General features: G+C 46.1%; 16 protein-coding genes and 1 non-coding gene across 38 annotated transcripts; 6 read left to right on the top strand and 11 right to left on the bottom strand.

Moving 5' to 3' along the window:
* Positions 1-4,314: 4,314 nt before the first annotated feature.
* Positions 4,315-27,653, bottom strand: RNF41 (ring finger protein 41). 2 transcript variants are annotated; one of them, XM_036252794.1, is made up of 8 exons: positions 27,509-27,653; positions 24,771-24,955; positions 12,453-12,565; positions 11,033-11,174; positions 7,926-8,197; positions 7,101-7,236; positions 6,638-6,741; positions 4,315-5,689 (listed from the first exon to the last, which is right to left on the bottom strand). In XM_036252794.1, exons 3-8 carry the CDS (start codon positions 12,509-12,511, stop codon positions 5,338-5,340), a joined length of 1,065 nt encoding a protein of 354 aa, XP_036108687.1. In that variant the 5' UTR covers positions 12,512-12,565; positions 24,771-24,955; positions 27,509-27,653; the 3' UTR covers positions 4,315-5,337. The 2 variants fall into 2 exon arrangements, with proteins under 2 accessions (XP_036108687.1, XP_036108688.1); XM_036252795.1 differs by lacking the exon at positions 11,033-11,174 and having other exon boundaries at positions 4,334-5,689; positions 27,509-27,652.
* A 1,953-nt stretch (positions 27,654-29,606) lies between these two features.
* On the top strand, positions 29,607-34,993 carry NABP2 (nucleic acid binding protein 2). Of its 3 annotated transcripts, none has more exons than XM_036250933.1 (7): positions 29,607-29,691; positions 30,085-30,186; positions 30,584-30,722; positions 30,827-30,898; positions 31,077-31,158; positions 31,245-31,308; positions 34,464-34,993. In XM_036250933.1, exons 2-7 carry the CDS (start codon positions 30,108-30,110, stop codon positions 34,661-34,663), a joined length of 636 nt encoding a protein of 211 aa, XP_036106826.1. In that variant the 5' UTR covers positions 29,607-29,691; positions 30,085-30,107; the 3' UTR covers positions 34,664-34,993. The 3 variants fall into 3 exon arrangements, with proteins under 3 accessions (XP_036106826.1, XP_036106824.1, XP_036106825.1); XM_036250931.1 differs by lacking the exon at positions 29,607-29,691 and adding an exon at positions 29,720-30,006 and having other exon boundaries at positions 30,588-30,722; XM_036250932.1 differs by lacking the exon at positions 29,607-29,691 and adding an exon at positions 29,892-30,006.
* An 845-nt stretch (positions 34,994-35,838) lies between these two features.
* SLC39A5 (solute carrier family 39 member 5) lies at positions 35,839-42,300 on the top strand. The gene is made up of 11 exons (XM_036250930.1): positions 35,839-35,993; positions 36,311-36,668; positions 37,161-37,344; positions 39,688-39,850; positions 40,016-40,185; positions 40,397-40,537; positions 40,899-40,995; positions 41,076-41,246; positions 41,419-41,499; positions 41,609-41,799; positions 42,040-42,300. The coding sequence occupies exons 2-11, from the start codon at positions 36,385-36,387 to the stop codon at positions 42,181-42,183; spliced, it is 1,626 nt and encodes a 541-aa protein (XP_036106823.1). The 5' UTR covers positions 35,839-35,993; positions 36,311-36,384; the 3' UTR covers positions 42,184-42,300.
* ANKRD52 (ankyrin repeat domain 52) lies at positions 42,261-60,795 on the bottom strand. Its single transcript, XM_036250929.1, has 28 exons — positions 60,661-60,795; positions 60,263-60,346; positions 59,725-59,803; positions 59,453-59,523; positions 57,638-57,838; positions 56,861-56,948; positions 56,591-56,733; positions 56,106-56,318; positions 55,759-55,837; positions 55,337-55,451; positions 55,063-55,145; positions 54,839-54,956; positions 54,560-54,628; positions 54,025-54,165; positions 53,864-53,944; positions 52,563-52,674; positions 52,301-52,372; positions 51,829-52,030; positions 51,522-51,609; positions 51,327-51,444; positions 49,893-50,112; positions 49,619-49,706; positions 49,429-49,512; positions 49,186-49,331; positions 48,883-48,965; positions 48,587-48,669; positions 48,310-48,401; positions 42,261-47,880 (listed from the first exon to the last, which is right to left on the bottom strand). Exons 1-28 carry the CDS (start codon positions 60,685-60,687, stop codon positions 47,630-47,632), a joined length of 3,231 nt encoding a protein of 1,076 aa, XP_036106822.1. The 5' UTR covers positions 60,688-60,795; the 3' UTR covers positions 42,261-47,629.
* A 4,206-nt stretch (positions 60,796-65,001) lies between these two features.
* LOC118624418 (60S ribosomal protein L39-like) lies at positions 65,002-65,331 on the bottom strand. The gene has a single exon (XM_036252674.1). It carries the CDS (start codon positions 65,295-65,297, stop codon positions 65,142-65,144), a length of 156 nt encoding a protein of 51 aa, XP_036108567.1. The 5' UTR covers positions 65,298-65,331; the 3' UTR covers positions 65,002-65,141.
* Positions 65,332-67,257: 1,926 nt separating this feature from the next.
* On the top strand, positions 67,258-71,077 carry COQ10A (coenzyme Q10A). Its single transcript, XM_036252183.1, has 5 exons — positions 67,258-67,539; positions 68,079-68,231; positions 69,846-70,038; positions 70,280-70,381; positions 70,870-71,077. The coding sequence occupies exons 1-5, from the start codon at positions 67,406-67,408 to the stop codon at positions 71,035-71,037; spliced, it is 750 nt and encodes a 249-aa protein (XP_036108076.1). The 5' UTR covers positions 67,258-67,405; the 3' UTR covers positions 71,038-71,077.
* A 1,504-nt stretch (positions 71,078-72,581) lies between these two features.
* Positions 72,582-105,822, bottom strand: CS (citrate synthase). Its single transcript, XM_036251635.1, has 11 exons — positions 105,620-105,822; positions 88,930-88,980; positions 87,864-87,971; positions 87,085-87,150; positions 86,346-86,477; positions 85,648-85,836; positions 76,441-76,640; positions 75,126-75,255; positions 74,902-75,003; positions 74,483-74,692; positions 72,582-74,167 (listed from the first exon to the last, which is right to left on the bottom strand). The coding sequence occupies exons 1-11, from the start codon at positions 105,659-105,661 to the stop codon at positions 73,997-73,999; spliced, it is 1,401 nt and encodes a 466-aa protein (XP_036107528.1). The 5' UTR covers positions 105,662-105,822; the 3' UTR covers positions 72,582-73,996.
* Positions 87,923-117,133, bottom strand: CNPY2 (canopy FGF signaling regulator 2). Of its 5 annotated transcripts, XR_004958306.1 has the most exons (8): positions 116,649-117,133; positions 115,972-116,084; positions 115,707-115,822; positions 114,640-114,843; positions 114,385-114,481; positions 113,114-113,214; positions 88,930-88,980; positions 87,923-87,971 (listed from the first exon to the last, which is right to left on the bottom strand). XR_004958306.1 is itself a non-coding variant. In XM_036251636.1 (6 exons), the coding sequence occupies exons 2-6, from the start codon at positions 116,057-116,059 to the stop codon at positions 113,171-113,173; spliced, it is 549 nt and encodes a 182-aa protein (XP_036107529.1). In that variant the 5' UTR covers positions 116,060-116,084; positions 116,649-117,133; the 3' UTR covers positions 113,052-113,170. The 5 variants fall into 5 exon arrangements, 1 of the variants encoding a protein (XP_036107529.1); XR_004958307.1 differs by lacking the exons at positions 87,923-87,971; positions 88,930-88,980 and adding an exon at positions 100,560-100,661; XR_004958309.1 differs by lacking the exons at positions 87,923-87,971; positions 88,930-88,980 and adding an exon at positions 104,223-104,239.
* Positions 117,134-118,172: 1,039 nt separating this feature from the next.
* Positions 118,173-137,203, bottom strand: PAN2 (poly(A) specific ribonuclease subunit PAN2). Of its 12 annotated transcripts, none has more exons than XM_036251623.1 (26): positions 137,064-137,203; positions 136,059-136,440; positions 130,819-130,988; positions 130,602-130,722; positions 130,344-130,421; positions 128,589-128,856; positions 127,584-127,926; positions 127,304-127,400; positions 126,329-126,448; positions 126,009-126,128; positions 125,339-125,467; positions 125,027-125,226; positions 124,773-124,918; positions 124,537-124,643; positions 124,224-124,322; positions 123,736-123,806; positions 123,482-123,629; positions 123,038-123,181; positions 122,848-122,907; positions 122,535-122,625; positions 120,615-120,772; positions 120,372-120,515; positions 120,062-120,241; positions 119,842-119,935; positions 119,239-119,436; positions 118,173-118,887 (listed from the first exon to the last, which is right to left on the bottom strand). In XM_036251623.1, the coding sequence occupies exons 2-26, from the start codon at positions 136,338-136,340 to the stop codon at positions 118,853-118,855; spliced, it is 3,603 nt and encodes a 1,200-aa protein (XP_036107516.1). In that variant the 5' UTR covers positions 136,341-136,440; positions 137,064-137,203; the 3' UTR covers positions 118,173-118,852. The 12 variants fall into 12 exon arrangements, 11 of the variants coding, with proteins under 11 accessions (XP_036107516.1, XP_036107515.1, XP_036107520.1 ...); XM_036251622.1 differs by having other exon boundaries at positions 124,773-124,921; positions 137,064-137,195; XM_036251627.1 differs by having other exon boundaries at positions 124,785-124,918; positions 137,064-137,195.
* On the top strand, positions 135,379-135,488 carry LOC118624792. The gene has a single exon (XR_004958462.1). It is a non-coding gene; the product is annotated as a U6 spliceosomal RNA (small nuclear RNA).
* A 5,367-nt stretch (positions 137,204-142,570) lies between the features above and the next one.
* IL23A (interleukin 23 subunit alpha) lies at positions 142,571-143,971 on the top strand. The gene is made up of 4 exons (XM_036251637.1): positions 142,571-142,741; positions 142,954-143,064; positions 143,566-143,712; positions 143,810-143,971. Exons 1-4 carry the CDS (start codon positions 142,571-142,573, stop codon positions 143,969-143,971), a joined length of 591 nt encoding a protein of 196 aa, XP_036107530.1.
* A 3,407-nt stretch (positions 143,972-147,378) lies between these two features.
* Positions 147,379-168,333, bottom strand: STAT2 (signal transducer and activator of transcription 2). 3 transcript variants are annotated; one of them, XM_036251633.1, is made up of 24 exons: positions 168,250-168,333; positions 163,657-163,800; positions 163,342-163,495; positions 162,943-163,038; positions 162,409-162,498; positions 162,242-162,317; positions 161,458-161,540; positions 161,137-161,291; positions 154,398-154,556; positions 154,200-154,292; positions 153,924-153,983; positions 153,496-153,516; positions 153,211-153,304; positions 153,015-153,062; positions 152,851-152,934; positions 152,588-152,686; positions 152,361-152,496; positions 152,209-152,261; positions 152,008-152,102; positions 151,267-151,403; positions 150,904-151,086; positions 150,639-150,696; positions 148,909-149,243; positions 147,380-148,697 (listed from the first exon to the last, which is right to left on the bottom strand). In XM_036251633.1, the coding sequence occupies exons 2-24, from the start codon at positions 163,785-163,787 to the stop codon at positions 148,555-148,557; spliced, it is 2,583 nt and encodes an 860-aa protein (XP_036107526.1). In that variant the 5' UTR covers positions 163,788-163,800; positions 168,250-168,333; the 3' UTR covers positions 147,380-148,554. The 3 variants fall into 3 exon arrangements, with proteins under 3 accessions (XP_036107527.1, XP_036107526.1, XP_036107524.1); XM_036251631.1 differs by having other exon boundaries at positions 163,657-163,891; positions 168,250-168,330; XM_036251634.1 differs by lacking the exons at positions 163,342-163,495; positions 168,250-168,333 and having other exon boundaries at positions 147,379-148,697; positions 163,657-163,769.
* A 1,769-nt stretch (positions 168,334-170,102) lies between these two features.
* On the bottom strand, positions 170,103-172,629 carry APOF (apolipoprotein F). The gene is given in 4 exon segments (XM_036251537.1): positions 170,103-170,661; positions 170,663-171,050; positions 172,005-172,062; positions 172,288-172,629. Coding segments are annotated over 4 exon segments (1,347 nt in total).
* A 5,164-nt stretch (positions 172,630-177,793) lies between these two features.
* Positions 177,794-205,269, bottom strand: TIMELESS (timeless circadian regulator). Its single transcript, XM_036251223.1, has 29 exons — positions 204,574-205,269; positions 194,371-194,533; positions 193,858-194,011; positions 193,620-193,734; positions 193,462-193,524; positions 192,441-192,542; positions 192,077-192,232; positions 191,703-191,836; positions 191,422-191,509; positions 190,955-191,131; positions 190,152-190,369; positions 189,814-189,917; positions 189,501-189,670; positions 187,936-188,058; positions 187,683-187,834; positions 182,660-182,757; positions 182,450-182,576; positions 182,144-182,345; positions 181,719-181,864; positions 181,009-181,091; positions 180,800-180,917; positions 180,624-180,706; positions 180,014-180,156; positions 179,710-179,890; positions 179,556-179,624; positions 179,322-179,440; positions 178,267-178,486; positions 178,037-178,141; positions 177,794-177,901 (listed from the first exon to the last, which is right to left on the bottom strand). Exons 2-29 carry the CDS (start codon positions 194,450-194,452, stop codon positions 177,828-177,830), a joined length of 3,606 nt encoding a protein of 1,201 aa, XP_036107116.1. The 5' UTR covers positions 194,453-194,533; positions 204,574-205,269; the 3' UTR covers positions 177,794-177,827.
* A 363-nt stretch (positions 205,270-205,632) lies between these two features.
* LOC118623530 (major intrinsic protein of lens fiber) lies at positions 205,633-210,292 on the bottom strand. The gene is made up of 4 exons (XM_036251224.1): positions 209,896-210,292; positions 208,992-209,156; positions 208,505-208,585; positions 205,633-206,531 (listed from the first exon to the last, which is right to left on the bottom strand). Exons 1-4 carry the CDS (start codon positions 210,253-210,255, stop codon positions 206,346-206,348), a joined length of 792 nt encoding a protein of 263 aa, XP_036107117.1. The 5' UTR covers positions 210,256-210,292; the 3' UTR covers positions 205,633-206,345.
* Positions 210,293-226,636: 16,344 nt separating this feature from the next.
* SPRYD4 (SPRY domain containing 4) lies at positions 226,637-228,660 on the top strand. Its single transcript, XM_036252495.1, has 2 exons — positions 226,637-226,796; positions 227,128-228,660. The coding sequence occupies exons 1-2, from the start codon at positions 226,712-226,714 to the stop codon at positions 227,664-227,666; spliced, it is 624 nt and encodes a 207-aa protein (XP_036108388.1). The 5' UTR covers positions 226,637-226,711; the 3' UTR covers positions 227,667-228,660.
* GLS2 (glutaminase 2) lies at positions 228,624-243,649 on the bottom strand. Of its 2 annotated transcripts, none has more exons than XM_036252492.1 (18): positions 243,221-243,649; positions 237,072-237,171; positions 236,338-236,459; positions 235,635-235,764; positions 235,040-235,119; positions 234,793-234,956; positions 234,523-234,581; positions 232,980-233,012; positions 232,658-232,716; positions 232,087-232,153; positions 231,887-231,937; positions 231,514-231,690; positions 230,745-230,876; positions 230,544-230,636; positions 230,314-230,375; positions 229,744-229,820; positions 229,395-229,458; positions 228,624-229,272 (listed from the first exon to the last, which is right to left on the bottom strand). In XM_036252492.1, exons 1-18 carry the CDS (start codon positions 243,400-243,402, stop codon positions 229,116-229,118), a joined length of 1,809 nt encoding a protein of 602 aa, XP_036108385.1. In that variant the 5' UTR covers positions 243,403-243,649; the 3' UTR covers positions 228,624-229,115. The 2 variants fall into 2 exon arrangements, with proteins under 2 accessions (XP_036108385.1, XP_036108386.1); XM_036252493.1 differs by having other exon boundaries at positions 243,203-243,273.
* Positions 243,650-245,079: the final 1,430 nt, after the last annotated feature.

Below are 245,079 nucleotides of genomic sequence, written 5' to 3'. Positions count from 1 at the left end.
TTGGACCTATCTCCTGATGTTACACAACATAAAGAATATCTTTCCTGTGATGTCTTCTATCCCCAGAGCTGTTTAACTTGAATCTCTCAGACTCTAGATCTAATTCTGTTTAGCAAATATAGGAGTTAGAGGAACAAGTTAAAGGACACTTTGAGAAAATAGCCAGATCCAAAAGATCACTTTCTAGGACAACTGGCCTAGTTTCTCCAATAAATGTGTTATTCCCACCTTGCCAAAAAATGTTGTTCCAGGAATCTAGTTTAAGAGAGAAAAAGAGTCAAGACACACATAACCTGGTGTAATGCATTGTTCCTGGATTGGATCCTGGGTTAGACAAAAATTAGCTCTAAAAGTTCCTTTCTTGCCTGACCAATGTGGCTCAGTGTTTGAGTGTCGATCCATGCACCAAGAGGTCGCCAGTTCGATTCCTGGTCAGGGCACATGTCCAGGTTGTAGACCTGATCCCCAGTGGAGGGCATGCAGGAGGCAGCCGATCAGATGTTTTCCTCTCATCAATGTTTCTATCTCTCTCTCTAAAAATCAATAAAAACTTATTTTTAAAAAAGTTCTTGGGACAATTGGGGAAATATGAATACAAGTTTGTATTAGATTAAGGATATAGTATTAATTTTAAGCACTTGTTATTTTGGCAATGTATAAAATGTCCTCATGTTTCGTCCTGGCTGGTATGGCTCAGATGGTTGGCGTCTTCCTGTACACCACAAGGTTGCTGGTTTGATTCCTGGTCAGTGCACATGCCCACATTGCCGGCCCAATCCCTGATAGGGAGCATGCAGGAGGCAGCCAGTCCCTGTTCCGCTCTTTCTCCCTCCCTCTAAAGATCAATAAAAATATCTAAATAAAATAAAATGTTCTGACTTTTCTTTCTTTTTTCTATATAGATTTTAGAGAAGAAGGGAGAAGCAGGGAGAGATAGAAACATCAGTAAGAGAGATCATTGATCGGCTGCCTCCTGCATGCCCCCCACTGGGGAGCAGGCCCACAAACTGGGCATGTGCCCTGACTAGGAATAAAACCAGCGACCTCTTGGTGCACAGGACAATGCTCAACCACTGAGCTACACTGGCAGGGCTGTTCTGATTTTTCAAATCTATATACTTAATCAAAACAACTACTTCTCTCTTTTGCTTATTCTTTTGGCCTTAAAAGTTTTGTACAGGCCCTGGCTGGTGAGACTCAAGGGCACATGCCTGGGTTGCAGGATCCATCCCTGGTAGGGGACATGTAGGAGGCAGCAGATTGATCTCTCACATTGATGTTTCTCTTTCTCCCTCTCCTTTCCTCTCTCTCTCTCTCTCTAAGTCAATAAACTGCCCTGGCCGGTTTGGCTCAGCAGTTAGAGCATCAGCCTGCAGTCCTGAGAGACCCGGGTTCGGTTCCCGCTAAGGGCATGTACCTTGGTTACAGTTTGTCCCTGGCTCTGGTTGGTCGTGCGGGTGGCAGCCACTCGATGTGTTCCTTTCACGTCGATGTTTCTCTCTCTCTCTGTTCCTCTCTCTCCCTCACACTCTACCTGAACAAAAAAAAATGGAAAAATGTCCTCAGGTGAGGATAAAATAAATAAATAAAAGTCAATAAACTATTCTTTAAAAAAAAAAAAAAAAAATTAGCCTGGCCAGTGTGTCTCAGTGGTTGAGCATCGACACATGCACCAAGAGGTCGCTGGTTTGATTCCTGGTCAGGGAACATGCCCAGGTTGTGGGCCAATCCCCAGCGCGGGGTATGCAGGAGGTGGCCAATCGATGTTCTCTCATCGATGTTTCCCTCTCTCTAAAATCAATAAAGAAAAAAATGTTTAGAATGGGTTGGCAAACTTTTTGTAAAGGACCAAAAAACAAATGTTTGAGGCTTTGTGGGCCATAGTTCTGTGTGACTACTCATGTCTGCTGATATAAAAACAGCCATAGACAACATGTCAACAAACGGGCATGACTGTGTTCTAGTATTTTTTTTTTTTAATCTTCAGATAAAGCTGGAGGGAGAGAGAGGAAAAGAGAGAGACACATCGATGCGAAAGACATTGACCAGTTGCCACCCACACGACCCCAACCGGGGCTGGGGACAAACTACCCAAGGTACATGCCCTTAGTGGGAACTGAACCTGGGACTCTCTGGTCTGTGGGCTGACACTCAACTGCTGAGCCAAACTGGCCAGGGCACAGTACAATTTTTTTTTTATAAAAGCAGATTGCAGGATGCAAGCAGTAGTTTGCCAAACTCTGCTCTAGAACAAATACCATTTCTCCTGAAAAAGTCTTTCCCGGTACCCATCACAGTGGCTTTATCTTCCCTCTGCTCACATGTTGCTTGGAATCCACTTCCAACATTTAGTATGTCTTATTATATACTCATCTCCATTAGGGAGTACATCTTTGAAGGTAGATGCCATTTTGCTACATGAACTCCCCCATCCCTACCCCAGTGAGTTCCTTGCAGAATAGTCTGAATATTGTCTCCAAAAACCAAATCTACCCTAAAAGGAAGATTTGGTACCATTCATGACATTGAAAAGAATGAACAGGTTCTAAAAGTAAATTTTAAGAAAACCTGGAGGGGAAAAAAAGCACTACTGGTTTCACTAGTACATATATTGCCTCTTATGTTCTATATTGTGATGTGTTCGCCATTATTTTATAATCAGACCTTGTATGTATGAAAGTGTAGTACAGGATTTTTAAAAAGTGTAGTAGACTCGGTTGGCAAAGGAATGCCCTTATGTTCCCCACCATTGCTCCCACTCGAGTATCTGGAGTACTATTAGGTTTACATCAGGTACATGGTAAATGCTCAACAGATGTAAAATATAATACTCAAGAAAAGAGTATTTTCTTTTTCTCACGACAGGGAGAAGGTGGAAACAAATGCCTACAAAAGGGTTTACTGAGGTTTGACAATCACAACAGGTAGTCAGTCATTCCGGGTTCCCTTCCTCACATTTGCTTTCTTGGTTAGGAGGCATTCAGGGTAGAGGCTTCCCTGCCTATAATGGATCCCAGATTCCAAAGCAAAGACGGAACAAGGGAGAAGGGTGCATGCATATCTTCTGTGGAAAGTGTCCCCAAACTTCAGGAGCACAACATGTGGAATTTGGGGCAGAGGCAGACCCTGGAAGAAACAAATTTGAGATCACTGGACAGAGAGTATTGCCTGCTACAGAACAGGGGACAAGAGGGAAGGACATAGTAGGGCAGGGCAAAGAAGATGTGAGGTGCCCACTAATTCCAGACATACATCCTCTTAAAGCAGGGGTTAGTTCTAAGACAAGGATAGGTTACAAAGTAAAAAAAACAGAATTAAGGTGAGAAAAAGGTCAAAGCAGAGGAGAAAGCTTCATAAGAAGGGGAGGGATATTGAATTAAGAATTTAGAGTTGAGTGAAAGGTTTATTATTAGTGCAGTCAATACCATGGAACAGCACATATAACACAACCAGCAACCTGCAGAGACACTAGTGCAAAGGGTGGGGGAAGCCTGAACTGACTTCCTGGCTCCATCTGGGGGTGACAACAGGAGGGTATGGGCCTTGGTAAGGCAGGCAGGGGCAACAGGGAGTGGAAGAAATGGAGTAACCAGATTAAGTATAGCAGCGTTTTCAAATTCCTGAGCACAATGTCCTGGAGCTGGAACATGACTGCTCCCCACTCCCTTCAAGCTGTATCCCTCCACTCCAGTCCCAGTGGAGCCATGACCCAACTACCTAGACCTACAGCATGCTGGCCTAGAATAAAACTTCAAGAAAAGAAGCTGTTCTATGGCCATCTCTCTTAAACACCATTCCCACCTGCATATTAAAATAATCATACCCTCTGTCCCTCCCTCTCTCTTACTCTGCCAGTCACTCTAGGGGTCAAGAAATGCCCCAGGTAGCCCGAAATGGAGCTGCAGTCCTTAAGCAGCACGGGTGAGACAGAGTACAGCCTTGTACTCAGAAACAAAGACATGATTTCTATCCCCTCTTGCCTGGTGAAGCTTAGAACCCAGCTATGTATCTCCAAGGAAATGGGGGGGGGGGGTCTTCAAAATTAATACTCTAAATCCAGAGTTTTACACTGAGACCCTGGAAGGGCCAGGAGCAAAGTTCTCTAGAGGGCTCAGGCATCGATGCTGGATTGTCCCACCCATTGCTGGAATAGAGGAAGCTCCTCATCTCAGATGGGGTTATGGAGGGTTGGGGCAGACGTAAGTTCAGCCAAGGACTCCCTTGGCCCTTCTTATATTAAAGCCAAAGGTTATGCTGAAAAGGAAAATTATAAAACAGATCCCACCCCTGTCCCACCCTATCCAGAATCCCCACCATTGGAACAATAAAAGAAAAGTTTTAAGTTTTGTTAATTTTTTTTTCCTTTCTTAAAAAAAAAAGTAAATAAATTAAATTGCCAACAATGTGGCTAGACTGGAAAAGTGGGCTAGCCATAACCAGGCCATTCTAAAAAAAGGGGATGGGGGGGGAGTGAGGGAGTGAAATATAAACAAACAACAATGGCCAAAGGAAATGATCAAAATAACTAGTTACAATCACAGGGCTGGAGAGGGGGCTAGGGAACTATTACGGCCTGTGCCACAGAGGCAGTTGCCTGCCTGATTTCAACAAATGCCAGAGAGCTGCTTGCTGAGCATATTAACCTCAACAGACTAACCCCCTCCCCCATTCCTGTCATTCCTCAATTAAGAGGAATTGTAGGAAAGAGCTCATCTGGACATTTTCGGCATCCCATCCTGTACACCTGCAGACCAGTGGGAGCCTGCACTTTTAAGGTGGGCTAAACAAGGTATTGCTTGGCACAGAAGTCCAGTCTTCCCCTAGGGGCCATCAGTGATGGCCAGATACTGGCTCATTATTTCTAAGGTTTTGGTTCCACTCTTATCATTTCTTCGGATATCTGCTCCCCAGAGATGCCCTCTATGTTTAGAGTCAACAGGCCTGCCTGCTCAGGTTCCCTGGTTCGAAGGAGGGGAATGAATCAAGATTTCTCACTCTACCCTGATCCTCTAGAGAAAATGAGTATCTTTGTGCTTTCTGAAAATATCTGGAACCAGGGACCCTAGGCAGGAAAATAGATATAGAGGTGGGTACTTTCCAACCAGACTGAAAATTTAGACATCTTAGGGGAAAAAATTAGGCCAAAGAAGGGAATCTGGGTTTCCCACCTGAAAGGCTGAGCAAGGTGTCCCAGGGCCCTTTAGTGCCAAAAGAGCAGGGAGATATGTGGCTCAAGTATAAGCCACAGTACTAAGGACAGTGGGGAGGACTCAGGGCTCAGCTACTGGAGTGATGAGATTTTCTGATTTCCAATTCTTCCTGACAGCCCGCCGAGATCTATATCTCCTCCACACCATGCGCAAATATCATAACAAGCCCCGGCTCCTGCACCATGTCATCACCCATATGCTGGTTCTCACAGGCCATCACGACAACAGCCTGCTTGCCAGGGATGCGTTTGGCCACATAGTTCTCATAGTACCGCCGGTTCATCTGTCTTGTCTCTAGTGTGGCCAGACCCTGGGGCCAGCTTCGCTCATGGGCATTTTCTATCAGCTCATTGACAATAGAAGCAGGACAGCCACTCTCCACCAGGGAGCGCTTGATTACAGCCTGGAGTACAGCATCTGGGGTGGAGATCATCCCTCCCCAGCGGGTCACTCTTGCTGGCTGCAGGGAGTTCACCCATCTGTGTGGAGGGAAATGGAGGTGGTCATTCCAGCTCACCTTTCTCTGCATTGCTTCTTTCCCTAATAAGAAAGACCACCCACTCTGCACTTAGCTTAACCCTATTCTCCCTCCCCTCCCCTCCCCTCCCCTCCCCTCCCCCTCTCCTTTCCTTTCCTGCCCCTTTCTCCTTTCCTTTCCCTTCCCCTTCCCTTCTTCCTTCCTTCCTTCCTTCCATCCATCAATCCCTCACTGGTTCACAAACTCCTAATTTTTCCCTAGTTGGTCCAATCTGAGTCACCACATGTTACTTACCAGATTAAACTCCACCCTATTAACAGGGTCCCTATTATTTTTCTTAAAAATCCAAATACTTAGCACACATAGTGCCTAGCATGTACTAGGTACTCAACAATGTTTACTGAAGGAAGCAATTATTCCTCTAGACTGTGTCCCATGCAGCACTATTTGCATTATAGGTATCAATTCACTCTCAACAGTTTAGTCTGAGACATATAGGACTTCAGAACTGAAAGGGATCTTAGACTTTGCTTGTTGACTTTTCTGCATTTTTGTTGCATTTTTAGATCACTCGCTTGGATTTGCACTCTTTTCTTCTCTGGGTTGTAAGCTACCTAAAGACAGACAATATCTTATTTCTTTTTGGCCTACCTAGCACTCCACAGCCTTTAATACAGGGCTTTGTAAATGTGGGTACTCACCTAATTATGGAGAAATTACATCCTTGGGTAAGCTTTCCCTTCCATCCACCCCAAAAATTAAGAAATCATATACTGAGACTGAAGATTATCCTCTTCTCCTCTGCTGCACTTCTTCACCCCAAAATCTAAAGAGTGGTGGCCCCAGCCCAGCCCTCCTATTACCCTCCTTTTGCCACTCCCCTGCTCTTCCTCCTTTCAGGGCTCAGTGCCAAGATGTGGAGTAACTCCACGTCCTGAGTGACACTCACTCTAGGATCTCATTGTATTCAATTGTCTCCTCCAGGTTCTGAAGGTTGGGGTTGACACTGCGGATTGCACGCATGTATGCCTTCAGCAGCTGGATGTCTCGCTTCTGTTGGAAGGAAAGAGAACCAGGGATGATGATTAAGGCAGAGAGTAGATGACAGACAAAAGTTTATCTGAGAAGGAATGCAACTGAGAGATCGGAGGAACAACCATACTGTAAGCTTCATGAAGGCAGGGATAAAGAAGGCATTTGAAAAAATGTTAGGTGAATGAACGACATTGAGGATGAAGGGAAGGGAGAAGAGCTCCAACCTGATTACCGACTAAGCCGCAGGCAGAGTATCTACTTAGTCAGGTGCACAAGCACAGGCATAGCTCTGCAGTTCACATGGTGCTTATCACCCACAAGCGTGTGGTTATTTGCATATCAGGGACTTGTTTTTCCCCGGGTTCTGTGGGCCCTACCTGCTCCGCCAGCTGGTGTTTGTGTTCAGCTGAGGCCTTCTCCAACTCTGCGATGCGTGTCTGCTGCTGCTGTACCACAGAGCGCAGGTGCTTAATGCAGTTGTGGTTTGGCAGCTCATCTTTGGGCATCTCCAGGCTGCCATCCCGTGTGGGAAAAGAGAACAGGAGCATTCAATGGGACATGTGGGCAAAGTCAGAAACTTGCTGATAGGGCTTTCTCCAATCCCAAGTTTTTAACATTTATTCATTTCTAACTTCAGTCCTTCCTCTTATTTCTCTTCACACACTCCTCCCCAACTTCCCCTTCACCCCTTTGCTATCCACTTTCTCTGGGCTTCTTTCCCTCTCTAAGACAGTATTTTATCTCCCACATGGCTCTCCTTGCCTCCTACAGATTCTGCCTGTGCATTCATTCCTGAGAAGCACTAGATTCAGAGCCTTGTTTATCAGCATTTAATCAAATATTTCACACCCTAAAGAAAGGAAAAAAATAGGGCAAGAGGAAATATGAGAAGGCTGGAAATTAGAGGAGTCAATTTGACACAGAGAAAGTAATACTGGAGTGAAAGGGAAGAATAAAGTAGACCAAGTCTTTAGTATTATCATGCAGATTGCTGAATTGCTGTCTTCCTTATATTAAAGCAAGAACAAAAAGGTCATAGTTGGAAAAGTAGCATGAAAGTGAGATCTTGGGCCAGGATGTCAGGGAGACAAGAACACTCCTGGTCTACATGCACCTCAGCCAGTGCGCAGGGGATCTAGAGTCTGGGGTATAAATGGGAAGGCCCTTATCCATGTCGGGCAGAAGAAGAAAAGGAATCTCACCCGCAGCCCTGTTCACAGGTCACAGGCCGTTTTGGGTTGTGCTCACAGTCGCTGAGGTGAGACATGAGGTTGTCAAGCCGAACAACAACACTGCAGCCAAATACAGCGTTGTCGCAGGCAATCTGCAGCTTTGACAACATGTTCCGCATGATCCGAGGTACTGGGCGCAGGTGGGCAACCGTCACTACGCTACGGTCCACCGGACACGTCTGCTGCTGAGAGAACCACTGGGTGATGCAGGCATTGCAGAAAGCATGCTCACAATGAGGTGCCTGGAAAGAGAGCAGGGCAAAAGGGCACAAGAGAGTTAGCAGGAGCTAAGAGCCTGTATATGATAACTGGAAAGCCAATCAAGCCCTTGAGCTGCTTGCAGGACCAGAGGTCCCTGGGGTCACAGCAAAGTAAGTATAGCTGCACTATGGGTAAGCATGGTACTGTGAGGTTTCAGATATGTTTCCTATGCTCACAATTCCAACTGGATTGTGACATAAGACAAACAAGTAACAATAGTTACATAACAATAAGATATAAATAATATTTCAGGACAATAGGAGAGATGACATAAGGTAGTCAATTATTAATTGCCAACTGGATTGCACACATAATAATTACCAAAGAAGCCCTGGCCGGTTTGGCTCAGCGGTTAGAGCGTCGGCCTGCGGTCCTGAGAGACCCAGGTTCAGTTCCCGCTAAGGGCATGTACCTCGGTTGCAGTTTGTCCCCGGCCCTGGTTGGGTCGTGTGGGTGGCAACCACTTGACGTGTCCCTTTCACGTCGATGTTTCTCTCTCTCTCTCTCCCTCCCACACTTTATCTGAACAAAAAATGGAAAAAATGTCCTCGGGAGAGGATAAAAATAAATAAATAAATAAATAAATAAATAAATAATTACCAAAGAAATTCAGAGGAGGGTGAGAACTTTCCAAGCTAGGTCAATCAGGGCAGGTATTTATGGAGAGGATAGAATTCAATATGGGTCTTGAAGGATAAGGAGGGCTGGTGGGGTGGGGGGGGCAGTTGGGGGACAAGAGGTTCACTGGCAAAAGTTCAATGTAAGAAAGCAAAACAGAACAAAAACCTGGAACTCCTGGTGACAGGTTAAGAATTCTGTCTGTGTGGGACCAACTTTATATTTTTTGAGGGCTGCTTTGCCCTGAGTCCTAGTGGACATGCCTACCTTCCAAAACAGGGCTGGTTTTTCATAGTCACATTCTCTTCAGTTTCATAAAGATCATATTTCAGCCTACTTCCTTGATAACTCAGGTAACCTCTAAAGTTAATTCCTCAAAGTGAAAGGATTCTCTAGCCTCTGTGGAGACACTATCTGGCCTCTAGCATGGGACAAACATAGTAGGCATTTAATAGATGTTGATGAATGAATGGAGTGCCTACTATGTCCTAAACACTTTGCTAGGTGCATACAATAAACAAAAGTTTTTGCCTTCAAGATACTCATAGACACCAAACACTGAAACACAGAAGCTTTGTAAGGAAGGAAGTCATGGTCAATATCACGAATCCAACTGTCAAATTTTTGTTTTTCACTCAGACATTTGATTCTTTCCAAAATCTTAGAAACCCTGTCTCCGAAAAAAAATCTTAAGATTTGTCTCCTTTCCCCCATCTCTATAGCTATCAGCCCAGTTTAAGAGGTCATTTCTCACCTATGTTACTAAATATGTCTTCTAACTGATCTCCTACTTCTACTTTGCCCCTTTATATTCCATTCTATATTCAGCAGCCAGAGTGAGCATTTAAAAATATAGACTAGCCCTGGCCAGTTTGGCTCAGCGGTTAGAGCGTTGGCCTGTGGTCCAGAGAGACCCGGGTTCAGTTCCCGCTAAGGGCACGTACCTTGGTTGCAGTTTGTCCCCAGCCCTGGTTGGGTCGTGCAGGTGGCAACCACTCGATGTGTCCCTTTCCCATGGATGTTTCTCTCTCTCTCCCTCCTACTCTATCTGAACAAAAAATAGAAAAATGTCCTTGGGTGAGGATAAAAATATATATATATATATATAGAGAGAGAGAGAGAGAGAGAGAGAGAGAGAGACACTAGATCATATCACTCCCCTGCTTAAAACTTTACAATGGCTTCCCATTGTACTTAAAATAAATACTGACACTGCCCAGCCGGTGTGGCTCAGTGGTTGAGCGTCAACCAATGCACCAAGAGGTCGCCAGTTTGATTCCCGATCAGGGCACAAGCCCAAATTGTGGCCCGATCCCCAGTGGAGGGCATGCAGGAGGCGGCCAGTTGATGTTCTCTCTCATCCATGTTTCTCTCTCTCTCCCTCTCCCTCCCTCTCTCACTAAAAATCAATAAAGAAAATTAAATAAATAAATAAATAAATAAATAAATAAATAAAGACACCTATTCAGGACCTATAACATTCTGCCCTGCCCTTGTGCCTCTGCCCTCTCCTCACCTCACACCACACACCCAGCACTGTATTCAGGACATTTTGGCTTTATTTCTGTTCCTTGTCCACACCCAGCACATTCCTGCCTCAGGTCTTTGCTTTTGCTGTTCCTCTTTGTCAGAAATGCTCTTCCTCTATTTTAGCATGAATAGTCTCTTATCACTCAGATCTCAGCTCAATTGTCCCCTTTTGTGACCATCTTAACTAAACCTGCTACCCCTACAGAAATGTACAGAATGTACTACCTTTCATGTAAGAAAGGTGGACAAATATATATCTGCCCACATATATACTGGAAGGATACCAAAAAAACTGATAGATATCTATGGGGAGATTAGGTGGATTGAGACAAGGATGCAAAAAATTCTCACTATATACCATTTTTAATATACTTTTTAAAATTTTATTTTAGAGAGAGAAACTACCCAGCCAGGGCCCTGCATAACTTTTTATACTGTTTTGATTTTTGAACCATGTGAATTTATTACCGATTCAAAAAATAAATATATATGATGTAGGGAAATCAGCATCCCTAGCAGGGGCCTTCTACCCTTAGAAATGTGGCTGGTAGCCTGGCATCATGAGGTCTACCCAGCCTGCTCCTCAGAAGGTAAACCCTGAAGGCTGGGGCGGGGCGGCTTCTGTATACAGTCACCAACCACCACTGACCTCTCCACACGTGTCTCACCTCAAATGACAGCGCCAGAAAACAGACAAGGCCCTGCCAGGGTGGGGAGGGAACTGACACAACCCATGGCCTCTTGACACCACCAGGATAGCTTGCTCCATACCCAGCCAATCTGCTTCTAATAACAGGAGGCTGCAAAGGCCTAAAAGACAAGGGAGAGGTCCAGGGCTAGCTGCCACTGGAATAAAGGCTCATTTATTTTTTTATTTTGTTAATCTTCACCCGAGGATATTTTTCCATTTATCTTCAGATAGAGTGGGAGGGAGGAAGGAGGGGGAGGAGAGAGAGAGAGAGAAACATCTATGTGAAAGAGACACACTGAATGGTTGCCACCCCCACGACCCCAACCAGGGCCAAGGGCGAACCACAACCGAGGTACATGCCCATGGCCGGAATCAAACCCGAGACTTTTGGTCTGTGGGCTGACGCTCTAACCGCTGAGCCAAACTGGCCAGGGCAGGCTCATTTTCATTCATTCAGGCATCTGTGCTCCTTTGGGTGGTTGAAAACTAGAGAGTAAGAATAAAATCAAAGGGTCAAGGAGAGTTGGGATATAGGGAGTTGCATAAGCAGTGAATGGGAGAAGAGCCATGAGACTTCATTAACAAGTGTCCTGGTTTGGAAAACTGGATTATCTCTAGCTAGCCAGGAGTAGTAGGGTATTAATTGGTATTTACAGAATTCAGGCAATAAGGACCATACAGGATGATGTCCCAGGAATACAACTGTTAAAAATTTATGTCACTCATTATACTTGCCTGTTAATCACAAGCTTCTCCTCATATTTGACCCAGAAAGATACAACTGACTCTGGTCTGGCAAGGCTGGTAGAGAAATGACCTACTGAAGGTAGCAGCTTTCATATCAAATGCAGAGTACATGGCTGCATCAAAAATCATTTTTTCCAATAAATCCCAGGAAGAAAATAGGTGAATACATATAGTTCCCCACTTCCTATTTGTTCGACAGTAGGCAGGGCCTGTAGGGAGACTGGCTGATTACCCAAAACATTACATCATCAAAATGCAGAGAGAACTTATCAGGAAAGTCCTGAAGTTCACTCATGGGTAGGAAGACAGAACCCAGTCAGAGCCCCTGCAGAGGAAAGGAAGTTCTCAAGCCATTGTCAAAAGACAAAAACAAACAACTGACCATTTTACAGCAGAAAAATCTCAGAGTGACCTCAGAAGAAAATCTGAAGCATTGGACTTCTGTGGCACCCACCTCTAGACAGATTCCTCTTGTAGTTGCCACTGCTCCTCTGCCCCAAACCTCTATGCAGTGTGTGTGTGAAGGCAGGAAGGGGGGAAATGGGAAGTCAGAACAGTGACTCCCCCACTGGTCCCATTACCTATGAATACTTTCTACTAGCTCCACTGCCATCTATTGCCCCGCTAAACCTGCCATCAGACCAACTCACCTGCACTGGCTCCTCCAAGACTCCACTGCAAATAGGACAGATAAGATCTTCATCAACATCCCCCTGGAAGCGGGTTACATCATACCCCATGTCTCATCACTGAAACCCAGGCCCTGAAAGGAACCACAGAGGAAAAAGAGGCCAGTTCAGAAGAAGCCTACAAACATGTGCCAACTTGATCTCATTGCTAAGACCCATTCACTTGTCCAACAATTTTTTATTGAGAGCCTATTATGTGCCAGTAATTTTGGGGGGAAAAAGCTGACTCAAGAAACTTCATTCTAATGGGAAATGATATTATGTAGCATACATTTAAAATATGAAGTGATAAATGCTTTGATAGAGTAAGACATTATTTTTATTTTTATTATCCTCACCCGAGGACATTTTTGCATTTATCTTCAGATAGAGCGGGAGTGAGAGGGAAGAGAGAGAGAAACATCAATGTGAGAGAGACACATCAACTGGTTGCCACCCACACAATCCCAACCAGGGCCAGGAACAAACTGCAATGGAGGTACATGCCCTTAGCGGGAACTGAACCCGGGACTCTCTGGTCCACAGTCCAACGCTCTAACCACTGAGCCAAACCGGCCTGGGAGATAGAGTAAGACATTATGAAGGCAAGAGATGTAGATACCTAAACCAAGCTGAAGGGAGGTGATTCTGGGATGTTTTCTAGAACTAGATGTCACAAACAGGACAAGCAAGAGTTAGCTAGGTGATGGGGAAGGGGGTAGGATAGACATTAGGGTTTTAAGCACATAAAATAGTGCAAAGGCCCAGTAGTAAATAGGCATATGATGGGTTCAGGGAACTCTAAGTGGTTCAAAAAAAGGCTGACCTGAAAGGTGCAAGGAAAGTAGTGTCTAGATACAAGACTGGAGGCAAGCAAGGGTCAGGTCCTTATATAAAGAGTTTGGACTTCATCCTGAAGGCTATGGGAAACCACTGAAAGACTTAAAAGGAATGACTGGATAAAAGTTCCCTTTTAGAATCACTCTGCCAACACAGTTGAGATTGGAGACAGGAAGACCACCTAGGCAGGAAGGGATGGGGAGAATCTGAACTCAGGTGGTGGCAGCAGGGATAAAGGAGGATGGAGGTTCAGGAGAGCAAGGACTCAAAGAGCAGTGGGGCTGCCATGCCTCTTTGGGTTCCTAAGGGTCAAACCCAAAGAAGAGGTCATTGAATGGTGACTGAACCTCCTTTGTAGATAGCCAACTGGTGGGCTAATCAGATCAAAGAATGGCACTGGATACAAGGGCATCCAATCCACAGACCCACCATCAACTGTGATATCCTGGAAAAGATAAATTGAGTCAATTAGATTGTTCTCAGGAATTTACAATCAAGTTGTCCAATTTTTAAAAGGGTTGGGGAGGGCTCAGCGGTTAGAGCGTTGGCCCGCGGTCCAAAGAGACCCAGGTTGGGTTCCCGCTAAGGGCACGTACCTCGGCTGCAGTTTGTCCCCGACCCCAGTTGGGGTTGTGCGGGAAGCGCCACTCAATGTGTCCCTTTCACATTGATGTTTCTCTCTCTCTCCACCTCCCACTCTATCTGAACAAAAATGGAAAAATGTCCTCAAGTAAAGATAAAAAAAAAGGGTTGGGGAGGGATGAATCCAAAGAGGCCTTGATAGGTCAAGTACAAGCTAAAGCATAGCACTGGATTGAGTCACAACTGATTGGATTCTCCCCAGTTCTACTACTCATTAGCTGTGTGACCTTGGACAGAACCACGTAAACTTCCGAAGCCTAAGTGGTTTTTTTATAAATAGATAAAATGGATATAAGTAATAATAGAAGTGACTCTCACAGAGTTGTCCTTATAGAGATAATGCATATAGAACATTTAGCAAAGTGCCTGCTGGCACATAGTAGGCACGCAATACATGATGATAACCATTATTTATGTTTACATCTAATTTCTATTACTTGATTAAAAATTCCTTAAGAGTCCTGGCCGGTTTGGTTCAGCAGTTAGAGCGTAGGCCTGCGGACCAGAGAGACCTGAGTTTGGCAATCTAAGGGCACGTACCTCGGTTGCGGTTTGTCCCCGGCACCAGTTGGGGTTGTGTAGGTGGCAGCCAGTCGATGTTTCTCTCTCTTCCTCCCTCTCCCCCTCCCGCTCTATCTGAAGATAAGTGCAAAAATGTCCTTGGGTGAGGATGAAAAAAAAATTCCTTAAGAGACCAGCTAGTGTGACTCAGTGGATTGAGCAGTGTCCCACACACCAAGAGGTTGCCAGTTGGATTCCCAGTCAGAGCACATGCCCGGGTTGCAGGCTCAATCCCCAGTAGGGGATGTGCAGGAGGCAGCTGATTGATGTTTCTCTCTCTCTCTTACCCTCTCTCTAGAATCAATAAAAACACTATTTTAAAAATTGCTTTGAAAAAAAAAAATTAAAATTCCTTAAGACCAGATACTCATATTCTACATTCAATGTAGCACCAAGGACAGTACCTTACAAATCAATAAAATGTTTACTATATTTAAATGTTACCTTTAACTGGGAGCTTCCCAGTATAATGGACATCTTCTATTTTACCTTCCCAACATCTTATTTCCAGTTGTCCTTTAGGAATCATCCCCTGGTTCCTAGTGGACATGTGACCCAACCCAGGACAGGAGTTGGGAGTACATGGGACCTCTCTACTGAAGCTCTCTCAAGGGAGGCGCTTTCCCTTAGGATTGCATAGCAGGTAGGATGTACAACTCAAGAGTGGTTGGTGACCATCTCTGCTATTAATGAGGACAGGCTACTTATAAAATGAAGCCAATAATGAAGAAAGTAGAGCTGAGAGATTGAATTCAGAGGGGATCATTTGAGGTCCTGGATTCAGCCATGTGTAAAGCTACAATCAGCTTTTCAACATCAGTTATATTAACCAGTAAATTCTCTATTATGTTTAGGCTGGTTTGAGCTGGGTTTTTGTCTCTTTCAATTGAAAAATATCCTGATTAATACACAAGCTTATGGATACAAGAAATTACAAGGCTCCCTTTGGAACCCCTTATCATTCTTTATCCATTTTATATAGGAACAATGACACCCCTGACGTTGCTACAATTACAGACCCCCATGACCACCATTTCTCTGGTCTTTTTTTTATCCTCACCCGAGGATATTTTTGCATTTATCTTCAGATAGAGCAGGAGGGAGAGGAGGGAAAGAGAGAGAGAAACATCCACAAGACACATCAACTGGTTGTCGCCCACACATCCCCAACCAAGGCAGGGATAAACTGCAGCCGAGGTACGTGCCCTTAGCGGGAACCGAACCCAGGCTTCTCTGGTCTGGGGGCCAACGCTCTAACTGCTGAGCAAAACCGTCCAGGGCCACCATTTCTCCATATACTTGTTCCTCCATCCCTAGGGCCTCAAAGTTCAGGGCCATGGGCTTACTAACAATCCCTCTGAAATTGTCACTGTTAGCCATCTTGGCCTGGCTATCTGAAGTGGAAGCCAGACTGCAGAGGTTCCAAGTAAACAAGAGGTGAGACAGGGAGACAGGAACTGAAGATAACTCATCAAAAACTTGATTTCAAAGGAAGCAAAAGAGAATTAGCTAGAGGAAGACAAAAGTTTGAGGAAGTATTTGGGCCCTGGCTGGTTTGGCTCAGCAGTTAGTGTCAACCTGCGGTTCAGAGTGAGGAAGTGTTTGGATATTCTTTCCTTTAAAAAGAAAAAAATTTTTAAATCCTCACCTGAGGACATGTTTTTATTGATTTTTTTTAGAGAGAAAAATATCGATCAGAACCTGCAACCTAGGTATGTGCCCTGACTGAGAATCAAACCTGGAACATTTTGGTACACAGGACACCGCTCCAACCAACTGAGCCAAACTGGCGAGGGCGATTTTTATTTATTTTTGTTAATTCTCATACGAGGATATTTTTCCATTGCTTTTTAGAGAGAATGGAAGAGAGGGAGTGAGGGAAGGAGAAAGAGAGATAGAGAGAAACAGAAATATCAATGCAAGAGACATTGATTGGCTGGCTTCCTCACGACCCCAACCAAAGCTGGGGATTGAACCTGCAACCAGGTATGCGCTCCCGACTGAGAATTGAACCCTTGACCCTTAGGTCTGCAGGCCAACACTCTAATGGCTGAGCCAAACTAGCCAGGGCCCTTTTTTTTTTTTTTAATTTATTTACTTTGAGAGAGAGGGAGAAACATTGATTTGTTGTTCCACTTATTTATACATTCACTGGTTGCTTCTTTTTTTTTTTTTTAAGTTTTTTAATTTATTGATTTTAGAGAGAGAAAGAGAAACATTAATTTGTTGTTCCACTTATTTATGAATTTATTGGTTGATTCTTGTATGTGCTCTGATCCGAGAATCGAACCAGCAACCTTGGTGTATATCAGGATGATGCTCTAATCAAACGAGTTACCTGCCCAGGGCCTCTTCCATATTTAATTACCAAATATTTTAATGAGTGTGCATTTTTAAAAAATCAAAATTCCGCCCTGGCCGGTTTGGCTCAGCAGTTGGAGCGTCCGCCTGCGGTCTGGAGAGACCCGGGTTCGGTTTCCGCTAAGGGCATGTACCTCGGTTGCAGTTTGTCCCCGGCCCTGGTTGGTCGTGCGGGTGGCAGCCACTCGATGTGTCCCTTTCACATCGATGTTTCCCTCTCTCTCTCTTCCTCTCTCTCCCTCCCACTCTATCTGTACAAAAAATGGAAAAATGTCCTCGAGTGAGGATAAAAAAAAAAAAAAAATCAAAATTCCAACTTTAGTCTTCTACAAATATGGAAAAAATAATTTTCTTAAATTTAAAAATTACTTGAGAATAAAAAATACAGGAATGCTTTTACTTTTTAAGTACAGGAATAAAAGATGGCAAAATTTGATCATACACAGTTTTCCCATGGACCTGGTTAAGGCAGTCTTATTTTTGCCTTTCGAGATACTATACAGTCTAACATCCCAGGGTAAGAATCCTCTCGAGAGTACCCAACAGCCAGTTACCCGGTGCTTAGACACTCCTGGGAAAGGTCAAGAGAGGGTGCAGGAAGAGCACAGATGAGAAGTATCTAGTCCAGACTCACTTCTCTCGTTGCATTCTAGAATGCCTATGTCCCTCTAAAACAGGATACCCAGAGTTCCACAAGTGGACTGACCAATATGGACAAAGTAGGGTTATTACCACCTTCCCTCTCTACTTCAATTAATGCAACCTAAGACTGGTTACTGCTGTCTATATGATAACTACTGGCATTCTTGTAGTCTAGACATAGGCTAGGAAGAAGAGGAAGGGGCAAGAGAAAAAGACAAGAAGAGGAGCTGTCTGAGACAGCTTCTACATGAGAGGAAAAACATCTCCAAATATTTATAATTTATCTATTGAACTGATGATTTTACAATACTTACCTCAATTAAATAAATTGTAATTTGGTTTATCTACAATAGCTATAAAAATCACAGGGAAAAAATCACTGCTGCCTTTAAAATGTGCCAGGTATGAAAAAACTGTCAAGACATACTATTGAGAAAAAAACTAAGGTATATAGAATGGTATATGTAAAGTATGCCACCACAAATGCAAAAAACTATGTATGTGTATATGCTTACATGTGCGTGGAACTCTCCCAGAGGACAAAGAAGAAATTACCTATGGTGTTTGCTGCTGAGGGGTAACTAAGGAACTGAGATAGGAGGAAAATTTTAATTTCCTTATTTATCCTTTTGTGCCTTTTAAAGATTTCCAGTGTGTGTATTCACTATTCAAATAAAGAAATAAATCTGTAATTAACCTAAACTGTAAAAAGTGTTAAGGTTAAAACAAAAAAAAATCCAAAATATTAACTTAATGTGTTATATACTATACATGCCATATGTGACATATACATATAACATGTCATACACTATAGCAAGGTCTGGAAACAATGTACTCTTGGAAGAAAAAGCTGATCAGTCCTGACCAGTTTGGCTCAGTGGTTAGAGCATCGGCCTGTGGTCCAGTGAGACCCAGGTTCAGTTCCCACTAAGGGCGCGTACCTCGGTTGCAGTTTGTCCCCAGCCCTGGTTGGTCATGTGGGTGGCAGCCACTCGATGTGTCCTTTTCACGTTGATGTTTCTCTCTCTCTTTCTCCCTCCCACTCTATCTGAACAAAAAATGGAAAAATGACCTCCAGTGAAGATAAAAAAGAAAGAAAGAAAGAAAGAAAAAGCTGATCATATTGAATCACAACAAAAAATTAGGAAATGTCCCCTAAAAAGTATATACTCTTTTACCTAGCATTCCCACTTCCAGGAACTTAGCCTAAGGAAATAATTACACAAGGGTATAAAAACAATATACCAGGTTGTTTAAGCATTGTTTATAATAGCAACAACAAAAGACACATATATCCAGAATGAGATACTATGTAGCATTAACATGACTTAGCGCCCTGGCTGGTTTGGCTCAGCAGTTAGAGCATTGGCCTACCGTCCGGAGAGACCCAGGTTCGGTTCCCACTAAGGGCATGTACCTCTGTTGCAGTTTGTCCCCAGCCCTGGTTGGGTTGTGTGGGTAGCAGCCACTCGATGTGTCCCTTTCACGTTGATGTTTCTCTTTCTCTCTCCTTCTCTTTCCCTCCCACTCTATCTGAACAAAAAAAAAAAAAAAAAAAGGAAAAATGTCCTCAGGTAAGGATAAAAAATAATAATAATAAAATCCTTAAAAAAAAATGACTTAGCTATATTTATTAGTAATTTGTTTAAATATATTTATTATTTATATAATAAACATTTATGCGTGTTATACACGCTATAGTACCATTTTTGTTATAAAAGCATGTTTATAGGAGTACTGGAAGAGATTAACCAAAGAACATATATGCATATATGCATAGCCAGTGGACACAGACAATAATGTGGTAAAGGCCTGGGGTGGGAGGAACTGGGTGGAGGGGTACAAAGGGGAAGAGATGGGAGACATCTGTAATAGTGTCAACAACAACAAAAAAAGTATGTTTATGTGTGTACACATTTATATTGGAGAACATCTAGAAGGATATATATTAGTGAAGCTATCTCTAAATGTACACTTTTAATACTTTGAAGTTCACACACAGTTTTGCATTATTGGTTTTCCCTACTTTTTCTACAATGATCATGTTTGTTTGTTTTTTTGTTATGTTTTTTTTTATCGTCATCCGAGGACATTTTTCCATTTTTTGTTCAGATAGAGTGGGAGGGAGAAAGAGAGAGAGAGAGAAACATCAACGTGAAAGGGACACATTGAGTGGTTGCCACCCGCACAACCCAACCAGGGCCGGGGACAAACTGCAACCGAGGCACATGCCCTTAGCGGGAACCGAACCCGGGTCTCTCCGGACCGCAGGTAGACACTCTAACCGCTGAGCCAAACCTGCCAGGGCCCAACCCTTTCTTTTAAAAAAAAAAAAAAAAAACTTGTTCAGCCCTGGCCGGTGAGGCTCAATTGTGGCTCAGTCCCCCCAGGTGGAGGGCATGCAGGAGGCACCTGATTGATGTTTTGCTCTCACATTGATGTTTCTCTCTCTCTCTCTCTCTCTCTGGAAATTAATGGAAAATCTTAAAAACAAACAAAAGAAGAAAAAAACTTGTCCAAAATTATACAACTATCAAGTGGTTCAGCCAGATTCAAACCCAGGCAGACTGGCTCCTTATATCAAGGGGCAAAAATTAAACTAACGTTGCCCTTTTTTTTCCCCCTTGTTGCTATGTAGGAAACTAGCCTAGAGTTTGTACTGTGCTTCACTGAACTTTTCATTTTAAATCAATTCTAACAATATTGTCTTAAGGAGAAATAGAAATTCTGAAAACTTATCTTAATGGGGCCTCAGGAGATCCCATGTCCCCCAAATAAACAGCAGACAACTTGCCTCAGTTGGTGCAGAGATGGCCAGAGGATGCGGGAAGCCACCAGCCAGGGTTAGGAGCTATAAGGTTCTCATCGTTAAGTCAGGGTTTACAAAACTGCAGATATGCTGGGCACTGTTACTGCTAAATTGAACACACTCCCCTGCCCCCCAACCTTTAATGCTTAGAGTCTCCTGTTTTATCTACCCTCTTGTAAATGCATTCCTTCTGAGGTGCAGCCTCAATAATTAAGAGGAAATTTAGATTTCCAATATGACTAGGGTATTACCTATTTATCTATGGGAAACAAATATTGACAAGGATCTATACAACCCAGGAAGCCAGCTCCTTGCCCTGCCCCTAAGCAGATAGTTGAGCTGACAGCCTAGATTCCTTGACTATTTCTTCTACTCTCTGGGACTCTCAACACAGCTATGGGGCCATCAAAGGACCAGGATATCATTCCAAGGGGACGCCTCACAAGAACTCACTGCTCACTGCCCTGGGGGCAGAAGCCTTAATAAAACTGAAACCACAAAGAAAGACCTGAAGTCACAGCCAGGGACCACAGCCACTGGAAGCAGTTTCCTGGATATTCTCCTTGAATTGTAGAATACAAAAAGGTTTCACTCTAGTTGGGGAGCTGACCTACAGTAATGCTGAAGTGTCCCTTCAGGCTTGTAGGAGTTGTTAGCCTCCCTGATCTGAACATCCTGTAAACTGCATTCCTCACCTGCTATTCTGCAGGCCAGAACCAAACCAAGAGAATTGTGTTACTTTCCTTCCTCATTGTTACACTGGGGGTCGGTCTCTCTCTCTCTCTCTCTTCCTGGTCAGCATCATTATAAAAGTAAAGAGATCCCTTCTTATACCCTTTTAACTTATTGCTGCAGTCGTTTTCTCTGGTCTACCCCTAGAGAGAGCTAGGAATTCAAGAGTTTGTTCCTAAAGGAACCTGAACATTTATCCTCCCTTATTCAGGGTTTCTTGAACCCATGTATAGGTGTGCAAACCATGTACATTCACATACACAACCTCACTCAAGAAAAACATTAGGTAAGAAACAGTATTTTAGGGTAACTGAGCAACCTGTCATCAATTCCTGGCAAAAGCATAAGGGTAAAAGCCAAGCCTGGCCTGTGTGGCTCAGTGGTTGAGCATCAACCCATGCACCAAGAGGTCGCTGTTTCGATTCCTGGTCAGGGCACATGTCCAGGTTGTAGGCCAAACCCCCAGTGGGGGGCGTGCAGGAGGTGGTCAATCAATCTCTCATCAATGTTTCTATCTCTCTCCTTCTCCCTCTAACATCAATAAAGAAAAAAAAAAATTTTTTTTAAAGCCAGGTATATGTGCTGTAGGCTCCCTTCTGCTAATTTTCCTCTCTGCCCTGAATACAACAGATGTGCTGAAGGCTGAGGAGTCTCCAGCCCCAATTACTACAAACCACCAGACACACAAGGAAAAGGCCCCTTAAAGAAACAGGTAACTCAGCCCTGGCCGGTTTGGCTCAGCGGTTACAGCATCAGCCCCATGCACCAGAAAGACCTGGGTTTGGTTCCCACTAAGGCGCGTACCTCAGCTGCAGTTTGTTCCACCTAGCCCAGGTTGGGGTCGTGTGGGTGGCAACAAGTCGATGTTTCTTTCTCTTCCCCACTCTCTCCTTCCTGCTCTGTCTGAAAATAAATGCAAATGCCCTGGCCGGTTTGGCTCAGTGGTTAGAGCATCGGCCTGCGGTCCCGAGGGACCCAGGTTCGGTTCCCGCTAAGGGCATGTACCTTGGTTGCAGTTTGTCCCCGGCCCTGGTTGGTCATGCGGGTGGCAGCCACTCGATGTGTCCCTTTCACATCGATGTTTCTCTCTCTCTCTCTCCCTCCTACTCTATCTGAACAAAAAGTGTCCTCGGGTGAGGATGAAAAAAAAAAAGAAACAGGTAACTCTTAGGAACTTCAACCTAGTAAAGTCATTAGTGAAGGGTCTCACTGATGTCCCTAAAACATTTCATCATTATCTCCCTGTCTCACAACAGTGAAGAAATAGGTCTGGGGGAAAAAAACAAAATGGAGTCAATAATCCAGAAACCTGAGTCCTAGTTCTAGCTCTATTCCTGACCACATGTGTGGCCTTGGACAAGTTATCTAAATTCCCTGGGCCTCAGTTCCCTTACTCCACATGAAATGAAGCATCCTGGACTACATAAATTCTTTTTGTTTATTTTTATAAGAATTTACTTGATCCAAACTGATGATATATGCCGGGAGCAAGATCTCAAATACTTCCGTGGACTACATAAGTTCTAAGGTGCTCTACAAGTCCCATGATTATAAGATTTAACATATAAAACAAAAATAGGTAAATTAGGGGGTAATTATGTTATAAAAGGTGTCCTGGCTTTACCACTAACTGACTTTGCTCTCTTGGGGCAACTCTCTTAACTTTTAAAGTGAAAAGAAATAGTCTCTTTTATTTAAGCAGTAGAATCTTTAGACTGAAGTCACACACCCCCTTAGAGAACCGAGTTCTTAAGAACTCAGTTTCCTCACCTGTGAAATGAGAGGGTGAGCTACACTGCCTCTAAGTTTCGGTTTAATTCCAAAACGCTGTGATCTATATTGGATTTACTACAGGGGATTTTAAAGTTAGGCTTCTTTAGTACATTTTAATGGATTCACTTTATTTTATTTATTTTAGTACTCTGTTGTTGTTAATCCCCACCTGAAGATATATTTTTCATTGATTTTTAGAGAATGAACAGAGGGAGGGAGAGGGAGGAGGAGAGAGGGGGAGAGAGAGAGACATGAATTCGAGAAAGACATACTAACTGGTTGCCTCCTACATGCGCCCTGATGGGGGCTGGGGAGCTAACCTGCAACCAGTACCTGACCTTGACCAGGAATCAAACCCGAGACCCTTTGGTGCATAGGCGAACCTTCTAACCACTGAGCAACACCAGTGGTTAGAAGGGCTATTTTATATTTTAATTTTTATTTATTGCTATTTAGAGAGAGAGAGAAACATCAATTTGTTATTCCACTTATTTATGCCTTTCTTGGTTGATTTTTTATTTTTATTTATTTTTTCTTTATTGATTTTAGAGAGAGAGGAAGGGAGAGGGAGAAAGAGATAGAAACATCAATGAGAAAGAACATCGACTGGCGCCTCCTGCATGCCCCCTATTGGGAGATCAGGTCCACAACCTGGGCATGTGCCCTGACTGGGAACTGAACCGGCGACCTCTCAGTGCACGGGCCGATGATCAACCACTGAGCCACACCAGTCAGGCTGGTTGATTTTTTAAAATTAAATTTATTGGGGTGACATTGGTTTACAGGATCATATATTTCAGGTATGGATTTCTATGTTACAAGATCTATACATTGCACTTGTGTGCCTAACACCAAACATTGGTTGATTCTTGTATGTGCCCTGATCAGGGATTGAAATGCAACCTTGGCATATCAGGACGACATTCTAACCAACTGTGCTACCAGGTCAGGGCCTTAATGGCTTCACTTTACAAAAGAATCCAGTGGGTATACAATTCTTCAAGGATTCATCTAACACCTAAAATGAAGCCTACCAGGCCTCAAAGGCCAGCAAGGACCTCTCACTTTGTTACCAGCACCAAGCACTATTTGTATCATTATCCCAAATCTCATCTTCATCCGAAATACACAGTTCCCTTGACAGGAGAGACAAGTAGAAGAAACAGAAAACACAAATCCTTGTCCTCAAACTAAAGAGTAGACTTGAGCCTAGTAACTGAGTACAAAACATATAAAACATAAAAAGACAAAATTTACTAAGCAATTTACCAACAAATATAAGTTAACAGCTGCATGCTCTCTCTCTGGAGCTCTCTCTGGAGTACTCCCGAGCCTTTCCCCTTCTTTTCCCCCAGGCATGTTACCTTTGCCTTTCTTTCTCCTAAGCTCCAAATGCCCTTGCCCTTGTTTTGCCTCTTGTCACTTATTTCCTAATCCCACACAGCCCAGCTGGCTCACTTCTACCTCTGTGACTTTTTAAATAAACTCTCCTCTGATCTGGAAAAAAAAAAGTTAATAGCTAACGTAAGAGATATATATGCACAGAACAGCCCTGGCCAGTTTGCTCAGCGGTTAGAGCACCAGTCCATGGACTGAAGAGTCTCTGGTTCAATTCCTGGTCAGGGGCACGTATCTGGGTAGCAAGTTCGATCCTTGGCCATGGATGAGGTTGTGCAGGAGGCAACCAATTGATGTATCTCTCTTACACTGATGTTTCTCTCTCTCCCCCACTCCCATCCACTCTATCTAAAACTCAATGGAAAAAATATCCTAAGGTAAAGATTAACAACAACAAAAATGCAAAGAACAGAGTTATGTGAGCCAAACATGAAAAGGTTTATGCAGAAAGTTTGAAGAAGCAGATTTTCAAGAGAAGCAATCCAGACTGGCAGAGAAGAGGGTTGAAGCCTGGAATGGGATTCTAAGTCAAGGCTCTTTACCTTCCAAGTGTTGGGGGGCAGGTTCCCTGTTCACAAGGCTCCAACCCCCTGATGCCTCCACTCAGTGCCACTCAGGAGATACTCCCAGTAGCCCATCTTGTTGGCTATTCTCCAACTGAGTCTTCCTTCCCAGTGATAAGCTCCATCACCAAGGGGATGGATGTGATGTCACAATCGGGAGCACTCTATTAATAGGAACAAAGAAGAAAAAGGTGAGTCAGGGGAACTACCTGCACTTGGCAGTAAGACTGGACAGACTAGGATCTGGTGGTTGGGCAAGGAGGATGAAACAACTCCATGAAAGTTTCTGTGCTAGGCATACTGGACTCTCCCTAAGGAGCAAGATCATTAGCTAAGGAATCACATGCATGATCCAGGAGACTCAAACATACCTGAGAAGGGGAAAGAGACAAGAAGAAAGGCAGAAAGGGGGAGAAGCCTGAAGTAGACAAAGATTCTTTTTATTCTGTACACACAACTACCAGTAATGTCAATGATTCTAAATATGTGGCTATATAATGCCTAGATCCATGATACCTTACATGCACAGTGTGATACTTTCATGTTTCCAAAGTGCTTTCACATAAATTATTTCATGTAAAAAGAATTCCTGGTCCTATCCTCCAATTGGAAAATACTATTCATAAGATGAAGATACTCAAGAACGTTGGTTTAGGTGTAATTCAACTTCCCAAGTGAGAACATATTCGTGAGGGGATCAGGCTTTAAAAAAAAAGTGAAGAGGCAGTGAATCAGGAAATTATTCCAGGATGAGCAACTAGGAAGACTAGAGGTAGCAGTATGATTAGGCTTACCAGACACTTGTTACTACAAAGATGGAACCAAGTAGAAGACGACAAGGTTTTGGATTAACAGTGCTAAGAATTTTTCAACACTATGCAGAATAACAATCATTTGAACTCCCTTCCACACCATCACATGTCTATCAATAGATTAAGGGCTGTGTTAAAAAGAAATAGGATGGTAATTTTTATATATAAACCGGGCCATTTCACCTTCTGAGTATGGTACACATACTCATTAGTCTACTATGTTCATCAGCCACAACACTTTAAAAAAAAATTTATCTTTATTGTTGAAAGTATTACAGATGCCCCTCATTTTTTTCCCCAGTCACAACACTTTTAGTGTGCTGTTTTTCAACTAATCAGAGATAAAGGTGCAATGTCAGACCACACGTTCTCTTCCCTGTGGTTGGAGGATGGGAGTAAGTTGATATGCTTCTCCCCATCCATAATACAGAGGAGAGTATAATGCTTCTTCCATTTTGACAACACCTTATTTCCCAACAGCCTGGCATATGCCCCTATACCTCAAGACATGCTTCTAGGAACTAGTGTTGTTGGGTCTGCTCAGTCTTCTTCTGGTGACAAGTTTTAGACTCTGTAAGTAAATAGTTGCCCATGCTGGGAAAATCATTCCTGTCGATGATCCCTTGTCCAGAACAAAACAGGATTTTTCAACTGAGAGGAGGACCAGGAGTCAGGAGACCCGGGTTCTAGTCCCAGCTTTGCCAATTGTATGACTTTTAGCAAGCCATGTAACCTTTCTGTCAAGTAGGGAAAATGATTACCTGCCTCATCTACCTTACATGTTGTCCTGAAAAATCAAACTACATAATAAATGTGAAAGCATACTGAATACTGTTATTCTCAGGTAAAGTATCCATAGTAACATAATTTAGCAAAATAAATTTAAAGTACTGAGGACCAGTGAGGAAATGCTTGAAAGGAGCTTGTTTCTTCTTTTCAATTACTGGGAACTAGGCCACAAAGTCAGCTGGACACACAGGGTAGTAACATTATTGCATCACTCAGATTCCCTACCACTCGTCTATTCCATTCCTATTTGGGGAGAAACTATCAGCTTCTGCAGATTCTAAAACCACCTGTATAGGAAAAAATTAGACTATCACTATCACAGCCCAGTCTCCAAGAACAGTGGTTCCTTCAGTGTTCTCATTAACAGCCACATTCGCTATTAGATGGAATGAAGTCAGTTTCTGAATGGGGACGGTGTCTGTTAGTCCCTCAGGCAAAACACCCTCACCCTTCTTAGCTTACTGCTCCTTCTTCAGCTCCCTCCTCCCCACTCCTCAATTTCCCGTGTGTCCTATGTTGGGGAAGCCTTTTCGGTGTGTGAAGCCTGCTAAGAAGGCTTGGACGCAAACCCTGGGCAGGGATGTAAGGAATGTGAGATTCCTTCCTGGACGGGTGGGAGGGGGAGAGGGGTAAGGAATGGAGGAGGAAGACAAGGCTGCCAAAGACAAGGCACGGGAGAGGAGCCAAGCTATGGCGCTTCGAGGGCGGGGGTTCAGGTTCCGCCGCCCTGTCCAGGCTGGCCCCCAGAAGGTTCTCTTCTCCTCCCAGTCCGTCAATCACTGTCCATTTAAACACCACGTTGTTCCCCCAGGTCCCCTCCTCCCAGTTCTCTAGCCCGCCCAGGCCCCCTCCTCCCTGTCCCCCAGCCCGCCCAGGCCCCCTCCTGCACTTCTTAAGGCTCCAATGGATCTCCCCAACAATCCACCCTTCCGCGCGCGCCCCTTCCTCACCTTCCGACTCTTCTCTATTGCTACTCCCTGCCTCCATTTTTATCTGTACTCCCATCCCTTATCCTGACCTCGAATATTTCGAACCCCGGCCCCAATGCCCCTGGGACTTTGCCCGGTCCCTTCCCACACCCTTTTAGATGGGAGCCCGCGCAGGCGCAGTACGCACCGCCCTGGAAGCGGTCTGGACTCTCCGTACCCCAGCCCGGCCGGAGCTGAGGCCGCAGCGGCCACGGGACAGCCCCGGTGCCGTGTCCCAGCCTTCCCTGGGAGGGGAAGGGGAAGGGAAGGAGAGGGAGGAAGGTTCCGACCACTCGCTGCTGTGTGAGACAGTCCTTTGCCCCGCCCACTGCTGCTACGCAAGCCGGCGGAAACTCGTCACCAAACCCCGCCTCTTTGCTTTAACTCAAATCGAGACTGGAAGCTACCAGAGGCCAACGAAGAAGGCTAGCCGGGCCTCCGCTTTAGACCGGAAGTCTGTAGAGCCTCAATGAGAACTATATAACGATTTGGGAGGGAGGACGCCAAGTACTTCTCAGGGGAACCTCGGGGGCGGATCCTGAGGCCGACTCCCCTCAAGGGCGAGACTTCGCTTTGGAGGGGCGCCCGTGTCCCGTGTCCTAAGGCTTTCGTCTTGAGTTGGCTGGCCTGGAGTGTGATCGGCCACCTGCCGGGCCCCTCACTAGTTTCTAGAACCGTGATCAGCATCCCGGAGCCTCCTGACTCTATGACTCACAGTCATGGAAGTGGATACTGTGTGACAGGGCGACCACGGGGTGGGGAATGGGGGAGGGTATGACTGCAAAGCTTTGATCAAGGGTGTCCAGCGGGTTACCATTCTCCCTAGCGTCACTCCTGCCATAGCTAAACACTCAGAATTCCCTGAAACATCTAAGGGGAGGAAAGGGAGATGAATTAAAAAAAAAAAAAGGTGGAGTCCAGAGATTAATTAAGCAAGCGAAGGCATTACAATTACATGAATTCTTGGGCTGATCTGATATTAAATAGTATTTGTTATGGATATTCGCTAAGTAAATGGTAATGTTCATATATATGCATTTGTTTATATGTAATTGGTTTATTTTTTAAATTCATTTATTGATTTTTTTTTTTCTTAAGAGAAACATCCGTTTGTTGTTCCACTTATTTATTCATTTATTGGTTGCTTCTTGTATGTGCCCTGCCCAGACAACCTTAGGTATCCGGTGGATGGTCTAACCAACTGGGCTACCCAGCCAGGGCTATATGTAATTGGTTCATGCACAACATTACTGAGCTAGCTACTTTTTGATTATCAAACAAGTACCAAAAGGAACTAAAGGTTCGGGCCTCCTCTTTTCAGTCATTAGGGGGGACCCTGAGATAACAACATTAGGAACAAGTGCCTTTCAAACGGTAAAAGGAACCAATGCAAATTTTGCTGTCTGCTCAAGATCCCATTTCTTCTAAGTGTGTCTTGCCTATTGTCTGTGATGTGAATGCCACTTTTTCCAGAGATCCTGACCAAGCTAGATAGTGCATTAAAGATGAAGGACCCCAAATCAGGAATAAAGATGAGGGTTAAAGCAGTTGGAGAATAGGAGGAAACTGCCTGCCATGTGCTAGGCACTGCTTTTTATATCATTTCCGTTTGCTGCTCTGCAAAATAGAATTACATAGTTAAGAATTGTCGGATAGTTCTGGCTGGTTTGGCTCAGCTTTTAGAGTGTTGGTCTGCGGACCAATGAGTCACCGGTTCGATTCCGGTCCAGGGCACGTACCTCGGTTGTGGTTCCACCCCAGCCCTGGTCAGGGTCGTGCGGGAGGCCACCAGTCCATGTGACACATGGATGTCGCTCTCTCTCTCTCTCTGACGATAAATGGGAAAATATCCTCGGGTGACGATTTAAAAAAAAATTGTTGGAAAAAGAAGTGAAGCGCCGAGCCAGGTTTCAAACTTTTGTCCCCTGGATTCCAAAACCCTTGCTCCTTTTCCCACTGTGTTACGTACGTCTAGGAGAGAAAATCTCAGATCCTAAGTGTATTCTCCCAGTCAAGTAAAGGAAAATTGGAACCAGATGCGCCCCCTTGTGGTCTTTCTCATTGAGGATCCCATCAGTTCCCAGGCTCCTTTAATACCTGGAATACGCCCCCTTCGCGGGGCGTGAATCTCGAGTCCCGATTGGCTAGACGGGGTCCAGTGGCGGTGCGCGGTGCACGCCAGAGCGGTGCTAATTGGTCAGAGGAGGCCAGAGTAAACTTCCGGGAATGCCCGCACTCCGGCGTTCCATTGGGCTGCATCCGGCGGCAGCGGGGCCTGTGGCTCCCCCTGCAGGCGGCTCAGCAGCGTACACTGTCCAGCCGTCTGCCTGGGTGGGTGGTGGGCTGTGGGTGGGGGAGGGGATGGAGCGAGTCTCGAGTTGTCCGGATGAGGATTCGGGAAGGTTTAGAGACTAAGATTCTATTCCCTGGCTCTGCACCGGATTCCCTAACCCCCCTCTCCGTCGGTTCCCACACCTCGGAGCTTGAGACTGAAAGAGCATCCCGGGCAGGGACATTTCAGCTCCGGAGCAGGCTATTCGGAGACCCCCAAATTCTGATCTTGAAGTCGGAGCCCCCGGGGAAGTTCATTTCTAACCTTTTGATAGAGTTAGAGTGTTTGAGGCTGCCTGACCCCAGCCGAGCGTGGTAGGTAGACCTTGGGAAGTGGAGCATGGGGGCGAAGGCTCCAAGCATTGAGTCTTCATCCCTTTTTCTTCCTTCTAGTGGGGTGCCGAGGCTCAGGCAGCATGACGACGGAGACCTTCGTGAAGGATATCAAGCCCGGGCTCAAGAATCTGAACCTCATTTTCATTGTGCTGGAGACAGGTGGCTATGCTGGGGCAGTGGGCCCCCTGCGGGGGTTCTCAGGGTTGGGGGGCAAATGGGGGAGAATATCACCTCTGGTCTTAACTTGCTCCCTGGGTGGCAGGGCGCACCCCAAACATGGCTCACTCCCAATCCCCTCCTAGACCCCAGCCCAGAGAGTTACAGTGAGATACAGGGTAGATAGAACTCTTGCCAGGTCCAAGCCTCCAGTGCCACACGGGCCTCTTTCCGTCCAGCGCCCTCTCTATGGTGCCGGCTCCTCCACTCCCCACCCCCACCCTAGCCTGCCCCAGAGATTTGGCTTTGTCCTGTTTGTACAACTTTTCTCTCACCCCACCAATATATCTGGATCTCATCCGTCCTACCACTCCCCGCTCCGTTTATCTGTTCCTTCCAGGCAGAGTGACCAAGACAAAGGACGGTCACGAGGTTCGGACCTGCAAAGTGGCAGACAAAACGGGAAGCATCAATATCTCTGTCTGGGATGACGTGGGCAACCTGATCCAACCTGGGGACATTATCCGCCTCACCAAAGGGTAAGCCAGCTGGTGACTCCTGGCTATCCAAGGGCAGTTAACAGTCAAGGGGGTGGGATTAACAGGCCCTGTAACTTTGAATCCTGCTTTTTGTGCCACCACAGGTACGCTTCAGTATTTAAAGGTTGTCTCACACTCTACACTGGCCGTGGGGGTGATCTTCAGAAGATTGGAGAGTAAGTGCTGTTTTGGGGATTGGGATGTAGAAGCAGCAGGCCAAGAGGGAAAATTTAAGGTTTGCAAGGAGGCAGCATGAGGGTGTGCAGTCTGTGTCCTGTATCTGGACCTTTCTGAGGCCTCCAGTAGTGGCCCAGAGGATGGGTCTAAGGCTTTGGCCACTTTCTTCCCTTGCAGATTCTGTATGGTTTATTCTGAGGTCCCTAACTTCAGTGAGCCAAACCCAGAGTACAGTGCCCAGCAGGCACCCAACAAGACGGTGAGTCCCATAGCCTCATGTGGGAGAGGGCAGGTCAGGCCAAGAAGCATGGTATGAAGCAATGTCTGTTTAATTTATGCCTTCAGGTGCAGAATGACAGCAGCTCTACAGCTCCCCAGCCTACCACTGGACCCCCTGCTGCTTCTCCAGGTAAACCTGTTTCATTCCATCCATTGGTCCACCTGCTTCCCTTCTCTTCTCAACCTGGAGAGATGCACTGCCCTGATCCCTTTTCCAAATCTCTCTTCTCTCAATATATCCCCTTCTACCCAATTCTTCTCCCAGTTTTTTTGCAAGTCTCTGTGGCAAAAAGATTTGGGGATCTGCTAGAGCTCTGGTACCCTTTTGCCACGACCACTCAAAGGCAAAAATGAGAACAGTTTGTTTACAAAGATTGTACTTCTTCATTCTAGCTTGTTTCTCTCTGCTTTTTGTCTGGCAGAAACTTGCCCTTTTCCCTTGCTCATTTTGATTCATTACCCAGTTTTAATATACAGCATTACTTATATGACTCAACATAGAGCCCAATCTGCACAGCTTTTGAGCACTAAATAGTTCGTTTTTGGAGTCACCACTCTTGAAACTAAAGGCCCTGCTTCTAGGCCTTGGGATTATGATTTTTCCATCTCATGTATTTTAAGTCCCCATTTTTTGGTTTCTTGAGGAATTGGGACCTTATTGCACATCATCAGCTTTTTTTGTTATCCTCACCGGAGGACATTTTTCCATGTTTTGTTCAGACAGAGTGGGAGGGAGAGAGGGGAAGAGAGAGAGAAACATGGACGTGAAAGGGACACATGGAGTGGCTGCCACCCACATGACCAACCAGAGCCGGGGACAAACTGCAACCAAGGTACGTGCCCTTAGCGAACCGAACCCGGGTCTCTCTGTACCGCAGGCCAACGCTCTAACCACTGAGCAAAACCGGCCAGGGCGCACATCATCAGTTTTTGATTAGAGTAATTTACTAACACCACCTCCTTTGTCTGGTAGTGGCTTCTCCTCAAGAACCTGATTTTTACTGCTCTTTTTTCTCCTTCTGGGTCATCTGTCAGCTGACCCTACTGCTCCCTGAGTGTTTGACTCTCTCTTGCCTCTGATCCACGCATTGGGTTTCTCCCTGTGACACTAGGCTTCAGGCTGCCTCTACCCTTCCTCAGTTTGTGTCTGCATCCCCAGTTACCATGGTTTTCAGAATTGTTTGTGTGAGAACCACCAGGGGTCATATGTTTTTTGGAAACACTATGGAATAACATTGAATTCCACCACAAAAATTAGCACCTGTGTTTTCAACTGAAAATACGACAATTACATCTTTTCAGGTCTCCATAAAAGTATTTTAATTACAATACATTTAAGCCTGTTTGCCCCAGTATTCCTTTGCCAGATGTTTATCCACTTTGTCTTCTGCCAGTAGATACAAAAGGCTTAACAAAAAACATGTTTCTGGCATTAAAAACTTAACATTGACTTTCTATACACTCTCTAAACTTTTTCTGTGAATTGAGGAAAGGGCATTATTCTTCAGTTCTGGCTGTAGATATCTTAGTCTGGTGGAGTAGTGTTCAACAGGAATATGGTCTGAGAAGCAGTAGCCTATGACTTTTACTCCTTTTAGGGTTCATAGTGCCCTATGTACATGAGAGGCAGGCCTCTGCCTTCATTTAACAAATTTTTATAGATGAGGGATGCCAAGGAATAAAACACAGCACCTGTCTTTAGGAGTTTGTGAAGGAGATAGTCACATAGACAATTATTATAATATACTGTGAGTACAATAATAGTGATATGCACAGCTATGGAAGTGCCAGGAAGTCATCTCACACACCTGGCTCCAATCACACATTAAAAATGTACACACAGCCCGGCCAGTGTGGCTCAGTGGTTGAGCATCGATCCATGAACCAAGAGGTCGCTGGTTCGATTCCCAGTCAGGGCATATGCCCAGGTGTGGGCCCAACCCCAGTGGGGGGCATGCAGGAGGCAGCCAATCGATGTTCTCTGTTATCGATATTTCTGTCTCTCTCTCCCTCTCCCTTCTCTCTCTAAAATCAATAAAGGAAAAAGATTTTTAAGGAAAAAAAATATATATATATATTTGTAATCCTCATCCGAGGATTTTTTTCTGTTTATTGTCAGATAGAGTGGGAGGGAGGAGGAGAGAGAGAGAAATATTGATGTGAGAGGGACACATCGACTGGTTGTGTCCCACGTGACCCCAACCAGGGCCAGGGACAAACTGCAACCGAGGTACATGCCCTTGACTGGAATCAAACCCGCAACTCATTGGTCTGTGGGCCAAAGCTCTAACCTCTGAGCCAAACCGGCCAGGGTAAGAAAAAATATATTTTTTAAAAATACACAAATAAATAAAATGCACACAGCCTGGATGGTGTGGCTCAGTGGACTAAGTGTTGTCTCAGGTACCAAGAGGTCACCAGTTCAACTCCCAGTCCGGGCACATGCCCATGTTTGCAGGCTCAGTCCCCAGTAGGGGGCGTGGAAGAGGCATCCAGTCAATGTTTCTCACATTGATGTTTCTATCCCTCTCCCTTTCTCTCTCTCTAAAAAAAATAAATAAATCAATGAAATGCACACAGACAAATATCTATCTACACACAAATGTTACTTATTCTTTGGGGGGCAGGATGAGGGTATGTATAATAATATTTTGCTAATTCTTATCTTTATTTTCCAAAATGAGCATGATACATACCATACCTTTTATTATATATAAAAGAAAATTTATTTAGAAAGTTACAGAGGGAGAAGTGAGTCATAGAAGAAATGAGCTAAGGAAATAAGTTACAAAGGCAAAAAAAGGGCCTTGGAGCTTCAGAAATACACTCAAAAAGAAGATTCCAGTGGGCATGCTCTGGGAAGAGAGAGTGCACTTTTTTTTTTTAAAGATCCTTCTTATATTAAATCACAGAAACTTCAGGCCCTTCCCCTTCCCATGCTTCTCCAGTTTCATAGTCACTTTTGGTGAAGGGGGCATTTTGTCAGAGGTCCTTGAGTGTAGAACTAAATAAATAATTCTAGGTGTGATTCCCAATGATACAGAATGAATAAAAGAGAAAAATATACTAGAGTTCATGTAGCAGTTTCCAAAATGATTGAGTCTTTCCTAGGGCTCCTTTCATACAACCCACATTCTTTGCACTTTGTCTAGTTGGCATTAATGTGCAGTTGTGCTTGATTGAAGACTGTGCTACTCTGGGGTATGGGAGGAGGCACTGGGGATGCACCTCTCTCCTACCTTAGTTCTCTAATTTCTGTGTTTCTTTCCCTTCTCCCACAACTAGCCTCTGAGAGCCAGAATGGGAATGGACTGAGTGCCCCACCAGGTCCTGGTGGTGGCCCGCACCCTCCTCACACTCCTTCCCATCCCCCCAGCACCCGAATTACACGAAGCCAACCCAATCACACACCTGCTGGCCCTTCTGGCTCCTCCAACAACGCTGTCAGTAACGGCAAAGAAACCCGAAGGAGCAGCAAGAGATAGCAAGACATTCTTCCTCCCTTCCCACCACTGACCATAACCCAAGTGTCTGCTAGAGAACACAGCCTTCTTCTACTGGGCTGCTGGCTTGGGGGTGGGAAGGGGTAGTTAGCAGTATTTTAGCCACTAAACTTCACTAAAGAGGTGGTGAGAAGTGGCTTTATCTACCCTAAGCCCATACTCACCCCCTTGTCCAGCTGCAACTGCCTGTGCCCCGGGACTCAGGGCCCTCTGCCTGCCCTTCTTTCTCTTTAGAAACAAAGTTATGGTCTGTTTCTTGTACGTGTGTCGTATGGAAGTCTAATTGAATCCCTTCTTCCCAATAAATGTTACCACTCTGTACTGGACTTCTTTGATTTTTGTTGGAAAATGAAGAGGTTAGCAGCTGGGCATTTGGGAAAGTGGGGTGTCCCTAGGAGATGGAGAGGAGATAGGTTACAGGTAAGGAGGCCTAGGCAAAGCAGGCCTGCCCCTTTAAGGTAGTGTCCCTCCCCTACCCCCTCCCTGCAGGTGACCCTTGCCCGTCTGCCTATCTACTCCCCCCTCACAGCTGGAATCTAGAAGGCTGTGTGCCCCTTCCTCTGGGCGTCCTTTCTGTCTCCTGCTGTCAGGTAATACCAACCTCTGGAGCCCCTGGACCAATCACCCTAATCAGACAGCTTCCCTGATTTTAAGCCAGGTCAGACATCAGAGGGGAGCCTAGATACTTCTTCCCTCTTCCCAAGAGAGCTTCCCTTTCCTTGGTCATTGATTCCCAGAGCTCTGGCCCTTTTCTCTGGGGTGAGGAATTGCTAAAAACAATTTCTTTCCCATGCATGTGGGGTTGTCCTTAATCTGCCCCTTCACCCTCCTCTCCAGTTTAGGAATACCTGGGTCCAACTTTCTCAGGGAATGTGGGGATGGGGTAGAGGTAAAAAAAGCCCAGTGCCAGGTAGGTGGGATGAGAGACTATAAAGGCTAAAATAGTACCAACTGGGTTAGGGATTGGATTATTTAGAAGAAAAGACCAGGCCTAAATTCTCCTTAGCCATGTGGCTTTTCCAGGGCAGAGGGTGGCCCCTCCCTACTGGGGGCCCCAGCAAAGACTGACCTTTGACCCCCACCCAAGAGACCAGTGAACTATTAACTCCTCTACCATGTGAGCCTTCCCACACTTGCCCCACCCCTGACCCCGCCCCAAGGCAGGTGGGCTAAGGGGGGGGCTTGTCCATCCCAGCCTTCCATCTGACGTGGCCTCCATTCCACCTGGGAGCCTGGAAGCTGAGCCCAGCTGGCTCCCCTCCCTGAGTCAGGAACCTCTTAGTGTCCACAGCAAGACCTGTCAGGACCTAAGGTGACGGTTTTCTTATGCTACCAGTGGGAGTGAGGTCCTGGGGAATAAGGAAAGATAGAGAGGTAGGGCAAGGTTGAGGGTTGGGGTTTAGGGGACACTGGATCAGGTGAGGGCAGCACTCTGAGTCAAAGGTGTCCTAGGAACTGGCAAATGAGAGGAGAGGCTGCTTCCACAGGAGGCAATGAGGTGGGAGGAAGGAGGCTAAAGTGGGGGTTGCTGCTGAATTTCATGTGGGGGGCTGTATGAGGAGTGAGGGATCCCCTCTGGCCCCGAGTGAGCAGCAGAGCAGCAGCACTGACCCTTCCTTGTTTTACCAGGGCACAGTCTTCAGCATGTTCCAAGGGGAATAGAAGCTAGAGCCAGAGCCTCTCACCAGCCCCCCGCCCCAATTATGGGGCTCCCAATGAGTCATCTGCTGGCTGGCCTTTGTGTGTGTGTGGCCTTGAGCTGGGGAGGGGGTTCAGCCCCCAACCTGGGCCCTGCTGAGCTGGAGCAGAACCATTACCTGGCCCAGCTGTTCGGCCTGTACGGGGAGAATGGCACGCTGACTGCAGGGGGTCTGGCAAGGCTTCTCCACAGCCTGGGGCTAGGTCGAGTTCAGGGGCTGCGCCTGGGACACCAAGGGCCTCCTGCTGGTCCGGCTGCACCCCCAGCTGGAGACAACTCCACACACAGGTACTAACCCCTTCACCCAGCCCCAAATCCCACATTCTGGCTCTTTTTAGTGCTTAGATCAGTCTCGTGGTCTAAATTTTCTGATTCCTGAAGTCAGATTCTTGGGATTACACATTTTTCAGAACCTGATTCCTTGTATCCCCTTCAAAAGACCTCTGTTGCCTTCTAATTCTCTCCTCTTCCAAACTCGTGCCCTTCAGTTCCTTGCTTTTAGTCCCAATGCTCATTGTCTCCAGGCTGATTTGGCTCCCAATTAGTAGTATTTTTTAATGTTCCCTGACTCCTATTTGCTCTCTCTCCCATGCTTCCTATTTCTATAAATTGACCATTCTCAGATGCTCCCAGGACTGACATTCCATGGTTTCTGGGTCCCAGGAACTCCAGCCAGTGGCTGGTCTTCCCTTTTCCCCTAAGCTCTCTGGTAGCCTCTCAAGTGGGAGTTCTCAGTGAACACCTGCAAGTCTGACTTTCTATCCCATCCATCTGTTTCAGGTTACAGGTCCCTGAACTGAATGTGGATGTCTGGGCAGAGCTGCCTCTGGGTCCCTCGGGGTGGGGTGACCTTGAGGAGCCAAAGGCCCCACCACCACCCCATGGGCCAGCCCCCTCGAGCCTGGACCTCTTTCATAGGCTTCTGCTGCTGGACCATTCACTGGCTGACCATCGGAATGAGGATGTGAGTCTGATGATCTCTGGAGTGGGGGAAGGAGCCATGGGATTTAGATGGCATGAAATGTTTAGAGTCAGTAATTTTTTTTTTCTTTATTGATTTTAGAGAGAGAGGAAGTGAGAAGGAGAGAGAGATAGAAACATTGATGAGAGAGAACATTTACTGATTGGCCGCCTACTGCATGCCCCACACTGGGGACTGGGCCCACAACCTGGGCATGTGTCCTGACCAGGAATCAAACTGGCTACCTCTTGGTGCATGGGTCGACGATCAACCACTGAGCCACAAAGGCCGAACAAAGAGTCAGTAATTTAAAAAAAAAAAATTTTTTTATCCCCATTTTTTCGTTTTTTGTTCAGATACAGTGGGAGGAAGAGAGAGAGAGAAATATCCACGTGAAAGGGACACATCGAGTGGTTGCCACCTGCATGACCCAACCAGGGCTGGGGACAAACTGCAACCGAGGTACGTGCCCTTAGTGGGAACCAAACCCGGTTTCTCTGGACCTCAGGCTGATGCTCTAACCGCTGAGCCAAACCGGCCAGGGCTAAAAAAAATTTTTCTGTAAAGTTTTTTTTTGTTTTGTTTTTATTGATTTTTTTAGAGAGAGAGGAAGGGAGAGATAGAAACATTGATGTAAGAGAGATACATCGATTGGCTGTTTCCTGCACGCCCCTGACTGGAGATTGAGCCCAAAACGTGGGCATGAGCCAGCCCCAACTGAGAATCAAACTTGGACCTCTCAGTCCATGGGACAATGCTCAATCCATTGAGCCACACTAGCTGGGCTAAACATTTTTTATTGCTCTGGCCAGTTTGGCTCAGCAGTTAGAGTGTCGTCAGCCTGAGGACCGAAAGGTCTTGGGTTTGAGTCCCAGCCAATGGCACGTGACTGGGTTGCAGGTTTGATCCTAGCATTGTGTGGGAGGCAAACAATCCATGTATCTCTCTCACATCAATGTTTCTCTCTCTCTCCCTCTTCCTTCCTTCTACTCTATCTAAAAATAAATGGAAAAATATTCTTGGGTGAGGATTAACAAAAAAGTAAACACAATAGCCTGGCTGGTGTGCCTCAGTGGTTGAGCAGACCCATGCACCAAGAGGTTGTTGGTTCGATTCCCGGTCAGGGCACAGGCCCATGTCATGGGCCAAATCCCCAGTGGGGGGCATGCAGGAGGCAGCCAATCGATGTTCTCTCTCATCACTGTTTCTCTCTCTCTCTATCTCTCTCTCTCTCACTCGCTCTCGCTCTCTCTCTCTCCTTTTCCCTTCCTCTCTCTCCAAAATCAATAAAGAAAAATAAATTAAATAAAAATTTAAAAATGTATTGATTTTTAGAGAGAGGGAGAAACATCTATTCATTTCACTTATTTTTTCCATCACCATTAACCCCCTCTAGGCCCTCTTCTACCTCCACCCCCACCTTATTCCACTTATTTATGCATTCATTGGTTGATTCTTGTATGTGCCCTGACTGGGGATCAGACTTGCAACCTTGGAGTATCAGGACAACACTCTAACCAACTAAGGTACCTGGCCAGGGCTAAAGAACCAGTAATTTAATCCAGTTACTTTTTTAGAAATCCAGATGTGGTCTTAGGGTATGTTATTCCAATATGAACTATGTTCCCTCTGGGTTCAGAACAGATAAACCACACACAGAACTCCAAGACCCAGCTTAGGTGTCACACTTGACAAAGCAGAGAAACCAGAGAAGCCACCCAAGGTAGGCTGTGGAGCTGGTCAGGAGCCGACAACTGTCTTCATCCAGAAAACACAGTGAACTTGTTCCATATACACCAGAGGGCAGCCAAAGCTAACCCTGAAGCAGGCCTGGCGAGAGGAGTGCCCCATACCAGGAAACATTCAAGCCAAGGCTGGATAAACATGTGACAGGGTTGTTGAGAGGAAGTTTTTTTTTTTTTGTGGTACGTGCCCCTAGCAGGAACGGAACCTGGTATTCTCTGGTCCGCAGGCCAACGCTCAACCGCTGAGCCAAACTGGCCAGGGCAAGAGGAAGGTTTAATGGCATTTCAAGTTCTTTTTCCTTCAAAGAATCTGGACTGGAGAGCTCTAGTTGTCCAGCCGGCTCTATGACCAAATCATTGAACTCATCAAGTGCTTGGAAAAGAGGGAGATGGTGGCAATGTTCACAATCACCCAATCTACATTGAATTGAGTATTTGCATTGGCTTGAATATTCACTAATAATTAACACATACTGATTACGCATTCCTGTCCCCAGTCCCTATGCACTGGAGGCCCTGGGAGAGACCCAGGAATCTGTGTGATGGAAGGGCAGATCTGAGTCACAGTTCAAATATATAACTCCCAACTCAACTCCCCTAGTGTCTGAATGGCTCCCAGCTGCTGGTCAATTTTGGGCTGAGCCCCGCTGCTCCTCTGACCCCTCATCAATTTGCTCTGCTGTGCCCGGCCCTGCTTTATCAGATCGACAGCCGTGTCTGCATCCGGGCCCCAGTTCCAACCCCTCCAGGGGATCTACTATCTGGTCAGTGGGTGAGTGGGTGGTGGGGCACTCTTGAGTCCTGGTATGGTGTGGGGTCCAAGTCAGGGAAGGGGGTTCATTGGGGTCCTGCCTCCCCTTGCCATGTATCCTTGCCTCTGAGCCCCTCCCTTCAGCCCTAGCCTAACTTCAGCCCCTGATTCTCCCCAGCCCTGGTTCATAGTGCCCTGGCAGTCCTGCTGCTCAGCCTCCCTGCTCCCCTCTCCCTGCTGCTGCTTCGGCTCCTGGGATCTCGTCTATTGCAGCCCCTGCTGGGCTTCCTGGGGGCCCTGGCCGTGGGCACCCTGTGTGGGGATGCGCTGCTACATCTGCTGCCCCATGTACGTGGATCCCCTTCCTTACTGCCCTGCCTCCATTGGTAGACAGTCCCTCATGTCCAAGGTGTTCCCAGTCATAGGACATCCCATCCTGTCAGCCCACAGCTGCCTTCTAGTAGAATCTATAAGCGAAGGCTTGTCACCTCACATCCAGGAAGGGGGTGGTGTTGGGTGTAGGGGTTTCTGGGGTCTGCCCTGACCTCCTCTCTGTCAGGCACAAGGAGGGCATCATTCTGGACCTAGCGGGCGACCAGAGGAAGACCTGGGTCCAGGGCTGTCGGTGCTTGGCGGTCTCTTCCTGCTCTTCTTGCTGGAGAATATGCTAGGGATTTTGCGGCACCGAGAGCTCAGGCCAGTGAGTGATAACCTTTTTTCTTCCTTCTGCCAAGACCAGAGTCCTAACTAAGAACTGGCCACATGAACCAGGAGGTGAGGGGCTGAGTGTGCTGGCTCTGCCGTTTGCCTGACTGCAGGCCCTGACTGCTAAGGGAGTGAAATGGTAGGGCTCCCTCAGCACAGACTCAGGACTCTGGCCCAATAGCTTCCTCTCCTGAGTTCAAGGCTTCAGGGAGGTGCCAACCTGGGAAGAAAGTAGAGGCCAAAAAACATCCCCAGAAACAGAAGCAGGTGTTCATTTTCCCAGCTTGTAGCCTGGCTTCTCCTTAGCCCCCAGAGCTACTGCGTCCTCCACCAGCAGGGATACCCTCCTATTTTAGAGATGCTGCAGGCGAAAAAGAAAGGATCTCAGAACACCAAACCTGGACCCAGAGGACGGCAGTGGGATGGCACTTCAGCCCCTACCAGCAGCTCCAGGTGACTAGAGGAGAAAATGAAGACTAGGCTCCCAGTCTCACTTGCAGCCACCAACACTGTCCTTGTTCTTCTTCCTGCAGAGCCAGGGACTCAGGGCTGCAGGGAGCAGGACAGCCAGCCCCCACCAGCCCCAGCCCCTCCCAGGCACCAAGGCCACAGTCATGGGCACCAGAGTGGCAGTGACACCAGTATAACATGGATGGTCCTCCTGGGAGATGGTCTGCACAACCTCACCGATGGGCTGGCCATAGGTGTGAGCGGAGGGGATTGAGGGAGGCAGGTCAGAGGCTCCTAGTTATTGGCTGGGGCAAGGAGAGGGCTACCAGGAAGAGGGAGATGAGAGGACCACAGAGGGAACGCAGGCTCCTGACCCTGGGGAGAGCTTTCTTCCAGACTGCCCACCTCCAGTTCTGCCAACCCCAGGTGCTGCCTTCTCTGATGGCTTCTCCAGTGGCCTCAGCACCACCCTAGCAGTGTTCTGCCATGAGTTGCCCCACGAACTGGGTAAGAATGGCAGAAGTGGGGTTGGGGTGGAAACTGGAGGCTGGTGGGTGACAAGGGTGAGGGGAAGCCCTGGCTTATTCCCTCCTACCTTGTCCCCTCTTCCCAACAGGTGACTTTGCAATGCTGCTCCGGGCAGGGCTGCCCTTTCGGCGGTTGCTACTGCTGAGCCTGGTGTCTGGAGCTCTGGGACTGGGGGGTGCAGCCCTGGGGGTGGGGCTCAGCTTGGGCCCTGTCCCCCTCACTCCCTGGGTGTTTGGGGTCACTGCTGGGGTCTTCCTCCACGTGGCCCTTGTGGACATGGTGAGGTGTGGGGAGTGCAGAGACACTGAGGGAAGGGCGGGGTGTGGAGGAGAGGGAAGTATCAGTCCCTCCACCTCTACCACGGACCACCTGTAATGGTGCTGGACCGCAGGCCTGCAGAGTCTGAGACAAGGGCCTGGTACAGTTGGGGCAGGGGCCACTGATACTTCCTGATACCTTCCTCTCATGTTTCAGGGACAGAGATAAGGCCAGGATCCTGATGCTTTTCTTTTCTTTCAGCTACCAGCCCTGTTGCGTCCTCCTGAGTCCCTCTCTACACTTGAGGTGCTACTGCAGGGGCTGGGGTTGCTGCTGGGGGGCAGCCTCATGCTCACCATAGCCCTGCTGGAGGAGCAGCTACAGCCCCTGGTCTCTGATGGCTGATGGGAGCCAGTGGAAAGGCATCCAGCTTGCCCTTCCTTCCCCCCAACCACAGGAATGGAGGCGGGACACAGGGCCAGTAGGAGCAATAGGATTTTAATAAACAGAACCCATCCCAAAGCCATGACTATGACAGTTGTACTTGCACCAAAACAGCATAGAAAACCAGGATGTGGTGGGAGGGGGGCTCAAAGCAGGTTGGGAGAGGACATGAGTGGGGGCCCGGAGGATGCAGGGTGCATCAGTCTGCGGGGAAAGCATTGTGCTTTTAGCCCAGGGAGGAGGAGAAGGGATGGGGCAATGCACTGAGGTCCCCACTTTTTCCTGCTGCCCTCAGCACCCTGGGGAATGCAGGCATCTGAGCAGATCTGCCCTTTATTGCTGACCACCAGCATTAAACACCCCTGACCCCAACGCTAGCACCACAGGTGGATCCAGGGCAGGAAGGGGAAAATTGCTTAGAAAAAGATTCAACTAGAATCCAGTGAATTGTGCTCAGTTCTCTTTACTTCCTACAACCGAGTACATGGGTCACAGGGTGGAGGGTGCAACAGGACATGGAACATGCCCCTCAGTGCTCCCAACACACCTCTGCACACAGGATGGTGGTGTCTGCAGCATCACAGGTCATGCAGGGCATGGGGAAGGGGAGGATCACACACACATAGACGCCCACAGCGGGTACCAGACAGAGAACACCCCTGAATATACACAGCTGTACACAGGGAACCCCCAGGTCCCCAACCCAACCCTCTCCCCTGTCTTGCTGTCCCCCAGGCAGGAGGAACTGTATTGCTTTGAGAGAGCCACCCTGGGGGCCACTCTGCCAGGCACCCTTCCCTCCCACCCAACCCCATTTTGGCACATCTGCAAGACACACAGCAGCGAGAGTAGGCACCCTCCCTCCCAGGCTTCTGTGGCTTGGAGTTGAGGAAGGGGATAGGAGACTTCATCCTCCATCTTTCCCCTAGCCCTTCCCAAACCCCTACCAATCCCACTCCAGCCGGAACCCACCCCCACCCCCAAACGCACACATACAAAGCTGAGCTATCCAGGAATACAAGGAACAAGGAGATTGTCCGGGACAGGAGCGGAGGCAGTGGGAGAGAAAGGACTGGAAGCAGAGACCCCACCTGGTGTGGGGTATGACTGGCACAACAGCTACTTTAGTGCAATTGGAGAGGGTGCCCACAGTGAGGGATGAACATGGGAGGGGAAGGCTCTCCCCAACTTCCCTGGGGGCAAAGCCAGGCTCCCCAGGGAAGGGGCCTAGCAGGAGTGAGCACGGGGCCAAGGATGGATCCTCTCTCATCACCCGCCACCCTCTGCCCTCCCGGATTCAGTGACAGTGTCCCCCTCACACCTAAGTGGGCAACAGCAGCCTCAGAGTCAGTACCTTCAAGTAATTCATAGAGCAGACCCTCCCCACCCCAGCTTCCTCCCATCTCTGGGATTTGGTCGCTTCTCTAGGGGTTGGGTTGGGAGGAGGGAGTCCTCAAGTCAGACCCTTCCTTCTCTACCTCCCTCTTCCCAGACCACTGGGCTTGGTCCTCAAAGACTCCTCACCTCTGCCCTTGCCCAACATGGGTCAAGGCTGTGGAGGGCTGGAGCCACCATGATCAGGGGGAAGGGGCTGCTTTGCTCCTTCTCCCTCCTTCTTACAAGGTAGGGTTCAAACTAGGCAGGATGGGGCCCCACAATGGTTTTCCCCAGGAGGAGGGTTTCTGGGCTAGGGTCTGTAAGGCTATTTTCCTTTGCGGTGGGAAGGGGAGGCAGGGGATGAACACTGGGTGGGGGGAGAGGGTAAGGAATGGTGGAGAGGGAAGGAGGAAGGGGCCTCCCTGCTGGAGCACAGTCACTGGAGTCATTCAAACAAAAAAACATGCATGTGCACAAGATCCACAGTGTGCCTGCTCCCAGCCCCTCCAACCTGGCCCACCCCACCTCTCAGGGCCCCTTCTAAGACCCCAGACAAGGTTTTGGGGGTACAGCTGTAGAACCGTTCACTCTGGCCCCACACCCCCGTGCCCCTAGCCTCTTCTCCCCTTCTAGGTCCAGGGAGGAAGAAGGTGCTCAGGTGGGCAGACAGCGGTGGAAACAGTATTGAGTTTTCCTTTGGTTACATATTGAAGGCAAAGGTGAGCTGGACTTACAGTCAAAACGGATAGGGATGAGGAAGGAAGAGGGGCCATGGCTGGGGCTGGAGAGGGAGGTAGGCCCTCCTCAGCCCCTCCACCCCAAGGAACACATGTCTAAGTGGGGTGGCAGTCCCTCAGTCTCATCTCTCCCACCCCCCACAGCACCAAACAAAAGGAGAAGCCCCTCCCCCAGGGGCTGCTCCCCACCCCGACCTGGGCTGTACATTCAGTGGTTTTCAGCAGTCCTATGGCTCAGGGGGGGGCGGGGGAGGTGGCCCATCAGTCTCAGCTAGACAGTGGCAGTGACCTGGGTCTGTCGGTCCATCCTGGGACCCACAGTTTGTGCCATTTGTTTTTCTGAAGGATAGTACACAACCCTACCAAAGCCACCGCCCAATCAGAAACATATCCCCCCAAAATCAGAAACTAAAAACTGGCTCTTTTCATCTCACCCTCTGATTTACACGTCTGTTTCCCTGTCTCCTATGTAGCCCTCGCTCTGTCTCCTTTGCTGGGACCTGGGGCTGCTCCCAGGGTCCTCACTTAAAATAGGCCTTTTCTCAAAAGTGCTTATTACTTGAAGCAAGTGCTTTAGAGCTGCGATGGGGAGAGGGGGAGGGGAAGAGGGCAGGTGAAGGGAAGGAGAGGTCTCTTCCCCACCCTAACCCCTGAATATTGGGGGGGCATTCTGCCTGTTTTACTTCTCCACACCCGTTTAAGTCAAAGAGGTTTAAAAAAATCTTAACATTAAAATAAATATGCAGTGGCCATGAGAATGGTCAAAATGCTTCAAAAAACACTAGGGGCTGGAGAACCTGGGATGGGGTGTGGGATTTCCTTTGGCATAGGAGAGGAGGCTGCTTGTCCTCTAGGCCTCCTCACAGCCACATGAGGAGGGACAGAGGATGCCCCACTACATGCCCAGCACTGCTGACGGTGTGCTGAAGGGGCAGCAGGGAGCAGGCAGGCAGCCACCAGAAATCTCATCTAGCAACACAATGGGGCTCCTGACAAATACTCCGATTCTTCCTGTCATCGCCGAACATTGATAAAGGAGAACACGACTGATACCCCAAAGAGTCTTCTTCTCTAGAGGACTCAGCTCCCTTCTCCCCTGCCCCCCAACACCTAATTCCCAGCACCAAAATGAAAGGAAGGGGGTGGAATGGGAACATTTCAGGAGAATTAAAGTTAGGGGACAAGCTCTGCAGAACCAGCAAGGGGGGGGGGGCTGCAGCCCTTAAGAGAGGTCACATTGATTGTCGTATAGGGGAGGACAGGGTATGAAAGGAAGTGGGCAAGAGGGGCGTTGCAAGGCCCTTTGGCTTTGAAAACAAAAATAAAAACTAAAAGCTGCACAATCCTTCTCACCAATAATGGTCATTTGGAAGCTTTGAAATGGTTTAGGAACTGAGGGGTAGGGGAAGCAAGACACACAAACAGAGAGAGAGAGAGAAAGAATAAAAAGGGACAAAGACAAAAAGAATGAGGAGTTGGACAAACACCCCAGACATCAGGGAACCAGCATGAGGTATGGTTAAGGGTATCTGTTAGGGAGGGAGGGGCCCTGGGATGTCCCCTCTCCCCTCAGCCCACCCTTGGCAAGGGTGGCAAGACTTGCAGGGGCCACAACTGAAAATTGGGCAAGATGGTGAATAAAGCAAGCATGAGAGGGGGCAGGAGAATGAGGGATCCCCTGGCAGGGGGAGACCCTCTACTGTGTAAACGAAGCCCATCCAGTTCTCAGGGGACAATACTGATGGCAGCCAAACTGGGCAAGGATGCACTGTGGGGGCGGAGGGGGCATGACCTCTATTCAAGTTCTGTGTCTTGGCCCCTGGCTGAGGTATTGAGTGTGAGGAAGGGAACACTGGGCTGTGGGGACGGGTGCAACTGTCCAGGAGGCTTAGCTAGGAGATGGATGGACAGGGCTTTTGAAGGGACCAGGGCCAAATTCAATGCTACATTTAGAGAAAAAACTGCCCCCTCCTCACTCCGGCCCAGTTTGGCTTTTGGGGTGAGACTTTGAGGAATCTTCTCAGTGCAGCCCCCTAGCTCAAACCCATCTCTGTCTGCTGCTGGGAAGGCAAGGACCTAGCCTCACTATCTGTTGGTTGCTCTGTAGATCAGAGCTTCATCCTCACACCAGAGGGGAAGCCTGGGTCCCAGAGTAGCCACAGTCCCTAGTCTGCACCGCCCCTCCCACCATCTTTGGCTTCAGATCAGGAGTGACTGGGGGGCGGTGGGTGCTCCTGGACATAATGGTAGCAGACAGGGAGCAGAGGAACTATAGGGTGCATAGGAGGAAGAACACAGTCCCTCCCTCCATACACATGCAAACACATGCCTGAAACACAAAGGACATACTAGGGCTGTGGGTTTGAAATGGGCAGGAAATTAGTTTCTTCCCCTAAAGGATAAAATGCTTACTTAAAAATTCATGACAAGCCTCAAAGTTAAGGGAGAGGAGAGCCAGAGAGGGAATGGCCAGAGGCTCTGCCCTCCCAAAAGAAGTTAAAAGAAAGAAGCAAGGTTAAAGTGCGTGGTTAGGGGGTCAGGTCCAGAGGGAAAGGAGGGAAAGGGAAGCAGGAAGGGGTAGGCTGTGGGGGCAGAACCAGCCCTTGATTTGCATATGAGGAGCCAGGGGAGAGTGCAGGATTGGGGCCCAGGTACAGTAGTTGCTGCTTCAAGTGTTTTGCATTTGAACTTTAGGGGTGATGGGGTACAGAAATGGGGGAAAAGCTCCAGGCCCCAGTGCTAAATACCCTCCCCCCTCGTCCACTAGCTGCCCCTGAAGGGGGAGGGGGACGCCCCCAGAGTGCTCACACAGTACCAGAAATTAAGGCTTCTCACTGCTGCGGGGATGGAGGAGCCGGCCGAGCAGGGAGGCAGTGATGGGTATGGAAGAGGAGGAGGGGATCTGCCTGGCAGTAGGGGCAGGGGGCAGGGGGACACAGAGAGAAGGGTCAAAGGGAAGAGCTGGGGGAGCTGGCAGCAGAAAGGGGGAACTGAGAGATGGGGTAAAAGAGAGGGGGAGCCAGGCATTTAGCAATCATTTTGGGGCACTTGGCAGAAGGGGCTGCCCTGGGGGTACCAAGGGCCTGGGGTGCTCCCTGTCAGTCCCAGACCCCTGCCAGGCCAAGATGGTATGGCAAAGGGGTGAGCAGCTGCTCCCCAGTGCTTTTTTCCCCTCCACTGTCCCCCAACCCAGTCGTGTTCTCCTTTAAAGTGCCCTAAATGTATAGACTTTTTCTAAATAAATAGAATAAGATATCAAGCCACCGGCAGGGAGAGGGACACTGGAAAAGGGGCTACTCAGAGTAGCAGCCATCTAACCCAATGGCGCCATGCCGCTCCTGGTTGTAGGGGCAGGAGGCCCCATGGGGCAGCGCCCCGCAGCCACCCACCGTCTTGGCTGCCGCAATGCCACAGTTCTTGAGCAGGCCGAAGCTGAAAGGACTGACGGCGTCCTTGGGCGGGAAAGGCTTCATGGTGGAAAGGATCAAGGCCAGGCAGTCTGCCACATCTTTGTTGGGAGCACAGGCCAGTGCTGGGGTGTGACCTGCAGGCAAGGGTGAGAACTAAGGCACAGGGTCCTGTATCCCTGGCCCCCCACTCACCCTCCCTGAGACCCTGAGCTCTATTATCTGTGGAGAGAGCCAAGGCAGGCAAGCACCCAGTATGGCCAGCAGTCAAGGGTCACAAGGGCCCAAGGAGGCTGACAGGCAGACTGTGGAAGTGTGGAGCTAAAGGAGGAGCATGGGGGACAGGATGCTGAATGGTGTGTGTGGGGTCTCCCTGAAGACCCTGCTGGCTCTACCTAGTTCCGGCAGACTTCCCTCAGAGACTCTAGCATAGTGGTGTTGATTCCCTGCTCTGAAGAGTTCCCTTGGGAAGAAAATCCAATTTATAGCAAGTTTAAGAAGTCCTCTCCTGAAAAATGTCCCTGACCCCAAACCCCGGAGAGGTGGGGGCTCCAGACCCCACTCACCTTCTTCATCCACAGCCAGCACTGTGGCCCCACGACTCAGCAGGGCCTGCACCACAGAAGCTAGACCATTCCGGGCAGCAATGTGGAGTGGCCTTGGAAGAAAGGAAAAAGAAGGAGCATGAAGTCAGTGGGATGCCAAGCTGTTCTTCCACCCCCAGCCAGAGTAGCAGGGTGCTGAACAAACACTGTGAGCTCAAGAGAGCCCCTGGAATGCAGGCAGCTCTTTCTTCACCCACCTGCCTCCCCCAGCCAGGAGACCCCTTCCCTGGACACTCACATCTGCAGCGCACTGTTGGTAGCATTGATAAGGCCAAGGTCTTGGGTTTCTGCCAGGATCATGAGGGCACATTTCTCATGGCCCTGAGGGAGAGGAACAGAAAGTGGAGATTTGTGAAGTGGAAGTAGGACAGGCCACAGAGGAGTTGGGGAGTGTGACAGTGGGACACAGAGCTAACCCACCACCAGACTGGAAAGCTGACCCTAACTTCCACTCCAGGCCTCTATCCCATCAAGCCAGCCCAGCCCCCTTCATCAAGCCCTACCCTATGCAGCCACCACCACTCCAGGCAGTACCTTGCTACAAGCCAAATGGAGGGCAGTGTTCTTGTTTTCATCCAGCACAGTAAGGTCTGCCTTCCCTCGATACAACAGAAATTCTACAAGAGAAAGGGGACAGAGAGGGACTGATGCCTCCCACTCAGAGCAGCAGCCATCCTGGCTCTCCAGCCTCCTATCTGCAAACACTTTACATCCCATCTGCAGAGGGTGAAACACCCAAAGACATGTCTCCTGCTTCCTGAACCCCAAAGGCAGGGCTGACCCATCTTGCAAAAACCCAAGGGGAGCTCCTTTCTTCCAGAAATGGCTCCTACACACCCATAGCAGCAGTCTGCCCGTTCTCAGCCGCCGTCATGAGCGCAGTGCGGCCAGTGTGGTCAGTGGCGTTCACCTCGGCCTGATGCTGCAGCAGCATCCGGAGCCCAGAGACATTGTCCGCGAAGGCAGCGGCGTGAAGAGGGGTCCTGTGGGCAATGAGATAGGAAAGGCTCTTCCACCTGAGCAGAAAGAGGCCAGAGAGGCAATTCAGGCTTCTCCCCACACCTTTCACCACTCACTCACCGTCCTTTGGCATCTCGGCTATTCACAATCTTGGCACCCAGAGCTCCCAGCAGCATCTCTGTGGTGCTGTCCTGGTTATTAATTCTGGGGAGAAAGGAAGGCTCAGCAGGACAGGCAAGGGAAGTGCACTCCTGTCCTAAGCCCAGGTCACAGACCCTTGAGAAGGGCTGAGGCATAGGAAGGGACTTACACCGCACAGTGCAAAGGAGTGAAGGGGTTTCCTTCCAGGTATGAAAATGGGCTGTGTTCAAGTAACAACTCCAGACAATCTTCATGTCCTGGGTATGAGGAAGGAAGAGTAGTGATAGACAGAAATGACAACAAGGTTCGCTGCATCTGTCCTGTCCTACCTCCTAACACTCCATTCTACTCCCAGAACCAAATCAACCCAGGGCCCTTCCTCAATCCACTTGTCTTTAGTCTGTGTACACACTCCTGTGCCTGCAAAGACCCCCGACCCATACCAGTGTAGGAGGCCCAGTGCATGGGCGAGTATCCACTATAATCCACTCCAGCATCCAGGGGGTCTGTGGAAAGGGCAGCCTGCAGCAGGGTCCGCAGGACTGAAGTGTGGCCACAGGCAGAGGCCAGGTGAATAGGGGTGCGGCCCTTGAAATCTCGGCACAGCACAAATGCATCGTGGTCCAGCAGGGCAGCCAGGCAGTCCTCACAGCCAGTCACTGCCTGTGGGTGACATGGGGGTAGGGAGTGGGAGTGAGGAGCCACTCCCTTTCCAATGACCAGTCACTGGAGCTGGCCAAGGAGTAAGAACCATATCCAGGGCTCCAATCTTAGTTTTGTTTGTTTTTATTGATTTTAGAGAGAGAGAAAGGCAGAAGGAGAGAGAGATAGAAACATCGATGAAAGAGAACATCGATTGGCTGTCTCCTGCATGCCCTGCACTGGGAATTGGGCCCACAACCTGGGCATGTGCCCTGCCCGGGAATCAAACCAGCGACCTCTTGGTGCATGGGTCGATGCTCAACCACTGAATCACACCGGCAGGGCTTTTTTTTTTTTTTAATTTATTGGGGTGACACTGGTTAATAAAATCATACAGATTTCAGGTATACAATTCTACAAGTACATCATCTGTATATTGTATTGTGTTTACCACCCCATCCAATTCTAGTCTATACAATGACTCCAAGTGTTAGCGATCAGCATCTCCTTCCTTCACTCACTATGCAATGTACAATCAAGATGGCAGCCCTGGCCGGTTTGGCTCAGCGGTTAGAGCATCGGCCTGCGGTCCTGAGAGACCCGGGTTCGGTTCCCGCTAAGGGCGCGTACCTCGGTTGCAGTTTGTCCCCAGCCCTGGTTGGTTGTGCGGGTGGCAGCCACTCGATGTGTCCCTTTCACATCAATGTTTCTCTCTCTCTCTCTGTTCCTCTCTCTCCCTCCCACTCTACCTGAGCAAAAAATGGAAAAATGTCCTCGGGTGAGGATTAAAAAAAAAAAAAAAAAAAAAAAAAAATATGGCAAGAGTAAATTCTGGCACTCTGGAGTGGGAGACAGAATGCAGGGTAAGAAGGAGACTAAGGGAATCAGAGAATTCTGTGGAATAAGGAGGCAGATTTAGGACAAGTGATGGTGGAGAAGGACCGGGTAATGGTATCATTATCCACAATGGGACAGGACCAGCAGGGTATCCTGGGGCAGACTCTGGGTGGTGAGCAGATGGTTGTATGTGATTACAAAGCAAGGTAAGCAGGGAGATCAGCTGCGGATGTCAAGTACCCATCCTGAAGCAAACACAGTGAAGACTGTGTTTGGGATAAGACAGGGCACAAAATCCTGGCCCATCTGCTAGACAATCTGGTGTCCTACTGCTGGTGGGTCCTATGCTCCTAGGTCTAGGCCCATCTATGAGCAATGCCACCCAGAAGCTCACTTACCCCACGGTGGAGGGCGGTGCGGCCCCGGAGATCAGCAGCATCAGCTGTGGATCCTTTCTCTAGCAGCAGATGTACACAGTCCACGTGGCCATTCATGATGGCCAGCATCAGTGGGGTTCTACAGATGGGCAGGAGAAAGGGTGAGGGACCAGGAGGGATGGGAAAATCTGCACACCACCCCTGGCCCACACTCACTGTCCGTAGGCATCCATGACATCTGTGATGTCAGCTCGTTCCCCACTGTCAATCAGCAAGTGCAGGGAATCAGTGTGACCAGAGGCAGCTAGGAGGAAAAGGGGCCTATGTCAGGGCATGGTCAGGGGAAGGAGGCCAGGTCAAGGCTACAGGGGTAGGGGGACAGGAAGCTATGAATCAATATTTGAAGTTTCCATTCTTCTTACCCCACTCCACTCCCAACCCAATCCCATTCAGGAGGGATGGCAGACCAGTCTCCAAGGCCTGGTGTGGCAAGGGGAGGGAACAACCTAAAGGGCATACGAACCAGCAGCATGCAGGGGTGTCCACTTGCGCTTGCGCTCCTTGATGAGGGCAGAGGCGCCGTGGGCCGTAAGCACCTCCACACACTCAGTAGAGCCTCGCTCAGTGGCCAGGAAGAGCGCGGTCCGGCCCTTGTGGTCCCTTACATCCAGATTCACTAGCGTCTCGGCCAGTGTCTTCAGGGCTTCACAGTGACCATTGTAGGCCTGGAGGGGGGCAGGCAACCAATGGATACAACTCAGGACACTGCCTCATTCTGCTCTTGGGGCCCATGGGGAAACTCCAAGCAGCAGTCTTCCCCACAAGCTCCTTGCACCCCTCAGGCTCTTAACCTGCACTATGCCCATGCCCTCTCCAGACAACTGCCTGCTTGCCACATCCCCACAAGAAGGCAGAAGGACAGATTCACAAGTGCATGCACGTGTGTGGGGGGCAGGTAAGGACAAGGAGGGCAAGAAGGAAAGGCTGAGACTCACAGCTAAGTGCAAAGGGCTGACTGGAATGGTGCTCTCCACATCCTCCAGGCAGTTAAAGGACATTTCTAAGAGCTGCAATGAATAGGACAGCAGGTGCTAAGGTTCCCAAGATATTAGCCCTGTCTCCCACCAACAATAATCCTGAGCCCCTGGATCCAGAGACCACATTTGATTCAGTCAGTCACCCCTTGGTTTCAGAATCCACAAACACAAAGTTGCCCTGACCCTGCCTCCCTTATCCAGGGCCAGATTCCATACGTACCAATTCGAGGTTCTGTCTGTTGCCATAGGCGGCTGCATAGTGCACAGCTGTGTAGCCCTGCCTGTCCCGCAGGGAGGGGTCTGCACCATTATCCAGTAAAAACTCCAGACAGCTGGGGACAGGAGTAGACTGTGAGGTGGGGTCAGGCCTAGTCCAGGAGGGCACAGTTCTGGGAGAGGCAGAGGAGAGGGGCAAGGGAGCCCCTCCAAGCTTAGCTGGCCAACACCCAGGTAGATTAACTCCTGCCCATTCAACTCCAGCTCCAGACCCACCCCTCCTCCAGGTCTGCCCTGAACCACACTGGCTTCGACGCCCTTATTTATCCTTTGAATGCTCTCCTAGAAAACCTAGGAGCATAAGTACCAGTTATCAATGTTCTGCTGATCAACACTCTCCCCTCACCTCCAGGCATGCTGATTCCTTACCTTAAATGCCTTCTCCTCCCAGCCCAAACAAGTTTACTTATCTCAAACTCGGTCCTAGCAATCTCTCTTCTGTGATGCCTTCCCCAACCTTCCCAGTTAGGTGCTTCCTCCTCTGTACTCCCTTGGCACCCTTCAAATTGCCGAGTAAGAAGCTGTGCTAATAGTGATAATGTGATACTTAGCACGTACTGTGTGTCAAGCATTGTTCTAAGCACTTCCTGTGCATTAGTTTAATCTTCATAATGATCCTATAAGATAGATACTAGTCTTATCCTTACTATGGTTGAGGAAATTAAGGCACAGAAAGGTTAAGTTACTTGCCAAAGGTCACAAAGCTGAGCCTCTTGAAATTGTAAGTATCCTTTTAAAAAAAATAAACCTTTTATTTTAGAACAGTTTTAGATTTACAGAAAAACCGTGAAGACAGTCGAGTTCCCAGTTTCCCCTATTATTAACATCTTACATTAGAATGTATAACTGCCCTTTCATTTGTCTTTCCCAACAGATTATTAGCTTTTAGAAGGCAGAAACTTGGGGTAATTTAGCCTTTATCCTTGGTGCATAGCACAGTACTTGGTAGCTAATAAGTAATTACTCAGTTAATGCTTGTGGAATAAACAAATAATTTCATGTGTTTGGTTTTCCTGATCCTCTCAAGAAAACCATCTGTTCCTTGAGAGAAGAAACTATGCCTCATTCTTTTGTCTTTACCAGCAATGCTTAGTCCAGGACTAAACTCAGAGTGCTCCACTTTTGGCTGACTGACAGCACAGCAGCAGAAGTGTGGTGGTGGGATTTGCAGCAGTGGGGGGGAGAAGAAGAGAACCAGAGTTGGCCCTGGGAAAGCACCACCCAGCGGTCTCTTCAGCTACTCACAAGAAGGCCTCCTTCCTGCGGGACTCCTTCAGTGGCTCGTCCTCTTCAGCATCGTGGCTGGAAGATGAGTGGGGTTCTGCTCTGTGGGAGGGAAAGTGAAGAAGTCAGGAGGAGGTTCAGGGACGTGAGTAGGGTTGAGAGGGCCAAAGCGGGAGTCTCACCTCCTGTAGGTGTCAGAGGCAGCAGCGTAGTGGAGCGGGGAGCAGCCTTTACAGTCGGCCTCATTGACACCTGCCCCAGCAGTCACCAGTGTGACAGCACACTGGTAACTGCCGTTGGCGGCTGCATAGTGCAGTGGAGTCCTGGAGAGAAGTGGAAGAGGGTAGGTAGAAGAATCAGGGACAGATCCAAATGCACTCAGATGTGCGGCCAAATCTGCTGTTTGTTTTTTAAAACATGGTATTATTGATTTTTGAGAGAGAGAGAAGAAGGGAGAGAGAGAGAAACATCGATCAGCTGCCTTCTGCATGCCTTTAAGGGGGGATTGAGCCCATGACCCGGGCATGTGTCTTAACTGGGAATTGAATAGAGACCTCTCAGTCCATGGAACGACGCTCAATTCACTGAGCCACACCGGCTGGGCCAAAGCTGCTTTGTAATATTCTCCTCACTTAGTCTCCAACTCCCCACCCCTCCCTCTATCATTTGTCTCTCTCATCAGACAATCACTAGGTATACCTGTGCACATCAACATACCTTCCAAATTTGTCTCTTCTCCTCAAGTCAGCTCCACTGCTCAACAGTAAATTAAGACATTCAACATTCCTAAAAAGGAAGAAGGATGAGAGTTAAGAGAGTGAGAGCCTGAAGGAGAAGCCACAGGTACAGGGAATGACTAAGGAAGGATGGAACTAGACAGCCCTTTCCGCTATGACTGCTCTTATTGTGAGAGGGGAAGAGATCTGGGCAGGAAAAAAAGGCTGACCCTTGTCCAGCATTCTTCTCAAGGCTTGGGAGAGAGGGAAAAGAACTCACCCTCCAGAAGCAGCAGCATGAAGACAAGTGCGGCCAAGGTTGTCAGGCGTATTGATGTCAAACCCAGCTGAAAGCACGTGCTCATTGCTGAGTGAAGATACAATGCTATACAGCTGACCTGCAGCGCCAGAACAGCCACAGATCTCATGTGAGGGCACTGAGCAGAGGGGACAGGCCTCTGCTTCCCTACACACCTGCCCAACTCCCAACCGGTCAGCACATACCTGAGGAAAGAAGCTTACGGCAACAGTCAGAGAATCCAAAAAGAACAGCTAAGTGCAGGGGGAACATGTCGTGGATGCCGCGCCTAGGGAGAAGTTGGGACTCATTCCTTGGGTCAAGGAGGAACCATTTATAGACCTTTTTTCTGTGACCCACCACCAGCCTAGGAGACTGTGAGCTTCTTTAGGGCAAGCTCCTTTATGCCTCCATGTTTGATGCAAGCTGTCTGTACAGATCTGAGGCAGCCTAGAAGTGGGGCCAGGAGCCCTGACTCACCGGGCGGTATCCGCGCCATTGGTCATGAGGGTGCTGATGAGCAGCTCGTGTCCGTAGCGAGCGGCCACATGCAGTGGCGTGTTCCCAAATTTGTCAGCACAATCAATCTCGCTGCCTGAGAGGGGATGCATACAGATGAACTCAGGCAGACCTTAAGCTTCAGACCACTTACACTAGTTAGCTCCCATTTGAGTGCTTAGTATGTGCCAGGTGCCAGGCTAAGCATTCTACAAGCATTCTACTTGTTTGTGAGCCTTAGGGGAAGGGGCAAGCATTTCCAGTGATGCCTAGCTCACAGCTCCAGGTGCTCATCCCGAGTAGAAGACTGGGTGAGAGGCAGAATAAGGAAGGAAAGGGTGTTCTAGAAATTAGTTCTCTGTGGGAGGAGGAGAAAGGGAGCACAAAGTATCCCGAATCCATACCATTCTGGATGAGGATCTGGGAGCGGGTGAAACGGCCATGGATGGCAGCCATGTGCAGAGGACTTTTCCCTTCTTTGCTCTGTGGAAACATGGTGTTTTGTTGTTGTTGTTTTCAGTGCAAAGCACAAAGAATGTCCTGTTCCCCCTTCCAAAGGACACAGCTCTGAGAATGGTATAGTCATATGAACATTTTCTCAGCCCATTCTCCCAGGTCCCTGGCAAGGTCTGATCAACCCAGGAAGTTAAGTGGACAATTTCCCAGAAAGTTAGGCACAGGGAGGATATGGTCAGGACCCCCAGAACCAGGTTCCTCTCCCCACTGGTCTCAGCCTCATCCCTTCAGGTACCTGGTAGTTGACATCAGCCCCGTTATTGACCAGCAGCTCCAAGCAGAGAGCGCCATTGGTGGAGACTGCAGCCACATGTAGTGGCGTGAAGCCCTTGTCATTCGGCTGGTTGACATTGGCTCCTGCATTCACCAGCTCAATAGCCACAGCATCCTGGCCCAGGTAGCAGGCGATGTGCAAAGCTGTGTTTCCAAAAGCGTTAGGCTCATCGATCTGGATTTCCAAGGGTGGGGGTAAGTGAGGTATCAGTTTAAACAAAGTAGAAGCTGGCATGGACAGCCTAGAGAATCCCAGAAATCCAATGACTGCCTCAAACCCATCAGGTTCCTGACCCAAAAGACTGAGGGCATTATTACTTAAGCATTATTCAGACCCTCTCACCATATCCTCCATACCTCCTGAAACCACACCTTCGTATCTCCATAACAGACTCTGACCTCCAACTCCCTGTCCTTAGTCCCCAACTCCATGCTCAGTACCCTCACCTCAGCCCCCATCCGGAGCAGGTACTTCACCACTTCAATCTGGCCACTGGCAGCAGCTGTATGGAGCAGCCCATAGCCCTTGCGGTCCTTGCAGCCAAGGTCTGCTCCACGTGCCACCAGCAGTTTCAGGACCTCCAAATGGCCTGGGAAGGGAGAGAATGTTCTCAAGGATGGTTTGTGGAATGCCTCTCTCTGAGGGAAGCAACCCCCTCTCCCTGCCCTAGTATCTTAAATATCAAATTCCCGCTCTTCCCATGAATACTTTCTCACCTAGAAAAGCTGCCCAGTGCAGAGGCTGCCGCTCTTTTTTGTCACAGACATTCAGGCTGGCTCCCTTATTAAGAAGCAAGTTCACCATCTGTATCAGGATATGAAACACATGTTCAGTGCCAAGCTCATGCCCTCACCTAACTAAGAACAGAAGCCTCAGCTCCTGAAAAGGCTGAGGCAGCCTAATGGTCTTTGTTCCTGAGCAGAACAATCTAGAGAACTGGAGGGAACAGAGGAAGCAGCCACTATGAAGGAGATCCCACACAGATTTGGAAGTTTGAGGGAATCGCGATCTGGTGGTTCTTTTTTTTTTAACTTTATTTTTCAATTACAGTTTACATCCAACTATTTTGTATTAGCTTCAGGTGTTCAATATAGTGGTTAGACAATCATGTACTTTACAAAGTGTTCCCCTGATATTTCCAGTACCCACCTGGCACCGTACAATTATTACAATATTATTGACTATATTCCCTATGCTATACTTTACATCTCCGTGATCTGGTGATTCTTAAACTCTTGAAAAGTCTTTGAAAATATACTGAAGGACATGAACTCTCACTTCAGAAAAAGGCATATAAACAAACATTTTCCATGCAACTCCAGAGAGTTTATCACCCTCTTGAAGTCCAAGTCAAGAATTTCATTCAGTGCTTGAGCCCAACTGCTCACATAATCATCGGCGCTTCTCCTCCCCAGACCTGATGTCCCAGAAGCCAAGGAAGATGAATAGGAAGGAAAGGATTAGGCTAGGCGTGGAATGGAAGTGGTCCTCACCTCTAGATGCCCACTATGCACTGCATGGTGCAGGGCACTGCGCCCGCTCCTGTCAGCCACGTTGAGGCTGCTCAACAGGGGTGCCAGAGCCTCAGCACACTTGGTGGCCCGGTTGGCAGCAGCCACATGTAATGGTGTCTGCCACAGCTTGTCCCGGGCATTCACATCTGCTGAATGTGCCAGCAGCAGCCCCAGCACCTTCTGTTCAGGGGAGGGGTAAGAGAGATGACACAGGGGGAATAGGAAGTAAAACAATAGGAAATGGAGAAAAGAATAGGTCAGCATGACACATGTGGCCCCATTGCCCCCCACCCCCCAGCACAGTCTCTTCTCATTTGATCAGCTTATCTAGCCTCTCAATACCTACTTCCCATCTTTTGGATCTTAGAGCTTAAAATCTTCCCTTGCTGAGGAAAACATAGATCCCTTCCTCCTTCTCGAGCCACCAGTATCACTCTCTAACCCAGACCCTGAAAATCTTCATCCACACATACAGCCACAACCAAGCAAATCCTCACATGTAGAGGATCCCAATCCCCACCTACTTTTAGGAAAGATAAATGCCCCTGTGACATTAATGCCCAAATACCCTCCTTTGGCCCTACCACAGGCACCAAAGTCATTTTCATTACCTAGATAAACAAACCCACCTCCTGCATTGGTTCCCTGGTTCCCCAGGCCAGCTTTGGTTCCTCTCCAAAACCCAGGCTAAAAGGGCCCTCCTAATCACCACCTACCCCATTCTCATTGGCCTCAGTCCCATTACTTCCCTGGTGCCAGGAAAGTGATTGTCAAAACAAGGAGGTGGCCCTGGCTGGTTTGGCTCAGCAGTTAGAGCATCGGCCCTTGGACCAAAAGGTCCCAGGTTCGATTCCTGGTCAAGGGCACATACCTGGGTTGCAGGTTTGATCCCTGGCCCTGGTGGGGGTTGTACAGGAGGCAACCAAAGACACACTGATGTTTCTTTCTGTTTCTCTCTCTCTCTCTCTCTCCCTCCCTCCCTTCCCCCCCCCCCTTCTAAAAATCAAAGAAAAAATATCCTTGGATGAGGATTAACAAAAAAATAAAAAATAAGCCCTGGCCGGTTTTGCTCAGCGGTTAGAGCGTTGGCCGGCGGTCCAGAGAGACCCAGGTTCGGTTCCTGCTAAGGGCACGCACCCCAGTTGCAATTTGTCCCCGGCCCTGGTTGGGTCGTGCGGGTGGCAGCCACTCGATGTGTCCCTTTCACATCGATGTTTCTCTCTCTCTTTCTCCCTCCCACTCTATCTGAACAAAATATCAAAAAGTGTCCTCGGGTGAGGATAAAAAAATAAAATAAAATAAATTATGAATGTGTGCACATAAAAAAAATAAATAAATAAAAAATAAAACAAGGAGGTCTCCTTTTACACTCTTCAGGTTTGATGGACCCAACTGATGAGGCATGTTTGACCCCTATGCTGTCAACTTCCATACTGCTTGAGGAACAGGGATGCAACAGGTCACTACCCCTGTACCCCTATCACAAGAAAAAATCTCAGTGCCCAGAGGGGAATCAGCGTCCAAGGTGGCCCCCCAGGGAGGGGTGAGTCACTCAGGCCTGGCAGCAGGGCCCCCTGCAGCCTGCCAGCCCAGTGTTAAGCTCTCCCCTTAGGTCACATCAGCTGGCAATACTCAGCCCCACCTTACCAGCCAGTATGAGGGGTAGGAAGGAGGGGCCAAGGTCTGGTTTTCTCCCTATCCTGGGACAGGCAGTTTGTAGGGCAGAAGACTGAGGCTCTCCAACCCTTAACCAACTCATATTCTTTGGAAAGGTGAGAGGTGGAAGGCCTATACCTCATTTCGGGAGGCAGCAGCACGATGAAGAGGGGTCAGCCACAGTGTGTCCTTAGCGTTGACATTAGCACCTGTGGGGATATAATTTCCTCTTTTGAGAGGAGGTAGAGAAAAGGTAGGAAAGGAAGCCAGTAATCAGGCCAGGGAATCTGGATGGAGCCGTAGCCTCCGGGGGACCAACCACCAGAGAACAATCCTTGGATATGAAAAAAAAAGGCTCCTCCCTTCAGGTCCCTCCCTAGGGGACACACCTTCCAGCTCCCCACTTTCACCTGACATCAGTAGCAACTGGAGGATGGGGACATCGCCTACATAGGCAGCAGCATGCAGTGGGGTTCGCCTCTCTTGGTCCTGGGAAGGCAGAAAAGAGGAGCAGCTGCGGGGGGGGGAGGTTAACTATGGAGGACCCCAGCCCGTCTTAGAGCCCCAGGCCCTTCCCCACAACCTCTTCCCATAGGTTCTGCAGATTCCTAAATCCCAATCCCGGGTCAAAGCAAGCATCTAGGTAGGGTGGAGTAGGGGGTCAGGGCCAAGGGGCCCAGGAAGCAATCTCCTCCTTCCAAGAGAGGAAGGGGCGGTGCAGACACTGATGCTTCAGAAGAGAACACCGTTTCTGGGCATCCTCAGCCACTGGTCTGTGCTCCGAGCCTGACCTCTCTCCCCCAAAGGTAGAGCAGGCGCCCACCCCGGGGTGGAAAGAGCTGCGGCCTCATCCGAACCGAGGAGACTCGGAGCCGCCCCACTGGTGGGAGGAGTCCAGAACACCAGGCCCCAGATTACCGGCTCGCCATCCTCCTGATCTCAACTCACCAGCACATTGATGTTCTCCTTCTGCGAGAGGAGGGAACGCACTTCCTCCACATCTCGGCTAAAGATGGCCTGGACCAGGGGCGGCTGCAGGGAGAACCAGCGTTCAGGGAGCGGGCCGGAGCGAACCGGGGCGGGGGGCGGGGGACTCCAGGTCTGAGGGGGGCGTCGCTGAAGGGGCTCCACTCTGGGGTCCTGGCTGCAGGGTACTCTCGCGGCGTCTCCGCCGGTCGCCAGGCCCCCAAGGACACCGGCCCGGTTGAGGTGAGCGTGGCGTGGGGCGGGGCGGGAGCCGCGGGAGCTCCGGGCTCGGGCCCTGCCTAGGCCGCACATCCCCGGGCTCGCGTGGCGGCGGCGCCGGGCCCTGGAGGGAAGAAGCGGGAAAAGGCAGAAGAGCTGACCTGATCCGTGATGCTGAGGATCCCCATGGCCCGGCCCGGGCTCCGTCCGCATCGAGCTCCCGGCGGCGGCGGCGGAGGATCCACCGGGGACACGGGTCGGCCCAGCGGCGGCTGCGGCGGCGGCTGCGGGGAGAGCGCGGCCCCGCCTACCGGGGGGGCGGGCGAGCGGGAGCCCGCAGCGCTCCCTGGCGGCCGTCCGTGGCCCCGCCTCAGGACTCTTGCAGCGCTGCCCGGGGCTGCGGCGCCCTCCGCCCTGCCCTGGCAGCTCCCCAGACTCCCCATCCTCGCGCCCTGGTTCCTCGGCTCCCCAGGCCCTCCGCGCAGTGCTCTCCGCTCCAGTCTGGCGCCCCCGGGGTCTGCCCACAAGACTCCGAGGCAACTCGGACCTTTGCCCTGCGGTGCCTACCAACCCGAGGACCCAGCCCACAATGCCTCAATGCCTCTTTGGGAGCCAGCTCCTCCCGTCTGCGATTACACACCCCAAAATCCCCTCCAGACTTGGGGAAGCAAGGGCGTGAATGTCTGGGAGTTATCTATGTCAATAGCTTCAAAGGAAGAGAAGGCGCGTAAATCCATCAGCGGAGACATGAGTTGTATAAAAAGGAAAGAGCAAAAGTGCTCAAACTTCGGAGAGAAATCCCAAGGACTCTCCTGCAGCAAAAAACCCCCACAAAGAGGCCAGGACAACTGGCCGCTGAAGCCCTCCAGAGCCAACAGAAGGGGCACTTTTAGACTCCCTAATTACTACATTATCAAGTTAAGGTAGTAGAGTGTTTGCTACACTTTAAAAGGCTCAAAGGGCCCAGACCGTGTGCCTCAAAGGTTGAGCGTGGACCCATGCCAAGAAGTCTCTTGTTCTATTCCTGGGCAGGACACATGCCCAGGTTGTGGGCCCGATCCCCAGTGGGGTACATGCAGGAGGCGGCTGATGGATGATGGATGTTCTCTCTCACCCATGTTTCTATCTCTCCCTCTCTCTCCCTTCCTCTCTCTCTCAAATCAATAAGGGGAAAATTTTTTTTAAAGAAAAAGAAAATGTAGCCCTAGCCGGTTTGATCCAGCGGCTGGAGCGTGGCCGCAGACCAGAGTTGCAGATTTGATTCTGGTCAAGGGCCTGTACCTAGGTTGCGGTTCATCCTGGCCCTGGTCCAAGTCGTTCAGGAGGCAACCTGTGTGTCTCTCTCACATTGATGTTTGTTTTTTCTCTCTCTCTCCCTCCCACTCTATCTGAAGATAAATGGGAAAATATCCTCAGATGAGAATTTAAAAAAAGAAAAAGAAAATGTATCTATCACTATATACTTTTTTTTATCCTCACCGGAGGACATTCTTTTATATTTTGTTCAGATAGAGTGGGAGGAAGAGAGAGAGAGAAACATTAATGTGAAAGGGACGTGCATCGGGCACTACCCAACCAGGGCCGGGGACAAACTGCAACCGAGGTAAATACCCTTAGTGGGAACCGAACCGGGGTCTCTCGGGACCATAGGCCAATGCTCTAACCGGCGAGCCAAACCGGCCAGGGCAAGGACCCCCCCCCCCCCCCCCCCCCCCCCCCCGTTTATCTTCAGATAGAGCAGGAGGGAGAAAGAGAGAAACATCCATGAGAAAGAGACACATAGACTAGTTGCCACCAACAGGACCACATGACTCCACAACCCCAAGGGGGCGGGGACAAACTGCAGCCAAGGTACCTGCCCTTAGCGGGATCCAAACCCCAGACTCTCCAGTCCGTGGGCAATGCTCTAACCGCTGAGCCAAACCAGCCAGGGCTATCACTATATACTTTTAATATATATTGTTATTTTTTTACCATATTGAAAATAAAATTTACAATAGTATGTAAAACTTACCTCTTCCAGGAAGTCTTCCTTGTTTATCAGGTTCTTTCCCTTTTATTGGGTCTCCTTAACACTTACTTACTTGACCCTGCAGCAGTCACATTTAAATTGCACACCTTTATTGTCCATTTCACCTTCCATCTTTGACATACAAGTGTCCAACAAATTCAGAATGGATTTTAATAGCTAGTCTTTATTTCACCACAGGACTTCACATTGTTTGTTTTTCTATGAAAAAAATGATTTTGGGCTCTCTGAAGGCAACAGTAGATGTTATTCTTTATACCTCTAGCAGAGCAGCACATGGGAACAGGCACTTAATATTTGATGATGATGATGATGATGATGAAGATGAGGCTGAAAAAAGTAGAAACTGAAGGTAGCTGGAGATGAGATGGATATGGGTGTTGGGGTATGCTGACTTGGCTATTGGGTATAACGGAACTTCCAGGGAGGGCTAAGCTAGGATATGGCCCAGAGAATGGGGAGGAGGGGACTCTGTGGCCTCTATGGCCTGAAATAGCTCTTGGTAACCTGAGGAATTGGGAGTCAGGAGTTGAGCTGGAGTCACGTGCCTGGTTCTGGCTCTGGAGTGGAGGTGAACAAGGGTGGTTGCCAGCCAGGTTCTTTGGGCAGCTGGAAAGAGGAGGAAGGGCTAGAAAAGTTATTTTTAATGTTATCCAGAGTACAGAAAGAGGATTTCCCAGTAGGGAAAAAAGGAAAATAATGTAGGTAACACAGATACTTCCAGGGCTCAAGGAGCTGCATAGGGTTGGGGAGAAGGAGTTCAGAGGTGGTGGCAAAGCCCTTTAATGTGGACAGTCGTACTGGATTCAACTACTGAATTTATATTTGGATAAATCTAGGCAGATGCCCGTCTGTCTTTAAGATTCAGTTTTCAGCCCTGGCCGGTTTCGCTCAGTGGTTAGAGCATCGGCCTGCGGTCCAGAGAGACGCAGGTTTGGTTTTTGCTAAGGGCACGTACCTCGGTTGCAGTTTGTCCCTGGCCCTGGTTGGTCGTGTGGGAGGCAGCCACTCGATGTGTCCCTTTCACGTTGATGTTTCCCTCTCTCTCTCTCTCTCTCTCTCTCCCCCTCCCTCCCACTCTATCTGAACAAAAAATGGAAAAATGTCCTCGGGTGAGGATAAAAAAAAAAAAGATTCAGTTTCAGCCTGGGAGGTGTGGCTCAGTGGTTGAGTGCTGACCCATGCACCAAGAGGTCACTGGTTTGACTCCTGGTCAGGGCACATGCCCAGGTTGTGGGCCAAATCCTCAATGGGGGGCATGCAGGAGGTGGCCAATTGATGTCTCTATCTCCCTCTCCCTCTCCCTTCCTTTCTCTCTAAAATCAATAAAGAGAAAAATATTAAAAGATCCAGTTTTCGTTTTTCTAACAAATGTTGATTGAAAACTCACCATTGAGTACAGCACTATACTAACTGGTTTTGAAGTAGAAATTTAGAAGTAATGGTGTCTGTTTTTGTGGAGCTTATAACTTAGTAAAAGAACACATATATATACACATGAAACAAATAATGAATATGGGATACATGCTACTTTTACATGACAGTGTTGAGAGATGGGTTCAGTCAAGAGGGTCTTCCTGGAGGAGGTGTATTTTGAGTTAGTATCTGAAGGAAGTTATCAATACAGAATAATGGGGAAATGGCAGGAAATTGGTTGTTTGAACTACAGGAAATGAACTAAGAAAAGTTAAAAGGCAGTAATTACCTAGTCTAATTAGTAGGGTACAACAAGCGAATTGGCTTGGCAGGCCTGTTGTACCTTGGGGATTCTTCAGCAGTTAATTCCGATAAAGCAGAATGTTAATGAGGTCACATTTCCATCATTATCCCAGTCAATTTCTGTCTTTATCTGGCCAGATCCTTCCTCCTCACTTGAAACAACTGTCTCACATATGTAAACCCTTAGTCAGAGGGAGTGGGACTAGACAAGAAAGTGGGATTGGAAAGAGTAAATTTGTCCCTCAGGTACATACCCATTGAGAGAGGCTTTAGATTACCATCTTTGAACTGAAAGGAGACATTTATCTTGATGGTGGGGGTCGGGGTGATGAAGGAAAAAGAAGAAATGTTAGCAATGAAAAAGAAATGAGATCATTCCCCAACTTAGGGCTTTATATATAAATATAAGAATTAAAACACCTTCTTACAAAATGTTAACTGTAAGCCAGGGTTCAAGGGAGGACTCCTGCTCATTGAATTCCAGATAAAATGGGCTCAAACTTGAAATCAATCCATATTCAGGAAAGTCCAAAATAAATGTCAATCTCAAAGAGTGGAAGGAACAGGAGGATTTATATCTGTTTCCAGGCCCCTGCTTCTGGGTAAGATGTCTCTCTTCCACATCATTTAGACACAGAAGGCAACATTGTCTTTTTTTTTTTTTTTAATCCTCACCTGAGGATATTTTTCTTTTCTTTTTTTTTTTTTTTTTTAAAGGTCTCACATTTATTACTGAACCAATCTACTGCAGAAAAAAGAAAATCACGCCTCCAATAATTTCCTAATTAAAATGCCCAACTGTCCAGACAGTAGTGATATTTTCAGTGATTATGGTAAGATGCAGGCAAGCTGGATACAGTATAAATGTGTGAGCCATCTCTCATGTGTGATTCCTTATAGACCCAGTTTGGTTCTTCTCCAATGTCTCCTCTTGGAGTTGTACCTGATTTTATTACCAGTTTTCATCTGAATCCATTGGGGAATGGGCCGATTCTGCTTTTGTTTCTTGGCCAGGAACCTCTTGATCCTGAAAATCTTATGAGAAGACATGGCGAAAGAGAGTCAAGCACACGCACCACGATGGCGGAGAAAGAGAGAGAAGGACTGAGGATATTTTTCTATTTATCTTCAGATAGAGTGGGAGGGAGGGAGAGAGAGAAACATCTACATGGGAGGGACACATCAACTGGTTGCCTCCTGCAGGACCCTGACCACGGCCAGGGACAAACTGCAACCGAGGTACATGCCCTTGACCAGAAACCTGCGACTCTTTTGTCTGTGGGCTGAGGCTTTAACTGCTGAGCCAAACCAACCAGGGTGGCAACATAGTCCTTCATTATTTTACCTACCCACCCACATGACACTACTTATACAAAGCTTTCCTGAATGTAGAGAGCTTTACTTAAAACTTAGAAAGCAAAGGAGGAGCTTGCAATGTAGTAGCATAAACATCTTTAATTGTAACAGCAGGCACCACCATTCTTTTTTTAAAATAATTTTTCTTGCCCTGGCCAGTTTGGCTCAGCAGTTAAGAATTGGCCCATGGCCCTGGCCGGTTTGGCTCAGCGGTTAGAGCGTCGGCCTGCGGTCTGGAGAGACCCGGGTTCAGTTCCCGCTAAGGGCATGTACTTCGGTTGCAGTTTGTCCCCGGCCATGGTTGGTCGTGCGGGTGGCAGCCACTCGATGTGTTCCTTTCACATCGATGTTTCTCTCTCTCTCTGTTCCCCTCTCTCCCTCCCACTCTACCTGAACAAAATGGAAAAATGTCCTCGGGTGAGGATAAAAAAAAAAAAAAAAAAGAATTGGCCCATGGACCAATGAGTTGTGGGGTTCAATTCTGGTCAAGGGCATGTACCTCGGTTGCGGTTCGTCCCCTGTCCTGGTGGCTCTGTCACATCGATGTTTCTCTCTGTCTGTCTTTCTCTCCCTCCTTCCCACTCTATCTAATAATAAGTAGAAAAAAAAATTTTTTTTTCTTTATTGATTTTAGGGAGAGGGAGAGAGAAATCAATGAAAGAGAACATTGATTGGCTGCCTCCTGCATGCCCCCCACTGAGGATTGGGCCCACAACCTGGGCATGTGCCCTGACCAGGAATCGAACCGGCGACCTCCTGGTACATGGGTCAATGCTCAACCACTGAGCCACACTGGTTGGGCACCAAGAGTATTTTTTTATGCCTTGTATCATAATGGAAAGCAGTATAGTGACATTTCATTATCTAGGTTTCATCTGCCCATGAGGTCTCACCCTTCATCAAGTACATATTTTTCCAGACAATGATGTTTTTTTTTCCCCTAGAAGTAAGAGCGATTCTTTCCACCTCAACTTCTTTATATAAATATTAAAAGAGCCGGGCAGGTGTGGCTCAGTGGTTGAGCATCGATCCATGAACTAAGAGGTCGCTGGTTCGATTCGCGGGCAGGGCATATGCCCAGGTTGTGGACCTGATCCCCAGTGGGGAGCATATAGGAGGCGGCCAATCCATGTTCTCTCTCATCGATGTTTCTATCTCTCCCTCCCTCTCTCTCTAAAATTAATAAAGAAAAAAAATTGTTTTAAAAAATATTAAAGGAGAAAATTATGTAAAATCTTAGCCCAGAACTTGGAATAAACATTTCCTTTCTCAAAGATGTAAAGCACAGTACTAAACACTATGGAGACTACAAAGATGAACAGAATTTATAGAACTAACTATAAATAAAGTGGAATATGATAAAGCCTCTAAAAAATCAACAGATACTTGCTGTTGACACGTCCACAAAATCGCCTTCGTGCTTATGTAGCAGGTCTATGACCTCAGACTGGCCAAGTAATTTGCCTGGAGACTTTGCACTACGGCAGCTTCCCAAACACACCCCAGTGCTCTTTCTCGCCAGAGGTGCGAAACTACATCTCCCGACAAGCCGTGTAGTCCCCTTGCTTCCTCCCTCTCCCCATCCCGAGCCATGGCAACCGCGTGACGTGGGGGTACTGGGAGCTGCGGGAGCCCGGTCGCGGTTTCAGTTCTAGCTCATCCCGCCGCCCGGGCGGAGCAAGGCAAGAGGAGCCGCTGCCCCACACCACGCCCGAGCTCCCAGAACCTGCTGGGCGTCCGCTTCCCCTGGAGCGAGGAAGGCGCCGCGGGTGTCAGAGCGAGGGCTCGGGAGGGTCGCGCGCATGGCCTCGGCGGGCGCGCGGCGGCTCCCCGCCGGGACGCGCGCGGCGGCCCAGCACTGCTGCGGCCTCCCGCTCCGCCCGGGCGCGCGCCCGGCCCCGCCCCCCGGCCCTCCGCGATCGCCGCGACCAATGAGGTGAGAAGAAGGTGCGGGCGGCCGCACCGGAGGAAAGGGGGTCGCTCAGGACCCCGACGTTCCGCAGTGGAGAACTGCAGCCCAGGGATATTAGCGTGGCAGGGGGGTGGCAGCGGTCGCACCCTGGGGTCCAATGTACAGCTTTGGAACACCTTTGCAAGTTTTTCGCGAGAGGAAGTCCCCGGGGTGGGTGCCCAGCCAGTTCTTGCTCCTCACGGATGCCCTGGAAGCAACGGGCTTGGCGAAGCCTCGGGGCCTAGGATGTTTCCTAACTTTCGGCAGTAGCGTAGACCACAGTCAAAGGCAACTGGCAGTTCGCACGCACCCTGCTTTTTCCCGTCTCCTCCCGCGGCACTGTCCTCGGCTGCCCTCGACCTTTCGCACTCGTGACTGCCTGGCCAGGGAGCCTGGCGGGCTGCAGCAGGTGCTGGGGGAAAAGCTTGTCTGGACGACCTTCCTCTGGGATGTGCCCCTCTTCTCCTTCATCTGGGAATGTTGAACACCAAAGAAACCTGACATCGTCTGTCCTTTCCTTTCAGGCTTAGATTTCTGATATCCTGCAGCCCCCTCTTTCCCCGGGCTGCCCAAGTCATGGGGGCTGAGGCTGGCTTAACTCCCAGCCGTTCCTTCATGGGCTTTGCTGCTCCCTTCACCAACAAGAGAAAGGCTTACTCCGAACGTAGGATCATGGGGTGAGCATCCTCCCCTGTCCAGCATCCCTCCACATTCCCTTCCCCTCCAAATAAATAACCATGTCCAGGTTAGAATGCAAGGGTCGCAATAGTGGGCAAGATTCATCCGTGGCCAACTCTTCCAGATATATTACCGATCCTTCATCCTCTCCTGCCAGCCTTCCAACCTTAATCTCAACCCCCTCTCCCCTTCTTCTTGGTTGCTCTGCATGTGCATTAAGTGGAATACCTAGAGTTGGACAATATAAGACAACAGGGTATTGTTTCTCTGCTGACCTAACTTTATGTATTCTGAGCACAATATAAAATAGGTAACACTGAGTGAGCCCTTGTTACTGCTGGCAGGCCGCTTAGGTTTATTATTATTATTGTGTTGTTAATCCTCCCCTGAGGATATTTTTTTTTTCATATTTTTGGGGGGGAGAGTGGAGGGAAGGGAGGGAGGGGGATGGGGGGAGAGAGAGAGAAACATGGATGTGAGAGAAATACACAGATTGGTTGCCTCCCGCATGACCCCGACCAGGTCCAGGGATTGAACCTGCAACCCAGGTACGTGCCCTTGACTGGAATCGAACCTGAAACCTTTTAGTCCTTGGGCCACGCTCTAACCACTGAGCAAAACCAGGCAGGGCTGCTTAGGTGTTTTACACATTTTCTCATTTGATCCTTTCAACAAACCTATGAATTAGGTAGTTATTACTTCTGATTTGCAGGTGAGAAAATGGAGGCACAGGTAATGTACCTAGGGTTGTACTGTTAGAAAGTTGTAGAGTTGGGATTTGAGTCTTTTGTTTTTAAATATGTTTTTATTGATTTTTTTTTTTTTTATCCTCACCCGAGGACATTTTTCCATTTTTTGTACAGATAGAGTGGGAGGGAGAGAGAGGAAGAGACAGAGAGAGAGAAACATCGACGTGAAGGGACACATCGAGTGGCTGCCACCGCACGACCAACCAGGGCCGGGGACAAACTGCAACCGAAGTATGTGCCCTTAGCGGGAACCCAACCCGGGTCTCTCCGGACCGCAGGCCGATGCTCTAACCGCTGAGCCAAACCGGTCAGGACTGTTTTTATTGATTTTTTAGAGAGGGAGAAAGGTAGAAATAGCAATGTGAGAAACATCAATCAGCTGCCTCCTGCACGCCCCCTACTGGGCACTTAGCCTGAAACCCGGGCATGTGCCCTGATCCTGAATTGAACCTGGACCTCAGTCCATGGGAGGATGCTCAATCGACTGAGCCTCCCCCCCCCCTCCCCCGGCAGGATTTGAGTCTTTGTATGATTGACAACCTCTGTTCTTTCTTTCTCTGTACAGCAGGCCGACGCTCCAACCGCTGAGCCAAACCGGCCAGGGCTGTTCTTTCTTGATGAGCCCTCTTAAGATAAAAATAGATACTAAACGCAAAAGCATTTTCTAAACTGTAAAACAAAGTAACATTAACCATTAATATGAAAATTTGCACCTTTGCATTTGGGAATTCATTCAGGCTTATTTGGGATCTCTAGTTCCTGAAGGTGTATGGTTAGTGGACAGAGGTACTGGGGGCAGTGCAGCCAGGGCAAGGAGCCTGAATCAGCTGGCAGTTCCTTGGCCTCTCTGATTCCTTCCCCTAGGTACTCAATGCAGGAGATGTTCGAGGTAGTGTCCAATGTCCAGGAGTACTGCGAGTTTGTGCCCTGGTGTAAGAAGTCTTTGGTGGTATCCAGCCGCAAAGGTCACCTGAAGGCCCAGTTGGAGGTTGGCTTTCCACCTGTCATGGAACGTTATACCTCTGCTGTTTCTACAGTCAAACCTCACATGGTCAAGGTGAGGCCTGTCTGAGACAGATTGATCAGGAAGTTTTTTTTCTGTGTTCTCTAGCATTTTTACATTTAAGGGCCATTTTGGCCTTCCTTGTAATGATTTTATCTCCACATCTCAAATACGTCACCAATAAAATATTAGAAGGAAAGGAAAATGACTTTCAATTCCTTCTTATAGTGTGCTATATTTATTATAGGTTTTATCCCACTGTATGATGTTTAACTACCTGACTGCCCTATTCTAGGCTGTTTGCACTGATGGCAAGCTCTTCAATCACTTAGAGACAATTTGGCGATTCAGCCCTGGTATTCCTGCCTACCCTCGAACTTGCACTGTGGACTTTTCGGTGAGTTAGGAGCCTGTATGACACAGGGCTACAACTGGGTGTGGGGGCAGAGCTGAGGTACTGTGACAGTTATTTTCTTTTTTATTTTAATTGATTTTTTAGGGAGAAAAACATTGATTTGTTGTTCCACTTATTTATGCATTTATTGATTGCTTCTTGTATGTGCCCTGACCAGATGGAGATCGAACCCACAACCTTGGTGTATTGGGACGATGCTCTAACTGAGCTACCTGGCCAGGGCTACGTGACAGTTATTCTTTATGTATAACTAGCACTTAACACTTCCCAAGTCAATGACACTTTTCACAGGTCTGACCTTTTATCAAACTTGAATATTGTGCCCAGTCAGTCCTAAGTTAAGGCTTTTGCGGGGCTCTAAGGAACTAGAGGGGGAGGGGAAGAAAGGCACTGAATAAGTATCCTTGCATTTGGCCAGGGACTATCCAACATGGTCTTGAAGTTTCTGACTGTCTCTTACCCATTCCCAGATTTCCTTTGAATTTCGTTCTCTGCTGCACTCCCAGCTGGCCACCATGTTTTTTGATGAGGTTGTCAAACAGAATGTTGCTGCCTTCGAGCGCCGGGCAGCCACCAAGTTTGGTCCAGAAACAGCCATCCCCCGTGAACTGATGTTCCATGAGGTGCACCACACTTGAGGCAAAAGATTGTTCTTTAGCTTCTCTTGTACTCTCTCCTCTTCACCCAATTCTTTTATTTCATTTTGGTTCCTGCTCCAATCTGAGAGGAGTTTGTGTTTATATTGTTTTCCCTTTCAGTTCTCCAGAAATTGGGCTCTAAGCTGGCTGGAAATGCTGGGGGAAAGAGAAGGCATGGGGTATAAAAAGGACACGTGCTTAGGAAATGACCAGGCTCATCATGAGAGCCCTATATGCCTGCAGCCTTCTCACAATGAATTATAATTAGGACTGTGTGGTCATCTCTGAACCCTGTCAAGGTACCTTAGTGTCTGACCAGGAAAAATAGCAACTTTTCTTAAGGATTGAATAAATTGAGCTTTTTCCTCTGACACAAGAGGAACTGGATGGTCAATTACTTTTGCTTGCTTGAAATGCCTCAGGGGATACCAGAGATCTGGCCACAGCTTGAAATCACATGATCTCACTATTTCCACGCTAGTGGAAAGCCTGGGACTTTCTTATCATCAGTGCCCACTGGTGAGGAGAAAAAAAAAGCACTGAACAGGGTTATATTCTTGGGCTGCACCTTATTCTTCCATTTGGCCTGAGTTTTTATAAAATTTCAATAAATTGTGACAGCATGAATTTGGCTTTAAAATGTTTTTTATTGATTGATTTGAAAGAGAGAGAGAGAGATAGACAGACATTGATTTGTTGCTCCATCCATTTATGCATTCATTGGTTGTTTCCTGTATGTGCCCTGACTGGAGATCAAACCAGTAACCCTGGTGTATTGGGATGACACTCTAACCATCCAAGCTACACCTGGCCAGGGCTTGGCTTTTTTGTATAGTTTCTTGGGAAAATAATATAGATATAGCAGAACAGAACAAAGTCATGGCTTCCCTCCTATCAGAGTGAAGGTGCAGGAAGGCCTCTTGAACATAGTGTCCTTGCTAACTATAGTAGTACATTTTACAAGCCAGGACCTAGTACCCACTCCCTTGCCTATTAATAGACTTTTTCAGAAGGTCAGTTACAGCAGGAGTCTCAAGATAGAATAATCTGGTTTCAGACCTCCCATATAACTGATGTCCTCAGGACCACCTCTTATTTTATGGGAGGTTGCAAAGAATAGGCATTCCATGAAGTACCAGAACACTCTAGCGATTCACATCCTGAGCTAGCTGTTCTACCCCTATTTGTCTTTGGCATAGTTTGTTCCTTTCACCCAGTGGGCCGGACCAGTTTCCTTGGATCAGTCACACCAGCAGTTGTGAGGTGAAGTCTCAGCTAAAGTCCTTGAGTGTTCTACCTTACAACAAAATTAGGAAGGATGAGGGCTAAAGGTCAAGGACTTCTAACCTTCAGGAAAGACAGAAATCTTCTTTGGAAATCTCACAGGGAGCCTGTCTTCAGATTAGGATAAAGAAAGCAAAACCTACCTAAAAATAAAGGGATATACATGATAACTTATACCCCACCTAAGTCTGGGATCTTGCCAGCCAGATTTCTTACCTCATAATAGATTCTTCCAGGATTTATTTAATAGCAGGCTCAAGCATTGTTAATAAAAACATTTATTTTGCATTTTATACAGAACAACCTGAAGTCTGCATCATGACAAGTTACCCAAGGGTTTATAGACAGTGTGTCCATCTGAACAGCGTGGTTCTGGGGATTAGGGATCCACACAAACACAAGCAGGAGTTGTGAGGGAGGAAGGGGGCACAGCAGGAGTGTATTTCAATCCTTTCTTAAAGAAAAGGCAGTTGAGCATTCTGAGTCACTGAAGACCTGTGCAGATGGGGCTTCTAAAACAAACATTATACTGTGAAGTCTTAGGGATGGGGCAGTCAGGATAAGGACCTTGATAAATAAAGGAATATTTTCTTGTGGCAGGGGATGAGGAGGGAGGCTTACTATTTTTAATGCCCTCAGCCCTAGGACTTGATATTCAAAGAAGACCATGTCTGAACTTAAATCATGTCCCTGCTCAAAAAAAGGTGCTAGTACCCCTGGGACCAAGACCATGAATATATCATGCTGGTCATTCCTAAGTCCCTATTCTATGGCCCACAACATACTAAAATAAAGGGAAAAAAGGTCAGGGTAATGGCTAAAAAACTTAGTTCATGTTAAGTACTGATAAAGCCAAATGACTGGGAAAGACCCTGTATCAGACAGTGGTTTCTACAACCTGCTGCAAGAGGTCTCTTGTATGGACCAAGAGGGGGAAGGTCCAGATCATCCTCAGCTTGAGATGTAGCATATATAGAAAATCTCAAAGGAGGTATTAAAGTAGTGGAGAATAGAACACTCCCAGATCTTAATTTTTATGGGATAATTTTAAAAAGAGAAATAAAAATCAAACACTGGGTGCCAGTAACAATAAATGCCATGAGCTTTATGGTCATGGCCTTTATGGCCATCTGGTAGCATAAAAAAAAAAAGCCCAAAGCATGTCCAGCTAACCAATGGGTCTTGTTAGGAAGTGTCTCTGCATATGGGAGAGGGCAACAGGGCTTGGTACAGCTGGCAATCCAACATGATTCCTATGGAAACACAAGGGGCAGAGTCCTGGTTTGCTGGCCTATTGAGGGTGGGGCAGAATAGAACCAAAAGCTCTGAAGTGACTGCAGATTCTCTACAATCAGCTTTGACCCAGGGAAAGAGAAGCCAGACTCTCATTGTAGGGACGGTATTGGGGGCCAGATCTAACCCATTCCATATTAGTCCTGGTCATCATACAGTTGATGGGCAACTTATACCAGGCAGGGAAAAAGAGCTGGTTAGGGGAAAAGGGGTCACTTTTCATCTTTTAAAGTCTTAATTTGTATTTTAACCTCAAACTTATTATCAGTGCCTCAGATACAATTTAATCTTAAGTCTTTAAAAAGCCCCCTGAAACAAAACAAAAGTATACTTTTTTTTTAAAGCTTCCTCACTTCTGGTAGTTTCCCGCCCGTCTCCAGTTTTACCCTGACTTAGAGTCCACAAACTTCATCAGACCATCCGTGCTCATGGACTTGGGCCTCTCTAGAGGGAAGCCGAGGGCTCGGCTCCAGATGAGCTGAGCTAGTACACCCAAAGCTCGTGACACCCCGAACAGGACTGTGTAGTAATTCATCTCCGTCATACCATAGTACTGTAAGGTAAAAGAGAACAGTGTTTTGTTAAAGGCCCAGAGGTAGTGGCATTTACAAACCCAGGATTATGGAAACTTTAACCCAGTTAGCCTTAAACAGAAATGACACTGGGAAAAAGTATAGCAATTGGGATTCTGAAAAGCGAGCACCCTTTTCCTCCTGCCTACACCTCCCCAAACACAGGCAACTTCATCAAAAAGGTAAGGAAAGAGGTATAAGAGTCCCTGCTCTGACTAGGGAATTGATTTTGTGCATGCCAGAAAATAGTAGGGTTTGGTACAAACTGAAGGGAAAGCAGGGAAGGGAAGACTCACCTGGAGCAGCACCCCACTGTGAGCGTCTACATTGGGCCAAGGATTCTTGGCCTTGCCCTGCTCTAAGAGGACATTGGGCACAATCTTGTACAGCTGAGCAACCAGCTTAAACATGGGGTCATTAGGCAGGTGTTTCAGAGCAAACTCTCGCTGACACGTGTATCGTGGATCAGTCTTTCTCAGTACTGCATGGCCATAGCCTGGGACAACCTGTAAATTAAGAGTGAGGAGGAAAAAAAGCCAATTATATTCTCAGGTAGAGATTCTTTATCTTTTCTAAATTCTTCAGGATAGAAAAATCGGGAGCAGGGGTGGGTGATCTCTAATTTAGGGATCACTTCTCATTCTTTCTCCTTAATTTTTCCAAATTGCAGAACTTGGGTCTTGGTTTCTTTCCTAGTTGCTAAGCATCTGTTTACCCGCCCTGAGTTGAGTGTGTTCCAGATGTAGTCTCGTAACTTCTCATCTGACACATCTTTGCCAACTTCCTTCTGTAGTTGTGTTAGCCAGACAAGCACTTCCTATGGATCAAGTTTGGGGAATAAGAGTGTCAATACATATGCCAAGGAAAATGCCAGTATCAGAAACAAAAGCATGGGACTAAGAAAAACATGGATCAGAAAAAGAAAAAGAATAGTCTTACCTGATTTGCCAGTCCATGTAGGGGCCCTGCCAGCCCATTCATGGCTGCTGCAAAGGACAGGTAGGGGTCTGAAAGAGCACTGCCCACCAAGTGGCTGGTATGGGCACTGACATTGCCACCTTCATGGTCACTGTGGAGAAATAAGGAGAATCGAGGCCAAGAAAAAGAGAAAAAAGGGGCAGATTATGGAAATACAGACTTTGTTGTTCTCTATTTGTCACATATTAGCCTAGTTATGGGCACACACCAGCCAGTCAATTATTCATAAGCCCTTGTAAGAAATGTCCCAATCTCATTACCAGCCTTTGTTCACTAATCCACAAAGCTGGAGAAGGTACTGGTTGATGATGCCTGCCTGAGTGCCAAGCTCCCTGACTCTCACTGGAGTTTTATTTTTTTATTTTATTTTATTTTTTGTACAGATAGAGTGGGAGGGAGAGAGAGGAAGGGAGAGAGAGAGAGAAACATCGATGTGAAGGGACACATCGAGTGGCTGCCACCCGCACAACCAACCAGGGCCAGGGACAAACTGCAACCGATCACTGGAGTTTTAATAAGCAATGGCCAGAAGAGGGAGCTCCTGGAAAGCTAATGGAAAACTTAATGGGAGCAGCTAGTACCTTTTTCCAGCTAGAAGCACTATTTTTCTTGCTCTGGCTTGGTTATAATTTCCCTATACCTCTTGACCTTTTTTTTTTTTTAAATCCTCACCCGAGGACATTTTTCCATATTTTGTTCAGATAGAGTGGGAGGGAGAGAGAGAGGGAGAAAAACATCGACGTGAAAGGGACACATCAAGTGATTGCCACCCGCACAACCCAACCAGAGCCGGGGACAAACTGCAACTGAGGTATGTGCCCTTAGCGGGAACTGAACCCGGGTCTCTCTGGACTGCGGGCCGATGCCCTAACCGCTGAGCCAAACCGGCCAGGGACCTCTTGACCTTTTTTGAAAAATATGTTTTATTGATTTTTTTTTTTGAGAGGAAGGGCAAGAGATAGAAACATCAAGTGAGAGGAAAAACATCGATCAGCTGCCTCCTGCACATCCCCTGGGGATGGAGTCTGAAACCCAGGTATGTGCTCTGACCAGGAATCAAACTGAGAACTCTCACTTCATAAGATGATGATCAATCCACTGAGCCACACCAGCTGGGCCTGATCTTCTTTACTAATCCCTATCTTGCCTTGTATCATCCCTTATGCCATTTTCTATCACCTTGCACCTACCACCTATTTCCAGATGTGAAGACTTTTAAGGAGCTTTTCTTAAAATATCCCACCAATCCAGGCTGTGGTTGCTGGGTATAGCTCACCTGTGGATAGTGAGGTACAACCGCATGAGCTCAGTAAACTGAGCGTCGGTATAGCCTAACATGTTGGTGAAATTGTGGGACCAGTCCAGCTTAGAATCAATGGCCCCAATACTACTGCCCTCTCGGTACAGATTCCGGTAGATCTTTGCGGCAACACAAGGTAGCTTTGCGATCAGATCCATACAGTCTTCGTAAATCAACTGAAGGCGAGAAGAGGAAAAAAATAATTATCAACAAAGAATTAGGCAGGGATGCTATTTGTTCTCCATGGACCAGGCTATTTGGGTTGATGGTTGTACACTGAGTGGTTATATACAGAGCATAACAATAATAAGCATTTAATTGAATAACTTATGACCTAGGAACTGCACTACATGATTTACTAATACTACCCTAGGTATATTATTAAAACACTATTCCCAATTTTTACAATTCTACAGTGCATACAATGAACTCCATTTTACAGATGAGGGAACCAAAGCTCAGAGCATTCAGTTAAATGCCAAAATCAGATTGTGAACCCATATACGTTTATTTATTTATTTATTTTTATTTTTTATCCTCACCCGAGGACATTTTTCCATTTTTTTGTTCAGATAGAATGGGAGGGAGAGAGAGGAGGAGAGAGAGAAAGAGAGAAACATTGACGTGAAAGGGACACATCGAGTGGCTGCCACCCGCATGACCAACCAGGGCTGGGGACAAACTGCAACTGAGGTACGCGCCCTTAGCAGAAACCGAACCTGGGTCTCTCTGGACTGTAGGCTGACGCTCCAACCGCTGAGCCAAACCGGCCAGGGCCCCCACATGTTTAATTATGATCTTTCCTGTTACATGACTTTGTACTCAATGAATGTGCTAAGAAAACAGGTTTTAATAATTAATTTTATGTTCCATCTTTGAAAGAAAATTCACCACCCCTGGCCAGTTTGCTCAATGGTTAGAGCATCAGCCCCCAGACTAAAGGGTCGAGGGTTGGATTCCCGCTAGAGGGTGTGTACCTGGATTGCAGGTTTGATCACCAGCCTTGGTTGGGGTCGTGTGGGAGGCAACCAATTGATGTTTCTCTTCTCATTCTCTCCCTCCCCTTCTCTCCCTTCCACTCTATCTTAAAAAAAAAAAAAAAAAAAAATCAATGAAAAAAAAATCCTCCAGTGCTGGTGCAGCTCAATGGTTGAGTATCAACCCATGCACCAAGAGGTCGCCGGCTCGATTCCCGGTCAGGACATATGCCCAAGTTGTGGGCCTGATCCCCAGTGGGGGACATGGAGGAGGTGTCCAATCACTGTTTTCTCTCATGGATGTTTCTATCTCTTTCTCCCTCTCCTTCCTCTCTCTAAAATCAATAAAGATTAAAAAAAAAAAATTTTTTTAATTCATCATATAGTGGTATTCAACTGTTAGTTAATAACAAAGGCTTCCATTTTTATTTTATTTATTTATTTTAAATGTTTTTATTGATTTTTCAGTGAGAGAGAGGAAGGGAGAGAGTGAAAGAAATATCAATGTGAGGGAGAAACATTGATTGGCTGCCTCCTGCACGTCCCCACTGGGGATTGAGCCGGCAACCTAGGTATGTGCCCTGACCGAGAATTGAACCAGGACCTCTCAGTCCATGCATGGGACAAAGCTCAATCCACATTGAAAAGAAAAAAAAAAAAAGTTAAATGATTTTTAGGGAGAGGGAAAGAAAGATTGATGGTGCAACAATACTGATCAGCTGCCTCCTGCATGCCCCTTACTGGGGATCGAGTCCTCTGTATAATATGTTTTCCCCCTATACATATATAACTATGAGTTTATAAGTTATAGACAGTAAGAGACTAACAACAATAACTAATAATAAAATAATTATAACAATATACTGTAATAAAAGTTATGTGAATGTGGTCTGTCTCTCAAAATATTTTATTGTGCTATACTCACCTTTTCACTTAAACAAAGCATTTTACGTCTTCTCTTTGGCATATCCAAATTGTCAGCATCACTACTCTTTACATTTTGGGACCATTATTAAGTTAAATGAGGTTTTACTTGAACGTGCAAGCACTGCGATACCTCAGCTGTGGATCTGATAAGCCAGGTGCCTGGTTACTAAGTGATTAACTGGTGGATACATACACTGGACAAAGGAAAGATTCACATCCCAGTGGGAGGCAGTAGGACAGTGTGAGATTTAAAACTTATGGAATTGTTGATTTCTGGAATTTTCCATTCAGTATTTTTGGACCATGGTTAACTGAAACCATGGAAAGCAAAACCAGGGAGAGGTGCTGGGTAGTATAATTGGTTGTTTTTCAAAAGCAGTGTTGATCTTTTTGTTGCAACTCAGCGATCTTCTCATAGAAAGCTGTTTCTCTTTGGGGAAAAAACCCTATTTCTAAACATAGAAATAGTAAGGGATATAGCCTTCTTTTTTTAAGTTGATTTTTTAAAAATGTTTTTACTGATTTTTAGCCCTGGCTGGTTTGGTTCAGTGGTTAGAGCGTCAGCCTGCGGTCCAGAGAGACCCGGGTTCAGTTCCTGCTAAAGGCACGTACCTCAGTTGCAGTTTGTCTCCAGCCCTGGTTGGGTCGTGTGGGTGGCAGCCACTCGACGTGTACCTTTCACATCGATGTTTCTCTCTTCCCCCCTCTCTCCATCCTACGCTATCTGAACAAAAAATGAGAAAATGTCCTTGGGTGAGGATTAAAAAAAAAAAAAAGTTTTTTTATTGATTTTAGAGAGAGAAAGGGAGAGACAGAAACATCGAAGAGAGAAAAACATCTATCAGCTGCCTCCTGCATGGCCCCAACTGGGGATCAAGCCCACACCCAGGCATGTGCCCTGACCAGGAATCAACTGGCAACCTCCTGTTGCAAAGGTCAACGCTCAATCACTGAGCCACACCAGACCAGCTTTTAAAAATTGATTTTAGAGAGAGGAAGAGGGAGAGAGAACGCGCAAGAGAGAACAAGAAAAAGAGAGAAACACTGATCAGTTACCTCCTGCACCCGCCCCGAACCTACAACCTGGTCATGTGTCCTTGACCAGGAATTGAACTGGCAACCGCCTGGTGCTCAGCAGAGCCACACCAGCCAGAGCAAAGCTTCCATTTTTTTTAAGCACTTACAATAACAGGTACTGTGCTAAATATATTATTTGCACTTTTTTATTTTCTTATAATAATTCTGTAAGGTAACATATCCTTCATTTTACAAATGAAGAAACAGGGTTGGCCAAGTCAAGTCACTTACGCAAGGTTACCCACTTAGCTAACAAGTGTCATCTAGCTTAAATAATTAACTCATGACCACTTTTGTTTCACCTATACCACTTTCCCCTCTCACTTCTCAATTATTTTGAGCTAATGCCAGACATCATATACAGGGTGAGGTAAAATTAGGTTTACAGTGGTGAGTATGGGAAACAGTTTATTCTTGTATTATTATTATTTATTAAGTATTGTATTATTTTTCACAAACCTGGGTTGCAGATTCTATTCCTGGCCCTGGTCGAGGTTGTGTGAGAGTCAACCAATCGATGTGTCCCCACACCCAACCCAAATACCTTCCACTCTAAAAATTAATGGAAAAATAGCCTCAGGTGAGGATTAACAAAAAACAAAACCAAAAGAAACATCTATGAGGGAAACATTGATTGGCTGCCTCCACGCCTTCTACTGGGGACTGAGCCTGTAACCTGGGCAGGTGCCCTGGTACATGGAAGGATGCTCAACCAACTGAGTCACACAGGCCAGGTTCTGAAGTGAAAAGAATCAATTTAAGTTTCCTCTTACACTCTCCTTTATTTTTATTTTTCAAAAATTTTATTGAATTTATTGGGGGGACACTGGTTAACAAAATTATACAGGTTTCAAAAATATATATACAGGTTTCAGGTGCACAATTCCACAACACATCATTTGTACACTGTATTGTGTGTTTACCACCCCGTATCTTTTAAAATTTACAATTATTTGTGGAAAATCAGATAATTTCTTCTGTAGAATTTCTCTTAGATTATGTTGTGATGCCATTTAACATGTTCCTCTGTCCACTCTATTTCCTATGAACTGAAAGTTAGAACTAGAGGCTGGAGTAGATTCAAGTTCAATTCTTTTTTTCTTTATTGATTTTAGAGAGAGAGAGGAAGGGAGAAGGAGAGATAGAAACATCAATGAGAGAGAACATCAACTGGCTGCCTCCTGCATGCTCCCCACTGGCGATTTGGCCCACAACCTGGGCATGTGCCCTGACCAGGAATTGAACCGGCGACCTCTTGGTGTATGGGTCGACACTCAACCACTGGGTGACACCAGCCAGGCTCAGGTTCAGTTTTTATTAAGACTATTTGATAATTTTATTGTGTTCATTTATTTAAAAAAAAAAATACTATTTGGTCATTTCTCTTTTTTGATATTAATAGCTTGCTCAACTTTTTTTTTCCTCCTTTTTTTGGTTTGTTACTGATTTGAGAAAGAGAGGAAGTGAGAGAGAGAGAGAAACATCGAATGGCTGCCTCCAGCATGGCCCCCACTGGGGATCTGGCCCACAACCTGGGCATGTGTCCTGACCGGGAATCAAACGGGCAATCTGTTGGTACATGAGTTGATGCTCAACCGTAGTCCACACTGGCTGGACTAGCTTTCTCAACTTTCATGTTTCAATTTTATCTTCACAAAGGGATTTTAAATTCCTTTAGGGAAGGGACAGGATTTTAGTGTTTTTACTTTTTAAAAATTTATTGATTGATTTGAGAGAGGAAAGGAGAAAGACATCTATTTGTTGTTCCACTTATTTAGGCATTCATTGGTTTATTCTTATATGTGCCCTGACCAGGGATCAAACCCACAATCTTGATTTATTGGGCATGATGCTCTAACTAACTGAGCTACCTGACAAGGGCTTTATTTTATTTTATTTTATTTTTTATCCAAGGACATTTTCCATTTTTATCCGAGGACATTTTCCATTTTTTGTTCAGGTAGAGTGGGAGGGAGAGAGAGAAACATCGACGTGAAAGGGACATATCAAGTGGCTGCCACCCGCATGACCCAACCAGGGCCAGGGACAAACTGCAACCGAGGTACATGCCCTTAGTGGGAACCGAACCCGGGTCTCTTGGGACCACAGGCCGACGCTCTAACCGCTGAGCCAAACCGGCCAGGGCTTTTTTTTCTTTAAATAACTTGAAAAAAATTCTGCTTTCATCCACAATTCCATGTACCTAAAAAGCATGGAGTAAATACTTGCTGATTGATGTTACATTGTGCTATCTCATCAAGCTAATTGGTTAAAAGCTCCTACAAGAAGCCATGAAGTGTTAGTAAGTTCTGTTGGTGCTAAGAGAAAATTTATAGTAACTAGCCTAATTGAATTAATCCCTATGAAGTCATCTATACTCAATTACTCAATGAATTTTGTCAAGGCCGCCAGAATTCAGTGAAAATACTGCCAAAATAAAAGCTATTTTAAGCAAGAAATACTTAGTTAACACTTCTGCAAATTCTCAGATTACTTACATGATAATCATACCGTTGACTATAGCTCCTTGCAGATTTACATCCCTCAAGAAGTTAAGTTACTTCCAGAAGACAAGCAGTTCTTTTTTTTTTTTAATTCCTCACCCTGAGGATATTTTTCTATTTATCATCAGATAAAGTGGGAGGGAGAGAGAGAGAAAGACAGACAGAGAGAAACATCAACGTGATAGAGCCACATCGACTAGATGCTTCCTGCACAACTGGACCAGGGCTGGGGAAAAACCATAGCCGAGGTGTGTGCCCTTGACTGGAATCAAAACCGAGAGTCAGTCTGTGGGCCGATGTTCTAATGGCTGAACCAAACTGGCCAGGGCAAAGACAGGCAGTCCTGCCAAGAACAGGATTTTGGGCTAGGCAAACTGGTATCTGTAGAATATACTAACTTTCAAAATAATTTGGAAAGTATGAATGGCCACATCATAAAGAAATTACAAAAATGAGACTGTTTCTACTAGTGAGGATGAAGTTCATAAAGCAACAAGTATCAGAACAGGTATGACAGTGTCAAATCCTTACTCTGGTTTTTGTAGTGGTCAACGCTGTACAGTTAAGAAGATTTTTTTTAAAAAAGCCTGGCAGAGAACTCCTGCTCATTCATTCATTCTTTTTTTTTTTTTTTTTGGTACGTGCCCCTAGCTGCTAGGGCCTAGCAGGAACTGAACCCGGGACTCTCTGGTCCGTAGGCCGACGCTCCAACCACTGAGCCAAACCGGCCAGGGCTCATTCACTCTTTAATAAACAAAGACTGGATTGCTATGTAGTACTTGCACCAATGCATTCTTCATTTATAAAGCCTTGGAAAAAGACATTAAAACATGCTGCAATCACAATTGTCTGGAATAAAGGTAACAAAATTGACCATAACCATCATCGTGAGCCACCATCTCTATTGCTAGGAAAATTCTGGCCAAGTATTTAGCTATCAATAATTATTTTATTATTATTATTTTTTAATCCTCACCCGAGGACACTTCTCCATTTTTTTTGTTCAGATGGAGTGGGAGAGAGGGAGAGAGGGAGGGAGGGAGGGAGGGAAGGGGAGAGAGAGGGGGGGAGAGAGAGAGAGAGAGAGAGAGAGAGAGAAACATCAACGTGAAAGGGACACATCGAGTGGTCGCCACCTGCACAACCCAATCAGGGCTGGGGACAAACCTTAACCGAGGTATGTGTCCCTAGCAGGAACCGAACCTGGGTCTCTCTGGACCGCAGGCCAATGCTCCAACCACTGAGCCAAACCGGCCAGGGCTTGAATAGCTTTTTTTTTTTTTTTTAATCCTCACCGGAGGACATTTTTCCATTTTTTGTTCAGGTAGAGTGGGAGGGAGAGAGAGGAACAGAGAGAGAGAAAGAGAAACATCAATGTGAAAGGAACACATCGAGTGGCTGCCACCCGCACAACCGACCAGGGCCGGGGACAAACTGCAACCAAGGTACGCGCCCTTAGCGGGAACCGAACCCGGGCCTCTCAGGACCACAGGCCGACGCTCCAACCGCTGAACCAAACCGGCCAGGGCTTGAATAGCATTTTTTTTTTTTTAATCCTCACCCGAGGACATTTTTCCATTTTTTGTTCAGGTAGAGTGGGAGGGAGAGAGAGGAACAGAGAGAGAGAGAGAAACATCGATGTGAAAGGAACACATCGAGTGGCTGCCACCCGCACAACCGACCAGGGCCGGGGACAAACTGCAACCGAGGTACGCGCCCCCAGTGGGAACCGAACCCGGGTCTCTCAGGACCGCAGGCTGACGCTCTAACCGCTGAGCCAAACCGGCCAGGGCTTGAATAGCATTTTTAAAAAGAAAAATGAGGAAGGAGAACTGACCTGGGGTTGTAAACACACAATACAATATACAGATGATATATCTGTAGAACTGTATATCTGGAATCTATATAATTTTATTAACCAAAGTTATGCCAATAAATGTAATTTAAAAAAAAGAAAAAAAAGAACAAAAGGCAATATATTCAGGTTATACAGCCTTCTGAACCTACTGATGTGCAACTATAAATGATTTAAGTGCCCTGGCCAGTTTGGCTCAGTGGTTAGTGTGTCAGCCTGTGGTCCAGAGAGACCCAGGTTCGGTTCCCGCTAAGGGCACGTACCTCAGTTGCAGTTTGTCCCTGGCCCTGGTTGGTTGTGCGGGTGGCAGCCACTTGATGTGTCCCTTTCACATCAATGTTTCTCTCTCTCTTTCCCTCCCTCCCATTCTATCTGAACAAAAAATGGAAAAATGTCCTCAGGTGAGGATTAAAAAAAAAAAGATTTAAGAAACATTTGTAACAAAAATTAATTAATAAAAAATAAATAAACTTAAAGAAAAAGACTTAAGTGCTTGTAAATGTGTACATTCTACACCATTCCAATACCCTCCTTCTCAATGCCAAACAGACTAATACCAATTTCAAACTCCCCCTCCCTCCTTCCTCCAACAGCAAACATAATTCTCTATACACACTTGGCACCAAATAAATATTGACCAACCAAATGAAGCAGGATCTGCCAAAATCCCAAGGGGATTTCATCAGACCAGTGGACTACAGTATGACCCACAGACCATTCTGTGCCTTGCATCGAATTTTTTCAGGTCTTCTTGGTGGCTGGCATCTCATGGTCAATATCATTTAATATATCTGTTTTGCAAAAGAGAACTCTTGTGTTCCTATATAACTTGTCTTTGAATAAGAAACAAAAGAAAATGAGATGTCCTCTTGTAAACCTAGCCAGAATTGTATTTTACCCAGTGTTTATGAGTATGAAGGATAATGGAAAGAGGATGGAAGGAATTAGATACTATGCACTGTGACAAGGCACAACAATTTTCTACTACAACCACAGAGTACAAACATTTCATTTTCAGAAAATAAAGCTCAGGATCCTGGTTCCTACTTTTGGGATACTAAATACCCTCCCACTCCTTGAGTGGGCTAGTCCAGAACTGTGGTTAATTGGCATTAGTCCTCCCAACATGTTGCCTGAATTGCCCTTCTCCCCCAACTTGTACGATTTCTCAAGGTTCTCCTTATTTGAAGAGGAGGAGGAGATGGGACTGTTTGAGGTTACTGTGAGACTACACTGTGAACTCTTCCTCAGGGACCCTGTAGTTAAGTCATATCCTTTTCTTTTTCTTTTAAAATTTTAAAAATTGATTTGAGAGAGAGAAAGGAAGGGGGAGCGTGAAAGAGAAACATCAATTTGTTGTTCCACGTATCTATGCATTCATTGGTTGCTTCTTGTATGTTGCCCTGACCAGGGATCGAACACACAACCTTGGCCTATTGGGACAACATTCTAATCAACAGCTATCTGGCCAGGGCGAAGTCACATACTTTTCAATGTTCCAACAGCCCTGTGTACATATTACAGCAGGGTTTTACTGAATTACACACACATACACACACTTTTTTTTTTTTTTTTTACAAGTACACCATCCTAACCAAACCAACAACTTTGGGGATAGAAAGCATGCTCCATATACCTTGGTAATCCCAAAGACTGACAAAAAGCAAGCCACAATAAAAATATGTTATATATACAATAAAGGTTAAAAATATATATATGTTAAATACATTTCTGGCATAATTCAGCATAAATTTTCCTCAAGATTCTATACTCTTATTTTTCCTTCACATTTAATTCTTTTGACTCCCCACCACACATCAATCACCATACCAAAATTTCCTACCTCCCAGTACTTGGTTCTGTTGATACCCTCTGCATATGCTCGAGCAAAGTTGCTTTCACTATTGAGGGCTGTAATGGCTGCACTGAGCTGAGACATGGGGTGTAGATTGGTGGGAAAGTTGTCCAGCATGGTGACCACGTGGGAAGGCAGAGCTGCCCTCTTTGCCCACTCTTTTGAGAGCCAAGATACCTGTGGAAAAGGAGATACTGCTCAAACTAGGCAAGGAAAAAGAAGAGAAAAAGACAGTGACATCTGAGTAAAGAAAATACAAGAGAGCTCTGGCCAGTTTGGCTCAGCGGTTAGAGCATCAGCCTGCAGTCCAGAGAGAACCAGGTTCGGTTCCCGCTAAGGGCACATACTTCGGTTGTAGTTTGTCCCCGGCTCTGGCTGGGTCATGCGGGTGGCAACCACTTGATGTGTTCCTTTCACGTCGATGTTTCTCTCTCTCCCTCCCACTCTATCTGAACAAAATATGGAAAAATGTCCTCGGGTGAGGATTAAAAAGAAACAAACAAACAAAAAAGAAAATACAAGAGAATTAAATCCAAACCACTTATGCAGTAGAACTCTGTTCTGAGTGCTTCCCTTCACTGTACATATCTATAAACTACCACCAACAGCCAGATCAGGATTAAGTGTAGGAGATTATAGAAAGTCAAAGAAGTGGAATGAGGAAGGCCAATGTCCTTCTGCTTTACCTGTTCTTCTGTTGGGATTTTTCCAGTTACCAGCAGCCAAAATAAGCCCTCTGGCAGGGGTTCTTCCCCACCTTTAGCCTTGGGCAGCAGTTTTTGGCATTCCGGGATACTGTAGCCACGGAAACGGATGCCCTTGAAGGAGAAGAGTAAGAATTACAATTTAAATTTATTAGCCTGGAAATCACATAGCTCACTGGTCCTAGTCTTATCAGACATTTCGACAGATTAGAGTAGAATTTTTTTTTTTTTTTTTATCCTCACCCGAGGACATTTTTCCATCTTTTGTACAGATAGAGTGGGAGAGAGAGAGGAAGGGAGAGAGAGAGAGAGAAACATCTATGTGAAGAGACACATCGAGTGGCTGCTACCCGCACGACCACCAGGGCCGGGGACAAACTGCAACCGAAGTACGTGCCCTTAGCGGGAACGGAACCTGGGTCTTTCCGGACCGCAGGCCGACGCTCTAACCGCTGAGCCAAACCGGCCAGGGCTAGAGTAGAATTTTTAAAACTTAAATCTTCACATAATTTACTACTGCTTTGTACTTTTAGTTTTTACTAGTTGATTTATTAAAAAGGTAAACTTATTTTTGTTATTACATATATACCTATTTTCAACCTTCCAAAATATGAAGGCAGGTGCTTTATTTTGTTCTCCTACCCTCAGTGGTCTAAACCACAGTGTGCACAATAGTCAGTAAACATAAAAATTATTAGTGATTAACATGAGGGTCTCTTACCTCATCAGGATCAAGAACTGATGTTTCATATACCAATCCCTTCATGCCTCTCATGCCACCATACATCTAAAGAAAAGAAGAGGATGTAACCAATGGTCAGAATGATTCAGACTAGAGATTGTTAGTGCTTTGTGGGATCTGAGAGAGTCGTTTACCTGACTTGCAAGACTTCATTTGGGGGAAGAAGATTTCTGAGGAGTTAACTTATTAATATGAACTTTACAAGGGATACTGCTAACATTGAAAATAAAATTTTTAAATTGAGAAATCTCTATCTTCATTTGATGGTTTTACCTCTGTTTGCTTCCTTTTTTATTGAAATTTTATTTTTTTCTCCTGCCCACTGTTACCCCCTTATTCCCACTAACCAGAGTAACAGAATGAGATTTTTACAGGGCAAAGAGACAGAGACCAATGGTTAAACACTGCTGTGGAATTACCATCTGAGGTGCTTAGACTCTAGAGGAGAAGCTATCCTAAAGCTGTTCTAGAGGGCCTGGTCAGTACAACATCAAGTCAAAGACAGAAAGCCCTGACCCCAAAAGCTATGGGGAAGGAAACAGGGATAAAAACTTTATTCATCCCTCCCATAGGTGAATTAGGTTAGGCTCAACTATTAAATCTGTAGAAAATAACAGTCTAATTTCTAATAAACACCATTAAACACCAACATTTCCTTGTATGGAACAAATGCTTCTAAATAGTCAGTGAAAAGAATGGTACTTTTGTTGAAGAACATTACAGAGCTATTTTTAGGGCCAAAACCCCATAACCCTTACCATGTCCACAGTGATTTGGCCCACTACTGTCTTGCCATGTTGCTGCCTGAAGGTCTTAATTCTGGCCTGCTCCTTAGGTATCAGGTCAGCCAATACATCTTTCAAATTCTAAAAAGAGAAATGGAGAGGCCAAGTGATGGTCAAAATGTTGATTATATTTCCTGTAAAACAGGCATATGAAGACTGATTTCTAGAACTTGGCTTTCTCTATCTGCCAGGGAAGACTGGTCAACTATTCTGTACAGATGAGTAAAGAAAATACAAGAGAGCCCTTCCCAATACACCAAGATTGTGGGTTCGATCCCCGGTCAGGGCACATACAAGTATCAACCAATGAACATAAAAATAAGTGGAGAAACAAATCAACATCTCTCTCTCCCTCGACGGGGGGTGGGGGGAAGAATCGACAATTAGATAGAAGAAATAGGGAGTTGTATTAATGGGCACAGAATTTCAATTTGGGAACATGAAAAAGTTCTGGAGATAGATAGTGGTGATGGCTGCACAATAATGAACTTACTGCTACTGAATTAATAAACTTAAAAATGGTTCAAATAGTAATTTTTTTTTTTACCCTCACCCAAGGACATTTTTGCATTTATCTTCAGACAGAGTGGGAGGGAAAGAGGAAGGAAGAGAGAGAGAGAGAGAAACATCAATGTGTGAGAGAGACACATCGAGTGGCTGCCACCCACGAGACCCCAACTGGGGCTGGGGACAAACTGCAACCGAGGTATGTGCCCTTAGGGGAACTGAACCTGGTACTCTGTGGTCCGCGGGCTGACGCTCTAATCGCTGAGCCAAACCGGCCAGGGTTAAAATAGTAAATTTTATGGTATGTATATTTTACCATTTTTAAAAAAGATTATGCAAAAATATTTGATATTATCATCTCACTACATTATTGACTAAATTAGTTCTTAAGATAGTAATATTAATAGTTTACAATAACAAACACCTCCAGAAGATACTCTGAATAAAGATGAGTCTGAGCCAAACCACCCCCCATCACTATCCCACAGTGAGGTGGCCTCAATGATTCGCAGTCTTTTTCCCCAAAACTTACTGTGGAGGAAGCACTAGCATGCCGTGCAGCAAGAACAAGACAGGATGCGTTCTGCAAAGAAAACACAAAAATTTATGTAATAGTTACTCCTCCCCTCTATGCATTAACAAGGAGTGACAGTGACTCAACCTGTCTTCATCTTAGCCTCTAAGGACAGTTTGACATAAGAAAACTATAAAAGGCCCCGAATAGCTTGGAATGAGTTACCAAGCTGGAGGCAGCAGTTGGTTTAACTCTGCTTCTTGCATCCAGAGCTTCACTAACTTTCCCTGAAGACAGACTCTCTCCCAACATCTAGGTTCCAGGGCTGAGCTTTGTTAGGCACAAAGGAAAGGTCAGAAAGGCTGTTGTTACAGAGTACCCAGTCCGTCCCAACCTAGCTGGTAATAGTTCTGAGTGGCTGTGAGAAAATTAAATGAGGAAACTTATCAATTAATTAACCCTGCAGGTAAGATCTCTCCAGTAACTAGTCTTCTGGCAACACTTCAACCTCTCCTGTCCGTCTAGGAGAGCCCACAGGCAAAGTTCGACTTTCAGAACACTACCTCAAATGCTCCTGGAAAAAGCACAAAGAAAAGAGCTACGAGCCCTGGCCGGTTTGGCTCAGCGGTTAGAGCATCGGCCTGCGGTCCGGAGAGACCCGGGTTCGGTTCCCGCTAAGGACACGTACTTCGGGTGCAGTTTGTCCCCGGCCCTGGTTGGTTGTGCGGGTGGCAGCCACTCGATGTGTCCCTTTCACGTCGATGTTTCTCTCTCTCTCTCTTCCTCTCTCTCCCTCCCACTCTATCTATACAAAAAATGGAAAAATGTCCTCGGGTGAGGATAAAAAAAAAAAAATTAAAAAAGAAAAGATCTACGAAGTAGCAACTGACGGAAGACTATTCAACAATAGCAATGGAAACTAGAAAATGGGAAAACTTTCAAAGTGCTGAGAATAATTAAGCTAGAATTGTGTACCCAGGTGAGAAAGTATCTTAAAAGATGAGAAATGAAGACATTCCAGACAAACAAAAGCTAAAAGTTTATTGCCTATACACCTAACTACACCCAAAATAAATTTTAAAGATATATTTCTAGAAGAAAATTATCCAGAAAGATAGACCTGAGATTCAAGAAGGCTATTATCTGCCCTGGCCAGTGTGGCTCAGTTTGGTTGGACCCTTGTCCCATACTCCAACAGGTTGTGGGTCTGCTTCCCAGTCAGGGAACATACCCAGGTTGCGGGTTCAGGGTGCGTGTGGGAGGTAACTGATCAGTTTTCTCTCTCACATTGATGTTTCTCTCTCTCCCTAAGATCGATTAAATCAATCAATCAATCAATCAATCAATCAATCAAAGAAGGCTATATCCCTTACTACAAAGGCAAACAGTGTAGCTAGCCTATTTCTATGTTTAGAAATAGGGTTTTTTCCTCAAAGAGAAACAGCTTTCTATGAGATCACTGAGTTGCAACAAAAAGTTCAACACTGCTTTTAGTTTACTCTTTTTTCTTTTTTTATCCTCACCCGAGGATATTTTTCCATTTTTTGTACAGATAGAGTGGGAGGGAGAGGAAGAGAGAGAGAGAGAGAGAGAGAGAGAGAGAGAGACATCACTGTGAAAAGGACACATTGAGTGGCTATCACCCGCATGACCAACCAGGGCCCGGGACAAACTGCAACCAAAGTTCGTGCCCTCAGCGGGAATCAAACCCAGGTCTCTCTGGACTGCAGGCTGATGCTCTAACCACTGAGCAAAGCCTGCCAGAGCAACAATTCCAGGCAGGCAACGATTCCATAAGTTTTAAATCTTGTACTGTCTTGCTGCATCCCACTGGGATGTGACTCTTTCCTTTGTCCAGTATATGTATCCACACTGTATGCTCCCATTAGTTAATCACTTAGTAGCCAGCCAGCTGGGTTATCAGATCCACAGTTGAGGTATCGCAGTGCTTGCACGTTCAAGTAAAACCTCATTTAACTTAATAATGGTCCCAAAATGTAAAGAGTAGTGATGCTGACAATTTGGATATGCCAAAGAGAAGCTGTAAAGTGCTTTGTTTAATGAAAAGGTGAGTATAGCACAGTATTTTGAGAGACCAGATTCATATTAATTTTATTACAGTATATTGTTATAACTGTCTTATTATTAGCTATTGTTGTTAATCTCTTACTGTCACTAATTTATAAACTCATAGATATGTATGTATAGAGAAAAAACCTAGTATACATAGGGCTTGCTACTATTTGTGGTTTTGGAACGTAACCCCTTTGGACAAGGGGTGATTACTGTACTAACTAGCTGTAAGGGCTTAGACAAGATTAACTTTTCTGCACAAGGTTATTTAAGGTAAAATGAGATAGTCAAAGTAAGCCCTAGTTTCCTTATCTATAATGTGGTGCTAATACCCAATACAAAACCCACAGGGTTATTTTGTGATAAAACGGATGGGAAAGCACTTTGCAAACTAAAAGGATTATAAACACATGAATAATCCTGAAGCAAGTCCACCCTTTTTCCTTTTGCCAAAAGGCCAGAAACACCTTTTGTAGTCAACTATCGCCTTAGTGCCCAGTTGTGCTGAAAATCATTTGAAGCAGTGATACTGTATAAATTTCCAAAAGCTACATACCTAGGATGAGGGTTTGTAGATTTTATTTTATTTTTTATTTTATTTTTTTTATCCTCACCCGAGGACATTTTTCCATTTTTTGTTCAGATAGAGCAGGAGGGAGAGAGAGAGAGAGAGAAACATCGATGTGAAGGGACACATCGAGTGGCTGCCACCCGCACGACCAACCAGGGCCGGGGACAAACTGCAACCGAGGTACGTGCCCTTAGCGGGAACCGAACCCGGGTCTCTCTGTACCGCAGGCCAACGCTCCAACCGCTGAGCCAAACCGGCCAGGGCGAGGGTTTGTAGATTTTAGTGCTCCTCTGTCTGCTGTAGCAGGACTGAGGATTGAAAAGGCAAGTGACCCTTCAGAAAAAGGTTATTTTATTTTTAAATATCTTTTTATTGATTTTTTAGAGAGGAAGGGAGAGAGGGATAGAAACATCGATGTGAGAGAGAAACATTGATTAACTACCTCCTGCACACCTCCCACTGGGGAATGGGCTCGCAAGCCCGGCATGTGCCCTGACCTAGAATCGAACTGAAATTTCTCAATCCATGGGATGATGCTCAACCCACTGAGCCACACTGGCTGGGCATAAAAAAGTTATTTTAAAAAGAATCAATCTTGATCTCATTTATGGTTTATCATGAACAAAATAAGCTGTTGATTAAAATAGATCCAGAGTCATGAACATAGGGAACAGACTGACAAACCTCAGAGGGATAGGGGGAGGGAAGAAATAAACCAAAGAATTTATATGTATATATGCACAACCAATGGACACAGATAATAGTTTGGGGAAAGCAGGAGTGGGGGTGGGAGCGGGGAGGACGGGGTCAATGGGGGGAAACGGGGGGATACTGTAATACTTTCAACAATAAAAAAAAATTAATTAGCCCTGGCCGGTTTGGCTCAGCGGTTAGAGCATCGGCCTGCGGTCCGGAGAGACCCGGGTTTGGTTCCCGCTAAGGGCATGTACCTCAGTTGCAGTTTTTCCCCGGCCCTGGTTGGTTGTGCGGGTGGCGACCACTCGATGTGTCCCTTTCACATTGATGTTTCTCTCTCTCTCTGTTCCTCTCTCTCCCTCCCACTCTATCTGAACAAAGAATGGAAAAATGTCCTCGGGTGAGGATGATTAAAAAAACAAAAAAAATTAATTAATTAATTAAAAAGAATCAATCCAAAGCTAAATTCAGAGAGCACAGGCAAACTAATTATATCTCAAAAGCAAAGAAGAAATGCTTCAACTTGTTAACCAGAGCTGTCCTTAACTCCTTTTATTACCTTCTTAGAGTCTCCTCTAGTTCACTGAGGACCATTCTGGGCAAGAAGTAAACAGAACAAAAACCCTTTAAGCCTCTTCACCCTACAAAGGGCAAATGGGAGCTGGACCCAGCACTAAAGAAGTAACTTTGCTTTTCTTACTAGTCACCAAAAAGTGGACATGAGAAAAATATGTGAATAAATTCAAACTACTGTTCTATAGAGCTAACAGCCATGTTTAAGCTATATTATTCCATGCTAAAAGTACCATAGATTACCTATTATAGAGGTCCCATCTCCCAGCAACTACATCAGCTCCACAGCAGACCTCTTAATTGTGGGTCGTTGGTTGTTGCAGCGGATGGTTGTGCTATTATTATTTTTTAATCCTCACTCGAGGATATTTTTTCCCCACTTATCTTTAGATAGAGTGGAAGGAAGGGGGTGGGGGGAGAGAGAAACATCGATGTGAGAGAGACATATCGACTGGCTGCCTCCCACACAACCCTGACCAGGGCCGGGAATGAACCGCAACCAAGGTACGTGCCCTTTGCCGGAATCAAACCCACGACTCTTTGGTCCGTGGGCTGACGATCTAACCACTGAGCCAAACCAGCCAGAGCTGTGCTATTATTTATTTATTTAATCATCATTGCTTTTTAGATAGAGTGGGTGGGAGAGAGAGAAAGAGAGAGAGAAACATCAATGTGAGAGACATCAATGTGAGAGACATCAATTGGCAGCCTCTCGCAGGACCCCCAACCACGGCTGGGGATCGAACCTGCAACCCTGCCAGGTACATGCCTTTAACCAGAAATCGAACTCAAGACCCTTAGGTCCATGGGCTGAAGCTCTAACCACTTGAGCCAAACCAGACAGGGCTGGTTGTGTTTTTATTATTTTATTTTTATAATTTTTCTTTATGAGCTTAGAGAGTGAGGAAGGGAGAGGGAGGGAGAGAGATAGAAACATCAATGAGAGAACATCAATTGGCCACCTCCTGCACGTCCCCTACCAGGGATTTGGCCCACAATCTGGGCATGTGCCCCGACTGGGAATTGAACCAGTGACCTCTTGGTGCATGGGCTGATGCTCAACCACACTGGCCAGGCAAGATTGTGTTTTTAAAGAGACTACAGGGCCCTGGTCAGTTTGGCTCAGCAGTTAGAGCGTCGGTCCACGGACTGGAGAGTCCTGGGTTCAGTTCCTGCTAAGGGCATGTACCTCAATTGCAGTTTGTCCCCGGCCCCGGTTGGGGCTGTGTGGGTGGCAACCACTCAATGTGCCTCTCTCACATTGATGTTTCCTCTCTCACACTGATGTTTCTCTGTCCGAAGATAAATGCAAAAAAATAAAAATAAAGAGACTACGGGGGCACATATCTGAGAGAAGAAAAAAGTTGAAATATTTCCACAATGGACAATTTTTCACTTTTAAACCACCTTTAAATTTCTATAATGGCTGGCTGCTTCATTGGCAAGGAGGAGTTTAGGTTAAATAGTTTAAGGTTAAATCTTAGGTGGGCCCTGGCCGGTTTGGCTCAGCGGTTAGAGCGTCGGCCTGCGGTCCTGAGAGACCCGGGTTCGGTTCCCGCTAAGGGCGCATACCTCGGTTGCAGTTTGTCCCCGGCCCTGGTCGGTTGCGCGGGTGGCAGCCACTCGATGTGTCCCTTTCACATCGATGTTTCTCTCTCTCTCTGTTCCTCTCTCTCCCTCCCACTCTACCTGAACAAAAAATGGAAAAATGTCCTCCGGTGAGGATAAAAAAAAAAAAAAAAAAAAAAAAAATCTTAGGTGGGAAAATCTATACAAGCTCAACAGATAGAATGAGAGCTCACATCTTTTTTTTTTTTTTAATCCTCACCCAAGGACATCTTTGCATTTATCCTCAGATAGACCGGGAGGGAGGGAGGGAGGAAGAGAGAAACATCAATGTGAGAGACACATCAACTGGTTGCCACCCACACAACCCCAAGCGGGGCTGGGGAAAAACTGCAACCGAGGCATGTGCCCTTAGCGGGAACCAAACCTGGATCTCTCTGGTACGCTGACCGATTCTCTAACTGCTAAGCCAAACTGGTCAGGGTGGCCCTCTCCTTTTAATTAATTTAAGATTAAAACAAAATAACACAAAAAGAAAAAAGGAAGTCAGAAAGAGAAGGGTGGAAAGTCACTTAACAAGGCTGTGAAAATGCAACATCATTTAAGGGAATCAGATGGGTCATGACTGCTCTCAGTCATTTCTCAAATCTGTTTGTATGCTACTTTAAGCAAATGGTTAGAGAAAAGGAATTTGGAACTAAATTATCACCCCACTTCCACCATCAGCCAAGTCTTAATTTCCTTTGTGAAAAGCATCTTTGTCATTTAATGAGGAGCCTCAGGAGTAATTTAAAGAGAGCTAATCTTAACTGTTCCTAATCTCCATCAGCAACACTTTAGCCAGATCTCCCATTTGCAAAGCAATGCTAATTTGTGGAGAGCTTGGCTATGTAGCTCTAGAATAAAGCTAGTCTATTCTCTCCACTACACTTCTCTGCCACTTCTTGGCTATGTGACCCTAACAAAGTCACTTAACTTTTCTGTACCTCAGTGTCCCATATAATGGGAACAATAATAGTACCTACCTCAAAGGATTGCTCTGAGGATTAAGTCAATACAGGGCAGGGCAAAAATAGGTTTACAGTTGTTTGTATGGAACATATAATAAATTAAGTTGGTCCGAAGGTTGTGGGTTATTGTTAAGCTGATTAACAATAATTAATAAATTATATGCCCAGTCGGTGTTGCTCAGTGGTTGAGAGTTGACCTATGCACCAGGAGGTCACCAGTTCAATTCCCAGTCAGGGCACATGCCCAGGTTGTGGGCCCAATCCCCAGTGGGAGGCATGCAAGAGGTGACAATCGATGTTCTCTCATTGATGTTTCTATCTCTCTCTCCCTCTCCCTTTCTCTCTAAAATCAATAAAGGGAAAAAAAAAATACAATTGCCCAGTGGTTAGAGCGTTGGCACGAAGACCAAAGAATGGCAGATATGATTCCGGTCAAGGGCATGTACCTCGACTGCGCAGTGGCCCAGGTCAGGGTCGCGGGAGGCAACCAATCGATGCGTCTCTCTCACACGGATGTTTCTCCCCCCCCCCCCCGCACTCTGACTGAAGATAAATGGAAAAAGTATCCTCAGGTGAGGATTTAAAAAAAAAAACAATCGCCCAGCCAGTGTGGCTCAGTGGTTTAGTGTCAATATACCAAGAGGTCGCTGGTTTGATTCCCGGTCAGGGCATGTGCCCAGGCTGTGGGGCCCGATCCCTAGTGGGGGGCATGCAGGAGGCAGCCAATCAATATTCTCTCTCATCAATGTTTCTGACTCTCTCTCCCGTTCCCTTCCTCTCTCTCTAAAATCAATAAAGAAAAATAAAATAATAAATTATAATACAAGAATATACTCTGTTTTGTGTACTCGAAACTATAAACCTACTTTTGCCTCACCATGTATTTACAAAGCACTTTAAAACCATGTCTGACACATAGCAAATGCTTTGTATTTACAAAATGAAATAGTATAGTCATTTTCTCACACCTTTCAGTGTAAGGTTTACTCATATTTTTAGCTAACCCTGCAGCTTAGAATAAACTAAAGAAATCAGAAAAGGTGGTTGTTGTTGTTTTTTAATTTTTATTGATTTTTTTTTAAATCCTCACTGGAGGACATTTTTGTTCAGATAGAGTGGGAGGGAGAGGGGTGTGTGTGTGTGGGGGGGAAGAGAGAGAGAAATATTGATGTGAAAGAACACATTGAGTGGCTGCCTCTCTCAAAGCCAAACAACTACTGTTTCCCTTTCCTTCTCCATATTTAGAATAACACTCAAGCTACTTAGCTAAAAGCCTGATTTTAAGGCTCCAATAAGGATACGTGTAAAGGAATTTGAAAGCCTTGCTATTTGAAATATGGCTGCTTAGCCAATAGCATTAGCATTACTTGGAAATTCTTAGAAATGCAGAATCTTGGGCCTCACTTCAGACCTATGGAATCTAAGTCTGCCCTTTAACAAGCTCACTAGGTGAGTCACATGAACAATAAAGTTTGAGACACACTCATGGTCCAAAGTGTTAAGCAAGAGAGCAAAAGGGTAGAATGTAATGAGCCTGGGATTTGGAGTTATCATGGATCAAGTCCTAAATCCAGATCCTGCCACTATCCTGCTGTGTTATCTGGTATGACCTAACTTCTGTGGGAGAGGAAGAAACTTTCTTCTACCTTCCTAGGTTCTTTAGGCTCATCTAATAATTAAATCAATGAGAGACAGATTAATGAGAAAAAATAACCAAATTTAATACATACGTACACAGCCCTGGCCAATTTTGCTCAGTGGTTAGAGCGTCGGCCCACAGACCAAAGAGTCAAGGGTTCGATTCTGGCCAAGGGCACATGCCTCGGTTGCAGTACATCCCTGGCCCTGGTCAGAGTCGTGCGGGAGGTAGCCAATCGATTTGTCTCTCTCACATCGATGTTTCTCTCTCTCCCCTGCTCCCACTCTATCTGAAGATATTTGAAAAAATACCCTTGGGTGAGGATAAAAAACAACATATGTACACATACACATGGGAACCCCACATATATGAGAGAGTCAGAGACCCTACATACACAAGAGGTTCAAAGATAGAAAAGGAAAATCAGGTATATTTGACATTCTGAGCTAAGGATCACCTTGGGGATTCAGAGGGGAGAAAGATGATAAGAGCATATGTTCATGCTTTGGCCAGTGTTACTCAGTGGTTAGAGCATCAGCCCAAGCACCAAAGGGTTTTGGGTTCAATTCCTGGTCTCTTCTCCCCCCACTCCACTCTCTCTAAAAATCAATGAAAAAATAATCCTCAGTTTATTGTTGAAGATTAACAACAAAAAGAACAGATGTTCAGTAATTAGAAAGTTTGCCCTGCCCTATAGATAGGGCATAAAAAGTCATTTCTGGTGATTATTATGGGCAAGGCCCCTGATTTAAATTCTTTAAAGAAGTAAATTTCTTTCTTTCTTTTTTTTTTTAATCCTCACCCGAGGACATTTTTCCATTTTCTGTACAGACAGAGTGGGAGGGAGAGAGAGGAAGAGACAGAGAGAGAGAAACATCGACGTGAAAGGGACACATCGAGTGGCTGCCACCGCACGACCAACCAGGGCCGGGGACAAACCGCAACCGAAGTACGTGCCCTTAGCGGGAACCAAACCCGGGTCTCTCCGGACCGCAGGCCGATGCTCTAACCGCTGAGCCAAACTGGCCAGGGCAGAAGTAAATTTCTTGTCGGCCTACAGTCCTGATGGCCTTCAGCTCACAATAATTTTCATGCCAAAGTGGTACATTTTGATGAGGCCAGTTCTGAAATCCTATTTTTATTTATTATTATTATTTTTTTATCTTCACCCGAGGACATTTTTCCATTTTTTGATCAGAGAGAGTAGGAGGGAGAGAGAGGAAAAAAAGAGAGAAACATCAACGTGAAAGAGACATCAAGTGGCTGCTTCCCACTCAACCCAACCAGGGCTGGAGACAAACTGCAACCAAGGTACGTGCCCTTAGCCTTAGCCGGAATTGAACCTGGGTCTCTGAACCACAGGCCGACGTGCTAACCATTGAGAAACCGGCCAGGGCTGAAACTATATTTTTAAGTCTGTTTTCACATCTCTAAATTTGTAATAATAAAGTCAATTTCAGGGTAGACAAATAGACTATAGTATAAAATAATCTGCATGAGAGCCTCTTGAGCAGTGCTTTCTCCATAGCTGAGTTCAATAAGTATTTGTTTCTTAGAACCATGTTGGCCTATTACCTACTACCTCAAGTGTCACAGCTCTTTCCTGTAGTTGGATCCCTAGAAAGAGGTAGTCAAGCTTGAGGAAGGGATGAATGGATAATTCCCTCCAGCTTGGAACAGAAAAAAAAGGCCGCAATATTTCCTTTTTAAGGGCCTCTTGACCAAGAGGGAAGGAGTCAGAGAGAGGAAACATTTAACTAACGGCAATCTCCACCATCACAGCAAATGATTCTAGACAGGAGATAATTCTAGGCTGGAGGACTGTCACATCCAAGGCTACACACCTCATTTCATCTATCCCTTGGCTGCCCAAGAAAGCTGCTGAATAGCTTTGAACAGTACAATTCAGGCTATACGCACTGATAGCACAGGCAGATTATAAACCTCTGAATCATCCTGATTTTCACCTTCCAGCTCCTCTCCCAATTTTGGAGGTGTGGCAACTGGGCTTTTGGTTTCTGGTTGCATGCTACGTGTAGAGTCACCCTACTAGGAAGAGCAGCTGTCAGGTTAATCAGGGAGTCACCTCACTCAATAGGTCACAGCTCCTCCATGGAGAGATAGAAAGAGCTGCTTCCAAAGATAAGGACCTGACTCACAATGTCTGACAGCTAGGACACACAATCACTAACAGGCTTTTTCTTCTTTTTTTTTTATCCCCACCTGAGGACATTTTTGCATAGAATGAGAGGAAGAAAGAGAGAGAGAAACATCGATGTGAAAGAGACACATAGACTGGCTGCCACCCACAGGACCCCAACCGGGGCAGGGAAAAACCGCAACCAAGGCACGTGCCCTTAGCGGGAACCGAACCCGGGTCTCTCTGGACTGCAGGCTGACGCTCTAACTGCTGAGCCAAATTGGCCAGGACACTAACAGGCTTTTTCAAACCTCCTGCCACCCTTAGAAAGAACTCTGCTAGTGAGTTTGCTATTATTGATAGAAGTCGGCTGTAGCTCTCAAATGTGCTAGGATGGAAAAATACAATAAAAATAACCTCTATCTTAAAGGCCAACAGAGAAAAAGTACTAATAGTACATGCAGAAAATTCTGCCAAAGACTTGCCTATAATACTTTGGGTATTTCTGGAATAGGGTATTGGCCAAATCACTTATCAAAAATCAATTAAGCCCTGGCCAGTTTGACTCAGCAGTTGGAGTATCGGCCTGCAGTCCAGAGAGACCCGGATTCAGTTCCTGCTAAGGGCACGTACCTTGGTTGTACTTTGTCCCCGGCCCTGGTTGGGTTGTGCAGGAGGCAGCCACTCGATGTGTTCCTTTCCCATCGATGTTTCTCTCTCTCTCCCTATCTTCTATTCTATAGAATCTTCTATTCTATCTGAACAAAATGGAAAAATGTCATCGGATGAAAACTAAAAAAAAAAGCTTGAGAGAGCCCTGGCCAGTTTGGCTCAGCAGTTAGAGCGTTGGCCTGAGGTCCAGAGAGACCTGGGTTCGGTCCCCACTAAGGGCACATACTTCAGTTGCAGTTTGTCCCCGGCCCTAGTTGGGGTTGTGTGGGTGGCAACCACTCGATGTATCTCTCTCACATTGATGTTTATCTCTCTTTCTTCCTCCCTCTCTCCCTCCCGCTCTATCTGAAGATGAATGCAAAAATGTCCCCGGGTGAGGATTAAAAAAAAAAGCTTGAGAGAGCCTGGCTGGTGTGCCTAAGTGGATTCAGTGTCATTTTATGCACCAAGAGATCACTGGTTCGATTCCCAGTCAGGAAACATGCCCCAGTTGCTGGCTCGATCCCCAATGCGGGGCGTGCAGGAGGCAGCCGATCAATGGTTCTCTGCCACATTGATGTTTCTATCTCTCTCTCTCCCTATCCCTTCCTCTCTCTCTAAAAAATATAAACAAAAAAAAAAAAATCTGAAAAAATTATAAAAGCATGAGAGAGATGCTCTGAGTTTAATAGAGCCCTACTCCTTCACCAGCAAAAGATCAAAACTTACCAAGCTAGCAGAACTGGCTAAATTGATGAAGCAAACATAATGCACTAATAACTGCTAGATGAAATCTTGTGCTACAAAGGTTTCTGATGTAGAAGGAACAACCTGCATTAAGGGGAAAAGAACACACATAGGACAAAGGCTCCTCTCTCCCCAGAACCAGGTCAGAGAACTAAAGCCATTTAACATCTGTGTTTCACAATGGTGATATTAGAAGTCTGCCTGAACTTAATAGGGCACTTAATAGTCTAAGCAGAGTAATCAAATTTCATACTTTGACTCCCTTCATACTCACAATTTCCTTATTTACCCTACCTCTCATTTTCTTTTTCTTTTTCTTTTTTTAGCCTCACCTGAGGACATTTTTACATTTCTCTTCAGATAGAGCTGAAGGGAGGGGTGGAGGAAGAGAGAAACATCGATGTGAGAGAGACACATCGACTGGTTGCCACCCACACGACCCCAACCGGGGTCGGGGACAAACTGCAACCCAGGTACATGCCCTTAGTGGGAACTGAACTTGGGTCTCTCTGGTCCATGGGCTGTCACTCTAACTAACCACTGACCCAAACCAGCCAAGGCCTACCTCTCATTTTCTAACAGATTCTTCCCTAAAGGTGTGCTGCCATTCAGCAAAACACCAATTCAGCTTCAGAAAAGAATCAAGAGTTCTAATTCTCCTTTCAGTAAGAATTCTTACTGTTCTTTAACAAATATATGCTGAACCACTAAGAGTACATTAGTTAATAAAGTATATAGGATCTGTTACCTTACTCCTCTCAGAAGCTAGAAACTGTTCCCTCACTTCTAGAAGTTCTTACAAGTTTTAGCTCCTAATGCTTTGCTAGAGGGATTTACAAGAAACTTATCCTAAGGTATTTGAAGAAAAAAAAAAATCATCAATCAACTGAGGTGCTTGAAAAAATACAAGTCTCCAGATCCCAATACAACTTAGCTGGATTAGAATCTAAAGGTAGGAGTCACAAATGTGCAATCTAATCAAGCATCCAAGATGATGATGTCCACTGTAACCTTAGACCTTTTAAAATATCATGTTAAGCCCTGGCCGGTTTGGCTCAGCGGTTGGAGCGTCGGCCTGCGGTAGAGAGAGACCTGGGTTCGGTTCCCGCTAAGGGCACGTACCTCGGTTGCAGTTTGTCCCCGGCCCTGGTTGGTCGTGCGGGTGGCAGCCACTCGATGTGTCCCTTCACATCGATGTTTCTCTCTCTCTCTCTTCCTCTCTCTCCCTCCCGCTCTATCTGAACAAAAAATGGAAAAATGTCCCCGGGTGAGGATAAAAAAATAAATAAATAAAATAAAATATCATGTTAAGCCCAGCTGGTGTGGCTCAGTGGTTGAGCATCGACTCATGCACCAAGAGGTCGCCAGTTTGATTCCCGGTCAGGGCACATGCCCAGGTTGTGGGCCCGGTCCCGAGTGGGGGGCATGCAGGAGGTGGCCAGTCGATGTTCTCTCTCATTGATGTTTCTATCTCTCTTTCCCTTTCCCTTCCTCTCTCTAAAATCAATAAAAAATAAAAAAATAAAGACAGAAGCCCCATCCCCCGTTTAAAAATAAAATAAAATATCATGTTAAAAGAAATACAGGAATCCAAGGAATTCAGACAGTTGAGGGAAGAACTGAAAGAAAGTCAAAGTCATATCCTAAGGAAAATCCATTGCTAAAGTTGCTTCACTCCTGTTTCAAATGTCACATCCTACTCAACTCTATCATACAAAGCACTGAAACAGGGCAGAAGGAATTAGTGTGTGCTTTTAGCAAAATCCACCAAGTCTGGTTTCCTGCCCTTTGCCCAAATGGATTCTAAGAAGTAGGAATGCCCCCCTTTCCTTCTTTGATTATCTATGTCACCTTGCCTCCCCACACCCAGGCATCCACCTGCTACCAATCTAAAGGCCACTAGGAAGAACAGATGCAATCATCCCACCACTAGCACATGATGAAGATTGACTACCCATTTTCCATCTCTGTCCATGTAGTAAGCATCAAAGAAATGCCATTAGTTTGGGTAGGCTGATAATCAAAGTGAAGGCACAGAGATTTGAGCGTTTGCTTTAAAAAGTTTTGGGCTTGTCCTGGCTGGTTATCTCAGCAGTTAGAGCATCAGCCCACAGACCAAAGAGTCTCAGGTTCGATTTTGGTCAAGGGCACATACCTCAATTACAGTTCGATCCCCGGCTCTGGTCAGGGTCATGTGGAAGGCAACCAGTCGATGTGTCCCCCTCACATCAACGTCTCCCTTTCTTTCTCTCTCTCTCCCCCTCTCCTCCTCTACCTGAAGATCAATAGAAAAATATTCTCGAAAGAGGATTGAAAAAAAAAAAAAAGTTTTGGGCTTTAACCCTGGCCAGTTTGAAGCAGTTGGAGCATCGGCCTGTGGACCACAGAGTCTTGGGTTCAATTCTGGTCAAAGGCACGTACCTTGGTCGCAGTTCCGTCCCCAGCCCTGGTTGGGTCATGTGGGAGGCACCCAGTTGATGTGTCTCTCTCACATCAGTGTTTCCCTCCCTCTTTCCCTCAATCCCACTCTACCTGAACAAAAAATGGAAAAATGTCCTTGGGTGAGGATAAAACAAACAAACGAACGAACAAAAAAAAAGAGTCTATACACGGCTCTGGGTGAGTAGCTCAGGTGGTTAGAGCATCATCCAAATAAACCAAGGTTTCGGTTCAATCCCAGGTCAGGGCACATACAAGAAGCAACCGATGAATGCATAAATACATGGAACAACAAGTCGATGTTTCTCTTTCTCTCCCTCCCTCCCCTTTTCTCCTTAAAACATATATTTTTAAGAGTCCAGAAATGAACAGGTGACTCCACTCCAATTTCCAGCCCAAATCCAAACCCAGATCACCTGTGGAAAGACAGTATTTACATCACAAAGCTAAGCCACCAGGAGCTAATACTAAAGCCACTTCTTCCTTTTTTTTTGTTATCCTCACCTGAGGACATTTTTGCATTTATCTTCAGCTACAGCAGGAGGGAAAGAAGGGGTAAGAGAGAGAGAGAAACATAGATGTGAGATAAGTCGAGTGGTTGCCACCCACACGACCCCAATTGGGGTGGGGACAAACTGCAACTGAGGCATGTCCCCTTAGTGGGAACTGAACCTGGGACTCTCTGGTCTGCACGCCAATGCTCTAACCGCTGAGCCAAACTGGCCAGGGCTAAAGCCACTTCCTAGTATGAATTCATGTTAACAAGAAGTCAATCTGAAGGCTCTGAATTAGGCTGGCTCTCCTACTCGGGTGTTCATTAAATTACACGGTCATGAGTAGGGTGAAACAATGGAATAACTAACATTTGTGTCTCCTGGCAAAGTTTTAAAAAAATCTCTTCTCAGAAAAGTGAAACTATATCTAACCTTGAGAATCAAAGTAGTAAGGTTCAGTTCTCCCAGGTCAGAAGGCTATTTTGGCCTTCTAAAGCCTACTTTCATAGCAAAAGTAAAATCAAGCACCAAGGAAGCTGCAGGCTAATCTGGAAAGCTCAGGCAGGTGCTGGCAATGCTGACAAACTGAAAGGCTTCTTGGTATCCTGGTCTTTCTGCTTAGATATCAGGAAATGTTCAGTCCTGAATCAGTTGAGCTTTGCTAGCTTTAAGGGTCAAAAGCCTTCGAATGGCTTCCTATTTACAGGTTTCTGGGATTCTCAAGTCCATCTGTTATAGGAAAATAAACAAAATAAAAACAATACTAGTTACATAGCCCTGTCATCCCAAAAGATTTCTGAGCTTCCCCAAAGGCTTAGGAGACAAAATAAATTTGAAAGATAAATTTTAATTCACTACAGGGTTCGACCATCTGGTCTGGGTTAGCAGCTCTGCAATGAGCTAATTATGGTGTCCCCTATTCTGCCAAAACTATCTAGAACTTGCTTCATGTCCCAAGAGACTTCCTTACCCTGTTCCCTGAGAGGAGGAGAAGCAACAGTCAAGTAAGACAAGTATCTCCCAAATGATTAGTGGCCACCCAGTGTAAATCCTACAGGCTTCACCTCTTCTGCCAACCATGCCAGATAACACATAACAAGCCAAAAACCATCCTAAGATTTTCCTTAACCGCAGGTATTGGCAGCTTTAGTCTGTCTGCACAAGAGAAAGCATAAGTTCTTCGCAGGAGTCAAGGTCACTTGTGGGACTGTCCCTGCTTGGAACAGAGGGCTGGGACTCCCTCAGCACAGCCGTTTCTCTGTTTAAAGGGCCATGTTACCAAAAGACAAAAGTACTGGCAATTTGAAATTGAAAGCACCATCACCTGCAACAATACTCCTATGATTCAAAAGGCAACAAAAGTCAAGTAAAGGGCCCCCCCAAAACGAGAAAAATCTCTCCTGGGTAGAGTAGATTTAAGAGCAACAGCAAAACCTGGGTGATCAAGTAGCAGGATTGGTTTTATGACCTTGGGATTACTACATCCTGACAAGTATCTCTTCATTTAATGGCCTGCTGCCTGGAGGAACCGTCCTTCTGGCTCTTTCTTCAATCATATATGATAATCATGCATGTTTTACAGAGGTGCTCCACCCCATTCAGGCCCTTCTATAAAAAGAGTAAATGGAAGAATCCCAAGGACAAAGAGGACCCGAATCTCAATCCTCTACCAGGAACTGCTATAGTTTGGTCATTAATGGCTTAAATAATTGGGGTGAAGAAATGGAAAATAGGCAGCCAGGAACTGACAAGACCCTCCCTATGAAGCAGAAGCCGAAATTAACCACCGATTCAGCTCTGGCCAGGTAAAGTGAGCACATCTGTTCACCTAGCCAATCCTTTTACACCCACACCCACCCCCTCCCCCTCCTTCAAACAGACTCTTTCCCTAACTCAGATGGAACACACCTATATTCTCTACTAGCGAGGGGCCGGAAGGCCAGTGTAGCACATGGAGCTCCCAGCAAGGCTGGCGGCCAGCCAAGTGCAGGGCCCCTTTAAGGCGCGCTAGGGTGCGTATGGGTAGAGGAGGGAGACCCCGGGACTTGAGGGCCCGCAGTCGCCTCAGCCCCACCCTAGGACGGTGCGCTCCCTCCTTCAGTTGCTCACCTTGGCTCCGATGAGCCGGGCGGCTGCAGTGAGTAAAGCCATTGGTGGGAGAACTCGGGGATCTGATGGGGAGGCAGGGAGGGGAAAGAGCTGCGGCAGGAACGGGAACCTCCGCCACTGCACCAAACGCCGCGCCGACGGGTGAACAAGGTTGAAAGGAGGCGGCCGAGGGAAAGGGTAGACGAACCGGCGGCGGCGCCCAGCCCGGGGTCCTCAGCGAGGCCCCGCCTACTGCCCGGAACCTGCTTTCGCCCCTCTCAGGGGACTCGACTCCGGCTCGACCATTGGTTAGGTGTGGAGAGGGGCGGAACCTGAGCCGTTGACAGCAGTTGTAGCGGGGAGGATTGGACCGCCGGGTGAGGCTAATTCAGGGTGGATCCGGGCGGGAGTGCGAGAAGCTTGTAGGTGTCTAAGTATGTGCCTGAGAACTCAGTTAACTTTTTCTTAGGCTTTTTCCTTGCCCATAATACATTTGGCGTTAGTTCTTAGGTGAATATTAGAGAAAAAGCCTCAAAGATTTCGACATTGAAGGTCCTCGGAAGCCAAACCTTTAAAATACTCTCACGGCAACTGATCAGTACCCGCACCTTCTACCCCCTTGGCGTGCTTCCTTGACTGTCGTTGGTCAATGACTTAATGGCCATAGAGGTGACATAATGTGGACACAGGCTATGATGCCAGAGTTAGCAGCTTGGTGGAGATCTTTTGAGGTAAGCAGAGGCCATGCTATTATAGATTCCAACAGACCTCCCAATGGGTGGAGAAGAAAAGCAAAGGCAGGAGCCTGAATATCCAGTGCTCTTTGTGGGCTGCCAGTTCTGTTTGGTGCCAGGAAATGCAAGTCTTACAAATGCCCCCTTAATATGGAGGCTTTCAGTATAGGCCAGAGCCTCTGGGTCCTGGGCATCAGTCTCACTGCTGCTCCAGTAACGTAACCCGTACAGCCAGCCCACTCTACTTCTAGCCGTAAGATGCAGACAAAACCCTCATCCAAAATCAGGCATTAGGCATCCTCCCTTTTTGTCACATCACTCCCATAGGGCCTCTGGACCCCTCTCCTACTTGGCTCTCTTTTATACGCTTATCCCGTGCTCCCCAGAGACAATTAAAGGAACCATAGCACTAAAGTGATCTTCCACACCATTCTTGACTAACTCCTCTAGGCAGACAAGACCTCAGGGCCTTTCTGCTTCCCAAAGCCTATCACTGTCATTTACCCAAGGGCAGAAGGGAACTGACTCAAGAACCAGGGCACCTTATCTACAAACCTAAGCCGAAGTGAATAGTCCTCTTATCTCCTCACATAGCAGTAACAAGTTTCAGAGGTCTCAATACCATACAAGCCAGGTTTAGATAGACCTAGTTTATAACAAACCTAGTTTATAGCTTGGCCTTGGAAAAATAGAAAGAAAACCATTATTTTCTCTTGCCAAGTTTCCTCATACCCAGCTTCACACCTACCAACCAATGGTCCTCTGGGCTGGAGATCATATAGGTAGGTCTTAGTAAAAGAACTTCATAGAGAGAAGTCAAGCAGTGCCTCAAAGGAGCAGTGACCTCTGCTACCTTGTCGGTGACTTCAAAGCTCCACTGATCAATATTTGATCCCAATTTAGCATCTCACAGAGGATTTCCTCCTAACCCTAGAATAGTCTGACCTTATTTCTTTTTTCTGGTTAATTATCCACAGAGACTAGCCAGTAGACCAGAGGACTGAACTCCAGTGCCCTAAGAGACAGGAGGCATTTTTAGTGTGAGGTGACCAGAAGGGATAATTATTGAGTGGCCATAAGGGTAACCAACTTTGGCCCTCTAGTGATTGGAGGGAGGGTGGGGAACGGTAATGCTCTAAGCCCTTTGACAGTGTCCTGGAATCTACTGTCATGAGGCCTATATGGACTTGTTTAGAAGTTGTTCAATCCTGACATTTACTGCTATAAGGCCAAAGGGAAAGCCCAGAGAGCAAATGGACTGAATGATATGTCTCAGGAACAGGCTTATAGTCTTTTTCTGAAAGTGGATAGGACCTGGGGAAGTGGGATGAAAGTTAAGGGAGCCCTGGCCTGATAGTTCAGTTGGTTAGAGTGTGGTCCCAATATACCAAGATTGTGGGTTTGATTCCTGGTCAGAGCACATACAAGAAGCAACCAATGAACCCATAAATTGGAACAACAAATCAATGTCTCTCTCAAAAGAAAAAGAAAAAAAAACTAGCCCTGGCCGGTTTGGTTCAGCGGTTAGAGCAATGGCCTGCGGTCCTGAGAGACCTGGGTTCGGTTCCCGCTAAGGGCGCATACCTCAGTTGCAGTTTGCCCCTGGCCCTGGTTGCTCGTGCAGGTGGCAGCCACTTGATGTGTCCCTTTCACGTCGATGTTTCTCTCTCTCTGTTCCTCTCTCTCCCTCCCACTCTACCTGAACAACAAAAAAAAAGGAAAAATGTCCTCAGGTGAGGATAAAAACAACTAAAAAAGCCTGGCTGGTGTGGCTCAGCAGTTGAGCATCGACCCATGCACCAAGAGGTCACTGGTTTGATTCCCAGTCAGGGCACATGCCCAGGTTGTGGGCCCAATCCCCAATGGGGGGCATGCAGGAGGCGGCCAATTGATGTTCTCTCTCATCAATGTTTCCATCTCTCTCTGTATCTCCTTCTCTCTCTAAAATCAATAAAGAAAAAAAAAAAACTAAAAAAGAAAGTTAAGGGAAAGGGATTGGTATGGATAAAACAGACAAGTGAGTTCTAGGGCCCATATACAACTAAGTTCCTGTGAACTTAAGGGGGCAAGGGACAGAAGGCTGAGCACCGAGGTCATCTTGACCTTGGGAGGACCTCTTTAAAATAGACAAAGGCAATGGTGCCCTCTGGTGGCCAAATACAAGTGGGAGAATGCAGCCTAAACTTAAACTCACTCTACTAGAACCAGTAAACCAAACTCCTATATTTAAAGGATAATAGCTAAAATTTATTGAATACTTATTATTTACAGATACTATCTAAATGTGGTACACACATTATCTTAATTAATCCCCACAACTCTAAGGGATGTAAGTAATATTAATATCTCTACAGAAGAGGAAACCAAAATTTAGATAAAGTTCTGTTCAGGGCCATAGCTTGCAATTGACAATGACAGAATTCAGACTTAAGTTGGTCTCACTCCAGAAGCTGTATCTTAACTATTAAGCCATATTGTCTATATGGTGATGACTGTGAATTATCAGCTGCAGTTCAGGAAGGGGATTTTGGAGTCATTGTTAACTGTCTCCTGGGCATATTGGTACAATGTTTTTCTATATTTAAAAATATTTTATTATTTATTTATTTTTGTTAATCCTCACCCAAGGATATTTTTCCATTTATTTTTAGATAGAGTGGAAGGGAGGGAGGGAGGGAGGGAAATACAGATGTGAGACAGGCACATTGATGGGTTGCTTCCAGGGATGAACCTACAACCCAGGTATGTACCCTTGACCAGAATCAAACCCGTGACCCTTTGACACTCTAACCACTGACCCAAACCAGCCAGGGCATACATTTAAAAATATTTTAAAAGATATGGAATTATAGCTCAGCTAGTGTGGCTCAGTGGATTGAGTGTTGTCCCAAGGACTGAGAAGTCCTGGTTTGATGCCTGGTCAGAGCAGTACATGCCTGGGTTGCGGGCTTGATCCCCAGTAGGGGGGGTACAGGAGGCAGTTAATCGATGTTTATATCTCACATTGATGTTTTTCTCTCTCTCTTTCTCTCTAAAACATCAATAAAAAAAAATATTTTAAAAGAATCTGTAGTCTTGCCCTGGCCTGTTTGGCTTAGAGGTTAGAGCGTTGGCCCACGGACCAATGAGTCACGGGTTCGATTCCAGTTAAGGGCACATACCTCAGTTGTGGTTTGTCCCCAGCTCTGGTCAGGTCGTGCGGGAGGCAAACAGTTGATGTGGCTCTATCATGTCGATGTTTCTCTCTCTTCCTCCCTCCCACTCTTAAGTAGAAAAATATCCTCAGGTGAGGAATTAAAAAAAAAGGAAAGAAAGTATAGTCTTACTTATTTGTTAAAACCTTTGCATACCCATACCTGAAAAACATGACAAATGGTGATCCTCCCAGAATACTTAAAGGTAGGGGAGACAAACAGTTAGCACCTAAAAATGACTAAGGGGATGGAATAATAAGTTTGGAAAACTGGCTGAAGAGAATATAGTGTTTTTTTTCATTATAAATTGTTAGAATCAGAGGGCATGCATTCAAACTTGGAGATAGTTTTCAAATAAAAGAAGTACTACTTTTCACAGCCAATAGGTACTCTGCGGAGACTCCACTACACAGAGTGAGGTTAGCAGAAAGACCACTGGCCTAGGGATAAGGTGATCACTAGGCTTGAAGACTTGGCTCCCTGCTCACTAGCAAGCACAACCTCTTTGAGCTTAGCTTCTTCATCTGTAAAATGGGAGTGACATCTATTTAAGAGTTGTAAAGTTGAATCAGAATGTGTGATTGCCCCAGCTGGTGTGGCTCGGGAGTTAGAGCATTGGCCAAAGGGTCTTGGTTTGATTCTCGATCAAGGGCACATATCTGGGTTGCAGGTTTGATCCCTGGCTCTGGTCAGGCGATGTTTCTCTCTCTCTCCCTCCCTTCCACTCTCTATAAAAAAATCAATGGAAAAAATATCTTCTGGTGAGGATTAACAAAAATAATAATGTGTATGTGCTTGTTATGTGAGTACTCAATATATGCAGTGGGTTAACTTACATGTGGATTTTTTTCAGTTAAATACACAGTTGGCCCTTTGTATAGCCACGTTTCGCATTCACAGATTCAACCAACCACAGATCAAAAACAGTATTTTTATCTGCAGTTGAGAATCGTGGATGCAGCAGATCAAGTGTACGCATTATTCTATGCTGTTTTATATAAGGGACTTGATCATCTGCATATTTTGGTGTCCATGGGGGTCCTGGAACCAGTTCCCCATGGACAACAAGGGACAATTCTAGTTAAGTTTTCAGGGAGTCCAAAGTTCTATGTGGATGTTCAACTATGCAGAGATTGATGCCCCTTACCCCCACACAATTCAAGGGTCAACTGTACTAGTTCTCTTTTCCTTGCTATTCATCCCAGTCTGTATTTAAAGGAATCTTTTCCCTGTTCTGAATGCTTTTTTGTAGCAAAACATCCTCTGAAACTTATTTTTAAAGGACTGGGTTTTCACGTAGTATATTTTCCTAGTCACGACTGGCTCTCATTTAACACTGACTTTGGGGATGTTTAAGTTTTATCATTTTACTAATAAATTCATTTAGAAGGCATCTAAAGCTTAAAGTGTAACCAGATATGCAAGGTTGAGTATATGCTCTATCAAATACTGGGCTAGAATAATTTGTTACGGTGAACCTCCAGAAGAGTTTAGATAAATTTACAGATTCCTGGTAACCTGGGATATGAATTAAGAGATGTACAAAGTATATCCTTTTAACCTCTGAGGATCAAGTCAAAGACGATAACTTCCACCCTTCTTTATGTAGGACACATCTCTGTGTACCAATGGCAAAGACTTGGACTAGAGAGTTCTTAACAGCTGTACAGTGACAAACTAGTGAGATGCACTTCAAGTAATTTGTTACCAATTAACCTTAAATTTATTTTATGAAGACTTGTGAATACTTTGGTTTTTTGTAAATTTGAAGTTTCAAGTTCCCTATATGAGTACTCTCACTTATACTTCTGGTAAACTTTCTAATGGAAGAGTAAGAAGTGTTTGGACACCAAGCAGGCAATGGACAGAATCCTGGGCATACCCACAGGGGTATGAACCATGTGAACATTGTTCCTGTGTATCACTAAAGACTAAAAGGTTAATAACAGCTGCTGTGCAAATTGACTTGATAGGATATAGCATTTTTTTCCCCCCTCACATGAGGATATTTTTCCATTTATCTTCAGATAGAGTGGCGGGGGGGGGGGGGGGGGGCAGAGAGAGAGAGAGAAACATCAATATGAGAGAGACACATCGACTGGCTGCCTCCTGCATGACCCTGACTAGGGCCGGACACAAACCACAGAGGTACATGCCCTAGACCAGAATCGAACCTGCGACTCATTGGTCTGCAGACTGATGCTCTAATCACTGAGCACCCGGCCAGGGCAATATACAGCACTTCTTATGAATGATGAGAGAAGAACAAATTAACACTAGATCTTGAATTTAGTTGTCAACTAATTTCAGGGTACTTGCTCTGAGCTATGTCATCTGTTAGATTTCATAGGGATCATGGTATAAGAAAGGTTTGTTGAACACATTCATTCTGTGTGCAAGGTAATTAAGAGGAAAAAAGACTTAAAACAGAAGCTCTATCAGATCAGATTAACTCTTGGAAACATTAGCTTATAGATCCAGTTTTGCCACTAAATGCATAACTTTAGGACCTGTGGTTTCTCTGGGCATTCGTTTCTTCTTATGTAATATGGACAGAGATGAACTAGATGATCTCCAAGGTCCCTTTAGATTCTCAAATGCTTAATTTTAAAAGTCTTTGAGCCCTGGCTGGTTTGGCTCAGCAGTTACAGCGTCAGACCTTGGACCAAAGAGTCAATTCTGGTCAAGGGCACGTACCTCAGTTGTGGTTCAATCCCTAGCCCTTGTGTGGGGAGGGTAACCAATCGATATTTCCCTCCCTCCCTCCCACTCTATCTGAAAAATCAATGGAAAGGTGTCCTTGGGTGAGGATTAAAACAAACAAAAATTCCTCAAGGAAGTTACCCTTTGTTTTCATCCTTATGCCTTAGTACAGAATCTCTACCTACAGAAAGTGAGGACAGACTTATAGTCTAGATTGACAATAGCTAGTGATGGAAATGAAAAAGGTATACTTTAGTGTTGCTATTGTCATCCAATCTAAAAACATAGGCCATCAAATAAGGCCTTTTATTAAATAACATTCCTTACCTAATTTCTCCCTATCTGATAAAGCCCTAACTTTTCAGCTGAGTTGATTACATCCATTTTCCCCTTTCTGCATGCTCTTGTTAATCCCTCCATCTGTAAAGGCAGATAGGGAAGAATAATGCATGTCCATTACTTTCTTCAAGATGAAGCTCTGTCTTTGTTTCATCAGTATGAATACGTGTAATTTCTAGAATCCTATACTACCATACCCTTACTCTGTTCTGTTGCTTAATCACAGAGGGTCCTCTCCTCTCCACAATTAAACTTTAAGCACATTTTCTTGAGTAGGTACTGAATAAATGTTTATCTAGTTTGTGAGTGCAGCAGGAATCTCAGATGGCAAAAGAATGAAAGCTTCAGGGTCCTCCTACCTTCACACTATATCATTCCCAAAGCTCTTCCTTCCCTTCCCCCTTTTCTTTCCTGTCTGGAATCCCCTATTTTCAAACCTAATCTGAGGCCAATTCTGGGCATGAAAAGACAACACAGTTCATCCTTTTAGTTTCATATTTTTTCAGTTCATTTCAATAAAAACATAATATAAAAGGCATTGCCACCTTTTCCCCTCCTGGGGGTGATCCATCAAGCTTGTCAGTCTGGGCTGCTCCAGTGATTCATAGCTCATCATGCGATATGTGCAGGGCATGGTCACATAGATCTGCAAATAGCACATAACAGTTTGAAAGAAAATGCCACTCTTATATTGATATATACCATTATCAAGAATATAACCCAAACCCTGGTCGATTTGGCTCAGCAGTTAGAGCGTCGGCCCACGGACCAGTGAGTCTCAGATTTTATTCCAGTCAAGGGCACGTACCTCCATTGCAGTTCATCCCTGGTCCTGGTTGGGTCGTGCAGGAGGCAACCAGTCCATGTGTCTCTCTCACATGGATGTTTCTCTCTCATGTGCACGCTCGCATGCTCTCTCTCTCTCTCTCTCCCCTCCTCCCTCCCACTATGTCTGATGATAAATGGAAAAATGTCCTCGGGTGAGGATTTAAAAAAAAAAACACACCCAAAAATCAAACTGATACACATACTAACCACCATTTATCAGAACATTTTTTAAAATATGTTTTTATTGATTTTTTATTTTATTTTATTTTTTTCTTTTGGTACGTGCCCCTAGTTAGAACCGAACCTGGGACTCTCTGGTCTGCAGGCCAATGCTCCAACCGCTGAGCCAAACCGGCCAGGGCTTTATTTGTTTTATAGAGTGAGAGGAAGGGAAAAAGAGATAGAAACATTGATGTGAGAGAGAAACATTGGGCCTCCTGCAGGCCCCCTACTGGGGATCAAGCCTGCAACCCCAGCATGTGCCCTGACCAGGAATCAAACCAGGACCCTCTCAGTCCATCAATGGTGCTCAATCCAGTGAGCCACACCAGCCGGGCAGACATTTAAAAAAAAAATCCTCCCCCAGGACTTGCTTAGAGAGAGGAAGGGAGAAGGAGGGAGACGGGGAGAGAGAAAGAGAGAGAACCATCGATGTGACAGAAAAACATTGATCAGTTGCCCCAACGGGGATTCAAACTAGCAAACTTTGATGCTCACAACCACTGAGCCACTCCAGCTGGGCCAAAGCATATGCTTTTAAATGACAAAACATTCCCATTATCCTCTACCTGTACCTCAGATGAGGGAGCCACAAATTCTGAAAGCTGTCAGGAAGAGACTGGATAGGAACAACCCAAGTTCCTAAGCCATGGGTAATGGAAGTCAACTCTTGAGCTAATATCAGAGGATTGGGGGTGGGGGGACCTGCTAGGGAATGTGCCAGATTCCACAGTTGTGAGGGACAGAAGGTAAAGTGGGAGCAGCTTACCTGTTCGCTTACTACAAAGTTTGTCTTTAACATTGTCAGCCTCTCGAGAAAAGAATTCAATGAGTTCATCCTCATATTCCTCCACAATGCTCTCACACTGCCAACCCAAGGGAAAAACGAGTGAGAGGAGGTAGCAAGAAGAGGCCTCTTGCTTCTGACTCCAGAGAGAACAAGGATATTAACCCAATTTTCCACTTGGGCTCTCCAATAACTCCCCTAATTTCTGAGAACCAGCTACCCATTCCCATAGCTCACCACAAACTTGAGGGTGCCACTGATGTCTGAATCAATTCGGATGCCCTGTAGGTCCAGCTCATTGGATTCTCCATTCCGGCTCACTACACGTACGTAATTCTTGCGGTGGGTGGAAGGGTCAATCTGTTCCCCGTACTCTTTCATCCGGTCACATACCTCCTCTAGCAGCTCTGTGAGGTGGGCCTCTGAGCGAGCATAAGGCACCTAGAAATGTCCTCAGCCTTGGGTCACACTCTTCTACCTCTGTACATTAGTAATTTACATCCTTACTTTTCCTTCCAAATCTAGCTCAACCAACTTATTCTAAAAAGCCAGCCATATTTAAAAACAGTATGGGTTTACTTCTGTAACTCCAAAGCGCTTTCAAATACTGTATATGGTCTTATTTTACCTCATTATAAAATCCCAGTACATAAAATAGGTGTCATTAGGTCCAAATTATAGAGACTTCTTTAATTAGTTTTAGTCAACTAGGTGTTCTTTTCCTTTGAATTCCCTTAATTTTTATGGATGTTATTGTATCTTACTGTAAGATAATGATTTTTAAAAATTAAAATGAGACTAAAACCTGCCCTCAATAGGAGAGCATTAAAAAGGTGGTATAGGCTCTGAGGATAATTATCAAATCATTTCACAAGCATTACAATATTAACATTTCTTTATTTATTGTTCACTAGGTACAGCTTTGTTATATGTGTTATATTTTCAACTAAAATAAATATCCTAAATATGAGAACTTCTGTTCTTTTTTTGAATGAATGCTTGTGTGAATACCATATTGCCATAATGAAAACATGAGTCACATAGATTAAATATGTGGAGAAGGGTTGATGAGGTTCCCTTGTTAACTTCTACAGCAGAAACAAAGCATCAAGGTTTGGAGTCAGGAAGCAACTGCAGGGGGTACAAATCTCCAGCCTCTTCCAAATGAGACAGCCCTATCTTTTAGATATCACTCTGGGTCAATGTATTTTTCATTTCTATTAAGCCAAGCTCCTCCTTAATTAGTTGAGCCCTCAGTCAAAGTCAGAATAAGCCACTTTATTTGGGGAAACGGTAACAGTTACCTCCACCACTGACTGGCTGCCGTCTGGGTTGATTCGGAAAGAGCCCATCTGAATGGTCTTCTTGGGATCCACCTGGGCAATTTCCCACTCTAGTTCATCCACCAGAGCCCTGCAAGCTGGTGCAGGGAGAGAGAAGGTGGGGGAAGGGGAAAAAGAAATCAACCTAGAGATTTCCATTCATTCTTATCCAGGCTTTGGATCTCATGTTCTCCTAAGGTTCTGCATTCCACAACCTCCTTCCTCCCACTTCTCTTTGTGTCTTTACCTCCACAGTGTAGATCCTGGCTCCTGCGAGCCCAGGCAGTTCCCAGCAGGACCCCCAGAAGCAGGGCCAGCGAACCCCAGCCTTTCATCTTTAACGTAATGGGGTTGCTCCACCTGGATTTGGATCGGAATAAAGCATAAGTATGAGGAGCCGCCTCCATACCTCCACCCACCCCCTCATCTCAAGGCCTACAAAGGCCTCAGTGTAACCCTGCTTCTACTTTCCAGGAAATGGCCGGGATACAAAGGGGGTTCCTCTGTTTCTGCACTAGAGGATCCGGATTCCGCAGGGCTGTGGGTTAGAGCGCGAGCTCCGGACTTGGGGCTCAGCCCCAGGACTACGTTGACAGGGGAGGCCCTAGATGTTGGTTCTTCAGCGTCTTCTGCGTAGGGCTCACCGCGCTATGTGGCAACTACCAAATGGAGGTGGACGAGTAAACGAGGACGAGAGGCACAGAGGAGCTGCCGGCAAAGAAGGCAGGTGATTCAGGCCAGGAGGCAGCCAGGTGGCCGGCCCGCGAGGAGCACACTCAATAATTAGGGCCTATTTGGTCTCAGCACCGATATTACCAGCCTATAAACTATTTCTTGTGTGGACCAGCCCCCTTTCTAAGGACACCGTCACTGCCTTCGCTTCAGTCCATCCCCGACCCTCACTGCCACTTGCATCCGTCCCACCTCTGCTCCCAGGGCCGCCGCGGTGGCCCAGGCGCTGAAAGACGGTCGACCTCTCACTTTAGTTCTGGACCCTAGCACCTGGCTGCGGAGGAGTAGGGCTGTCCGGGCTTCTCCAGAGCGCTCCGGCGCTTTTCAGGCACGGGGTGCCCTGGCGACCGCCTGAACAGCTCACAGCACCCTAAGTGGGCGCCTAAGCAGCGGTCCGACGTACTGCAGTGCAAGCCTCACGCCCGAGTCGGACCCCAAACTCGTCCATCTACTCTCGCGCGAACAGGCAGCTTAGGAACGACTCCCAGGCAGCGAGGACCCCGGTGGATCGCAGGACCCAGACTTGCGTGGCGAGCAGCTCCACGTGACCACTAGGGGTCAGCCGAAGAATAGGAGTGGCCTGAAGGAAGGACAGATTCTAGAATGGTGTATGGAGGAGGCCAGGCGCATGCGTGTGTCAGTCTACGTGGGCTAGGACCTTGAAAAATAAAGGTGCGCTGATTGCAAATAAGAAACCCTAGTTTCAGTACTCAGGAAACTACATCTCCCAGGAAGCACAGCAGCACCCCACAGATCCTGTTAGTAGCTACTAACAGTAGGTTTTAAGATACCCTAGGACCTGTAGTTTATCAGCTTCCCCACTCCCCTTTTACAGTTAACAGGTAAATCCTACTGTACATCTTAAAAGAATCTGACCTGAGAGTACTGGACTGCCACAGCAAAGACCTAATATTGTCCAGAAAAAAACATAATTCTACTACTTCCATATCCTTAACTTTGGACTACACAGAGCTTTACCTTCATTCCTAGGTGAGAATTTAAAAACCTTAGGTTGTGCTCCTGGCTGGTGTGGCTCAGTGGTTGAGCATCGACCCATGCACCAAGAGGTCACTGGTTCGATTCCCAGTCAGGGCACATGCCCAGGTTGTGGGCCAAATCCCCAGTAGGGGGCATGCAGGAGGCGGCCAATCAATGTTCTAGCTCTATGATTGATGTTTCTCTTTCTCTCCCTCTCCCTTCCTCTCTCTAAAATCAATAAAGGAAAAAAAGAAAAAACCTTAGATTAGCCCTGGCCAGTTTGGCTCAGAGGTTGAGCATCTGCCTGCAGACCAGTCCTGGCTTTGGTTCCCACTAGGGGCACGTACCACAAAAACAAAACAAAACAAAACAAAAAAACCTTAGATTGTGCCCTGGCAGGTTTTTCTCAGTGGTTAGAGCACTGGCTTGTGGACCAAAGAGTCATGGGTTTGATTCCGGTCAAGGGCACATACTTCAGTTGTGGTTCAATCCCCGGACCTGGTTGGGGTCCTGCAGGAGGCAGCCAACTGATGTCTCTCACATCGATGTTTCTCTCTCTCCCTACCCCCCTCCTTTCTCCCCCCCCCTCCCTCCCACTTTGTCTGAAAATCAATGGAAAAAATATCCTCAGGTAAGGATTAGAAAATGATGATAATAAAAGCATTAGGTTGTAATAGAAAGCCAACACAAAGAAAGAAGAGGAGACCAAAGTCCAAGAACCCTTCACTCACAGGTCTCAATGAGAGAGAAGACAGTCAATTTTTTTGTTTTTATATTATAAAACATGCAGTTTAAAACAAAACTTAAAAAAAAAAACAAAAAACAAAACAAAACTGGGGACAGGAGAATGGAGTGGATGGAAGACAGATGCTTCTCAGCTATCGCTAGGAATGAAGCCAGCAGCCAAGCTTTATCTTGGACTCAAAGGCCATTTTTTGGCAATGATGGTGTTGGCAACACTGGTTGGGTATAGCCACCAAGACTCTGCATGCTGGCTTCCTGGCATCCTTCAAGCAGTCAGAGCTAAGTTTTGAACTACTGTTGTATATGGTCACTGTGCAGTAATTCTGTCCTTAGCCAACTAGGAACTGCAAGTTTTGGCTCCAGGATGTTCTTTGCCTGGGTATTAATCAAACAGGATATTTATTAAGCATACCAATTATTTTCCATCTGGGTCAATTATAGACTCTGTTTCTGTCCCACTGTTTTTTGCAAAGGATGAAAAAGGAATCTAGCTGCTAGACCCTTTGCAATAGTTCTGCTGCATTCCAGTTCTATTAATAGCACCATCTGTAAACCCTGAGCAGGTTCAATTCTGGAAGTAGACAGGGTTCAGCCAACTTAGGAAGCCATCTCCCAGTTCTGAGGCCACAGAACACTAAAGGTAGAGGCAAGTAGTTCGCTGAGAGAGGGTGAGGTCAGAGTGCCAGCACTGAGGAAAAAACAGCTGCATCTGTCAGAGACAAAACCAAGAACATTGACTCTTAAGGTGAGTGGAGAAAATGCATCTGGGATTCTTCTTAGGAAGGACAAATGCAAGAGCAAAGAGGGCTTGGACTTGCCCCAAACATTTTAGAATTGGACAAGAGGAGGTTAGGACCAATGGAGAGTCTCAATAACAAAATCTATTTCACTGATTATTGGGAGGATTAAGTGCTTTGTAAACTGTTAAGTACTTTGCAAGTATATAAGGTAGGGGTGGTACTGTTGTTATTATCATCATCGTTTTATGATGGGTATAATCTTCACATATATAATCAAAACCCACCCAGTCCAGTTTCCCTTGTCCCATCCCAGGCCTTACTCTTGGGACTTGTCTGGCCCTCAGGTTCAGGCACCTTCCAGTCCATCTTTCGGCCCTTCTCATAAAGGCCTTTGAGCACTTTGTGAAAGGACTCAGGCTCAGTGCCATCTTTGCTTAGCTCCAGATACTTTCGGTAGAGCTGAAGGGCCGTGCGAGCATCCTCAATACTGTCATGGGTCTCCCCTTGAATCTTCAGGTCTGGGGGAAGTAGAGGTGGAATAGTTTGAGACCTAGCAAAGGAAGATAAGAACATGTCCCCTATCACATCCCCAACTCCCAATAGACAATAAAAAACCTGACTGTCCTTGCCCTGGCCGGTTTAGCTCAGCAGTTGGAGCGTCGGCCTGCGGACCAGAGAGTCCCAGGTTCGGTTCCCGCTAGGGACATGTACCAAAAAAACAAAACAAAACAAAACAAAAACCTGACCTCTTTAAAGGAAGAGGCCAAACACCACCCCTGGTGCACAGAAGGGATGCTGAAGCCAATTAAATCCATTCATAACTTCGCCACTAACTCAGGGTCCTTCCTACCCCCTTGGATCCTCCAGCACTTTTTCCTTCTCTTAATGAGCACCCCAAGGGCCTTCAAGGCAGAGCAACTCACCCAGAAAGTACCAAGCAAGGAATCGTAGGGAAATCATTCGTTTTCGTGGCATGTGAAACAGATAGACAGTGTCAAGGACTTGTTCCTTGGGCACCTGGCAGGGATAAAAGAATGGGAGACTGAAGGTAGGGGATCCCATAATTTCACATTCCCCAAAAGCACAATGTATACACGAGGAGCCCACACTCAAAGAAGACTCTTAAAAGAGCCCTGCCCGAACCATGAGGTTGATGACCCGGAAGTCCTTCTGCAGACCATGACCCACAAACTTGACTCCAATGTCTATAAGAAAACGAAGCTTTAAGTAGGTAGACTTGAGAGTTGTGAGGTGCTTAGAAGAAATCTTGGCATCGAGATCTCCTGGCTTTATCCCTGAGTATTGAGTCAAGTAATCCACCACCTAGGGATAGAGAAAAAGACAAGTATCCAAGGAAACAAGGCACAATCTCCACCTACCACTCTTCCCTGGGTCCTAGAGCACTCTACATAAGCACAAGATCTGTCTCACTTGCACTTCCATATCCTAATACCTGTTCCTGGGTAGAGATGTAGTCATCGATGAAGGGGATACCCTCATTAGGTCCCTGGCCCCGAACACAGGTAATCCTAGCTACTGACATCTGGCTTGGCTTGATGGTAGACTTGGTGCCATCACTGCGCAACTCTGCTTCCTCCTACATGAGAAGAGTTAATAAGGAAATCAGAGAAATGCTTATGACTCCTAATATCCCCAGAGTTCTGTTCCAACACCCCACACTTTTGGTCTTGGTTACCTCATTAAGGGTGACAAACTCAGCATCCAGGCCCACCAGGTCCCCAACCTGTGGCAGCTCATTCAGCATCAGCGGAATAAAGGTAGTATGAGTTTTCCGCTGCTTCCGTGCTAGTGATGCTTCAGCCATCAGAACACTTGCCTTAATAGGGTTGTTGACTATAAGAGAACCCAGAAGACACACTGCTGGGGACAGTGAAGTGACCAGGGGAAGGAAGCCCAGGGTGGCTGACCAGAGACAGGGTCTATACTGTGATCCCTCAATAATTAAAGTATATGAGTAAAAAGATCATGTTTGATGAACAACAGAGCAGGTAGATAGAACAGGTAAATAAGAAAATTATCAAGAAATGTGATAAGGGGAAAAAAAGTCAACAGAGAGAAAAGAATAAGATTTTCATTTTGGACTTTAGCTTAGAAAACCCAGAAAAATTAAGTTACACAGAAACCATGCTTTAAAGGCACCAAAAAGGGACCTAATAAGAAGTTCATTTCCGCCCTGGCCGGTTTGGCTCAGCGGTTAGAGCGTCCACCTGCGGTCCTGAGAGACCGGGGTTCGGTTCCCGCTAGGGGCATGTACCTCGGTTGCAGTTTGTCCCCGGCCCTGGTTGGTTGTGTGGGTGGCAGCCACTCGAAGTGTTCCTTTCACATCGATGTTTCTCTCTCTCTCTCTCTGTTCCTCTCTCTCCCTCCCACTCTACCTGAACAAAAAATGAAAAAGTGTCCTCGGGTGAGGATAAAAAAAAAAGAATTTCATTTCCAAAAGAAGAGCTCTTCACTTGGGCATAAGAATGCTTAATCTTGCCCTGGCCAGTTTGGCTCAGTGGTTGGGGCGTCGGCCTGCGAACCAGAGAGTCCCAGGTTCGGTTCCCGTTAGGGGCATGTACCAAAAATAAATAAGAATGCTTAATCTTAAAATCATAACCTTAGCCACTTTAATCAGACTTTCCCCTATCACCTCTTTCCCACTATACCCTCGGGATCTCCAGCTTCTAAATTTAAAGCCTTATAATAAGCAGGAATCTCTCTAGTGTCCCTGGAAATAATAACACAGTTGCATATTATAATTTTTTTTTAATCCTCACCCAAGGATATTTTCCCACTGATTTTTAGATAGAGTGGAAAGGAGGGAGGGGGAGAGAGGGGGACAGAGGGAGAGAAACATCAATGTGAGAGAGATACATCAATTGGTTACCTCCTGCACAACCCTAACAGGGGCCAGGGATTGAACCTGCAACCCAGGTACATGCCCTTGACTGGGAATCAAACCTGCGACTCTTCAGTCCTCAGGCTGATGCTCTAACCTTTGAGCAATACCAGCCAGATCTAATCTTTTTTTTTAATGCATGTCTCTATATTTTACTGATTTTCAGAAAGAGAATGGGAGGGAGAGAGGGAGTGAGGGAGAGGAAACAGAGAGAAGGAGAGAGAGAAAAAAACATCAACCTGTTGTTCTACTTATTTATGCATTCACTGGTTGCTTCTTGTATGTGCCCTGACTGGAATCAAACCTGCAATCTTGATGTACTGGGATGATGTTCTAACCAACTGAGCTACCTGGCCAGGGCACAGATCCTATCTTTTTTTTATTCCTTACCCAAGGATACTTTTCTATTTATTATCAGACAGAGTGGGAGGAAGGGAGAGAGACAGAGGAACAGAGAGAAACATCGATGTGAGAGAGCCGCATCACCTGGTTGCCTCACGCACGACCCAACCAGGGCCAGGGACAAACCGCAACCAAGTACGTGCCTTTGACCAAAATCAAACCCACAATTCACTGGTCTGCAGGACAACGCTCTAACCACTAAGCAAAACTGTCCAGGGCACAGAGCCTAATATTAACAAGCTACTTCTCAGGTCTCTTCCTGAAGACCAATCTAAACTGGTCACACCTTGGGTCTACTCTTGTACCACTTACTGTTCAGGTTGTATTTGGAATTAAGATTCCTTTTGGTGTAATAAAGGATAGCAGGCACTTTCCAATTCATGTCAAACTGCACAGCTTCATGCTATAAAAGAGAAAGCACTTAATGGTCTACATATATGTCCCCTTTTCCCAAGTCAGGCAGAAGATAGGACTCAGGTGCTACTTTTAGCTCTGCGAATGCTTTTTATTCTTGAGGACCCATCCCTCCCTCCTAAATTTGTCTGGCATTCTCTAGGGCACTGAGATTGATGACGGGAAAAGGGTTCATGAGATGAAAGGGAAAATGCAATGTGTTACAACTAACCTTATCAATGGGTTCAATAAGAAAGTCATTGAAGAGATACCACTGCTGGTGGGTAACGCCCTATAGAGATACAGAGAAAGACTAATGGCAAAGTGATGTCTGGACCACTCTGACTGAGACTGAAGGACATAGCTGGGATTCCATTCTGGCCACCACCAGGAGTGTCCCTGCAATGTATTACCTCACTCACCTCCTTGCGTTGGTGGTAGGTCTCTCCAACTTTGATATGAGCCACCAGGCTGCCCCCTGTGCGTGAGTCCAGGATGTGTACCACAGTAGCCATCAGGTCATACACATAGACACCATGTTCCTCCTCTGCCCTGGCTGGGCCCCACTGTGAGGGGGGGGGGGTACCCAGGCTGCTAAGCTAAGTTTAAGGATGGGGAAGGAAGGGGAATGGGGAGAGAGGGCAAGGAGTTTGGAGTATGGAATGGGGCACCAGGGTGGGTCATATCCATCCTAGCCTATCTAGGACTCCCAACAATAAACTTACTGACTAGAAAAGCCCACAACTGGTAACTACTCAGTCTTATTCCCTTACTTTTCCCTACACTAAGTTCCACCTTTCCCCTGTCCTGCTTCTGCCCCAACCTCTCTCCTTTATTCTCCCTCCTCTTCCCAATTTTCCAACAACCTGCATCTCATTCCTGTCAGTCCAATTGCAAACATCCAGTCCTTTGTTCTTGGTCATCTTCATGCGAATAGAGAAAGGAAGCCAGACATTCTTCAATTCCTCAATGGAAGGACACATCAGCATGCCCTCTGGACTCCCTAGTTCCTTCCTATCAGAACAGGAGAATTGGAAATTTGTTCTGAGGAGATCTAGCCAATGACAAGAGAAGCCACTGTGTAGTTCAATACTTTGGTTACTCCCAAGACAGTACCTACCAATCAGCCAAAGCAAACTCCTTGTTCTTGGAGTCCCCACCATGCTTCTTTATTGCCATCTTGAAGGCAACCTGAACATAAAGGAGAAAATATCTGATTCTTCAGAAATTTTTTTTTTTATTCCTCTGGAATATTAATCACATATGGAGGTCAGTCAGAAGAGGGAGAAAACTAAAAAGTACTCCTTAAGAAACAAAACTTCTGCCCTGGCTGGTCTTGATCAGTAGTTAGAGCATCAGACCATGGACCAATGAGTTGCAGGTTCGATTCTGGTCAAGGGCACGTACCTCAGTTGCAGTTTGTCCCCGGCCCTGATCAGAATCGTGTGGGAGGCAGTCAGTCAATGTGTCTCTCTCACATTGATGTTTCTCTCTCTCTCTCCCCCTCCCTTCCACTCTACCCAATGATAAAATGGAAAAATATCCTCGGGTGAGGATTAAAAAAAGAAACAAAACTTCTAAGACCCTGTTTCCAGCCCCAGTCCTTACCTCAGCCTGCATTCTCCAGAAATCAGCTTCTTTCAAGCTGTTCACTTCACAATTGATGACAAGAATATCTGGCAGATGGCGGATGTTGCGTGTCTGAATCTGAGAAGATAAAACAAACAAGGAATAGCAGGGAGCCTACAGGGAAAGAAACTTGGACAAGAGCTGTAAAACCCAGATCTGCAACCTCAAACTGGGGTTCTTCCCACTCCCTATAGATCCTTGGATGGCACTGCTCACCTAGCCAGTCCCAGACGAGACCATGGCTGAGTCCCCAACATGGTAGGACTCTAGTCCAGTGCAACAGCCCACTTACCGTGGGCTGGTACTTCTCACAGTTGTCACACCAGGCCTGCGTATTCTGTTCCAGACAGATGCTTCGCTTTAGCACCTGAGCAAAGTCACAGTTCTTCCCAGTTTTATCTGTAGGGAAACCGGATACTTCACTCCAGGTTCTCCCTTCTATTCACTGTTAGTGTTAGCTCCCCAACACCCTCTCCTGAATGTTATAGGACAGTGGGGGAGCCTTCCCAACCCAGCTGTAGGGTATACCACTGTTGCTACCCTCAGGGTAGGAGAGCGTGAAGAGCAGAGTAGATGAGGCTCGCACGGTCTCACTGCCACAGCGGCAGAGGCTGCAGTTCTCCATCTCACAGCTGAACAGCTGCCCAATGACAGAGTCCCCCGATGAGCAAAAGCTGCTAAGAGTGGGGAGGGCGACATATGCGCACTGAGGGAGTTATGAGACCCTGTAAGTCATAGAAGGACCTGTCATGGTAGCTTTTATTCCTGTCCCAATTCCATACCTGCTTCCAGCACCTCGATAAGCCTGGGGTACTTCTAGCTCCTGCATATCCTGGTGCAGTTGAGTGAGAATGAAGCGATTCCACCTCTGGATGAGCCTGGCCAGACTGCCCTTGCCTGAAGCCTCATCCGAGTCAGCCAGGATCAGACCAAGGGCTGAGGCCTCAGGAATGGTGCGAAATGCCCGAAGAAAATTACTGCCCTGCAATCCGGGGTGGAAAGAAGTTATTTTCTCTTGTGGCCATTTGCACAGCAATATTTCTGCTTACTATCCACTTCCATTCCTTTACCGTCCCAGGTCTCCAAGTACTGACCTGACAAGGGTCACCTCGGGAGAGGTCCAACATGTGGAAGAGGAAGCCCAGCTCACATGCCAGGCAGAACTCCTTCTGGCAAAGGTGGTTCTGGATTAGGCAGCGAACGGGCTCCAGGAAATAGAGCACCTGGAGGGAAGAGCAGAAGAAATGACACAGGGGATTGCTATAAGGAGAAAGCGATTAGAAGGTTAAAAGAGCTGGCAGAGAATCCAAAGCAAGAGTCTACTGAAAAAGAAATGGTAAGGGGCCCATCTTAAAGTGGGCCTGGTTGGTTGCCCTGGCCGGTCTGGCTCAGCAGTTAAGAGTGTTGGCCGGGGGACTGAAGGGTCATAGGTTCGATTGCCAATGAAAGACACAGACCTGGGTTGCAGGTTCTATCCCTGGGGTCGTGTGGGAGGCAACCAATCTATGTGTCTCTCTCACAATGATGTTTCCCTCTCTCTCTCTCTCCTTCCCTGCCTTCCACTCTCTCTCTTAAAAAAAAAAAAAAAAATCAATGGAAAAATATCCTCAGGTGAGGATTAACAAAAAAAAAAAAAAAAGTTTTTTTAATAAAAAAATAAATAAAGTGGGCCTGGTTGGGAGACATGGAAAAGAACAGGAGTTGTGGGGTCATAGAGAAGAAAGGCAGCAAGCACATTCAAATCACAGGAATACCCACTCTTACCTGGATCATGCAGTTACAGTAGGCATTGGGGATGTGGGGCTCTAATCCAGCAAACAGGGTCTTATTGTAGTGTTTGAAGTCAAAGTCCTCTAGTCCTAGCTTGGAGTATTTGATGGTTACCTGAAGCAGAAACAGTCTAAGCAAGATGAAAATATCCTCCAAGTCCCCTAGCCATAACCTTCCCCAAAACCCCCCTCCTGAGTCCAGCGTGGGAGGTGAAAGCTTCCCGACTGAGTCCTTCAGTTTTTCCTCATATGACCCCCTTCCCTGGGAACCTTTTCCTACATCCAAGAGGGGTCCTTCCTTGTATTTCCCAGCACCTTGCGGTATTTCTTAGAGACCATGTGGAGATGTGGCTCCTCTTCCCGCCCTATTGGTGACTCAGTGACCTGGCTGAAGCTGTCAAATTCACTGTCTGACTCCTTGAGTCGGTAAGGAATCTAGAATTTTTAAAAAGAGATAACCTTGTTGGGTGTTTTAATCATCTTTGTTCCTGCAACACTGAAATAGTCACCAAGTCCTCAACCTAATTTCATAAGAGTTTTCACCATTCATTGCTTCTTTTTATTCCCACTGCCACCAACCTACCTCATCATAGCTAGACAGCTATGATGGCTTCCATGCTGGGCTCCCCACATTCACTCTGTCCAGAATACTGCTACCACAATGACCCTCCCAGAATGCCCCTTTTAGTGCATCACTTCTTCCACTATACACTGGGTTTCAAGGCCTCACAACCTGGCCCTTCCAACCTCAATCTCTCACTATTTCCCAGTATAAAGCCGCTCCAGCCAAACTGGTTAGTATAGTCCCCATTAGGCACCCATTTTGCAGTTATGCCTCCTGAGACCTTTACTAACACTGATCTCTCATCTTTAATATGCTCTGCTGTTACTATCTCTTTACCCATCTTTCACTTCTCCAGCTCAATATCTACCTCTTTCAGTATGCCTGCCCAGACCACTCTAGCCCAGAGTAAACTTTTCCCTCCAAACAGCTCCGGTGCCAAATGCTTAAGACATTCCTCTAGCACTTAACAATAAAACATAAATAATTTCTGTTATGAATAGGTCTTATTTTCACCAACCAAATACTAAAATTCTTAAAAGAAAGGACTTTAACTTCTATGTCTTGGAATCCTACCTAATACCTGGCATAGTACCTTAAATTTAGTAGGCTTCAAAAAAACCTTTACTAACTAAAAACAAAAATTAGCAACAATAAGTAAAGGAAAAAGACAGGAGAAATGCTAGAGGGGTGGAAGGAAGGGCCAGCCCTCTCCTCTCTGAACATACCTGATTACGCAGCCTGGTCCGGGGGTTGGGTGCATAGCCAATGAAGCCCACCTTCTTCATGGTGCGCAGAATCTCTGCATCCACAGGGGGTGCTCGCCTATAACGTAGTGTAATTCTAAGGCTGGAAGGTTGTGGTGTATGCCCATCTAATCCCCAGTCCCCAAGGGGCCAAACACAGTAGACAAAAATCAGAAAATAAGTAGAATAACAAGGCTTGCAGAGAATTCCTGCATCTCAGCCCTTTCCCCACCCCCCTTTTGGCCCAGATATGAGGTACAACCTGGGAGCAGGAGCAGAGTTGGCAACAGGCCAATCAGAGAGAAGTGTGTCAGTGGTGAGTGGGACAGGGATGAGAGAAAGAGGCAGCAGGTCCTGGCTCCAGTCCAGAGGAGGCAGTGAGTCCACAAGACAGGGCAAAGCAAACTCGGTCTCCCGGGAGTAAGGGTTGAAGGAAGGTTCAGGGGAATCAGTCCAGAGGTGTACACAGCCCTCAGAATCTCCAAAGGCCAGGGCCTGCTTGCTGGCTGACACATCAAACGTCATCAACAGAGGACCCACAGGATTCACGTGAAAGATGTCTGCTGGGTTGGCCAGACCTGTGGGTTCACAAAACTGGCATTGCCCTAGGAGGGAGGAGAAAGCCCATTGAGTGAGCCCTGGAAGGTGAAGGGAGCCATCCTTTTATGCCCTTCCTACCCTCTTCCCCTGATATCAAGGAAAGATGGACCCCAAATCCATGCCTAGCGCTAGAGAAAATACCATCTGATGCCTTGCCATAAACCACAGGGAGGTTTGCTATATAGCAAAGGGAAGTTTTAAAGTTGTTTTGCCTGCTCCACCTTTGATATTTTTCTATGTTCTTCACACACAGGGAAATAACAAAAGCTTTAATCTCTGACCAATCCTAAGTGAGAGCCCTGGCTGGTTTGGCTCAGCGGCAGAATGTCGGCCTGAGGACCAAAGAGTCATGGGTTTGATTCTAGCCAAGGGCATGTACCTCAGTTGCGGTTTGTCCCCAGCCCTGGTCGGAGTCGTGCGGGAGGCAACCAGTCAATGTGTCCCTCTCACATCGTTGTTTCTCTCTTTCCCTCTCTCTCCCTCCCACTCTGTCTGAAGATAAATAGAAAAATATCCTCGAGGATTTAAAAAAAAGAAAACCTAAGTGAGACCCGCTGACAGGTTACTTTTTCCCTCAACAAAGAGGTTCCTGAAGTATACTCCCTCAGGCACCTCGTTCCCCTTTGTTCATCAACCTGTTTTACACCATCTTACACCCTGTTCATACCTGACTGGGAGATGATAGCAAGACGAGAAGTATATGTAGGGATGAAGCGCAAGAAGGCAGGATCCACATGTACTTGAAGTGGTGTGATGGCACGCATCATGCGCAGATCATACACCTTGAGGAAACGGTCACAGGCGAGGCCAGTAAGGCGGCTGGAGAAGCCACAGGTGGCCAGCAGGTTGCCATGCACGTCAAAATCTGACAGACTCCCTGAGAAAGCATCAAACTCATGCTCCACCTTAAAAGTACGAAGGTCTCGCAGGGAAATCTGAAGAAGAGATAACGTGGTTATCTACCAAAGCTGTTCTTAGGAAGAGTACCTTCCACCTACCTAATTCTGTGAGGCTCCTATGAAAAGAACTAAAGCCAGTGTGGTTCAGTGGTTAGAGAGTCGACCTGTACACCAAAAGGCCTCAGGTTCCATTCCTGATCAAAGGCACATACTGGGTTTTGGGATCGATCACTGGCCTAGTCGGGGTCATGTAGGAGGCAACCAATTGATGTGTCTCTTTCACATGAATGTTTCTCTCCCTCCCTCCCTCCCTTCTACTCTGTCTAAAAATCAATAGAAAAATATCCTCCGTGGGTGAGGATGAACAAAAAACAAATAGCCAGGCCGGTGTGGCTACGGTTGAGTGTCGACCCATGCACCAATAAGTTGCCAGTTCGATTCCTGGTCAGGGTACATGCCTGGGTTGTAGGCCCAATCGCCAGTGTGGGGCATGCAGGAGGCAGCCAATCGATGTTCTCTCTTATTGATGTTTCTTTTCTTTTCTTTTCTTTTTTTTATACTCACTCGGGGACATTTTTCCATTTTTTTTGTTCAGATAGAGTGGGAGGGGGAGAGAGGATAGAGTGGGAGGGGGAGAGAGGAAAAGAGAGAGAGAGAGAGAGAAACATCGACGTGAAAGAGACACATCAAGTGGCTGCCACTCGCATGACCCAACCAGGGCTGGAAACAAACTGCATCCGAGTTATGTGGCCTTAGCGGGAACCAAACCTGGGTCTCTCAGGACCACAGGCTGATGCTCTAACCACTGAGAAAACCAGCCAGGGCTCTCATCAATGATTCTATCTCTCTCTCCCTCTCCCTTCTTCACTCTCCAAAATCAATAAAAGAAAAAAAAACACACAAAACAAAACAAACAAAAAATCAATGGTAAAAAGTGTTTAATGAGCCCTGGCCAGTTTGGCTCAGCGGTTAGAGCGTCAGCCTGCGGTCCACAGAGACCCGGGTTCGGTTCCCGCTAAGGGCATGTACCTCGGTTGCAGTTTGTCCCCGGCCCTGGTTGGGTCGTGCGGGTGGCAGCCACTTGATGTGTCCCTTTCACATCGATGTTTCTCTCTCTTCCTCTCTCTCCTTCCCGCTCTATCTGAGTAAAAAATGGAAAAATGTCCTCGGGTGAGGATAAAAAAAAAAAAAAAAAAAAAAAAAGTGTTTAAGGATTAAAAAAAAAAAAGAACTAAAGCTCTAGATATGGGCAATGAAAGCACAGAAAAGGCAAAAAGAGAAGCCGAGAGTTGGAACGGATCCCAAAGAGAACTTGTTTACCCTTTTGCTCCTAAGGTACCTAATTACAACAGAAAACATCACGCTGAAAGACTAATGTCATAGTATAACATGGCTGGATAGGAACTTAATTCACTCCTCCCTTCCCACCAACTACAGGCGCAGCATTGAAACAAAGGCTGAGCCCAGTCACCTATCTGGTGAAATAGGGCCCCATGGTGGAAGGAAAAATGGAACTTAGCTACCTTGCCAGATGTGTGTCCACAAAAGAAGAAGCGGTTTGTCTGTCTCATGATGGTGACTCCAGGTGTCTCGACTGCATACTGGGGAGGGAAGAAGGAGAAACCAGTGAGACTGATTCTTCCCACAAACCAAAAGAACAAAAGTCACACACACACACACACACACACATCTCAGGCATGTTCCCACCCCAGGTATTACCCACTGCCCCCACCATAATAACCTCAGACCCTGCTTAGGTCTTTCCTGCCCCAGGTTTATACCTTCTGAGTCTCCTGGACAGTGTTAAGGTCAATCTCCAATATGTGGTTCTGCAGCCCACCAACAAGCAGCGTGCTGCTGTCAGTTAGCAGGAGACTGTGCATATCCTCACTCTCATCCAACCTGTCGGGGAGAGAAAAGGCTAAGGCTTCCAATCTTTTACCCTTCCCATTCTATGCAAAACCCTCTTTCCCAGTCCAGAGCTGAGAAGACACTTACAGGTAATCAAATATAATGAGGCCCCCACGGGCCATATACTTGAGGTTGTTCTTGGTGAGAAAAAGGATACCATTCTCCAGGCTCTGGATCTGCCGAATGTCATCACTGCCATTGACCTGAAAGGATGAGTAACGCTCCAAGGCTGGGCCGAAAAATGAAGTGGCATGACCCTGTAAGGGACAAAAAGATGAGACACCCTGAGTGGAGGGACAGGGCCATCCCACATATAATTCAGGAACTAGATGTTGCTCAGCTTGTTTCCTTCCATTCTTGCTTCCTGACTAGCAGCAACTAAGACATAAGGCTAGGCACCAATCTTAGTGATAAAAACACTAAAAATATGGTCTTACGTTTGCTTAATGCTTCACAAAGTACTTTTGTAAACTCTACCTCATTTTTTCCTCACAACGACCCTGCTGAGTAAGTAATGGCTCAGTTAGTTAGAACAGTATTCAGGTCCGGGATACTGGTCTGATCCTCCACTAGCCATCTGCCCTTCTTATGTTCCATAGTCAAGTCTTGATCTCCACCAGCCATTAGGGAAATGTGTACTGTGGGTCACAGGCTGGAACAGAAAGAATGTGAAACTCATTCCACCCTTGGCCCCTATGTCATTCATTCCTCGTTTCTCTCCTCTTAGCTCATACCCTCTTCATGTGTTTCCCCTTCTGACCACTCTTGAAACATGGCTATTCCCAGCTCACTATCTTCTTATCCTACTTGTCTTCCTAGGTAATCTCATCCACTCCCAAGGTTTTAACCATCATTTTTTTTTTTTTTTTAATCCTCACCCGAGGACATTTTTCCATTTTTTGTTCAGATAGAGTGGGAAGGAGAGAGAGAGTGAGAGAGAGAGAGAGAAACATCAACGTGAAAGGGACACATTGAGTGGTTGCCACCCGCACGACCCAACCAGGGCCGGGGACAAACTGCAAGCGAGTTACATGCCCTTAGCGGGAACTGAACCCGGGTCTCTCCGGACCGCAGGCTAACGCTCTAACCGCTGAGCCAAACCAGCCAGGGCTTAACCATCATTTTTAAGCTGATGAATCCTAATTTCCTTCCCTAGCCCAACCACTGCCTCAAGCTTCAGACTTATACATCCAAATTCCTACTAATCATCTCTCCTTATGTATCCCATGAGAACCTCAAACTCATTATAGCCTAAATTTAAATTTACCACTTTTATCGTTTCAAATTTTTCTTTTCTTTTTTATCCTCACTGAGAACATTTTTCCATTTTTTGTTCAGATAGAATGGGAGGGAGGGAGAGGGAGGGAGAGGGAGGGGAGGAAAGAGAGAGGGAAGGGGAAGAGAGGGAGAGGGAGAGGGAGGGAGGAAGGGGAAGAGAGGGAGAGGGAGAGGGAGGGAGGGAGGGAGGGAGAGAGAGAGAGAGAGAGAGAGAGAGAGAGAGAGAGAGAAAGAAAAGAAACATGGATGTGAAGGGGACACATCAGGTGGTTGCCACCCACACAACCCAACCAGGCAACCAGGGCCGGGGACAAACTGCAACCGAGGTATGTGTCCTTAGGGGAACCGAACCCAGGTCTCTCTGGACCGCAGGCCGATGAACCGCTGAGCCAAACCGGCCAGGGCCTGTTTCAAATCTTTTAGTTTTTTTTGTTTTTTGGTACATGCCCTTAGCAAGAACGGAACCCGGGACTCTCTGGTCCGCAGGCCGACGCTCCAACCGCTGAGCAAAACCGGCCAGGGCCCGTTTCAAATCTTAATTGTATTCCCTATGGTACCATGATACCCAGTGGACTAAGTCACTGGTAGCCAAGTGTTTATTTTACTTCCTAAATATTTCCCAAATCTGTTCTCACATATACATTTCGACAGTGCTTCATTCAGGCCTTCATCATATTTTATGTGAACTACTACAACAGCCTGCAAACTGATCTTGGATGGTCCTACCTTGTCCCCCTTAAATCAAACTCTATACTGCTACCTCAGTAATCCACTAAAGTTGCAAACCAGACCTTGTCATTCTAGATAAAAATCTTTGGTGGCCTGGCCCTGGCTGGTATGGCTCAGTTGGTTGGAGCATCATCCTGTAGACCAGAAGGTGGTGGGTTCGATTCCCAGTCAGGACAAATACCCAGGTTGCAGGTTTCATCCCCAGTCAGGGATGGTGTGGGAGGCAACCAATCGATGTTTCTCTCTCACATGGATGTTTCTCTCTCCATTCCTTCCTTTCTCTGAAAGAAAAAAATAATAATTGTTTGGCTAGTGTGGCTCAGTGGACTGAGCATCATCCCATACTGAGAGGTCCTGGATCAATTCCCAGTCAGGGCACATGCCCAGGTTTCCGGCTTCATCCCCAGTGGGGGTCATGTAGGAGGCAACCAATCTGTTTCTCTCACATTGATGTTTCGATCTCTCCCTCCCTTCCTCTCTCTATAAAAAATCAATAAAAACAGGTCTGGCTGATGTGGCTCAGTGGTTGAGTGTCAGCCCCATGCACCAAGAGGTCACGGGTTCGATTTCCCAGTCAGGGCACATGCCCAGATTGTAGGCCTGAACCCCAGTGGGGGGCATGCAGGAGGCGGCCAATCGATGTTCTCTGTCATTGATGTTTCTATCTCTCTCCCTCTCCCTACTTCTCTAAAATAAAGAAAATTATTTAAAAAAAATAAATAGCTCTGGCTGGTTTGGTTCAGTGGTTAGAGCATCGGCCAGCGGACCAGAGAGGCCTGGGTTCGGTTCCCGCTAAGGGCATGTACCTCAGTTGCAGTTTGGCCCCGGTTGGGGTCATGTGGGTGGCAACCAGTCGATGTGTCTCTCTCACACTGATGTTTCTCTCTCTCTCTTCCTAACTCTTTCCCTTCTGCTCTATCTGAAGGTAAATGCAAAAATGTCCTCGGGTGAGGATAAAAAAAATTTTTTTAATAAAAAATAAATGAAATCATATTTTTAAAAAATCATTAAAAACAATCTTCAGTGACCTGAAGGATCAAGTACAAACTCCTTTAAAGTGGGCCTGGTTGGCTGCCCTGGCCAGTTTTCTCAGTGGTTAGAGCATCAGCCTGGGGACTAAAAGGTCTCAGGTTCAATTCCCAGTTAAGGGCAAGTATCTGGGTTGCAGGTTCGATCCTCAGCCCCAGTCAGGGAGTATGCAGGAGGCAACCAATCAATGTGTCTCTCTCATGTCAATGTTTCTTTCCCTTCCTCACTCCCTCCCTACCACTCTCTAAAACTCAATGGAAACAATATCCTCAGGTGAGGATTAACAAAAAATAAAAAGAATAAAAATTACTGGTTGAATGAAGAAATGTCTAACTCTTCAGCTCCATCCTCCAGTCTAGTAAACTTTAATTGTCATTCCTGTACTCTGCAATCACTATCTGTGTGATAAATTTTTGTTTATCTCATTGCTTTTGTCAGGATAGCATTTTCCTCTCTTCTTTACCTGACTTCTTTCTACTCATCTCAAGTATCACTTCCTTCTGGGGGTCCTCTGACTTCTATGCTCACCAACACCCAGTAAATATTTTCACACTAGCATTTAGCAGTTTATATTCTAAATTCATAACTATTAAGTTGAGCAGTTTAGTTTCTTCTAAAGTACTATGAACTACCTGTTTATATTTCTTTTTCCTCATTGTCCTGTAAACTCCCTGAAGGCAAGGATCATGTTTTATTCAGCTTAATTTCTTGGGTTTAGCATAGCAGTAGATACTGCCCACTGAAATTAATGTATTACCAAAAACAAACAAACAAACAAAAAAATCATTCTTTTTAATGGAAAAACAATTCATACTGTATGGAAGGTAAATTAGTAAAACAAGGCTAGCATGTTATTTCTTCCAAAAGCTTTGGGTTCTCTAGCACATTGGCAGTATGGATACACTTTTTTTGTTGTTCTTAATCTTCACCTGAGGGTATTTTTTTCCTTTAATTTTATAGAGTGAAAGGGAGGGAGGGAGGGAGGGAGGGAGGGAGGGAGAGGGAGAAATAAAGAGAAAAATTGATGTGGGAGAGACCAGGGCCAGGGATCAAACTGCAACTCAGGTATGTGCCCTTGACCAGGAAGCCAACCCGAGACGCTTTGGTGCATGGGCCAACACTCTAACCATTGAGCAACACCAGCCAGGGCTGGATACATTTTTTAAAATCAACAATATTGATAACTGCTCTGAGAGAGATTAAAATAAGCCAGAGAAGATAGAATGATTCCATGTAAGATATACAGAAACATTTCATTAACCATTCTATAATAATAAAATTTAAAAGAAGAGGGACATTAGAGATTGGATTTGGATAGCTACAGACTAAGAAGATTAATCAAAGCATGGAATGGGCAAACTGTGGTAGAAGTAAGATGCATTGTAATAAAGAATACTGCCCTGGCTGGTTTTGCTCAGTGGTTAGAGCATCAGCCCGTGGACCAATGACTCCTGGGTTCGATCCTGGTCTAAGACACGTACTTTGGTTTTGGTTTGTCCCTGGCCCTGATCAGGGTCGTGTGGGAGGCAACCATTCAATGTTTCTCTCTCTCTCCCTCTCTATCTGAAGATAAATAGAAAAATAACCTCGAGTGAGGATTTTTTTTAAAAAGTGCTCGCTTTGGCAGCACATATACTAAAAAAATTGGAACGATACAGAGAAGATTAGCATGGCTCCTGCGCAAGGATGACATGCAAATTTGTGAAGCATTCCATAAAAAAAAAGAGTACCTATGTAGCCCGGCTGGTGTGGCTCAGTGGTTGAGTGTTGACCCACGCACCAAGAGGTTGCCAGTGCAATTCCTGGTCAGGGCACACGCCCAGGTTGTGGGCCAAATCCCCAGTGGGGGGCATGCGGGAGTTGGCCAATCAATGTTCTTTCTCATCGATGTTTCTATCTCTCTCTCCCTCTCCCTTCATCTCTCTAAAATCAATAAAGAAAAAAAATTGTTTAAATTTTTTTTTTGTACGTGCCCCTAGCGGGAATCAAACCCGGGACTCTCAGGTCCGCAGGCCAACGCTCCAACCGCTGAGCCAAACCAGCCAGGGCAAGAAAAAAAATTGTTTAAATAATTAATAAATAAATAGACATTTCTTTTTTTTTAAAAAAAAGAATATGTAACTCATTCCTGGATCCCACAGACTCCCTCTTTCTCTACTTCCTCTTGGCTTGACTTAAGAGACTCGGCTAACTCTTATCACTTCGATTCTGGCTCCCTGCAAAGAAGCTAAAACCAAATAAAAAACACAACCAACATCTCCTCAGCCCTTACAAAGGGGTACAGTTCTTACCCCGTGGCTTCCCACCCACAGCATCTCTTCGTGCAAGTCAAAGTGGGAGACGGAGACAGGCACACCCACTTCAGCCACCACACTGTGCAATTCAGAGTAGACACCTTCCATTATGTGCACTGACTCCTGGACAGGAAGAGCCTCCAAGGCCACTCCCTCTGGGTCCAGCTCTACATTCTGTAGCAGACTTGGGTTCAGGTGGGCATCCAGGACAGGGTCCAGGGCAGAATGCATGGCTGGGGCATACTCTGCCAGTCCAGGGTCCAGACCCTCGAAGTTCATGATGATGATTGCAGCAGATCAGAACTGTGTCACACCCTACCTTGCCACAGCCCCTTTTAGACCCAACCTTCAGCAGGACAGCACCAGTGGGCATCCTGGCCTGTAAAGGGAAAGAGGTAGCCAAGTCAGGAGTAGGCCCAGGTACTTGCATTTAGTGTGTTATATGTTATCTAGAGAAGGGGAAGATAAGGGAGGCAGGGGATAGAGCAGGAAAGAAGGGGATGGGCAGCAGGGCAAAGATGGGAAAAGTATCCTCCCTCTTCTAATCTAGGCCCTCTGTCCTCCCCCCACCCAACTATCTAACCTAATCTTTGCCTTCCTTTTCACGTCCCTTCAGGCCTGCTCACTTGCCTGGTTCACCCCTGAACCATAGGTGGAAGGAGCAGCAACCACAGGGGTAGGAATTATGTAAATGGGGCTAATGTGCTAGTTCCCCGGAATTAGGGTTGGGGGTGGAGGACTGGAGATGAGAACAAGAGAAGTCAGTTTCCCAGAATTCCCTGTAATGTTACCCAGGATTCTCTAAGGGAAAATAAGCCTGGCCAGTTAACCACAACTGGGGCGGGGGTAGGAAGACGTAATAGAAATGCCTAGTTACCCAGAATTCCCTGGGGGAACCAGAGAAATCAACTACCCAGAATTCTCCCCCGCCGGCGGGGAAAGGAGGGTTTAGAGTAGGGGTCAGATGTGTTCCTAGGATGCTTACGGGGATTGGGTCATTACCAAGATTTCTCCATGGCGGATATTTTGGAGCGCGTGGAATTAAAATGAGTAGGGGGAGAGCAAGCGCCGTCAGCTCCGTGGGAAATTCCAGTTTCCCCAATTCTCCCCCGCGCCTCAGGCTCAACCGAACGGTACCACGGAAAGGAGGCGGACTCCCAATCGCAGCTTCCAATCAGGAAGGGCTTGGGGCGCACCTAAGCCAATCAGAAGGAGCCAGGTTCAGACGACTCCGCGAGAAGACTGGTGACGCAGAGCTGAGCAAACACAAGGGTTATGGCATGCCGATGGGGACAAATGTAGTCAGGCCCCGGCCCCATTGGATTCTGTGAAAAAAGTAACCTTTTGTCTTTTAAGCCTTCTGTGACCAAAATTAGAGAACGTCAGTTCGGAAACAGAACTTTCATGCTCCCTATAACTTAAGAAGCTATAATCAGGGATGCCCAAGGCAAAGCCCTGGGATCGACTGCTGGGTATTCCCACCATAGTGCTTTTGTGAGCTACTCTGTCACCTCTGACCCTGTTGCCCCCGAAACTCGCGGTGGCATTTCCTATCATTTCCAGACATGAGACATGGGAGAGAAAAAAGGAAGCAGGAGCCAGGCTCCTAACGTGGCCCAAGTAGCTGCATTTTTTGAGATTCTGAAGGCATCCATCTGAAACTCCCATCTGTGATTATGACCTTCCCAGAGGCCCCGTGATATTTCCAGGGAGCAGGACCCCTCAGCTTTCAAATTTCCCCAGCTCTTGGAGCTGGACGTTATCCCTCAGCAGGGCATGAGCATGGGCAAACTGAGACATTTGCCACCCCTCCATCTCCCCAATTTTTAAAAAATTTTATTTCTAGAGTATCTTTAATAAAGCAGGGGACATTGAAAAAAGGAAGGGCCGCCTGGCTGGTGTGGCTCAGTGGTTGAGCGTCCACCCATACACCAAGAGGTTGCTGGTTTGATTCGCCGTCAGGACAACATGCCCAGACTGTGGGCCAAATACTCAGTCCGGGACATGTAGGAGGCCACCAATCGATGTTCTCTCTCATGGATGTTTCTTCTCTCTCTCCCTCTCCCTCCCTCTCTTTCAAAAATCAATAAAAGGAAAAATAATTTTAAAAAAAGAAAACAGTCTTAAAAAAAAAAAAAAGGCAGTAGCAAGCCCTGGCTGCTTTGGCTTAGCAGTTAGAGCATCGGCCTGCAGTCCAGAGAGACCCAGGTTCGGTTCCTGCTAAGGGCGTGTACCTCGGTTGCAGTTTGTCCCCGGCCCTGGTTGGTCGGGCGGGTGGCAGCCACTTGATGTGTCCCTTTCATGTCGATGTTTCTCTCTCTCTCTCTCTTCCTCTCTCTCCCTCCCACTCTACCTGAACAAAAAAATGGAAAAATGTCTTCGGGTGAGGATAAAAAAAAAAAGCAATCCCTGGCTGCTTTGGCTAGTGGTTAGAGCGTTGGCCTGCGGTTTGGAGAGACCCCGGTTCGGTTCCCGCTAAGGGCACGTACCTCGGTTACAGTTTGTCCCTGGCCCTGGCTGGGTCGTGTGGGTGGCAACCATTCGATGTGTCCCTTTCACTTCGATGTTTTTCTCTCTCTCTGTCTCTCCCTCCCACTCTATCTGAACAAAATATCAAAAAAAAAAAAAAAAAGGAAGGGCCTAGGATAAAAGAAGCTTTAGGAGACAGCCTAGGTGAAGGTACTTTCTACTCCATGGAGAGTCAGAGAAAAGGGGGCCTTGGAGATAGGTTCAGGGAGTTAGCCTTTAGCCAGGGACTAACTGCCATTGGCCCTTTCTCCCCAAAAGTCTTGTGGGGACCCTTAGAGTTGAGGAGAAAGAAAATTCACTGGCAAAGGAGATTCAAGTGGGCGTGCCCCATGTGCTGCCTTCCCAAAACTCTTACAGATTTAGCAGTCAACAGTTTTTCTGAGGAATTCTTGGGGCCTAACTCTGAGCTTTAACTGCTTTGAAATGGATCCAGGTTGTGAGATGACTCCAAGCCACCTTAGCTCAGTTTATATATATAAATCCTTACCCAAGAATATGTTTTTATTTATTTGAGATGGGGGGGGGGGAGAGAGAAACCTAAATTGGTTGCCTCCTGTATGGGCCCCAACCAGGGATTGAACCTGCAACCTAGGTATGTGCCCTGACTGGGAATTGAACCTGAAATCTGTTAGTGCACATGACTGTGTTCCAATCAACTAAGCCAACTGGCCAGGGCTAACTCAATTTTTAAAGGCCACATACAGGGCTTCTTTTTCTTTGGTGGAAGGAATTACTCACAGAGAATACAGTTTTAAAACATTTCTCTCCCCCAATAAAGGCTGGTACATAGACCTTCATAAAAGGACCCCAGAATTTACACTTCTAGGACTCAGCACGGTCCTAGACTCAGTAAGAGGTCATAGACCAAGAGACACAAGACTGATAATACAGGTGTCAGCATTAAAGGGTTGTTGAACAAAATTTCAGTTCTCGATCCGACAACCATTTCATGCTGACCTATATGATCAGGCACACGTCTTTTAGGAGAGAATTCACAAGTATGAGTCAGTTTACTGCTAAACTTCGCATTGCTAACATCTCAGGAAATTGTGCTGTGAATATTTTCATGTTTTTTTGTTATTTTTTTGCTTTTGGGGGTCTGGAATGGATTAATTCCATTTACATTCTTTCTTTTTTTTTTTTTAATCCTCACCCGAGGACATTTTTCCATTTTTTGTTCAGACAGAGTGCGAGGGAGGGAGGGAGAGAGAGAGAGAGAGAAACATCGACAAGAAAGGGACACATTGAGTGGCTGCCACCCACACGACCAACCAGGGCTGTGGACAAACTGCAACCGAGGTACGCGCCCTTAGCAGGAACCGAACCTGGGTCTCTCTGGACCGCAGGCCGACACTCTAACCGCTGAGCCAAACCGGCCAGGGCCAATTTACATTATTTCTAATGGGAAAGAATGATTCAGTTTTCAAACAAATTGCTTCCAGAACAGCCTTCTGGAATGAATTAAGTTTGAGAACTGAGGCTCCAGGGTATTGGCATCAAGTGAGAATGGATATACATACAGGTTGAGGCAAAAGTAGGTTTACAGTTGTGAGTTTGCAAAACAGTTTGTTCTTGTATTATTCTTTCATATTAACAACTGTAACTCTACTTTTGCCCCACCCTGTATATTAGTCATCATCTTTTTTTTTTTTTTTTAATCCTCACCCGAGGATATTTTTTTTCTATTTATCTTTAGATAGAGTGGGAGGGAGAGAGAGAGAGAGGGAGATATCAATGTGAGAGAGACACATCAACTAGTTGCCTCCTGTACGCACGACCCCAACCAGAGCCGTGGACAAAACTGCAACTGACCATTCCCTTGTCCAGAATTGAACTGGAGACTGTTTGTTCCACTGTCTGACTCTAACTGCTGAGCCAAACCAGCCAGGTCTTAGCCATCATTATTAATCACCTGGGGGAACTTCAACTGGATTTGGAGCCTGGGTGTCCAACTGGAAAGGTCTACTTAGGAGTATCTTGTGAAGTGATTTGCATAACAGTTAAAGCCCTGCTGACGTCAGGGTCTCCTTGCAGCTCCAGGTCAGATAAAGTACCGGAAGTAGTTCCTGCCACACGACAGTCCCACAATCGCCCCACAAACCTTGCTTCCTACCCAATTCCCAAAGCACCAGGAAGTGAAACAAAGCAGCAGAATCCCATGCCTCCAGCTCACCCTTGTCCCTCTCATCTCATCCCCCAGGGCTTCACTTCCTCCTCCTCCTTTTCACCTTTCATCTCCTGTCCTTTAAGGCTCCCAGATTGGGTGTCTGAGGTGGAAAAAGCATAGGACAAACTATACAAAACTGAAGTGAGCTCCCCTACTTCCACTGCCATCACTAGATCATGGAGCATATCTGGCTCTGGCTCTGGCACCAGCTGTGAAAGAGGCTCTAGAATAGGCTCCAGCTTCAGTCAGTTCTGGTCCCAGGTTTGGCCCTGGCACACTTTGTGATACTACGCCTAGTGTGAGCTTCAGCGTGGGCTCCAGTGGTGGCCCCCGATCCAGCCCTGCCATTAGCAGTGGCTCTAACCCCAGGCCTATATGTGGGAAGAGGGAAACCATTCCTCACTCAAACTGAGGTAACGCCTCTAATGCTGGAGATGTTTTATCCAAAGGGTGAATTTACCAGAAAGTCACATTTGAATCAGAAGTTTCACTGGGCAGTTTTGAATTGTTCTAAGGGAAGGGAGACCTCTGTCGAGGGTGTTTCTCAAAGGAAAAGGGTCAACCTCTTGGGGAGGCTTTGGAAGCCATCTGTGTGGTCACTCATGGCCTCATTCTGACGTCCAAATTGTCCTGGGACCCTCCACTAGGGTTGGGGCAGCCCCAGATTTGGACCACCCTCCACTCCCACGCCTAACCTCACACTCTCAGCTGTTTCACTGATGTTGCATCAGGGAGGGTGATGAAATCAGTGTCAGCGGATTTTACCCATGGATGCAACAGGCTGAAGGCCTGGACAGCGTCATTGACACTATGCACCTTCAAGTATCCAGAATTCCTGGATTTCTTAGCCATGGTATAGGGGCTGGAATATCTAAATTGGACTTCTAGCACTTGCTACACCGGTGTTCCCCCAAAACTGTCACTTGCATCCCACAGAGCCCATGAACCTTTGGGTCACTAAGGTTGAAGAATCAGCTGGTTCTTAGCAACAAGTCCCTCCCTCCAACAGCCCTCCTACCCTCCAGAGTGAGGCCTGAAGTGGAGGAGCAGTAACACTTTAGACAGCATTTATATGGCTGACCAGATCTCAAAGTGCTCTTCACTTATATGGCTGCCCAATTCTCAAAGTGCCTTCATGTCCATTCTCTCCCAGTGAAAATAAGTTACCAATGGAGAAAAAGAAGCCCTCTTATTTTTAGAGGGCATCTAGTGGGAACCCAAACTTCATTCCAAACTAAGCTTGCCATCTTATTGGGAAATAAATGCTTCTGTTTTGGTTTTTCCTCAGGCAGGGGGAGGTAAGGAAATTAGGTTGGGGGGTGGGGCACAGTTTTGAGAGGCAAAAAGATGAGAAAAAGGTTAAACAGGAAGGAACTAGATTCATTTAAATATTCGTTACTCCACCCCCCACCCCCCACCCCTTCTAAAGCCATTTCGATTCCTGGAGAGCATTACACATATGTACCATCCCAGGCCTCCAGCCACAGCAACCACAAGAGTCATTTCCCCTGGAACTGAGGCTGCATACCTGGGCTCCCCATAGAGGAGTATGATGCAGGGAGGGGAATCCCACCTGCTGTGAGTCACCTGCTAGTATAAAGGGCGGGTGTTACAATACAGGGACCTTAAAAAGGGACTCAGAGACAAGGAGAGAAAAATAAGGGAAGCAGCTGAGAACCTCAGTGAACAGAGGAAACCAAACCAGAGACACATAGAAGAGAGAATATCAGGCTCTGAGCAAGGGAAGTGGGCAGAGATTTCACAGGGACTGGAGCAAGGCAGAGCCAGCCAGATTTGAGAAGCAGACACCAAGATGCTGGGGAGCAGAGCTGTGATGCTTCTAGTGCTGCTGCTGTTGCCACCCTGGACCACTCAGGACCGGACTGTGCCTGAAGGCAGCAGCCCTGCCTGGGCTCAGTGCCAGCAGCTCTCACAGAAGCTCTGCACACTGGCTTGGAGTGCACATTCACCAATGGGACATGTGGTGAGTGGCAGCCTTTGGGACTAAAAAATAGCCTCTTCAAGCTCTCCAAGGCAGCATGCAGTGGGAGACTCTGTGGCCTCAGATGGAAACTGGAGGGTTAAAGGCCATCAGGGAGTGAGAGGACAGGGGAGTGGGGTTCCTGGGAAAGTCATGGGCCTGAGAGTCAATGTGGGGTTCAAAAGTACTTATTTTATGCTTCTGCTCCATTCCAGGATCTACCAAGATTCGCGGGAGAAAAGGAAGATGACGAGATTACAAGTGATGTGCCCCATATCCAGTGTGAGGATGGCTGTGATCCCCAAGGACTCAGGGATAACAGTCAGGTACTAAAATGAGGCTAGGCCACAAGGAAGAAGGGAATGGGGACATAGCTGGGTACCATGGTGAATTAGTAAAAGTTGTATGTGTCCTTGTCCATTCAGGCTGCTGTAACAACATACCATAGACTGGGTAGTTTATAGACAACAGAAATTTCTTACAGTTCTGGAAGCTGTGAAAGATAAATTTCTCCAGATCCATGCCCAAGGAGATCAGGGTACCAGCATGGTTGGGTGAGGGCCCTCTTCCAGATTATATCCTCAGAAGGAGCTAAGGAGCTCCATGGGTCTCTTTTATAAACTCCAATCCCATTCATGAGGGCTCCATCCTCGTGAACTAATCACCTCCTAAAGGCCCCCTCGAATATTATCACACTGTGGGTTAGGATCTCAATGTGAATGTTTGTGGGTACCCATTTAGACCATACCTGTGTCTAGGAAAGGCAAAGAACTGGATGGAATAGGAAGAGGGTATCAATTTTTTTTTCCACTGCTTTTTCTCCCCAGTCCTGTTTGCAAAGGATCCACCAGGGCCTGGTTTTTTATGAGAAGCTGCTGGGCTCAGACATTTTCACAGGGGAGCCTGCTGTACTCCCTAATGGCCCTGTGAGCCAGCTCCACACTTCCCTACTGGGTCTCAGGCAACTTTTGCAGGTATGAACTAGGGGCCTAGAGGATGGTGGCTTGCAATCTCTGACAGACTGTGTGTGTGAGAAGGATTTAGAGTCCTAATTGTGTCGTGTCCTTTCAGCCTGAGGGGCACCACTGGGAGACTGAGCAGACTCCAAGCCCCAGTCCCAGCCAACCGTGGCAGCGCCTCCTTCTCCGCCCTAAGATCCTTCGCAGCCTCCAGGCCTTTGTGGCTGTAGCTGCCAGAGTCTTTGCCCATGGAGCAGCAACCCTGAGCCCCTAAAGCCAACAGCTTAAGGATGGCATCCAGCTCTTCATGGCTCAACAATGCTAAGATGAACCTATCAGCTGAGGCACCTGTGAGCCAATAAGTGAATCAGTCCATTAATTCTAATGGGACTTGTATGTGTTGAAGAATTACTAATACTGATGGACTTATGATACTGACCTAGGACATGTTGAGTATTTATTAGATGGGAAGGGAAAATTTGGGATTATTTATTCTATTGGCAGTAGTTTAAGGGGGAGTTTTATTTATTATTTATACTTAATTATGTACTTTTTCAATAAACTTATTTATGTGGATATCTGAGTCTAATTTCTAGGTTTGACTGGGAAAAATAAAACAAATGAAAAAATAGGAACAAGGGACTACAATAGGCAACCTTCCTCTACTCTGCAGGGAGATGGTGAGAGGGTATTTCCTTTTGACCCCCTGGTGTGTACAGTAACTGAGATCTTTCTGGTCTTCATCCCTGTATGGCTAAGCAAGATGAAAGGGATTACGAGGGGATGAGATTAGGAAATGGGCCACCCCCTCTTGCTCTCTGACCCAGTGCCTCCTTTCCTGCTTTCTTGGCCAAGAGTGTATTTGGCCAAAGACGGGAATCCCGATCACTGCAGAATCAAAAGTCAGAGCTGTTTGAGCAGGAAGGGCACTCCAGGAAGATAAAGGTAAATCCCCCTAATGGGATTCTCCCTCAATGGATATCTGTGGGCTCCTTCAGAAGGGAGCTAAACTACCTTTGTTTTGTTTTTTTATTCTCACCCAAGGACATTTTTGCATTTATCTTCAGATAGCGAGGGAGGAAGAGAGAAACATTGACGTGACAGAGACACATTGTGCGGTTGCCACCCACATGACCCCAACCGGGGCGGGGAACAAACTGTAATCGAGGTATGTGCCCTTAGTGGGAACCGAACCCGGGACTCTCTGGTCCGCAGGCCAATGCTCTAACTGCTAAGCCAAACCGACCAGGGCTTTTTTTGTTTGTTTGTTTTGTGAGTCACTTTATTTTACTGCACAAATGTAATTGAAACCTCTTTTGGGAAAAGGATTGAGAAAATGAAACAGTCACTGATAGAGATGTGAGAGAACGGGTAATAGCCGTATAAAAGAGAACACAGGCTGACAGGATCAGGACATATCATTCCTGTGAAGAGTAACTGCTAAGCTCTAATATTCAGCAACTCATTACTCGCCCCCTGACCCCCAGTTGGTCCTTTCCCCATTATCGTCCCTCTCCCAATAAGCTAACTGGAATATAACCAAGTAGAAAGATGGTGACTTTTTAAAAATCAAGAATCTCTAAGAGACACAAACAGGCAACCCCAGAGCTTTAAAGCATCCTACAAATTATGTCAAAAGTGAGTCCCTCCTACACTTGATTGTCAGAAACATGGCACAGGAACCACTTCCTTTTTGGTCACCACCCTGTGCCCAGCACCTGGCACCCAACAGGCACTCCATAAATATTTGTTGAATAAATGCCTTTGTTATTAAGGAGTTTTTGTAATTCCTTGGATCAATCAGCTCTCCAGTCAAAAGCTCATAAAAGCAAAATAGGTCAATGTCGATGGAACAGGACTAAAATTCGGGGTCACTGGCCCATTGCACACAGCAGTCTATTGATAGGAACTCCCCACCAAAACCACATTCCAGTAGGGAGAAGTGCAGAATCTCCATGTAAAGTAGCCCTATGGCCCCAAGGTGTAAACATAACCCCATTCCCCACTGCCATTTAATAAAACCTATTTAAAAAAATAAAAATAGCCCTGGCCAGTTTGGCTCAGCGGTTAGAGTGTCGGCCTGCGGTCCGGAGAGACCCGGGTTCGGTTCCCGCTAGGGGCACGTACTTCGGTTGCAGTTTGTCCCCGGCCCTGGTTGGTCGTGCGGGTGGCAGCCATTCGATGTGTCCCTTCACATCGATGTTTCTCTCTCTCTCTCCCTTCCTCTCTCTCCCTCCCACTCTATCTGTACAAAAAATGGAAAAATATCCTCGGGTGAGGATAAAAAAAATAAAATAAAATAAATAAATTGGATCTAAACCAGAAACAATTGAGAAGAGATGGCTAAACTCAATCCTCCTCGCAGGACCTCAAATACCTTTTACTTGAGTAAAAGGACAACATGGCTTTGTACATACATTGCCTTCTAAGGCAGAGTTTAAATTCCTGTAAGGCAATGCACACCCACACATCCATTAATAGGTAGCTCTCCTCGCTCTTAGGAGTACCTTTTAATAACCCTGAAAAGCCAAAAGCTTTTATTTATTTATTTTTTTATCCTCACCCGAGGACATTTTTTTCCATTTTTTGTTCAGATAGAGTGGGAGGAAGAGAGAAACATCGACATGAAAGGGACACATCAAGTGGCTGCCACCCGCACGACCAACCAGGGCCAGGGACAAACTGCAACCGAGGTACGCGCCCTTAAGTGGGAACCGAACCCGGGTCTCTCCGGACCGCAGGCCGACACTCTAACCGCTGAGCCAAACTGGCCAGGGCAAAGCTTTTTTTTAAAACCAAAAATCTCTGCAGTCAGGAGTCCACCAAGGTAAGATGAAGTGAGGGGGATCTGGGAAGATTTCGTTCTCATAACCCAACGGCCTTGGAAGAGTTGGCCAAGTTCTTAGAGCAACATTTGGACCCCCTCTGGCCTCCCCCCTAACCCATGGGAAAAGTGCAGCAACGTGGCCACCAGGGTTATACAAGTCATCAAGGCATCTGATGCCCTCGAGGCCATGGCAGCGGCAGCAAACACAGTCTCTAGAGTAAACTACCTTTGAAAGAGAGTATGGGAAGGGGCTAGTGATTATTTCTCTTCTTTTTTTCCATATTCACAACATCAAACAGAGACATGGGCTTTGAAGTCAGACAAACCCAGGTTTAAAATCCGACTTTGGTACTAACCAGTTAAGGAACAATAAACTAGTTATATAACTATCCCCCAGCCCCAGCCCCCCACACACTTATATATAGCTTACATCCTCCCAGAAGAATCTAAGGGTCAGGAAATGCTGCTTTAAACAGGGAGGTAAGAAGAAACATGATAAGAGGGGGCAAACTGGGTGGATGGAAGACCATGCTTTGCTGGCCTGCTGGTGTCTTCAAGAACATAAGTCTTTGTGAGCAGAGAAGTAAATAAGTTCAAAGAGGAAACACTTCTAGGTTCTAGGTCAGCACAAAGTTTATTAGCCAGTTCTGCTCAGATGGGCCTCTTTCTGAATAGTACTGTTCCTCTAACACAGCAATTTTCAAATGGTGTGTTACAAGAATTTAAAAAACATACAGTACCTGACTTTAGTCAGGGGCACTGACCTCTTTTCCCTTATACTGTCAAATAAAAAAATGACAATAACCAACACAATAGCTGTCTGGTGTGAATTAACCAAAATTATACCTATTTTTCTGTCAGATTGGCAGAAAAAGTATTTTTAGGTGCTACAGAATTTTAGAAATGAGTGTGTGCTATGAGATGAAAAAGGTTGAAATCACTGCTCTAACATACCAGGCAGTAAACAGCCACATGTAGAGGGCCTTACTTTCATTGACATCTCAAGTTTGATTAGAATTGTAATCTTAGAGCAATAGCAGTTGTCCTGGGGTTCCCTGGGAATGGCTAAGGTGTGAGGCTGTCCAGAGCTCCATGATAAACCTTCAAGGTTCTAAGTTCCAGTTCCAGAAACTTGATCTTTGCCCAGGTCTGTGCCCAAGGAATGGAAATCATCTTTTCAGGTAAACAATATATCGTACAAAAGAAAGGGATAATATCTTAATAGAAAAATATCAAGAGCCAGCTTCTCTTCCTCTGTAAAAATACCAAATTATATCTATACTATACAAAGCAATTCCTATATTCCCAGCAAACATACCATCCCTGGTCTCCTAAGCTCTGGGAAAGTGGAGACTAGGCAGAATAAGTTATTGTGCAAAGCTTCACAGGCACATCAGGCTGGCAGGGTCATTTCTCAGGGGAGGAATGGGTGTAGCCAGCTTGGGGGGATAGGGGAGAAAACCAGTAAGAAGAGGTCTACTTCCTGCTCCCTTCCTCAGAGGGGAACTTCACATAGTGACTGAGGCAGGAAGCTCTCAGTCCCTGTAGGAAAATAGGACATTTAGGACTTGAGTCAGGAGTGAGAGGAAAAAGAAAGGAAAAGGTTATCCTAGACATGAGGGGAGAAATGAAATCCTATCATGTGTCAGTTCCCCACTGAGGGCCAATGCTAGTGAGCACCAGGTTAGTCTTACCAGCTATTAAAATGTTGAAATCCTTCCCATACTGGAAAGAAGTGACTTCCCTGAGCCCTCCAAGTACCTCTTAACTGTCCTGGCCTGTTCCTAAAACCACACCTCCCAGCACAGCAGGCAGCCTCCAGGATCCTAGTTAGAGCTATGGCCAACATCTGTTCTGATTCCCTGGTGCCCCTCTGTATCCATATTATGCTTGTATCTCTCACTCCAAATCATGGGATTAACCCAGCTTAGAAAGGGCACATGCCTGATTTCCCATCCTTAGAGAGCAACATCATGATGTGGAGGTTAGTAGGGGTAAAAGATATGGAAAAAACAGACAAAACATAATTCTTAGAAGTCAGAAGGACTCAGGGGCCCATCTGCGTAGAAATGGCTGGTGTGAAAGATGTAAGCCTCATCCGTGGTGTTCTGGCCAGCTAATAGTGGATCTTCATTTGGCATGATGTCTTCAATCTTCATATTGTTTCTGAAGACTGGATAGTCCAGAGAAAGAAGTTAGGCCCTGATCTTAGGTAAGGAGTTCCCAACCCAGCAAGGAAAGTGAGGAAGATGGCAGCAGAGGCCTGGACAGGGACAGAGGGGACACTTAGGTGGGGCAGGGGTTGGGCTGGTGCGTACATTTCCTAATAAAAGGAATCACAAGGAAAGGTATCTCTTTTTCCCCAGTCCCGTCTCATCACTTACTTTCCATTTCCTCGGTGTTCAAGTGCCTCAGATCATGGGGCAAATCTGGCTCTGGCACCAGCTGTGAAAAGGGCTCTTGAATAGGCTCCAGGTTCAGTTCTGGTCCCAGGTTTGGCTCTGGCACACTTTGTGATACCCTGCCTAGTGTGGGCTCCAGCGTGGGCTCCAGCGTGGACTCCAGTGGTGGCCCCAGATCCAGTCCTGCCATTAGCTGTGGCTCTAACTCCAGGCCTAGCCCTGGCTCTGGCCCCGGTGCCAGCCCTGGGAGCAGCTCTAATGACTCCAATTCTGGCTCCAGATTAGGCTCCAGCGGTTGTTGTAGCTCATCCGCCTGTCTGGATACCCCAATACAGACAAAGGGGGAGGATTCAGTTGTTTAGGTAAACTGGGAAGTAGTAGAACAAGTAGAGGCTACTTCTCTAGTCTAAGAAGTCAACAGAGCAGAGGATTTGAGAGCATAGGCTTTCCTCTGATCTGGCCCAGTAACTCAGTTGATTAGAGCATCATCCCAATATGTCAGGGCTGTGGGTTTGATCCCTGGTCAGGGTACATATAGAAATGAACCAATGAATGCATAAATAAGTGGAACAGAAAATCGATATTTCTTTCTCTCTCCCTCCCCACCCCACCCCCTCGATTTTCTCTTAAATCAATTTAAAAAAAGAACACAGGCCCAGCCAGTGTGGCTCAGTGGTTGAGCACTGACCCATGCACCAAGAGGTTGCCAGTTTGGTTCCCGGTCAGGGCACATGCCCAGGTTGTGGGCCAAATCCCCAGTAGGGGGCATGCAGGAATTGGCCAATCGACGTTTCTCTCTCTCTCTCTCTCTCCCTCTCCCTTCCTTTCTCTCTAAAATCAATAAAGAAAAAAAAGAACACAGGTTTTGCAGTCAGGCTTGCCAGTGTTTGTACTAGCTGGGTGACCTTAGGCAAGTTCATTAACTTCTCTGAGCTTCAGATTTATCATCTGTAAAATGGGAGCAATAGCTAATAATACTTGAGAGGCAGGAGGATGGTTAAAAGCAGGGCTTTGGAATCTGAAAGATCTGGATCATTGAGCAGCCAATAACACTTTATTATGCTAAACCTTAGTTTCCTCAGTTGAAAACAGTAAAAACAGTGTCTGCCTCACAGGACCATTACGAAGATTCAATAAATGAGAAAATGAACACAAAGCTTTAGACCAGTGCCTTGTACATAATAAACTTTCATTAAGTGTTCCTTTTAGTATTATCTACTCATATAGATTCTCATAAAGATTACAATAAAAATTTTTTAAAAATGGCCCTGGCCGGTTTGGCTCAGCAGTTAGAGTGTTGGTCTGTGGACCAAAGAGTCATGGGTTCAGTTTTGGTCAAGGGCATGTAACTCAGTTGCAATTTGGTCCCTGGCCCTGGTTCGGGTAGTGCAGGAGGCAACCAATCGATGTGTCTCTCTTATATCGAAGTTTCAAAAAAAAATGTTCTAGAAGTATCTAGTAGTCTGGCATCAAGCAGATGTCTATTAACATCAGTGATTATGACTATTATTATCAGGGAATCCCTGTGGAGACAACCTAAAGATGGCAGCAGGAAAACAGAGAGGACAGACACTAGAAGAGCAGGACGAAACCTAGAGGACTGGAGGGTGTGGGTCAGTAGGAGAGAAGGCCAGGAGACTGGAATTGGGCAGGTTGGTTCCCTACGTCAGCCAAAAAGGTTTACAGAGGACGGCCCAAGAGTTTAATCTCACCTGTTAGAGACCACAATGAGCTTATGTTTCAGGTATTTCCTTCGTTCATGGAGATTATCTGTAGGGTACATATACAAGAGGTGGGGAGGTCAGTGGATGGGACACTGGCCGTTGACTGTGACAGTTGTATCTCCTTATTAACCAGCAGTCTCCCACGAACACATCCTTTAATTTCTCTGGATATTGGTTTTCCCATAATTGTAAGGAAGCAGTTAGATTTGTGGATGCCTGCAATCTACCAGTGAAGTATGTCAATGACGTTCACCTTTGTCCTCATAGTAGCACCCAAAAGCTTCATCCCGGGGGATTCGTGGGTAGAGAAAGCAGAGTGGGTTCTCGGGTATGTTCTCCTCAGTGAGCAGCTGGTAGTGGCGGATGATTTTGGTCAGTGGGAGTGACTGCAGCACCTCCTTGGTGAAGGGCTTCACAGAGTAGATGAGCACTTTATCTGGAGAGTGGAAATAGAAACAGGCAGGCTTGAGAGAAGAGGCTGGGCCTGGGAGCTCCCCACCTGCCTGCCCACCCAACCCAGACCTGCTGAGGGATTCAGGACAGAGCCAGGGAAGCCAAGGATAGGGAGAGGGACAGAAAGGAGAGGCTATGGAAATAGCAGGATAGAGTAGCTGACCATCATCCTGGTGTTCCACCCAGGAGCAGGTAATGCCCCCTTCCGACGTTTCACTGAAGCGCAGCAGAAAGGTACCAGAGATGGTCTTCTTCAGCAACCTGCGCTCCTGGCTCCGGCTCACAAAGCCCATGATGCGTCTGGAGCAGAGAAAGCAGCTGAGAGGTTCTCCTGCCTCCCTGCTTCCTTGGCTAGGGAGAGGGTGCAAGGTTTTTGCTCTGGCTCTGCCATTTACAAACTGTTCCACTGTGGCCAAGTCACTTCATTTCACTGACAATATCCACCTCCCGGGGATGAAAGAGGTGTGAGGATTCAGGGAAGCCATATAGATGAAAAGCACCTTGTAAAAGGCAAAGTGCTGTGCGAATGGGCAGGCAGTGTGGTGGAAAGAGCATAGGCTTGGGGTCAGACAGGCCTGTGTTTGAATGCAGACTTGGTCCCTGGGGTAAGTTCTCTGAAGGCTTAATTTCTCTGAGCCTTCGTTTCCTCACTAAAACAAGGGTGGCAACACCCACCACTCAGCATGGTTGTAAGGATTACAAGAGAATTCATGAAAGCAAAGCGCTCTGGGACACTATAGGTGCTGGACAAATACTGGCTCTGACTATTATCGCAAATGTGAGGAGGTGTGACCTTGAACCAGTTTTTGCTCTCTCTATCTGCCACATGAGGGTGCACAGAGTCCACTCTCAAGTCCAGAAAGGCAGCTGGGCCTGGGGAGAGGGAGGCTGACTAAGGTCTTACCCATCATTCCAGAGATCCTTCAGGTGGTCATGTACCAGGTCCAGAATTTTGTCTAGCCATGTCCAGAACGGTAGTTTTCCAGGCGGGCTCTCCCGCTGAAGGAGGAATGGAAAAGCAGGAAGAAATACGGAGTTTCCTTTGGTGTGGGGAGAGGTTTGGACTGGGGGCTAGGATCTAGCTGCCCAGGATGCAGGGCATTACCTTGGTGAAGTCAGCCCAGGACAACAAAGTACCCTCATTCCCAGAGTTCTGCCCTGTGGGCAGAAAGACAGTTCAGATGATTGAAGTAGGCAAGGCCAGGGCTCCTGGGATGGAAAGAACAGAGGGCTGGGGATGAGAGGAAAGGTCTGTACCAAACAGCTTGCCCTTCAGCATGTTCAGCTGGTCCTGGTCCAGGCCTCGGCCAACGTAGGAGGAGAACTGCCAACTGAGAGCAGGGCCCAGTAAGTTCCAGGGAGCCTTGGGGGGGCTGGAGAAGAACTGCTGGTTCTGTAGGTGTGGGAAGAGGACGGGATGGCTCAGAGCTGCGTCCTCACACACCCCTCCTCACCACCCTTCACCTGTTGGCCCCATCTCCTACCTGAGGGTTTGAGCTGAGCAAATTAAACCAGAGAATCGAGGCCCAGGCGATTGAGAGCTGATTCATGTTAGAAATAATCACCACAGGGAGAGTGTCCGTCTGGGGAGAAGACAGGAATCACAGAGGAGGCTGTGATGATTCTAGCTGCAGACATTTGGCAGGGGTAAGGGGTACTATTGCACCTGGAGAGGTTTCTGTTTAACCCCTCTCTATGCCTCCTCCTAAATCTGCTTCATCTCTTCCTGCTCTCCATTTTTACTCACTTTCAGTTCCTGCTTTAGACCCTGGTAGGTGTATTTGACGGTGAAGCTGATAATGTGCAGTTCCTCTGTCACACCCAGCAGACCCTGTGACAGCCAAAGACACAGTGATCAGAGGGCCCTTTGGCATGTTCCTCCTGCCCCCCAGTCCTCTGTCCAGGCCTCACCTTATTGCTGCCCTTTCCTGAACCACCTGAGCGTTGCTCCACCAGAGACTGTGAATTGAGGGGAAGAAGACAGAATGTCAGAGGAGGGACCTCAGTGTCCCTGGAACTCTTGTTTTGCCCTCAAGACTTCCCAAGGCGTGGGAACTTGCTCCAGCCTTCTCCATTGAACTAGAAATATAAGCTACCAGCTTCTTACCAGGTAACCGAAGTCCCAAATTAAGCCCTGACTTTGCCCTTTCTCGGGGGTCAAAGTTTTCTGGTTTGAGGTCAGAATGTTGAACTTCCGGAAGCTATTCCAGGAGGAAAAAAATATATGGACAGGAACATAATTATTCTAAAATTCCGCAGCAAACAGACCTCTCCATCTCTCTCTCTGCTGATATGCACCCAAACCAACCCCTCCTGTCTGCGCCCTATCAAGGCTGCGGCATGTGGTTGTGCAGCTCATGCAGTGCACAGAGCAGGGTCTGCAGTCAGGTACCTTTGCGATTGAGGAGGATTCCTGAAAAGAAATAAATAAAAAAAATCACTGGGAAGTAAGTGTAGAAATTAGGAATTTGGTCTTTGGGATCAGACAGATCTGAATTCAAACCCAAATCTGCAGCTCACTAGCTATGTGGCCTTGCACAAGAGACATCATCATCTCTCTGAGCTTGTTTTCTCATTTGAATGGTGCATTGATGGTAGCTAACTCATGGGGTTCCTAGACAATTACATGAGTGTTTGACAACCTGCATGTCACATAGCAAGGGTTCAACAAAAGGGATGAGTTATTTTTTCTATAAGGTAGGAATGGAAGGGGAAGAACACAGCTTTAGGGCCTTGTTGTGAAAAGGTGGTGTCTCCTCTGCCCCACCAGCCCACATGCTGGCCACTCACTGGTCCCACACTTCACCTGCTCCAACTTACCTGTCAACAAAGACTTCTGCAGTCAGTGACTCACTGCCTTCCTGGAGTCTCACCAGCAGCCTGAGGGGAAGAGAAGTGGATGGGAGAAAGTGGTCAACCTCAATTTCCTGGATAGACCAGATGTTTGAAGAAGACAAGGGAAGAGATTAGAAGAGGTAGGTTGATTGGGGGTGGTGGTGGGGAGAAACAGCCAAGAGTGGGAAGATCTGTAAAGCCAGAAAGCAAATAGAGCCAGGTCTGAAAAAAGGAATCAGGAATGAATTCTGAAATGCCAACCTTGTTCGGACAGTGAACTTGCTCCCAGTCCTGAGGATGAGGGGTCGATGGAGAGTTTGAGGCATACAGGGCTGGGTTTCTACCACAAAAGCTCTGGGAAGAGAGATGCGGAAAGAATATATAGCTCAGCATCTGTAAGAATAGCTCCCCTTGTTCCTTCCCTCTGCCCTCCTTAGAAGTCCCTCCCTGGCTCTAAACCTGTGGAGCAGACGCTGTAGCAGTTCTGTAACCTGGGCCTTCTGCAGGTCCACCCCTTTGGTCAGAGGGTCATTCTGATAGCTAACTAGGCGACTCAATTCCTTCAGCTCCTTCAACAGCTGCCGCAGATGAAACAATAGCTTTGCTGCATCTGTGAACCTGAGTGATAGAATCCAAGGGACAGAGAATCCATGAGTTTCCTGGAGCCCCAAAACAGGCTCTAATAGTTCCTCTTTAACTCTGTGGAGAATTTGAAACTGATTGGGACAAAAAGAGAGTCCAGAAAGCATTGATTATTCAACATGATTCATAATCCAAGAAATGAAAATCAAAGCCACTTTCATATTAAAACTGATAAAAGATTAACATAATAAAGTTTACTTTCATATGATGCTTGATATATACTGTTTATTTTAAGTGCTTTACACGTTAATGCATTTAATCCTCATAACAACCCTATTTAGTAGGTACTACCATTATCCCCATTTTATAGCTGATAAAACAGGCACAGAAAAGTCAAGTGAAATGCTCAAGGTCATAAAACTAGTAAGGAATGAAACTGTATGTAATCCCAGGCAGTATGGCTGCTCAATTCATACTTTTGACTTCTATTCTTTATTGTCTCTCTAAAAAAAACGTAATAGGCAATGTGATGATAGGAAAACAATCATACACTATATATAAGCAAATAAATTGGGATAGCAGTTTGAAACTAATTTTTAAAAAGCCTCAAAAAGCCCTGGGTGGTTTGGCTCAGCAGTTAGAGCATCGGCCTGCAGTCCAGAGAGACTCGGGTTCGGTTCCCACTAAGGGCATGAACCTCGGTTGCAGTTTGTCCCCGGCCTTGGTTGGGTCGTGCGGGTGGCAACCACTCGATGTGTCCCTTTCACATCGATGTTTCTTTCTCTCTCTCTCTCTCTCTCTCTCTCTCTCTCTCTCTCTCTCTCTCTTTCCCTCCCTCCCTCCCACTCTATCTGAACAAAAAAACAAAAAAATGTCCTCGGGTGAGGATAAAAAAAAAAGCCTCAAAAAATGTGCATACAGTCGGCCCTCATTTATTGCAGCTAATCAGTTCCAGACTCTACCGTGATAAATGCATTTCCACGAAGTAGGATTCTTTATTTATACAGTCGTTCCTCGCCACCACTTCACGCTTCGACTTGCACGGCTTCACTCTATTTGAAAAAACCACGATAGAGTGAAGCCTCAAAAGTCCAAGCGTGAAGTGGCAAGGGACTACTGTACATTTTATAGTATTCCATTTCTAAACACAGATCCTAAGAAAATAATCAGACAAATGTACCAAGAAGTTAATTCATAGTTTTGTTATTTGTAATAGAAAAATTAGAAACAATTGGTATTAGGTATATAAATAATAGTATATTCAAATCATGAAATGCAACCACTAAAAACAATGATGTAGCCCAGCTGGTGTGTCTCAGTGGTTGAGCATCAACCCATGCACCAAGAGGTCGCCAGTTCGATTTCCAGTCAGGGCACATGTTCAGGTTGTGGGCCAAATCCCCAGTAGGGGGCGTGCAGGAGGCGGCCAATTGATGTTCTCTCTCATTGATGTTTTTATCTCTCTCTCCCTCTCTAAAATCAATAAAGAAAAATAAAATAAAATAAAAATAATGATATAGCCTGGCTGGTGTGGCTCAGTGGACTGAGCATTGTCCCATGGACTGAGAGGTCCCAGTTCGATTCTCAGTCAGGACACATGCCCAGTATGGGGTGTGCAGGAGGCAGCTGATTGAGGTTTCTCTCTCACATTGATGTTTCTCTCCCCCTTCCCCTCTCTCTCTAAAAAATCGATAAAAACATACCAAAGAAATAATAATAATGATATAGGTCCTGGATGATTTTGCTCAGTGATTAGAGCATCAACCCAAGGACTGCAGTCTCAAGTTTGATTCCAGTCAAGGGCACGTACCTGGGTTGCAGGTTTGATTCCCGGCCCTGATTGGGGTGGTGTGGAAGGCAACCAATCAATATGTCTCTCTCACATCGATGTTTTTCTCTCTTTCTGTCTCCCTCCTTCCAACTGTCTCTAAAAATCAATGGAAAAATATCCTTGGGTGAGGATTAACAACAACAACAACAACAAAATAATATAGGCTCCAACATTTCACATAAAAAAAATGCCCAAAAATATTAAATGAAAAATAATTACATGATAGTATAGATATAAGATTTGACTTCTGCTTAAAATAGACACATTATTTTGTATATGCATAGGGGAAATCTGGGAAATATATGCAAAAGCATTAACAGAGGGGTACCTACCTCTGTGTGATCAGATTATACAAACGGATGATTTTACTTTTTTTTTTTTTAATCTTCACCCAAGGATATTTTTCCATTGATTTTTTTTTTTTTTTTTGATAGAGTGGAAGGGAGGGAGGGAGGGAGGAAGAGAGAGAGAAACATCAATGTGAGAGAGACACATCTATTGGTTGCCTCCTGCATGACCCCGACTGGGGCTGAGGGTTGAACCTGCAATCCAAGTACATGCTCTTGACCGGGAATTGAACCCTCAACCCTTAAATCCAAGGGCCGACACTCTAACTGTTGAGCCAAACCGGCCAGGGCTGATTTTTTATTTTTACTTTCTTTTCTCTTTTAAATTGTTTGAAATTTTTTCAATTGGTATACTTTATATTTATAATTAGAAAAAGCAATAAAGCTCTTTTTATTAAAAACAATGAAACAAGTTGAGCTCTCACTCCTGGAAGCCCGTGCCTTTCCCTTATCCCTCTTCTTCCTCGACAGGCATGCACCTCCTAAACTCTAAGGGACTCCAAGAAACCTGCAACCAGGGGAGTAATGAGCAGCAGCAGCTCATCCAGGGCTGCCCCCTGATCCTGTCTCCGTGGCACCCTTTTCTCTGACTCTCCAGTGAGCTGATAGCAGCTCACTGCCTTGACTCACTTCTTTCCTGTAACTTTTCTGAAGAGCCAAAGCAGCCCTGCCTAGGCTCACTCCTGTTGCTGCTTCTATCCTAAGCCTTTCCTTGTTTCACTGACCCCAGATTTAATTAACATACTCTCAAAATAAAATATATTAAAAAAATACAATGAAACAAAAAAATCAACACAAAAACACCATCACCACCAGCAAGGAAAGGTACATACTTTGACCCAGAAATACCACTTCTGGCAACTTACATTATAGAAATAGTTAGAAAGGTAAATAAAGGTTGTTATGAGGTTATTTACATAATTTATTTATTATTATTATTTTTTTATCCTCATCCGAGGACATTTTTCCATTTTTTGTACAGACAGAGTGGGAGGGAGAGAGAGGAAGAGAGAGAGAGGGAAACATCGATGTGAAAGGGACACATGGAGTGGCTGCCACCCGCACGACCAACCAGGGCCAACCAGGGCCGGGGACAAACTGCAACCGAGGTACATGCCCTTAGCGGGAATCGAACCCGGGTCTCTCCGGACCGCAGGTGGACGCTCTAATCACTGAGCCAAACCGGCCAGGGCTATTTACATAATTTAAATACTGATCATGTATCTGAAGCCCTATATACCTGTTTTCAATTTACCTGTATTTTTTGTTGTTAATCCTCACCAAGGATACTTTTCAATTGATTTTTAGATAGAGTAGAAGGGAGGGAGGGAGGGAAGAAAGGAGGGACAGAGGGGTGTGGAGAGAGGGAGAGAGAGAGGGAAAGAGAGAGAGAAATGGCAATGTGAGAGACACATTGATTGGCTGCTTCCCACCAGGGACTGAACTTGCAACACAGGTACGTACCCCTGACTGGGAATTGAACCTGCAATCCTTCGGTCTGCCAGCCAACACTCCAACCACTGAGCAAAACTGGCCAGGGCACCTATATATTTTTTTAATATTAAAAAAATTTTTTGCCCTGGCCAGTATGGCTCAGCGTTTGGAGCACTGGCCTGCGGACCAGAGAGTTCTGGTTCGGTTCCCGCTAGGGGCACGTACCAAAAACAAAACAAAACAAAATTTTTTAAATTGATTTTTACTTTTTTTTTTTTAACTTTTTTTCTTTATTAATTTTTAGAGAGAGAGAGAAAGGGAGGGGAGAAAGAGATAGATATATTAGTGAGAGAGAAAATCAATTGGCTGCCTCCTACATGTCCCCCACTGGAGGTTGGGCCCACAACCTGGGCATGTGCCCTGACCAGGAATTGAACCAGTGACCTCTTGGTACATGGATTGATGCTCAACCACTGAGCCACACCGGCCAGGCGAAATTGATTTTTAGAGAGGAAGGGAGAGGGAGAGAGATAGAAACATCAATGTAAGAGTGAAACATCCATAGGCTGCCTCTTGTATGCTCCCTACGGGGATTGAGCCCAAAACCTGGGCATGTGCCCTGACTGGGAATTGAACCAGGGACCTCTTGGTGCATGGGACCATGCTCAACCAACTGAGTTACACCAGCCAAGGCTACCTGTCTTTTTTAAATCCTCACCTGAGGATATTTTTCCATTGATTTTCAGATAAAGTGGTGGAGGAGGGGGGAGGGAGGGAAAGAGAGAAAGAGAGAGGGAGAAACATTGATTTGAGAGAGACGCATCAATTGGTTGCCTCCTGCAAGAGCTGGACTGGGGATTGAACCACCACTGAGGTACGTGCCCTTGACCAGAATTAAACCCTTGACTTTTTTTTTGTCCTCAGCAGAGGACACTTTTGAATTTATCTTCAGATAGAGCAGGAGGGAGAGAGGGAAGAAGAGAGAGAGAGAAACATTGATGTGAGAGAGACACATTAACTAGTTGCCACCGACATGACCCCAATCACGGCCAAACTGCAACTGAGGTACGTGCCCTTAGTGGGAACTAAACCTGGGTCTCTCTGGTCAGCTGGCCGACGCTCCAACCGCTGTGCCAAACTGGCCAAGACATACGTGTATGTATATATGTATGTATTTGTCTGTATGTGTGTCTGTGTATATATGTACATATATACTTTTAAATATTTTTCTTTATTGATTTTAGAGAGAGAGGAAGGGAGAGGAAAAGAGGGATAGAAACATTAATGAGAGAGAACGTTGATTGGCTGCCTCCTGCATGCCCCCCACAGGGGATTTGGCCCACAACCTGGGCATGTGCCCTGACTGGGAATCCAACCAGCGACCTCTTGCTGCATGGGCTGACGCTCAACCACTGAGCCACACTGGCTGGGCTATACCTGTATATTTTTAATAGTTTAAATTATAATGAATTTCCTCATAAGAAAATATTTAAAACAGTAGGTATTTTTCTTTTTTTTAAAGAAATGTTTACCACTTTATTATTATTTGTTATCCTCATCTGAGGACATTTTTGCATTTATCTTCAGATAGAGCAAGAGGGAGGAAGAGAGAGGGAGAGAAACATCAATGTGAGAGAGACACATCGACTGGTTGCCACCCAAACAACCCCAACTGGGGCCAGGGACAAACTGCAACCAAGGTACATGCCCTCAGTGGGAACCAAACCCAGAACTCTCTGGTCTGCAGGCCGACACTCTAACCGCTGAGCCAAACTGGTCAGGGCAAACAGGTATTTTCCAAGTATGTTAAAGGACACATTCCTTTTTTATTACTTTACAATAAAATTAATATTAAAACAAAAAGTTTACTAGAAAAATAGAAAATTAAAAACAACCTAAATATCCAAAAATAAGAGTTCATTAATTAAATTATGTTACCTCCATATAGGGAACTATAATGCAGCCATTGAAACTAACATGGGTAAATATTATAATACACTGCTAAGTTAAAAAAAAAAATAAGCGCCCTGGCCGGTTTGGCTCAGCGGTTGGAGCATCAGCCCGCGGACCAGAGAGTCCCGGGTTTGGTTCCCACTAGGGGCATGTACCAAAAAAATATATATATATATAAATGAAATAAAATAAAGCGCCCTGGCCAGTTTGGCTCAGTGGTTAGAGCGTCGGCCTGCGGTCCTGGATTCCGTTCCCACTAAGGGCACGTACCTCAGTTGCAGTTTGTCCCTGGCTTTGGTTGGGTCGTGAAGGAGGCAGCCACTTGTGTCCCTTTCATGTCCCTTTCACGTTGATGTTTCTCTCTCTCTCTCTTCCTCTCTCTCCTTCCCACTCTATCTGAAAAAATAAATAAAATTAAAAAGAAAAGAGACAAACAAAAAAAAGCCCACATGTCTCAAAATTGTACGAATAGTATGATTCAAATTTTGTTTAATAATGTTATAGTAGCCCGACTGGTGGGACTCAGTGGTTGAGCGTTGACCCATGCACCAAGAGGTCGCTGTTTGATTTCCGGTCAGGGCACATGCCCAGGTTGTGGGCCTGATCCCCAGTGCAGGGCATTCTGGAGGCGGCCAATCAATGTTCTCTTGCATCGATGTTTCTATCTCTCTCTCCCTCTCCCTCCCTCTCTCTAATATCAATAAAGAAAAGAATTTTTTAAAATTAAATAAAAGAATAATGTTACAGCAGCTATATCTGAGTAGTAAGGTGCTAAGTAATCTCCTTTTTTTTTTGCATTATATTCATTGAATAAATAAAAGTAGACGATATATTTCCCATGTGATTACAAAGGAAGGACTCTGGGTTTCCAGGGTGGTGAGAGTGAAGAAGAGATCACACTGTAGTCATAAGGGAACTAGGATCATTCTGGGGAGCAGAGATTAAAGAAAGCAATACCTCTTGCCATATACAGAGCATTACAACTTACAAAGCACAGAGCAGTGGCTAGACTAGGGCTGGGTGAGCATGAAGGTGGGGAGGTGCCTCTTACCACTTCTCTAGCTGGGGAAGTTCCACCCCTCCATCCAGGGGGGCTCCAATGCAGGCTTTCTGCTGCTGGGCTTTCCACTCCTCCAACTTGGGCAGCAGTAGCTCAATTACGGTAGTTAATCGGCCTAGCAGTGCTCTGGAGGCATCCAGCACCTCCTAAGAAAGACATAAGTGAGTGCTGAGCACCTCTCACCATCATCCTCCACCATCCAACTGGGGATAAAGGGACAAAGAAGCCAAGGCTAAGAGGCCAGAGCTCCCAGGTCCCTCATTTTCCTGGAGTTCCCTGCCACCCACTTCCCCACTGTCTTTTGCCTCCCACCTTTCTCCTTTTGTCCAGTTCATTGAGAGTTTCCTGCAGAAGTTGCTGCTCTTTGGTCTGATGGGGGTCCAGAGGTGTCCTTACTGGATGGCAGGAGCAGGAAGTGAGACAAGTGCTCAGATCTAGGGCTCTTTCCCCTCACTTTCCTGACCCGGACCTCAATCAGAGACAGGAAGGGGGAATTCCAAAGGGAGAGGAACGGGAACCAAAGCAAAGCACAGGCACCTCAGGCTAATTCTCAGTGATCAAGTTTGAAATAGAAGTCTACTTTATCTGCTAAGGCAATTTCCCAAGCATCTCCTCCAACATTCACTAGCTGTCCCTCAGCCAACCTCCAGCCCAACCCCTACAACATACCCTGGCATTTCTAGCTTTGCATGGCAGCAGGACTGAAGCCAGTGAGGTGTAGTCAAAAGTGATTACTGTATACTGGGGCTTTTCTCTCTCTCTCTCTCTTTTTTTTTGGTTAATGCTCATCAAGGATATTTTTCTACTGATTTTTAGATAGAGTAGAAGGGAGGGAGAGAGAGAGAAACATTGATATGAGAGACACACTGATTAGTTGCCTCTTGCACAACCCCGACCGGGGCTGCGGATCAAACCTGCAACCCAGGTACATGCCCTTGACCGGAATCAAACCCAAGACCCTTTGGTCCACAGGCTAACACTCTAACTGCTGCGCCAAACCAGCCAGGACTACTAGGGCTTTTCCTTTCTGCTCTCTTCCACCCTTGGCCTTCCAACAGGAACCTGTCTTTTTCCCACCCTTCAGTGTGCTTCCTACCTTGGCTCTGAATTTTATATCGGAAGCAGAAGACGTCCTGCTGGTCTTTCAGTTGGCTGATGGATTTTACCAACTTCTGTATTGGGGATGAGACCCAGATGAGGCTGCTTCTTTGGGAGGAAGCAGGCTGCATCCTACCCACCCTGACTCTTGCCACATCCACAAACCTCCATCATAGTCCTTAATTCCAGGATCCGGGATTCAATCTCATGTTGCTGGCTCTCTACAGGTACTTCGAGGGCTGGTTCTTCTTGCTCCTGAAATAAGAGGCTCTGAGCATATTCAACTCTGACCTTTCATCCCTAAAATCCAGGCCTGAAAATATACAACAGGCTATTAGGGGATCTCTATTCTTTTCTTTTCTTTTTTTTTTTATCTTCACCCAAGGACATTTTTCCATTTTTTGCACAGATAGAGTAAGAGTAAGAGAGAGAGAGAGAGAGAGAAACATCGACGTGAAAGGGACACATCGAGTGGCTGCCACCCGCACGACCAACCAGGGCCGGGGACAAACTGCAACCAAGGTACATGCCCTTAGCGGGAACCGAACCCGGGTCTCTCCGGACCGCAGGCCAATGCTCTAACCGCTGAGCCAAACTGGCCAGGGTTAGGGGATCTCTATTCTGAGACCAATTCCCTGAGTCCTTTCCATGGTCCCTCTACTCCAGGAGCTTTTAATATCACCAGCAAATTGTTCTCACCACTTGAGCTCTCTGAGCCTGGATCAGAATTCTTTTTTCTTCCAGAAGGAGATTAAAGATCATCTCAGCCAATTGGATAGGGCTCTGGGGTAAGGCCTGCAAGAGTCAAAGAGAGAGCACTGATTGGACTCAACTGCCTTCAATGAACATTCCTATCAGTGACCCCTTCCCCCTCCTTCCAGGGTTCCTAGCCTGTCCTCTTTTCACTACTGGTCCCCAAACCCTAGCCTCTTCCTAACAGGTTCATCTAAACACTGACCTCTCTGCAAGTGATCCCCCAATTCCTTTACCCAGAACTGCCCCTGTCCCTTTACACCTCCAGGTCCTGTTCTATACCCAAAAATCATACTCCTCTAAAGATCCCACTCCAACCTTGTTATTCCCAGATCCTCCAAGTACCTGAATGTCCCGATAGAATTTTCGCAAGCTATGCTGTAACAAGAAGCAGTCAGGGTCCTGGCTGCAGCGGGCACACTCATAGTTTAGTTGGTCCAAGAAATGTAAGTATAGCATGTTAGCCTGGGAATTATCACTGCCCAGTGCAGCTTCATGCCTGGGGACCAGGAATGACAAAGATCATTATCTCCGCAGGGTTGCTGCTGTCTTGAGGCATTCTAACCCCTTCCTGCCCTTTGTGTCTCCAGGATCCTAGGGGTTCAGAAGAAATAAACCATTTTTCTCATTCCCCACCTCCCAACTTCCTGAGGGCCTTACCAGTTCTGGTCTTCAATCCAGACAGCCAAGTGCTGTCGAATGTCCACCGGCAGGAGGCTATTTGTGTAGAGATGGTGTAGTTGATCCTGAAATGGGCTGTCAAGATTCTGCAGCATCTCCCACTGCGCCATTTGGGATCTGAGTCTGAATGATTCAGGTTCCCAACTGTAAATCTTGCTGGAGTAAACCATCCAGTCTCATGATAGTTTATTATTACCAATTTAACAATTTTCCACTATACAGGTAAAAAAAAAAGAGGGGTGTCTAGATTGACTCCACTCCCAATCTTGGTCCCTTCCCTCCTCTTAAGAAACCAATATTATGCCCAGCCACTGTGGCTCAGTGGTTGAGCGTCGACCCACGCACCAAGAGGTTGCCGGTTCGATTCCTGGTCGGGGAACATGCCCAGGTTATGGGCCAAATTCCCAACAGGGGACGTGCAGGAGGCAGCCAATCAATGTTCTCTCTCATTGATGTTTCTCTCTCTCTTCTCTCTCTAAAATCAATAAAGAAAAAAATTTTTTTTTAAAAGACACCAATATTATTAGTTTGGTACATATTTTTCAATTTTTTTTTTTTTTTTTTTTTTTTTTTTTAAATATATAGTGGGAGGGAGAGAGAGGAAGGGAGAGAGAGAGAGAAACATCGACGTGAAGGGACACATCGAGTGGCTGCCACCCGCACGACCAACCAGGGCCGGGGACAAACTGCAACCGAGGTACGTGCCCTTAGCGGGAACCAAACCCGGGTCTCTCCGGACCGCAGGCCGACGCTCTAACCGCTGAGCCAAACTGGCCAGGGCTTTCCGAGGATATTTTTTTTCAATTTTTTTTTTTTTTTTTTTACAGATAGAGTGGGAGGGAGAGAGAGGAAGGGAGAGAGAGAGAGAAACATCGACGTGAAGGGACACATCGAGTGGGTACATATTTTTCTAGGAAGTATTATTTAAGAGCTCCAATATGTGGGCCTTTTTGTTTTAATGGTAATTTTCAAACACACACCAAAGTACAGCAAATAGTACAAGGATCATCCATGTACCCATCCTTCATCTACAACAATGATGTTTCTACCATTTTTATTTTATCAACTCCCCCAATACATTTATCATAAATTTATATGTGTTTGCATTTGTTTAGGTTAGGGCATTTAAAGATAGTGTGGAGTTGCCCTGGCCAGTTTGGCTCAGTGCTTAGAGCATCAGCCTGCAGACCAATGAGTCACGGGTTCGATTCTGGTCAAGGGCATGTACCTCGGTTGCAATTCGTCCCCAACCCTGGTTGGGGTCATGTGGGAGGCAGCCATTCGATGCGTCTCTTTCATGTTGGTTTCTCTCTCTCTCTCTTCCTCCCATTCTATCTGAACAAAAATGAAAAATGTCCTCCAGTGAGGATTTAAAAAAAAAAAGAGTGTGGGTCATCAGTATTTATTTCAGCATGATCTCCACTGGCCTCAGAGTTTTATCAGGGGTTGAAACCTCCTTGGAGATAAAATACACTCTATAAACTGCTCTCCATGTAGGAAGGAAGAGTTCCATTCTAGAAGTTTAAATGCTGTGCAAAGGGTCGCCCAATTCCTAAGATTGTGTCACCTTTTATTTTTTTATCCTCGCCTGAGGACATTTTTCCATTTTTTGTTCAGATAGAGTGGGAAGGAGAGAAAAGAAGAGAGAGAAACATCAGTGTGAAAGGGACGCATCGAGTGGCTGCCTCCCGCACGGCCCTGGTTGGGTCATGTCCAGGGACAAACGGGACAAACTGCAACAGAGGTACGTGCCCTTAGCAGGAACTGAACCCGGATCTCTCTGGACCGCAGGCCGATGCTCTAACTGCTGAGCCAAACTGGCCAGGGCTGTGTCACCTTTTATAATCTCTGTTGATTTCTGATTCTTCATGTGGATTATTAAACTTGCAGAGACCCAGAAATTTCACTCAAAACTGGTTTTTACCTGTCACCAACTTGACTAGGCAGAGAATCTTTCTCCCTAGCTTGTCCCGCACACTGCCATCTGTCTGTTTAGGAAATCAAAACTTATTGCAGCCCTGGCTGGTCTGGCTCAGCGGTTGGAGCATCGGCCTGCGGACCAGAGTCCCAGGTTCAGTTCCCACTAGGGGCACATACCAAAAAAAAAAGAAAAGAGGACATAATAATGCTATCTCCTCCAAATAAATATTAAAAAAAAAACTTTTATTGCAGCTTGAGCCTCACAGAAAAGAACAAGCATGCACATCTGTAGTCTAAAAATGTCACATGATTTTATTACAAATAAAAGAAAAATGTCTGGGGTAGGAGAAGTGTTTTCCGCCAGTATGAATAATTATGAGCTGCCTTTCTACCTCTAGGAACTAGGAACAGGGGAAGGAAAGGATTTGGCAGGGGCTCTTATTTTTCATTTTAACCCTTTTATTAGTGCTTGACATTTTAAACTATGTATACCTGTATTGCTTTAAAAAAACAAAAACAGCCCCGGCTGGTTTGGCTCAGCGGTTAGAGCGTCGGCCTGTGGATCAGAGAGTCCCAGGTTCGGTTCCCACTAAGGGCATGTACCTTGGTTGCAGTGTGTCTCCAGCCTCACCTGGGGTCGTGTGGGTGGTGACCAATGTGTCTCTCTCACATCAATGTTTCTCATCAATGTTTCTCTCTCTCTCTTCCTCCCGCTCTATCTGAAGATGAATGCAAAAATGTCCTCAGGTGAGGATAAACAAAAAAAATGTTAAATAAAAAACAACAAAAACAAACTGAAGAGGCTCCAGTTCTCAAGGAACTAATTTGCTGGTATTAAAAAAGGCAGAATAAGCCCTGGCCGGTTTGGCCCAGCAGTTAGAGCATCAGTCTGTGGCCCAGAGAGACCCGAGTTCAGTTCCCACTGGGGGCACATACCTTGGTTGCAGTTTGTCCCCAGCCTTGGTTGGGTCGTGCGGGTGGCAACCACTCGATGTGTCCCTTTCACATTGATGTTTCTCTCTCTCTCCCTCTCCCTCCCACTCTATCTGAACAAAAAAATGGCGAAATGTCCTCGGGTGAGGATTAAGAAAAAAGAAGAAGAATAAGAAACAAAAGAGAAAGACAAAGAAAAAACAAACAAACAAAAAAACCAAAGAGAATAAAAGAGTAAGGCATCAAGTAAACCCTGAGGTTTAAATATAAAAACAAACAAACTGCCCTGGCCGGTTTGGCTCAGTGGTTAGAGCGTGAGCCTGTGGTCCAGAGACCCAGGTTCGGTTCCTGCTAAGGGCGCGTACCTCGGTTGCAGTTTGTCCCTGGCCCTGGTTGGTCCTGCGGGTGGCAGCCACTCGATGTGTCCCTTTCACGTCAATGTTTCTCTCTCTCTTCCTCTCTCTCCCTTCCACTCTGTCTGAACAAAAAATGGAAAAATGTCCTTGGGTGAGGATAAAAAACAAATAAACAAACCTTTTTTTTTAATAATCACTTTTTAAAAAAAATCTTCACCTGAGGATTTTCTTACTGATTTTGAGAGAGAGAGGAAAGACAGAGACATCGATGTGAAGGAGAAACATCGATCAGTTGCCTCCCACAGGCATTCTTACCTTGCATCAAACCAGCAACCTAGGTATGTGCCCTGACCGGGAATTGAACCTGCAACCCTTTGGGCAACAAACCTGTTTTTTCCAAATGGATTGCAAACACTTGAGGTTAAGGGTTATAACACTTATGTACTTACTTCTCCAGTAACCCCTAACTCTCTTAGGCACATGTTTTGTATTCAATAACCTTTTCTGAAATAAATCTCATTTTGCATGTGACCTTAGGCAAATACTTTCACTTTTCTGTGTCTTACACTTTATTTGTTTTTCTTTATTGATTTGAGAGAGAAAGGTAGAGGGAAAGAAAAAAGCATCCATGAGAGAGAACATCCATCAGCCACCTCCTGCATGCCCCCCACTGGGGATTGGGCCCACAACCTGGGCATGTGCCCTGACCAGAAATCAAACCCATGACCTCTTGGTGCATGAGTTGATGCTCAACCACTGAGCAATACCAGCAGGGTTGTATCTTACACTTCTAAAAAAGTTTTTCAATTGATTTTAGAGAGAAAGAGGAAGGGAGAGAGAAACGTCTATTTGTTGTTCCACTCATTTAAGCATTCATTGGTTGCTTCTTGTATGTGCCTTGACCAGAGATCCAACCCACAATCTTGGCTTACTAGGATGACAGTAACCTTAGTATATTGGGACAACGCTCTAACCAACTGAGCTACCCAGCCAGGGCTGTATCTTATAGTTTTTAATATAACAAATAAGGATGATCAATTGTATCTACCCTTGGACGTTGATTTTTGGGGAGGTGGGGTATAAGTATCAAAACTATCACAGGCCAAAAGGAAAAAAATGCAACAATGCCAAGTTCCGGTCTCAGAAGCTGTAGGGGAATTTGGATGTGGGGGAGGCATTCGGGTTGGGGACCTAGACCGGACAGGATCGGGGGACGATCAAGATGCAGCAGGCGACAGCTCCAATTTCAACCTGGGGACATAGGCTGACACCTCCGGAACACAGCCCCCGGGGCTGCCTCACTTCTTAGGGAGGAACTCGCGCCTCCACCCCCAAACCCCGCGCGCCCTCTCAGGGACCGTACCTGGTTAGGGTCTCAATTCCTGCTCTCTGCAGAGGCTGAGGTCGAGCCTTCCTTTCCGCAGAGGGTGCTCCGGCACCAGCGCCTCCCGCCCCGCCCTTGGTTTCGCCCCGCCCCTCGGAGTCCGTCCCCCTGTAGCAGGTTTGAGTGGGCAGCTGAAACTCCGAGCTCGCCACTCCCAGACCCGCAGCGGACATTGGCCAAGCTCTTCCCAGGCTGTGAGTTCATTGGCATCGTCACAGCCCCTCCCTCTCTGCGGGGAGGGAGAGGCGGCGCAGATGCCACACCTGCAGCTCCAGCGATTGGTGGGGCACCTCAAATAAGCCGCGCCCCATGCCCGCGGAGGGAGGAGTCCAATTAATGGAATAGCCCAAGACTGAAACTGCTGATTTCCGAGAACCCACTCTGCGGCTAAGGAAATGAGACCTGCTCCAGACAGTGGAAGCGCTTAGGGCTCCGTAAGAAGAGGTGGGGCCGGAACTTCGACACTTTGGGATAGGAAGGGGAGGGCTGAAGTAATATAATAACTATTTACTGATGGTAGTGTTAAACACTTTAGGTTCATTGTGTCGTTTTTCGTTTCCACAAAACCCAATGATTTGAAAATCATCATCCCCAATTTAGAAATGTATAAAAACCTGAGCTTAGAGAAAGAAGTTAAGTTACTGGGGATGGGAGCGGGAAGGAGGGGGATCATTGGGGGAAGAAGGGGGGGACATCTTTAATACTTCCAACAATAAAGATATTTAAATTTTTTTTTAAAAAGTTAAGTTACTCGTCAGTGATCACTGAGGCTCAAACAAGTGGAGCCTGGATTCAAAACCAAAGCCTCTGACTCCAAACCCCAAACTTAAAAAGTCCCACATTTTACAGCACTGCTTTCTTCCTCATAGCAAATCCGTCTTGGATTCCTTTTCAAAAAACATTTTTTTTTCTTTATTGCTTTTAGGGAGAGGGAGAGAGAACATCGATTGGTCGCCTCCTGCACACCCCTCACTGGGGACCGGTCCCACAACCTGTCCATGTGCCCTGACCGGAAATCGAACTGGTGACCTCCTGGTGTATGGGTCGATGCTCAACCACTGAGCCACACGGGCCGGACCCTCCCCCCACCCCTTTTTAATGTATTTTTTAACTGATTTTTTTTTTTTTTTTATAAAGGGAGAGATAGAAACATCCATGTATCTCTCACACCCCTGCACACCCCCTACTGGGGATCAAGCACGCAACCTGTGCATGTGTCCTGACCAGGAATTGAACCTGGACCTCTCAGTCCATGGAATGCCACTCAATCCACTGAGCCACATTGGCTGGGTTAATTTTTTTTTCCTTAATACTCACCTGAGGATATTTTTCCATTGATTTTTAGACAGAGTGGAAGTGGGGTGGGGAGAAACATCCATGTGAGACACATCAGCTGGCTGCCTCCTGCATGACCCTGACCTGGGTGGGGGATCGAACCTGCAACCCTGGTATGTGTTCTTTGACCAGGAATCAAACACAGTCTTAAATTCTGAGCCAAATTGGCCAGAGCTAGAGACTCGGATTGTGCAGTTTGTCAGAATATTAGATTTATTTATTGTTTACCACCTTTTTTTTTTTTTATCCTCACCCGAGGATATTTTTCTATTTTTTGTACAGATAGAGTGGGAGGGAGAGAGAGGAAGGGAGAGAGAGTGAGAAACATCGACGTGAAGGAACACATCGAGTGGCTGCCACCCGCACGACCAACCAGGGCCGGGGACAAACTGCAACCGAGGTACGTGCCCTTAGTGGGAACCGAACCCAGGTCTCTCAGGACCGCAGGCCGACGCTCTAACCGCTGAGCCAAACTGGCCAGGGCTGTTTACCACCTTTTATATTGCAAAACTCTCATTCCGAGGATCTAAGTCATAGTTCTTGAATAAGGGCCACCACCAGTAAGGAGCTGACACCATAGGGGCCATGGTAGTTGTTTCTGTCACGTCACTCACACTTAGGGTGCTGCCCAAGCCCTCTTTGCTAGTCTCTGGAGGAGAGCTGTTTGCCTCTTTCTCATGGTAATACCGGATCAACTGTTCAACCCCAGCCTTCACAGCAGGTTTAAGCGCAGTGCTGATCGTTAGTCCCATGGGCCCCCCTGACAGTCCAGCCATGGTCATTAGGAGGTCATAACCCAGATCTATGACCCCATCTTGGCCTCGTTCCTTGGCCTTGTCCAAGCAGTTCTGAGTAGCATAAAACAAAGCTGTGCCCAGGTTGTAGTAGGTTCCCACTGCTGGCAACAACCGTACTATACCATGCACACTCTCCTCCTGTTTATTCTCACAGTCCTTGATGGTGAGGGAGCGTCGGGCCCTTTCTGGGCCCAGCTGTTCCCTGGCCAACAGCTGCAGAGCAGAGACTAGGGCATCCACTGATACACCCCTCTGTGTTTCTGCCTTTCTCCAGCCCTTGAAGATGTCGGGTGAGGATCTGTGTAGCATTTATACCCCCCTGGCGGTAGAGCTGAAATTGCAAGGCCTGTACATCAGCATGGCAGCCAGCTTCCTTCAGGGCAATCATCAGTGACAGGCCTACCAAAAACTTGGGTAGAGGGGCCATATGGGTAAAGCCAGGCAGGGACTTTGGGAGCAGGGTCTGGCAAGGCAAGGGGCCTGAGGAGGGTGGCCAGGATTCCGAGGATGAGGGAAGGTGCATCAGGACATTTGTCTGGTTTTCATATGAAATGGTATCCACGGGGTGCAGCAGGATGGAGCAACAAAGAAGCAGCTCAAATGGTATCATGATGAGTCTGAGGCCACCCATGTCTGGATCAGAGTACACTGGAGGGGGAAAACCAGAAACAGTTTCCCTATGGGATGTGGTCTCAAAGAGCCCAGGACACACCTCATCCAACTACTTTAAGCTTTTGTTCTTTTTAGGTAAAGGCCTAGGAAATAGAAAATGCAACTCAATTGTTTGCACTTGGCTTCTCCACTTTCAGGTTACCAGGGACTTCCTCTGCTTTATTTCCACCCATTTATAGGAGGCCCCAAATTACTACACAGTCCAATCATTGAGAAGTGAGACTGCCTTGATAGGTTTGGTAGCTGCTCGATTTGGTGCTGCCCACTTCTCTATTCCATGAATATAGGACATCCTTGCTTTCCCCTATGATAAGTAACAGATGTAATCTCTGCAAATATTTGTCCATTTGGACTGGCTGCTCAAACCTTGTGCCCTGTCGCACACTTGACCTCAATACTTAAGACCTTGTTCTTTGGCATTTCCTACAGGTCCCTGCCATGTTCCCACTCTAGCTCATGGCAGGAGCCAGGAGACCCAGATCAGAAGAGATTAGATATATATCTACTATTTGCTCTTTTTTGGTATAGGGTAGATGAATAAGAAAAGGTTAAAGTACCACTCGTGTTTAAAACATATTACATGCTCAATATATGATAACTCAAAGAAAGAAATGAGAAAATGGATTAAGAAATAGAGACTGAGAACTACCAAGTAGTGAAGGGCAAGGCTAATACCAGTCACACATGTGTTTTAGCACTGAGATAAAGAGCATACTTCTGCCTAACTACTTTCCAAAATTTCTGACTACTTACTATCCTTGAACACAGTTCTGGGAAAGGAGACTTGTCACCTAAGTGGCACTGAATATCTGAAGTAAACCTAGACAAATTCTGGAATCCATTTCCCCATAAAGCACCTCAGAATTAACTGTGGAACATGTGATAAATTATATTGTCATTATCCATAGTAACTAGGAGGCTCTTCTTAACTTGGGGGTTCCTTCAGCTTTTTGCCTAACTCATGTTCCCGAAACTCATACTTGAAGTTCTAGGGGATAAAAGCTAAACCTTTGACTGTGTCACCAGCAACATGGGAGATAGCTTCTCAGCAAACTCAATTACCATCTGAACTAACTGCTAGACCAGCCACTCCAGTGGGTGTATTCACCACCAATATATTCCTGAGGGTGAGTATTGGATTTATCCAAGCACCCTGGGGATCCCCCTAGATCCCTCAGGATGACCTTAATATTGCCAATCCCTTATTCCTCACTGAGCTTTTCACTCTCATGGTTTCAGTGGTGTCATTGCCTTCCACCCTAACAAGCTGCACCTGCAGAACGTGGGCGTCAGCTGGGCAGCCAGCCTCCTTCAGGGCCACCTCCAGAGCTAAACTGGATAGATACTCAGGCAGAGGGATTAAGGAAGGGGCTATGCCCAAGATATCCTGGCAAGTCTTGGAACCTGGGAGAGGGCTCTGGTTGGAGAGCATGTTCCGAGGATGCCCAGTTTCTGTGAAAGACAGCTGGGAGGTTGGGGCCTTTTTCTGGGCATTTCTTAGAAAGGCAGCCACTGGGGACACAAAGACACAGCAGAGCAGCACAGTCTGGATCATGGTGGGTCAGCATAAACAGCTTTGCTGGAAAGAAGAGCAACGCTCAGGTTGGGAAGTAAGTAAAGTCTTAAGATGAAGAGACACCAAGACTGATCAGAGCCAGGAAGTGTCTTAGCCCTTGGAAACTTCAGTCACCCTAAACAAAGCTTCACCCCTACCACAGGCTTCAGATGATCCTTACCTGCTCCAGAAATAAGCCAGAGGAACGAGATCATTCAAACACGTCCTGTGCCTCGGAGCTCCCCTAATTAGAATGAGTGTTTTCTAGATCTCACTTTTACCTCAGCCAAAAATGTTGACCCCTCTGAAAACAGTGAGGACATAACATTCACAAATATTTATCCACCTCTTCAGGCTTAGGCTTTGTCCTGCTCACCTTTGCCCCATGCTGACAAACAGGCTTTCCCCTTTGTAGATACTGCTTTTCCTGACCCATGTCTGTCACCCGAAGGATTTCTTTAGACCTAATCTTGGATCAAGAAAAATTCCTCTATCTTCTGGGGAAGCAAGGAGGTGAAAGGCAGGTTTGCCAATAACTTCTGGGGAAGAGATCCCAAAATAGTTCTTTTCAATAAACTTATCAGATAGAGGAATGGGAAAATAAAACCTACTGGCAGAGTTAGAACAAATCAGAGCGATTTTTCAGTTTTTACCATCTTAATTCCAATGCAATACTTTAATTAAGCACATTCATTACCATAGTACCTCTTCCTAAGCCTGCATTAAAATAATAGAAATTAGGGCTTCATTTCTCATCCAGGAGTCTAGAGGACAATAAACTAGTCTGGAAAACAGGGAATACGAGCATATGGTGCTTCCTAAAACTGGTACAAAAATCCACACATCACTGTGCCATACAGGTTCCTGTCTGGTGCTATAACCCACCTCTGTCAGACAGCCAAAGGTGTCCTGGGTGCCTCTTTCCATGTTGCTCACTCCTCTCAGCCCCAGAAGGGGGCCCATAACAAGCAAGAAATCGGGGGGGGGGGGGGGAGACTTCTAGGCCCTGGCCAGGTAGCTCATTTGGTTAGAGTGCTGTCCAATATACCAAGGTTGTGGGTTTGATCCACGGTTAGGGCACATACAAGAAGCAACCAATGGCCCTGGCTGGTTTGGCTCAACGGTTAGAATAGTTCTCAACCTGTGGGTCGCGACCCCTTTGGGAGTCGAACAACCCTTTCACAGGGGTCGCCTAAGACATGACAGTAGCAAAATTACAGTTATGAAATAGCAATGAAAAGAATTTTATGGTTGTGTTCCTCACAACATGAGGAACTGCATTAAAGGGTCATGGCATTAGGAAGGTTGAGAACCACTGGTTAGAGCATCACCCTGTGAACCAGTGAGTCGCGGGTTCAATTCCAGTCAAGGGTACGTACCTTGGCTGCGGTTCATCCCCACCCTGGTCAGGGTCATGCGGGAGGCAACCAGTCGATATGGCTCTATCACATCGATGTTTCTCTCTGTCTCTCTCCCACTCCCTCCCACTCTATCTGATGATAAATGGAAAAATATCCTCTGATGATGAATTAAAAAAAAGAAGTAACCAATGAATGCATAAATAAGTGGAACAACAAATTGATGTTTCTCTCTCTCTTCTCCTTCTCTCTCTAAAAACAAACAAATAATAGTAAAAAAAAGCCCCTGCCCAGTTTTCTCAGTGGTTAGAGCGTCAGCCTGCAGACTGAACAAGGATTCAATTTCCAGTCAAGAGCACATACCTAGGTTGCAGGTTCTATCCCCGGCCCTGGTCAGGGTCATGTGGAGGCAGCCAATCAAGTCTCACATCAATGTTTTTCTCTTTCTCCCCCCAGCCTCCCTCCCTCCTACTCTATCTAAAAATCAATGGAAAGCCCTGGCCGGTTTGGCTCAGCGGTTAGAGCATCGGCCTGCGGTCCTGAGAGACTCGGGTTCGGGTGCTAAGGGCACCTACCTCGGTTGCAGTTTGTCCCCGGCCCTGGTCGGTCGTGCGGGTGGCAGCCACTCGATGTGTTCCTTTCACGTCGATGTTTCTCTCTCTCTCTGTTCCTCTCTCTCCCTCCCACTCTACCTGAACAAAAAATGGAAAAATGTCCTCGGGTGAAGATAAAAAAAAAAATCAATGGAAAAATATCCTTGGGTGAGGATTAACAACAACAACAAATAAAATAATTTTTAAAGGTTTCTAGAGGAGTAAGTTTTCAGGGGACTGTACACTCCTAAAATAGGGAGAAGGAAGAACTGGATGTAGAGACATCCAACAATGTTGATGAAATTCCTGGATCCTTTGAATTCTCCCATTTCTGACTTGAGCTCGCCATCCATAACTGGGCCTATCTCCACCTCCAGTTTGTTAGTGTCCTCACCCTCAATATAAAAATGCCTTTTTGTTGAAATTCTGTGAATTTCCAACTCTTGTGCCTTGGAAATGACAGGGGAGGGAGACTGACTGTGTACCTTTGGTAGGGGGAGGGAAAGTGGTGGTTTGTCTCTAAGACAGAAGGATGAAGACAAATGCATGTCCCCCCAATTAGACTTCCCACCTTTGCTCCTGCCCTCACCTTCCACCTGGCTCTTCATCAATTCCCACTAGTTGTCACTTCTTGGGTGCTGGGTATTTATTTTTATGTTTTCAATTACAGTGGACATTCACTATTACATTAATTTCAGATGTACAGTATAGTAGTTAGATATTAATATAACTCACAAAGTGATAGCCTGATAAGTCTGGTACCCACCTGGCACCATACATAGTTATTATATCATCGACTGACAATATCCCCTATTCTGTACTTTACATCCCCATGACTATTTTGTAACTACCAATTTGTACTTTTTAAAAAAAATTTAAAAAAATTTTTTTTTCTTTACTGATTTTTAGAGAGAGAGGGAGGGAAAAGGAGAGGGAGAGATAGAAACATCGATGAGAGAGAACAGTGACTGGCCGCCTCCTGCAGGCCCTCCACTGGGGATCGGGCCCACAACTTGGGCATGTGGCCTGATCGAGAATCCAACCAGCGACCTCTTGCTGCATGGGTCTACGCTCAACCACTGAGCCACACCGGCGGGGCTTAATTTTCTTTCTTTATTGATTTGAGAGAGAAAGGGAGAGGAAGAGACAGAAACATCGATGAGAGAGAACATCGACTGGCCGCCTCCTGCATGCCCCCTCCCCGGGGATTTGGCCCACAACCTGGGCATTTGCCCTGACCGAGAATCGAACCGGCAACCTCTTGGTGCATGGGTGGACGCTCAACCACTGAGCCACACCGGCTGGGCCAATTTGTTCTTCTTAATCCTTCACCTTTTTCATCCAGCCCCCCAAACCTCCTCACACCTGGCAATGATCAGTTTGTTCTCTGTATCCATGAATCTGTTTCTGTTTTGTTTGTTTATGCGTTTTATTTTAATGGCATTTATTTTTTAGAGTAGTTTTAGGTTTATAGAAAAGTTGAGCAGAAAGTATAGCCTGTCCCCCAAAATTCCCTTCTATATTAACCCCTCAGTTTCCCCTATTAACATCTTACATTGGTGTGATACATTTGTAACAATTATATTATTTTTAAATTGTATTATTTATTTTATTATTAGGTCTTATTAACTATTATTACCTAAGTCCATAGTTTACATTAGAGTTCACATGTTTAATTCAATACCAAAACACAAACCAAACATATTCATTCTATCTTTAGAGGCTGTGGGAGGGAGAAAAAACCAAGTCAGAGAAACAAAACAACCCAAATGCATCCTTTACCTAGAGCTCTCCCTGATCTGAATGGCTACTTTCTGAATCTTACCTCTACCTTACCTCAGGTGGAAACACAAGACAGCCAGAAAGCTGATGGTTTCTAAGAACAGGGAAGGACAAGACAATTACAATATTTACCCATTCCTTCTTGCCTAGACTTTGTCTTCCCTTCTACCCATGCTGACAAATTGGCTTTTTCTCCCTTTCTGGCTCCTGTTTCTTCCTGGCTGCAAACTCTTGTCACTCTAAAGATTTATTCTAGAGAAAGGATCTTGAGGTGAAAATGTTTTTCTGTCTTCTGTAGGGAAAGCAAGAGAAAATGGAAGGTTGATGATCTGTTTTAACCCTAACTGTTACAAGTTCTCCCAAGAACATAGCAAGGTACTCAGACAAACTGGGAGTCAGATCAACACTGCCAACTTTTAATATTACATGGTTAATTCAACATCAAACACAAACCAAACATATTCATCATCTGGGGAGTACTACATCCCAACCCCACCTCAACTGCAGGAATCAGGCTCAACCTGGTGTCTAGGCAGTGACCATGGGGAAAAAATGAGGATGGGAGTACTGATGCCTTTATTTTCTTTATTGATTTTAGAGCAAGGAAGGGAGGGAGAGATAGAAACATCGATGAGAGAACATCGATTGGCCACCTCCTGCATGCCCCCCACTGGGGATCGGGCCCACAACCTGGGCATGTGCCCTGACCAGGAATCAAACCGGTGACCTCTTGGTGCATGGGTCAATGCTCAACCTGACTGGGCACACCTGATGCCTTTTAAAAGTGGGGCAATACCCCTACCCATCATGTCACAAAGCTCCCCATCTGGTGCCATGACCCACCTCCAGCAGAAAGCCAAAAGGAACAGACCAATAAGGGGTCCAAGGTTTTTCTTTTCTTTTCTTTTCTTTTCTTTTTTATCCTCACCCGAGGACATTTTTCCATTTTTTGTTCAGATAGAGTGGGAGGGAGAGAAAGGAAGGGAGAGAGAGAGAGAAACATTGATGTGAAAGGGACACATCGAGTGGCTGCCACCCGCACGACCAACCAGTGCTGGGACAAACTGCAACCAAGGTACGTGCCCTTAGCAGGAACCGAACCCAGGTCTCTCTGGACCACAGGCCGATGCTCCAACCACTGAGCCAAACTGGCCAGGGCCCAAGATATTTTCTATATTTCACTCACTCCTTTCATTTGCTAAGGGGCACTAATAACCCCCCAAAAAATAGTTCCTAGAAGAAGCTGAGTAAGAGAGCTACTGAGGCTCACTGATAAAACTGGGAGAAGCAAGAAGTGACTGCAGAGGAGTCCAATGTAGTGGTCTGAACATCCGGGATGCTAAATCCATAAAGCCCAGGACTATACTGCTTTGTCCAGTAAGAGGAGTTTCTGGGTCCTGTATGACCCTTCCAACTCTGATTTAAACTCACCACCTAAATACAGGTCTATTTCTACCCTTAGGTTTCAGTCGCTCTCATCTTCATCCTCAATCTGAAACCGTTTCTTCTTTTGGATTCCTGGAGCTCCCAGCTCTGGCGCTATGGAAATGACAGGAGTACGAAGAGAAAGAATATCTAAACATGTTAAAAGGGAAGGAGGGGGTAGCATTTATCTTCAGGATTGAAGAGTGCCAGAGTTTAGAAGAAAGAGCAGGTCCCAATCAGACTCCCTACCTTTGCTCCTGCTCTCATCTTCCTCCTGTTCTTCATCGCTGTCCAGCAGTTGTCGCTTCTTGGGGGCCACTTTCAGCTGCTCTTTCCCACCAGTAGTCCCTGCCTCTGAAATGACCACAAGAGACATTAAATTAGAGAACTGGGCCCTCATATTCTCAAAATATTCTATCAGCCTCTAGATCAACACAGCTCGCACACAGTAAGTACTCAATGAGTAGTCCCGCTATCACCTGCTGGAGACACCAGGCCTGCTTTTTTCCCCCGGGCTAACTGGAGGGCCCTCAGGGCTTGTGCTCGGTGTTCCTTTCGGTGCTCTTCCTTGGGGACTTGCTCTTCAGGGACTTGAGGGTCTGGCCCTTGTTGAAGCTTTACCTCTTCCTTCTTCAAAGAAGCTGCTACCCTCCGGAGCTGGGTGGGACTCAGCTTGGCTGGAATTCGCCAGAAGGTTTCCTACAGGGGCAAAGAAGTTGAAATGAGAGATTTTTATATTATTCATTGAATAAATATGACCCTGCCCTGGTGAAGATCCACAAGGGTTACCCAATATATGCCCAAAGTCTAGCATGGTGACTACTACATTAAGAAGTTCCCAGTAGCCCTGGCTCAGCGGTTGGAGCATTGGCCTGCAGACCAGAGAGTTCTGGGTTCAGTTCCCGCTAGGGGTACGTACCAAAAAAAAAAAGAAGTTCCCAGTAAATATAGTTGTTAATTGAATTAATAAATGAATCCTGGGGATCTAAAAAGGTGAATCAGATATGAGCCCTGCCCTCAAGGAACTTACAATATAATGGGAGAAGAAAAATCAATGTAGTCTAACACCACCGAATTGGGGCGATATCAAGGAAATAAATGAATCTCAGTTGTCAAAGTGATTACTTTCCTTTCAGGGGTTGAAAGTGGTAGGGATTGCTTCCCTGAGGAGGTGACAACTGAACTGACTCTTCAAGGTTGATGTGTGGTAGGAGCCTTCCAGTAGAGGGGTTGGTATGATCAAATGTTTGAAGGTTATGAAAAAGCCTACTATTTGGAGGGTGGAAAGTAGTCCTAGGTGACTATGATGTAAGGTAAGTATGTGGGTGGTTTGGCTATGAGGCTATATAAATGGTCCAAATCTTATCTTAGAAAGATAACCAAGGGGGCAGCGTGGAATATGAACTTAGTAGAAGAAATTGGAGAGGAAGACTAGCGAGACAGTTGCTGCAGCAGTCTCAGTCAGCAAAGTGAGGAGAGGTATTTTGAAATAGCACCAATACAATTTGGCTGACACTGGGACTGGTGTATTTACCTGCCCAGAGGCAGGAGGTCGAACCCCTAGCTTGCGCAACAGCTGCTGAAACTGTCTATTTTCCATTGCTTCCTCATTTTCTTCTGTCAATGGCACCAGTGGAACTGCCTGGGAGCAGCCTAGAACAGGGTCAACAGTCATATGGTAAAAATGTGAAGAAAAAACTGGTTCTCATCCCACAATCAGCAGCTTCCAGTGCCCCAGTCCTCCTGAAACCATCATTTTCCCACTCACCATCCTCTTCCCGATCATCTGCTACTTGAATCAGGCAGTTCTGGAGCCATAGGAGAGGAGCCAAAAAGCCTAAGGGAAAGAGAAAACTTAACACTGGCCCAAACGCTGACACCCCTCTTCCACCTGAGCCTTGTCTCTCAACCCAAGCCCCCACCTTCCTGATGCAGGCTTTGCCCAAGGTTTTCAATTGATAGGTCTGTGCTCCCCTGGGGCGTTTGTTCTGCTTCTGAGCCTTCCTCTTTCTCTTCATTTTCTTCACTCTCTTCCTCTGACAGGTTTTCCTCTTCTTCCAGATTTTCCTGGCAAATATTTTTCAGGGACTCCTCTCCATTAGGCTAAAATTCAAAGGGGATGGAAAATGGAAATGGGAGACAAAATGAGGAACTGAGTGGGCTACTTCTAAGGAGCACCTCAGGGGGGATGGTCCCTTGCCAACAGAGCCTGGGGAAGATTATTACCAAGCCTGAGGGTGCCAACTTCTTCCGGCGTTTTTTGTATAGCTCCCGCCGCTCAGCCACCAGCCCCAGAGCCAGTAGTTTATCCACTATTCGAGCCCGTGAGTGTTTGGCTGTGATATTCTTCATGATACGACCCAGGACATCTATAAAGAAGGAAAGTGTGAATATCCAAGAGCAGTAGAGAAGTAAAGGAAATCAGAGCAGTAAAGGAAATCAGAGGAAAGAGGCTAGATAGATTCACTCAAAAATGACACCAGAGCCCTGGCCAATTTGGCTCAGCAGTTAGAGCGTCAGCCTGTGGTCCAGAGAGACCTGGGTCGGTTCCCGCTAAGGGCGCGTACCTTGGTTGCAGTTTGTCCCTGGCCCTGGTGGTTGTGTGAGTGGCAACCACTCAATATGTCCCTTTCACGTCGATGTTTCTCTCTCTCTCCCCCCCCCGCCATTCTATCTGAACAAAAAAATGGAAAAATGTCCTCGGGTGAGGATAAAAAAAAAAAAATGATACCACAAATATAGTAAGTGGACAGAAGGGATGGAACAGGAGGCAGGGGAAAGAAATGGACAGCTTGGATCTCATCTCAGAGGTTCCCTAAACTTCTACCTCACACACCATCTGAGTCCTGAAACTCCTCAAAAAGCCGCTGCAGCTCCAGCTCCTGATCTTCTGTCCACAGTACAATACGGGTTCCTTTCCTGTATAGGAAGATGTCAGTAGGAGGTGTCAGGTGCTGAGGCAGTGAACAGAGGATTCCTTATCTCAATTCCCTCCAGAAAACGTGCTCCTACCTTTGAAAGTCCTTGACACTGTCAGCCAGTCCCAGCCGTACCAGATGGTGGATGACCTGCTTACGTGTTCGAGGAACAGTATTGAGGTGTGCCAAGATGGTGTCTACCACATCCTGACCTGAGATGGAGGAGTGAGGCAGTCAAGAGGGGTCTGTCCTGGAGCTCATGCTGCCCTCCTCATAAACCCTTCAGGTCTCGAGGCCTCATACCTTCTACATCCTTATGGGCAAGGTACAGTTCCTGAAGCTGGGCCTCCTCCTCTGGGCTCCACACAGGAGGTTTATGACTAGATCTAAATGGGAAAAGGAGAGGGGAAGCATGTAGGATGTTGGCCCCCACAAAGAAGACCAAACGTCTTCTCTGGTCAGTTCTAAGAGGAATAAGAAAGGCAACACAGGTACCTCAAAGGAGCCAGCCAGCAGAGGCCTAAGATGTGCTTCTTTCCCCTCACTCTCCTCCCACTTAAGAACTAAAAGTCAAACTAAGATTTTCTAGATTGGGCCTATGGAACCTGACACTGTAGGGACTGAGAGTATTATGGTAGGGGAAGAAGGGGGGTGAAAGGAGAGAAGCCGAGACAATAAGGAAAAGAGGCCAGACACATCTATGAATCCTCATGGCTTCCCAGCACATTCTGGGACAGGGCACATATAGATTCTCCCTGGAGGCCGCCCCACTCCCAACTGACCTCCCCCACCACGAAGGGCTGGAGAAGGAGAAGGAAACTAGAGCAGACTGGAGACTTAGGCTCCAATCCCATTCTTTTCTTGGGTGACCTTTGGCAAAGCATTTTACCTTCGGGGCTTGTCTTCTCAACTATGAAAGGGAAAGAAAGGTTACACTAACTGACCTATAAGCTTTCCACCTTTGACGCTCTGTGACTGTCACCCCCTGACACACTGCCCATCCTCCAGCTCACCCGTCATCCAGGGAGCCATAGCCTTCAGTCATCTCTCGAACCACAGATGTGTTCTTCCAGAACAGCAGCTCCACATAGGCTTTTTGGTTGACTGCGGCCAATGCAAAGAACTTACCCAAGATGTATTTTGCAAAAGTCACGAGCTCCTGTGGGAGAGGGGGGCTGCTGTGAGGTCTCTGGCTTAAATGTATACATAAACCGGGCCTTTTGAGCCCTTTCTCTACACCTGTTCCCAGCTGCCCCCTCCTCACTCAGACTCTTCTATCCTTCCCCTCCGAGCTCCCTCAACCAGGCTGCCTACTTCCTCACCATTCTCTCATCTCTCAGCCCTTGACACCACTCAGTGCCCTTTATCTCCTGAAGACTATTGTTTTACCCCAGGATTCCCCTAAGCCTTCAGACCCCATTCCTTAGAATCCCCTCACTTTGTAGGCCCCAGCGGCAGGGTCACTAAGCAGACGACTGAAGAGGCAGAAGAGTGACAGCTGGAAAAGAAGAGCTTCCATTTTGAGGTCATGGGCCAGCCGGTGCAGCATCTTGACAATGCAGTGGTTAGTGTGTGCACTATTCTGCCGGTAGCTCCGCAGCAGCAGCACGTAGGCTCGGATGACAGTTGAGCTGGCAAAGCTGCACCAAGACAGGGAGGGAGAGGATGTCAGCATAAGACATTGCTCATCCTCCCAGCCCTATGATTTCCACTCTGGGACCAACTCAGTCCTCTCGGCCCGCACCGTTTCAGGTAGTCCAGAAAATTAAATTCTTTCTCTGACACCTGGACCACTTGCAATTCTTCCTCCTCCTCCTCTTCTTCTTCTTCCTCTTCCTCCTCTGCCCCTCGTTCCTCTGGCCCCTGCTGCCCTATAGGAAGAGTAAGGATTGCTTGGTCTCTACTGTTACGAGACAGCCAGAAGTAGAGAGATGTGAAGGAGATGGAGACTCACTGGGAAGCGGGGCACAAAGGATCTGTTTCAGCAGCTGAATCTCTTCCTCTGGGGAAATGTCTTGAGAGCCAAACACATCTCCTTCTGGCCACACCTCTCTGGAACACAGAGAAAAAAAAAAAGGCTTTAACCCAGAGAATTTGAGTTATAATTTGAAGTGGGAGAAGGAATTTAAGAGTTATTTGTCAGCCTCAGAGAGAATGCAAACTACTAACTCAAAGACTCAATAAAGACTCTAGGGCAGCAGTTCTCAACCTGTGGGTCACGACCCCTTTGGGGGTCGGACTAAGACCCTTGGGAAACATATTTCTGGTGGTCTTAGGAACTGAGACACCGCTCCTCTATCTGTCTCCAGGCGGGTCCGCACACGTGTAGATACGCCCACATACAACATGAGGAACTGTATTAAAGAGTCATAGCATTAGGAACCACTGCTCTAGGGAAAGACAGTCAAGATGGCAGCGTAGGTAACCGTGGTATCGCCTCCTCCCACGACCACATCAAAATGACAACTCAACTACAGAACAATCATCATGCAGAACTGCCTGACATCGAGCTGAATGGAAGTCCTACAGCTACAAAATTTAAGAAAAAGCCACATTGCAACTGGTAGGAGGGGCAGAGTCACAGATGGGCTGGTCCCACACCCAAATGTGGATAAAAATCAGGAGGGACACCTCAGCTGTGAAGATCCTCCCTGAGGAGTGAGGGGTGCCTCTCCCACACCAGGCTCCCAGCTCATGATTCCAATGCCAGGAAGAGAAGTCCCCATCACTCTGGCTGTAAAAACCAGCTGGAACTCAGGCTGAGGCTGCTGGAGTCCTAGGCAGCTCCTCTTAAAGGGCCCACTCATGGACTTACTCGGACTCGCTCTTTCTGGGCTCCAGCTTTGGGGAGGCAGCTTGAAAGGCACCAGAGACATATGGGGAAGAACTGAGTTGTCTAGCATTGGGGCGAGAGCTGGAGGGGCAGCTTTCTCCTGGACAGATGTGCTGTCAGAGGCCCTTGTTCCTTTGGTGAGCCCTTCCTCCATGAGGCCGGCAGACAGCCGCCATATCTGGGACTCGAGCAACCTGGATCACACTGTTTGCACAGCCCTGGTGATTCCCTGAGGCCCTGCCCCACCCAACTTTCAGGCCCACCCAAGCTGTTTCCAAAGGCTTTACCATAGCATTGGCATGTCTTGGATCCTGCTTCAGATTTTCCTAAAATCTCTCAAACAAGCAGCATCTGGTCTCAGTGAACCTTACACCTCTCTGGCACTAGAAGCAGCAGCCTTGGTTTACAACTTGGCTTTTCCTGGGCACCTCCAAGCCCAGCACAATAAGCAGCCATCTGCAGATCACTTCGTAGCTTATGCTGGGTGACCCTGGGTAGAACACAGGCAGAGGCTGACCTTGCCCCAGAACCAGCACACTCAGTGGACAGCTTCAGACCACATCAAAGTACCTCCACCCAACCACCTCAATGAGTGGACTCAGTGGGTACCAGAGCCCTGCTGAAGTAAGTCTTGCTCTGTATGTTGGGCCCCTGAACAGCTGATTATCCAAGGGAGTCAAAGGCCAGTGCTCAGTGGGCACAGCCAGTCCTTGCAGCTGATCAGCCTGAGTAAAACCCTCCCATTGACGGGCCAACAGGAACCAAGACTTAATTACAACAGAAGGGTGTACAGTCCACATGAGGGGTGCACCTCAAGGGCTCAGCTGGGGTGATCAGGGAGGCTGTGCCACTGGACTGTACAGGACACCTACAACAATAGGCCACCCTACAAAGCCTAGGAGACAAAGCAACTCTACCTAACACATAAAAAGAAACACAGGGAAGCAGCCAAAATGAGACAAAGAAACATGTCCTAAATGAAAGAATGGTACAAAATTCCAGGAAAAGAACTAAACAAAATGCAGATAAGCAATCAGTCAGATGCAGAATTCAAATCACTGGTTATAAGGGTGCTCAAGGAACTTAATGAGACCTTCAAGGAACTTAGTGAGACCTTCAAAGAATTTAAGGAGAACTCCAAGAAATTTAGTGAGAATATCATCAACATCAAAAAGGACCAGTCAGAAATGAAGGATGCAGTAACTGAAATAAAGAATAATTTACAGGGAATCAAAAGTAGAGTAAGTGAAGCCAAGAAGCAAACCATCAAATTGGAATATAAGGAAGCAAAAAACACCCAATCAGAACAGCAAAAAGAAAAAAGAATTAAAAAAAAAAATGACAACAGTGTAAGGAGCCTCTGGGACAACTTCAAGCATACCAACATTCGCATCATTGGGGATGCCAGAAGGAGAAGAGAGAGAGCAAGAAATGGAAAACCTATTTGAAAAAATAATGACAGAAAACTTCCCTAACTTGGTGAAGGAAACAGACATACAAGTCCAGGACACACAGACAGTCCCCAAACAAGATGAACCCAAAGAGGTCCACACCAAGAGACATCATCATCAAAATGCCAAAGGTTAAAGACGAAGAGAGAATCTTTTTTTTTTTTTTCTTCAGATAGAGTGGGAGGGAGAGAGAGGAAGAGAGAGAAACATCAACGTGAAAGGGACACCTGCATGGCCCAACCAGGGCCGGGGACAATCTGCAACTGAGGTACATGCCCTTAGCGGGAACCAAACCCAGGTCTCTCTGGACTCTAGGTCGATGCTCTAACTACTGAGCCAAACCGGCCAGGGCACAAAGATAGAATCTTAAAAGCAGTAAGAGAAAAGCAGTTAGTTACCTACAAAGGAGCTCCATAAGATTGTCAGCCGATTTCTCAAAAGAAACTTTGCAGGCCAGAAAGGAGTGGCAAGAGATATTCAAGGTAATGAAAAGCAACAACCTACAACCAAGATTACTCTATCCTGCAAAGCTATCATTTAAAATCGAAGGACATATAAAGAGTTTCCCAGACAAGAAAAAGCTAAAGGAGCTTATCACTCGGTTGCAAACCAGTATTATATGAAATGTTGAAGGGTCTTCTTGAAGGAAAAGAACAAAAACATAAACAATAAAATAGCAATAAATACATATCTATCAACAATTGAATCTACAAACAAAATGAGCAAGCAGAACAGAAACAGACTCACAGATACAGAGAACTTGTTGCTGCTTGCCAAATGGGAGGGGCTGGGGGAATGGGTGATGAAGATGAATTAAGAAGTTCAAATTGGCCCTGGCCGGTTTGGCTCAGCGGTTAGAGCATCAGCCTGCGGTCCGGAGAGACCGGGGTTCGGTTCCCGCTAAGGGCATGTACCTCGGTTGCAGTTTGTCCCCGGCCCTGGTTGGTCATGCAGGTGGCAGCCACTCGATGTGTCCCTTTCACGTCGATGTTTCTCTCTCTCTCTCTCCCTCTCCCTCCCACTCTATCTGTACAAAAAATGGTAAAGTGTCCTCGGGTGAGGATTAAAAAAAAAAAAAAAAAGGAGAAGTTCAAATTGGTTATTAGACTGATGAACCTCTAAGGGAAGGGGGGAGGAAGGGTGGAAAGAGACAAACCAAAGAACTGCTATGCATATATGCATAACCAATGGACACGAACAATAGTGTGGGGAAGGAAGGAGGGGGGCGGGATTGGGGAGGAGGAGATCAATGGGGGAAAAAAGAGGGGACATCTGTAATAGATTCAACAATAAAGGTAAGTTAAAAAAAAAAAGACTCTAGGGAAATTTTTTCTTATAAGCCACGTAAGAACAAATGCAAACAATCTAAATGTTTGACATGTGCTTGAACAAATGTACATATTCATACAATGGTGTTTTAAATCTTTTTTTAATCCTCACCTGAAGATATATATTTTTTTCTAATCCTCACCCAAGGATATTTTTCTATTTAGAGTTTTTCTATTTTTCTATTCTTCAGATAGAGTGGGAGGGAGAGAAAGTGAGAGAGAGAGAAACAACTACGTGAGAGGGAGACACACCAATTGGTTGCCTCCCACACGACACAGACCAGGGCTGAGGACAAACTACAACCCGAGGTACATGCCCTTGACCGGAATTGAATTGAGACTCATTGGTTTGCGTGCTGACACTATACCACTGAGCCAAACTGACCAGGGCAAGGTATATTTTTTTTAAATTCATTTGAGAGAGAGAGGAAAGGAGAGTGAGTGAGAAACAAACATGGATGTGAGAGAAACATCCTTCAGTTGCCTCCCATTCACACCCCAACAAGAGATTGAACCCACAACTTGGCATGTGCTCTGAATGGGAATCAAACCCACAACCTTTTGGTGTATAGGACAATACTCAAACCAACTTAGCCACCCTGGCCAAGGCAACAATGTTGTTTTAAAGCCATTAACAATTATAAATATATTTGATGAGAAATGATGCTGCTTATGATATATCGAGAAATAAAAAAATACTATACCTCAGTATATGTAATATTTCATTTTTATAAAAGGTGTATATGACATGTCTATTATCTAACACAGAGGAAAAAAATTCTGAATAATAACTCATCGAAATGTTAATGATGGCTATCTTTGGCTCACAGATTATGTTTATTTTCCCCCCAATTAACTGTGCTTTTTGTTTTTGTTTTATCAAACAACAAAACCCCCAACAGACCAATCAAAACTCCCCAGCTCTGCCCTGGCCAGTGTGGCTCTGTTGGATGGAGCATTGTTCCATTAAGGCAGTGGGTTCTCAGGGCACAAACCCAGGTTTCAGATATGATCCCCGGTCGGGGCACTTGCAGGAGGCAACTGACTGATTGCCTTTCCCTCCCTTCCTCTAAGATCAATAAAAAGAAAAAAGAAAAACTTGCCCTGGCTAGTTTGGTTCAGCAGTTAGAGAATTGGCCCAAGGACCAAAGAGTCTCGGGTTACATTCTGGTCAATGGCACATGCCTTGGTTGCAATTCGGTCCCTGGACCTGGTCGGGGTCTCCCGACTCAGTACAGAGTCCCAGCTCTTCAGATGGAACTTCTCTCTCTGAAGACTGACAACCCTGTAACACAGTAAAAGTCTCCCTTTGCCCCTAAAAACCAAGGAGCTGGATCTGGAAGGGTGGGTGGGCAGGGTTCTTACCGGGCCGACCTAAGGAGAGTCAGGGCCTGTGGGGCCTGGCCAGCCAGCAGACAGTCTTGGATCCGCACCATGGCCTCTGCCCGCTGCTCTTCCACTGGCACCTCTGAGGCCGCATCAAAGGGAACCATGGAGTCCAGACTGAGCTCAGGATCCTAGCGAGGGATTAAGGTTATGGGAACAGAGAAGAGGAAAACCCAGACAGCCAACCCATAGCACTACCCTTGAGAAAGACAGGGCTTCTGTAACTACCTACCTGGGTACAGCACTGTAGCTGCTCAGCCAGGGATAGCCACAGGGCCTCCAGTTCCCCTGAGCTACACGGGACATTACCAGAAGCAACGGGCTTCTTTTTCTTCTTTCTCTTCTTTCGTTTGTTCTATGGAGAGAGATGTGTTAGAATGGCAGGAGAGCTAAGAAGGCCTTTCCCCATCAATGCCTTCTCTATTATTAATTAATTAGATGTCTAAATTAATTAGTCATTCACAGAGTGACCACTATGTGCTACTCAAAGGCAATGGGGAAGCAAGTGAATAGCATATTTCCTTGCCCTTGAGGAACATACAGCCCAGTGGGGGAGGCAGGTAGATTACATTTCAGTGTGGATAGGATGGGGCCAAGCAGAAAATGCCACAGAAAAACATAGGAACAGCACTTGACTCATTTCTTGGGGTCAGGTCTCCCAAAAGCAGTGATATCTTAAGCACAAGTCCATGGAATGTACAGATTTGCTATGAGGATAAGAAATTCTACATGGTAAGGCTTTGTAAAATGCAAAGCACTTTGTAAATATAGCCTACAATTTTTCTCCTGAAAAGCAGGAGAGACCATCAATATCCTGTTCCTGCTCCCCCAAGTCATAGCTGTGAACCAGTCTTATATGGGCAAATAGGATGAACTACAAAGCCCTTAAGGTTCATACTCTATTCAAGGAACTTAAAATTAAACACAACAAAGGTTAAGAGCTTGATCTTTAGAGCCCAGCATATCTGGAGTTAAGTACATTGATGCTAGTCATTTACTGGTAAACCTTGAACAAGCTTTTAACCACTCAGTGCATATGTCCTAGTGCTGGTGTATTACAAGAAAATGAGCACAATATCTGACATATAGTAAGCACCCAATAAATTATATCACCTATCACTGCTGATAATACAATAGAGTCCTGAGTGTAAAAATACCTTTTCGGAAAGTCTCATTGATATTACTGCCCCTTTCAAGTCCAGTTCTGACCGAACTTTAAGCCGTAGCAAACAGAATTATAGAAAAATTCTACAAAGCAGAGTCCCTGTGTCTCCAGAATACAGATTTCTTGAGGTTTTCTTCTTGTGCAGACTGTTCATTTATATGTCACTTTGAACTCATGGACAGATACTACAACCAACTTTAGGGCTATGAGACTGACGCGAGCAGCTTGAGTTATTCTAATAGCAACTGATACAGGAAGAGATCCCAGACCTTCCACCTTTCAGTTTAAGGCTCTTTCCATCTCACTGCAGTGCTTCAGAAGTTATAACCAGGAAATATCACAGCACAATTACTAAACTCTAATATTATGAACCCTCAGATTTTGTGTGCTTAGCACACGGTAAGCATTCTATAAATGTTTCCTGAGTGAACTAAGACATTTGTGGTCCATCAGGGATTAATATACTAAAGGAATAAAAACTACAAAAGACTCACATCAGCAACATCTCTCACCCTCTTAGTTCAGAGTAGTTCTAACAGATCAGTTTAACATACAGAAAATGTGAGGAGAAAGAGCCCCTGTCCTCCCACTTTCCCTCCCATCTCTTTTCACATCCTGAGACTGCCCAGTACCTGCACCACCAGGTTCCCTCGGCTCCGACAGAACCGCTCCAACATCTTGAGGAAGAGGTGAGTGGTTTCCACCAGGTCAATAAGGAAAGAGCGGGGCTGGTATCTCTCATCAAACTTTCGAAAGAGTGCCAGGAATAGTTCTCGATACTCCATCACATAGAAAATGTTGTCTAGAGATAGGGAAAAGAAAGGATTGGAAGAACTGGTCTGGAAAGTGTAGGAAAAGGAGATGGGTGAAGTTGGGACTAGGAAGAGTAAAATACTGGTCAAGAGATGGGGAAGGCCAGGATCAGGGACCAAGCCAGGGCCTCACTTTTGATGATGCGGCCACTCTCCCTCACAGCCTCTTCTGGTGACATGTCCATCTCATTTACTGTGGCCAGCAGCTCCTGATAGGCTTTCAGAGCCAGGTGCATCCTGAGAGTTGAGGGAAAGAGGAGGACAACTTAGGTAGGATATAGGCTCATGGAAACAGTACCACTCCCCCCAAAAATAGTGCCATCAAAAACTGAATGGTCCAACTAGTTCTTGCTTCCCAGCCTGACCACCTGAATCCTGAAACAGAAAAGAAAGGACCATCCAGAATTCAGGCATTCAGAGTCCTAGCCTGGCCAATATGTCCATTCTGATTCCAATTCTCATCCCACTCACCGGCGTGCCCAGGAGGCAGCTTCTTTGCGGTCAGTCAGCATCATCTCATAGTAGTTGGTGAGGTTCTGCTCAATGAAGTGGAAGGTACGGACACTGAGGGTCTCAGAGACCAGGCCTGGCTGGAAGGAGGCAGCCCGGTTGAAGGCCATGAAGAAAGCCAAGGCCCACATGTAGTAGGTCTCATCATGCTGCTGAGCTTTCTCCCGAAGCAGGTTATCCTAACATCCAGGAAACAAAGACCATTCCATGACCTCGGGGCTTCCAATTTCCTCCCCATCCTATGATAATGGGGTAGACCCTGGACACCACTGTAACAATATTCTAGGATACACAATTTCCAAGCCTTCCTTCTCCCCCATTTCTCCACATTCATCTCCCCTTCCTCTGGAGTGATTTCTTGAGAGACTTTTTTTTTTTTTTTTTTTATCCTCACCTGAGGATACTTTTCTTTTTATCTTCAGGTGGAGAAAAAGGGAGAGAGAGAGAAAAATTGATGTGAGAGGGACACATTGACTGGCTGCCTCCTGCAGGTCCTCGACCAGGGCCAGGAACAAATCACAACTGAGGTATATGCCCTTGGCCGGAATCAAACCCGGGACTCATTGGTCCAATGCTCTACTGCCGAGGGAAACCTGCCAGAGCTCTTGAGACTTTTAACATGCTCCTCTTCTGACACCATCACCATTTCTCGGGAGCATCCTACACCCTTCCTACCTACGAGTCCACACTCCAGGGTCAGCTTCCATAGGCTCTTCCCCCAGAGGCCCCATGACCTCTCTACTCCATCTTTCCTAGGCTCTCACCTTCACCAAGCCCATGAGCCGGTTATAACAGTTCTCCAGGAACTCAGAGCAGAAGTCTCTGAGGAAGAGTCTCACATTGAGGGCAGAGCGGCGCTGAACGGACAGATCCTGGGCAGCCTGGCGACGTTTAGGCACCCTTCGGGGCTGCTTTCCCAAATCTGAACTGTAGTTTCGGAGCTAGGGGAATAGATTGGGGATTAGAATTACTCCCAACCACCACCCTCTGCTTGCAGCTCTTTCTACATCCCTGGTTCTGCAGTTTTCTCAAAAGAAACTAAGAAAGTTCTCTCCCTCTGGAAGTAAGTGAAGATAGAGGTAAAGACAATAATGCCAGAGGTTCTATTTCTCCCACTGTCTCCAACTCGAAGCCCCCTAACAGAGAATCTTTACCTCCAGAGACATTTACCCTTCTTCGGCTCCCCAACTCCACAATGTGGAATTTCCACCCCAGATGGGAGCATACTCACATTGTGGAGACCTTTGTGAAAGATGAGGTCCCTCTCTCCAATGGATTTCAACCCCTGGACAATGTAGGAGCCCCCAAATCGAGAATGCCTGCAGTGAGAACAAAAACATTCATAGTGATTACTCAATTATTTGGAAGTTTTATCCCCATTCTCTTTTTATCAGCACATTAGAATGTGTTATAACTGTAAAATGGTCACCACTGTCTTAGAAGTTGGCCCAGGCCACAGCATTTCATAGTGCAGGAATGGGGACACGGCTATAGCAGTTCCACACCACTCACCTGTTGCCTCGCTGAAGGGCTCGAGTCTTCTTTTCTGCCATCTCTCGCTGGCGCAACACCTCTAGTTCTGCCACATCTGTGCTTCGTTCCTGAGCTGAGCGTCCCTGTCCTACTCCCGCCAGCTGCTCAGGGTTCTAGATTTGGAACAGGAGGGAAGAGTCAGAAAAATAGTCATTGTTTATTCTGAGTCCACTCCTACTGGTGACAGAAAGAGTGAACAAAATAGGATTGTTGACGGAACCCCATACTCAAGACATGGCTATTCCGTCTGTCATCCACCTTCCCCCAGAGAACTCAGCCATTATGCAGAATTCTGGCTGCATAGCAGAAAAGTGTACGAGTGAAGGCACTGGGGCAATAGGCCAGGGTCTCACCTGGTCACGAAACATAAGGGAAATGACCTCTAGCACGTGTAGGCTCCACTGCTGCTCAGTGGGCGAGCTGGCCAGGAAGAGGAGCAGGTCATCCAGGCCACTGAGATGAATTGCCCAGAGAAGCTGGTCATGAACACTGGCATCATCATCAATCCTCTGAGGGGTGAGAGGAGAGAGGGAGGTCAGCCAGTTCCACTGCCCTGCTGTGAGGTTCTCCAACTCATTCCTTGACCAAGGTTCCCCCTGAGACTTGTCAGAGGACACACACACACACACACACACACACACACACACACACAAGCAAAAGAGGGTAGCTCAATCTAACCAAGCACAAGAACTCAGACAACCTAAGACCTTTTCTCACCTTCTCCTGATCAAGATCGGCTGGAACGTGGAGAATATTTCTGACCAGTAGCAGGATGCGTTCAATCAGCAAATTGTCTTCCTCCTGCCGTTCCTCCCAGCCCTAGTTAGAAGAAGAATTAGAGGAAGAGACTCTTTGTAGAAGGTGGGCAAACATCTCTGGACCGCAGGCTGACTCTCTAACCGCTGAGCCAAACCGGCCAGGGCCAGGCAAACATCTAACCTGGCCAGGGGACCAAAGCACAGAGGAGAATCAGGACTGAAAAGTAAGAAAAGAGCTCTCTCAGGCTTCTCTCTCTCTCTCTCTCTCTCTCACACACACACACACACACACCCATGCTTTCCCCATCCCCTTCTTTTCCCAGGGAACACCCTCTCTCTCTCTCTCTGGAGCACCACACCTTCCCTCCTTTTCTTCCCTCAAGGTGTTTTCTCTCTCTCCTAAGCTCCAAGGGTCTTCTTTTGCCTCTGTAACTTGTTTCCTGAGCTCATGCAGCCCCACTGGCTCTCTTTTTCTATCTGTGACTTTCTAAATAAACTTTTGCTTGTACCAGTAAAAAGAAAGAAAGAAAAAGACTTCAAGAAGTCCTAAAGTAGCCACAGACAATAGACTGGACTATGTATTCACAATACTGGGACCAAATCTCCAAACTCAGCATGTCCTGACAATGCCCAACCTGGCGTTCTACCCAAAGGAGGAACAAGGTGCTAATGGTCCTTGGGATTTTATTTTATTTTATTTTTTATTTTTATTTTTATCCGACATTTTTTCTATTTTTTGTTCAGATAGAGTGTGGGGGGGGAGGGAGAGAGAGAGAGAGAGAAACATCGACGTGAAAGGGACACGTCGAGTGGTTGCCACCCACACGACCCAACCAGGGCCGGGGACAAACTGCAACCGAGGTACGTGCCCTTAGCGGGAACCGAACCCGGTCTCTCAGGACCGCAGGCCGACACTCTAACTGCTGAGCCAAACCGGCCAGGGCGGTCCTTGGGATTTTAGAAGGTGGACACTCACTCACCAGCTGCAGCAACTCATACAAGGTTTCGCTGAGGACCCCAAAAGCCTTCTCACTGGCAAAGGCCTATAAAATAAGGGAATGGACTTTAAGTAGCTCCCACCCTCTCCTTCCCTACTACATCCAAATTCTGCCTCAGGGGCTCTGAAGGAGAACTTTACCTCTTTGTAGGCCTGCAAATAAGCCAGCACCTGCAGAAAATGGTGTCGGAAGCTAGGCTCCTTGGGCACACTGCCAAAACAGAGTAAAGCTGGTTGTGTCAAGTTCACCATCAGCCTGGGGAAACAATGAAGGAGGAAGAAGTTGTTAAGTTTCCTTGCCAGGCACAAACACCAAAATCTATCAGATCAAACACCAAATGCTGGCACATGATAAAAGTTAAAAAGCTGGGGAAACAACCTGATAACAGCATCAAAGAGAGCCTTGTCCTGGCGGTGTTGGGTAAGGATGGGGAGAAGGTCACTCTGCAGGATCTGGGCTGCCCCCAGCTGCTGCCGCACATCTCGAGTCTCATCCTCATGCCTCAAGTAGCGGATCAAATCCTTCACACTCTCTTCAGGGACAGAACAAACACTTTTATGGATCCCTAGAAGAAGCTCCACCCAGGCCCAAGTACTTTTCTTTTATTTTGTTAATCCTCATCCGAGGATACTTTTTTCCATTAAATTTTAGAGAGTGGAAGGGCAGGACGGGGAGAGAGAGAGAGACAGAGAGAAACATCTATGAGAGAGACACATTGATTGGTTGCCTCTCTTATGTGACCTGACCAGGGTTGGGATCAAACCTGCAACCCTTCCCTGTGGCGGCTGACACGCTATCCACTGAGCCACACTGGCCAGGGCCCAAATACTTTTCAGCAGACCTCCTCAACTCAAGCAAATTTTTTACCTGTTTCCTCAAAAAGGTACTCACCTAAGCAATCTGGTTCCTTGTGGTAAATGTCTCCCTCCAAGTACCCAAGGGCACTACATGTAGCTAGAAGTTCACAATTCATCGTGTACAAGTCCAAGCATCAGTGGAGCAGCCAATAAAGATGTAAAGCAGGTGGAGACAGGGGAGACAAAAACGATGAGTCCTGCAGAGACAGGGAAAGAACAATTGTAGGATCCTGTCCACGAAAGGGAGAGGGGAACAGGACAGGGCCCAATGCTCCAAGTATTCTGAATAAGATCCTTAAATGCTTCACTTTTGTCAGAACCAAAAGTGCTGTTCCAGTCCCAGGGAAAGCTTTTAGTTAAGGCTTCTACCTGATCAAAACCCAAGCGGCTCCAAGCCTAAGAATTAAGCACCTGTCCCAGACTCTAATTTGGATCTGAAACCATAGAAACAGTCTGTCTCAGAGTCAAGTAGAAAGAAAGGTTGGTTAGAGAAAGGCACCAACTCGTAGACTTTTACCCTTAGAGAGCTCCGCAGCCTTTTGGAGAAAGAGGAGAACTAATTTTCGTCTCCCTTTAAATTGCTAGACCCAGTCCCCTTCCACAGCCTTTCCACAACTACTGTTAAAGCTCTTACATACCACAAAAATTAAGAAAACCCAACTCTCACCAAACAGTGATTCCACTTAAGATCTGATCTATCCTAGGAACCTGGAGGTTTCTGAGGCTCTGGAAACGCACACATTAAGATCCTTCACTCTCCTCCCCAAAGTTACTCTTAAGATTTGGTAATCTTTGCCCGGCCGGTGTGGCTGAGTGGCTGAGTATCGACCCATGCACCAAGAGGTCGCCGGTTCGATTCCCAGTCAGGGCACATGCTCAGGTTGTGGGCATATAGGGGGTGGCCAATCGATGTTCTCTCTCATCGATGTTTCTATCTCTCTCTCCCTCTCCCTTTCTCTCTCTCTAAAATCAATAAAGAAAAAAAAATTAAAGATTTGGTAATCTTCGTAGAAGCCAACATCTAACAGAATGGTTGAGAAAAAGAAGTAAATAGGAACGGGTGAAGTGTCCTGTCACTCACTGTTCCTTTTCTGAAGCAGGCTATTTTATTTATTTATTTATTTATTTATTTATTTATTTATTTATTTATTTATTTTTATCCTCACCCGAGGACATTTTTCCATCTTTTGTTCAGGTAGAGTGGGAGGGAGAGAGAGGAACAGAGAGAGAAGAGAGAAACACCGATGCGAAAGGGACACATCGAGTGACTGCCACCCGCACAACCGACCAGGGCCGGGGACAAACTGCAACCGAGGTACGTGCCCTTAGTGGAAACCAAACCCGGGTCTCTCTGGACCGCAGGCCGACACTCTAACTGCTGAGCCAAACCGGCCAGGGCTAATACGAACATATTAAAAAAAAAAAAAAACACCAGCTCGGCTGGTGTGGTTCAGTGGTTGAGCGTCAACCCATACACCAAGAGGTCACTGGTTTGATTCCCGGTCAGGGCACATGCCCAGGTTGTGGGCCCAATCCCCAGGAGGAGGCCAGTCGATGTTCTCTCTCACTGATGTTTCTAAATCTCTCTCCCTCTTCCTTCCTCTCTCTCTAAAATAAATAAAGAAAAAATATTTAAAAAAACAGAAAACACCCTGGCTGGTTTGGCTCAGTGGGTACAGCATCGGCCTGTGGACCAGGGAGTCTCAGGTTTGGTTCCCGCTAAGAGCACGTACCTCGGTAGCAGCTCGTCCCTGGCTCCAGTTGGGGTCATGTGGGTGGCAACTAGTTGATGTATTTCTCTCACATCAACATTTTTCTCTCTTTCTCTCACTCTATCTGAAGATAAATGCAAAAATATCCTCAGGTGAGGATGAAAAAGAACACCACCATCCACACAATTGCTGTATATTCTATTTTCACTATTTAAACACCCAAAAAACTAAGGACAAAAAACCCAGAATAAATTAGTCTTTTAAATTTGATTTTATGAAAAAACTAATTACATTGTATTTTCACATTTCAGCAGAGACAGGTGAGAACTTTGTCAAACTTCTTAGACCCAGCAGATATGGACATTTAAAAGCGATGTTAGTTATTTTTCCCACCAACTAAGTACCAAGTAGTTCAGATGAAGCAATATTCATCTAAAATTAATACTCATAGGCCTCAAAATGCAAGAACAAAAGAAAAACAAAAGATAAAATAATAAATACACTTACAATTCAAATGAGAAAATTCATTTCTTGAAAACAAAATAAAACCAAAGAAAAAACGCTACACCAAACCAACCCTGTTCGAAGAACCAGTTTTGAGAATCACTAGTATGAACAGAATTGAGGCAGGATAGTAAGAAGCTAGAAAAATTCCTTGGCAAGTGAAATGGGGAAACTGAGACAGGTAACTGCACAAACTGGTCTGGCTGGGCAATTTACAGCCAGATACATAAGGTCACTAGGGCAGAAAACCCCAGATGCCTAGAAATAGGCAAAACTGGTACAGGACCTCACCCTCAGGGTGGCCTTTCCTGTCCTGGCCTATCGCTGGTCATGTGTTTTAGATCCCTTGACCTTTCACATAGACGGTCATGTGGTTCAGTTCAGACCCTCCCCTGACCTTTCCTCCTTAGAGATAACATCTATGCTATCTAGGCCTGAGTTGTATTTCTCTGTGTTGTTTTTTTTTAAATCAGGTATTTTTTTATTTTTTGAGAGAGAGAAACACCGATCAGTTGTTTATTGAACGGGCTCAAACCCACAACCTAGGTATGTATCCTGACCAGGAATCAAACCCTAAGTCTTTTTTTTTTTTTTTTTTTGGTATGTGCCCGTAGCGGGAACCAAACCCAGGACTCTCTGGTCCGCAGGACGACTACTGAGCCAAACCGGCCAGGGCCAAACCCTAAATCTTTTAGCGTACAACAGGGATGGGGAACCTTTTCTCTGCCAAGGGCCTTTTGGATATTTATAACACCATTCGCAGGCCATACAAAATTACCAACTTAAAAATTAGCCGGCTAGCCCTGGCCAGTTTGGCTCAGCGGTTAGGTTAGAGCGTCAGCCTGCGGTCCAGAGAGACCTGGGCACATACCTTGGTTGCAGTTTGTCCCTGGACCCTGTTGGGGTCGTGTGGGTGGCAGCCAGTAGATGTGTCTCTCTCACATTGATGTTTCTTTCTCTCTCCCTCTAGCTCTATCTGAACATGAAAGCAAAAATGTCCTTGGGCAAGGATTAAAAAAATTTTTTTTTTACTTTGGTGCTAACAACTGTGCAGCAGCTACCATACACTATTTCACAAACTCTCCCTCCACACAAGGCCTCAGCTTCTTTGCAATTAGCTTGTTCCCTACATAACTAGTCTGAATAACGATGTCTCTGTCACAATGAGGCCTAATGAAAGTGGTTTTTTGTGATTCCAATTCGGTTAGTTTAGCATGTTTTAAACTGTAGTGATGCTCCAGACTGGCTTTTTCCGTTACTGCTAATGCATTGTCACAAACTAGGGACAAGTTTGCCTTTAACTTCAACAAAAAGAAATATCCATTTGTCTATTTCTCTTGGAAAGATAAGCACTCTGCATCAACTTTTCTTTGTAGTTGCCATTTATAAGATGTCACACCACTTAAGTTTTAATAACTATCCAATGTGCGTGTTGCTAGTGACGAAATCATATTGCTTTGATCACTGTTCTAATCCTGCATCTGGATTTGGAAAATATCCAATGTTGGTATTGAATCTTGAGGTCTTTTCTGTGTACAGTAATTTTCTTAATCTTTGTCTGAGATTCAGTTTTTGCGAGGATTGTTGATTGTGGATATGTGGATAAAGGTTGGACTGGAGTTATTGTCTGTGTTAACAAAGAAGTTGACAACATTGTCGTCAATTCATTGGAGTCAAGGTCATCTATGTCGTGAGGAATCATCTCATCACATCTTATCATCACCAGATCTCCATAGTTTCACCGCAGTACATTAACATGAACATTTTCACAACGTGTACATTCCTAGCCTTCCTGGCATTGACTGTCCTCTCAGTCACTGCAATACAGGCAGCCAATGAGAAACATACGTGTCTGTCCCATCATGTACTCATATGTGTCCTGTCTATGCCATAATGGACGTTCCTTGGTTGTCCCTCAAAATTTACGTTATTATTATGATTCACTCAATATAAATTTATGTTGCTATGAAAAAAGCTCCTAGCCCTGGCCAGTTTTGCTCAGTGGTTAGAGCATCGGTCCATGGACCAGAAAGTCCTGGGTTTGGTTCCTGTTAAGGGGGCACATACCTCAGTTGCGGTTTGTCCCCGGCCCCAGTTGGGGTTGTGCGGGTGGCAACCAGTCGATGTCTCTCACATCAATGTTTCCCTCTCTCTCTTTCTCCCTCTCTCCTTCCTGCTCTATCTGAAGATAAATGCAAAAATGTCCTCGGGTGAGGATAAAAAAAAAAAAAAAGAAAAAAGCTCATAGACTTACTGAATTTTGAATTCTGCCTCTGGCTGCCTTGGCTGGGCCAGACCAAATGATTTCGTGGGTCTTATATGGCCCTCAGGCTGGATGTTCCCCACCCCTGGTGTACAGAATGACGCTCCAACCAAATGAGCCACGGGACAGGACGGCCTCTGTTGTATTTCAGCTCCAGGCCCAGAAACATAGCAAAATCAGGCGGGCAACACCAGGACCAGCCGCAATAGGTAATGACCCCGGTATTGACCAATCAGTGGAGGTCACAACCCTGAAAGGGCACACTTGGAAAAGCTGATGAATATTCTATTGAAATCTTCCCTGAAACCTCCCCTAAAACCCCCACCTTTGGAAAGCAGATAAAACTCCTCAAGACAGCCCTGGCTAGTTTGGCTCAGCAGTTAGAGCGCCGGCCTGTGGACTAGAGTCCCGAGCTAGATTCCTGTCAAGGGCACGTACCTTGGTTTCAGTTTGGTCCCTGGCCTTGGTCAGGGTCATGTGGGAAGCAACACATTGATGTTTCTCTCTCTCTCCCTCCCACTCTATCTGAAGATAAATGGAAAAATATCCTCGGGTGAGGATTTGGGGAAAAAAAAACTCCTCAAGACAAAGAAGCCAGTACACACCCTCCTTGGAGCATACCCAACTTGAATCTCCTTTTCAAGTGAATTTTCTTTCTCCTAAACTCTAGGGCTCCTCATGAGAATTGCAAGCAGGGAAGCAATGGGCAGTGGCAGTTTGTCCAGGGATAACCCCTGAACCTGTCCCCAAGGGCCCCTTTTCTCTGATTCTCCAGTGAGCTAACAGCAGCCCTGCCTTAGCTCACTTCTTTCCCACAACTTTTCTGGAGAGCCAAAGCAGCCATGCATACATAGGCTCTCTCTTGTTGCTTCTTCTACCCTAAGCACTTCCACAACTTTAATAAACATACTCTTAAAATCACCTGGACTTGTGTCATGAAATCTTTCCTGCGCAAAGTCAAGAACCCACACTACCAGCTAGCAGGAGCAGACTCGCTCTGGGCCCTGTCCCCTTGCAGTAACAGAATGACATTTGGCATTTGAATTTCAGTTCTGTTTAGTACTATTAAGCATGTGGCTTAACCTAAACCTCAGTTTCCTCATCATTATACTAAGAAGATAAATGGGGAAGTTTAAACATGGCATGCAGTGCTACTTAAAGTATGGTCTGCAGACCATGGCAGGTCCACACGCTATTAGCAGTCTGCATCAAGATAAGTGTACAAAAACAATGCATACACATTTAGAACATCTCACAGTAATTTAACAGTTAGTGTTTGTTGAATCTAGTAATAAAGCCTATATTCTGCATGGTTTTTCTCATACAGAAAACTAGAAAAGTTTTTCTAGTAATTTAATTTTTCTAGTAATAGCTCTAGCATTTTACAAAAGTACTTTACATGTCACTTATACCTTAGTAAAGCTGGAGGAAAAAAATACTGATCTGCAACAACTTGAGGGGGAGGGAGAGGGACCCTACTTGATCCTTCATCAAGTGTTTCAGAAGCACTGATATCTAGCACTTTACTGAGTGGTGAGCACTTTACTGAGAAAGAGCTCTCAAAATATTAATGTCCTTTCCATCTACTGGGCTCTATAGTCAGTCACTAAAATGCTTACAGAAGAGCCTTCTGGGCAAAAGAGTATGTTGTGCAAGTGCAGTGGTTGAGCTACAATTTTTAGTTGCAAAAATAAAACCCACACAATATAGAAGATACAACGTAAAAGACATTGTACAATATCTAAATAAGTGATATTGAAAAAGAAATTCTGAAAAACTAGGGCTCTTTTCAAAATACAGTGGCCAAAGAGGTTTTGTCAGAGGAATTATGATTAGAACTGGACTTTCGAAGGCTGTACAGGATTCATTCCAGGAAGCTGGGAGAAGGCACATTTAGGCAGAGATTTTGCCAGTGCAAACGCAGAGAGAGCCACTATGAGAGAAGAGTCCAACAGAAAAGCAATAGAAAGTTAAGCTGGAACTTGTGTAATGGGAAAATCTTGTCTTTGCCTATTAATTTAAGGATTTAGAACATAAACCAGGGAGTCACTGAAGATTTCTGAGCTGAAAAACAAACGATCATATTGAGGCCACACAAATCAGGATCACATATCCTACTATTTTATCACTACACATATAACTCTGTCTGTGGTCTCAAACTTTTTAAAAAATATATATTTTTATTGATTTTTTGGAGAGAGAGATAGAAACATTGATGTGAGAGATACATCTGCCTTGGAGAGAGAGACAGCTGCCTCCTGCATGCCCCCTACTGGGGATAGAGCCTGCAACCCTGGCATGTGCCCTGACTAGCAATCAAACCCGGTGGGACTTCTCAGTCCATGGGATGACATTCAACCCACTGAGCCATACCAGCCAGGCTCAATTCTTTTTCCTTTCATTGTACTCACCCTGCAAAAGGTTCCAACCTCAGATCAATGCAACCACCTGCTTTCTAGACTCTTGGACTTAAATCTTGACTCAAATTTGCTGAAGAAAACCAAACAATCTCTCATAGTGATACACAAGTAATGTATAGTTTCCAACCTAAGCAGGGCCCCCAGCCTGGCCCAGCAAATCATTTTGGTGTTCCTGATCCACTCACTCTTCATTTCCCAAGGAACAGCTGTTTCTAACTCTCACTCTTATCCTCAAGCCCCTTTACTCCACTGCTTCCCACACCTCTTACCTGGTGTCCCTGCCCCCCTTCCACTTAGAACAACTAAGATCATCAGACATAACCTCTCTCGACTCTCAGCTCTATTCCACCCAAGCCTAAAAATGCCCACCCTGACTTCTTTGCTTCTAATCTAAGCCCTCCACTTGTGTGACTGATAATCACTTTTTGTCCCTTAGTTGATTGCTTCTCATTTGTTTCCAATCTTCTCTTTATCTTGACCCCATCCCCATGAGTTGCTCAAAGCTCTTCCATTTTATAGGGAGGAAAAACCTAACATAAAACAAAACCTTTCCTTGACTCTATATTGGCTGCTCCTCCTCTCAAGTGCTGATGTCCCAGACGTCTGCACCTTTAGTCCTCTTCCTCACTTTATACAGCCTCCTTTCATAAACTAATCCACTCCCACATCTTCAACTACCATCTCTGAACCATTAGCAAGCACATCTGTATCTCTTGCCCCTCTGAGCTCTCGTGGTGCCAATTCCACATTACCCTAGTGAATAGCATTGTCCACCTCTATGTCCCATAGATATCTGGCACTTAACATGTCCAAAATTGAACATCTTCCCCCTAAGTTTGTCTCCACTTATGTTTTTGATCTTTCAGGGACCGACACTATCTACTCAGTTATTCACAGAAGAAACCTAGGAATCATTCCAGATACCTCAGGTGGTTGACTCAGGCTAATTCTCCCATAAGTTCTCCTATCCAGCCTCTGCCCATTCCCATATTCAGGACCTGAGCTAAAACAGTCGGACCTGCCTTATTTCAGGTACTGAGTATCTCTTGCTTAGATTATTCAACTGCTTCCTAACCACTTTCTCTGCCTCCAGTCTTGTTCTCTTCCATCTACCCACAATACGGTTACCGGATTTGACCATATAACCACCTTGCCTAAAATAATTTAATGGATACATGAAACACTTCAGAGTGATTGTCTCTTGAAAGACTAGGGGTGGGGGAGTCTGCAGTAGGAGAAATATTTACCTTTCACTTTAGTACTATTTGAATTGTCTACCATTAGCATGTACTACTGTACACAACTAAACAGTGGCCACCAATGTTTACAATACAAAGTCCTACATGATCTATCTGCTTTTAAGCTTCTCTCTCAAGACACTCTGTCTGGCTCTGGAGTCTATGCACTCATTTTATTATTATTTTTAATCCACTCATGTTTTTTCTTATCCACTCATCTTTTAAAACTCTGCCCAAATGGCACTCCCTCCTGACTTCTCCATACAGAATGGACTTCTCCTTTGTGCCATTTAATAGAGTCCATCATGGCATTTATAGCTCATGTTGTACATAACACTTAAACAAATTGTTTAAAATGTCTGTCTCCTTACATTTGCCTTAGATTCCCTAAGGGCAGGAACTGTTTCTAATTCACCTTTGAATTTTCAGCGTTCAGCTACTGAATCAAAATATATTGGGGGGGAATGTCCGGCCGGTGTGGCTCAATGGTTCAGCATCGACCCATGCACTGGTTCGATTCTTGGTCGGGGCATACGCCCAGGTTGTGGGCCCAATCCCCAGTGAAGGGCATGCAGGAGGCCGCCAATCGATGTTCTCTCTCATCAATGTTTCTCTCTCTCCTTCTTCCTTCCTTTTTCTCTAAAATCAATAAAGGAAAAAAATTTGTTTTTAATTAATTGGGGTGCGGTTTGGATAAGTGTTTAGAAAATGCTCACCTGGTGATTTTAACTTACTCCCCCTGTAAACAATTGCACTATAATATAAACTCTTAGAGATCAGGAATCACTGTGTCTAGCACATGCTCAATATATGGTTTCTAATCTGAACCAGAGTAGACAAGTCTCAAAGCTGAAGAAGGAAAGGTTAGGGGTGGAGATGTGGAAGTATTAGGATATATCAGGATAGTGTGCAAAGTTGTGGAAGTCAATAAGCTTACTCAAGAGAGTTTGAAGACTTGTCACCCTGTAACTGCAGGGGACTCATTTACATTTGTTTTTCCTTCCAGACTGAGTTCCTTAAGTTCAGGAACTCTGTCCTATGCATCTCTGTCTACCTGGCACTGAGCACAGTACAGTGCAAGGTACATGTTATGAGTTCAGGGACATTTTACTGTACCAGTGCCACTGATAATGGAAAGAGGTACAGGACTTCAAGGACATAAAAAAGTGACTTCTTTGCCCTAGAGAGCTGGAAATAGAGATTTTCAGAGGAACAACTGAGCTTGATCCTGAAAGAGAAGTTCACTAAGTGGTTAGAACTTCAAGTAGAGGGAACAGTAGGAGCAGAGGTACTAAGGCATGAAAGAGCAGATACACCCTTTTCCATGTAGCTGGGAGTCAAATGCATGAGACAGGAAACATATTAGGGAGCTTTAGACAATGAGGATGAGAGGATCAGGGCCAGACTGTGAAGCCATGGTCACCCACCTAAGAATTTATGCCATACCGTGGGTGGCCTAAGAGGAGTTTATTTTAATCTGAAATGGCTACATTGACTTTTTATAAAGGTAACTCGTGGCAGCATGAAGGGCTAAGTAAAGAACTGGGAGCCTCAAAGGAAGGAGCTTAACTACTGGCCGACGGTCCAATTAACAAACATACACAGAAGCTGTATCCTCCTTAAGTTTTATACCCAAGAGAAAGCAGGAAAGGGAATAAGAAACCCATTCTATAAAAACCTAAGATTTAAGTCAAGCAACCTGTGAATTCCCGCTCCCGCTCCCGCTGACCACCAGGCTGCACACCTGTTCTTTTCGGGTTTGAGCTGGATGGGGCGTTCCGAGGTGAGAACGCCCAGGAACCTTCTGTTCTACCTTTAGGGTTCCAAGTCCCTTCCCATCCCAGTCCCACCCACCACGAAGGCCAGGCTGTGCAGAGAGGCGCAGGGAGAAACACAGAGCATCCCGGGCCAGTGGGGAACGCCGCGGCACCCACCCACGACGCAGGGTGGGAAACTGCGCGTGCGCAACGAAAGCACGCGCCCCGCCCTTTGCTTTTCAATCCGGTGGCGGGAAAGGGCACTCAGCTCCTCCCAAGGGTGCCCCGTGGCTTCGCAGGGACGCAGTTCTCTTAGAGCCCTCTAATCCACACGTTCACTCACCCGCACCCCGCCGGTCCTCAGGATCCCCGGGGGGCCAGCGGCCTTTAGGTGCCGGGCCGCAACCTTTCCCGCCACCTAGCTCGGTGGGACCAATCTCCGCCTGCGTGCGGAACGGGGCGGGGCGAGCTGGGCTGGCCCATGTGACCCGGGTGGGCAGGGGAATTGGTGGTTAAATTAAGTAAAAGGGAAGTGACTATAAGTATTGTTTTATCTGAATCGATCCCCTACGTTGAACCTAAAAATCACAACGCAAAGAATTTTTTGCTGACTTAATATAATAAGAATCAAAGTCCGATTAGATGTAAATTTACAAACATTCTTCCCCTTCTCCTAGTCAAGTGGGCTATTCCAAAGTCCTATAGAGTTAGAAAAGTTAGGTTTATTTAAGAAGGAGTGCAGAATTGAGCTCCTGGGAAGAGTGGTCATTTGTGGGGCCGCGGTATCTGTTGGTTTGGAGGTAAAGGTTTAAAGTTTGGGAGACTCCCAAAAGGAAGATTAACAACAATAAATATTAATTGGTCAGTTGATGCTCTCCTTTGGACACAGCTGAGTGTATTTTGCCAACAACAAGATAGGGCTCAAACGACTAATTATCTCTTGAATTATTAAGCATTTGAATAGAAGGAATCAATTTGTGTCATATGAGGAAAAACTAGAAGAGATTTGATGAAGATGAAAGGACAGTTTAGAAAAAAGTGAAAAGACGCACACAAAGGAAAATAAAGACTATAAAATTAGTGATAAAAGCAGGAAGATGCCATTTGAAGAATGTTTTGATCTGCTTTAACGAAATTAAAACTCTGAGGGTACAGTCTTGGGAAAAACAAAAACTGCCTCTCCCTCCTATGCACCCCCTTTGCTCCAGGCATCAGATTTCCTGTTTTTGCCTTGGAGCTCTTCTGGGACATAAGTACCATCTGCCTGGAGACACCAATGGGGATGTCAAATGGAACAGTTAAGCTACTTAATTTTTCTAGATTCTATGCTCACCCACCCCTTGGTTGGCCCAGGGCCTCCAAAGAGATCCATCATGCCAGAATGAACACAAAACCCAGCCAGTGGATGTAGACAGGTTTATGTGGCTTTACAGAACGCTTCAAACCCCAGCAGTCACTTTTCTCAGAGTTACTTCCCCACCCAAACCCCTGGGGGCAAGCATCCCTGAGATAAGTAGGCTACACTCTCCCATTAACTTCCCCCTAACTTTTTGGTACAAATTCATCCTGAATTGTGGTTAATACTTGCATTTCTTCTCTTCCTGCCCCAGTCCCAACCCTTGGAATGCCTTGTGTCTTCCACTTCTCTCCATCTTCCTCCATCCTCCTGTGAGGATAATTCCCCGCTCCCTCAGAAACCTAAAACCATACACTTGACTGGCATGAGTGTAAAGACCAGACACTAAAGGTCTTGGTTTCCTGTACTCACCACACTAGGTTGGGAGAGAAAGGTATAGGATGATACCTCTTTTCCCTTCCCTACTTCTCCTGCCATGCCCCCAAACTTAAGATACAGCCACATTCACTCACATGCATACACACAATCATGCACACACAACGGTAAAGATAGGTGGGATGGGAAGGGAAGTTTGCACCAACCAGCTCATGAATGTAACCTGAAAGATTTCACACAGCAAAAGGCAAAAAAACTCACACATACATTAAAAAATAAAGAAGTATATGCCCCTCCCACAGTCTCTTTCTTCATCCATGAGCTGTCTTAGCCCCTCCACATAAAACCAGAAGCTTCCTACTGCCTCTATTCATCTGGAGCTTTTACAGGGCTTGGGTCTTCAGTTCAACAGGTTCCCCTGTGCCCTCTGGTTGTCCATTGGAATCATTGGGCCTGCTACCCTTGAGAATAGACAGTCTCTCAGAAACACTCTTGAGTCTGGGGAAGAGGAGAAAGTCGTAGAGGAGACTGCCCAGGCCCCCTCCAATGATTGGGCCCACCCAATATACCTGTAGGAAGAGAAAAGAAATGATCAGGCTTGGGGAGAGACCAAGAGCAAAGCTGCCCTTTTCTCAACTCCATAGGTAGAAAACAGATGTACCTGGGTACTATATTTAAGAAAACAGACATACTTGGATATATACTTGGGCGCTATTTAAGCAGAAATCACTGTTTGTGTGTTTTAAAACTCTAAACTGTTCCACTGTCTGCACCTCAAAATTCACCATTTATTTTCTGACTCATCAAATTATTTCTTTATCGCATACCTTTTTAGCACATGTATATTCTATATATTGTTATTAGTTGGTACTAGTTTACATCTTACTTTGAAAAATTTTTTTTAATTGTGACAAAATACACATAACATAAAATTTACGATTTTAACCATTTCATTTTTTTGTTTTGGGGGTTTTTTATCAGAGAAAGAGAAGAAGGAGGGGGGAGAGAGAGAGAGAAACATCAATTTGTTGTTCCACTTATTTATGCATTCATTGGTTGCTTCTTGCATGTGCCCTGACAGGAGTGGAGAGAGATAAAATTCACAACCTTGGTGTATTGGGATGACACTCTAACCAACTGAGCTAACTGACCAGGGCCCTTAACTATTTCTAAATGTGCAGTTCAATAGTGTTAAGTATATTCACATTATTGTGCAACAAATCTCCAGGACTTTTTCATCTTGCAAAACTGAAACTCTACACCCATTAAATAACAACTCCCCATTTCCCCTCTCCCCAGCTCCTGTCAACAACCATTTTGCTTTGCTTCACTGAATGTGACTACTTTAGATACTACCTAGATATAGGTGGAATTACACAGTATTTATCTTTTTGTGACGGGCTTATTTCATTAAGCATAATGTCCTCAAGTTTCATTCATGTTGTAGCATATGACAGGATTTTCTTCTCTTTTAAGGCTGAATACTATTCAACTGGAATATATTTTGTTTATTTATTCAATTGTGAGGGACACTTGGGTTGCTTCCACCTTCTGGCTATTGTGAATAATGTGGCCATGAATATGGGTATATAGCTTTGAAAAAAAATTTTTAGAGTTTAAAATGAAAGAGTTGCCCTGGCCGGTTTTGGCTCAGCGGTTAGAATATCGGCCCACAGACCAGTGAGTCACGGGTTTGTTTCTGGTCAAGGGCATGTACACACGTAGGTCAGTTATGGTTCATCCTCGGCCCTGGTCGGGTTGTGTGGGAGACAACCAGTCGATGTGGCTCTATCAAATCAATGTTTCTCTCTGTCTCTCTCTCTCCCTCCCTCCTACTCTATCTGATGATAAATTAAAAAATGTCCTCAGGTGAGGAATAAAAAAAAGAAAAGAAAAAAAATAAAGTGCAAGAGTTTATTAACGAAGCAGTGAGACAGAGAGTGGGCTACTCCACAGACAGAGCAGCCTGAAAGTGTTTTTGAATTATTTTCATATGTTTTGTCTGGCATATGGCCAAACAACACAAACAGCCAAATTTGATTGAAGACTTATTCCATACCAGATTTTGTGCTAAATATTTCTCATAAGTTTCACGCTTACTTTTTATAACACCTCGTTTTATAGTAAGGAAATGGAAGTGCAGACTGATTGAATCTTGTCATGGTCACATACAAGACTAGCAAAGTGCTAGAACTGGGATGAGGCCCAGACCTGTTTGTGCTCATACACATCTTGACCTCTGAGAGTAGGAGTTTTGTCTTCCTGTTCAGTTGTTTTTCCTGACAGTGTTAGTTTTAGAATCCAGTGGATACTTAGTAAAATTATGTGACTAACCAGCGATGGAACAATATGAACAAAATTCTCTCTTTCTGACAAAATAATAGATCCTGTTTACACAGGCATCCCAAATTCTGTGACAGCCTGCTTAGCTGAGTGCTGGTAGAGCAGTCAGCACATCCAGTTGAAAAGCAGGAACCAAAACTGGAACCTGCAGTCCACACCCAGGAGGGCTTAAGCATCTTGCTCCTCTCCCCTCACTCACCCAGTGGTTGGTGAAGTTTCTGGTGAGAATGGCAGGAGCAAAGGAACGGGCAGGGTTCATGCCTGCACCAGTATAATACATCTGCAAGAGACACAGTTGTAACTGAGACACTTCCCCCAATTCCACCCAGTTTCTCTCCCCACAGCCCACATGTCCCTGAGGGCTATCAACGTGCCTCCAGCCATCAGCAAGTAGGGACAGACAACCACATGGGAATACCACAATGGAGTGAAGGCACAGATGCACCATCTGGGCATAGACTATGGATCCATAGGCTAAACCACATCTCCCCATAATGCATACATTTCCACCTTAGGTTCAAGAAGGACCAGTTACTGCGGTCACAAGAGAGTAATAAGAAGGGTTGATTCCTCTGTGCTGACTGACACAGAGGGAGGTGAGTAATGTTCATGTTTGATAGTCAGATGGGAAAGATTTGGGGGCCCTGGAGTCGTTAAATGAGTAGTTGTTCCCCTCTCCTACTTACCCCAAAGAGGTGTCCCAGGGCGAGGGAGAAGCCAATGGCCAGGGCCACAGAGCCCAGGCGGCCATTCCGCCTCTCGTCATATGTGGCAAAGATGCAGAGCACAAACTGCAGCGTCAGGAAGACCTCTACTGTGGTGGCCTGGCCCACACTCACCCCAGGGTGCAGCTAGGCCAAGGAAGAAGAAGGGAGGTGGCTCATTAGGGCTGTCACAGCATTGCCTCCTCAAGATTCCCCAGGCAGGATATGCCCTCCCCGTTATGGCATCAGTTTCCTGGAGGTGAAGGATAATACAACCTTTTCCATAGTAACTATTTGTCTCTTCATTTCCCCTAATGTTGGAAATAAGTGCACCCAGTTTTGTGGATGTAGAAACTGAGATCACATAGGTAAAATAAGTTTCCTCAAAAACCTATAAGGAATTGGAAGGAAATCTGGGACCAGAACTCAGGGTTGTTTTTTGTTTTTTTTAATCCTCACTCGAGAATATTTTTTTCCATTTATCTTTAGATAGAGTGGAGGAGGGGGGAGAGAGAGAGAAACACATCGATTGGTTGCCTCTTGTACAACCCCAACTAGGGCCAGGGACAAACTGCAACCGAGGTATATGCCCTTGGCTGGAATCGAACCTGCGATTCTTTGGTCCACAGACCGACGCTCTAACCGCTGAGCCAAACTGGCCAGGGCAGAACTCAGGTTTCTTGATTCTCAGTCCAGGGCTCTATACCTTACTTTTTCCTCCAAAGTACCTGCTGATCCTCCCCACCCTGAAACACACACACACACACACACACACACACACACACACACACACACAATGTCCCAGACCCTTGGGGTACTGATCCACCTGCACCAGGCAGGGAGTCAGGGCACCAGGTTCCCTCTGCCCCACTCGGCTGGTCATTACCGTGTTAAGTGCTAGGTTTCCTCGGACGGCAGGTGGAGTAACACTATACAGCACAGCGGCCCCAGCCACGGCTCCCAGGAGTTGGGCTGCCATATAGCAGAAGGCACGGAGCAGGGACATCTGGGAGCCCACAAGGAAGGCAAAAGTGACTGCAGGATTGACATGGGCTCCACTGATGTGGCCCACAGCCTGCACCAGCGTAGCCAGGGCCAGGCCAAAGGCCAGAGCCACCTGCAAGACATGCAGGGGTCCAGGGGCCCAACGCAGTGAGGCCCCCAGCCCAAAGAAGACGTAGAAGAGGGTGGCAAAGAACTCAGCAAATATGGCCCTCCAGAAGGAGGCTGACCGCAGTTCCCACATGGCAGGGGGGATGGGCACAATGCCTGGGTCCCTAATACCCCCCTGGCCTGATCTGGGTGGACAGTCAGTTCCCTTTATAGAGGACTCTTAATCCCTGGGAGGGACAGGCTGAGGTGGCTGGCCCAGCCTCTTAACCCCTTCACAGCTGCAGAGGACTGGGCCCACTCTCATACGTCAGATAAAGCTGCTGGATTTTCCCTTCCCTCCTCAACTGGGAATGAGCAGAGCCATAGGTGTAAAGGTGGGGATAGGGTCAGGGCTGGAGAGGCGCTGAAAGGAAGGGACCAAGAACAGGGTGACTGGAAGAGTCCCTTTTCATGTCGTTGGGGTTCATAGTCCTGATTGACATCTATATTAGAACATTCCTCTATTCGCTTGGAAGGTCAAGCAAGCTGAGTTCACTTCATGGAGTATGAGACTGTGCTCCTGGGGGCCTCCAGGCTCCTCTGAGTTGACTATGGGTAAGGGTGGGGGTGAGGGTCAGGAGTGGGGTACAGCAGTGATGTTGGATAACTGAAGAGAATTCTTTAGTCCCCTGGGATTAGAGGGCCTTCTTCCATTGGCTGGTTTGGGCTGGAATCTGTGGACCCTGCAGCTCTGGGACAAGAATAGTTCTGCTGTGTCTAGCTTTCCCTGAGCCCAGGTTCCCTACCCCCAACCCATGCCATCACCTCCCTTTCCCTATCCTCAGCCTGACCTTTTATTTTATGTATTTATTTTCCTTTATTGATTTTAGAGAGAGAGAGAAAGGGAGAGGGAGAGAGAGATAGAAACATCGATGAGAGAGAACATCGATTGGCCACCTCCTGCATGCCCCCAACTGGGCATCTGGCCCACAACCCGGTTATTTGTCTTGACCAGGAATTGAACCTGAGACCTCTTGGTGCATGGGTCCACGCTTGACCACTGAGCCACATCAGCTGGACTATTCATTTATTTTTAAGTCCTCACCTAAGGCTATTTTTCCATTTATCTTCAGGTAGAGTGGGGAAGAGGGGGAGAGATCAATTGGCTGCCTCCTGCATGACCCTGACCAGGACCAGGGACCGAACTGCAACCGAGGTACGTGCCTTTGACTGAAATCAAACCCGTGACTCTTTGGTCTGTGGGCCGACACTCTAACCACTGTGCAAACTGGCCAGGGCTGAGCCTGGCAATATAAGCCACAGAGAGAGATAGGGGGAGAAGCTATCTTCCATGGATAGGCTGTGAGTAGGGTTGGAGGGCTAGGGAAGGGAAAAGAGTTAAATCTCAGAATCAGCTTGCACTTCATCTTCCCTAACTCACAAGGTCCTAGCAGGAGGTACTGAAAATAAAAAAACTGAGTCATGCCTATGAAGCAATGGGAGGGTTTAATGCCTCCTAATATGACTGTAATCAGGATACTGGAGTCCTAAACCTTGATCCTTTCAGAAAGGTAAGAGTGGGGGTGTCTGGGAAAACAGGTTAGTCAAAAGAGAGAAGAGGACAAGATGGGGAAGGAAAGCTTGAAGAAAGAGGTTCAGCTGTGTGCAGGTTTGGTGAGGGTCTTGGAACCTAGAAATAGGGGCTGTGTGGTGGTGAAGGCAAAATGAGAGGCACTGGTAGGATCCACTGTCTCCCCACCTTAGCAAGTCATAAAAGCCAAAGCTTTTCTCATGAAGTACCAGAAGAGAACAAAAATTTGAAGGAAAGGCCTGCAGTATTGGTGCCTAGCATCAGTTCCATCCAGTACACCTGTGGAGAGAGAGGAACACAGGTCAAGACTATGACTCTCTCCTCCTCCAATATCCAGCTTAGGGAGGGACAGGAAGAGAAAAGCAAAAGGCCCATTTAACTCATCCACATTCAAAAAGAGTTCTTGAGAACAGGTCAGAGGGCACCCAAGAGAACTGGAGCTTCCAATTTCATGGAAGAGGAGCAACCTATCAGAGGTCCTTGGAGTCTCTTGTGTTTTAGAAGCTCCACCGATCTCCTGACTTCAGGCCCTGTAACCCTTGCTGCATCTCATTCAGTGATGCTCCCAGATGCCAGTCATCACTGCTGGACTCAGGGAGTGCACATGGTTCATGTTGCTTCTGAAAAAGAATGTATGGATAGGAGTGAGGTAGTACATCATGGTGTTAAGAGCAGAGACTTTGCCAGGCTGGTGTGGCTTGAGCCTTGGCCCATGTACCAAGAGGTCACTGGTTCGATTCCTGGTCAGGGCATATGCCCAGGTTGTGGGCCAAATCCCCAGTGGAAGGCATGCAGGAGGCGGCCAATTGATGGTCTCTCTCATCAATGTTTCAATCTCTCCCTCTCCCTCCCTCTCTCTCTAAAATCAATAAAGAAAAAAAAAGGAGTAGAGACTTCAGCAACAGATACTTTGGTTCAGATATGAATGAGGATACAAAGGGACAAAACTAGTTATGACTGCTGGCGAGAGGGTAAATTGGGATATTCACTTTGGACTACAGTACAGCACCATCTTGTAGAGATAAATAAACACATACTTTCTTACCCAGGCTTTCACTTCTCACTTATATACCCAAGAGAAACTTTTCCATACTTTCACCAGGAGACATGCACAGGAATGTTTTTAGCATGTCTATTCACAATAGCAAAAACTTGAAGTAACCCAAATGCCCATTGACAAGAGAATAGATGAATAAACAGTGGTATTTTCACGCAATGGAAAATTATTCAGCAGTCAAAATGAGTGAACCACCTCAGTGACACTCAATAACTGGGATGAATCTTAGCAATAAAATATCAAGAAAAAAATAATGCATGATAATACTTTTACAAAGTTAAAAAGAAACATCTAAAATGAAAATATGCTTTCAGAATAGTATAGACGAGATGAGACTACACAAAAATATAAAACAAAAGCTGATGAATACAGGATTCAGGATAGTGTTTGCCTTGGGTTAGGGGAAGTAAGGGGATGGAGTGGGATATTTATGTGTCTATGCGTAGATTTCTGTTCTATTTTTATTTATTTATTTTTTCCCATTTTTTTGTTCAGACAGAATGGGAGGGAGAGAGAGGAAGAGAGAGAGAGAGAAACATCGACGTGAAAGGGACACATCGAGTGGCTGCCACCCGCAGGGCCGACCAGGGCCGGGGACAAACTGCAACCGAGGTACGTGCCCTTAGTGGGAGCCGAACCCAGGTCTCTTTGGACCGCAGGTCAACGCTCTAACCGCTGAGCCAAACCGGCCAGGGCTATGCGTAGATTTCTGTAAGTGACTGTTAAAGTTCTAGTTTTTTTTGTGGGTTGATGGTTAATAATGATAATCAGTATTATTTAAAGAAAAGCGGGAGTCATATATAGGCCAACAAGGAGATGTCATAAACAAAGAACTATTCTGTACACTTGAAATCTGTTAAGAACAGCAGCAACAACAAAAATCTTGGTTTTACCACTTTCTAGGTGGGGAAGTTATTCCTACTAAATATAAACTCCAGGAGGGCAGAAATGGATCTGATTTGTTCACCACTACAATCCCCATGCTTGATACATTTGTTGGATTAAGTAATGTAAGCTCTCTGAGCCTCATCAAGTAAGATAATGTAGGAAGCCCTGGCTGGGTGGCTGAGTTGGTTGGAGTACCATCTCGTACACCAAAAGATTGCAGGCTCGATCCCTGGCTAAGGCACATGCAGGAGGCAACCAATCAATGTTTCACTCATGTCAATGTTTCTCTCCCCACCCCTCCTCTCTCTCTAAAAATCAATAAAAACATATCCTTGGCCCTGGCCGATTTGGCTCAGCGGTTAGAGTGTCGGCTAGTGGACCAGAGAGACCCGGGTTCGGTTCCTGCTAAGGGCACATACCTCGGTTGCAATTTGTCCCTGGCCCTGGTTGGGGTTGAGTGGGTGGCAACCAGTCAATGTGTTTCTCTCATATCGATGTTTCTCTCTCTCTCTTCCTTTCTCTCTCCCTCCCACTCTATCTGAAGATAAATGCAAAAATGTCCTCGCGTGAGGATAAAAACAAAAACAAAAAAACATATCCTTGGGTGAGGATTAAAAAAAAAAAAAAAGAAAAGAGCCCTGGCCAGTTTGGCTCAGAAGTTGGAACGTAGGCCCATGGACCAAAGAGTCTCAAGTTCCATTCCAATCAAAGGCACGTACCTCAGTTGCAGTTCAGTCCCAGGCCTGGTTGGGGTCATGCAGGAGGCAGCCAATTGGTGTGTCTCTCTCACACCAATGTTTCTCTCTTTCTCCCTCCCTCCCATTCTATCTGAAAATAAATGAAAAAAATATCCTTGGGTGAGGATTAAAAAAGATAATGTAGCCCTGGCCGATTTGGCTCAGTGGTTAGAGTGTCGGCCTGCGGTCCCGAGAGACCCAGGTTCGGTTTCTGCTAAGGGCATGTACCTTGGTTGCAGTTTGTCCCCAGCCCTGGTTAGTTGTGCGGGTGGCGGCCACTCAATGTGTCCCTTTCACATTGATGTTTCTCTCTCTCTTTCTCTTCCTCTCTCTCCCTCCCACTCTATCTGAACAAAAAAAACGGAAAAAAATGTCCTCGGGTGAGGATTAAAAAAAAAAAGATAATGTAGGCAAAGGCCTAGTGTAGTGCCTGACACAGAATAAAGCACTTAATAAACAGGAGCCATTTGATGAGGACTTTATTTCCAGGAAGGGATTGGATTATCCCTAACCACCAACCCTATAGCCTTTTATAATAAGAGACAGAGGGAAAGGGCAGCTAATTTGGTTCCCTCATAGACACTGAATAAAATGGTTAGATTTCTTTTTCTTTTTTTTTTTTTATCCTTACCCGAGGACATTTTTGCATTAATCTTCAGATAGAGCTGAAGGGAAAGAGGAAGGAAGAGAGAGAGAGAAACATCAATGTGAGAGAGACACATCAAGTGGTTGCCACCAACACAATCCCAACCCGGGCTGGGGACAAACTGCAACTAAAGTATGAGCCCTTAGAGGGAACTGAACCCAGGCCTCTCTGGTCCGCAGGCCAACGCTCTAACAGCTTAGCCAAACTGGCCAGGACTAGATATATATATATTTTTAATCCTCACCTGAGGACATTTTTCCATTTTTTTGTTCAGATTGAGTGGAAGGGAGAGAGAGGAAGAGAGAGAGAGAGAGAGAGAAACATCGACGTGAAAGGGCCACATCGAGTGGCCACCACCTGCACAACCCAGCCAAGGCCAGGGACAAACTGCAACCGAGGTACATGCCCTTAGTGGGAACCAAACCCGGGTCTCTCGGGACCACAGGCCGATGCTCTAACTGCTGAGCCAAACCGGCCAGGGCAGGGCTAGATTTCTTTATTTGATGCTTCCAACCTCTCTCCTTTATTCCTTATCAAACCTCCCCCTGGAGAACTGAATGCCAGCCCATTTCCTTTCACACCAGTCTCTCCACTTAGTGGAATGCCAAACTTGCAAACTAGAAATGATTTAGATATAACTAGCATACTCAATGTGTTCTAATAGCCTGGCCTCTTAAAAAAAATAAACAAAAAAACCCCTTGTGTCTTGCTTGAAGCATAGAATTCAACCTTCCCCCTGCTTAGTATGGATAGGGTTCTTACCCACGCCGGCACTCCAGCAGTCACTGAGAGACCCACCACCAGGCTGCTTGGCTCCCCAGCCCCCACCCCACGCTGTGGAAGAGCCACAGCAAACATGGTGAGTACCAGCACGAGAGTGGTGAGAAACTCCATGCCCAGAGCCTGGCCCTATTATGACTCCTCTTGCTCACTTAGAGGAGACTAGAGATGCTAGGACAAGGGGTGAGAGGACACATACATTCTCCCACTGCTCTCAGGCCCTATGATCTATCAGCCAAAGGAGCTTTAAGCAAAGGGTCTTCAGCAAGTCACCCAAATTTCTGAGTTGCTGAGCCAACATCATTGTTCTATTTACATCATATTGAAGGTGACTTAATGAAAGTGTGCACAGAGCAGGGTGCACCCCTTTTTGTTCCTTCCTTAAAGTCTTATTAGCCATCTACCTCATTACCTATCTAGTGTCACCCTACTCAGGTAGGGGGCTGCAGCCACCTGGGGCAGTGCCAGGTAGAAGAGGACCAAGGCCAGGATAGCTGCTGTGCTCTGGTCCAAGATATAGGACACCCTTGGAGAGGGTCAAGCCAGCGGGCACGGCAGTGCCAGAGTTAGGACTGGATCTATCTGGGCCCCATTGACCTCATAAAAAACCTGTTCCAGGCTGACCACCACCAGCTTTCCAGTCAGGGGGTGAGGGACTATGCCTGGTATGGAGCATGAGGCCCTAAGAACATTCCCTACAAAATGAGGGTGTCCAGGCTTTTTGTTTTGTTTTGTTTTGAATCCTCACTCAAGGATATTTTTCTATTTATCTTCAGATAGAGTGGGAGGGAGGGGGGAGAGAGAGAAACATCATTGTGAGAGGGACACATCGACTGGTTGCTTCGCGCACAACTCTGACCAGGGCTGGGGACTGAGCCGCAACCGAGATATGTACCCTTGACCAGAATCAAGCCTGTGACTCTTTGGTCCACAGGCCTACACTCTAACCACTGAGCCAGACCAGCCAGGGTGTGTGTCCAGGCTTTCGGCTAGCACTTTTCTCCAAAGCCACTGGCTCTGCAGGTACTGGGGAGAGAAAGGGGAAGGGAAGGCAAGATCAGGCTGTCTGGGTGGCAGTGTCTGCTCCACTCTCCCCACTGGTTTCCCACCCCTGTCCTTCTCACCCTCTTTCTGCTCTCCTCCCTCTTACTGAATTCTCCCAATCAGGCCTCATCCTCTTCATTTGGCACCTATGCCCCCAAAGCACTTGATGTGAGAGGAAAGAACTGAAGGACAGAATAAGGGAGTGGTCAGAGAATAAGCCCCCACTTGGTGGACTGGGATTTAACAGCGGAGAAGAGGAAAGGTCTTGCTTTCAATAGAAGGATGAAGCCTATAGAAAAAGATGGTGGTTTCTCTTCTCCGCGGGAATCTCATCTCCCAGATCACCATTTTTCCAGAGTCTCTGTTAGGTGTCCCACTCCAGTTTGGAGGCTGCTTTTTAGGTCTAAGTGAGTGGAGTTGAGAGATGAGGACCAAGTGTTTCAGGTGTCTTCCCAGGAGAAAGAGGCAGCCAGAGAGATGACAGCTCCACTCCTGTGATCAGGGAACACCTCTGTCTCCTTCCTTCAGCCAACAGAGAGGCACATCATCCCCAACCTGCCACCATTGTTCCCAGTCGGTGCCCTACCCAAGGGAGCCTTAGGCATCTGGACTCACACCATTCTCACATCTAGCCCTCTACTCTCTCCAGCCTTGGCCCTTCTCTCTCTACCAAGCTCTTGCTTCCTCTTTAGCTCTTGGACCTCACTCAGTGAGGGGCAGAAGCTTACAATGGCTCTGTCAACCAGAGACACTCACAGGGAAGACAGAGACTCATCCTTCCACTTCCTAATCATCTTTATGAATCTGGGTCTCAGGAGCCAGAGAGGTAAACAGGAAAGCTCAAGGGAGGATCCGGAAGATGAGAAGAATTCTAGGGAAGGGAAGGTAAATACATCCCCACCCCTCACCAGAAACAGAGTACATCAGTGAGAAGGTACCAATGTTAAACTGACAACTGGGCCATTGGAATCTGCAGAGGAAAGTGTCTTTGAGGAATTGCCTGGGAATGCAGGGGATTCCTGGGGTCAATACTCCTGGGGTTATCCAGGACACACCCCAGTTCATCTTGGTCTTCTTTTCTGGCTAGTTCATTCACATTTTTTGGGCTATCACTCTACTATATTCTTGGATTTGGGCTTCCTTTCAGGGTTTGCAAAAATGTTTCATTCCAGATTCTCCACTTTTCTCTCTTCTAGCCTTAAGTAAGCATATAGACATTGTTGACGTTTTTTCCAGTAGGGACTATGAAAATGGAGAAAAAGGATTTGTAAAATAACAAACTTGGAGTAGTTAAGAAGTTATTTTAAGTCTCATGGCTTATAGTAGTAATTTTTCTGGGGTCTCATCTATCTCTACACTTGATTGAATTATCTTTTGATTAGTAATGATCAGTTTTTCAACCTCTTTATATACCTGGGGCTAGTGATACAAAGTTTCCTTCCCCCTTTGACAAACAAGGCCCTATTTCTCAGTCCCAGAGAGGTGCCATAGGGAGCATGATCCATACTACTAGGGAGCAAGTGAGTCTAGAAAGCTCAGGGAATCTCCGGGCAGAGATATTTGTCTTGCTTCATTTCTCCACAGTGGGTCCCACATGATTACTATAGCCACCTCTGAAGTTGTCCAGGACTAATTCACCACCTTTCTGAAGCAACTACTGTCCAACCTATATCATCAGGACCTAAAGAATAACCCAGGTTTGAGTTTCATAGAAATATCTACTTTGCAGTCCTGGCTGGTTTGGCTCAGCGTCGGCCCGTGGACTGAAGTGTTGTGGATTCGATTCCGGTCAAGGGCACATACCTGGGCTGCAGGTTCGATCCCCGGATCTGGGAAGCAACCAATCAATGTGTCTCACATTGATGTTTCTCTCTCTCTCCTTCCCTCCATACAATGTATTTAAAATTTCCCCTCCTCACCGGAGGGGAAAATATCCTCAGATGAGGAGTAACAACAACAAAAAAATATATATCTACCTTGCAGATCTTATAGGATTGTATGAGGATCAAATGAGATATGCCCAAGCAATATGCATGTTAAATTAGTTGCCCTAATCTGAATGTACAGATTCATGAATTAATCAGATATGAACATAATTTATGATTACCAAGTATTAAGCATCCTCTTTAGCAATCACAATGTGGTTGAAAAGAGCTATGGTTCTGAAGGGCTGAGTGACAATCCATCTCTGTTTCCACCATGTGCAATTTCTATCCCAGCCCCATTCTCAGAATGCCAGGTCAGCATGTAACCCAGATCCATTGTGTGGACAGTTACAGTAGGATAAAGGCCCCAACATAGCACAAGCCAGCCAGCAGCCTCTTTGGCTAGCTCCTGGGGCCCCCCTTCTCTCTCTTTCTCTGGTTATACTTTGCTGACTGCTGACTCCTGGCAAAGTCCAGAACAATCACCAAGCTCTGAGTACATCATCCCTCTCCCACCCATAATTAAGGACTGCAATTAGCACTTGGATCAGGCCAGGGTCCTCACATGTTAGAAATGGGATAATCCAAGAAACAGAGTAAAAATAAACTGTCCCATCCTGTTCTTGTTCCTTCACCCCTTCCTTTCCTACAACTCCAAGCCAGGCAGACCAATGCTGACTATGATCAGGTCCTATTCTAAGCACTTTATATGTGTTATCGCAGGTACTGGTATTCCTTAAGATCGCACCTTCAGTTTTCCCCCACTTCTTTAGTTTACACTCTCTACTTGCATGACTTCACCTATGTCCACCTCTCCCTTGAAATTTATATCCATATACCTACAGAACATTTTCCCCTGGGTGTCCCATAGACACTTCAAATCCAGCCTGTTCAAAACTCAACTAATTATCCCCCCCCCCCAAACATGCTTTTCCTTCTGTATCTCCTCATTAAATCAGAAACCTATCAATGAACTTTCCTTCCCCCATCCTCTCTCTCCCATGTAACCAGTCACTAAAGCTCCATCAATTCTACTTCTTAAATAGCTGAACCCACACCATGTCTCATTTGAGAACTCTAGTGGACTCAGACCCTGTTTTTAATCACATTCCCTCCATTTAATTCTCCATGTTGTTGCCAGCTTTATCTTTATAAAAGTAATTTGTCATTTTCCTGGATTCCCTTCAATAGCTCCTAAATGCCTGAAATATTTTTTTTAGTAGTATTTATTTTATTTATTTATTTTTCTTTATTGATTTTTTTCATGGTGCTTACATTTTATTTTTTATCTTTATTGTTGAATGTATTACAGATGTTTCTCATTTTTCCCCCATTGACCCCACTCCTGCCCCCCTCCTGCCTTTTCCCACATTGTTGTCTGTGTCTATTGGTTATTCATGTAAGTTCTTTGGTTTATTTCTTCCCAACCGCCAACCCCCTTCCCTTTGAGGTTTGTCAGTCTAGCAACCAATTTGTACTTCTTAATTCTTTATTGATTTGAGAGAGAGAGAGAGAGAGAGAGAGAGAGAGAGAAACATCAATGAGAGAGAACATCGACTGGCTGCCTCCTGCATGCCCCCCACTAGGGATCAATCAGGCCCACAACCTGGGCATGCGCCCTGACCTAGAATTGAACCGGCGACCTCTTGTTGCATGGGTCGACGCTCAACCACTGAGCCACACCAGCTGGGTACTAGTATTTATTTTATGTTGAATATACTCTCAGGTCGTAAGTTTTTGTTCCTTCAGTTTCTTCTGGGATATTTTTTCTTCTGTGAAATTTCCTCTTCTGGTTTAGAAACAAACAGTTCTTTTTCAGTAAGGATCATTTCCATGTGGCAGGTAGAGCTCATGTATGAATTAATCTGCTCATGAGCTCTGTCATTTCTGTGCCACATCTTGGGAGCTTCGTTCACCTGGATGGGCTCAATGACCGGAGAATCTACATCTAAACCCTAAGTTAAGCATTGCTCTCTATATTTTCAAACATGTGCAGCAAAAATGCAGCCTTCTTCTTCTTTTTTTTTACTTTATTGATTCTAGAGATAGAGGAAGGGAGAGGGAGAGATAGAAACATCGATGAGAGAGAACATTGATTGGCCGCCCGGCCTGCATGCCCTCCACTTTGGATTTGGCCCACAACCTGGGCATGTGCCCTGACCAGGAATTGAACTGGCGACCTTTTGGTGTGTGGGTCGATGCTCAACCACTGAACCACACCAGCTGGGCTGTTTTTTTGGGTTTTTTTGCAGCACTCTTTTTGGGCCACTAACCCTATGTACAGTTCTACTGTTTGGCCTGGGCACCCCTACCAACAGTACCATGGAACAATAGAACAGTACACATTGCTTTTGTAAAGTGACATACTTTAGATACTTGGTGGCTTTTCAGATATGCACACCCTTCATGGCCTGGGCACTTTCATGAGTGTTCTTCAGTGAACATGAAGATTTGAATCTCTTGATTTGCATGATTTTGTGGGGTTTTCTGGGTCAAGTGAATAGCAAACCATTTTCCAGAGTCACCTCTGGCTGCTTTCGGGAAAAAAGGATTCTTATCACGGCATAGAAAACTCTTCATAATCCAGCTTCAACTTTTCCAATTGCTCTCCGTATCTCCCCGGCAGGAGACTCTGGCAATATTGTGCTTCTGTGGTTCCTCAAACGTGACATTCTGTTTCACAATCCAGTGTTTAGAGCTTAAACTATCCCCTCCCTATACCTTAAATGCCTTTTCTGTCAAGTAAAATACTATCACTTCCAAATTATTATACATGGAAATGTTAACAATTAATTAGTTGTTCATTAGCAATGAGGCAGGTAAGTCATCTGAATGATGAAGGTGAGTTTATCAGATGGATAGTCCATCTGTAAAAGTGAAGTAATGCAGATGACAGGTAAGAAACTATTTGCTTCAGCTTTCACCACCAGGATAGAAACCTACAGAAATATAATCCTAAAACCTTCCTCTCATTATTAGCAAAATGCACAAAGTACTGACAGGAAGATTCTGAAGGAAATTCCTCCTCTACCCCTTTGCTCTTAGGCTTAAAAGAAATAGAAACCTCTCTTCTCAGAGATTAAGCCAGAAGGCTGGACCAGGCTGACCCCTGGTGGAGGGAGTGAGCCACTGCATGCCAAGAATGGGGTCACAAAACTCTTCCCCCTTTATACTACTCCTTCATTTACTCATTCAAAAACAATGAACATCCCTGGCCAGTTTGGCTCAGCCATTAGAGCAACGGCCTGTGGACCAAAGAGTCTTGGGTTTGACTCCAGCCAAGGGCATGTACCTCGGTTGTGGTTTGTTCCCAGCCCTGGTCAGGGTCTTGCCAGAGGCAACCAGTGTGTCTCTCTCACATCGATGTTTCTGTCTCTCTCCCCCTCCCTCCCACTCTATCTGAAGACAAATGAAAAAATATCCTTGAGTGAGGATTAAAAAAAACAAAAACAATGAACATTTACTCTGTACTATTGGGAATACTTGGGCCCTGGGGCACAGAGAACAAAGGATTTAATCCATATTCTTAAGAATTTATAATCTAACATGAGATAGGTAGCTGCCTTTTTAATTGTTCTCTTGACAGCACTGAGGAGAATTGGAGACCAGTTAGAAGGTCAATTAAGTACTCCAGAGAAGAAATAATGTACTAGAGATTCAGTGACAATCAGATATATGAAAGGGAGACAAAGGTCATGGACTTCCAGGTTTCTGGCCTAGGAAACTGGCTGGTTATGGGTCCTAGTTCATGGAGTCAGGAAATCTAGGAAGAGGAAGTTTATGCAGAAAGACAAAGTTAGCTTCATACATATTGAGATTGAGGTGACACCCTGGCCTATGCGACTCAGTTGGTTGGAGCACTGTCCCACATACAGGAATGTTGCGGTTTTGATTCCCTGTCAGGGCTAACATACCTAGGTTGTGGGTTTGATCCCCGGTCGGGGCGTGTATAGAAAGGAACCAATCGATGTTCTTTCTCCTCTCTCTCTCTCTCTCTCTCTCTCTCTCTCTCTCTCTCTCTCTCTCTCTCTCTCTCTCTCTCCCCTCCCTTCTGTCTAAAATCAAAAAGCAGCCCTAGCCGGTTTGGCTCAACATTAGAGCGACAACCCATGGACCAGAGAGTCCCAGGTTTGATTCCTGCTAAGGGCGCGTACCTTGGTTGCGGTTTGTCCCCAGCCCTGGTTGGGGTTGTGCGGGTGACAACCAGTTGATGTGTCTCTCTCACATCGATGTTTCTCTTTCTCTCTCTTCCTCCCTCTCCCTTCTGCTCTATCTGAAGATAAATGAAAAAAAAAAATGTCCTTGGGTGAGGATTAAAAATAAAAATAATAAAATAAAATAAAATCAATAAGCATATCTTCAGATGAGGATTACAAAAAAAAAGATTGAGGTGATTGGGGGAAATCCAGGTAGAAATGTCCAAAAGGCTATTGGGTATACAGATCTGGAACTTAGGAAAGAAGTATGGGGTGGAGTTTTTGAGTCCTCCAATAGGTGACAGGAGACTCCACAAGCCTAGATGAGATAACTCAAGAGTATGTGTATTGGGGAAGACTCTAGCTGAGATCTTCAGCAGGCTTAACCACTTTTTAAAAAATCATTTTAATTTCTATTTTATTTCTTTTATCCTCACCTGAGGACATTTTTGCATTTATCTTTAGATAGAGCGGGAGAGAAAGAGGGAGGAAGAGAGAAACATTGATGTGAGAGAGACACATTGACTGGTTGCCACCCACACATCCCCAACTGGGGTAGGGACAAACTGCAACCAAGGTATGTGCCCTTAGTGGGAACTAAACACGGGTCTCTCTGGTCCACGGGCCGACACTCTAATCGCTGAGCCAAACCGGCCAGGGCTTAACCACTTTTAAAAAAAAATTTTTCTTTATTGATTTTTAGAGAGAGGAAGGGAGAGGGAGAGATTGAAACATCGATTGGCCGCCTCCTGTATGCCCCTCACTGGGGATTGGGCCCACAACCTGGGCATGTGCCCCGACAGGGAATTGAACCGGCAACCTCTTGGTGCATGGGTTGATACTCAACCACTGAACCACACTGGCTGGGCTGCTTAACCACTTTTGCTATGGCTTCTGGGAAGTCTCTCTCCAACATTCCCTCATATGCAAGAAACCTGAGGCTTCTCCTTTGCTTACTGAGCATCCTGCAATCACTTCAATCATGGCACTTAGTGCACCCTATTGTGGCTGCCAATATTCTCATCTACTCATCTATCTCCTCACTAGACTGTACACCTTTGAAAGAGGGATTGTTTTTTTTTTTTTATCCTCATCCAAGGACACAATTTTTTTTTTTTTTTTTGCATTAATCTTCAGACAGAGTGGGAGGGAGAGGGAGGAAGAGAAAGAGAAACATCGATGTGAGAAAGCCACATTGACTGGTTGCCTCCTACAGGATCCCAACCGGGGCCGGGGACAAACTGCAACCAAGGTATGTGCCCTTAGTGGGAACTGAACCTGGGACTCTCTGGTCCTCAGTCCGATGTTCTAACTGCTGAGCCAAACTGGCCAGGGTGAGGGACTGTGTTTTGTGAGGGAAAAAAAGTGAACATAGGCAGTAGTCTTATGTAAAGCCGTATGACCATGCAAGGGAATTTGATGCAGACACATTAAAAGATTTAAGTAGGGCCCAGCTGGTGTGGCTCAGTGGTTGAGCATCAACCCATGCACCAAGAGGTTGCCGGTTCGATTCCTGGTCAGGGCACATGTCCAGGTTGTGGGCTAAATCCCCAGTGGAGGGCATGCAGGATTCGGCCAATTGACGTTCTCTCTCACTGACGTTTCTTTTTTTTTTTTTATCCTCCCTGAGGACATTTTTTCCATTTTTTTGTTCAGGTAGAGTGAGAGGGGGAGAGAGAGAGAGAGAGAGAGAGAGAGAGAGAGAGAGAGAAACATCGATGTGAAAGGTACACATCGAGTGGCTGCCACCCGCACGACCAACCAGGGCCGGGGACAAACTGCAACCAAGGTACATGCCCTTAGCGGGAACCGAACCCGGGTCTCTTGGGACCACAGGCCGATGCTCTAACCGCTGAGCCAAACCAGCCAGGGCTCTCATTGATGTTTCTATCTCTCTCTCCCTCTCCCTTCCTCTCTCTAAAATCAATAAAGGAAAAAAAAATTTTTTTTTAAATAAATAAATAAAAGATTTAAGTAGGGCCCTGGCCGGTTTGGCTCAGCGGTTGGAGCATCTCCTTGTGGACCAATGAGTAGTAGGTTTGATTCCAGTGAGGGGCAGGTACCTTGGTTGCGGTTAGTCCCCCGCCCTGGTCCAGTGGTGCCGGAGGTAACCCATCAATGTGGCTCCATCACATGGATGTTTCTGTCTCTCGCCCTCTCCTTCACTCCCATTCTATCTGATGATAAATGGAGGAGTATCCTAGGGTGAGGAATTAAAAAAAAAAAAGTTAAAAAAACCACGATCTAAGTAGGGAGTAGTATGATCAGATTTGTGGTTTAGAAATATCACTCTGACTGTAGTGTGGACACTGGATTAGCTTAGAAGCCACCCTATTAAAAAGAGAGCCCCTCTCCCCCTTTGAGGAAATCTTTTGGGAGGTGGTTTGGAAAAAGGTTTAAGGTGAGATAACCAGTCTACCTCTAGACTTTCCAGCCTGCCTTTCTGCCCTAGATCCTGGACATGAGCTGCAGCCCCGGCCGGCCACCCAGGAGGCCTGCGGTGCAGTCCGCGGTCCGCTGCGCAGGTTAGCACTGGCCAAAGATGATCTGCCCCTTTGCGATGTTTCTCCTGATTAAGGCTGTAGTCGGGGAGTGATCACTGACAACCGGGCACCTCAGTTCTGTCCTGAACGGATTTTTCCAACAGTTGCTCCTAGGTTTTCTCAGTTCTTGTTCCCTTATATTTGCTTAACGTACAACTTGACTCCTTACAGGCTCCTAGATGGCAAAGCTGAATATAAGAGGCCAGCATAATTTAATGGTCATTTAAAAATAAAGTTGAGAATTTGTGCAATGCAATGCAAAACAAAACAAAACAAAACAAAACAAAACGAAAGAGAGAAGAGACTAAGAGAGAGAGAGAGAGAAAAACCCAATTGAGGCCAAGGAAGACAGTGGCCTCACCCAGCGCCATCCCCACAGGAACGGGGGTTGGATCTCTGGAGTAGGGTAAGAGTTTTTGGTTAAGTTTTTAGGCCCTTAAGGACCTAAATTTGCTTTTTTGAGGGATAGGTGCTTGGCGATGTAATATTAATAATGGGCTGGCTAGCAGAGCCTTGAGAAATACACAGACTGAAAAATTTAGAAAGCAGGGTTATAGCATCTCAAGCAAATGAAAATGTTAAAGGTAGGCCCTCCTTAATCAACTGCCTGACACCTGTTCTTTTTCACCAAAATAATGATGTTTTTGGTTAAGTCAGAAAAACCGAGTAATGAATCAAACCCTCCATTCCCAGCCATTAAAATACAAAACCAACATATACAGTATTTGTTATTTAATATTTATTATAACAACTGCCACTTACCAACGGGTTGCCACTTGTCAAGTTGTATTCTAGGCTTTCTCTCATTTAATTTTCCCTAATGTCTGTCGGCTAGATATTTTTGTTTTACAAAAGAGAACACTATAGCTCAGACAAGTTCAGTGATTTGTCTTAAGCCATACAGCGGAGCCAAGTTCGAATCCAATTAGTTTATTTCTACAATCACTTTTAACCATCTTGCACACCATCCCTCTAAACTCCCTATTTAGTTAAAACGTGAGTAGCACTCCTCCCGGCGGAAAAATTTAATAAATCGTATCCACCCCCGGTGGTTCACTAACATGGCACCTCCCTGCCAGGCGCTGGCTTCCTTACGTCATCACCCTGCGCGACCGCCTCTCGCGCACCACGTGTGAGTGGAGCCGGCGGGCCGATGGAGGGGTCCTAGGCCCGGAGGCGTGCCCTGTTCTGCCAGAGCGCAAGATGGCGCTGCCGTTTGCACGTTCGCTGCCCCTGTGCCGGTGGGGAGCCAAACGATTGGGGGTTGCTGCCGCAGAAGCCCGCAGAGGTAGGGTTATCTCCTTTTACCCTCTTTTGCCTCAAAACGATTTCCATCTGATACTCCCAGAGCCTTCTTGGATCATTTCCCCTCCTCCACCTACATTGGTGTTGAGATTCCAAACCTAGGACACTATCTGATTTCTTTAACACCCAGGGCTTTGCCAGTCCAAGCCTTTCGGTTCCTTGGGTTCCCCATACTAAAACGCCCTGCTTTCTTGCTCGCTCAACGCTCTGATAGTTCCCTGCTTCCTCGCGATCTCATGACTGCCTGCTTCAGATATCTCTAGTTCTAGGGTTGTAGCCCCTGTCATCATCCAGTCTCTTTGCTCTGCCCGCAGGCATCAGTTTCAAACTGGAAGAGAAAACCGCCCACAGCAGCCTGGCACTCTTCAAACATGACACAGGTGTCAAATATGGCATGGTGGGATTGGAGCCCACCAAATTGGCCCCGAATGTGGAGCGCTTCCGGGAGTGGGCAGTGGTGCTGGCAGACACAGCGATCACCAGTGGCAGGCACTACTGGGAGGTAACAGTGAAGCGCTCCCAGCAGTTCCGGGTAGGAGTGGCAGATGTGGACATTTCTCGGGATAGCTGCATAGGTGTTGATGATCGTTCCTGGGTGTTCACCTATGCCCAGCGCAAGTGGCACACCATGGTGGCCAACGAGAAAGCCCCTATTGAGGGCATCGGGCAGCCAGAGAAGGTGGGGCTGCTGCTGGAGTATGAGGCCCAGAAGCTGAGCTTGGTGGATGTGAGCCGGGTTGCTGTGGTCCACACTCTACAGACAGATTTCCAGGGTCCAGTGGTACCTGCCTTTGCCCTTTGGGATGGAGAACTTCTAACCCACGCAGGGTTTGAGGTGCCTGAGGGCCTCTAGTATGTACATCACTGGAGTCCCTACTCATGCTCTTGGCCAACTTCCTCCTGAAAGCGTCTGAAACCTTTTAACTTCACCTCAACCCATCTCTAGCTCCCACAATTGAGTGTCAGGTCCTCTGTGCAATATCTTAGTTATTTTCTTCTCCCCTACTTGTGAAAGCTAGGCTACTATGAATGTATTTTTCTTGACTTGTTTCCTTCCGTCCTTCTATCTTCCTGTGCTTAGGCCTTTCTCAGACTGTATTCAGTCCTGGGGTCTTACCTTTCAGCTTTGTTTGAATTCATCACTATGACACCTTTCTCTCCCTTTGCCCACGTGTAACTTCTGTTTGTTCTTGGGGTTCTACTGAATTTCTCCACAGTAAATCCTTTCTACCTCTGGCTGGAGGAGTGGTACAGTCAATGACTTGGCCCTTTTTCTAAAGTACATACAGAGTCTGGGCTCTGGCTCCCTCAGAAAGTGTTTTACCTCAAAGCTAGACTCTCAGACCCACACAGCTGCAGCTGTCCTCACCGTGAGTCCACCTGCCTTAATCTGCACACCTCTGACACCTGGTCAGACCATTGTAATCATTGGGCCAGTTACAACCATTACCAAAGGGAAAGAAACACTTGGGGAATATCAAGGGGATTGGTGCTGAAAACTTTATTCTTGCATTTTACCTTCATTTCTGCTACAGTTGGAACTTACAGAGGGAAGAGACCTGAGGTCTTGCACAATACATTTTTGGACCTGCTCAGACCTAAGCCCTTACCTCCACCCCCACCTTGGCAGCAGAATACATTTAATCTAAAGCAGTATTAGGGGTTGAGGAAAACCTGGTGGGGTGAGCATGTATGTGAAATATGTATGTCTCTGTCTGATCCTGTGGTACCATCTTATTCTACCTTTATGATGGTGATGCAACTGAATGCCTCTAGGGGAGAAGGAGGACTGGGTTTAGCAAAAATAATCATTTGTGTAATTAAAGTTTATTTGAGCACAAAATACTTTCTCTGTCTATAAAATTTCTGTTTCCTGGCCAAGGCGGGGGTGGGGGGGGGCAGACCTGTCCAGACAACTAAAGCCAGGTGTATAGCTCTGTGGATATATACATGTGCATGGTAGCTAGAGCCCCTTCACCAAAGTGTCTCTCTCTCATGATGATTTCTTCAGGGAGAGGAAAAGGGGACCTGGGTGAAGACCTGGGAAGGTTTTGCGTGGGCCAGGTAACTTGGCTATACCTTGAAGAAGCCCACAGTCTCCATGGATAGCTCTACTGCACGTGTCCACCGAGACTCTGTCTGCCAAAGGAATGGTGTATTTTTGATTCTCACAGAAAGCATTGGTCTGTTTTGGTCTGTACTGAAGCAGTGCAGCTCTCTGTAGCATGTATTTGGTGGTTATGGGTTAAATGTGTGGCCAGTTCGTGCTTTTTCTGGAGCCAGGACTGTGCGTGATCCATGCTCACACCATGCTCTCTAAGTTCTCTTTAGACAGAGCCTCAGCTGCTACTTCAACCTGAGTCTCAGATGCTATGTAGGAGTCCTGGTAATCTTGAAGCAGTTTCACCACCTCCAGGTGATTGAACTGCACAGCATCATCCAGGGGAATGTTGCCCCACCTGAGAGGAACAAAGAACACAGAGAGTGCCCTGGTTCTATACATAATGGTGGCCGGAGGGCAGTAGTGAAGAAACTGCTGCCTACTCCCACCCACATCCCCTTTTAGCTTAATCCTACTCACCTGTCCTTGACAAAAGGATTCACTTTGCAAGCCTCAATCAGGAATTTAACAACTTCAATATGTCCTAGGAATATGGGCAAAAGGAAAATGAGAGTACAGATCCTGAATCTTTTGGTGATAGCATTGGTATAGACTCTTGGTAGCTGGAGTTCTGAACCAATAAGGGAGGAGATAGGCCTCTCCCCATTTTGCTCCCTGCAATATTCAATAATAGCCTGAAAACTGAACATCTGGACAAAACAAGTGGCTGCCCCTGTAACTTTGAGGCCATACCTAGTGTGGGGGGTACTCTTGGTAGAAAAGGAAGGGTCTTATGATCTACTTCCCCTCTTATTTAACTTTCAGATACCTTCAGCTGCAGCAACATGCAGGGCTGTGCGGGAGTCATAGTCTTTCTGTTCCATGTCCATGGCTGACAAGGCAAACCTGAGGGTAGTGGAAAGCAGCTGGAGTAACCCATATCAGCCTAGAATCACTCACGTCCTTTCTGAAGTGGGGTCAGACTGGATAGGTTCCAGAGCTTATCCCAAGATCTGTAGACCTTGCACAATGTGTCTTTACCCAGATGAGACTGTTACTCCCACTTCAGAGAGATGGGAGTATGGTGGTTCCAGAAACATCTCTGCTTGCCTGAGGAAGATACCTAGTATATATTTGTTTATGTTGTAATCCATTTAAGGCAGAGTCCTTACCTACCACCTCTGCTTTTAACTCCCGGGTTAATCATAACAGTGGCTACCATTAATTAAGGTTTTATCCCATGGCAGGCACAGTGCTTTGAAAAAAATCTCATTAAGTGTAATGTGTGTCCATTTTATCTGACTCTAAAGCTGAAGCACTTAACTATTTTGCTATGATGACTCCTCATGAGATCTCTGACCAGGAGTATTTTATTGTGTTTATTTGGTCACAGAAGTACCTTCGAAGAGCTGAGACATCTCCACTATAGGCAGCAAATAACAGGTTTACCACAGTCTTGTTCTGGAAAAGAGATCATACCCACTTGAGATTAACTTTGACTTTGAACCCACCCATGCCCAGTTCTGCCCCACGACCCTCCTCCATGGATGCTTAGCCAAGGGTATTGCTAAAGTATAACGGGATGTTTTATTCTGAATATTCTTAGAAGCCACCTGGGGTTTTCCTTACCCTAACTTCTCCCCCTTCACGTCGTGGGTCTAACTTCCGAGCACAGTGCCTCAGGTTGTCATAGTTGTGGAAATTGAAGAGAGACACCAACTTCTAAAATTGCAAGCCAAAGAAATTACTTACTCCTGTACTTAGTAGGAGCTAAAAATGGCTTTAGTTTCTCATTCAAGAATATTTAGTACTATATGCAAAGTAACTCACCTGGCAGAAACTGACACCCCTATGGCTGTTCCCCAGCTTGTCCAGTGGAGGCGAGAGACACATCATTCCCATGACATTGGGTACTACCAGGAGGATGGCTCCTGACACAGCTGACTTGGCTGGCAGGCCCACCTTAGGAACAAAGTTGAAACAGGATGAGCTGAGGTGCCCCAAATCTGGGTTAATAGTTTATTCCAAATGACTGTGTGGGCAAGGCCACGCCCATCTCATCCTTTTGGCTTGTTAATTAGCTTTTCTAACTCCTGTTCTCCCCTACCCTTCTTAAATTTGAGTATCTACTCTGTGACATGTTAGGACTAGGACAAAGCATCTCATTTAATTTATATTCTGACAGTGGGAGGTAGACAGTAAACAGATAAACAAGTAGACAAAAATAATGACAGCTTATAACAGAAGAAAAGAAGTAGGGTGCTGTGATAGAGAAGGAAGTGGGAGGGGCACCCACCTGAGATAGGGTGGTCAGAAAAGCCTCTCTTTGGAGGTGACATCTAAATTGAAATCTAGAGAAGCACCAGCCATGTGAAGGGCCACAGAAGAGTGGTTCAGAAGCTGCAACATCATGTTTTATGTGTTTGAGGAACTTGGTGTGTTTGTCAAACCCCTAAGGATTCTTAGCCTAAGCGCCTGGCTGGAAGTTAGTGAATGAGAGGCAGGAAAAGCTTCCATCTCTCCACCTTCAGAGACTCAGTGTCCTCTCTTCTTGGCTATGGGCTTGTGGCAAATGGATGGAAGGGCCAGAAGCACTCACGTGGAAGGCAAACTGGCCAGAGAAGTCATACATGCCGCAGGAGTGCATGAGGCTGAGGGTGTTGCGCACTGCTTCAGCGCTCAGCACGCTCTCGCCTGTGATGGGGCAGATCCCACCATTGGCCAGGGTGGCTGCCATAACACTGCCTGATTCACAGGTTACTTCCACGGAGCACAGCTAGGAGACAAGGCAGAAGTGAGGGTGTGGTGTGGACCTGAACACTGTTTTCTTGGATGCAGAGCAACATTCTTGGCATCCTGATCTTTTAGCAAGCTCCCCTGGTGTTTCTGGAGAGAAGCATCCCTTTGGGTCAGAGCAAGGAGTATAGTCTGTCCTACTCCATTGGCCCTGTGTTGAATGACATTTTGTTTACCTGGAAGTAGAGATCGAGGGCAGACATCATGTCCACTCCCTTAGGAAAGCACTGCAAGGAAGAAGAGGGGAGAGCATTTCTCTTCAGGCCATCAGTAGTCCCTTTCACACTGCCAGGATCTCAGCAGTGGTCCACCCCAACCTCCCTTCCCCCAGCCACAGAATTCCCAGGGTCTTTCTCTACCAGCCTCTCCCAGTTACCTTCTTTTCCTTTAGATAGTAGCCGATGGCATAATTCCGATCCCCTGTTTCCTTCTCAGACTGGAATCTGAAGCAAACACCCAATTTAGTATTTGATGTTTGAGGGGTGGGTGTGAGGAGAGGAGAAGGGGAAAAACTATCTTCCCTAGAGAGACAGAACTAGATCACACATGATAAACTAAATCAGTCCCTTTATAAATTCTCACAGCAATCTGAACCCTGGCAAGTACTGGGCAGACCTTTATTATAAAGTGCAAAAAACAAAACACTCCAAATTATCTAGTCTAGGAAAACTGGTGAGGTTTTTGGCTTTGAGAGGTTTGGCAAGAAACCCTCCCACTACCTTGCTCATTAATTACTAAATGGAAATGGAGCAAATTATTTTGCAAACTACACAAATGCCAATGAAGGGGCTCAGAGGAAGCTGGGAGGCCAAAGTTCCCCTGGGATTTCTTCCTCCTAAGATTCTATCATCCCCTTCCTCCATCTCACACACTCATACACACACACACACACACACACACACACACACACACAGAGCATTAAGCCAGTCCTGTGAACAAGATCTTACGTGGCATTGCTGAAACCCACATATTCATTTCCAGCCATTTTGTTCAGATATTGCAACACCTGGAAGAGAAAAAGGGGCATGGGAGGCTGGACCATGTGAGTGAGGACCCCTGCTAACTCTGTGAACTCAGTCCTTATCCCAGCAAGGACTTCAGGTGCCTTTCATCTCTGAGGCCAGCAGATCCCCACAGCTTTGGAAATAAGGCTTCTAGTATGGGCTGGTGCACTATCAAAGTGGGGGTACAGCCAGGCACTGGGGCAGCTGGAGAGGATAACATGCCATGGAGAAAAGCAGCCAGGGGCTGAGTAGCAAGGAAACTTACAAAATCAAACTTCTCTGCTTTATTGCAGTCCATCTGCGGAGAGACAGAGAGAGAGAGAGAGAGAGAGAGAGAGAAAGAGAAAGAGAGAGATCAGTATTCCAAGCCTAGGAGGATGACAGAGGAGGATCAGAAGGACCCAGTTAAAGTGTTAGGCTGGTTTTGCTACTGGGAATGTGTTACATTTTACAATGAATTTTTTTTTCTTTTTCTTTTTTTTAAAAAACAACAACAACTGAGACCTTTTTTGTATCCACGCACATCTAGTGACCTTAAAAACCAAACCATTTAGATTTTATTATCAAGTAATTAATACAAATAACCTCACCCCATGTATGAACCTCACTCATCCCTGAAACTCACTCCTGCTTCCATTCCCAATTCCCACCCTCATCACCAGCTCCCACTTTCATTTTCCCAATTCCTGTCCCCTATCCCCATTCCTTACACCCCCCTTCTGGATCCTCACTGTATCCTTTCCCTGACTCCCACAGCCATATCTAAGACTGGAGTGACAGGAATGGGATGAGGGTGCGTGTTACATATAATATTCAAGTATATCAATTATATATATAATTAAAAAAATGTTTTTCCTTTATTGATTCTAGAGAGAAAGGAAGTGAGAGGGAGAGATAGAAACATCGATGAAAGAGAACATCGATTGGCTGCCTCCTGCATGCCTCCCACTGGGGATCAGGCCCACAACCTGAGCATGTGGCCTGACTAGGAATCGAACCAGTGACCTCTTTGTGCATGAGTCGACATTCAACCACTGAGCCACACTAGCCAGACTAACAATTATATTGATAATTGAAATAAAGCTAAAGATTTTAGCTGAGAGTCAAGTCCAATAGAGTCTTCTTAGATAGGAATGGGATGAGGCAGGTACCAGATATAGAGTCGTAAATAGAGCTATCCCAGAGCATCTGTCCAGCTCTCCAGGGAGCCTGGTCTCCTCCCACTCCCATTACTTTCTGCACATGTCAACTATAGTGTCAACACCACAGGGACTCTGACACCTAAGTCCTGAGGGAATGGCTAACACCACCTTCCCCAGGAGGGTCTGTGATTGGCTTCAGAGTATTGCTGCCCACATTGCTCTCAGGTTGTTGCTCAAGCCCTGGGAGACCAACAGCTGACAGACCAGCCTGACACCTTTGTCAAGGCCATCTCACAGTTCCAGGTGACGTGAATAGCTGCCCTGGCCTGGCCATTCACCCTTCCTTCTGTGTGTCCCTTACCCAGAAGTGGCCAATCAGTGCATAATAGTGTTGTCCTCCCCCTGTGTCTGGCATTTGGCCCTTGGTCCTAGGCAGGGGTCAGGACCTGCTCATTTCTCTAAGGGCCAGGAAGCTCTGGGCTCCCAACTCATGGGTGGGGGCAGGGGTACAGTTCCTTTTACTAATATCCTCAGCATAATATGTGCCCTCACTGCCTCCTGGGGATCCTTGAAGGAATTGAAGCCCCACCAGTCTTCCTGGAGAGCTAGACAGATGTGAGGGATATAGGAACAAGGGGGTTTAGAGAAGGCTAGAGCCGCACTGACCTTGATCAGGGAGCTCACGACAATGGCACCAGCATTGACCATGGGGTTATGAGGGATTCCTGGGGAAATACAAACCACCCAGTGTCTTATCAGCCACTGAGAAAAACCTTGTTTACAGCCTGCCCACTCTGCAGGCTAGACTAGAAAGATTTCTTTGCTGGGGAGGATGGAATGACAGAGCTAATCAGGAAGGGCAGAGAAATAAACAAAGAAGGGTGGGGATAAGAATGGGGTATTTACGAATCTGGTCTGAGTCCTGGTAGTGCTCACCTTCCTCATTGAGGGAGAGCTTGTTGTAGCGCAGGCCACTGGGCTCCTTGCCCACAAACTTGTGCACGTAGTCAGTGCCTAGGGTGCTTACAGAGATGGCATAGGTGAGGGGCTTTACACAGGACTGCAGGCAGAAGGGGATCTTTGTGTGGCCCACGGAATGCCTGGAGGTAGACAGCTGCCATGAGAGGGGGCCTATATTCTGCACCTGTGCCCTGCCTCCCCTTCCTCTCACCCAGCATCTCACCGCTGACCATCCACAGTGCACAGGGAGACGCCCCACAGGTCTGGATTTGACTTGGCCAGCTGAGGGATGTAGGCTGCCACCTGGTCACGTGTAGAGAAAACAGGGATGGAATGGAGATATGGATGTAAAGAAGGGGAATACAGCTTAGGTTCAGGGTCAGGAGACTCTTTTAGATCAAAGCTAAAATTCTTTTTGGCCTGCTGTTCCCCAGAGACACCCAAGACTTAAGTCCTAGAATACCTTATCTTTCTGTAGTTCTATTCCTATACAGATGGCAGTAAAGTCCACGGAAGGTAAAAAGAATTCCAGGGTGAGCTTCCCTTTTTTGTTCATAGGCTCAATTACCCTATAGCACCCCCTCAATGAGGAAGGTGAACACTACCAGGTGAGCACTGAGTCCTTATGCCAAATGTCCCCATAAAAACCTCAGCTTCTCTTACCTGTTCTAGAAATCACATGTATAGAAATACATAAAGCCCCTGTCCCCATTTTTAGAGGTTCTGCTTCTTATTCCTCATCCAGCCCCAGGAAATCTCTGAGAAGCAAGGTATATCTGGCTCAGAGCCCTTGCCCTCCCTTGGTCCCCAGTCCTCACTTTGCCTCCAGTGAACTCTCCGGCATCCTCAAAAATGCGATCCACGTGGCCTGTGAACTCCTCAAAATCAGGAATGACAAACTTCTTTCGGAATGCCTGGGTCAGGAGCACAATGTTGCTGCTCACACACCTGGATTCCAGACATGTGGGGTTAGGGAACTGGAGAGATGAAGCTATGACTCACTCCAGAACCATGGAAATTGGAAATAAAGAAGGTGTGAGTGGGCATCAGGTTTGGGACCAATAGCTGTGTGACCTTTGGTACATCACATTATCTGTCTGGGTCTTAAGTTTCTTTGCATCTAAAATGAGGGGTTGGAATAATGTGGAAAGATAGCCCAAGAAAAATAACCAAATAATATGTATAGTAGGTTATCTTTATATTTTAAAAATCCTAAATAAGCATATTTACATATATTCCTATATGTATGTAAATGCATAGGACATTATCTAAAAGATACTAACCTATTAATAATATTTACTTCTGGGAAATGAAACTGGGATTGGGGAGATAAGGAAAGAACATGTATTTCTATATTGTTTGAACTCTTATAATGAGTATGTATACGCATGTGTATTGTGTAATAAGTAATAAAGTAAAATGAGGGGTTGAACTATCCAATCCCTAAGATCCCTTCCTGCTGTTATAATCTATGTCTATGAACAGTTTTGAGAGCAGTGCTCTTATTTCTGGGGCCCTCACTTTTGGAAGAGATGTCGGTCCAAGAGGCCACCACTGCTGGACTCTCGAACCATGCGGCGCATCTGACTCATGCAGTCTCGAAGCCGGGGATCTGATGTCTGCAGTCCAGTAGCCTTCAGTGCCTTTAGGGTAAAGAAGAAGCTGATAAGGTCAGCCACAAGGACAGTGATACAATCCTAATAATCTTTCCCAATGGATAACAATTAGCTCAACTCCAACTACTAGGTTAGTTGTAACAAATGGGTTTGCAAACTAAGAAAGGAGGGAATGGAGCAGTTTTGAAGACTAATGCATTTCCTACCCTTTTTCATCAAGGCAGCTGGTTTTGAACCCCTTGCATCGAAGTCCCAAACCAAGAAAATGGGTTGAGTCAGAGGGTGACATCTTCCCACTCTGGGGCAGGGATGGGATTGTTTCATCAGCCTAGGCATCTACTATTCATCCCCATGAAGCAACCCATGATTAGCTGTCCTGCACTTGCCCTACCCTCCTTTTCCCACTTTCAAGAGATCCCAAGGGCCCTGGAAGGGTAGCTCAGTTGGTTAGAGTGTCAGCCCAATATGCCAAGGTTGCGGGTTTGATCCCTGGTCAGGGCACATATAAGAATCAATCAAGAATACATAAATAAGTGTAACAACAAAATTGATGTTTCTCTCTCGCTCTCTCTCCCTTCCTCTCTCTAAAATCAATGACATACCAAGGGATTAGGGTTCTGAGCAGGTAGAGAAACTTACAGTAGTGAACTTGTGGATAGGGATTCGTTCCTGTCCCTCAGCAATAGTGTAGAAGAGCAGATCACCCAAGCGGGACAGCATGCCACTCTCTGATGAATCACTGTTTGGGGCAGAGACAGGGGAGGAGGGCAAGAACCTGAGAACTGATCCTTGCTTCTCCTCCTGGAACATGAGCTTATAAGTAGTAGGTGTCCTCATTCTAGGCCTCCTCCCTGAGCTATCTGATCTATCCCTATAACTCCAACTTTCACATCTGTCCTAAGAAGTCTTAAAATTTATTACTAGCTTTTTTTTGTTCCTGACCTTTAGTCCTTTATTTCTAGACACTTCCATTTCTAGATGTCCCACAGGCACCACAAACTCAACATGTCCAAACTTGAGGTGATTTCACCTCTCTCCCTCTGCTTCTCTGTGTTTTCATCTGGGTTCACAGTGTTAGCACTCATTCAGGTGCCAAGCTGGGAACATGGAATCATTTGGATAATTCCCATACCTTATATCCATGTTCAGTTGATAAACAATGTTGCATGAATCTACCTCCATAATGTCCCAAATCTACCTTCTTTTCTTCTCTTCCCCTGTGCTAGCATGGTATAGTAGAAAGAAGCAGAGTTTGCCCCTTAATAGATGTGTGATCTTAACATGGATAGTAAGGTTATTTAATCCTGCTCAACCTGCCTCCTCATCTATAAAATAAGGGTAGTAATGTCTGCTTTACATGGATGATGTGAGGCTTCATTAAAATAACATTCCATAAAAAACTTTCACAAAGTAGATGCTTGGTAAATCATGCTTCCTTATCATCAGCTCCTTATTGTATGTTACCTAACAGTACTAAACTCTCTTGACTTCCAACCCATCTTCCACAATGTATCATTTCTTTCTAAAAACTCAAATATCATTTCTCTACTCAAAACCTTTAATAATTGTCCTGGCCATTTTGGCTCAGTGGTAGAGCGTCAGCCCTCAGACCAGTGAGTAACACCGGCCAAGGGCATGTGCCTCGGTTATGGTTCGTCACCAGACCTGGTCGGATCATGCAGGTGGCAACCAATTGATGTGGCTCTATCACATCGATGTTTCTCTCTCTCTGTGTCTCTCTCTCTCTCTGTCTCTCTGTCTCTCTCTCCCCCTTCCTCCCACTCTATCTTATAATAAGTGGAAAAATATTCTAGGGTGAGGATAAAAAATATAACTAACTAACTAACTACCTTTAATAGCTCCCTAGTGCCTACAAAATAAGTTTTTATTTCTTGGTATGGCACTGAAGACTCTTTAGAACTCGCCAATATTTCTTTCCTATGCTTCACCATGCCCCCATACCCCAGTGATGCCAGGTGGCTCCCCAAATGGGCCAGGTATTGTCAGGCTTCCTGGCCTTTGCTTATGCCAAAACTTCTGCATGGAATAACCATTTTCTCTTTCATGTTTCACAGTCCTGCTCATCCTTCGAGATCCAGATGAAATGTTACTAACTCTGTAAAGTCTTTCCCAAACCTTCAGATTTTGCTATGTTGTTGGTATGACACAGCACATCATGTTATTGACAGAAGAATTTTCCTTGTTCCACTGTTAGGTCTTTTTGTTTTTAGTATTTTTGTCTTCCTAGCATTAAGCAAAGTCCCTAGCACACATTGCATCTTCAATAAAAAATTACCTAGTTATATTTCTAGGAATTTCTCTATTACCCAAATTATCTCTCTAACTGGCTTATAACACTTAAAATTTCAGGTACTGACGACTTCTTGCTCTTCAGAAGCTCTCCTATTAACATGTTAACAGGTTTAGAGGAATTCTTTTATCAGATCATTTTGAATATGACAGCTATTTGAGATTAAGACCCTTAAAAACCCTCTGATCCAACAATTTGACTTCCAGGTATTTATCCTATAGGTATACTCACATACCTACAAAGTAATATATTCACTGCATTGTTGCTGACAGTAAGATCAGAAACAACCTAAATGTATATCAGCAGGGAATTGGATAGGAAAACTATAGTATATTCATATCATGGAATATTATGCAGTGTAAAAAAAATGAGCCCTTGCCAGGTAGCTTAATTGGTTAGAGCATTGTCCTGATATGTGAGGGTTGTGGATTCAATATCCTGTCAGGCCACATACAAGAATCAATCAATGAGTGCATAAGTAAGTGGAACAGCAGATTGGTATCTCTCTCTCTCTCTCTCTTCCTCTCTCTCTCTCTCTCTCTCTCTCTCCCCCCCACCCCCCTCCCTCTCTCTCCCTCCTCTCTTTCTCCCTACCTCTCTCTAAAATCAATCAATAAATACTTTTTAAAAAATGAGAGCAGGCATAAATATTGATTTAATATGATGTAATAATATCAACTAAAGAAGCAAGTTGTAAAACATTGTTTTTAGTATGGTACCAGTTATTTATTTATTTATTTTTTAATCCTCAGCCGAGGGTATTTTTCTATTTATCTTCAGATAGAGTGGGAAGGAGAGAGAGGGAGAAAAAGGGAGAGAGAGAGAAACATTGACGTGAGAGGGTCACATCAACTGGTTGCTTCCCTCACGACCCTGACCAGAGCTGGGGACGAACTGCAACCGAGGTATGTGCCCTCTGCAAGAATCGAACCCGAGACTCATGTTTAAAAGGGAAAAGTATAGCCCAGATGGTGTGGCTCAGTGGTTGAGTGTCAACCCATGCACCAAGAGGTCGCCAGTTCGATTCCTGGTCAGGGCACATGCCCAGGTTGTGGGCCCAATCCCCAGTGGGGGGCAAGCAGGAGGTGGTCAATTAATGTTGTCTTTCACTGATGTTTCTATCTCTCTTCCTCTCTCTCTAAAATCAATAAAGAAAATTTTTTTTAAAAAAGGGAAGAGTATATATATATTTGCTTTCTCAGGCACAAACTATTTCTGGAAGACTGATAATATCTCTCCCTAGGGAGATGAAGTAGGTGCTAGGCAAAAGGAGGAGAAGGGATATTTCCCACTATAAACTGTAAATTTTTTTTTTATCCTCACCCGAGGACATTTTTGCATTTATCTTCAGGTAGAGCAGGAGGGAGAGAGGAGGGAAGAGAAAGAGAGAAACATTGACATGAGAGAGATACATCCAGCGGTTGCCACCCACACGACCCCAACCGGGGCAAGGACAAACTGCAACTGAGGTATGTGCCCTTAGTGGAAACTGAACCTGGGACTCTCTGGTCCACAGGCTGACACTCTAATCACTGAGCCAAACCAGCCAGGGCTGTTTTTAAATTTTGAATTTTTAACCATATGAATATGCATATATTATCAATTGAATGAGATTATAAGTATGAATATATTATCTATTGAAACAATGCATTAAAAATAAAAAGCCTCTCAAGAAGCTTGGCGTAGACTAGGCATGTGTGTGTATGTATCTTGTTTTAGTCAGAATACCAAGAGGGAGAAGTTTTCCTGTCTCTGAGGAAAGCCAATTGTCAAAATGAGCCTAGTGCCTATAGGGAAATGAGGATTCATGTGGTGACAGAAGAAGGGAGGAAAAGATATCTTAGGAATAACTCAAAAAGGAAACTACACAGGAACACTTGGAGGGCAGGTCTTTCTGCCCAAAGCTGAAGGAAGACAGAAAGTAATGCCATAGTACTAAATGTATCACAAGCCTTAAAAAAACTGCACACCCTTTGATCCAGATATGGATTGATCTACAACATAATGTTGAGGGGAAAAAAGCAAAATGAGGAACTATGTATACAGTATGACACCATTTATATTTAAAAAAAAGGGGGGAAGGATAGCCTAGCTGGTGTTGCTCAGTGGTTAACCATCGACCCATGCACCAAGAGGTTGCAGGTTTGATTCCCTGTCAGGGCACATGCCCATGTTGTGGGCCTGAGCCCCAGTGGGGGGCATGCAGGAGGCGGCCAATCAGTGTTCTCTCTCATCGATGTTTCTATCTCTCCCTCTCACTTCTTCTCTCTCTCTCTCTAACATAAATAAATAAAAAATTAAAAAAGGGAAACTAATATCAACATGTATTTGCTGATATATGCATAAAATATCTCTGGAAGGTTATATAAGATATCAGTGACATATCTCTGGAGAGCAAAATTACCTAGCAATTTACTCTAAGAAATAATAGAACAGGTGCACAAAAATGTGTAGTAACTAAACTGAAGATTGGTTAAATTATGATACGTCATACAATGAAATCTTAAAATGGCAACTATTAAAATAACAAAATTAAAAGCTGTTTATAAATGGAAAAGATAGATTACCAAATAATATGAATGCCATGGTCCTATTTTTGTTAAAGTATATATACATATATCACAATTAACTGGTTAGCTCTAATATTGGGATCTTTATTTTTTATTATTTATCTTGTTTTTCTTTTATAATAGAAATACAATACAGGTAGCCCTGGCTGGTACAGGTCAGTGGTAAGAGCGTCGCCCCAGGACCAAAGAGTCCCAGGTTTGATTTCAGCCAAGGGTATGTACCTCAGTTGCTGTTCCTCCCTGGCCCCGGTTGGGATTGTGCAGGTGGCAACCAGTTGATGTGTCTCTCTCACATTGATGTTTCCTCTCTCTCTTTTCCTTCCTCTCTCTCTCCAGCTTTATCTGAAGATTAATGTAAAAAGTATCCTCGGGTGAGGATTAAAAATAAAACCAAAACAATACAATACAGGTACATATTAAAAAACAACCAACCTGAATAACGGTATTTTCTCTATGTTGCCCTCCTTCCCTCCAACATAGGTACCCCTCCCCCTCATGGGGTCATACTCCCAGAGCCCATTCCCCTCAGTGCTATCAACTCCTTCTGCCTAAGGGAGCATCAGTCCAAGGCCATTAGCAAGAAGTCCCTGAAAGCACAGGCAGCCACAGGCAGGAGTATCAAGCTTCCTAAAAACACTCCCAATCATCTGACTCTGCTGGATAAGGAAAGGGGGCAGGGGACCAGGGACACCTCTTGCTCCCATCCCACAGAAAGTGTAAGGGTGAGGGAGGTTAAGCCTTTGACCTGTACCACCATCATTTCTCCCATGGCAATAATATGTGGAAAGTTGAGGGGGGAGTAGATCAGGAGAGAGAGGGCTTATTATTTAAAGTTTAAATGCTCCATGTCTCCTTGAGAAGAGGCTGATGGAAAAGTACAGCATAATAATTAATAATCAATCAATCATACCTTATTGGTCTGTTACCTGTCAGGACAGGGACTCCAGTGGTGGTGAGGTAGTGCTGTGTCTGTCTGGCTACTTTAATTATGATGTGCATATCTTTCTGAAAGTCATCAGTAGGTGCCAATGATGGGAGATGGTCCATTTCCTGTTCCTGCTATAATAGAGCAGGAGCTACTTGGATAGTGTTTATATTGACTTCTGGGGAGGACAATATTTCCTGCTCTGTTCCGTCTGCAACTCCGAGAAAAGAGGCTCAGCCACCAAGTGTTCCTGGGTAGTGGGGGTTAGAGATGCAGCCTCTCCGGCAGAATAAGAGTTCAAGGGAAGAGAGGGAGCCCTTTAGATGAGTAAGCCAGAGCAACACAAATAACGGATCTGATGGGCTCTGGTTTCGGAAATCTGCGTCTTATGATTTCTCCTTCATTATAAAGATTTTCCTCATTCACCAACCAATTGGAAAACCCCCCTTATTCTCAGATTAGGGAGCCCTGATAACGCACACACCCAACACTTACGCAAACGACACACGCACGTACTTGCGCACCAATAATACACACGCATCCATTACACTCCGAAACACAGACACCACACTGACAGACCCAAGTTGAGCAGGAATCCATGAGAGAGAGGCTGTTGCATACCTACACATCCCCTAAAATACACACGAGGACGGGGAAGGAGAGGAAAGATGAGGCTGGGTAGTGCGCACACGGCCCTGCACTCAGACACGTGCACTGAGAAACACTCCGCGCATCTATGTTCCCAGTTAGGTACGCACCTTGGACAGGCATCATCCCGAGGACCGACCTGACCAAACGCCCTCCCGGGCGGACGGCATTTTACTGCCCGAGCGCGGCGGACCCAAAACCCCAAATCTAAAGGAAAAGGCATCGCAGGCTAGTGAGCCAGGAGAGGAGAGGGAAGATGAGATGCGCTCCCGAGGAATGGGACTTGGGAGCTAGTGAGTGGGAGCCTGTTCCCTACCCGTCGCGCAAGCCTTACTGATCCTGGTGCTGCGGCTGGTGGCTGTGCGGCGTCTCCCTGCCCTGCGCCGCGGCCTCACTGAGGTAGTGCCGGACGCCCCCGCCAAGAAGGGGGCTCCGGCTCAGGTAACCCCAGTCTCCCCGCCAGCAGTGACTGCCGGCCCTGCTCAGCGCATTCTGCAGAGCCTTCATGGAGCGCATCCCCCCTGCACGTCGCCCGTTCCGCCAGAGCGCCCAGGGCGTCTGAACCGTTGTTGGAAGGAGGGGCAGAGGAATCGGGGACGAGGATAGGTGGGGGGAGTTCTGTGATGGAGTACGAAGCCTGGGAAGTGTCGGAGAGTTGGGGCCTGGTGGGTGGGATTGTAGCAGGAGGAGGGGCCTGTCCCTATAAGGCTCCGGCCGCGGTCAGGTGCACCCAATACCCACTGGGGAGGGCATAGGTAAAGAGATAACGGGTTAAAGAAGAAAACGGGCGGAGGGCGTTTTAGTGAGTGGTGAGAGAGGGCGGTACCTGAGAGTTGAGATGGACAATGCCGAGGTCCAATCATTGAAAAAGCAGAAAATTTGGGGGTGGGGAAAAGAGGAGCCTACCCAATGAGTGCAAAGGCCTGTGGATTCCTCTGCGCTGCGACTCGCTGAAGTCGGCAGGCGTTGCGTGCAGACGCTGAGGGCGGGAAAAGCGTGGCGGGGCGGTTGCGAAGCCTGGAGAGCTGCGAGCTCAGCGAGGACGTGGCGGGGTCAGAACGATGGAATCCTCAGACAGTGAAGAGAGCGGTGCCTTCCTACACCCCGATAAGAGTGAGCCCTGTTCAAGAGGCCGCTTGGTGACCTTCGACATTGGAAGACCACAAGAGGTCTTCAGTAATCCACATCTTAGTGTGGCGCGGAGGCAAATTCTAGTCTCTGGCAAGCGGTATTAGTGAGGAGTCACACGGCCAGAAAATACCCGGACCAGAAACAGCTCCCAGGAACTTCAGTGAGGTCATGAGGCTGCGAAAAGGTCACCTTGGTCGTTGCGAAGGTGCCTGGGTTCTCTTATATCAACCAGTTATTTGGTGGCTGTTTTAAGAGCTGGTGTTCTTAACTCTGAGCCCTTAAGTTTTATAAACCGTTAAGCACTCCCAAAAGTTTAGCTGTTTTAATTGTTTGCCCCCGTGTTCCTCATGGGCTGAAAAGAAATGATGCACAAAAAGAATTTTGAAAACTCAGCACATTCAGGAATTTTATCATTTGCGGCTAGATGAACATTCACCTGTATCTTCACAAAGCCCAACACAGCATCTATATTTAGTAGGATCTCATGTAAATAAGAGCTATTATCTAGTGTTTATGGTGTGCTAACCTTTATATAATCCATCTCATCCTCTTACCAGAGACCTACAAAGTAGTTGTTAGTTCTTTTTGAAGACGAGGAAACTAAGACTCAGAAATTATGACTTCTTTGAATAAGATAACCCAGCTAATAAACAGTAGGGGCAGGAATTAGACCAGTCTCTGATGACAAGGCTCTCTTCATGATGCAGCTTTCCCCACAAGTAACTGTTAAATTGAATTATTCTAGGAAATTACCTCATCCCTAAAGGAAGCATTTTATGTGGAAGCATTATGATACAGTGCTGGAGAGTTGTCTAGAGACTGGCTATATCACAAAATATCATTTTTCATTTTTTTTAAAATCCTCACCTGAGGACATTTTTCCATATTTTGGTCAGATAGAGTGGGAGGGAGGGAGGGGGGGGGAGAGAGAGAGAGAAACATCGACGTGAAAGGGACACATCAAGTGGTTGCCACTGCATGACCCAACCAGGACCGGGGACAAACTGCAAATGAGGTATGTCCCCTTAGCGGGAACCAAACCTGGGTCCCTCTGGACCGCAG

The sequence above is a fragment of the Molossus molossus genome, unplaced genomic scaffold, assembly GCF_014108415.1.
Source record: "Molossus molossus isolate mMolMol1 unplaced genomic scaffold, mMolMol1.p scaffold_m16_p_10, whole genome shotgun sequence".
NCBI classification, from domain to species: Eukaryota; Metazoa; Chordata; class Mammalia; order Chiroptera; family Molossidae; genus Molossus; species Molossus molossus.
Note: the sequence above shows the minus strand (reverse complement) of the source record. Positions and strands in the feature narration are given on the sequence as shown.

Coding starts and splice junctions, on each gene's coding strand:
- ANKRD52 (XM_036250929.1), bottom strand. CDS start 60,687: ATGGGGATCCTCAGCATCACGGATCAG. Junction 55,838..56,105: donor GGGCTGATGTCAACTACCAG/GTACCTGAAGGG, acceptor ATGTTTCCACAG/AGCAAAGAAGGGAAAAGTCC. Junction 48,966..49,185: donor CGGGCAGACTGCTGCTATGG/GTGTGTAGGAGC, acceptor TTTCTCTTGTAG/AATTTCTGTTGTATCGAGGG.
- LOC118624418 (XM_036252674.1), bottom strand. CDS start 65,297: ATGTCTTCTCATAAGATTTTCAGGATCAAGAGGTTCCTGGCCAAGAAA.
- IL23A (XM_036251637.1), top strand. CDS start 142,571: ATGCTGGGGAGCAGAGCTGTGATGCTTCTAGTGCTGCTGCTGTTGCCA. Junction 142,742..142,953: donor ATTCACCAATGGGACATGTG/GTGAGTGGCAGC, acceptor GCTCCATTCCAG/GATCTACCAAGATTCGCGGG. Junction 143,065..143,565: donor GACTCAGGGATAACAGTCAG/GTACTAAAATGA, acceptor TTTTCTCCCCAG/TCCTGTTTGCAAAGGATCCA.
- RNF41 (XM_036252794.1), bottom strand. CDS start 12,511: ATGTTGATGAAGATCTTATCTGTCCTATTTGCAGTGGAGTCTTGGAGG. Junction 8,198..11,032: donor TTCTGGCGCTGTCATTTGAG/GTGAGACACGTG, acceptor CTCTCTTTCCAG/GCACCTCATTGTGAGCATGC. Junction 5,690..6,637: donor GAATACAATGAGATCCTAGA/GTGAGTGTCACT, acceptor CCCTCCACACAG/ATGGGTGAACTCCCTGCAGC.
- SLC39A5 (XM_036250930.1), top strand. CDS start 36,385: ATGGGGCTCCCAATGAGTCATCTGCTGGCTGGCCTTTGTGTGTGTGTG. Junction 40,186..40,396: donor TGCTACATCTGCTGCCCCAT/GTACGTGGATCC, acceptor CCTCTCTGTCAG/GCACAAGGAGGGCATCATTC. Junction 41,800..42,039: donor ACGTGGCCCTTGTGGACATG/GTGAGGTGTGGG, acceptor CTTTTCTTTCAG/CTACCAGCCCTGTTGCGTCC.
- TIMELESS (XM_036251223.1), bottom strand. CDS start 194,452: ATGAATTGTGAACTTCTAGCTACATGTAGTGCCCTTGGGTACTTGGAG. Junction 189,671..189,813: donor GAGTGGCCGCATCATCAAAA/GTGAGGCCCTGG, acceptor CCCTATCTCTAG/ACAACATTTTCTATGTGATG. Junction 178,487..179,321: donor GACCTCCTGCCTCTGGGCAG/GTAAATACACCA, acceptor TTGCCCCTGTAG/GAAACCTTCTGGCGAATTCC.
- NABP2 (XM_036250931.1), top strand. CDS start 29,747: ATGAGGATTCGGGAAGGTTTAGAGACTAAGATTCTATTCCCTGGCTCT. Junction 30,899..31,076: donor GATCTTCAGAAGATTGGAGA/GTAAGTGCTGTT, acceptor CTTCCCTTGCAG/ATTCTGTATGGTTTATTCTG. Junction 31,309..34,463: donor ACCCCCTGCTGCTTCTCCAG/GTAAACCTGTTT, acceptor TCCCACAACTAG/CCTCTGAGAGCCAGAATGGG.
- CNPY2 (XM_036251636.1), bottom strand. CDS start 116,059: ATGAAAGGCTGGGGTTCGCTGGCCCTGCTTCTGGGGGTCCTGCTGGGA. Junction 115,823..115,971: donor CCAGGATCTACACTGTGGAG/GTAAAGACACAA, acceptor TCCCTGCACCAG/CTTGCAGGGCTCTGGTGGAT. Junction 113,215..114,384: donor ACTTTGTAGTAAGCGAACAG/GTAAGCTGCTCC, acceptor TGCTATTTGCAG/ATCTATGTGACCATGCCCTG.
- LOC118623530 (XM_036251224.1), bottom strand. CDS start 210,255: ATGTGGGAACTGCGGTCAGCCTCCTTCTGGAGGGCCATATTTGCTGAG. Junction 209,157..209,895: donor GAAACCTAGCACTTAACACG/GTAATGACCAGC, acceptor TCCTTGGCCTAG/CTGCACCCTGGGGTGAGTGT. Junction 208,586..208,991: donor CCCTGGGACACCTCTTTGGG/GTAAGTAGGAGA, acceptor TGTCTCTTGCAG/ATGTATTATACTGGTGCAGG.
- STAT2 (XM_036251631.1), bottom strand. CDS start 163,847: ATGGTTTACTCCAGCAAGATTTACAGTTGGGAACCTGAATCATTCAGA. Junction 162,318..162,408: donor AATTAAGGACTATGATGGAG/GTTTGTGGATGT, acceptor TCCCCAATACAG/AAGTTGGTAAAATCCATCAG. Junction 153,063..153,210: donor TTTGGGACTTCGGTTACCTG/GTAAGAAGCTGG, acceptor CTCAATTCACAG/TCTCTGGTGGAGCAACGCTC.
- PAN2 (XM_036251620.1), bottom strand. CDS start 136,340: ATGAACTTCGAGGGTCTGGACCCTGGACTGGCAGAGTATGCCCCAGCC. Junction 127,927..128,588: donor TGCTATCATCTCCCAGTCAG/GTATGAACAGGG, acceptor CCTCCCTCCTAG/GGCAATGCCAGTTTTGTGAA. Junction 124,323..124,536: donor GTGAGAAGTACCAGCCCACG/GTAAGTGGGCTG, acceptor TTATCTTCTCAG/ATTCAGACACGCAACATCCG.
- SPRYD4 (XM_036252495.1), top strand. CDS start 226,712: ATGGCGCTGCCGTTTGCACGTTCGCTGCCCCTGTGCCGGTGGGGAGCC. Junction 226,797..227,127: donor TGCCGCAGAAGCCCGCAGAG/GTAGGGTTATCT, acceptor CTCTGCCCGCAG/GCATCAGTTTCAAACTGGAA.
- COQ10A (XM_036252183.1), top strand. CDS start 67,406: ATGGCCTCGGCGGGCGCGCGGCGGCTCCCCGCCGGGACGCGCGCGGCG. Junction 67,540..68,078: donor CGATCGCCGCGACCAATGAG/GTGAGAAGAAGG, acceptor CTTTCCTTTCAG/GCTTAGATTTCTGATATCCT. Junction 68,232..69,845: donor TCCGAACGTAGGATCATGGG/GTGAGCATCCTC, acceptor TCCTTCCCCTAG/GTACTCAATGCAGGAGATGT.
- CS (XM_036251635.1), bottom strand. CDS start 105,661: ATGGCTTTACTCACTGCAGCCGCCCGGCTCATCGGAGCCAAG. Junction 88,981..105,619: donor CCCGGCTCATCGGAGCCAAG/GTGAGCAACTGA, acceptor TTTTCTTTGCAG/AACGCATCCTGTCTTGTTCT. Junction 85,837..86,345: donor AAATCCCAACAGAAGAACAG/GTAAAGCAGAAG, acceptor CCTTTTCCACAG/GTATCTTGGCTCTCAAAAGA.
- GLS2 (XM_036252492.1), bottom strand. CDS start 243,402: ATGCGCTCCATGAAGGCTCTGCAGAATGCGCTGAGCAGGGCCGGCAGT. Junction 231,938..232,086: donor ACTATCTAAAGGAAAAGAAG/GTAACTGGGAGA, acceptor TCTTCCTTGCAG/TGCTTTCCTAAGGGAGTGGA. Junction 229,459..229,743: donor GCATGTTGCTGCAGCTGAAG/GTATCTGAAAGT, acceptor CCATATTCCTAG/GACATATTGAAGTTGTTAAA.